General features: G+C 40.4%; 10 protein-coding genes across 16 annotated transcripts; 4 read left to right on the top strand and 6 right to left on the bottom strand.

Moving 5' to 3' along the window:
- The first annotated feature begins 4,155 nt into the window (after positions 1-4,155).
- On the top strand, positions 4,156-13,718 carry GFI1B (growth factor independent 1B transcriptional repressor). The gene is made up of 7 exons (XM_005146259.2): positions 4,156-4,209; positions 9,484-9,612; positions 10,874-11,020; positions 11,576-11,838; positions 12,099-12,236; positions 12,705-12,870; positions 13,264-13,718. The coding sequence occupies exons 2-7, from the start codon at positions 9,498-9,500 to the stop codon at positions 13,440-13,442; spliced, it is 1,008 nt and encodes a 335-aa protein (XP_005146316.2). The 5' UTR covers positions 4,156-4,209; positions 9,484-9,497; the 3' UTR covers positions 13,443-13,718.
- A 16,774-nt stretch (positions 13,719-30,492) lies between these two features.
- On the top strand, positions 30,493-57,914 carry GARNL3 (GTPase activating Rap/RanGAP domain like 3). Its single transcript, XM_034067306.1, has 29 exons — positions 30,493-30,632; positions 33,993-34,062; positions 34,938-35,012; positions 35,098-35,197; positions 35,617-35,735; positions 36,467-36,531; positions 37,213-37,276; positions 37,530-37,556; positions 37,950-38,025; positions 38,158-38,256; positions 38,757-38,860; positions 40,055-40,163; positions 40,954-40,999; positions 42,416-42,522; positions 43,305-43,426; positions 44,190-44,294; positions 45,595-45,669; positions 46,596-46,707; positions 47,421-47,519; positions 48,176-48,292; positions 48,885-49,057; positions 49,347-49,505; positions 49,792-49,858; positions 50,976-51,083; positions 51,505-51,623; positions 52,036-52,171; positions 52,710-52,919; positions 53,181-53,292; positions 53,990-57,914. The coding sequence occupies exons 1-29, from the start codon at positions 30,577-30,579 to the stop codon at positions 54,144-54,146; spliced, it is 2,988 nt and encodes a 995-aa protein (XP_033923197.1). The 5' UTR covers positions 30,493-30,576; the 3' UTR covers positions 54,147-57,914.
- SLC2A8 (solute carrier family 2 member 8) lies at positions 47,772-65,947 on the bottom strand. Of its 2 annotated transcripts, none has more exons than XM_034067301.1 (12): positions 65,812-65,947; positions 65,539-65,698; positions 64,277-64,483; positions 62,824-62,923; positions 62,473-62,684; positions 61,658-61,801; positions 61,091-61,199; positions 60,018-60,191; positions 59,245-59,390; positions 58,975-59,114; positions 49,084-49,310; positions 47,772-48,528 (listed from the first exon to the last, which is right to left on the bottom strand). In XM_034067301.1, the coding sequence occupies exons 1-10, from the start codon at positions 65,868-65,870 to the stop codon at positions 58,977-58,979; spliced, it is 1,449 nt and encodes a 482-aa protein (XP_033923192.1). In that variant the 5' UTR covers positions 65,871-65,947; the 3' UTR covers positions 47,772-48,528; positions 49,084-49,310; positions 58,975-58,976. The 2 variants fall into 2 exon arrangements, with proteins under 2 accessions (XP_033923192.1, XP_033923193.1); XM_034067302.1 differs by having other exon boundaries at positions 47,772-48,211.
- A 41-nt stretch (positions 65,948-65,988) lies between these two features.
- On the top strand, positions 65,989-73,679 carry FBXW2 (F-box and WD repeat domain containing 2). 2 transcript variants are annotated; one of them, XM_005146260.3, is made up of 7 exons: positions 65,989-66,213; positions 67,660-68,169; positions 69,577-69,771; positions 70,311-70,444; positions 71,063-71,149; positions 71,760-71,929; positions 72,152-73,679. In XM_005146260.3, the coding sequence occupies exons 2-7, from the start codon at positions 67,680-67,682 to the stop codon at positions 72,438-72,440; spliced, it is 1,365 nt and encodes a 454-aa protein (XP_005146317.1). In that variant the 5' UTR covers positions 65,989-66,213; positions 67,660-67,679; the 3' UTR covers positions 72,441-73,679. The 2 variants fall into 2 exon arrangements, with proteins under 2 accessions (XP_005146317.1, XP_030902388.1); XM_031046528.2 differs by lacking the exon at positions 65,989-66,213 and having other exon boundaries at positions 66,931-68,169.
- Positions 73,680-74,292: 613 nt separating this feature from the next.
- Positions 74,293-84,396, bottom strand: LOC101880311 (uncharacterized). 4 transcript variants are annotated; one of them, XM_031046529.2, is made up of 4 exons: positions 80,626-81,105; positions 79,823-80,023; positions 78,330-78,436; positions 74,293-78,171 (listed from the first exon to the last, which is right to left on the bottom strand). In XM_031046529.2, exon 4 carries the CDS (start codon positions 78,169-78,171, stop codon positions 76,816-76,818), a length of 1,356 nt encoding a protein of 451 aa, XP_030902389.2. In that variant the 5' UTR covers positions 78,330-78,436; positions 79,823-80,023; positions 80,626-81,105; the 3' UTR covers positions 74,293-76,815. The 4 variants fall into 4 exon arrangements, with proteins under 4 accessions (XP_030902389.2, XP_033923195.1, XP_033923194.1 ...); XM_034067304.1 differs by lacking the exons at positions 78,330-78,436; positions 80,626-81,105 and adding an exon at positions 84,076-84,396; XM_034067303.1 differs by lacking the exon at positions 78,330-78,436 and having other exon boundaries at positions 80,626-81,104.
- An 848-nt stretch (positions 84,397-85,244) lies between these two features.
- Positions 85,245-89,434, bottom strand: LOC101881576 (uncharacterized). The gene is made up of 2 exons (XM_005146261.3): positions 89,249-89,434; positions 85,245-86,827 (listed from the first exon to the last, which is right to left on the bottom strand). Exon 2 carries the CDS (start codon positions 86,764-86,766, stop codon positions 85,447-85,449), a length of 1,320 nt encoding a protein of 439 aa, XP_005146318.2. The 5' UTR covers positions 86,767-86,827; positions 89,249-89,434; the 3' UTR covers positions 85,245-85,446.
- Positions 89,435-96,643: 7,209 nt separating this feature from the next.
- RALGPS1 (Ral GEF with PH domain and SH3 binding motif 1) lies at positions 96,644-173,618 on the bottom strand. 2 transcript variants are annotated; one of them, XM_034067329.1, is made up of 22 exons: positions 173,489-173,618; positions 169,190-169,306; positions 165,186-165,279; positions 162,884-163,010; positions 161,001-161,108; positions 158,824-158,874; positions 156,234-156,317; positions 156,017-156,106; positions 155,592-155,684; positions 155,013-155,139; positions 125,781-125,918; positions 124,230-124,323; positions 120,341-120,408; positions 109,039-109,165; positions 108,019-108,170; positions 106,815-106,866; positions 106,445-106,525; positions 103,493-103,598; positions 102,590-102,682; positions 102,314-102,419; positions 101,177-101,268; positions 96,644-100,406 (listed from the first exon to the last, which is right to left on the bottom strand). In XM_034067329.1, exons 4-22 carry the CDS (start codon positions 162,938-162,940, stop codon positions 100,377-100,379), a joined length of 1,749 nt encoding a protein of 582 aa, XP_033923220.1. In that variant the 5' UTR covers positions 162,941-163,010; positions 165,186-165,279; positions 169,190-169,306; positions 173,489-173,618; the 3' UTR covers positions 96,644-100,376. The 2 variants fall into 2 exon arrangements, with proteins under 2 accessions (XP_033923220.1, XP_033923221.1); XM_034067330.1 differs by lacking the exons at positions 96,644-100,406; positions 101,177-101,268 and having other exon boundaries at positions 102,313-102,419; positions 102,590-102,645.
- Positions 136,746-153,523, top strand: ANGPTL2 (angiopoietin like 2). Its single transcript, XM_005146262.4, has 5 exons — positions 136,746-137,151; positions 145,609-146,463; positions 151,133-151,326; positions 151,567-151,837; positions 151,928-153,523. The coding sequence occupies exons 2-5, from the start codon at positions 145,656-145,658 to the stop codon at positions 152,125-152,127; spliced, it is 1,473 nt and encodes a 490-aa protein (XP_005146319.1). The 5' UTR covers positions 136,746-137,151; positions 145,609-145,655; the 3' UTR covers positions 152,128-153,523.
- A 10,156-nt stretch (positions 173,619-183,774) lies between the features above and the next one.
- ZBTB34 (zinc finger and BTB domain containing 34) lies at positions 183,775-194,690 on the bottom strand. The gene is made up of 2 exons (XM_034067794.1): positions 194,607-194,690; positions 183,775-185,711 (listed from the first exon to the last, which is right to left on the bottom strand). Exon 2 carries the CDS (start codon positions 185,687-185,689, stop codon positions 184,190-184,192), a length of 1,500 nt encoding a protein of 499 aa, XP_033923685.1. The 5' UTR covers positions 185,690-185,711; positions 194,607-194,690; the 3' UTR covers positions 183,775-184,189.
- A 792-nt stretch (positions 194,691-195,482) lies between these two features.
- Positions 195,483-206,211, bottom strand: ZBTB43 (zinc finger and BTB domain containing 43). The gene is made up of 2 exons (XM_031046507.2): positions 206,127-206,211; positions 195,483-202,604 (listed from the first exon to the last, which is right to left on the bottom strand). Exon 2 carries the CDS (start codon positions 202,579-202,581, stop codon positions 201,187-201,189), a length of 1,395 nt encoding a protein of 464 aa, XP_030902367.1. The 5' UTR covers positions 202,582-202,604; positions 206,127-206,211; the 3' UTR covers positions 195,483-201,186.
- Between the last annotated feature and the right edge of the window lie 35,909 nt (positions 206,212-242,120).

The following is a 242,120-nucleotide window of genomic DNA, read 5'->3' as shown; positions in this document are numbered from 1 at the left end:
GGAGCGGGACCTCCCTTGTCCGGGCGCTTGGGCAGCAGGGGCCGCGGGCCACGCCGTGAACCCGGTGTCGAGCTGCGGCCTGGAAGCGGTTTTTACTATGGGTGAATATGCTGAAAGGGAATAATAAATTCACTGGAGTGCTCTGTGTGTGAGTGATATTAACTGGGCAGCCGTGTGTGCTGGACTGCAGGAGTCCTAGAAAGACATTCCAGGGGCAGGCACCCAAAATGTGATGCCTTTCTGCTTGATGAATGTTCAAAGCTCATGTCATTCATCCTCTTTTGGAACCCTGAGTGCTTCTTCCAAACTGTGGATGAAGAGAATTTTTTTGCTGAAATGCAGCAAGCACACAAAACAGTCCATCCTTCCTTGTAAATAAAGGTTATTTTTCCCTGTGGAAAATGCTGCATAGGAAAGAACAGACATTACCTTAGGGAATGTTGTCCAGCTTTTAGTCGGGTGTGCCATAGCCAGCAAGTTTTTGGCTCAGTGTGTCGATCCTCAGGTCTTGGTGTTTCCCATTCTCTGAGGGCTGTTCTACGGGGATCCACCAAGGGTGCAGCTGCTGATCTGACTCCTCAATCCATTTGAACTGTCCTCAGATGCCAGCAGGAATCACAGACATTAAATTTGCAAGGTAGAAACTAGGTGCAAGGAAAATAAAAGCAGATCAGAACCACATCTGAGAGCATCAGTTCATGTTTAACTTTGGTCACGTTAGTTGTGTTTCACAGCTCTCATCCCTTCCCACTGCACCTGCAATAGGTCATCCTGCTTCTGGATGAGATAGAGCTGCTTGGAGCCAGCATGTTTTTAATCTAGTCCTGCCTTGTACGTGCCAATTAATATTTATTACAGTCTAGAATGAGTGATGGTATTTCTTTTCCTGCTGTGCAGAAGACATGTTTATTTAATCTGCCACAGAAGAGAGTGGAAATTAGGAAGAGCGTCAGAAAAGAGCTGGAAGCAATTAGTCCTGTTATTTTACTGTAACTTAATTGCTGTAACATTCAAATTGACAAAGAAAACATGGATGCTAGAGGAGGGGTTTGTAGCTACATTTGAAAGGGAAAATGACTGCATTAGAACAGACATGATGTTTTATAATTAACCTGTTTATTATTTCTGAGTTATGCATTTAATAAACTATTTACTCAGGATGCACTGGAGCACATGGCATGCAAGAAGAACTCACAGCAATACACAAAAGCAAACTGTCCTCAGATAGAAGCAGAACTTGCTGTAGATGCAATGTGGCCCATGTGGGTCAGGGCCAGGACAAGCCTATGTGAGCCCAGATAAGCCCTCTGCGGCTCTACACTCTCTGATGACCCTGAAATAAGAAGAGAACAGGGAAATTTATCTCAACAGGAAGAACATAAAATAAGAATGACCACACGGGGTCAACTCAAAGGTCCTTCAAGACCAAAATGCATCTCTGGCACTCTGCTTTTTAATTCCACTTGTATAAAATGCCTTTTGATGGTGGTTTCAATGGAGAGAAGAGCTGATTAAGTTTAACAGAAGCCATAAACAGAAACCTAGGGAAGAGTAAGAACACAACAAGCCAAGGCAAGAGCTGACTGCTCTCCCATCCTGCAACTGTTTTCTCTGTAATAAATACCCTGAAATAAAATAAATATCCTGAAATAAAATAAAGGGAGAAGGTGTGGATGAGAGCTGAACTGGACACAGCAGTGTCCCCATCCCTCTTCAAGCATTCTAGCACAGTGATAATAGTCATAAAAGAGGGTATCTCTGCTCATTATCTCCAGCATCAGTTTGTATGCAAATATAACTGGTCTTTGTGATACAATGGCTACTTTGGGAAGCAAAACATCTGATACAGATGTTTTATCTACAGCTGCTCTACACAAGTTTGCTGACACTGGGAGGTATATTCATCATCCTCCTTCTCCAAAGGACTGTGCCAGTGTTCTCTGGTTTTACTGAACATTCTATTTGATTTTTTTGCACAACTGGGGGTTTTTTTCACTTGCTTTTACTATCTCTGGTTTTAAGAGCCACATTCTGCAGCCGTTTGCACTTTATGTCAACGGGAAGCCTGTGCTCAGGGGTGCTGGTAGAAGCCAGCTCCAATGTTTCGTAAAATAACATCTCGATCCTTTCAGCAGCTTGTAATTTTCCTGTTTTGTTTAATTCCTGTAACTGTCTTCATATGAAACCCTGAAACTGCAGTGTACATTTTGGGTTTCTGTTACAATGCTTGTTTTTGTAGCGGGAAATGTAATCTCTCACATGCCTGTGTTTAAGGCAATGCAAATCAGTGTGCTAGTGCAATGCCTTGGGAATGTTTCTTTCATGCAAAACACAGCTAGATAAATAAGGAGGGAAGGAGGGAGAGGGAAAAGGGATTGTTTGCTTCTATAAACAACAAGAATTAATTATGTTCAGTAAATGACAGATGGGTTAAGATCAAAATCAGAATCTTTCTCAATGTGGATGAAATCTACACTCTTATCTCTGTGTTGCATCAAACCCCACTGCACACCCTGTCCAGTGCCATGGGGCAATGACAGCCGCGATGACAAAGGCTGTGACTTGTGGCTGTCCCAGCAGAGAGCGCTAGGGTCATCAGACCTGACCACTGCGTGCCACGGTGGGATGCAAAATACCTCTGTGATGAATCTGAAGCGTCTCTGGACCACATCTGCTCCATCAGGGAAATGCCAGCTTGCTGCCCACCCTGTTGCAGGACAGTAAAAAGGTTCTTATTGATTCCTGATGCTTTCACCACCCTGAGCTGTTGTAGGAAAAGGGACCTGACTGAGTCACAGTATAATACAACTGACTGTCGAAAACAGTGCTTGAAAGCTCATGTAGAGCAGAAAAACTCCATGCTCTAAAGGTATTTCTCTGCTGGTGATGTCCCTTGGCACTCAACAGCTGCTTGTGTGCTTATATATGTCTTAGATTATAAACTTCTCAGAAGGCATCTTCGCTGTCCCAGTTCCAGCAATGCACAGAATGTGCTGCAAGCACAGGGGATACTGAACACCCATAGAACTCATGACACTGGACACTTGCACAGTCAGGGAAACTGTGGCAGAGAAGAGGTGAAATCAAGGAATTACATAAACACCCCTCAGCATCTGGGGAGACCAGCTCTCAAGTGTGTCCCTAAATAAAAGTCATGACCAAGGATTCTGAAAAGATCACTGCTCTGCAGCTCCTATTCCTACCTCTGCTAGAGAACAACCAGGTGATCTAAGAAAGGCTTTGCCTCTACTTCATTCTCCCTCCTTCCACCCTGCCCTTACAAAGGGGGTGGCAGTCAATTATTTTACTTTTGCAAACCCATTTTCAAACCTTTTTTGAAAGCAAGTGTTAGAAGTGCAAATTCTTATTACTGCTCTTGAAGAGCTTTTTGCAAAGATGCCTGTTAATGAGCTTGCTTAATGAGCTTTCTTAAATCTATATTTATATCTTATATACAGCTGTATATAGATAGAGCAATGCCTCAAATACGTACGTATTGCACACACATATGCCTAGAAAAATGAAGGCTGATTAACACACATCTTTTTCAGTTATTACTGTGCAAGTATTTATTCCTTTTTTTCCTTGGAAATTGGAGAGATAACAGATCCATTCTCGGATAAAATAATTCTGTGCATATGTGCTAGATGGCTTTGTTTATGAGCCTGAAGTATGTGAGTGTGTGTATGCGAGACAGATGGTGTGCCTGTTTGTGAAAGACACGATGCGTGGATGAATGTGTGTAAAAATACAGGTTTCTTAAGAGCTTTTTTTTTTAAGACAAAATAACAAATGTCTGCTTGGTACCTTATTTCACCGTGTCATGCTCTGTGTCAATAAGGAGTATTCCTGCAGAAGGCGAAGCTGCCCCAGAGAGTGAAGGGTGCTGCTGCCAGGGCTTCGAGCTGGGCATCGTGAATTCTCTTCAAGTTTTCAAAGTCCTGGAAAGTTTTGATAAGCAAATACTGTCTGGGCTCTGCTTCTCTATTGGTTGTTTCTTCACCGCCAGATTTTGACACAAATAATCTGATTGAAAAATCAGGGAGGGGAACAGGGGCAAAAAAACAGAGAGAGAAAAAAGGAGAAGTATCTATTTCAGCAGCCTGCGACTAAGTGAAAAAGTGGAAGAAGAGTCCAGAGAGAAGACGACATCTCGCTTGTCTGGGGAGATTTCAAGGCGAACCCAGTAAAGCAAAGTCCCCCAAAGAGGTGATTGATTTATTCTTTTAAACACTTTTAATTTAATTGTTTTTCTCATTTCTCTGATATGTTTTTTTTTTTCTGAGCTTTTTCTTCTTCTTTGCTTGTGTTTGCAAATTTGTAACATATTCCACTGCTTAAATCACTTGTCCTGAGGATTCCTTTATGATAATGGTTCACTTCATTCAAATGAGTTAAGCCTTTTAAAGTTATACCAGAGACTTACTTCATATACTTACTTCACACTCACATATGAAAATGGCAATAATAGAACAAAATAGAAAAGATGTGACAATGGTCTCATCCACCTGTGTCCCAGCAAGCTCCATGCAGCAAGAATAGCCTCAATATGTAGACTTTGATACTTAAACTTTGAGAAGAGGGTGTGCTATATTTTTCCTTTTAATTGCTCTTTTACAGGGCCAGACTTTTAAACTCAGAAACCAGCACACCTCTGCTGACATCAGTTCATCTGTGCAAATTCAGTCTCTCCTGTTTAGGATTTTTGCTTCAAATCTCTTATTTTCTTATTTTTTCCATCCTTCCCAAGGATGATATGCTGATTAGGGTAACAATTTCTAGCATATGGAATTAGCTATTTATAGACGCTTCTCATATACCACCAGATTGATTCAATACATTCAAGCAGGAAAGCAAAAGATTTGCAAGTTCACACAGTAAGTGCATCTCTACGTTAAGGGGATGTGGAATTTGTTAGCTCACACTATATATTTATCCATGGAAGCCTAAGGCAAAGTTTGGTAAAACCAGTGGCATTCCCAACACCACTAGGAACTAAATGAGGTTTCTAAAGAACAAATGCTGTAGTTATATTGTAAACATTTTTCTATATACTACAGATGTACAAGGATTTCCATTCATCTTGGACAAATTTTCTATCATAATTTACTTCCCTGCCAGAATGTCCATTTGCTCAGTTTTACCACAGGAATTTCAGATGTTCTGCTCATTTTTCCACAAAAAACTCCCACATTCAGATTTCTTGCCCCAAATACATTTGATTTTGCAAGGGTGGATGAGTGATATATGATTAATATTTTCTGTAAAGAACTGAAATTCTTCTAAATATGACTTTATATTTAAAGAATCGGGAATCCATAAAACCTCTTCTTTTATCTGGGCTCTTAAAATTTTCAGAAACAGGTTGTGTTCAGTTTTTGTGATTTTTTTTTTCTTCAGAAATGTCTTCTGGAAGATAAACTATTCTTTATCTTTGGAAACTTCACCTTTGCCAGAAAGAACAGAAAAGAGCAATAAGATTTAAATATAAACTAAGCAATGGGAAAGCCTAAAACAGTGTATACTCATCAACTCACATGAAGACATATATAAATTGCAAGTTAAAATAAAGTATTTCCACTGAGTATAGCAGAAAGAATGGTTTAATCTCTACCGTTAACCTTGAAAATTTGAACAGGATCACCTGAATTTAGAGGGAAATGGAAGTCAGCTTTAGAATGGAACTTATGCTGCAAACGGGGTTCCTGATTCAATGTGGCACAATCCTGCAAACACCTGCTCCCAATAGAGTGTATTGTATTATAAATCGTTCCATTGAAGGAACCAGAGAGAACAGCTTCCCAATCTAATTCACTGAGAATATGAATGTCTTCTAATTATATCAAAGGCCACAATCCTGTATTTTTGGATACTCCAAGCTGCCATGCAGTGAAACGGGAGTTAGGACTTCACCAGGGATCAAGAGAAATTCATATCCTGAAGTCAGAAACCACCCCCTAAAAAAATCACCTTTTTAATTTGGGGTTTGGGTTTGGGTTTTTTTTCATAATCTCACTGTTCCAGTATTACATTACAGTTTTACATGTGATACTCTGTAAAGTCACCAGAGAGCATCACTGAGGATTAAGGAACTTTGAGTTTGAACACAGGAGGGGAACACACAAATGCTGGGTCTTCTTTCAGGTTTGATATTTATAACCAGTAAAAGAAACCCTTCTAGGGTGCTTCTTTCCACTAAAATAGTGAAAGAGTTTTTTTCCATTGCATCCTTTTAGCTGTCTTCCCCTCAGGGATAACTAGTACAACACTATTGTACAGCTACATGAATGGCAACAAATAAGAGTGTCAGTTCTAGCAAGCTACTGCTTTTATGTCCTGCACTGAATCCAAAAAGTGCTGTGACACTTCAATTTTCAGTAGGCACTCCTGCCCAAGCAATGAGCCCCCTTGTGTGTTTGCCAGTCAAGGTAGAAACTGCTGCCACAGGGGCTGGCAAGAACAGACTCCATAAAAATAGAGTTTAATTTTTAGCAAAAGGTTGAAGCTAAATTCTACCAGAAGCTTCAATGACTTTAAGACGTAGCAGGATCTGTTGTCCATAGCACTACTTTCCCTGTGAAATATAGTTAGCCATTAGTAGCAGCTGATCACTTGCTACAGATAATCTTCAGTTTCAAGGGACAGACAGTATTTTTTCTCTTACAGTCTGTGCTTCTAGCTTTCCTCTAACCTGGTTGTATGAATCAGAAAGACAGCCCAATGCAGTTGTTAATTAACTATGCTTTGGGCTCCCAGTTCCTGTTTTCTCTGTAAAATGGGATGGGGGAAGGTAACTTCCTTTTGTAACGCTCAGTAGTCCATTAAAGATCGTTGTGCTCAGTAGAGGCCCTTATCAGCGGTCAAGATACTGGACCAAATTTGACTTTCACATATGCTGGGCCAAACACATCCACAAAAATCCCATTGATTCATATGCATCTACTTTCAATCACCATCAGAAAAGAGAAGTTGCAGTTAGTGCTTTTGTGTAGTTAGCATATGGTTACTATCATATAGCACTGCAAGACTGCTTATGCACTCATCTCCAATTCTGGGTAATTTACCTGGCTAAGCTGTCCAGCTAATGCCATAGGGTCCTTCAGCCAGTGGGCAGGAAGAGGAACTCTTCCAACAGACTGCTAGGCACAGGCACCCTACATTCAGTTACCTGCTGTCAGAGTGTCTTCCTCCACTGTGTAGGAAGCCCTGGGAAATTAACTGGTTCATTCAGGGAGAAAGATACAATGTCTAAAGCTTACTGGTATGAATACCCTCCATTGTGGACACAACCTGCCCCACCACATGGGAAAATCCCTTTGCTATGAGTGGAAATTCCATGTAGAAAAGGTTTGTGGTAGGACTTTAGCTTGGGGCACATCTGTGATGCAGAGTGCAGCTCCATGCACACATCAGGGACTAACCAAGAGCAGCAAGACCCTCTAAGCTAAACCCTTCTGGTAGAACATGAGTTGCACAGGCTTAGCAGAGCACACTGCTGCAGGGTTATACCCACTACAGAACACTTGTATTTGTTCCAAGCTGGAGGTATTTCTGCGCCTGCAGCTTTTCACCAGGCAGAGACACACGTTACAAATCTTTGAAGTAAGCTCATTAGAGAGTTTGGGGAGAGTAAATACAGCAAATACAGCAATGTACTTCAGTGTCCCTTTCCTCAAGGGCATACTTGTGGTTCATTCTCAGCACTGTTCTGTCCTCTTTCTAAAATTAAATTAACAAATCTACTCTTGGCCTCTGCTTTCTCTTACTCATCTCAAGTTACATGCAAATTTCTTGGAAAAAGATGAAGAAAAACAGGTGAGTCATTTCACAAGAAAAAAAAAATGGTTAAGAAACACCAAGAGTTATCCCTGAAGTCACAGAAGAAGCAGTGGGAATCTTGGACCAGATTTTAAAAGGCAGCTATAACTGCTTCCAAAGGCAGCTGGGCTGGTGAGCACCTGACTCTCACCAACCACAGCAGGTTTGGCAATCCATTTGTCCACAGCGGACCTCGCTGTGTGAATTCCACAGCACTTGCAGCCATAGGCACCAGTGTAAATGTGGCTCTTGAACCTTTAAACAAAACACCACTGGGCTGTATGACTATATTCAGCATGTAGAGGTAATGCGGGCACTTCAGAACCCTGCGGGATGGACCTTTTCCGTCCCTGGCTGTCTGGGATTCCAGGAGCCTACACTGCTTTGTCCTGGCTTACACAGATGTTTCAGGTCATTCCTACTTAACAGGAGCAAAATGTTCTTTGGTTTTTAGTAAATAAGGAGGCTGTACTTCAGCTGCTCCAGGAAAAGAAACTTAATGCACTTTCCGGTCAACAGAGAGCCAGACTTGCTGCTGACTTTTCATATGAAATACAGCAAGATTTGCTTTTAGTGCTACTATCGTGAACAATTACAAGGGAAAATGCAAATAGATATGCAAATAAGGTGCCAGCTGATATTGCCACACACAGCATTGAGCTTGTTGTCATACTGCCTCCATGAGAACAGTTACTAGCCATGGGGAGTGGGCACAGGGCGGGCTGGGTTCTGGGTAGTAGAGATAACAGATGTATTGCAAGAGAATTTTGTATGATTAAATTTCAGCATTTTATGTTTGCTCCTAACCCAACATTTCAACGGTTCATGATACTTGAGTCAGATCCAAAAAAGTTACCTCTGTTAACCAGCACTTCTGCTCTGCCTCTGCTTGACTGCTGTTTGTCAGCCAGAACACAAAATGCTCCAGCTTTGACCAACAAGAATGAAACCTGCCACACAGTGTGGCTATGGGGATTTTCTGCTTTGTGTCTCCTATTATTGAAGTTGTTTCTATAATTATTTTAGTAGCAATCTTACAGAGAAACCCATGTTATGGCTCAGGACTGTGCTCTTCAAGGTGCAGTACAAACACTAAGACAGACCCTTTCTCAAAGGGGTGATCTTCAACCTTCAAACCAGTGTTTCTCATAAAGGGTTCAGATGCACTGCATCCTGTAGCCAGAGCAGAGAGGTACCAGAGAGGCATTCTGACTTCAAATGTGTCTTTGCCACAGAACTCAATTTAAACATGCCTCTGTTTTGCCATCTATAATATAAAGACAGCAGTAATCCTTTGCCTCAAACTAGGGATAGATTGTGGAGTGTAGTTTTTTACAGAGAATACTGTAATCTTCAATCTCATTTAATCTGCCATCCCATTTCTACATGCAATGGCAGAGAAGTTTTTTCACTTAGTCCCCTCCACAGAGAGGGGCCCTGGGGAAAACACAGTGTTTTCCCCAGAGCTGAGATCCACCAAGCACCTAAACACATGGAACATTCCCTGCTCTTCAGCTGGGTGGAGGGACCTTTGAGGTGAACTCTCTGTCTCCCCATTAGAAGAGTTTTAATACTTGTCACTGCTGCATGTGCTGGGGGAATACATGAGAAATTAACCCCCAAACCACAGAGATTTACTTGCCGGTTTTCTGTCTTTCTGCCCAGGCAGTGAATGGAAAATGCCACGTTCCTTTTTGGTGAAGAGCAAAAAGGCTCATACCTACCATCAGCACCGCTTTGTGGAAGATGACCTGCCTATACTAACCTGGGATCCAGTAACCTCTCCCTTCACTGGTGAGTCAATCCATCCACTGGGCTTGTAAGAATACACCAAGGCAGATCAATAATTGAGTAGCAAACTAAGGGAGTAGGATGTGTGAGCTAGAGAGCAGCTATGGGCTTCATACAGGGATGTTAGTCTAAGGACAGACTCATCCCCTGCTGTGTACCCTTTTTCTTTAGACCAAATTCTCATTGTCCCACTGAACTAAATTTAGATTGTTGCTATGTTCATTGCACACATTCTCTCAGGACCTACACCTTCTCTACCTCAGTGTTACCACCTCCTCCCGATGATTTGCAAGGGAAGTTACAGCTAGAGACAGAAAATACTAGTGATACCTAACACTGATTGTGAAAGGAGTCCTGCACACTCACAGGTGAAGGGCCAGCTGCTATATACTGTACTAACACCAACCAACACTGCTTCTGCCTAGGCCTGCTGTCCTTCCTCTGCTCCTGATCATGCTCTCCCACAGTGGTGGCAGGGCTGGGGGAATTACCCTCTTCCTTCAGGCACCATTCAGATTTTCTTTATTCAAATCCAGGATCAATATACCCTTTGTTCTAGCTCTGGCTATCATATCAAAGTCCAGTCCTATGATAAGTTTGATAAAAAAGAAAGGTGACATTTCATTTCAGTTGCTGCCATCATCCCTTGATCATTTGTTGTGTGACCCTCACAAGAGGGTTTGGATGCCAGATGTCAACCAAACCAGATCTCTGTCCATTTTAGATACTTATTATAAAATCTACTTCTAACAAGTGTTGGTTGGCCCCTTAAGGGGCTGGGAGAAATGGGAGTGGGGACAGGAGACGACAAAGCTGCGTAAGCTGTTACCTCCCCTCTCTGCTTCCCTACTTGGCTGACCATAAATTCAGGTTAACAACAATGAACTCTCTTAGCAGAGGGGTGGGGAGGTTAATAAATCAGTGATTGTTAGTTATCCACACAAATGAATATAGTTTTAAATAGGGAAATAATTGTTACAGATTGTGGCCTTGTAGGGTTTCTCTAACTATAAAGCATATGAAGTGTTCTATCATTTCTTCCTGCTCCCCTCTACCTTACCTATCTCATCCTGCTTGGAATTTCCCCTTCTCAGCAATGGATAGACCTTGATTGCTGTGCTGATTGTGCCACTCTGCACTTATTCAGGGAACTGAGCATGGACTCATGTATCCAAGCATGAGCTCATACATAGATACAAAAGTCACCTTAATAAACTCTTAACATCCAGAATAAACTAACTGTGACACTACTGTGTGATTACAGACATAGGACACAAGACATCGGAGGACATAAAGAAACAGGACCTAGAATGTGTGATTCCAAAACAAGAAAATGACCCATCTGAACTGAAAGAAGAAAGTGTCCCTGTCCAGTACCTGAGCAGGATGCCACCAGGCCCTTCAGCTCAAGGTCTGCTACCCAAGACCATAATTGCAAATGAGGTCAGGGGTGGGCTGACTTATGGAGACCCTGCAGCTGGGTCCAGATTTTCAGTAAATAGCAGCTCTTATTTTGACATCAGTGGTCAAACTTGGCCTAGGCAGAGCTCATCAAGAGAATTCTATATTTCCCTTTATGATTCTGGTCTAGATCAGCATTTCCCTGAAGGATGATGCTGATTCCCAAAGAGCAAGCCTCCAAATCTCAAGGACTAATGTAGCTATATGGGTCAAGGCAGGTGTTCTCATGATATTTGTTCAAACACCATATGAAGCAGGGATAGCAGAGAGGTTAATATTCCCTTAGCATTCTCTCTCCCATAAAATTTCCTCAGACTGAAATCAAAGTCAGAATAGGAGCTTTGTATGAGAATAAGGGTTTGAGTGAAAGAAGGAGGAGTTACCAATTGCAACTCCCAAAGTCAGCAAGACATCAAATGGGGGAGGAGTGGTACCTGTGGAACATTTTGACTGGTGCCCAGCTGTAGGCATGACACTCACTTCTTCCTCTCCTTTGCAAACTCAGAGATGGCCATCCCAAGTCTGCAGATCAAAGACTGCACTAACACGACAAGCACCCCTTCATTCTACAAACCCAGCTTTTCTTGGGATGCTTTCAATTTGCCGTACAGCTACCGACAGATGTCTCCCACCATGCAGTCAGCCATTCTGGAGCACCCAGTCAGCCTATATGGAAGCCACCTCCTGCCAAGCACTGACCCCCCTCTGGATTACAGCATGCATTATTCCTCAGACATGGAAACCTACCATTGTGTGAAGTGCAACAAGGTGCGTGTCAGACAAGAACCTCAGGAATGGGGAATGCCTGGAGTAATTTTCATTGCATACATTAGTATTTCACTAGGTTACAACAAAGTGCAATGCATGCAGCTCAAAATGAGTACCTACTTGTTCTCCTTACTAGGGCACTAGGAATTATGCAGTTCACATGGTCCATGCAGGGGAAGACTCAAATAAAAAGAAGGAATTTAAAACAGAGATGGAGGCAGCTACCTCATTAAAAAAATCACTGACATTTTATTTTGCAGGTATTCTCCACTCCCCATGGACTAGAGGTCCATGTCCGAAGGTCTCATAGTGGGACACGTCCCTTTGCTTGTGAAGTATGTGGCAAAACCTTTGGACATGCTGTAAGCCTGGAACAGCATACCAATATTCACTCCCAGGTGGGTAGTATGTTTCCAGAGAACCAGCTCTCCAGAGCTCAGGAGTGCTTGGACCTAAGCTATTGCTTTCTCCATCATAAAGAAAGTGACATTTCCAAGGTTACAAACGAGATGGCTTTCCTGTAGCACTCAATGACAATGTCAGGAGCTCTGAAGACCATAGATTATGGTCTCATGAATCACAGACTGCCCTTGAGAATTCCCTGGATGAGAGTGGAGGATTGTTGCTACCTGTTTCCTTCTGTGCCTCCTCTCCTCCTAAAGGGCACAGGAGTTTGGATCATAAGACATAATCCATTTCCATAAGTATCCCTCCCACATTCTCTTTGTACTGCACCTCGCATATCAGTCCACGAGCCAAGGAGATTTGCTTAGCAAATCTACTACTCTCAACACTTGTAACACTCTTCAAGCTCTATCACATGTCTTGCAGTCACAGACATTCCCGTGATTTTCTTTCTGTAACAGGAAAGAAGTTTTGAGTGCAAGATGTGTGGGAAGACATTCAAACGTTCCTCCACCCTCTCCACTCATCTGCTGATCCATTCAGACACACGGCCCTATCCCTGCCAATACTGTGGCAAGCGCTTCCACCAGAAGTCGGATATGAAGAAACACACTTACATCCATACTGGTGAGAAACAAAATAGTCCCAGTAAGCAAACGCAAATTAGAGTCCATCATGTTGATACACATACATAGACCCGAGACACAGAGATACTGGACTGCAAATAGGTACCCAGAGGCCCTGGACTGTCATTCTTCCCTGAGCGGTAAGAAAGCAGAAGGTCCAAGCATCACTGAGAGGCATGTCCTCCTGTGCCTAGCCCTGGATGCAGACAGGGCATGGGGCATACTGCCTCTGGTTCTTTTCACCCTCTGGTGCTAGATCAGAGTGCAGGACAGCTGGGCTGGCAGCACCCTGGCACCCAAGCATAGCCAGTCAGGTCTGCATTTGCCAAAGATCATTTCTACCTCCCTTCTCTCATCTGTGGAAGTGTTTCTTAACATTTTCTCTGCCCTGCAGGAGAGAAGCCTCACAAATGCCAGGTATGTGGTAAAGCCTTCAGCCAGAGCTCCAACCTCATCACTCACAGCCGCAAGCACACTGGCTTCAAGCCTTTCAGCTGTGAGCTCTGTGCTAAGGGCTTCCAGCGCAAGGTGGATCTACGGAGGCACCGAGAGACCCAACATAGTCTCAAGTGAGGGATGGCTCCCAGTCGTTGCTGGAGCTTCCACTCCATGGAAGAAGACTCTCCCCAGCATCTCCATCCATTGTGGGGCTGCCTACCCTGTGAAGCCCATATAGTGCCCTGTGTTCCCCTGGGGACTGTCAAAGTCATGTCATTGGCTTTGGAGTTCTGGCATCCCAGGGCCTTGCGCATCCCAGTAGGCAACAAAGAAAGCTTTGGGAGATCTCACTTTTCGATTGCAACAGGTACCAGCCCATATCTGACATCACCTGCTCAAGTGCAAAGCCAGAGGAGTTCCTTCAAGGTCACTATTACTCTGGTTTTATACCATGTTCAGGATTGGTTCATCAGACTGAACCAACAGTGAGATGGGAACTCCTGGGCTAGTGGCAGCAACAGTCTGTGCCAAGTTGGTGCTGTAACTATGTTCTGCTTTGAGGGTTAGGAAGATAAGGTCAGGGCATGCAAATAGACTGTATTCAGTGAGCTGTGTTGAACCTGGACAAGGCTTCTGCAGAAACTTGCTCAGGTCATAAATTCTGGCAACAGGCACCTAAAGTAATTTTCTTTCAGCAGAACATTTACTGTGTTCAAATGACAAGTTAACTGTTGTATTTTTAGCTTGGAGTGGGAGGAAAACACTGAGAAAACAGCTCCTTATCCCTAGCTGATAACAGGGGTCTCTAAATGCATTCCCCATATGCACCGTGCTGCAAAGATCCCTGTTAGTGGTAACCAAGCAAGCTCCAGAGAGCCATACCACAGCATGAGGCATAAGCTAATAAGCCCCATGGCTCAGTACCACACGAGAGACTGGCTGCTCTTGGAATGCAGGCCAGTATGTCCAAAAGTATTTCTCTGCATGCTAGACGTACCAACTTAGAGGTGTCCTGGGCAATCCTATGTCACTGCCTTGTCAAGAATGGCCCTTGGATATCAATGTCAAGGGCCAGAGCTCTGCTTTCCAGCCACTCTCTTTAAAGGAGGAAGTCACCCAGCCTGTACACTTTGGCAGAGTATGCAAGTACCTTACAAATATTGTACAAACAGCTGTGGTATTTCCTCCTTCTTCCAGGTCTAGGGGTTAAAGCAAAGCACTGGAACAAGTAAAGAGCCAGTTCCCCTCCAAGCTGTGCTATGTTCTCGCTATATAGCCTTTGGCAAGTCACTGCACTGGGCTTTTATTTCTCCACCCCTCCTGGTGATGTGGAGTCATTCACTCAGGTTTATAGAGTCCCTCCAGTTCTTAATGGGAAGGACAAAGTATTATTATAGCATTAAAAAGACAAGTGCTTTCAGTTAAGCAGGGCATAGTAGCAGCACACAGCCCTCTCTATAACTACATCGCTAAACACATGGCCTTGGACAATGACACCAGTGGGAAGTAGCCTGGAGAATGGGCCAACATGGGCAAAGAAGAAACGGTCCAAGAGGAAAACTCATTTATTGCCAGGAGAGAAGAATTCTGTCCTGCCTTCAATTACACTGCTGTAAATCCAGTTATTCTCCTAAGACCTAAAATGTACTTGCCCCTTTTTTATGTGCCTAAGCTGTTAGTCATTAATATTCATTCTGGAAGCTCAAGAGTCTGTACTCCTGGCTTTACTTGTACACTGTAAATATGTATTTATACTTATTCTAATGCATAGTTTTATTGCACTATACCAGACAGTGACAACATGTACAGGCCTGCTGGGATTTATCTGATAAATCTGTTCCCTCTTGGTAACTGGGCTAACACAGTGTATTCCATGTTAAAAATACCCATTTCAACAAAAGTTCACACTTGGTTCTGGAGGTGCAGACAGTGAGGATGGAGGGGAAAATGATAAGGGAGAGAGTACAGCATTTTCCCATATGGTTCAAGTGGAAATAAAGATGGAAGTTCACATGCAGAACAAGGCTCCAAAACTTACACTTGAAAGAAATCAAATTCAGGGAGCAAGGGCCTATTGGCTAAAGAGCAGTCACAAACAGTGCTCAAAGCCTGGGATAAGAGACATTCATTCTCAGAGACAAATCTCTGTAGAGTCCCACACAGCAAGTCAGCTCTGTGTAGCTATAATCACAGATTACATGGAATTGTGTGCCCTTCAGTGTTACTAAAACCCCCATTTTTTTGTTACCAGAACTGCTGTCCTTTCCTGGGTCATGCCAGAACCTGGTTGGGTTCTCTGGTCAGAGACTCCAGGGGAGGTGTATGACTTCTGACAGAACTGGGCTAAAGGAACTGGTCCCCAGGTCCTGACTGTAACACCTGAACACTCTCACACATGCACAAGCCTTACTCGAAGTGAAGTCATTTCAGCTTATTGAATCTGCTGCCAAAAATGCAAACTCTGTTTATCCTCCACAAATCTGCAAACAGAAATACTTAAAGAGCATGTCAGCATCTGAACTGCGCAGCAGTAAATACCCTCCAGCCGTAAAACACACAGGCACAACAGCACAGACTTCCCTGCTTGTGTCCTGGCACAGTAGGTGTGTCTGACTCCTCTGAAGCTGCACACTTAGGGCCATTCTGGATGGAAGTGCTGGCACACACAGACTGGCACTGTGGCAAGACTGCCTGTAAAACCACTCATAAAAGCAAATCAGGCAGCTGGTTCTCCTGAGCCTGCTGAACAAGGGCTACTCTAGCCATTAGATTTCAATTCGTATCTTTGATTTCCATGACAGAGGTATAACCTTCAGTGGGCAGCTGTGGCCTTCACTCCTAAGGTTGTTCTACAGCCTGCTTCTCCCTCATAACCAAGCAAGATTACCCCAGTCCTGTCTTTTATTTGCCCAAGACTCTAGGGCAGGCAGATGCTTTCCCAATTATTGTGCTTACTGAAGAGGAGTTAGCTACACTGGAGGAGGCAGTGTCAGCCATACCCGTACATCTGTGAGGAAACTGGTGGGAACATCCCCAGGAGATGCAAGGACTGCTTTAGATGGATGGGCAGTGTGTAGAGAAGCACATTGGGATGGCCTTAGGCAGCATGCTGCTGCAGAGCTGTGCTCAGGAAAACATGTCTGTGGCCAAAGCAACCCAGGGGGGCCAGGGTGACCCACTCCCACCAGCACTGGGAGTATATCTCTAGGAACACAGAATGTGGATGGAGGCCAGCTGGCAAAGGCAGAGTGAGACAGTACAGCCAGGGAGGAGCCATAGAGCTAGTACTGCAAAGGGAGAAGGAGAACAAATTAACTTGCAGAGTTTTCCACTAAGACCCTACAGTTTCTTCCTCTTGAGTAACAAAGTGGCACTTTCAGACCACTGTGTAATGCCCTGCTTCCTTCAGGACTATGATGCCAGCAGTCCAAAGGAAACCCCTGGGCTTTCATCTGCACCCCCTGCAGCTCGGGAAATGCAGGTGAAGGAGTAAGGGAGAAAACAGATCTGGCATTACCCAAACCTCACCAAACCAGGTTGGGGGACAGCATTCCACTTCCAGCACAGCACCAGACACGGGCAGGCCTGCTGTGTGGAGTGGGCAAAGGGCTTCCATGGTCCTTGTTGCTGCTGAATCCACATGACAGGTACCCAAGGGTATTCAGAACCTGTCAGGATCAGGCCGTGGTTGTCACCAACTCCAAACACACCTGGCCCTTGTTCTCCAAACACGCAAATCTTCCCCAGTTCTGACCACTCTGAAAACAACCCCTTTCCCATCATCTCCCCTTGCATCAAAAACATTCTGGTTAGTCAATCAAGGAAACAGATAACAAAAAGCAAAGTCTCAACTAATCTTCATAGCTGAAGAAAGAGCTGATTGTTTCACCTCCCTCCAAGCCGCCCTTCCCCAGTCCTCCTCACACCTTTTTCCCTTTATTGCCAGGGAAAGAAAATCCTGGTCTTTGGGCTGTTTTGTTTAGCAAATGAGGAACATGCAAAGCAATAACTCCGGGCATTTGTCAGAAGGAGAGAGGTGCCTCTGTGTCTTCCAGACACCCTTTAGGCACTGAGAACAGCAGCCCAGAAATACTATGATCAAAGGTGGATTTAAGTGTGGGCACATGATGCATCTTTCTAATGAAGACAGAGCCACAGGACACCTGCAGGAAGCAGAGCTATCATGGCATTACACTGGAACTTATGTTCAGGTTGTATTAACCTCCACAGAGTGGAATCCTAAGGAAGGAAAACGCTGAAGTTTTCACATTGTATTGGCAATGGTTAGGGAAGGCCTAAAAGTAACTCACAGAAAGGACAGGGAAGAATTAGGCTTCATTTAGGTACAGACTGTATTTGGGAGGGGGAAGGAAGGAAGTAAACTAAAACTTGCTGAGTCCAGTTGCTTCCCGCCCAGACTTCAGAGAAAGCTTGCAGTGTAAAAAGTGATAAGAGCAGAGTCCCTTGTCCTCACAGCAGGTCATTCCCACAGGGCCACACAGTGTAGGTGATGGGGACACATGAGCAGGTTAGTTCCAGCCCATCAGCATGGCTCAGAAGGGGAAACCTGAAAGCATGAGACAATCTCCCAGAAAGAGCTGCACACACACATTTCCTTGCGTAGGGAAAAGATTCCTGCTCACAAAGTAGAGAACTTTTCCCACTTCTTCCCTGGAATAGCACATCCACACAGGAGAGACAACCCAGAACAGCCACACCAAAGTTATTGAAGGATAATAAATCTATCAGTTGCATCTTAGCTGAATGAGAGCCAAGAAAACACATCCTTGCAGAGCTCTGACAAACCATCTCACAACTAACAGTCACCATAGACACACTGATGTTAAGGCTGCAACCCTGAACTGAGACTTGAGATCTACCACATGCTTCCTGCATGACCTAGGGCAAGACATGAGCTCTGGATTTCTGATGTTGTTCAGCTCACTATGAGGCTCACAGAAAGCTTCACCCATCTGTGAGAAGAGGATAATAATTCTCCCTCTCCCCTTCATTTCACTTGTTTATTTCAATGTTAAGATAGTCAGGAATGGGCCTGCCCCTCCTTATCTTCCACATACAGCACCTTCACAATGAAGCCTTGATCGCGGCTTGGAACGCCCAAGTGCCATATTAATAACAAGTGATAGAAACTTAATTCAGCAACCTAGTTCTATAACTGGCTTAGAAAGAAATCCTCCGAGCACAGCAAGACCCCTACATTAAAACCACTAAACTGCCAATTGAGAGGAGAAACAGGGCAAGCAGAAACACTGAGGATAAATCAGACATGAGCACCATTTTCACCAGTGAATAATATTCCAGAGAGACAGAACTGGATATAGATGCTACAAACATCTCACTTGATATCCTAATTTTAAAGGTCTTACTTCAAGACAAGCATTTTTCAATCTGGTCCTTGGGCTGATTTTGACCTGTTGGCCCCAGGGTGATCTGTGTTCACCATACCAGATGGACAGACAGGCAGAGAGCAAAGAGTCCCCAAGAATGGGGAAATCTGAGGCTGGGGAGGAGCTGAGTGTGCATTGGGCTCAGCTTTGCTCTGATAAGTTTATCAAGCACTGCCGGCTGCTAACTGTCAGCCGGCAAAGTGGGCCTGTTAGGGAGGAGGAACAGCTCCCAGGGCAAGATAGGACAGCCCATGCTTTATCAGAGTGCCTGAGCCAAAGAGGGAACTGGAGAGTGAGCACTTTCCAACCACTTCATCTGAACAACAGACAGATTGGCAGGAAAGGCCTGTCAGCCCTTTGCTTCTGCCACCCAGGCATCAACAGGGAGCCCCCATCCACACAAATAACCTTGGTAAGTGCAGTATGAGAACTGCAAACATGAACATAGGGGCCTAAGGGAATGCAGGGGTAGGCTTTCTTAGGAACATTGCACAGCAGGGAGAGCCAGATTTACAGCAAACAATTCAGATGTTTACTGAGCAGCACTTCTCCCCCACACTGCATTCCCTAGGTCTGGGAGAGGAATCTAGCACTTTAAAATAACACTAGTCACTAAGTTTTGGTGTATAGTTAATTGCTTTGTTTTCCCTTTACTGTTTCTGGAAAAAAGCCTCAAACAACCCAAACAGTAAAAACACCGAAGTGAACAAAAGAGGAAAAGCCTGACCATTCCCATCTGAGCTGCATGAGTATGGGCCAACAAATGACCATTCACACTACTCCTAGGGCAGCAATAACCAAATCAGTTCAGCTCAAGATCATAGCTGACAGACTCTCCTTCATTTGGATGAGCTCCCCTGGACCCGTGCAAACTCCCTGTCCAGATACCTCAGCTGTGACAGAGAGGGTAACTAGAGATTCCCACATGGCATATCCTTGGTTTCTGTGCTGAGAATAGGCTGTGCAGCATCGAACCATTGTCAGATCAGCAGCTTCAGCACTCTGCATTACTTCAGTCTGTCACACCACGCTGTTACCAGGTCACTGTGCAGTTAGACCATATGGACTGCTGTCATCCTGCCTCCCACCACCACTGTGTCTCTGGCTGGTTTCAAGCTGGTGACTTTGGTCCTGCCTTTATCAGGGGATTTTACTGAGAGCTGGTCCCAGTGTAAGCCCTGACCTGTGCTGGGAGGATGCGTTCAGACTTGGCTGCCTGGGTGCAAGTGCTGCCCCAAGCCCTCCATGGAATACAAGGCAGAAAACCCTCTGCAGCAGTAAAGTAGGCCAGTATATCTCCAGTGTGAGCTAGTCACTCAAAGGCTCTCTTTCTGGCAAGTAACATATCTAGGAATCAATTTAGCTCCTCCTAAAGCACCTATCTAGAGTAGGACAGAAGTCATGCCTTCAATGCACCTACTTTTCTCCCCAAAGAGAAAAAGAGCCTCATTTCTCTTGTAACTTTAGATGTCTCCAGATGAGTCACATCCCTGTGGTTTCTGCACCACTCTCAAGCCAAGTTTCTCACAGTTGTTTCTGTTCCAATCAATAATCTACTATTCTCCAGGCCATGAACAACCTCTAAGCCATTTAATTATTCTGTGCATTGAGGGCTCCTAAGTCAAGTTCTGCATACAACAGCCATGTTCAGCACTGGCTGACACAACTCTGAGGTTCAAGGCTTTCTCATGAAGAATAAGGAGTTAAAAATAGCTTTACCCCATTGATTCTGCCTTCCTCTTGAATAATTTTAAAGCAATGAGACTTTATCTTACATCCCAGACCCTTCTATATTAGGAGCTTTGGTGGGATTTTTGGCAGTGGTCAAGTCTACTGGTTTCTTTTCTTTATAAAATAAGAATTATCTCTTGTCTCAGTTGAGGAAGGGGAAGTCAGAAATGATGGAGCATTCCTGTTCTTGAAAGGGCTCCATCCTGAGAGTGTGAACATGGTGAACCAGTGTGTCAGTCACACATCCCTACCCAGCTCCTTATTTAGATCCAGCCTGGAGTAGCTTAACTGTAAATCCATTAGGCTCGGTGGACACCCAGCTGTGATAGCACCTGGGGAAGAGTCCAGAAACTGATACTGTAGCATCATGGAGAACACCACACAGGAGACTCAAAACTCAAAGAAGAAGGATTGCATTCCTGGTTTTGACATTGTCAGCTGATCTGAACCAGCCACTATCCTTCCCCATGTCTCAGGTTTCCCATTTGCAAAGTGGGGATAATGACACAGACATGCTTTGAGATCTATGGATAAGACCAAGGTAGAATTGCTGCACCAGCACAGTAACCTTATATTGGAGTGGCATTGTGAAAGCATCCCACAGAACATGCACAGAGCATCAAAGGGAAGTCTGCATTGTCATCTGCCATCCTGTGTTTGTCACTTTGAATAGGACAACTAGAAATGGAACTCAGATCACCTGGACTTCCAGTCTTATTTGTTAACCAACTTTCTATTTTACATCCTTGAAGTACAATTAATTAGAACATCCCAAGTTAAAACTCTGTTCTTAGGAAAAGTATCATGTACTATTGGTAATATTATAGTTCTGAAAGACACTTATTAGTTCTGAAAGACACTTATAAAATTATGCACAAAACTTATTTTCTAGTGCCTTCCATTAAAGGCAGAGCTGACAGAGAAGAAAGCCTTTGGCTTCAGAGTGAATGTGCATGGAACAGCTGAGGTTTCCCATCTTAACTGCAGCTTAGGGAAACAAGTAGCTAGAAAGTCAGAGAGCTATGTCTACATGCCAGCCACATAATGCCACAGCAGTGGTGCTGCAGACTCAGAAATACTAATGACACTTTGCATTTGAATGGCACATACTGTCTAAAGATTTCAGAATGCTCCACAAAGATGGAACACCTTATCCCTGTTTTAGTGCAAGGAAACTAAGGGCCAGGGAGGGATAAAGTACCTAGAGGATGTAGAGAGGGTGAGTAAAAGACCTAAAAAATGAACCAAAGCATTTTAGCTCCCAGTTCTTATTTCAGTCATTAGGTAGTGGACAAAGTTCAGTCATGTTGCAATATAAACAGCTTAATAAGTTATGCCAGTGGAATCTGGTGTGTTCTCTCCAAATATGCAGGCAGATGACTGGCTTGGAGCTCTGGCACACCTTTGCTCACACGATACCTTGCTACTGCAAGTCTGGAAGCAGGCACTACATACTGTGATCTATTTCAAACCAAATTCCTACTTTCTTAACCATGTGTTCCTAGTGAAGTGAGTACAACATACATACAACAGTCAGCAGGATTTAGCTCCTAGCCAGCAAGTTTTCTCACAGCATCACTATAAATTTTGCAGTATATACAACACAAACCTTGTGGTTTTCAGATCAATAATTTATATTTTTGGGGCACCATCTCCTCAGCCTCACTTCCTCAATCCCAAAGTCCCCAGCAATCTTAGCTCGGAAGGGAATGTGACTCAGGCCTTCAACTGAATGGCTGTCATCTGCAAACCCTGAAGACTGGATGTGGCCACGGTTTTATCACTGGCCACCAGCTGCCTGTAGAGCTCCTGCCTCCTCCCCAATGATTCAGCAAATCTTCTCCAAGGAGAAAAACAAGCACATAAATGAACAAATCACAATGTCAGATTACAAAAATGAGCGGGGAAAAGCTGTGGCTCCAAGGAGGGAGAAAAAAACTGGTGAAGCTGCATGATCCAAGGCCTGACAAAGAGAGGGGAGCAATAATAATGTAGAAAGAGGGTTGTAATTTGGATTCTTTACACTGTGAAACATTGCTAACAAAAAAATAACACAACGTGGAAGGAAATTAAGCACATTCTGCCTTCTGCTATCTGGGCATTGCACAGGGCTGATATGGATTTTTACTGGTATAGATGAGAACTGAATAGTCAATTCTGGTTTACTCTGGAACAAAGTTCCACTAATCAAACTATTTTCAGGTTTCTGCTGCCTGTAACCAAGACTTTCAATAGTTTGGAAGCCCACTGTCAGGCACTTCAAATGTCACTGTTCCTGAAATAAAAGTTCTGTAAGTAATTTTTACCCAAAGAATGGAAGAAAGCAGTTAGAATGGATATTTGAACTTCTGACAGTTTTGGCCACTGTATCACATTTTTGTATTATAGGTCTCTCCCATAATCAGCGTTGTTTCCTGGTGTAACCAGTTCTGAGTGAAATACAGTATGAACTTTAGGTCTATAGAATACAAAGTAAAGACGAGACTTTAGCCAGACCATAGTTAGGAGATGGAATATTTCCCCTAATGGCATTCAGCCCTGACACTCCAGAGGCCAGCGTTCCAATAATGCCATGAAATCCTCATGAAAATGAGAGAGAATTACAGTTTTTAGGATCAGTAGGTGGAGACCATGTCACCATGTTGGAGTATTTAAAGGATGGCTACAAAGAACACAAAGTCTCCCATTTTAAAAGAGGTCACGTGGCAAAAAAAGTTGAGAGGCAATGGCACAAGTTTTCCCAATGAGAACAATTATCCACTGGAATAATCTCCCTGGGGAAGTGGTGGATTCCCCAGTGTTGGACACTTTTAAGACTTGGCTGGACAGTGTGTTGAGCTTGTCTTGTCTAGACCATGCTTTTGCCAAGAAAGGTTGGATGAGATGAACTGTAAGGTCCCTTCCAAGCTGGGATTCTATGATTCTATGAAAACGTGGTACTACTGCACTCTACAGGCTGAAAACAGTGAACAGATAGTTCAGGTTTTTTAATCACAATTTCTAAGCCACGCTCATCTCTTTGGGACTGGCTCATGGCTCCTGGGTATTCAGGGCTGGTGGTCCTGCTTCTGCCCCATCCCAGAGCTCTCACAGAATTAACACACTCATTGCCCACCCTGCTGAGATGAGCAGGAGGAACAACAGTGGCTGTAACACTAACACGCAAACAGACATGTCACCAACCCTGACTCAAGGACTCAGGTTATTCAGGGCAAAATAATCCCACAGTTTTTTGGTGCTAGGTGGGAATGTCTGCAGCCACACTAAGGATCTTGTCTGCACAATGCCAGTTGAGCACTTCCTTACTTCTGTTACAGGCTCATTGCACAGATCTGTCTGGTGTTTCTTGTGTCCAAGCAGTTTACAGATGGCCTTCTCTTGCAGTGGCAATCCAGAATGTGTCAGCACCACTGCTGAGCTGTTTTCTGGAGCTGCTTCTTCTCTGCATCCTTTTGGCCTTAGGTCTTAGAGCTTGGCTTCTCATGCATCCATCATCACAGCTGCAGCTGTATCCTTTTGTAACCGGCCATGGCAGCTGTAGATTCTTCCTCATGGCCCCCCATATCTTCTCACTAAAGGTGCCCTCCCTCTGGGAGTAATTCTTCTTGCTGGAAGCGTTATTTTGTCTCTGGGTGGAATAATTTTTCTTGTTTGTGTGTGGTGTCAGTTTGCAGGTGTCAGAGTTGGAGCTGCTCAACAGGGACATGAGACAGGAGCAATAGGAAACAGGACCTTTAAAGTGGTCAGACGCAAAGGATGGAAAAGCTTGAGGCACTGGGATGCTTTCTGGGGCAGAGGCAGAATATTTCTGCCTGGCTCGAGTGGGAAATGGGCAAAGAAAGGCGCGCCCTATACGCCCAGTGAGGAGTTACTGTCCTGGGATGGTACAAACTGGGCTGGGAGCGAGGCCGTTGCTTGGAACACGATCGTTGCGGTGGTGCTGCCGCCCGGTGACGAGCAGTCGGTGCCGCAGCCCATCCTCTCACCTTCCATAGGCGGAAGGGGTGTCAGGGGGGACCATCTGTCACTGTGCTACTCAGCGCACTGTCACCAGAAGTGTGCCTCTCAACCATACAGAGCCAGTAGACTACCCACCAAGGCCAGCTCCCCAGCCTTGTCACCCCATTTATGCTTTTGAACCAAGTGGAACCCTAGTCTTTCCTCTATAGCGAGCGCTGGCACATAAATTGTCACAGCACCCGGTATTTGCAGCCTAACCTTCGGCTGTGTCCAGCCAAGACACGATTAAAGCACTGCCTCTAAAACCTGCAGACACTGGAGAGACTGAGCTAAGGCGAAGCTGACCCTGGCTGCATCAAGGACAGCTAACACACAGTGCCGCGCCCTTCCCCGCCGCCTCCGCCGCGGACCCGCGGGCTCTAGGACCCGGGTCTCAGCGGCCTGCCCTCTGGCCCGCTGCCGAGGGCCCCGCGGCAGCCGAGGCGACGCCGCAGCGGAGGGGGCGAAGGGGCGGGAGCTCAGCCGCGCACCCCCAGCCCGGTGCGTCAGCGGGGGAGCGCCGAAACCGACGGCAGCGGTGGGGGTGCCGCGGCGGGAGCGCGTCCCGATGCCCTTCTCGGGGGCGCCGGGCAGCTTCCCCGCCAGCTGCTGCTGGTGCCCGGCGCCTCTGGGAGTCCTCTGGTAACTACCGGGCTCGGCAGCGACCGAGAGGAGCGGGCGCTCGGCCGGCGGGAGCCACCGGGAGCGCGGGCGGGCCGCGGGCGTGGTGGGGCCGGGAGACCCCTCGCTGGGCTTCGGCGGGGCGGCGGGGTCGGAGCCGGCGGCCTGGCAGGGGCAGGTGAGGCGGACGTGCTGCTCCTGTGGCAGCGGCCTGCCCGACCTGATGGTGACCCTGCAGCATTACAAAACTGAGGAGAAGCCTTCAGGGAATTGCCTTGAATAAACCAGCAAACACGGTCTCTGAGGAGGAACTCCTCCGAATGAGGTCTGGGTGAAGCTCCAACCCTCGATAAAGTTGCGTTTCCTTTCATTGACACGTGTGTTCTATATGTATTAACTGCACTTATGTCTTTGCGTATACGTATGGATTGGCACGTGCGTATCCTCAGTGACATAAGGAAGTCTTGCCCATGGGAAAAGAAATTCTGGTCCTTTGACTTAAAAATCGCTCAAATCTGTACCAAGAACTGCACAGTTGAATTGTTCTGTTGGGAAAGCTGTAATTTTTAGAAAGTAAGAGTTCTGTTGCTTTCTTAAAAATTGGTATTTCTTTCTTCATCAGCTGTTTTGATAAGCTGTTTTAATTACCGAGAATAATTGTTTTAATGGAAATGGCTCAACCAGTTACCTGCAGAAGAAGCTAGAGTTCAGTCAATCTTGTGAAGTTCCCAGTGTGTCTTAGGAGATAATTTCTCTACTTCTAGCTATGTAACATACCTTACCTTTTCCCTCCAGAAGAAATACAGTTTAATGGTCATGTGGGGCTTGTCCTAAGTTACACATTTTGTGCATTAGCTTCCTTAAAAATACTCATTGAACTTTTATCCCCATGTTGGAGTTGCCGTTGGTTGTTTTTTTCCTAACAGACAGTATTCTGGTTTGGGATTTATTTGTTTTACTGGATTTGATTTGGATTTTCACGCCTCGCTGCATCAGCTGTGTCACTGCAAGAACTTTCCCTCCCTGTCACTGCAAAAACTTTCCCCCTGTTTCTAGTAAACCAGAACTGACATTCCTATACCAAATTCTCCACTGAGGTTCTGCCTGTCTGCTTGGTGTCAAATATGATGCTGACTATACTTAAGAGAATGCTATTGTAGTGCTTCTAGTTTCACTACAATTCCATTGCTTTCCATCTGGCAGTCGAATCACCACATGCACCCATAATTTTAGTTGCATAGTGTAAATTGAAGTTATTCTTCTGTGACATCTTGAGAGCAGCATTCCACAGTCAATCTGACTAACCTACCTGCTTGGCTGGTTTGGAACTGCCTAGTTTCTGCTACTTGCAGGCAGACAGAACAGGTTTACTTTCCCCAGAAAACTCCCTGCAGATGGCTGAAATTATGTTCTACTTTTACAATCCATTAAATGATCAGTGTGCTGCAGGCTAGTAAAGCAGCTGAAGGGCTGCTCTTTCTGGGGCTCTTGCCTTGCTAGTACTGCAGGTTTTTCTGGAAATCTTTAAGCATAAACTATTTTCCTACCTTCTCTGTGCCAATCGTAATTTTGAAGGTCTTGGTCCATTTTTTTACCAAGTAAATATATATATTTAGCTAGTTTGAGAGCTTACGTGAAGTGCATTGCCTCTCATTCTGTATGGTTGTTTTGCAAGCAGGCTGCACTTTGGCCTTGTGAAAGCATTCAGAGATGGCAGGTATGCTACACTGGGTGTAGAATCTCAAACTTGCCCAGGCAGTGGCCAACCTATGCCACATTGGTATCAAGAAATATATTGGGTTTTTTTCTTTTGGGGGAAATAAAGAACTTGACATAGAATTAGCAATCATTAGAAATAAAGTTCAGGAGTTCTACTCTTTGTGTCTCTGCAAGCCTCTAACTGCAGAGACATGCTGTATCCTGCAACAGGGTACTAGAAACATCTCATTGCTAAAAGCTGCCAACATCACAAATTTTAGCTAGCCAGCATCCAAGCCAATGCATTTGCAGAATACCTCTTTAGATAATCAATTTTCTTACTAATTTGCCATGACCTTTCTAATTTTCATCTTTGTGTGCTCCTTGTTTGAGAAAATGGGAAAATAATTGCAGGCAGCATGTTATAAAGGGAGGCAGCCCTTTTTGTAAAGAATTTTATGGGTTTTATTGTGTTCAAGATTTACTGCAGCATTGAAATTATATTAAATGCTAAGAAATGCTTTTTTTTCCCCCCTAAACATTTTAAAATCACCAAAGTTCAAATTTCATTTTTTTTGTGTCTATTTTCATGCAGAGGGTCTGTGCTTGCATTCCACCCTGTGTGGAATTTTAGCAGCTGTTAGACTTATACAGCCTAAGACCAGCCCAGAACTTTTTTGGGATTTCTATTTCAGGAGGTGTACTTAGAAAGAAATTGGCTGAGAAAAAGCTGTTGTTGCAATTGGGAGGATCTATGCAAAATCAAGCTGTTTCTTTGCTGTTTGAAAGAGTGGTTGTGTTTTAAAAGTTGGTATTCTCTGGGGTGGCAGAAGGGAACCACAGAACCAATGCTTTGGTTTGAGTGCATGTATTCATATTAACTGTTTTATGGAAGGGAGGAGGAACAGGGTAAATGAAAACTGCATTAAAATGGAAATTAAGTACTTTCAGGGGAAGAACTAGGTTCTTCTGAAGGAATCAGAGAAATGAGATGGCATTCTTGGCAGTCTTGTAAAGCAATCCAGATATTTAGAAAGAAATATAGAAAGAAAGTTATGGTTCATGGCAAACTACTGAGTAGGCGTTATTATTGGTATTTATTTAAATAAAGAGTTTTGTTTCTTTAGTATGGAAGTTCCTTTGAAGTTATTTTACTGGGTTTGCATGCTTAGTCTGTTATGGTATTTCTTGATGCATAAGCAGTCAGCTTTGAGTTATGGTGTTACTAGCTGAAATGTAGTTTCAAGTGGCATAGGGTTAAATTTGTGTTTGGACAATGAAGTTATGATTATTTCTAGGTAGATAAGCTATGGAATGCTACAGTAACCTGTATGAGGGAAAAGGCAGTATGCAAGAGAAATCATTAAGAGAGGTTACTCCAAGAATGCCCCTTGCATGGAATTCTCACTGTATTAGCATTTGGTTGAGAGGCTGCATATGCTGAGTACAAGTTTTTGATTTGGACCTAAGGTGCCATCTGCCAAACTGAGCAGCTGTGGGCCATGTAACTTGTAAGTGGTCCTGTATGTTGATGTGAGGTTTGGAGTAACAGTATGCTGGGATAAAGTAATGCATTTTATCACTATTTATGCTTGCACTTTGCTCAGGTCAGCTTATCATTCAACTCACAGTCCAACTGTGAGTCCAGCTGTGAGTCCAACAATTCCCTGGCTAACCAAAAAGTCTCTCCCTACCGTTTTTTAAGACTTGTATTATGACTTTTTAATTTTAACCCCAAGTTACTTAATTGAGCAGCTGCTAAGTGTTACACCTCAAACACCATGGCGGAATTGACACCAAAGGGTGATGCTGTGCCATACAATCACAGAGAAGGAGGAGTTGAGTAGCTAGTGGAAGATGCAGACTCACAGACAGAATTGCTGTCAGAGGTTCCATTGTGAAGCTATCCCAGGTGTCAGTATGTTGGAAACTGCTTATTGAAGATCCAAATGGGTCTTAATTCGAATAAGCTTTAGGTTCTACATTGTCTGAATTCTTTAAGGTAAGGTTATTGCTTAACAGAAGTCCTCAGCAGTACATCACCAGCTGAATCCAGCTAGGATCAGCATTAATCCAAAGTTACTCTTTGGTAGCTTCTACTGCATAATGGAAGTCCTTTGCCCCCTTGTGTCACTCTTATTTGAATTGAATTGTCTTTTAACACTAGGGAAGCTTTTCATGAAATTCAAACCTCAAAGTAGAGTCTTAGTATATTACCTGAAGTTACTATTTTGTAATAATTGCTGTAAAGAAAAGTAAGATTATATACCAAATCACATCATGTAGTAACCTCTTACAGTTTACTACACAGTTGGCTGCAGTGCTTAGTAATACACAGTATCACAACACAGTTCAGTACAAAACACAAAAGCAATTGAAATTACTGAAAAAAAATTGTCTAAACAGCAGTCATCAAGCATATGGTTGTGAAGTTGTTACTCTAGCAAAACACAGAATCATAGAATCACAGAGTGGTTTGTGTTGGAAGGGACCTTAATGCTCATCCAGTTCCAACCCCTGCCACAGGCAGGGACATCTTCCACTAGAGCAGGTTGCTCCAAGCCCCTGTGTCCAACCTGGCCTTGAACACTGCCAGGGATGGGGCAGCCACAGCTTCTCTGGGCACCTTGTTTTAATGCCTTAGTACCCTCACAGGGAAGCTATTCACTGGTTCATCCTTAGCCATAGTACTTGACTGTAATACTGGTTTCAGCTCCTACTGAAAAGTTTTAAAGGCAGTTCTTACATAGTAAGAATACTTCTGGTCACTGTGCCATGGTCTGATTCCCAATGTGGGGGTTCAAACCCTACTCCAGGGTTTGTGTCTCAGGGCAAGCATGGACTATGTTTACTTTCTGAAGAGGCAGAGAACAATACTGTGTACCTGTGTAAAAGGAGAAGGCAGAGGACAGAGGTTCACATGCTCGAAGGTGCTGCTGCTTTGTTCTGTGTTGAAGTCGTACAGGTGGCGATGGTGTAGGGCCCAGTTGTGATGAAGCAGGCTGGTGCTGGCTCACAGGCCAAGGACTCTGCTCCGTGCTGCCTGACATGGCTACTCCATTAGAGCAGGAATGCTGAGCTGAGCTCTCATCTCTTACCAGGTGAGGCTTCACCCTCCTGGCCAGCTGCTGTTAAACATGGCAGACCCCATCAGTCTGTGTGGTGATTGCGATTGAGCATAGCAGACCCCTCAGTCTGTGAGGTGACTACAACTGAACATGGCAGAGCCCCTCAGTCTGTGAGGTGATTGCGATTGAACATAGCAGACCCCATCAGTCTGTGAGGTGATTGCGATTGAACATAGCAGACCCCTCAGTCTGTGAGGTGACTACAACTGAACATAGCAGACCCCTCAGTCTGTGAGGTGACTACAACTGAACATGGCAGAGCCCCTCAGTCTGTGAGGTGATTGCGATTGAGCATAACAGAGCCCCTCACAGTCTGTGAGGTGACTACAGCTGAACATGGCAGAGCCCCTCAGTCTGTGAGGTGACTGTGCTCCTAAAGCTCCTGGGCTGTGTGGGCGCAGGTTAAGAGTACATTCCATGAGCCTTTACCGCCGCAGCCTCCGGACCCCATCGCACAGTCCGCCTGCGGAGCGGTCTCGCTCCCGTTGCACGGCTCCCGTTACACGGCTCCCGGGACTACAGCTCCCGGCGGGCGCTGCCGCGGCGGCGCATGAGTGGCTGAGAGGCCGGGGCGGGTGCGCCGTGTGGCGGGATGTGCGCGCGGAGCTCCGGCCGCTGCTCCCGCGCGGGCCGAAGCCGCGTACCCGTCCGCTGGAGGCGTGAGGCCTGCGGCCCGGCGTCCGCATGGAGCTGAGCGGCGCGGAGGCGGCTTCCACACGGTTCCTCGGCCTCACTCAGCGGTAACCGGAGCGGTGGGGGGAGGTCGGGGCCCGAGCTCGGGTGCGGCGCGGTGCGGTGCGGGCCCCCGCTGTCGATGGCGGAAAGGCGGCGCTGGGCCGGTGGCGCTGAGGTAGCGGAGCAGCGGGAGCCCCGGCTCCCCTCAGGGGCTGCTGCAGGTGGCGGGGGCGGGGCCAGACGGGCGCCCTCAGGGCTTGTTCAGCATTAGCGTTGCTGAGGGAAGGGGAACGGCGGTTGCCTCATGGCTCGTACCCGCGTCGGTCTCCTCAGTGACAGTCACAGAATGGTTGGGGTCGGAAGGGGCCTTAAAGCTCATCCAGGTCCTGCCACGGGCAGGGACCCCTTTCACTAGAGCAGGTTGCTCCAAGCCCCTGTGTCCAACCTGGCCTTGAACACTGCCAGGGATGGGGCAGCCACAGCTTCTCAGCGCCTCAGCACCCTCACAGGGAACAGCTTCCAATAGCTAACCTAAATCTGCCTTCTGTCAGCTTGAATCCGTTTTCCCTTGTCCTGTTGCTACATGAATAAAGGTTTATCTGTATTAAAACACTTTGCAATATAAGTAAATGATAAATTACTACACCAAACTGAGGTAAACCTAAGTGTTTCAGTGCTGGTAGTGCCTCTTAATACGATGAAAACTGGTTTAAAACTGGCATAACTGGAGCAACAGTGTTTTCTGATGTAAATCAGGTTGGGACTGAGGAAGGATATAATCCAGTGAAGAAAATAAGAAAAGTCAATATTAATCACAGCATATTTCTTTAAATTAAATGATGTGATATGTCAGAGAATTGATTGAGTGCAAATGTTGGTGGTAACAGGACAGAAAGCCAAAGAGTTGTGCAGGCTAGAATTCATTGGGGAATATGTGCACTAATGCACATAGCCTGATAATGTAAATCATACCTATGCATACAGAGATGCTAGGATGCTTAACTTTAACAAGGTTGTCTGTAGCATTTATGTCAGCGTGTGGTTTTGCTGTAAGTGTTTGATGTGAAGCAGATGACACATATGATATGAAGCAGAAGTGTGACATGAAGTAGTTAGGCTGAGAGGAAGGAGAGGTGAGCTATTTGGTATAATTCTGATTTTTAAAAGGACTGCTGTTGTATTTGAAAGTTTGGTATATTTTAGGTACTTTGAATTGGGACACAAATGGATAAGAATATTAGTATTAGACTGCTATTGTTTTAATGAACATTTTCCTGTTTTTTAAACAGTGAGAGCAGTGTTGGAAAAATACTAATGGCTGTCGTGTCATATTCTTTAACTCACTAATCCATATTATGTTACATTACTGTATTCATATATTGTACACCTATATCTGTGTCTTAGTTATACAATGTTTGGGTTTGAGTATTCTCCAGATTTTTTTTTAAGCTTTTTGTTAGCTACTGATTTTGTTATCCCTGCAGCATTAGTATGCTCAGATCTCAGTATGCTTTTCCTGATGGAGTCTGACTTTCAGCCGAAATGTCACCAAATTAAGGTACAGGACTTAGCTTGTGTTTATGCAGTAGTTTAAAATGCCTTTGGAACTCCCTGGGTTTATCATGCAAGTGTTTCATAAGATGGCATTTTCCTCTGGTTTCATGCATTTTGAGGTTTTTCCTCAAACCAAAAGAAGTTCAGTTTTGTAAACCTCAGCTTGCTTTTTCTGCTGCTTTGTGGGTCACATGACTGATTAAAGTCTTAAACAGTTATCCAGGCAGAGATGGTTCTGTTCAAAGCACAGTAGGCCAGATACTCTTTGTGGTGACTTTCTAACTTCTTTTATGTTTGTGTGGGGGCTGTCCAGATACAGACACACAGAACAGTGACCTGGCTTTCCCAAGGCTTGAGGAGATTTGTTGTGCTAGTGATTGATGTTGGATTATTAAATTTTGATTTTTTTTTTCTTTCACACTCCTTAAATTGTCATCTTACATACATTTCTTCATTTGATCAAAGGCTGAATTTCAGACATCATCATCAGCAATATCTCTCTTGACTGCTGTTACCATAGCATTCTGCCACCAGTACTGAGAGTGACAAGTGTTCATTGATTGGAATTGCTTTTACAGTGGTTTCTAAGGTAACTAGCACACCTACCCATAAAAATGAATTTTGTAGAACAAAAGTAGCACATGGAAAAAAAGCTGGCACTACCATGATTACTTGATTTTCCTGTAAGAGTTAAAAAAGAATAGAAAACCTACAATGTCACAACTGTGCAACACCGTGGCATGACTACATGGTAATGTTCACTCAAAGGCCCAGCAGCAGTAGTGGCTGGTGTATAAAAGTATCGGACATGAAGTCTTTGTGGTGTGTGATCACATAAGATTTGAACCTGCTTCTGGATGTTCAGACTTCCTGACTTTAGAACAGTTTCTTCCATTGGTCTCTGTCGTTTTTTCCAATTGATAAGGCTCTGAAAATCCTCAGTCACAAATGTGAAAAGACAGATAGAGATGTGCTGCCACAAACTTTGAACATTCCATCTTTGGGGCATGTTTTTCAGGAAGCAAGCTGAAGTAGCCTTACTCATGAGAACTGCCTGGTCATTTTTAATTTATGTATCTTTAAGGTTTTTATCCTGTTTCTCTTCTCATTTTGTTTCTGTTAAATTTGCATCTGACTCTTTATTTAGCTTGTAGTTGTAACACATACATGCCCATTGCAAAGGCAGGAGGCTTAGTGTTTATAGTTAGAGGAGGTGTTTGTGATCTGTTTTGACCTCATGAAGTGATGTGCTTAATGTCATGTGAAGGTATGAGATTATATGTGATAATGCATGTAGATTTTGAACTTCACATGGTAGGATTAATTTTACTCACTGACAATTTTATCTTTGTTAAGGTTGGTGGGGGAAACCTATGAAATGCTTCTCTTATGCTTTTGAATTAAAGTAGTTGTGTAGTTTATCTTTGTGTGTAGTCCAAAAAAAGACTCTGAAAAAAACCAGTAGCAAGGTACTAAGCATGGGGTTATTGAGCATAGTGCAGTTGTCCTGTTTGAGGCATTAAGTTTATTATAGGTTCTGCTTCCCTTAGATTAAATGCAGATTTCAAATGTGGTTATAAGCCACCATCTGCTTTGGAACTCTGATCAAATTATGACTAAATATTGAATTTAATCTTGGCTTTTTCCTCCAGTCAGGACAGACATTTCTTTTCTTTTGGGGATAATATGAAAGCCAGACTGCAATGGCTGCTGGAGGTTGTGCACATTGTAAGGAGTACTCCCTGCAGTAATGAGTTTATGCACTGCAAACCTTGTTCTGCAGGAATGATATTTGTTAATGGCAGGGTATAACGTTGCAGGAGATGGAAGGCAAGTTACTTGTGTACACTGATGAACTGTTTCTGTTCCAGCTCTGTCTCTGAAGATCTGGGTTGCAGACGTGGAGAGTTTAGCAGAAAGCATTACGGATCTGTGGAGCTTGTAAGTTTACACAGCTTGTCCTTTGATTTTAGCAGCTTATAGTGCAGAGCTCAAATCCTTTTCATTTCCAGGTAAAAAACTGGATCTAGTTCAGAAAAATGTGCTTTCTAAGCTGGACTTGAAAGTTAGAGGGTAATAAAAGGAAGCTTCAGTATAGATATATTGACCTGCACTAGGAAATCTTCTTACTACCTTGTTCATGAATATTTTATCATTATGGGACAGGAAGCATTATATAAATATTGTGCTTACCTCCATATTGAGCTTTTTTCTTCTTACAAGCTGAAGATGGCAAAATATTAGGCTAGTATTTTATGAAGTAATTGCAATTAAATGGGTTAAAAACTGTGTGCAAGCTTGTGCATGTACTTGCGTATGTATGTGATTTTATGTGTATGTGCCTTAGAACAGTGGGAGAAGGTTTAAAATTAAAAGGAAATAGTCAGAATAAGGATATGGAGAGCTGTTCCCTAGAATCTATCACTTATTCTCCATTTTCTTCAAATTTAAAGATTAAGTTGGCCCTTATTTTTTTTAGTATCTAAATTTCTCCTCTACTGTGATAGTAGCAGTCTATCAGCAGTTAAAATAATGTCACTCTAGTGAAGTTAGACAAGGCTCTAATGAAAATACATAAACTTACTGTAGGAAAACAGAATTGGGGAGAGGTAGAGAAGCTAAACTCCAGCTGTCTTACCTGATTACAGTTATAATTGAGTCATGCCAAATCTGTAGCCAAATTGGTAATAGTGGTGCCGATCCCTTCTGTGGGTAGTCATCTGGTGCTTGGGGGAAGAAGAAACTGTGGTAAGCTTTGACTGCTGATCATATGGCTATTTTTGGAACTAGAAGCTCTATCTTAAACTCTCTTATAGCTTATATCTAGCGATGCTGATGGAGCCATTCAAAGAGCTGGACGGTTCCGTGTGGAAAATGGCTCCTCTGGTGAGGTAAGTGGTTAAAGATACTTAGAGAAAGCTGAAAAAATGGTTCAGCTTCAGCATTTGATCTGACATTCTCCCAATTCTATTTCAGAATACAGACTACACTCCTGGCACATGGCACAGAACGGATGTGCATTTGGAAAACCCAGAATATCATACAAGATGGTATTTCAAATATTTTTTAGGGAAAGGTAATTATTTTTTCGTGAATGGATTGAAGTTTTGATCAATGAAAATGCAATGTAGCTTTGAATTGCTATTACTTAAATATGGGGAAAAAAAGCGTATTATTAAATTGGTATCCATTTTCCATGCTGTACAGAAAACAATTTCTTGTTTCATGTATTTTTAACATGAAGACAGAGGGTTTCTGGAAGTGGCAGAATCCCTGTTACCAAAAAGGGATGTTTTGAAACCCTTGGCCTTTAAAGCTGTACATATCTCTTGGGGGTTTTATACATCTCTATATAAATACAGATATTTAGATAGATGAGTATATATTTTTACATCTGAATACATATATTTACACATCTATACACATGTCTGTGTGTGCGAGCGGGTGTGTGTGTCTTCTTTATGGTTGATAATACTTCTTGGTTTTCCCTAACAGTTCATCAAAATTACGTAGGTACAGATGCAGAGAAGAACCCTTTCTTTCTGTCTGTTGTACTGTCTGACCAAAATAATCAGCGTGTTCCTCAATACCATGCAATACTTTGGAGAAAAACTGTGAGAAACCAATATTTAAATGTTGCTCTGGCTTTATATTGGTTTGCTTGTTTGTTTTGGATACATTTATCATGCACTTTCTGCTTTCTTCAGAATTTCAGTATTACATATTTTTCATTTATATAAAAAATTCTACCATAGTAGATAAAACTAAACTAGTTTTGTAGATAGCATTATACTAAAATTTCTGATAGAAATCTGTAATGTCAGATATTTTTAATTGTTCTTACCTTCAACTCTGTTATTTTTAGAAATGTTGCCTAACTTGTTCTTGATTATGTCCTGTGATCAATTTAGGCAATAACTTCATACTGCTTTTAGGATTTTCTTATGCAATGTTAAGAAAGTAGGCAGGTGTGATACTGGATTCACTAGCATTGTTTAATTAAATGTTTCCACTTAACATTCCGTAAGAGCCTTTTATCCAAGCAACTGATTTTAAAATTATGCTGTATGCATGCATGGTTCATAGTTTGTAAAGTTTTATAGTTTCAGCAGTCCTTATACTTAGTTTTGACTACCTTGGCATGTGGTAAAAAGTAATTTTGCACTGTCCATGGCTTTTTACATTCAGTTTGTGGCTTTTTGTTTGCTTGGTTTTCCAAACTAGTAAGTAAAATGAGCAGTTTTGGTGTTCTTTTTTTTTTGCTTGTTTTGTTAATATTCCTATTTAAATATACAGAACAAGTCAGTATGTCTCGTAGTAGCTCCTAGTTTTTTTTTCTTTATAGGGTACTCAGAAAATATGTCTCCCTTATAGTCCCACAAAAACATTATCAGTGAAATCTATATTAAGGTATGTATTTACAAATAAGTTACTAGTTAAGATATTTGTCTGTATGCCTTTTCCTGTAATTCAGACCTTGTGTTGTATGGTTTTCATGATAGATTTATAAAATCAGTAAAAAAATAGGCTTACAAACCTTAGTCATTAAGGCAGCAAAAAGTGGTTTTAAAGCCTGTTTTGGAATAGACAAAGAGACAAAACAGAAAAATTCTTAGCACTATTTTCAATGGACTATTTTCAAGTTAATTGGAAATCAGCTACTAAGTGGAACTGCAGTGATTGTGAGGATATACCTTTCTAAATTAAATAGGCAATTAACAGACCTAAGGAACTACAGATTTTGACTAGAGAGGTGGTGGTTATGTGACCCTAGCAGAGGAAGCAAACAGGGGAAAAAAAGAATAAATATTTCTTCAGTTGATTTTTCTCCATGTAAGTCTTGCTATGGGTGTGTTATACACAGTGAAACCAAGAAAATTCCTTCTCATGGTCAGTTTGTATGAGCATGCTTGTAGTCTGTCCTGCCTCTTGTGGCAGAAGAGAATATAAAGTGAGCAAGCCTGACACCAGTACGTAAGAGGCTCTTTGAACAGTTCCTTTTGTAACCAGTTCTAACTGCAACCAGTGAGTGGTTTAATGTTGAAATGCATACTTGCCCTTCTCTAAAGCAGTATTTCATTTGCATTTCAGTGCTATGAGTCTTGACAAATTTGAGAGGAGCCCAAGGGAAATCTTTCATCCTGAAATACAAAAGGTAGGAGGTAACTACTTTTTTTTTGTTGATTCTTTTTCTTTATTTTCTGGAAAAATAAGTCATTAACTATAAATGCTACTGGTTTGTTTCAGTAGCAGTATAAGAATGATGAGTAAAGTTACATGATATTATGAAGTAAACTGTCTTTATCAGCTGAACTAGACAGTTCAAAACTTAAGTATACAAGAATGTTACTTTTTTAATTTGTGTTACCTTTAATACCAATGTGCTAAAGATACTGTTTTGTTTACAGGACTTACTGGTTCTTGAAGAGCAAGAGGTAAATGCACACTTACTACTTGTGGCTCATTCAACAAAATTCAACAAAAACAGCTTTCTATTTAAACTATATGCACTGACATGCTTGTGACAACTTAGAAATCAATTGCTATTGCAGTAAAGAAATATAATATTTCTTTGTAATATAAGATCCAAAATAATTTGAAGCTCCAACTTAATAGATCATAACTAAAATACCAACTTGGTATATCATAAAATTCATAATCTATGATCAAAGGTAAATTACTCGATTTCTGCTACTTCAGCATGGAGTTGGAATGAATTGTATATGCACATGTATACAAAGGTATGTATATAAAAGTCTTTAGAGAAAACATGATTTTATATCTTTTGGTTTCCTATTTATCATACAATATTTGGTGTTATTTCTCAGGGATCTGTAAATTTTAAATTTGGAATCCTTTATGCTAAGGATGGGCAGCTTACAGATGATGAAATGTTCAGCAACGGTGAGCTTTCTTCTTTTACCTTTTTAGTAATTGTTCTATTAATCTGAATATTCCTGTATCTTGATTATTTTTATAGCTGTTCTATTCCAGTGTGTGCTTTTCTGTTGTAACGTTTCTCCCTTCCACATCTAGAAATGGGAAGTGAAAGCTTTCAAAGATTTTTGCATCTCTTGGGTGACACAGTTACTTTGAAAGGCTGGACAGGCTACAGAGGAGGACTGGACACTAAAAGTAAGGACTCATCTGAAGCAAAAAAGTCAGGGGGAGATGCGGTATAAATGCTTTTGTTTATTGCATGTACGTATTGTATATATTACAGAAATATGTGGATGCTAAATGCTTTGCTTCACCAGGAAAAAGTCAGGTCAGCTTAAATCACTGGTATGGAATGCAGTTGAAGATAAGTGTTTATAGGACCTGTATTTTCAAGGTGAATGGTTTCATTTTATATTGGAATGGAGTGAAGAATACCTGACATGTTACTTGTTTCATGATAGTAAGGCATCATAGGTTAGGTGAAGGATATAGATTTTAAGTGTGTGTGTGAATGTGCAGATCAAGTTGCAAACTTGGGTTTGGACCCCTGTAGAGCATGCAGTGTGAACATATTCTAGAATGGATCAGAAAAAAAGATGACTAAAGAAGGTTTGGTAGAAGGACCTGAAATATCTTTTGATCTTTAGAAAACTTAAAGTTCATATCCCTGCTGAGAATGTTGTTTTCCCTTGCAGATGATACAACAGGAATCTTTTCCATCTATACAGTTTTTCAAGGGCATGAAATCATGTTCCATGTTTCAACCATGCTACCATATTCTAGAGAGAATAAACAGCAGGTACGTCGTTCTCTCTTTTTTTTTTTTAATTTTTAAATCACAAACTCCAAAACTTCAAAAGAAAATAAGGGAATTCTTGCCTATTAATACTTTAGAAATTTAAGCCTTAAGGCTTCTGCTATATATTTTTTTCAATATTATAAAAATAATTATAATGCTGAAAATGTAACGATGTTTGTTAGAAGATAATGAAGCATATCAACTCTGTTAAGGTACAAAAGACACTTGTGAAGAAGGTCAAAATTGACTGTGTGAGAAGTGATTGAGTAACCTGTTATTCAGATGACCTGTAGAGCTTCACTGCTGCAATTATCATTACCTCAAAGAATTCAGGAAGGCTGGAAATTAGAGTTGTGTGTGAGTTTTCAGATTACATATGTAACACACAACTCATACTTGGGTAGCAATTCCTGTAGCTTGAAAGAAATTCCATGTGTGGGCATGTTAATGGTAAGCTTTGTGCGTTTACTCTAAAGCACTGCTGCTGCCCTTTCATAGATTGATTAGGTGAGTTCTTGGGTCCTTTTTCAAATGTACCATTGTCCATTGCTTGAACCTTTCTATGTATTATATGATGGCAAAAAATACTTCATAAGCACATGCATTTACCTCTGCATCACACATCCATAATGATTTACCTAAAATTACTCATAATAAATTGCTTTACTATTTTCTTACTTAAGCCATAGCTATTTATTATGTATTATAATAATATAATTAGATTATATAACTATATTTTTGGGTTTTTATTTCCATACCAGTTTTCTCATGCTTTTGCCTTGGATTGATGCAGACAGGATCACAGCAAAAAACAGAAGCCAATCAGTAACTCAGCATCAGGGTGTTTTCCTTTTATTTCAAGTGGTGGATTTACTTATTTGAAATATGGGGTGTTCCGTGCCCAATTTGTGAATGTTAAATATGGAAATTACGGAAAATATGAGTGCTTTGCTAACTTAATATGCAATAGCTGCTGGTTTAGCAGCTGGCACTGCTATAATTTATAATGGCTTCAGACATAATTTTCATATTACAATTATTCTGTTTGAAGTTTAGGAACATTGTTTTACCATTCTCTCATAGAACTGTTAAGGTATTTAGATGTGTTTTTTAATTAATTATGTCTCTTTCTCCTCCCTACCCCCTTTATTTTTTATTTTTCCTTTTTTTTCCTTTTTTTTTTTTTTTCTCCAGGTAGAAAGGAAGCGACACATTGGGAATGACATTGTCACTATCGTGTTTCAGGAAGGCGAAGAGTCTTCTCCAGCATTCAAGCCATCCATGATTCGCTCTCATTTTACACGTATCTTTTTCCTTACATTTTCTAGTGACTTTATTTATTTATTTATTTGTGAGATTTGTATTACTTTTAATTCTACCCAAAGTCCCTCCTGCATGCTGGTTATGGGAGTGAAAGCTATTTTAGAAAGACAGTTGCATTCTTGCATTCTGTATCTTCAGCTTCTTGACTAGGGGTCTCTGAGTCTGCCTCAGGACTATATGTTATTGTTAGGTAATTGTAAGTAATCCACAACTGGTCAGTGGAGTCCTGAGTTACCCAGGTAAAGGCATCCAGCACCAATTTAGATATCCCAGCATATCTGACATGCCTGTACAGGTCTGGCAGAGATGACACAGGGTCTATAAGAGATCTGTGTCCCTTTTGGAATAGCAACTGGAGACTAGGCGCCATACTCTTAAGCATCCTAAATTGCACTGGATGCTTACATGGAAAAAACTGGTTCCCATTATAAGTCTGTTTTATTGTGCAGTCCCTCACAGTGCTGATCACAGCTGCTGGCAAAGGTCTCTTCATTCTACCTGGAACAAACCCATACAGCCAGTGAAGTTATTCAGACTTATGTTTTCTTTGACATGGTTTATGAGGACTGAAAACTTACAGGCTGTTATAATTTTATACGGGAGCTCCTTTATAAACAGTAGAATGTGTATAGTCTAAAATATTTTATATATTTACATCGATTAATATAATTTACCTTTATTAAATCTGTAATCTCCTGTAGGAAAAAAAAGCTGTAATAAAGTACATGTGAGTCATTAGTACTGGATTAACTTCCTTAACTTCATTACAGATATTTTTGCCTTAGTGAGATACAATAAGCAGAATGATAGTTACAGGTAGGTGCTGATTGTAAACCACAACAGTAACAAATAACTTCACACTGAATTTCTAATGGTTTAAAGATAAAGGAAAAGCATTTTGTATTGTCTTTATGCCAAAGGAAGCTAAATGAACTTCAGAAATTAAAGGGCAATATGGACGTGGATGAGGGTGGCTGTAAACTGGCTCTGAATAGCTGCTTGTTTCCACCAGAAAAATTAAATTCTGAAACAGGCATAAGCTAAGAGTTAAAACAAAACTGCTTTTTAGATGAAATGTAACAAAATGATGGAAGATATGCCTGGAATATTCTGACCTGGTGAGGTCAATGACATGGTGAACTACATGTGATGTGATAATTAGATAATTAGATGTGATGTGATAGCCATGGACTGCAGATCCTTTTACAGGTCTGTGTTTGGTTGTAGCTAAGCAAACCAGTTAATATTTAGGATCTTCATAAGAGTACTAGTACAATTGGACACCACATACTTAAAACCTACTGGAATTTTGCTGGTAGACAATGTGGTGTTCATCTGTTTTTCAATTAGCCTTGGGACGCTCACTCTTGGGAGACACATGCTGTCCAGGTCTGAGTCTGTTAAGTCTTATGAGAATCTGAAAAGCAAGTATTCCTGCAGCCTTATGCCTAGGCTTTAATGAGCAAAGTGGCTTTAACCAGATAAGCTCATAATCAGTAGATGGGCTGTCCATGGTAAACTCTTAGATTTACATTTTACACTGCTGTTTATTTGGGAAGAAAAGGAGTAGCAGCAAATAAGATAAATTTACCTTTCTTGTTGTGAATAACTGACTGCTTTTACTAGAGGAGTCCATCTTACTCCTTAGTTGCTTCATTCTGCCAGTCTTGACACATTTTCCCATAGTGCATACCACACAAGATCCATGTTGGATTTCTTATGGATCAAAAGAACGTGGCAGGTCCAGCTGGCATGGAAGTCATTCTGACTCTGTTCCTCAGTGAAAATGAATCTGCTATTCCCAAGATACATATTCAGCTGTAGTAAGGCATTATTATTCATAAAGAAACAAATACATCATGTACTTGCTGAGTGCACAGGTAAAGTAGAAATCTATTAGGACAACATGTTTTTTAGGTGAAGAACTGTTTTACAGCTTTTTTTGGAAAAGGACTAGATTTTGCTAGTGGCATTAAAAGCACTGTTCTATGGGTAGAACTGCAAAGTTCTGCTTTTCTTGTTAGTAACAAACTCTTGTGAGTTTGTGTAAAGGATGCAGAATTTTGTTCTACTGAATAATTCCAAGTGAATGGTTCTTGTTAGACCCATGGGAGTTGTCATCTAAGACATACCCAGATAAGTTTGCAGTTCTTCTATTTTGAACAGTGTCTATAAAAAAGGTGCATTTTGATTGTGATTTTCAATCTAGATAAAGATTAATTCTTTCAATAGGCTGAAAATATTTTCAGAAGAAAGCGTTCCTCTTTTTGGGCCTCCCCTTCCATCCCCACCTGTGTTTACAAATCACCAGGAATTCAGGGATTTTTTGTTAGTGAAATGTAAGTCAATTTTTCTCTTGCTAAAAAAAATGCTCTAAATGAATGATGCTTAAAATATAAATACATTTTCCTAGTATGCTCTTGTTCTGTATAGTTGTTTCCTAGTCTGTAGCATAGGTGGGATGTCAGGTCCACAAAACAGTTCCAATCAGATTAAGAAAAAAAATTGATTTCTATGCAATTATGCTTCTAAGGCTGCTAGACAGAATCTGACTTTCTCATCTGCAGAATGTGCAGCCATATTTAGCTTTGCATTTTCTTAAAGGACTTGTAGATCTGAAGGCATCTGTAATGCTATTTGATATTTAGGAATAGAACCTGTTAGGTTGGCAGCTGTGGAAACCTGAAAGTGTAAACTTCCCTGAATGCATGCTGCATAGGTGCCTTTCAGCACCTTTAAAAACTTTTCAGTTCTGTTATGATTCAGTTCCCGTTTTCATTGACCCTGACTTGCCTTGCTAAATCAGGGAGAATGAAATCTTTCGGGATCGTAATGTTTACAGTTAATGAGAAGAACTTGATTAATAACTGATTTCACAGATTTAAACTGGTTTAGTACTTAAACTGATCAGCAGTTTGGCTTTTTTTTTTCTCTTTGTTTTTTCTATTATTAGTTAGGTGGTTATTGTAGCATTCTCCTATTGCTATTTCCCCCTTTCACTAAAAGGCAACTCTAAATTACTAAGGGTAGAACAGGTATTTTTATGCAGAGGCAAGATAGAGTCAGTGGAAGTTGTCACTCTTCATATAGGTAATGCATATTCTTTTCCATAATATTTTAGTAATAAACGGGGAAAAAGCCACCTTGGAAACCCCAACATTTTCTCAGAAACGTCAGCGCACCCTGGACATGCTGATCCGCTCTTTATACCAAGACCTGATGCCTGATCTACACAAAGTAAATGTAAGTTGTTTCATCCCTCATATGTGCTTTCCTGTTCTCACTACTAATACAATGTTCTGTTGCTTTAAAAGACTGTAATCCTAATGAGCACTGAATTGAATACACTGGACTAGATGCCAGTTGTCATATAACTTGTTTTACAGTTAAATGGAAGTTGTCAGTCATTTCAAGATAGGACTTTTCATGCATTTGTTTATCCAGATGTGAGGAGAAGCATAACAATGTGATACTTTGTGTAAGATTGCCTGCAGCAGGCAGGAAATTTAGGCTCTGCAAATACAGGCATCAGTCTCATCACTGTAAAAACTGCACTTACTCATTCTGTTGTGTGTAAATTTGAATAATTTTTACCCTTGGGTAACAATGAGATAACTTCATTTTAGATGATGAAGACATTATTAAGGTGATTCTTAAATACTTAAAAGAAGTTTAGTACTTCTAAAATTACCAAGGTGCTTTTTTTCCCCCACTGTTTTATTTCTCCTAGCTAAATAGATCTGCTTGAACTTTTCTGTCCATATATTCATATCTGAGGTCTTTCTTCTGATTATATAGAATGTGACAGTGACAAACTATGACAAGTTGGAAAGTAAAGCAGTCAGGGATTGAAAGAATTGCACTATCTGTTCTCTGAAAAGCTCTATAATTAGATTCATCATCACAGGAAAATATCCAGAAAAAGAAAATTTAAATGATACCACACTAACTCAAACTAAAAGATTATGAAAACCTGTGGTTCAGTTAAAAATGTTTTATGGTTTAGAACATGCTCAACAGAAGATCCTTCAGTGATGTGTTACCAGAGTCACCAAAATCAACACGGAAGAAAGAAGAAGCCCGGCAAGCAGAGTTTGTCCGACTTGGTCAGGTAGGATCAGTTTAGGAGGTATGCACCTATGTTTACAAAGGCTGAATCACTGCTTTTGTTAGAATTTGGTTAGCTTGCAGGGTTATGTCAGAATTTAATGTAGTTCTCTGTGGTTAGAAATAGTTTTGTAGTATTGTGTTGTTTAAGCTACATTCAGGTAAATATGAATATAAGTATTTATCTGTAACACCTGAGGTACACAACATGATTACAAATACTTAAAAAATACATAAGCTAAAGAAAGTTTGAAAGATCATACCTTAGGATCAAACTTAAAAGGTCTTTCTGTATTCTGTGCAGCAGATGCTTTCTGCCTCCAAGCAGCTCTGTCTCTTTCTGTGCTTTGGAGAAGCATGTTTCATGGATTTCCTCTATGTGTTTTATTAAGGTTAAATTCCTTAGAAATTATTTGCCCTACTTCAGCCAGGAAGAAGTTTCAGCAGTCTTTTTGCTAAGTCAGAGGTTACCACACAGCTTTGAACGTACCTGATGCTGGCTCTAGTCTTCCATGGGTTTACTGACCTTTTGACCCAGTGAGGAGTAAAACTTCATGATGATTTAGTCTGGTTTAAGCTGATGGTTCTTTGCAGCAGAAAGACAGTGTCTACTCTCACAAGTTCCCTTGCCCTTTGCCACTTCTCTCTTCTTCATCCTGGACTGATATGATTCTGCTGCTTATCCTAAGGATACTCAGCAGGAGTTAACAGAGCAGGAAACCAAAACAGAATAAATGAAACAAAACAAACAAAAATCCCCACACCATCTCTAAACCCCAAGCCTCCTCCTTTCCCTCCCATTTTTGTAATCTGAGTTAGTAAGATACAGAGTGGAAGAATCTGACAAGTTCCAGATCTGGGTAATGGTGCCACATAGCGGAGAGCTGGTACAAAAGAAATCTCAGTCTACTCCATGCTTTGCTCTCCCTTTCCCCAGCTGGTCACTCTTGGCAGGTGTAGGAAAAAAAAATTGAGTAATTGTAATGTTCAGATAAAAGTAACCATTCCCCAAGTTTACTAATTACTTCACAGAAGTTAAAGACAAAAAAAAACCCAAACCAAAACCAAACCAAACCCCAACCAACGTGTGTTTTGGCTGAGAAGGTATCTAGCAGCCCTCTAGTATTTCATGTAGACTTTATTCAGGATATACAGAATACTGTTTCTTCCCCAATTACTTGAAATGTGACAAGAATTTCAAACTGAAGCTACTTTGTGGTCCCAAACTGTCCTTTCTTTATAGTATTTAGCTTGGGTATTGCTGACAGAAAACTCAATTTAAATAAAACATCTGTTTGCATTAGGCATTGAAATTGAAAACCGCTGTGAAAGGGGATGCCACAGCTAACTTGGCAACCACAAGCTTTTGTAAAAAGGAGGTGAGTGAACCTGTCTGAAGAGAATGATGAAAAGATTAAACACTGTCAAGTATAACATTGCATACCTGCATCTGTATATTTACTTTTGTGATTAGTGCTGTAGCACCAAAGATGATATGTGTAGTGTCAAAGTGATTCTGCAGCCAATACCAACTTAATAAAGAATGAGCCTAGAAGCAGAAGCACTTCCCAAGTTAAAGCAAATGTAGATATTGTTGTATCTGAGAATATTTGATGAAAGTACCATTTTCCATATGCAGTCATCTTTTAGTTCAACTTCTGCATCAAGTTTAAAACAAAATTTAGTTGTGTTTTTATTTCTTGTAGTCCCAGATTTTGTTCAAGGGCATTAGGGAGTCAGAGGTGCAAACCACGCTCTTCTGCATGCATCTTATATACAGAAGCTTCAGAAGCACTTCTAGAATCTCAGACTTCAGCTAATATTTAAATTGGGGGAGGAGGGGCTCTGTACTAGGAGTTAAGTGCAGAGAACATGATGAAAGAACAGTTTGGCAGAAAGTTTTAACTGTACCATGTGCTAGTGACTAAACATCACAAACTGAGCTAGAAAATGTAAGCAAATTCCATATGCATGGTGGTACCTACTTTTTAAGTATACAGTTTTTTGTTTAAGTAAAATACATACTGGATGCAAGGTTGCACTGAGTATCAGCTGCATGTGTTGTAATTCCAGTGTTTCAGGAATGTGTCTTACACTTACTAGCCTCCAAATGCCATAAATACAGAAATTATTTCCTTTGCAAGAAAATTAAGTTTGATATTTCAAATTCAGAAAAACAGACTGCTGTAAATGCTTTTGGCAGGATACGTTTCTGTTACTACTTGCCATTGTCCATCACATTCTGTGTCTGTATGATCTGTATTTCCTAGTGTACTTAATATGTATCCCTTGTGTTACTTCTTAGCCTTGGGAATCTCAATCTTTCTGCAGTAATTTTCCTCATGAGGTTGTCTGTGCAGATTCTTGGGGCCAGTCCTTGCTGGTTTCTACAGATGCTGGCATCTTGTTAATAGATGGTTAGTAAATGATCCAGTGGTTTTGTGTCAATTTTTATGTATCTATCTGTCCACTATCTTGAAAATGTATGTTCATAAGCAGTGTTCAGGTATTGGTAGGTCTTCACCTATGGGGATAGTTCTCAATCCAAGTAAATTTATTGCATTTGAATAACTTGCAAAAATTCTCACTGCACCAGAATCAAGCCATATTGAGCAGTCAATGTTAATGCAGATTGCTGAATGCTTTGTTATTTCAGATGTTGGTTTTTTTGACCATCTGAAAAGACTCATGAAGTCACATCCAAGCTCAATGAGTATTTAAATGGCTTGTCTGGATTTCTTAGCCCTTGATAATAGTGAGCATGAAACCAAAGGCTTATGTGACAAAGAAAGCCTGCTTTTTCCATAGCGATGATATTGCTAGTTTGACCCCTTGTCTTCTGTGTGTCCCATAAGGCCAGCAGTACCACAAGAATGATGTTAGTTTGTGGTGGTAATTCTCAAGCCTTCCAAAGGAAGGCCTCTTTTGGGCTTCAGTTGCATAATCTGATCCGCATGATGATAAAACTCTCCCATGAGCAAGTGCTGGTTATGATGCTATGGTATATGTAGCAACTTTTTCATTAAAAAAAACCCAAAACCCTGAGGCTTGTATTACAAGAGATAAATAAGAACCAGTGACTAGCAAATTTTATCAGGTTTTTGAGTACATGTATATGTTTCATTTTTAGATGGTCAGCCATCAGTGCAAGTGTTTGATAAAACTCTCCAAGTAAAGCAGATGCATGTGCTGGAAACTCTGGATCTTTTGGTTGCTCGAACAGACAAAGGTAGGAGAGGTGCCTGTTCTTTGATTCTGTTCTCATTTGAATGTGGCTAGTGCTGGCTATGTATGTCTCATGAGGCAGTTGTGTTAGATGCCTCATTTCGAATAGGGGAGCATATACAGCAACTGCTGTTATTTTCTAACAGGCTGGGAGGGGGAATCCCTGAATGCTCATTCATACTTCCTTCAAGGCAAACCTGGTCATGTGGTCTTTTGGTCTTCCTTCAGCCATTGCTGGAACTCGACACTCTGGAAATATCTTTGACTGAATTATGTTTATTCAGTTGCGCAGACATGTAGGGGAAATGACTTAATGCTGTTGAAGAAGGTACCAGTGCAGCAGGTATCAAAGATGCCAAACTTATTAGGGACTTTAGACTGACAAAAACTACCAATTGCTAGGCAGCAACCACAGCCATCCGTTATAATGTGCACTTTCCAAGAGTTGGCAAAAAGCTGCAAGACTTTCTGAGCAGGTATCTCATAGTCCTAAGTAATTGTTACAAAGGTTGACAGGACTAGGACTCAGTTAACAGAAAACTCTCATGATATTCTCTATAAACTCTGTTTGGGAGGTGCTGCTTCTCTTTGGAAGTATTAGATTTCAAACTACCATCATATTTTTTAACTTCCTGTGTCCCATCTGTCTTCATCCTTCAGGCAAAGACTCTCGTCTCCTTGTCTTCAGACTCAGTGCTGTCCAAAAGGATATAGAAACAAAGCAAATCATAAGAAGCAAATATGACTGCAGAGAAAATAAACTGGAGAGAACAAAAGGTGATTATTTTCTCCTGTGTAAATAACATCCACTGTGGTATGATGCTTGTAGTTGCCAGGGACTTATTAGCTCCTTTGAGGCAGTTGTAGGTGTTCACCTTTATATTTTTCTCTGGACAGTCAGTTCAAACTTCGTTCAGCTTAGATGTGAAAGTAAGTCTGGTGTAGCTCAACATGACATTTTAGAACTGCATGAAAATGCCATGGTACTTGGCAATCACTGCTGATGAAAAACTCTATAGAGAAAAATAGATACGTTGCTTTCAGGATTGAGGGATAGGAGAAGGATTATGTGAGACTGAATATTTTAAGGTGGAAGAACACTGACAAATCTCCATTAACTAGTGGTTAGATTACTTGGATGTTACCTATTATATTAGTAGACATAGCCATTTTCTAGTCTTCAGAAGCAAGTTGCTTTGGAAATCTGGAGCCTGCAGAATTTGCCTTTTGTCTTTTTCTAGAAGTTAATGTTACCCTCTTGGGAGGTTTTTAATTGTGTTGCTAAGTCATATATCAGAGCCCTGTTGTACTAATCATTATAAACAGACCCTACTCCAAAGACTTCTGATCTAGCGCATTATTTCCTCAGGCTGCCATTTGTATGCCATTAATACTCACCATGGCAGTGAACTGAGGATTGTCGTGGCTATTCGGAACAAACTACTTCTCGTCACAAAGAAATACAATCCATGCAACAGTTTAACTAGCAGCTCTCTGCTGTTCTCATCTGAATCTCCAGTAGAGGAGTTCCAGTACATCCGGGTATGTGTGATCTAATCACTAATTACCTTAACAGACTGGACAGCCCTTGGGGGGAGGGAAGCCAAAGAACATGGAGTTTATCTTCTGAACCTCCAGACAAATAAAAGTGAGAAGCCGACTGATGGAGTTCCATCATGTGTATGCCAAAGAAATCTTTCACATTTTCTTTTAATGAAGTTTCTGCTTCATATTTCTGTTCTTAGAGGACATCACTTTAAATTCACAGAGTACCTGCAGCATTGATAGTAGGAGCCTGAAAAAGAGAATAATTCTATTATTTATATTATAGGAAATATGCCTTTCTGACCCTCCAGTGGTTATGACGCTGGTGGACGGACCTACTGAAGACAGTGACAATATGATCTGTGTAGCATATCGGCATCAGTTTGATTTAGTTAATGAGAGCACTGGGGAGTCCTATAGACTGCATCATGTTGAAACAAACAAGGTAAGCTTTCAACATTGAGACTGTTTTCTTGCAGACTCAGTGTATCCTGTGCTGACCTCCTGGAAGGGTAATTTATGGACATCCTCACGTCTTTTCACTTTGTCACCTCTGCTTTAGGGCACTCCTGAGATATTTGTTCCTTTTGGAATACATGATCATAATCACTCCCAAGTGAGGCAGTTAGAGTCTCTCTTTTCATTTTGTGGTTCTTGTAAATATGTTATTTTCAGTTACGTTATCTCAGTATCCTCTGTCTGTTCATTAACCTTTCCCATTATCTTTGCAGGTTAATTTTGTTGCAGCTATTGATGTATATGAAGATGGGGAAGCTGGTTTACTGTTGTGTTACAACTGTAAGTATTTAGGGAAGGTTGAAAATGGTAATTCCTTAATCTGTCTATGTAAATCTCTTTTCATTGGAGTCTAGATCTGTCTTTTTAAGTAAGTTTCAGTGTTTCATGGGAAGTTTTTCAATATACATGCTTTTGAATTTAGATGTGTATTAGAGAGACTAGAAATTGAAGTATTATTTTATTTCAGGGTATGCTGAATGTAGATATACTAGCTGTCAGGTTTTAATTTCAGGTATATGGATGGGTATGTATATATTTATGTTACCGCCTTAATAGCAAAAGTCCTATTTCTTCAAATTAGCTCATTCTTTAAGTAGTTACACACTTCCTAGGTTTTTGCCAGACATGTACAATTTAGCATGCCAACACTTTTTCCTCTGTGTGCTACCCCATTCTGTCTTTGTGCTTTTCCTTCAGCCTGCCTCTTGGCACTTGCTGGTATTATTTCATTGTAACTCTCTGAATCTCCTTTTATAAAACGGGACACAGAATTTGGCAGTGGCTTAAGTTTGTATTTAGAAAAAGACCTATAATACATTTCTGGACATAACCTTTGATTTAGTCTAAGAACAGCAATTACAGGAAAATATCCAGTTATGCCTAAAAATAGAAAAGAGCTGGAAACAGCATGTATTTGAGAGGGTCATAGGTGTTTACCTGGAGCCTCCAGTACACTTGTAGAATCACAGACTGATTTGGGTTGGAAAGAACTTTAAGATCATCTAGTTCCAACCCCCTGTCATAGGCAGGGACATCTCACACTAGACTATGTTGCCCGAGGCTCTGTTCAACCTTGCCTTGAACACTGCCAGGGATGGAGCATTTACCACTTCTTTGGGTAGCCTGTTCCAGTGCCTCACCACCCTCACAGAATATGTGAGTAAAGAAGTAAAGAGTGTGACAACTTACTAAAATGTAGGCCTTTCATTTTGATCTTTCAAATGTTTTGTTCACAGAGGAAGCACACTTCCCTTACTGGTTTAGATAAAGGGACTTCTACATAAATGCTTGATGACACATATAATGCCCACATGTATGGAAAATATGCCTATAAGAGTGGTGTTTGTCATGTGCAGTGTAAGGTGATGGATGCTCCTTTTCTCTTTTTATGTTACAGATGTTTGCCAGTACAGAAAGGTACATCCTTTCAATGGAGGTTCTCCACTGATCCAGCCATCAGCTTACGATTTCCATTTCAGCTGGAATCAAGTTCCTTATGCTGTTGGTAAGAAAAGATCCCTTTTTACTAGATGGTTGTTTAGATTTGCACTTGGCTTTTAGTGGAATTACAGTATGTGTGCTAAGAATAAGCATGTTGCATTCATGATGCCACTTTAGCTAAGTTTCTGCATATGGTAATTTTGAAAAGTGGAGTCTTGGTGCCAAGTTCTTTCTTTGCTGAACTTTTTTTTCCTTTCTCTTTTTTCTGTTTTTCATTTCCCACTCAGTCTGCGTTCTGCCAGGCATGGAGAGTGACGTTTTCTTCAGGCTTGATGTAGCTCAGTGTCCATCAGTATGTTAGACAACCCTTTTCATAGGAAAGGGAGATGCCCGAAGAGGTCAGATACGAACAGTTTTGATGGAGCATCCAACAAACATTTCCATTAACCATTTTTCCTTGCCAAATAATTTTTGTTTTATTGCAGTCTGTGCTTTCCCTTATATCCTTGCCTTCACTACTGATTCCATTGAGATCCGGTTAGTGGTGAATGGGAACTTAGTCCACACAGCAGTTGTGCCTGAGCTTCAACTTGTAGCATCAAAGGTAAGACACAGGAAAATCATGTTTGTCTATTTCTGTGATATGTTGGAATCTAATTCATATGTAAAGTTGCTGCAGCCAAAAAAACAACCAACCAAAAGCTGTAACATGAGCTACTTGATCTGTGATAATCATTCATCTTTATGCTCTTAGTTTATATCAAGTACAAAGAGAATCAAAATTGATCTCACTGTCTTTTAATGCTCCCAGTAATGCAGATCTGAGGTATCTGACCATTTATGGGGCAGATGCTATCCTCAACATCACAGATGCTCCTCACACTTAACAGTGGGGTAACATTCCATGACCAACCCTGGCTGACTTGGCAGCAATAGAACACAGTGGACAAACATATGAGCTCTTACTCAGAAGGTAAAGTCTCGCTGTACTAATGATGAGTTATTTGTCATTTCAGTCAGATATTTATTTTAAAGCTACTGCTGCAGTAAGTGGATCATGTGACAGCAGCGCTAAGGAAATGAGTTCAAGGAGCTCTCCTCAAACACCAACAGCTTATGAAATGCCAGAAAGTCCTCTTTCTTCTCTAGAAGGTAACATGATTTCTAAGCAGCTTGAATAACCATCTCCATTCCATTGAATAACCATCTGATCATTCCAACAGCTATCACATCTGAGCTTTAGTAAGATGAAATCAATTAGGTGGAAGATTTTGACTTTCTGGTTGAGACTCTGGAAGAGAGAGATCATTCAGTTTTTCCATAGACATAAAGCACCTGGCTGAGCTTTTACTCCATAGCATCTCAGTTCCAACTGTGTGGTAGCAACTGTTGCTAAACCACTACTGGATGGTTAAAGCTCCTTTGAGAACCTAAAGAAAGAAGTTAAGAAGTTCTAGCCTTGGAAGAGTTTACACTGTCACTGTAGTGTAACATGATCTGTGAACAGTCAGTCTATAGGGGAACAATAACAGATAAACAAGGGACCCTCAAGTAGGTAATATAAGAAAGATCTTTGTTATTTGGGTTAAAAAGCACCCAGCACAATGAGTGTAGTAACTTTTTGTTTAGAAGTACCAAGAATTGATTCTGTTGTGAAAATGTAAAATTGTTTTTTCCTTCCCTGTTGCAGGTGAAGTTCCATGCAAAAACCTGTATAAAATTCCTCTCAGTAACCTGGTTGGGCGAAGCATTGAACGACCTCTGAAGTCACCTTTGGCTCCCAAGGTCATCACTACTACAGCCTCCAGTGGCACTCCCTCTATGCCAGTTACTCACTCACTATCCTTATCTCGTATGGAAATTAAAGAAATTGCAAGCAGAACACGTAAAGAATTGCTGGGTAAATGCTCCTCATTCTTCAGTGCACATTTCTAATCTTTGGGCCATCACAGATTTGTAACATGCAACCAGTATTCATAACTAAGTAGTATAAACAAACAAATGAAACTCTGAGAATTTGCAAGTAGTCTAGCCAGCATCTGATCACAGATTATATTCTAAGCCAGGTAGAAACTCTTTAGTTAATAGAAACCAGCAACAGATACTTTTAACGTTTTCCTGGATGCTTTCTGTTAACAGTATCTTTTATTCCCTTATTAAGGCCTCTTGGATGAGCCTATACCCAAGACAGAAACTGCACAGAAGCAAAAAAAGGCTCCTCGAAGACAGTCAGACCCCAAGCAGGGCGCAGTAAGATCAACCAGCAGTGACAGGTAAATACTGTCTTTAGAAAAGAACCTAAGTTGGACTGTAAATGCTTTCAGAATTGGTCAGGCTTGCCTTGGTGTGGTGCCGAGACCTTTGTACGCTGATGTGAGTTTCATGCTAATGTGTTTGAGAGTATTTGAGTACTCTTAAGTATTGAAACAACACCACTGATTACTAAAGACATGTTAATGACCAAAGCAGCACTAAATGGGATTTTCTGGGGACCTGGTGCAATTGAGCTTGTAATGTGATTGCGACTGCTAGATCTGCACTGTGCAGGTCACTTGCTGTTTTCTTTGTATGCTCGTGTTGCTATTTCCAGAATGTGTTTTCCAAAGAAATACCACATCATTGGTGGGTCTGGCTCTGCTTACTTGACCCCACTGCCATTCTTTTATTTCCACTGGCTCGTAACCTACTTTTGTGTAGAGCACTGACAGAATTTAGCCAAGATACAGTAGACTGAGATTAGTAAAATCTGCTGCAATGTAAAATCATGTTTGATTATGCTATTTGGAAATATTTGGGCAGGGACTTCATTAATGATTGGCTTTTGGTGATACTGAGCAGAGTAAGCCAGAGAAACTCAGTTTTAACGGTCTGTCTCTGTCTTTAAGATAACTTGATTAAATCTAGAAATAGCCAGTGATCCTACTTGTCCTGATCTGTGTATTTTAGTGACTTTTGTCTTCCTTTCTGCAGGATAATCTCAAGCTCTTTTGAAAGCTGTTCTGAAGGACGTCATCCTTCCACTAGTTCAGATCCAGATACCGTGGCCAACAGGGAGGAGAGCTCACCATCTAGCTGTCCCTTTCAGCCCATTTCTTTATATGATGAAGACATCATTGACTTGAAGTGAAGACAGTCTTAAAACCTTTCCTCCTTACTTCACATTTTCTTACAACTCTGTGAGCTCTGTGGGAATGTCACAAACACTGCTTCTAGTGGTAAAATGTGGCTGGAAGTATTGGTGATTAATCTTTATAGAACCCGTGTTGTTCTGGATAGTTCAGCCTGATTTGGTGATGCTTATATCCTTGACATAGGTATGTTTTGTTTTCTCAGTTAATGAACCATTACTTTTTGTGGAATTCTAACAAGTAGGTAATCAATGAGAGATTTAGGCTGAAAATGAATAAAAAGTATTACTTGTTCTGAGCTTCTTGTAATTTGAAGTACCTGAGTGACAAGAGCTAAGTTAATACTGTTATTACTATCTTGAGTTGTTTTACAACAGTGTGTGTTGTAAGGGAAGAGGAATTTTATGACATAAATCACTCCTTTTGGTTTTCAAGCCTTTAAAAAACCAAACCAAAGGCTTGCAGGCAAGGTCTTTCCAACCACTCAGTCTGTCCTCCAAGTGGTGGAGCTGTGGTATGTTCAGTGAAGAATCAAGGATATTCTATAAAGATCAGGTAAGATAAGAAGATGCTGCTTCCTTTGCTCTGGCCTGTCCATGCATATTTTTTAGAGAAACTTTAAAACTGTTTTGATGTCAAGAATCCTTGAACTGAGACTTTTTATAGAAAACAAACTCTCACAATATTCTTTTAAGAATTGGAAGTTAAAAAAACCCAAACCAACAACAAAAAATACCCAACACCAAGCAAAAAAGCCCAAACCAAGTGCATTTCTCCATTTCCTGGAACACTGCATTAGCTGTTGTCTGCTCTTGCACCAAAAGTGTAAGTCATTATTCCAAATAACTGCATTTTTCTAACTGGATCCAGATGGAAATTGCACTGCTAAGAAGCTAGTTTTCTATGATGAACAGTCATCTTTTGTTACATTAGAGGACAGGGTTTAATTTTTAAAGCTTATTATTTTTCAACCCTTTAAACCATATTTTGAAAGGGTTTGGGTTTGTTTGGGGGGTTTTGTTTTGCTTGTTTTGTTTTTCCATGAAAAGAGTGATGCTTCCAGGCTTTTAATATATATAGGAAGATTTTACCTTTACTAGCAGGTATTTCTTGTTCTATATGTAGAAATACTTCTGTATCCTTGACTTTAATTTATAATACCATTCCTGTGTCATGATTTCACTTTCTTTCCATGCACGACCATCTGAAGATGTGTGCCTTTTGCTTCAGTCTGTCTGAATGTAAAACTGTTTTTGCAAAGTATTTTTTTGCCCAGATAATTGTGTGTAATGGGTTAATTGCTCCACCTAAGAAAATACACAATGCCTTATCTGAAAGGATCATTTCTTACTCTCAGCTGGAGTGGCTGATAAGGAAAGAAGCAATATTTTAAGCAGTAACTAATCTAGGAGCAGAAACAGTATTAACCAGTGGCTACTATGATTTTAGTATTTTTGCACCCATAGATGTATGGGGTGAACCTTAATAAGCACCTAAAGGAAGTGCCAGCTCCAAGTCTTTACAAGAGCTTGTAACTTTTTGTGAGAATGTTATTTCCAGAGACTGTGCCTCATCAGATGCCCATGAGTTCTGTGCCTCTTGATGGGATGAATTGGCATCCTCTGAACTAGCGTCTAACCATTGTTTTGCTCAAAACATTGACTTAAATACTTACCATTGACTGCTAATTCCAATTAAAAAAGCCAACTGGTGGTATTGATACATAAGCTCTTGTGCACCATTTATAAAGGGCAAGGTTTTTATGCATCTATGCAACCTCTCCTGCTTCAGACTGGTGTTAGATGACAAGGCTTTCTGGAAGGCTGCTGGTGTGCACAGCTATATTGTTGTTCACTCCAGCCTTAGAGCCATGTCATTTCCCTTCTGCTTTTCCAGCATGTGCATGCATCTGCTCATTAGAACTTAGGAGATAGCTGTGGGCACAAATTGTAGCCATGTCCACCCTAAGCACAACCCTTTCTATTTTGATGTCTGTTAAAGCTGCCTTTAGCCTGCATTCTTGACGCTGGCTGACCAGCTCATGGATGGGAGGACAGATAACCTTTAATTTACAGCTGTGTAAGATGGGTGTTGTTCTAATAGAAAGGAATACTGAAAAATCTTGCCACAGATGGATGAAAAAAATCCTTTCCATAAAGGAAGAATTGTTACCAAGTTGGACACTTGCTGTCAGGCTCATCTGAAGGCCCATTCTGGACTCTTATAAACAGATAAGTTTCTGCAAGAAATGTTTACTATCCCAACATGCTGGATTTGTTGGAGGAGGCAGGGCTCTTAACCTCTTCTGGCTAATGGGATTGTCACCACTTCAGCACTGTGCCTTAGTCTGACTAAACTATAGGAATGTCATTTACTTTGGTGCAAGCATTAGACTGTACAGGCAGTTTATAGTGTGTACTCATGCCTCCTTACCAGCATGGGTAGTGACTTGTGAAATCACAGAACAGTTGAGGTTAGAAGGGATCCCTGCAGATCATTTAGTCCAGAACCCACACCTGTGCCCTTAGGCTGAATGGATGAATGGGTACCTTCAGTTTCCCAGTTTGCAAGAACACGTAGAGCCTGTCTGGATTACAGATCTGCCCTGCTTTGGGGCTGGGTTTCTGTTTTGAGTTTGGTTTCTTGGGCTGTTGGGGGATGGCTTTGTTTGATGTTTGGGTTTTACTAGGCCAGTCAACTGAATCAACACTTAAACAGTTCTTAATAGGGCAGGACAGTAGCACCCATGGGAAGTGTAACACTGCTACATAACCAGTTGCATAGGGTCTAGGGTGCTGCTCCTGCCATTTACTTTGTTGGTCTGCGTCTCTCTGACCAAGCCACGGATACAAACTCCTGCATGTTTTCCTAAAGGTGTGGGTCTCTAATATGAGCAGCAGCTTTCCCAGAGCTGTTGGCTTAGACTGCATTTGAGATACACTAAAAAACAAATCCAAAGGATTATACATATATATACTTGTGTGTACATTTGTTTTTACCACAAGTTTTAAGGGGTTAAAAGTCCTAAGCATATGTAGGAATCTAAAGCAATGTGATCTTATCACATCTGCGAGTTATAAGGTATTTGAGAATAATTTTTGTTGCCTTCTGTGTATGAAAATGAGTACCACGCTATTGTCATTATTACCAGTTTGATGGCATGGTTCATACACACAGTGCTTGCTAATTCGGTTGAAGCAGTGTTATCTCAGATAGGCTTAGCCTGATTTTGTGGAGGGATAAACTGTACTAACAGTACAGGAAAGCCCATGTGACAGAATGCAGCAAACATCTACTTGCATGTGGGTTAGAAAGTATCTATACTAGTTGAGCACAGCAGCTTCACCAGCCTGTACACTGCCTACCTGCTTCACTTGCTGCTGACCTGCCGCTGACTCCTGTTTGCTACTGGAAATCATGACATCAGCACACGAGTTTAAGAGCAAATTTAAGAGATTATTTTCTGCGTATTGATTTCTAGCTCTATTAGCTATTCATCTGGTCGAATGGAGAATGTTGTGTCTCTAAAGGTTTATGCAAACAGTGTTATCAACCTGGAATGTCAGTTTTAACTAAGTCTTTGAATGTCAGCAGACTGCTTTGTAATTTAGTAATTGCCTATTGTTACGACTGTTGCTACGTTTGTGACACAATCTCTTTACCTACCACTTGTCTTAACTGCTGCTGTATTACCATGGGTTTTAATGTCATGTGACAGCGTGTTCAGTTTGTGTTTCCAAATAGAAACAGTCCTATCACAGCTGGAATGGTTTTAAGTGCAATTTATCACCTTTATGAAGGAGTAGCAGATTTATTCCTTCATATATAATGAAGCATAAATTTGACCTCCCTTTTTCCCCCACACATGCAGAACTAATGACTATTCTGAATTTGGTTTATCAGACAAGACATTAAAGAGGCAGGAGGTAGAACTATTGCAGACAGCTCTGCATTACTGTTTCCATTTGAGTTCTCTAGAAATTGTGTTTCAGAGATGTCATTCATTTAAGTGCTTTATCATACCTGTGGGATTGGTATTTGTGTCTTAAGCATTACCCATCCTTGACAAGAACTATAATCAAGCACTGGTTTGTGTTTCCAGGCATCTTTTAGACTTTCAGAGACCTCCTCCAGTTGGAGATCTTTACCCCTTAAATTACAAATTCTAAGTTTTTCTCCTTTTCTCACTGGCTCCAATATATTGTAACTCCTTCTGAAAAAGAAATGCCCTTTCTTTAATTCTATAATATGTTATTCCTAAGAGCTACATCCACCCCTTCTTGTGATTTTGATGCATTCCTGGCCAGCTTGACAGCAATATGAAAAAATAAGGTCAACTTAACACTAACACTCATGAAAAACAAGTATTCATCTCCTATTGGGATCAAGACTTATGCCATGGTCAGGCATCCCAGAAACAGTAGCAGCACCACAAAGGTAAAGTACTGCAGTCTGAACTTAACATGAGCCAGGCTATATAATTCATTTCTTCACTGGAAGCTGAGCCATAAGGGAAAGGTAAAGTGGAGCAAGGAAACTAAATCCATTTACTTACAAAATTAGGTTTTAATTTACATCTTAGGATCAAATCAAAAGAGCATGTGCAACACCCACAGAGAGAGACTCGGGCAGGGGCTATGCAGAAGTGTATGCACATCCCCAGAGGTACTGTTTAAAAAAACCCAGAATTCATATTTATCAGAATTCATTAAAATGATTTGCTAGCAAGTTCAGTAACTGAGACTTCTGCCACGTGATGCAGCTGCCTTCAACTGCAGCACCCTAACTCATGATATAAAGGTTTCCTATCAATATAAAAAGCCTTACACTCAAGATCTTCTGAAGTAGGCCTCGATTTGCTCCAGAGTCTGTCCTTTTGTTTCAGGAACGTAAAAGGCTGTAAAAGCTATGTTGAGGCAGCAGAAGGCAGAGAAGAGCCAGAACGTGCCATAGGATGTTAAGAAACCCTGAAGGAGAGAAAACAAGCCCCACATTATTAAGAGCTCACTACTGTACAACTGCAGTTCTGTATTGCCAGAAAAGACTGGCTCAAGGCTCTCTCAAGAGCAGCTTTAAAGAATAATTTTCAATGCTTACTATTAAATCACTGAATTCTTTGGTTACCAGGAAGGCCATAGCCCAGTTTGTTAATACACAAGCACCACTCGATACGCCTCTAGCTTTAAGTGGGAAGATTTCGGATGTCACCAGCCATGGAACAGGACCCCAGCCAAGGGCAAAACCTGCAATTACAAACAGAAGAGAATAAATGCATGTTAAATATATATTAAAGGAATGACTGAATAATGCCCAAGTTAGTCAAGCAAAGGGGATGTAATTTTCACTCCAGATTCTTGGATGATTCCAATAATACAGTACTTCTGCCCAAAGGAAAGAGACCAGATTATTTTAGGGCAGCATGATAAATCCCAGTGCATTTTGCAGAAAATTAATGACAAGTATTCTTAACAAGAGAGGCTTCTTGCCATGAAGTCACTGATAAGCTTAAAATCCAGCCTTGTTTCTTACTGCTGCTGCTTTGTGCCATCACAGAATTGAGTGTGGCTCTGACACTAACAAAGTCTGGTTTTCCATTAACAGTAAAGCAATTTAACCTGAGCAATCACTACTCACTGTTAGCACAAAGGGGGTATAAATTCTTTTTTCAGGGAATTGGCTTAACTAAGCTCCTAGCTCTTCCCACCATGGTTCTGAATGCTCAGCCCAACTTTGCATTATACCCTGAAAAGTTCTGTCAAAGACACAACTCATTCCCATTAATCAGGAATGTGACAAAAATGAACAAAACTGTCACATCCATCAGAAAGTTTGAGTTTGGTGTAATGGCTTTAGATGCCTGTTCCACTTACCAGCAACAAAGCAGCCCAGGCTCATCACTGCAAGCCAGGATATGCTGCTTTCTGTTCCTGGCGATGCTGAGTTTAGAGTGGCCCATACATCAGGATTTGATGAGTTGTTTGGATTTGGAAGGACCATTTTAAAGTAAAGTCCGAACAATGCAGTACTGAGAGCCATGATTACCCCTGAAAAGTAAGCAACAACCAAGTTGTCACTAGTTACTACTTGGGTATTTGAGTCACAGAACACAGCTGGTCAGCCCCTCATAAAGTGTTTCTTAAAAGACACCGTTAGCAGAAATAAACACTGCCTTGACAGGAGTGAAAGGTGCCAGACAAGCATTCTAAACACCAGCCACACAATACAGTTGTCATGGTTTACCCCCAGCCAGCAGCTAAGTACCACACAGCCATCCCCCCTCAAATGGGATGGGGAAGAGAATCACAAAAAGGTAAAACCCATGGGTTGAGGTAAGAACAGGCTAACAATTGAAGTAAAATACACTACTACTACTGCTACTACTAATAACAATAGTAATGAAAAGGGAAACAACAAAGTAGAAGGAATAAATCCCAACAAACACAAGTGATGCACAACACAGTTGCTCACCACCCGCTGACCAATGCTCAGCCAGTCCCCAAGCAGTGATTAGTCCCTTCTTCCCCCAGGTTTCTATACTGGGCACGTGCTGTGGTATGGGATATCCCTTTGGTTAGTTCAGGCAACATGTCCTGTCTCTGTTCCCTCCCAGCTTCTTGTACCCCTCCTCACTGGCAGAGCATGAGAGACTGAAAGTCCGTGACTTAGGGTAAGCTCTGCTTAGTACCAATTGAAAGAAGACAAAACATGGTAAGAAGACAAAAACACATATGTAATTTCCAGGGGTTCCACCTACAATGTATATAAAATATGACAGTTTCCTCTTATAAGTTCAAATCTATTGTTATACCAAGTTATAAATAGAATAGCAAACCACTTAACAATGCATAAATTGCAAGACTTAATTCCCCCAATGGTTAAGACATTTTTTGATACTCTATGGAGTAATTTTTCTTGCTGAACAAAATTCAGTAAGATGTTTTACCAGATATGTAGAGCAGCACTTTTCGTCCAGTTTTATCTATGATAAGTGCAGCCACAGCAGTGAAACACACTTGTATGGAACCCACAACAACAGAAGCCAGTCTGCTGTCCTGAAAGAAAGTAAGAGGGAAAGAGAATTTACTCTTTCAGGCTGGCAAGAGGATCACTTATCAAGCATCACAAATGCATTTATTACTTGAATCTGAAAGAAGACAAACTATTCCAAAGAAGTTAATGGTGGGAGGAGAAAGGATAGGGAAAAAAAAACAAACAAAACCCCATCCCCAGTTAATACAACATACAATCCTCTTAATAAAGTTTAAAATAAGCCACAACTACTTTCTATAGTTCCACTTTCTCTGAAACATTGCATTGGCAACTCCAATTTAAAACCATATATATAGGAAGATGACTATAATATGGATTCTATCAGTACCAAAGTTTCAGACCAGCAAAACACAACAGACTTCCCCAACCTTCCACCCCAGGCAGCAGGATCATTATCAAGTCATTTGTTAAGCTGAAACTATTCCAGACATTTGTCAGTTTAGAAGCAGATCCCAGTTACCTTGAAGTTTGCATCTTCAAAGATAGTTTCTGCATAAAACATGACTGCATTAATGCCTGTGAGTTGCTGGAAGAACATTAGAGCTACACCAATAAGAAGTGGTCTGTAGATTGAGGGGTTCTTAAATTCAGACACATTCAGCCCCTGTTAAAAAGATAAAGCAATGATTTGGTGAAAAACTTCATAATTCAAAGAACAAAACCAACAAAAAACCTCCTCATAACATTTCTATCTGTTCAAATTCAGTGTTTTACACCCCCCTTTAGCAAAACTAAGTGCCTTAGCAGCAAAAACATTTACATCTGGAGTATGAGAACTCCAGAAAAGCATTTTTCCCTTTTTTTCATGTTCTAGGGACAGAAATAAATAGTACTTTGCAGAGAAAGTTAACATGAATCCACAGCTTGCAGAAACTGAACTTCAATGCCTATTTAAGCATTCATCTTGCAACAGGGTCAGTGATGCAATCAGAGATACAAGAGAAAATGCCTTCATACAACACAAACAACAGGACATTAGTGTCAGAGGTGTGCAGCAAGCCTACAAATTGCTAAATAAAGCAAAAAAGTAAACAGCTGTCATACCAAGATCATGAGCCTGACTGCTACTCATGTGCACTGATGGCAGCCAACAGTGACAGCTGAAAGGTGGAGGAAAAAGATTCAAAGAATCTCACTTGCTTCTTGAGTATCATTTGTCTGAGAGAACAGGTTTGGCCACTGCTTACAGTAAAGTCTATTACCTAAGCTTTGATAACCCCACATGTTACACCCATACAGAAAGGCGTTTTCAAGAGTAAATGAGATTCTCATCACCTCTTCCTGAACACCAGCTTCAATCTGCTCACACTCCCACTCGTGGTCCGCAAGTGGCCCCCGCAGAAAGCGCAGAGCAGCTACAGCCTCCGAGCGCCTGCTCCTGCTCAGCAGGAACCTCGGTGTTTCAGGCATGAAGGACATGAACAAGAGCATTATGCAGGATGGGAAGGAGCACAGCACTGCCAGCCAGCGCCATGGTAGTGCTATTCCTTGGCAATGAAAAGGGAAGAGAGAGGACTGTGAGCATCAGCGAGCTGCACGAGCAAGTTCACATTGACTTTCTTCAGTGCAGTGCTTTCACTGCATGCACTGATTCCTGTTTGTAACCTAGAGCCCTAAGCCCGGTACCTGCAATGTAGGCTCCCAGTATGCCAGTCACCACCATCAGCTGCACACAGGAGCCAAGCATACCACGGACTTTAGGATGAGATATTTCAGATATATACACCTAAAACAGAGAGATAAACATCAAATAAGAACTTGTAGCCAAGACGGGCTCCAGGGCTTGGGAAGTCATTTCTGAAACACCCCTCCCCCACCCCAAGGAACAAAAAAATCCACCGAAAAACCACATCCTGGGGAAAAAAAAATAAAAAATCCAAACTAAAACCAGGGGAAAAATAGGGGGAGAGGGGCACAAACCCACCCCCCACCCACACCCCACAACACAACACAAGCCTGGGGGGGGGGGGGGAAGAGGGGGCACAAAAACAAAACAGAAAAAAAAAAAAACGGGGGGGGAGGGGAGCAGGAAAAAAAAAACGGGGGAAACAAAAAATAAAACAGGAGGGGGAGGGAGCGGAAAAAACAGAAGGGAAAAACCCCAAACTCACCCAACAACCCCAACAAGCCACAGAGCTCTCAAACCCACCCCAACACCTCACAGCTGCGCTTCCCTCCCTCTTTGAAGAGGGCCTCAGTAAAAGGGCGCAGGCAGAGCTGCCACCCCAGTAATGGGTTACAGAAAGTGCTGTAAAACAAGGGAGGAACTAAGCCAGGAGCCCCTGATGCAGCACCCCTTCCAGAAGGGGAATGAAGTGGGGTTAGTAAGAGCTGCTTCCCATCCCCAAGCAGAGCTTGGAGCAATCCCTGCATGAACTGCAGCCCAACTGCTTGCAGGGGAAGTTTTACATTTCTAATTCAGCACTAAGAGGACAAATGGTTTCATTCTCTGTGAAATTCTAAGCTCAGCACAGACCATGAGCAGCATCCAACATTTGGAATCAACTTGAACTTCTCAGCTTTTAATATATTGACCCCAAGTCAACAGCTACAGTTTAGCTGTATACATAAAAACAAAGAAATGCTTCAAATTTTTTACACATGTTTATTTCATACAATTCTTTCTGAAGTCACAGTTCTTACTTCTTCTGGGCAGACAATAAGTAATCCTTCTTTCAATAACAGAGCTACAAATACATGGTGTTACAGATGACAACTGCCCCCTCATCACTGCAGTCACACTGAAGGAAGCTGCAGAGATACTACTATAGTAGAACATAAACACAAGTAATCCAGTAAAGCACTACTAACATCACATCACTGTGCCAGGAATGCACAGTACAGAAGTGCCACTACAAGAAACTAGATTTGTTTTATTTTGGATTTCTTCATGATTAAAATCAAGCAAAACCTGATTCTATAGAAATCAGTCTGTTCTAAACCCAAAACATGCCTCGGGCACAGTTACTCAGTTCCTTCACCCAAGCCACCTATAATGCTGCTATGGAAAGAGAAAACAAAAAGCCCCACAAACACACACAAAAGCAGCCACAGATGCACACAGCCCAGTAAAACTTACCGGCACAACCAGTGAGGTAACTCCACTGGCTAAGCCTGTCAGTATTCGTCCAAGATAAAGCATCCAGACATTCTGAGCAGATATAATAACCGTAAATCCAAACACGTATGGCACCGAGCACAGCATTAGACTCGGCTTTCTCCCCACTCTATCCACCAGATAGCCTCCCAGTATTCCTCCAGCAGCAGCTCCTAATGTTACTATCGACTTCAAAAATAAGTAAAAAGGAAATATTGTTATACATATGTAGAAACAAATATAAAAATAACACCAATTGCTTTTAACATGCTGAAATTACCAACAGCTTCTACAAACTGTGCAAGAATATGCAGCTGTTTTCAAAATCAAAACAGACATTAACTTCTTAATCAAAACCCAGCACCTCCCACATCACCTCTCACCACAGTGAGTGCCTTTCACATCACATACAAAGCTCTTTCAATTAAGAAAAAAACCCAGAAGCAGCAGAAATTGATTCTTAATCCGTTCCCAAACGGGCCTTTCACACTGATGTACAGTCCTGAAGAATTCATTGACTAACCTGAAGTCTGCAAATATCCCCATGCTAATGGATGGCACTAATTTATTAACAAGTTTATTTCCGGTGGTATTTTAACAGGTTCAACTGAGAAACATGACAGCAGTCAGAGGGCATTTAAGTCCTATTTGGACGAGCATATTTATTAACAGAATCACAGAATCAACGAGACTGGACAAGACCTTTAAGATCATCAAGTCCATGCATATCCCAGCACTGCCAAGACTATCACTAGGTCACTGAGTCCATGATGTGTGAGCACTTGCAGGGCCGGTGCCTGCAGCCCTGCCCTGGGCAGCCTGTTTCAATGCCTGAGCACCCTCTGGGGCAGGAATTGTTCCTCAGCTCCATCTAAACCTGCCCTGGTGCAGCTTGAGGCCGTTTCCTCTTGTCCCATGCCCCATTCCTGGGGAGCAGAGCCCAGCCCCTCCTGGCTCCATTCCCTATTCTCTTTCCAGATAATTGTAGAGAGCGATAAGGTCTCTGAGCCTCCTCCAGACTGAACCCCACTGGTTCCCTTCGGCTCCTGCCATCAGGCCTGTGCTCTAACACACGTGCTAACAGAGCACAACTGTTCCGCTGGGAAAGTTCGACCCAGCCGCCGAGACCAGAATAAACACGCTATATTTCACCAAGATCCACATTTACCCTCATTCACAACAGGAGCAAGACCCCACCGTGTAAGCAGCATCTTCAAGTGAACGCACATCATACACAGACTTACCCCAAACCACGAGGCCTGATCGCTGTCCAACCTTAACTTCGGATCCTCCATTTTCCTCAGCTCCGGGATAACCGGTGAGCTGTAGCCTAGCACGAAGCCAAAGCTAAGCGGTCCCAGGACAGCGGCGAAGGCGGCGAGGAACAGCTTCTTGTTGCTCACCCTGAGGCAGGAGAGGCCCACAGGGATCACGCCGCTCCCACCTCCCGCTTCGGCCCCAACCGCAGCCCCTCAGCAGGGCCCGGCCTCGCTCGCCCCATGGCCGCCCGCGCTCACCTCGGGTCCGGAGCCAGGTCCGGGTGCCGCAGCAGGGAGCGGGTCTCCTCCGCGGCCATGGCCGCTGCTGCAGGGGCAGCCGGTACGAGCCCGGGGCCGGCTCTGCGGCCTCCGGCCCGGCCGGAACCGGATGGAGAGCGGCGGCAGGAGCGATGACGAGCCCGAGGTGCGCCGGAAGCTGCCGCGCACGGAGCGCCGCGGGTCCCGGGCAGCGCCGTCCCTCAGGTACCGGCGGTTCCCCCGGAGCGGGCCCGGCCCGACCCTGACCCCGCAGCGAGCGGTGCGGGCCCGTCCGGCTGAGGGAGCGATGGCCGCGGGGGAGCCCCAGCCCGGACCGGGCTCGGGGGGGCCGCGGCGGCTGCCGCCTGCTGAAGGACGCCCCGCTCCTGGCCGGTACCTGAGGTGAGCGCCGCGGCCGCGGGGCAGCTCCGGCACCCGCCTCGGCCCTGCCTGTGGCGTGCGGGGCTGCCTGGGAGCGGGCGGGGGAGGCGGAGCGGGGCAGCGAGGACCGAGCCGTGGGCACGGAGCTCAGCGCCGGGGCCTCACCGCATGCTGAGCTCGGTATCGGCTTCCCTTGGAGCTCAGTGCGGTTCGTTCGTAGGGAGCCCGAGGGCAGTTTGTGTGTGTTTTAAATAGCACAGCCGGTCTGTTCTCTGCCCCTGTGCTGAGCACAGCCGGTAAGTGCTGTCAGCTGTAGGAGCTACGGTACGAACTTTGCGACCTGATAGAAACGGCTGTTTCAGTGCGTTTGACCCCCAGCACCTTGTGCGTGTGCCGTGCATAGCAAAGGCTGCACTTTCTGTTCTACTGTGCCACGTTAAGAGGTGCACTCTAAGATCTCACTCTGTGAAGGTAAAAAGTCTGTATAGGAATAGACACAACACAGACTCCGATGCAGAGTCCTCAGTTCTTTGGGTTTGGGAGCCTCTATGAATTAAAGTCAGCCAGTCTAATAAACAGAATTACATCTCCCAGGGAAAAGGAATAACTATGGCTTTGTAACTCGCCTCACGTTTGTCCTGTCCCAGCTTATTGTAGGAACTCCAAATGCAAACAGACTGTGTAGTTCAGGAGGTGGCATTTCAGACCTTCAGTTTCAAAGTTAATTCTTTTCATTAAAAATAACCTGGTAAAATAGGTAAAGCCCCCCAACCAAATAGGAATTAAAATAAATAGAAGTGTTTTAAGTCAAAACAGTGCAAACATGTCAAAAGTGATCTTAGACCAGCATAACCTATATTACACAAGGCAACTAGAAAGATGGCCAACCTATCGTTCAACACAGTCTTTCAGACACCTCTCTGTATCTATTCTGCAACTTCATTTTAAGCACAAAGTTACCTGCTTTGTCTTTAAAATAGTTCTGGACACAGGTATGAATAAGTTCTGTCAGCAGCTAGCTCATCACTCTGCTTATAATGCTTTAATTTCTTCCATTTACCAGTATTATCCATCAGTAAACCATAAGACAGTGTTTATTACGGGCAATGTCCCTGCCCATGGCAGGGGGGTTGGATCTGGATGATCTTAAGGTCCTTTCCAACCCTAACTATTCTATGATTCTGGATTTGAAAGCGTTAACCTAGGACAAGAAAGCTGTTACCATTCATAACGAACACCAGCATTCACTACTCCGTACAGTTCACTTCTAGGTCTGATGTGGGACAACTGATAGTTGAGAGCACATGCAAATTGTTAGTCCTGGTCTCATGTATATCTTAAAATGTGTTTGGTAACTTCTGCCTGTATGTTAACATGCCATTTGGAATACTGATGTACCAGTAATAAAGATGTGATGCTTACCTTGTTTTCTGAACAGAACTAATACAGTATTTTGATGTATCACAGGTAAATTTTTCCATAACCTTATGGAGAAAAAGGACTTTGAAGCATGGCTTGATAACATTTCTATTACATTTCTTTCTCTGACGGACTTGCAGAAAAATGAAACTCTGGATCACCTGATTAGCTTGAGTGGAGCAGTCCAGCTCAGGCACCTCTCCAATAATCTAGAGATTCTCCTCAAGAGGGACTTCCTCAAGCTTCTTCCATTGGAGCTTAGTTTTTATCTGTTAAAATGGCTTGATCCTCAGACTTTACTCACATGTTGCCTCGTCTCTAAGCAGTGGAACAAGGTTATAAGTGCCTGTACAGAGGTGTGGCAGACTGCATGTAAGAATTTGGGTTGGCAAATAGATGACTCTGTTCAGGATCCTCTACATTGGAAGAAGGTTTACCTAAAGGCTATTTTAAGGATGAAGCAGCTGAAGGACCACGAAGCCTTTGAGACATCCTCTTTAATTGGACACAGTGCCAGAGTATATGCACTTTACTATAAGGATGGACTTCTGTGTACAGGTAAGGACAGAAAACTTGGAGTCTTACATTTGTCACCTCCTCATATGATTAATGACAATTTACTTTTCCTTTGCCAGATTATTTCCATAGTGCCCACACAGGTTAAGATGATGCAACATTACTTCTTTTTTTTTCCTGGTTTCTGTAGCCCCTGGCTCACCAATAGAACCAGTAGGTAACTTTAATAGAAAAAAAAAGGAAATCAATTTCTTTGTTGGCTCAAAACCCATTAACAGCAGGTTTCATGCTTCAGATTTGAGAAATAAAGATAAGTTAGTTCTCTTAGAGGGTAACTTCCAGTTAAGGGAGCCTTGTTTGGGCTACGTGATCGCTGCAGTCTCTGAAGGTGTGGCAGGAAAAGGCTGTTTTCTTCCTTGAAACAAGACAGTTTCTCTGACACAGTCTGTAAGCACTTGCAGCTTTTAACACAAGAGCTTGTATGAAGACCTGTAACAATTAAACTTGCTACTAGGCCAACTTGTAATCATAATTTCATCTTTCTCCCTGAGGACTGCAGACTTCAAGATTTCAGTTTGAACTTAAAAATACAGCCAGAACAAATTCAAAACCTTGAGTATGGAAGAATAGGAACTAAGATGCTGCCAGAGCATATTCAGAAAAGAAAATGAACTCTGGGGACAGGATACCCCATGGCACCAGTATATGCTGGGGACCACCCAGCTGCAAAGCAGCTTGGCAAAAAGGACCAAGGGGGGCCCTGATGGATATGAAGTTGAGCCACCAATGTGCCCTTGCTGCAAAGGCCAACAGTATCCCGGGTTGCTTTAGGAGTGTTGGCAGCAGGTGAAAGGCGTGCTCCTTCTCCTGCAGTCAGACTACTGAGGCTACACCTGGAGTACTGTGTCCAGTTCTGGGCTAGAAAAGAGACACAGCCACTCTGGAGAGTCCAACAAAAAGCCATGAAGACAAAGAAGGGACTGGAGCATCTTTCATATGAAGAAAGGCTCAGAGGGCTGTGATGTTTTATCCTAAAGAAGAGAAGGCTCAGAGAGGATGTTATCAATGTACATAAATACATTAAGTGAGGGTGTAGAGAAGGAGGCAGGCTCTTTTCAGTGGTACCCAGTGAGGGGACAAGAAGCAGTGGACACAAGCTGAAACACAGGAGGTTCCCTCTAAAATGCCTTTTTTACTGCGATAGTGATTGAGCACAGGTTACCCAGGGAGATGGGAGAGCATTCATCCTTAGACATATTCAGAAGCCTGGTTATGGTCCTGGGCAACCAGTTTGGGTAGGGGGGGTTTGAAGAGCTGACCTCCAGGGGTCCCTTCCAGTCATAACCATTCTGTGATCCCATAAAAATTTGAGACAAATGTAGAAGATGAGTAAAGAATTGGAAATACTATTTACTCCACTTCCAGTTACCCTATTCTTTTATATTGTAGGATCAGATGACTTGTCTGCAAAACTGTGGGATGTAAGCACAGGACAGTGCATATACGGTATCCAGACACACACTTGTGCTGCAGTGAAGTTTGATGAACAAAAGCTTGTAACAGGATCTTTTGATAACACAGTAGCCTGTTGGGAATGGAGCTCTGGGGCAAAGACACAGCATTTTAGAGGACATACTGGTGCAGGTATGTTGAGCTTTTCAAGTTGTAATTTCACCAGTCAAGTAACAAACATCGTCATCAAACAAATTACAATGTAAGTTAGCTCTTTACACAATACCTTTTCTTTTAGGCTCTGTCCCAAGTCTGTTACTTGCATTTCCCTCATAATTAATTTCTCTGTCCTCTACTGCAAATTATCTTCAACTCAGCTGTAGGTCTGTTCCCCTGTGAGTAATGAGATATATCAAATGTACTAATCCCGCTGGAATTGATTTACTAGAACTCTTAAAATAGGAGCTATCTTAAATTATGCTTTGCCATAATTCAACCATAAAGGAACCACTGATGTACATACTCTTAATTTGGACAAAAACAGTCATTTTGTGATGTAAACTTAGGAATCCGGAGCAACCATTCATGTCTACAATTCAAGAACAACAGAGCTGCAGTAGCATATGAATTTAGAGGCTACTAAATTCATATAGAGGCTACTAGTTAATGTCTCACAGAAAACCATGGGCACAGAGACTGGTCTTCCTCATCAATACCCTTTTTGCTTGTAGTTTTCAGTGTGGATTACAATGATGAACTTGATATTCTGGTCAGTGGCTCTGCAGACTTCACTGTGAAAGTATGGGCCTTATCAACAGGAACGTGCCTGAATACCCTCACTGGACACACAGAATGGGTCACTAAGGTGGGAATAATGATTTTCAATTAATCTTGCAAAACACTTGCAGTAAGTTTGTAACAAGTTCCAAGTTTCTGTTTCCTAATCTTAACCCTGCATGTAGGTGTAGAATCCGCAGAACTTCAGGAAATACTGCAAAATACAGCAGAAAAAACACTGAAAGAAGCTGTAATTAAACCTTTCAGACCATTGAAGATATTAGAATTTCAAAGCAGGTGCAATAACATTAGGAATCAGTTCTTGGTTCAAAGACCGAGTAAGAAAAATGGTTCTGAAAGAAATCTACTTTAAAAATAATGTAGAAGAACTAAATTATCGTGATAACTAAAATCTGAGCATGAGAAGTGTTGTGAAGTCAAGAAACAGTATTTCAGTTCAGAGTATTTCAGAACTGGAAGATGGGGGGGTCCTTCTAGAGGTGAAGTACATATGTTTGCTTATTTTAAGTTGTCAGTAGTAGGAACAAGAAAAGTGTAAACTGTGGGTTCCCTTCAGCAGCTAAAAGTATTATAATTGCCTTTAGACAAGAGTACAGAATGCATGTTGTCAATTAAATGAAAAATGCAAATGAAAGTTTGGTTATTTAACAGCATCAACATAAATAATTACATCCTTCAATTACAGGTAGTTTTGCAGAAGTGCAAAGTCAAATCTCTTATGCATAGTCCTGGGGATTATATTCTTCTAAGTGCAGATAAGTATGAAATCAAGGTGTGTACCATATCTCATACATACATAATTTCAGTACTGAGAGAAATGCTTGAGTGCTTTGCTGGAGTTTACAAATAATATAAAGCTTTATTTTCTCCTGCATTCCCTGCTTGTAAAGTTGTTTACAAGACAAGCAGCTCTTTGGAAGCTAACCTTTCAATGCTTTCCTTCACATTTAGATTTAAATCATAGCTCTACATGAATGGTAATGCAAAAAACAAGTGCTTTCAGTGCAGGCTTAATGTGCTAACTTGACAGCAAAGCACTTAACTGCAAGTACTGTTATGGCTGGGGACTTTTGTGTGGGAGAGTGCTGTAGTTTGTGGCTATGGATGTGCTTCACAACTGAGACACGTTTTTGTCCAATGGGATGGTTGATTTGTTCTTTAAAGTGCCCATTTTCACTGGGGTTTTTTTAGGCTAGAAACATCACATATTGCAACACTGTAAGATGAGTCACAGAACTGATGTTCCTCCCTAAAGGAAATAAGTACTTCTGAGGAAATATGCTCACATTTACCTGATGCTTAAAGAGAGACTGTGAGGCTTGCTCTGTGTAACTGTTTGTAACAGAAATGTTTTATGGCCTTAAACTCTGTTTTAATTGTAGATTTGGCCTATTGGAAGGGAAATAAACTGCAAATGCTTAAAAACACTGTCTGTTTCTGAGGATCGCAGCATCTCCCTACAGCCCAGGCTGCACTTTGATGGCAAATACATAGTGTGCAGTTCAGCCCTAGGATTATACCAGTGGGACTTTGCCAGCTATGATATTCTCAGGTAAATCTTTGTTTAAGACTTAGTTGTCTTTAAATAAGAAGTAGAAAATATATTTATTGAATATCTCTATTTAAATAAATGAGAAGTGGAACATACTAATTTTAATAATTTTAGATATAGGCTGAATATTGATGCAAATTCTGTAAACCTCTTCCTCTACACGTATTGCCAGGTTTAATTCTAATTTACCACCTGTTAATACAATGTTCTCTTGTCTTCTAGGGTTATCAAGCCTCCTGACTTCTCAAATGTTTCCTTGCTGGGCTTTGGAGAGATATTTGCTCTACTGTTTGATAACAGATACCTGTATATAATGGACTTGAGGACAGAAAAACTGATAAGCCGCTGGCCTCTACCAGAGTACAGAAAATCTAAGAGAGGCTCAAGCTTTTTGGCTGGTGAAATGTCTTGGTTAAATGGACTTAATGGACAAAATGACATGGGCTTGGTTTTTGCCACCAGTATGCCAGACCATAGTATCCATTTGGTGTTATGGAAAGAACATGGCTGAGCCACTCACATGTGCAGCATCTTCAGGAATCTGTGGACTATCAGCAGCGTGTCCATAAAATGAGACTTTGCATGAACCAAAGTTGCACACCTAATGGTATCATCATGCAATGCACAATCACTTACTTTTATTTGGGCATTTGGGAATGGGTTGTTTTGGACATAATGCAATACAGCATGCCAACAGTATTCACCACAAAATTCTGTCTGTACTCATGTTTAAACATACCTATCTGGGCTCTGGAGCATAGCTTGTAACATTTAAACCATTCAAATCCACCACTGAGATTGAAATGAAGTAGTGCTTGACCTGACTTCTGATCTATTTTTTGATGTTGAAACAGGAGGTGAAGCTACTATTTTAGAACCATAGGCTTGTGTACATGTAACAGCAAATACTGGTTACAGTGCATGGCTGCTCACTGCAAATGGGAAGACGGCAAACCCTTTCTCTCTCCAGCATCCTTCTCTTCAAAATGTTTTTTCCTAATGATAGCTTTAAATACTTAGCCTTTGAAATAAAGGAATCAAGTGAGTTCTTTAACTAGGATCAGATGCTAACTATAATAATTTAAGTTTGGGAACATGTCAATGTGAACTCTCCTCAGTGAAAATGAACCACCTTTCCATCTGTCTGATAGAGCTTGCCATCACAACCTTAGAGAACCTCTGGGTATTCATCATATTTGCTGATGGTAACTCAGAATGGCTTGACCAGTATTTTTATAGGCCACATTTCCTATAGTTTGTGTGAGAACATAATTTAGTTCACAGGGAGGTTGAACATCATCTTCCCATTCATCTGAGTTCTATCTCTACAGCATCACTCTCTTATACTAAATGATACCTAGCAGCCATTCATTCTTTCCAGACATTACATTTAAGATAATCCTGCACTTCAAGTAGTTGCTACATCTAGGTTTGGAAAGTGGGGGCAAATAACAGTGAGAATGCCACATCTCTGGGGGAAAATAAGAAGTAAAAGTCTGAAGTATAGGAGCAGGAAAAGGTCTTTTGCTTTGATCATCATAGGAGACCTGATGTACACACCAGTCAACTATCGAGTAGCAAATGCCTGTCCACATACTTTTGTGGTATTTGACATGTACTTAAAAGCTGTATGTATGACAACACCTGGTTTAGAAATGCTTTAGGTTGGTTTCCCCTTCTCCCTTACAATAAAATGTCCCCTTAATGTCTTTCTTTGTTTTCACAAATTGAAAACATGAATTTTCATGAAGATTGGCTCAAATCCTTGAAAACCTGGAACTGCCTGAACTGCCTGGCATCACTATTGTGTGATTTTTTTTTCTTCCCACTATCCAAGAAAACCTAATTCCATACTTAGCACTGAACAAAGGCCAATGTTCCCGAATGTATACAATATAAATTACCCCAATGAAAGGGAAATTCTTACATGCAAGAGTAAGCATTTGGGTGATGCGGTTGGAATTGTACGAAGTTACAGTGAAGCAGTGTCTCTTGAATACAATGCTAGTCTCAACTGTTTTCCACCCTTATTGACATGAACTTACTTTTCAAATGTGTTTGTAGTCAAGGATTTTCCCAACTGGAAGCCACATACACAGCCTTCACTGGGGCACAAATGAGCTTTTGTTTTCTCAGTCGGAAGTGAAAGCTTACATGAAACAGGTTCTATAACTTTCCTTGAAACTCAGTTCTCATTCTTAATGTGGGTGTAACTATACTGTGTATGATGGGTGCTGTACCTCAGTTAACTCTAAAGGAGCCATGTGGTGATGAACCACCTGTAAAACATTGCAAACCACTTACTGGAAGTGTTCTTTGGGGGCTAGAACTGATTAATAGTGACCTTCATGATGCAGTCTCAGCAGGTTACCAACAATACTGATTTATTTGGAGGGAAAAGGGAAACCATGGGAAGAGCAAGCAATCAATATGCAAGAGAACGGGGATCCTAATTCTGAGCGTCTCAACAAACTGGACAAGTAAGCTGACAGACATCTCATGAAGTTAGGCCAAAGCAACTCCTTCACCCAAGACACAGTCATCCCACACAACAGGCAGGTCGGAGCCAACTACATGGAAACCAGCTTTACAGGAAAGGACCTGGGAATGCTATTGCACAACAAATTTAGCAATATGCCCTTGTGACACAGGTGCCCAACTACACTCAGCTGTACTAACATGTACACAGCTAGATGCCAAAGCAAAGGGATTCTGCACCTCTGTTCTGTGCTCAAAGCCACATCCAAGTCCAACGTTGAGTTCCCCAGTACAAAACACTGACACACACAAGCAAGCCCCATGAGAGGCAAAGCATAAAGCATCTGAGAGCTGAATTCAACTTTCCAGAGAGAATGGTGGGAAAGTGGTGGTAGGCATAGGGTGGGGAAGCATTAACCAGAGAATACAAGCAGAAAACCACAATGAGAAGCATCCAATACATACAACATTGCTCTTCTACCCCTTTAGCTTTACAAATGAAGTTGTAGCCTGTTACATAGCAGCTGATGATTGTTATAAACACAATTAGCAAACAGTTATATACAGACTGTCTCCTGAAGACTTCCAAGTGAAAGTTCCACTCGACATTTGCAAGCTAATGATACTAACCCACTAATGACAGCTCAAAACAAATGAAAACATGACGTTAGTGTAGAAATTAAAACAAGTATAGCTGCTTTCACACACACTTCTCTGTCACATACCAGTATCAGACTACAGCTGCCCCAGATGTCCCCTATAGGAATGTTCTAATACATTACACCATCAGTACAATGCACATAGCATTTAAAAACCAGAAACTGAAATTGTGAAACTACACTGAACAAATGGGTTTTGTTTGCTTTTCTTTCCTTCTGACCCTTTGGCAGAAGTTACTAACTACGTGGTACTGTTTTTAGATAAGGGTTGGAAAAAATGCAGCTTCTGTACCCTTACACCTATATAAGGAAACAGTATCATTTAACTTACCCATCACATGAAGGTCTAAAATCCACCTGGTGTCTGATTTTCATGAAGAAGCAGTTTGTTAGGAGGCTTCAAGGTCACAGAAAAAGAAAACAACTGTTACACATCATAAGTAGTTGTTCATCCATCCATCTCTACACCGGAAACCAGCCACCTTTTCAGTTCACAGTTTCTTCAACATCAATCTGTAGCCCTTGCCTCTCTTTTAAAGCTTTCCAACACAACTCAGTACTTATCATGTACATAATTCACAACAGCTGTGGGCAACAGGAGGGATCAACATTCTTCTTAAAATCACATGTGTCAAAGCCCCAGCTGAGCAGCCATTTGGATCAGCAAAACCGCAACAGCTATGCTTAGTGTTACAATACATCACCACTTGAACAAACACTAGTTACAAGAATATAAAAGGTTATTTTTTTACAATTGAAATTGGTAGATTCTGCTCAATTATTTTCACAATTTATTAGTTTGCCTTTTACTCACTTGGCACATAACATTCTGTACCCAAACAGTGACATACAAACTGCAAGAATTAAACAACATTAATATTAAAGACCATAGTTGTTATTTTTTGTACACTGGTTGAAAACTCTGCACAGCCTTTTGCATTATTTGAATCAGTTGAAAAATACTCATTTTTATTTCTTCTTAGTTGAAAATAACCTCATTTTACATTTTCCAGAAGGAATACCATCTGCATTGATGCTTGCTATCATTAAATGACTCATGGTGCTGCTATGAATTCTCATTTCCCTTAAGAAGAAATAACTTTAACAACTGACACCTCCAGTGTTAATAGGTGGTGGGTTTGCTTACCCTGTCTTTGTGATTATAATGGGTTAGAGTGTTAATGCTCTTCATCTGGGAGATGCTGTCCCAAGCCATCTTTTAAAAGGCACCATTACACACAGCTGTATGTTGTTAACCACCAAGTCCTTCAGAGACAACCAAAACTCAATTAATTCCTTCTTCAGGAAGTCTGCAAATTCATTGTCCAAGTTAAAATGTATGAGGATGGGAACAGGAAAAGGGAGAAAACTGCAAATTGGTAAACTGAATTTCAGATTTCTGCATGGACACTTCCTATGGCTTGAATAATGCCCTTTCACGGTTACAGGCATGTAAAAGAGCTATGCTCTCACTATGCCTCATCTCTCACATCTTAAAAGGTTGCAGTAGACACTACCTGAGGAACTCAGTCATTAGACAGTATTTGATCACAGTGAACTCTTACAAGGTACAATGCCTCAGTTCACAAATCAAATGCATTTACCTTCCTACAACACATTAAAAGGCCATTAGTTTAAATCTCTGTAAGAGTTAAAGTTCACATGGAAGTGATATCTGTTTTATGCCTCCCCTACAAAACATGCAGCTCTTCATGTTCCCTCCTTATGACTGAGGTTTCATTTTTGAGCTTACAGTACAGTTTGATAGAGAACCCTGTTAACATTCATAATTAATGATGAGTTGTATCTCCACAGTGTCGTATCCCTGATGAGGGATTCTCTGGGAAGTTTTGCTTGAAGGGGCTTCCGACAGTGATAAATGAGGGCAACATCCATGGGAACGTTCACACTGTTCCCATAAGCATGCAGAACAGAGTGGACTGAAGTCTGAATCACTTTTCGTGGATCAACTATCATTTTCTTGGGATTTATTACATCTTTCCTGTCAGGCTCCCTGTGAACATGGTTTAATATGTTAACACCAGGCACAGTATTCCAAGCTGAGATGTTGAACATGGGAGTGGAGACAGTTTCTGGGAAGATATGGTTCTCAAAGAGGAAAACAGCAGTCCCTGGGTTCTGTTCCTGCAGGCTGCTCATCATGGTTTTCCAGTCTGGGTGCTTAAGGGGAAGAATTATTTCGTCAGCATCAGTAAGAACCACAAACTTGCTCCTCTGCATATTACGGTATATACAGTCATTTAGAGCTGTGATTTGTCCATAGTAGCCAATGTGTGTTCCATCATGCATGAAGTGCCATTCAGGAGAAATCTTGAGGTGCGAGTTTATTGGCCAGGGAATTATCTCTACAGTTCCTTCTTCCATATATAACCTCAAGACTTTCTCCATCAGGTGGCTGCAGTTGTTCTTATAGATCACCACCTTCTGTACCCCAAGAATCTTGTACATCTCCATGCTCTGTATAAACTGCAAGACATTGTTGTATTGGCCAAACATGGCAGAGATGCACACAGTGAAGTCAACAGGGAAGGGCTCAGCCTTGCGGTTTTTGATCTCAAAGCTTGGCAACTGGTCAATATTTCCAAGTGGAGACTGGTGAATGGATACATGCGTTGGGTCGCAGTTCTCAGGTTCCAAACAAACTATGTCTGCTGCACCGTAAGGGAACCCAAATCTATCTGAGTGAACATCGATTGTTGCTTTTGATACATAGATCTTTCCATCGGGCTGACAGCAGAACCAGCAGAACAGTTCTTTTACATCTTCATGGTGAACAATCCCGATCACACGAGTGACTTTGTTTTCTCTGTTGTCAAAGTATGGGGACACAATAAAAGTTCTGTTATCTGTTAATGGTGTTATTGTGCTATTGGTAATTTCCCCTCTACATTTGCTAACTTCATAAATTATTTTTGGCGGGTGAGAAGGTTTCTGTAACTTAAGATAAGAAAGTGTGATCATTGAAGTTAGTGTAACAACGCACACAGTAGCAGCAAAGTAAGATTTTCTCCCACCACACAACATTCTGAATGTAATTAAATGTGGATGCACATTTCTTTGGACTTGCACTTTATGCTGCCGCATCTGTAGAAAAGAAAATAGGTAGTATGAGATCATATGGACTCGTGATCATTGCCCAAGAACTTCACAAACAAGACGTGGGGCAAATCTGTAGCACTGTGCACTGACTTCATCAGAGACCCAGCTACTGGGCTTTCATGAAAATCAATCACAGAACACACCTTCAGTGGGTTGCACAATAGTGTATGTAACACTGAATGCCTCTGTATGTCAATGTGTGGAATGGTTTCTGTACGTGGAGGATTCTGTGAAAGAGTATGATTCAGGTCTGTATACAGGAGAACAAGGAGGCATTCATTATTATCTGTAATCCACATTTCAGAATATCCAGTTAAACAATTAGGCAGTAATGTTTAAACAGAAGTTTTCTCCCTCCCCCTCCCTCCCCATGGTGGAAATGTAAATTATACAGGGAAAAAAACCCTGAACCAGACTTCTCACAGAAAAGTGAGCGGCAGACACAAAAATTAAATGTATACAGAATTAGTTGAGTTCCTTGAAAACAAAGCAGCTGGGGATTGCACGATGGTCCAGATACAATTGCTAATGCATAAATTCCCTAACCTGCAGTTCAGCACAGATAAGACAATACATACAGTGGAAGGTTAATTCATACAATTCAGCAGGAGACAGGTGAAACCTATGCAGATGTAAGACTTCTTAGTAGCTCTACCCTATTCTGCACTGTACAAGGCAGGGAAATGTCACCTCATATTGTGCTTGCTAGAAATCTGGGCCTCCTCACACTGCATTAGTGAGGGCTCAGATCCTGGCATGGCTTGAGGGTCAGGTTTTACACTCTTGCTGCTGCAGGAACAACCATCCCCAAGTACTGGATGCCCCCCAGAAACTGGCCAAAGCCTTTAGGAGCACTCATGCTACTGATCATTGATGCCTGACAGGAAGCTCTTGGCAATTTCAAGCAGTCACTTGTGTAAATGCAGCCCAAATTGAAGTTTCCCCTACAAATTAAACTTTAGGCATCCAAATATGATCCATAACATGACAGCAAATCTTATCAAAGGCCTGCTTGTACCACAGAGATTCTTGCAAGAATGCCCCAGATTAATCAGACACATGTTAGATCAGAAAACTGGACTGGTAGAAAAGAGCAGCACAGACAGCTGCAATAAACTGATTGAACTGCACAAGATGAAGGAAATGTTTCTAATAGACATATCATTACTGCGTAATGCCGGCTCCTGAGAAAAAAATAAACCATACCATTAAAAGGCCCAGATTTCTAAGTTTATATTTTATAGCTAGAACAGGTAGTAATGTCATAGGTGAGGCAGATATTGGAAGTTCCACGTATTTCTTGTATTTTCACTTCTCAAGACTTAATAAAATCACTTGCTTAAATACTTATTAATTTAAGTATCTTCAGGGAGCATGCACAGGATAAATATCTAACAATGTTTTTTCCAAAGCATATTACTCAGTTTATTCTAAAATAGTAATCAAATCTGATCATTTCCCCCCCCCCCCATTTCACACATTGTGTAAGGCTCTTTTAAGAGCCTCTGTCTCAATACAGTTTTGTGATGGAACAGGAAACCAGCATTTTCAAAGACAGGTACAAAACTAGAAATAACCTCAATCCATAGTTAAGATCCAGATATCATACTTGTCAGCTTTATAACTTTGGAGGTACCTGAATTCCTTGGCAACTTCACTACTTGGGTTGAAAAGTCCCCCTGGAGTCTCGTGTTCTGCTTAAACACAATGTTTTCCGACCGGTAAAACCTTGCTTTTGAAGACAGTAATCTAGCTTCTGAATCTCAACCGAATTTAGGCAAAAAATAACAGTTCATGCCTTCAGAAAAATGTGCAGTATTTTCACAACTGCTCTTTCCTGAAAAAGAAAGGAGAACTATCGTCATAGCATACTCGGTAAAATGCCCCATTTGCCAAAGCTGATGCGATTTATAGAGGCTTTCCCAGCCACTAAGCAACGGCTTTACACCAGAAATCTCACTACATCACACTAGACACAAAGCAGAACTGCCAGCACTGACTCCTAAACATCCCCCCCAATAAGTCCTTACAATTTAGAGCAGAACTGCAGATAGAGGGTAAGAGACTGACACTGTTACACAACTTTCTGCTTGAGATTTGTGACTGAGAACAACTTCAATTTTCTAAGTCTTTCAATTAAACATGAATGGTTTCATTAAACAAAATGTTTCCCCTGAACATTCTCATTCCCACCGTTCTCACAACACAGAGTAGGTCATATTCAACACTTTTATCTCGGTCTTATCTATTTATGATTTAAAATATTGTTCAGTCTTGTAAATAGTTTTTATTAGAGAATTATCATTCATTATCAACATTAAATAACACAATTGCATTTATTACCTGTTGTTTCTTCTTCTTTTGCTAGTTATAAATAAGAAACAAATTATATCTTTTCAACAGTGTTTTGAGCAGTGAACAACAGAATGGAAAAAGTACCTTTTAAAGCAGATAGACGAGTGAAGCTCTGTTCAGTCCTCCATTTATTTTTTGCTAAGGTATAATCTATAGATTGTTTATTGCAACCAGGCAAAAACCCTAATGTTTTTAAGAGAAACTGCAAGAGAACAACCCTGAAGCAAAAACTGCTGGTACGATACCTTGCCAATACATTTCATTTCCATGCTTGCTGTTCTTAATATCAGTAACAGCTGCCACACCTACCGGAAAAACAAGTTTCCCTTCTCTTGGGTACAGCACAGTTGCCTCCCATTAACTTACAAATTACAAACTTGAGTGTGGGGTTGTTGAAGCAAATCAAACCCAAGCACTCAGGGGACTTTTTTTAGGCTTCTTAATTTCCTGCTGGAATCGAATGCTGCATGTTGACACAGCCACAGTTCATGCACAGACTTCAAGAGAACTTGAAAAATGTACTATATATCAGTGCTTCTTGAGCAATCGTTTCTTTAGTAACATACTGTAGGCCTCATTAAAATAGGTAGGTACAGATGAGTAAGTATGAGAGGTATCTGAAACAACAGAAGATTCTAGAAGCAGAAAGAGTAAAATATAGAACTCAAGACACACCAGAACACAGAATCTTAGAGAAGTATGTAATTACTTGAATGAAATTAATGGTTTTCCCAACATATGACCCATGAATTTTGTCCCTTGGAATTAACAGCACAGATGTGTAGTCAGATATAAAGTCAGATTAATTAGAAGCATTACATTTGTGTTCCCTCACTACAGAGAGTACTTGGCAAGTTTTAACTTCAAAAATATGTTTCCAGCATATATAGAAGGGTTTATTTTATAATGAGAATAACAACAATAATTCATTCTGGTTTTGTTTTTTTTAAAATTCCAATTACTATTCAGACAGAACATGATCTAAATTACAGAGCATTACTTTAATACTGAATTTAGCTAATGGCATCAATGGTTACCTGGCACCAGTTTGGTCTTTTTCTGTATTCCCTTTAATAGTAAAGAGCCTTTCTTCCTCCCTAGTGCATTTATGGACTGCAGTCAGATCACCTCCTACTTTTCCATTAAATGAGACAGGCAGTTCCAATACCATTTCCTAAGAAACACTCTTTGCACAGCTGCTTCTGCGCTGTTGGCCCAGTTTCAATTAACCTCTATCACAGGAGACCAGAAGTTTCTGCTCCTTGTCTGTTTGTATGTGACAGCGACAAGCCCTTATCATTGCTGGAAACCTTATTTCTCAACACATGCCAGGATTATATTTTCTGCAGATGCATCACACTGCACAGATAGATGTAATCTTGTCATCAGCCAAGGATTAACACATCTAGCCAGTCTTTCAGCCAGGTGCAATTACACAATGTGTTTTCTTCATTGGCAAAGTCATACTAATAAAGATCTCTTGCCCCAGTTAGAATCACAGCGTCACAGAAGGGTTTGGGTTGGACAGGGCCTTTAAAGATCATCTAGTTCCAGCCCCTGCTGTGAGTCGGACACTTTTCAGTACATCAGGTTGCTCAAATTTACCACACTTCTTATTTCTTTTGCCATAGTCCTTCTAAAACCCACTCCACAACCTTGTGTGACCATGACTGTACTTACAAACTTACATATATTTAAATCATGGGGTTTTCCCCTCCTTAAACCAAGGAACCGCTCATCTTTTCTTTTCCCACACTGCACCACTATGCTCATGAACATTTATTAAACACCCATTATAGGTTCTTTAATAGCTTGTGTGTCTTAGAATTTTGGAATGGAAATTATTCAGTATCACTTTCCACTTAGAATATTGTTTTTACCTCTGCTGTACAACTTCTATTTTCCAACTTTTGTTTGCATCATCTTTCCTTTGCCGTCCACAATTAGAACTGTCCTTAAGAGAAGGTGGAACAAAGCACTAATTTAGCTCAAGAGCCACTCCAAGGTCTAATCTCCCTCACATGTTCTCTGCATTGTGGCCTTCCTTTGTCATTTGCTTTCTTTGCACTGAGACAGCTGAAGACCTTCTATGCTTCTCATTTCAGTATCTTTGCAATGCCTACACTGAGTTTGATTTTTCATAACTCTCAGCTTACTACATTATCTCCCTACCTAGGGTGAGTATGGGGGACAACTGAGAGGATGTGACTGCAAAGTTTCAGTCCCTAATAACTAGTATTAGATTCAAGAGCATTCAAAGAATAAATAGCCTAATCCTTGGTTTATCCAGGGCCTAACTAAAAAGTCACCATTAACAAATAGCCTTATTAATTTCTTATTTTTTAGAAAAAAGTTATTCTCTATCCTCTGGTTTATGTCTTTTCACCAACAGTAACAAACTGGTACCTAAATAAGAAATTCCAAAGACTAACAATAATTTACCATCTATATCTAGACTGTCTGTTGCTAATCTTTTGAAAGCTAATCTTTTTTTCAGGAACACTCTTTGAAACACCAGTGTCCTTCCTATCTCATACAATCCAAAGTCAGACTCTGTTCAGATGAGTGCATTATTATCCCACTATTCCTAAAATATTGCTCTAAAAATGTTTAAGCTGATCCTTTCTATTCTAAACACAAGAAGAGAAGCCAGACACTGTTGCCATCTACTTAATTTGTGCCATTGGAACTGACAAACCACACCTTTTCCTGTACAGTCATAAACTTCTCCGCTATAATCCACTGTACACCCGTATGGTAAGTTTCTGCTATTGTAAACAATCATACATTGTGCCCTTTGAGGAAGAACTGCTCAGGCATGAAGTTTAAGACTCTTCTTTCAGCTGCATGTCTTTCACATTGCACGTGTTTTAGCTGGGACACAGTTAATTTTCTTATCAGATAGTAAGGGGCTGTGTTTTAGATTTGCAACCAAATTTTGAACACACTGGTGTTTGATCTAAGGTTGAACAGTGCTTACAGTGTCAAGGTCACCTCTGTTTCTCATGCTGCTCTCTCCTCCCTTTCCCAGGCATAAGGCAGCACAAGTCTGCAGGGGACACAGCTGGGACTGCTGAACCAGCCTAACTAAAGGCCTGTTCCAGACGTTGTGGCAACAGTTAAAGCTGTGGGAAGAAGGAGGGAGAGATATGCAGCATTATGGCATTAGTCTTCCCAAATCAGTGTTCTGTGATGGAGTCCTGCTTCCCTGGAAATGGCTAAAACCCTCAGGATGGGAAACAGTAAATTCCTTATCTTGTTTTGCCTGTGCATGCAGCTTTGCTTTACCTCTTAAATTATGTCAGCCCACAGCTTGTCTCACTTTTGCTCTTCAGACGTTCTTCTCCGTTCTGCTGGGGAAGGAGGACGGAGGTAGTGAGTGAGCAGCTGTGTGGTGCTTCGCTGCCTACAACACAGGCTGAAACCGCTCTTGCAAGGAAGTACACACTCTTTAAATCTAAAATTAAACTCCAGGTTTGGAGGGTGTGACTTCAACAACTTGTGTTGTGCAATTAACGTACACCTTTAACTTACCGTTAAGCACCAGTGCCCAAAAACAATGCTACAGCTGAGCACGTCTCCTTTGTTACTTCTTGAGTGGAAATAAGGTCCTGAGCCCTCTGAGCCTCTTTCGCAAGCGATGCCGGGTCACGGGATCCTGGGCAGCAGCCGCAGCCCGACACCCTCCGCGGTGTGACCACACGGATGTGCCTCATGTGCCGCTGCTCCCCACGTCCTCCATCCTGCGGGATCGGGGCTGGGGGGGGAGGACACTGGGGCACCACTGCACACCAGCACCGGCCCCCCCACCCCATGCTGTGCCAGCCCCACTGACCCGTGCCGCGGCTGCGCACGGGGGGCAGACCCTGCGCACCCCGCCTCTGCCGGGGCGGGCCTGCAGCTTGCGCACCGAGGCACGGCTCGTACCGTGCGGGTCAGCGCAGCCCCGGAGCCGGGCGCTACCGTAGCCGTCGAGGGGTCCCCGATGCGTTTATGGGGGAGACCCTGCGCAAAACCGGAGCAAAGCGGCGGCCGGTGCCGGGAGCGCCCCGCATGGGATGAATAGCACAGGGAGCGCGAGTGCGGAGGGAGAGGCTGTGTCTCGGGGAGGAGGATGGCTCCTGTCACTTGGCCTCATTAGCTTATGTGAAATGGAAAAGCTGAAGCGAGCTCCAGAGAGGAATCACTTTTAAAAAAGCAAAGGAAAAACTGGTAGTTGACGATGATAAACGCAGTCGTTGACACCGGTACTTTTACTTTTTAGAGACAGCAATTGGGAGCTGAATCATTCCTACAACAAAATACATTCATGAGACCCTGTATGAGGATGGGATCTTCTCTGGTGGCAGCCATATGTTACAGACCCTTCTTCATAAGAGTAATTGATCATCTTAAATACACAATGCATTTATCGCTGGGGAGAACATGGCATTAAATGCCTATTGCAACACCTTTAAATTTCATTGCTGCACTTAAAGTTGCAGCAACCCAACACAGTTAAGTTTCAGAGCCAAAGATGTGTATCTCCAGAAGGATGTATCCCTGCTAAGACATACGTCACACTGATGGAACAACAATGTTATCAGGCCCTTCCTAGCCATGTGCAAACATCCCCACAAAACTGGACTGAAAAGTAATGGGCTGAGGCATCAACCATCCTTGGAGCAAATGATTTTTTTTGGTTTTGAAAATCTCTTCTCTGGATACTTTGATTCAGTTCACAAATCAAATGCATTTACCTTTGTATAGTATGTAGCAGGGATGTTCTCCTGAACCTCTGTAAGACCTAAACTTCACATGGAAGTGAATTTCATTTTAGGATTTTCAAATGATTTCCTCTGCCTCCCCTACAACACATGCAGCTCTTCATGTTCCCTCCTTATGACCGAGGTTTCACTTTTGAGCTTACAGTACAGTTTGATAGAGAACCCTGTTAACATTCATAATTAATGATGAGTTGTATCTCCACAGTGTCGTATCCCTGATGAGGGATTCTCTGGGAAGTTTTGCTTGAAGGGGCTTCCGACAGTGATAAATGAGGGCAACATCTATGGGAACGTGCACACTGTTCCCATAAGCATGCAGAACAGAGTGGACTGAAGTCTGAATCACTTTTCGTGGATCAACTATCATTTTCCTGGGATTGAAAACTTCTTTCCTGTCAGGCTCCCTGTGAACATGGTTTAATATGTTAACACCAGGCACAGTATTCCAAGCTGAGATGTTGAACATGGGAGTGGAGACAGTTTCTGGGAAGATATGGTTCTCAAAGAGGAAAACAGCAGTCCCTGGGTTCTGTTCCTGCAGGCTGCTCATCATGGTTTTCCAGTCTGGGTGCTTAAGGGGAAGAATTATTTCGTCAGCATCAGTAAGAACCACAAACCTGCTCCTCTGCATATTACGGTATATACAGTCATTTAGAGCTGTGATTTGTCCATAGTAGCCAATGTCTTTTCCATCCATAGAATAGTGCCATTTAGAAGAAACACTGAGGTGCGAGTTTATTGGCCAGGGAATTATCTCTACAGTTCCTTCTTCCATATATAACCTCAAGACTTTCTCCATCAGGTGGCTGCAGTTGTTCTTATAGATCACCACCTTCTGTACCCCAAGAATCTTGTACATCTCCATGCTCTGTATAAACTGCAAAACATTGTTGTATTGGCCAAACATGGCAGAGATGCACACAGTGAAGTCAACAGGGAAGGGCTCAGCCTTGCGGTTTTTGATCTCAAAGCTTGGCAACTGGTCAATATTTCCCAGTGGAGACTGGTGAATGGATACATGCGTTGGGTCACAGTTCTCAGGTTCCAAACAAACTATGTCTGCTGCACCGTAAGGGAACCCAAATCTATCTGAGTGAACATCGATTGTTGCTTTTGATACATAGATCTTTCCATCAGGCTGACAGCAGAACCAGCAGAACAGTTCTTTTACATCTTCATGGTGAACAATCCCGATCACACGAGTGACTTTGTTTTCTCTGTTGTCAAAGTATGGGGATATAATAAAAGTTCTGTTATCTGTTAATGGCGTTATAACATCTTGAGCAGGTTTGCCCCTACAAAGCTGGCCCACTGGACTGGCTGTTGTTGCCTGGGGAAAGATTTTTCTGGCGATGTTATTCTGTAGCTGAGGATCTTTCCAGTAGGAGATTAAAGCAGTTGCAAAAATAAGAATAAATGTGGCAACAGCACAAATACGTTTCTTTCCACAGGGTATCATTGCTGAATTTCACCTTTTGGAACTTCACAGGTCTTTACACTCAGTTTTCTGTTCACTTTCTCTGAAAGAAAACACACAAACCCCCCACATTTCCAGTATTTTGCCAAAAAGAATAAATGTTTTGTATTCAACTGTTTTGTCTTAAACACAATAGTTACTGTTTTGATACTTTAGGCTTTAGTATGAAAGCCTGGCTTTTCATACAGGTTTGGAATACACTCCAAACTATTATATTTTACTCTATATTTGAGCCCAGTGCAACATTTTCAGCTGGTTTAGTATATAGTAATGATAATACAGTGTAATTTGAATCACTTTAAGGCCTGGAAGAAATTTTGTATTAGTGAAAACCCACAATTTCTATCTTTTGGTATTCCAATAAGCTTGTGAAACTGTAGTTATCCTTTCCCCTTATTGTCTTAATAAAGGTGCTGTGAATAGAAATTCAAATTGCCTTTTCTTGTACTGTCACAGCCTCTCAGTTTCCTGATTGTCAAGTCACAAAGAAGATGTTTTCAGAGCCTAGTAGGATCTTATGGTAGTCAGTGTTACCTAGGAAAAGAGGTTTGAAATGAACCTTTTCACTCGTTCAGGGGGCTGAGATTACCTTAAACGTAAACTGCTTTTGCCACTAAAGATGCTCAGATCATAGTTCTAAGTCCACCAGTGTTTTCAGTGGGACTCAAAGTGACTGAGGAAGGTAGAGGTAATCACAGAATCCTGACAAAAACTTTTCTGGGGAGGATAATTTACTGCATAAGAGATGGGACAAATTTATGAAAGGGTGAGATGAAACAAGGCACTAATAAAGTCCCTCATAATTAATGTCTGACACTTTTATTTACAGAAATACAGTGTTCAGTTGTTTGGGGTTTTTTGATACAGATGCTAACTGCAAAAAACACTGCATTGTTTTGGTGAAAAATGTTTTCCACTGACAGTGTTACACCAGGCAGAAATATACCTCAAAAACTTTCTGTTAAATGAGGCTTGGGAAATATACATAAAATAGCATTTTTAAGATTTAGGGAATGTTAGAAAACCAGTATTCTCTTCCTGCAATAAAGACCTAATGTTAAAATCCACCCATGGCAAGTACTGCTTTCTACCCGTTAAAAAAGGGAGCAATCCTGTAAATCCATCTGCACAGAAGTCTCCATCTTAGTTTTACACGTAAGTTACATAAGGCAGGAAGTCACTCACACGTTTCCTTGCATCTCATGTCTTGTATGTTAAACAATTTGTTTCAACTATGTGCAAGCAACCTTTTGATATTGTTTCTCTTAATGAATTTTGTATGCATGTGTTTCCCAATTTGGACAATGAAAATTCATCCTAATAGCTTATTTTTAGACTAACCAACGAGTAGTTTTAGCATGCCAAAAGCATTATGAAGCATTTGATCTGGAAAAAAAGTAAACTATTGGAAACTAGAGGCCTCCTAGGGCATGAATGACTGAGTAAAACTTTACAGAGAGTTACTATAAAGAAACAAGTCCCTTTTACATAAAGTAGCCTATAAAAATGACAGAAGCACAGAGAGATCTATGTACTCTCTTTAAATAATCTAGTGTTTTCTCCCCAGAGAGGCATGTCTGGAAACCTCCAGTGGTTGCTAACTTCCATCCATTTGGTTTTCACCTTGACCTGCTCAAAGGAAGTATGCTGATTTTCCAAGAAAGTGCATCATTTCCCAAATACAAAATATGATTTTGGGTTCAGGCTTGTGCCACTTGTTTTGGAATCCACAGGCTGCAGCCACTACCTGATGTCCACTGAACTAGGGGACTAAAAACACTGTTTCTGTTGTTCAAGTTAAAAAAAGAATGCTGCATCTCAACTATTTTCAAAGCAATAATTTCTAAGCAGAATTATCCACTGTCATTCTGATAAATGATTATACTTGTAAAGTTTTTAAGAGGTACTCATTGTACTGCTTTGTACTGTTCTCTGTTCAAATGAGCATACGTTGGCAAAGCCTCACTTCATATAAGATAATATTCCAAAGCTGAGCAAACAACTGCTGTTTCACTGTGTCTGATATCACTGTGGCTCTGTTACTAAATGAAATATTTGTGTGCTCTTGAACAGAAAAAGGTATCTCCTCTTTAAAAGAAGAGTTTGAAAATACTTCAGCGACTCTGGACCTTCTCTGCCTGTTCAGATTAATACCACTTGGAGGACAGAGAAGAAACTGGAAGACAACTTTACTGCAAGGTATGTTGTATCAACACAGTTCAAGAAACTTATTCACACAAAAAAATAAAAGCCTTGTTTTTAATATCTTGTTCTTACTGAAACTTTATAAATCTGACACCTATTTTGCCTGGAATAGTTAAATAACACCTCAACATTTTTCAGTTGCTGTGTAAAGAGAAAACAATGGAGTTCATGTTTGCTATGTGCAATCTTGGTATTTCAAACGCATAAAATCATGCCCTCCTTAACATAAGAGGAATCAAACAATAGTGCATTTACTCACAGTTTCAAGCCTCTTCATCTAGCACTTCATGCTTTCCACTGATCCAATTCTGCTTTATGCTTCCACTGAAATGAGAGACCTTGGAATTTTGCTCCTTCCCCAGCATCTGCTTCCTCTACAATTCTATTAGTACTTTTTGTCAGCCTGTGGGGAAATCCCACAACTTTGTTAGCTTCCTGTATACAGCAAATCAATTTGCTTTCTGTTCTGTTATTTTCTCACATAAGCAACTTTAATGAATACACATTTCAGCTGATGGTTATACCGTCTCAGCCTCTCAACAGTTATGCTTATTAACTCGGAGAATGAGAGATGACAATTTATGGGCGTTTTCGGGTAAGCTTCCTCTGTTAAAATTCTTTCACTTTCTAGTGACACAAAATCAACAGAGCAATTGTGTACACAGTTGTGAAACCAAAAAAACCCAACCTAGTATTTCATCACATCACCCTTGAATCTGTCACAGAAGGTGTCTGAAACAGTAGGTGGATGTAGAATTATAGAATGGTTTGGGTTGGGAAGGACCTTAAAGCTCACTCAGTTCCAACCCCTGCCACGGGCAGCGACACCTTCCACTAGAGCAGGGTGCTCCAAGCCTGTGTCCAACCTGGTCTTGAACACTGACAGGGGTGGGGCAGCCACAGCTTTGCTGGGCACCCTGTGCCAGCACCTCAGCACCCTCACAAGGAAGAACTTCTTTATTATAGTCACACTAAATCTTTCCTGCGTCACTTTAGAGTCATCCTGTTTTGTCCTGTCACTCCACGCCCTTGTACAAAGTTCCTCTCCAGATGTCTGGTAAGCCTACCTTCATGTACTGGAAGGCTTTCGCATAATTTGAGTCAACACTTGATGGGCTGGTGAGGCTGTATTAATAACTACCACAAACAGTAACTGAAATGGAAGTTAGACATAAGAAGAATGGAACAATTTATTTGGGGGAAAAACCTGGAGTTGCCTACTTTACTAGCTGTTCGAAGAGAAAAAAACCCCAAACCTTCCTTCTTTTAATAGGAGTGCTTGCAATTTTTATTTTAAATAACTTTTATTTCTATGCAAAGACACACGTTTTCAGCCGTCTTAGATGGGAAAAGGGAAATTGCAGCGGTAGCTTGATTACAGCTGAAGTATTTTAAAGGGGAAGTTCATCAGCAGTGGTAGTTCATGACTGAGGAACAATCTGGCATGGATGGCAAGAAGGCCTAACTGTCAATTGGGTAATCTGTGTGGGAGCAGGGACCAGAAACAAAATGACTCCATCTAATGGAAAAACTCCCTTATTAATAAGCAATGCTGCAGTAACTGTCCCATCATGTGTGTGCCAGCACTCACAAGATCAGTGCTCACACAAATGCACATCCAAACATGGCTCACGTTGTACCTTTGCAGACTCCTCATAGAACTGCTTATGGTGCTGGGATGTCCAATGCACTTTTCATTAAATCTCTCTGTAATTAAGCACAAATATGCTTAATTCACCTCAAGGGGAACAATATACATTCCCCAGCAATTTTTACTGTTATTTACTTGTTTATCTACAATCCTGTGTCAGCTCAGTTATGGCAAAATAGATAAATATAAATCAACAGAATAAAGATGCAGTTTTCAATGATCTCAGAAGTCCTTCAACACTGCTCGGGAATAAGACAACCAGAAAGAAATGTCCACCCCAGCTCCTGTCTGAAGCATAGTTGCTTGTGTAACATGGTTGTGCCCTTTAAGTAACATTGCCATGCAATTGCAATGGCAATGTTAACAAGTCTTTATACACATGGTCTTTTTTTCAAGTAAAACAAGGTAACATCAACTAAGCTAGCCTCAGGAATCCATCAGTAACTTTGATACTAAGCAAAACTGTTTATTACTTGACTAATAGCTGTTTCCCTTTGCCACAGTTCAGTATTTCAAACTTTGATCCCTTTTGAGCCTATTTTGCTAGCAGAACCACTAGGACAACATTTTCAAACATGTATGTTTTGTTAAATTTCCTTGAATTCTAAAACATGTTATTATTATTTATCAAGTCCCTACAGGAACTATTTGCAAAAGGAGTCTGAATTTCTGCTTGCCTTCCACTTCAGAAGTCAGCTGGGGCACAAGGAAGGGGAAGAAGTAACCAGCACATCACTTTGCTGACTTGCGTATCTCTTCTCGTAAAAATCGTTGTACTAATGTGAGCTGTCACACGGAAGAACAACTGCTGATTTGCTCTTCCCAGAAAGCAGACAGAGAGCTCTGACCTGGATCATACCTTTCATTATAAAAGTTTCTCAAAGGCTGAAGAAGGTTGCCAGTAACTTGTGCTATTATTATAACCACAGGGAGTGTTATAAAAGTGGCATTTCATGATTTGCCTAATTAGTGCTTCTGAGAAAGAAGCCTGCATACACTACTCAGTGCACATTACTCAAAGTGCAGTACACACTACTCAATACTGAGTGGGGCTGAGGCTCTCATTCTGGTCCCAGAAATTATTCAGATGCTAGATACACAGATTGGAATAAGGCAGTTTTAAGTGGCCTATGTATGTGAGTTCATGGAACCAATTTGCTAATTCCTAGGAAAAGTGGTGGACCTACAGTGTGTAGTTAGCAGTGCAGTCAAATCGTCCCTGTATTCAGCCTGATAATGCTCAGCAGCATAAGCAACAAATGTCAGTATGAAACAATCATGATCTGTGAAATTCTGATTTACAGAAAGCAAAGGTTTTAAAACCACACTAATAAATACCTCCCCCCATCACTAAATGCAAAGGTTTTAAGAGCTTTAAGTAAGGTTTTGAGTATCTGTATGTTTTTGTTAAAAAGTTTAGAGTGAACAGTTCTACAGCTACCTGATATTAATTATACTCTTCGGTCAACTAATATCAAAAGGAACCCTGACCTAAAAGCAGTACAGTCTTGTTTTCTTTTTCTCGAGTAGGTTCAGGTCATGAAGCACTTGAGCAGTAACGGCTGCAGTGCACACCCTGTCACTTCTGAAGAACTTTCAGGTAAACACTTGTAGCCACCTGACTGGAAATACTAAAATCTCATTTCTTTAGTGTGGTTTTAGTGTGAGGACTAGAGACGTCTGTACTAAGACAATTTTAACTAGGTGTCTGCAGCTTTTCTATGTGCAAGAGAGAGTCATACTAAACAGAATTTTGTCAGTTTTGGCTGTCAACTGTGTTCTCTGAATACTCAAATTTTATTTAAATACTCATTTCCCTATGCTAACAATTCACATTTTTATCATTGAAAAGGAAATCAAATACTTGGCACTATCTTATCCTCTCTGTTGTGTTTTATACCATCTTGCACTTAATGTTTCATTTAATTGTAGTATAGTTTTTTAGGTAATAATGACAATGCAACTTCTAACACTAGTGGCACACTCTTCTTTGGTGACTGCAACCAATAAGTGTAAACTGAAGAGGGAAACAAGTGAAATTAGCTTACACTTGTACTGTACAAAATTACCAAGAGGAATAAAGTAGCACAGCCAGGCAGCAGCTTCGTTTTCATCTTTTTTTACGGTATTCTTTTTGCCTTTTATTCAAACAATTTTTCTTGTTAAATAACCCATTTCAGATAGTTAAGCAACCGTTCTATCATAGTTTTATCTTCCTGAACATAACAACAGCCTACTCTTTCCTCATCCTATCTTTACACATCTGTTCTTGCAAAATCCACCTATGCCTCTGTGCAATTTCAGGTATGTTTCATATTTTTGCTACAAACACACATTTCTGCTTCTCTCCTCCCCATTTTTTTTCCCTCTACAGAAGAGACAAACTAGGCCTAGAATCCAGCTCAGCTGTGGATGTCTCCATGTCTCAGCATTTAATTCAGCCCATCACACAGAATGGGTTAGAGCAGCAAGGGCTGGTGGCTCTGAAAGCAACAAGCATTTGTGACCGCCAGTTACTTAAAAAAACCAACCAAAACCTAATACAACACCCCCAACACCCATGGTAAAACAGGTCATTATTAGGAAAAAGAAAAAAGTCCTTCACCTTTAAGACTTCACATCTACTTTCCTAGAGCTGTAGCATAACACCAGAGCTGCAGCAATCTGTGCTGGGCACTCGGCGTTTTCCAAAGGGCTTGTGCTCATGCCTAGAGTCCTTTTCTAAAGGAACTGCATCATCTTGTAGATGGAGGTGACGCCAAAGTCTAAACTGACCTTTGACTTCCAGTTTCTTCAGTGAAATCTCCATTCTAGGTCTCCTCTCATTGTCCCTATCATGATGTCAGGAGATTATTCAGCTGAAAGAGTGGGGATCAGCAAGAAGCGTATCTCAGTTTGATTCGTTGGGACCGTATGCAAATCACCAACAGAAGGAAGCAGGCCATTATCAGTTGGACTTCGTACTGATGTGTCCCTCTTTCCTGGCAGAACGTTTTTGGTGGCTACATTAATTGTTAATTAACTAGAGAGAGAGAAGAATGTTTAAACATGTTTAAAACCATCCTGAAATACACTGACAAGTTTCAGTGTTTCTGTGGAAACAAAGTTCACTGAGCATTTCTATTTATTCTGCCTGGTGAAAGAGAGAAACGGTGAACTTCAGAGACAGGTAAGAAGGGAGACTAAAGGGTTCACTCAGACAGAAAGGACTCACCTGGCCCATTTACCTTAAAGCAAAAGTGAAATAGCTCATGAGAAAGAAATAATAAAAAACCAACCACCTTCCCCTTCAGGCCCTTTCTTCTCTTCCCCTTTACTCAGTTCTGCAAACTTAGAAAAGCTTTAGGCTCACCACTTGGTGATCTCTTTAGGTCTGATGGAGCCCTGTGCTCCTCATAGTGCTTTCCAAGGTTAGCAGTGTGGGGTAAGCCCAAGTGTGAATTTTGCTCCTTGCCTGTATGTGCCCCACATCCCTTCTCCCTTTCTGAAAATACACACAGGGGAATAAACCTTTTTAGCTCTTTATAAATTAGTTACATCTGAATTATCATGCATACTTCCTTATTCGTGCTGCTGTAAGACCTAGGAAGCCCTCTCTGATTGTGTGGGGGGGGGGGGGGTTCAGCATATGTGATGCTTCTGTAGAAAACAGTTTATGCAAAACAATAGGTTATATTAACTCTCATATACAATACACAAGGTGCTTCACACAGTGATCCAAAAACACGGCTACAAAAATGGTGTTTTTAATGACTTTCGTAACTCAGTAGCTGTGCAAACACACGCTTTTACTCTGCCACCTGCATTCACCCTTATGACAGGGAAGATCCAAGACTCCTCAGCAACCCTCTTTGAGGCTGATAAGCAAACCAGAAACTATTCCCTCCCCACTCCCAACTGTCGAAAGAATTAAAACAATTGTGCTACTAAACAATGCAGGCAGGACTAGTTGGACTTCCAAGTATGCTGTACCTGAAAGCAGCAAAGAACATCTTGTAACTGAAAAGAAAGTAAGGGTTTCTTTGTTGGTTTTTTTTCCTTTAATCTTCACCTATTCATTCCTGCACCAGCTGGCTGCCCCTTATCTTGTTTTCCATTTCCTTGCTTTGCCCCATGATGTTACCCTCTAAAAGACAATGCATACATTCACTGCGTTTATGTCAAACAGGTTCACATAACCAGTTTTGTATTATTGTAAGCAACGGTAACCATTTTGCTACAACTACTTTCCAGTGTTCCCAGGTTCTGCAGTGTTCCTGTGTGTTCAAAAAGTAATTTTATTTAGTGCTATCAATTAACAAATCAGATGTAAAATAATTTATCTAGCTGCTTACTTACTTCATTCTGCAGAACTGGACAGACTTTTCTCTATACGTACACTACAACAAATGGGTTTGGTTTCTGACCTTGCTTACTTTTTACTTGGTTACAACATGCTTGCAAACCCAGAGCAGGGACCATCGGAAGCAAGAAATCACTTGGAACACAATCTCCTCTTCCTTAAATCTGAAAAGCCGATTTCTGGCAGTTAGAGCATGGCTACAGACAAAGACCAGAAATAAAAAGGATACTTCCTCCAATTCATTACTATCCGCATTTTCTTATGCACAACTGTGTTTTAGATGACGCAAAATGGGTGTTTTCATCCTTCCTAACATACTTATCTGAACTACTTTCACATCTGACATCTGCTGAGACATGTGAACTTTGACTTCTTTTTTCTTTACGCTCCCCCCTAAACAAAGAGAATTTCAGAATTTGGTAAATAAATGTTCACAGCAGTATATCACAGCTATGGAAATACAACAACCATCACTGATTCCAGAACAAAAATCAATGCAATTTACCAGTGCCCTCACTCACATACCCAGGACAGCCTGGCATCTAAAGCAGGAATAAACTTATTAAAGATTTCGTTTGGTTTTTCTTTCCCAGGTTACAAATGAAAGGCTTGGACATCAGGAGCATTTAATGAGCTCTTCAGTACTCATCTTTGGGTGTTTTAGCACAAAACCATGTTCCCTTATAGTGAAATACTGAAATGCAGAAAGCAGTCCTTTTTTTTCCTCTGTAATTTGCCATTATTATTGTTACAGAGGCAATCTGGCATATAGCGATTGTTGCCTTTCCTTCCTAATGCCTCACTTTGTTTATTTTCTATTCTGTTGTCTATGGAGAGGAAAGGAATTCCAAAGAATTTTAGCACTTAAACTGATGCTATCAGTGCAAAGAACCATTTGGTAGATCTAAGAGACACTTACTGATGCTTCCCTTATAAAATATTTACAGTAAAACACTGGACATGACTCTGGAGAAAAGCTGTACAGATCCAAGTGATTTCCAGGACTACAAAGCAATTAAAAAACCCCTCAAACCAGTCTTCCTGTTTCTGGAGGATAACAGGAAAAGGAGTCCATTTCAGGAAGGGGATATGTGCTTTCTTTTTCAGCTCTAAAAGTAGCTATTCTGTATGAGCTGGTTTTGGTCCTGCATTCACCGTACGTAACAATTTATCTCTCAAGCAACTGCTCATGAAATTATGTTTCTGCAGAAAAATTAAAGCACCTTCTTTGCCAGTCATAACATGGACCTTATTTGCCTTGAATGGGGAATTACAACACAGTTTGGGTTGAAGAGACCTTAAAGCCCATCCAGTTCCAACACCTGCCAATGGGCAGGGACACCTTCCACTAGGGCAGGTTGCTCCAAGCCCCATCCAGCCAGGCCCTGAACACTGCCAAGGATGGAGCAATCCACTCCTATGTTTCATCAACCAAAACCACATTTCCTAGGAAAAGAGCAGGATAGGTTTGTCTCCACTTCGTTGGACCTTCCAAATCCCGCTTTAAAAAAAGGCAAATTTGGAAGGTTTTTCAATTTTCTGTTACAAATTTGGATTCTGTTGTATTTATCCTATTAAATGGCTACACACTCTGCACTATAAAGTCTCTTCAACTCTATTACCATTGATTCACAAATAAAACATGCTTGCTGCCTTTAAGCTCACATGTTCCTTCTGTACCTTTACTAGTCTTTTTCAGAATAGTTTATTGTTAACAGCATATACAGTCTGCACATTTTTCAGCTTACAACCAAATGCAATTTGCTGCTGAAGTAAACAAACTTTTTCTTCTTTTTTTTTTTACATTATTTAATTAGTGAAACAATCATTATCAATGTAACAAACTGAAAAATACAGCAACTCGATACAAGACTGAGGTAACAAAATACTTTGCCAAAAACCTAGATTCCAACGCCAGGGTTATTATGGGTGAGACAGTTCACAAGGGTTAAAGAAAGAGTCCTTACACAAATGGCATGCAGTGGACTGCTGGAAAATACAGCCAAAAATAGTGCAACAGTTTTCACACAAAACAAACCCAAATGTTGAAATCGGTTTACACTGTAATGTGACAAATAAGTCGTCATTTGAAAACTACTTTATTTGCCTCTTTTTAGTGCTATTTAGAAAAACATACATTTTGGCACTGAATGACATCAAAATTGCACATTAATAAATTAATACTATTGCCTACATACATTTTCTATCTTCACAATTCTGACAATGTTTATTTGTATCCAACTATTGCAGTTATTCTCTTTGATGGATGAGAAGTTGTGTGGTCTGTGATACTTTTGTGAAAATGCTGTATTAATCAGGACTAATACGTAATAATTTGTATTTCAATAGCAGCTTTTAATTCACATTAAAAGTACCAGATGACAGCAAATAGTACCAAATGACAGCATAAAAACTCCAATCAGCAGCTACAAACTGCTTAATACTTAAAAACCCACTTAAAATTGATTTAAGATATTTAAGTAATATCCTTATACTGCCATAATGCTGATTTTTTGTCATATTGTGCAGCATTTTCACAATTGTGCTATACTGAAAAGATGTTTACCTGACTATTGTGTAAAACTATTAACTGCTATCTTCATCTTTCTTCTATACAACATTTTTACATTCAAATAATAGTGTGATGGAGTTAAAGGGGGTTTTTTGGACATATCTCCAAATTCCAAGGTTTTGAGTAGGATTTCAATTTGACACTTGAGCAGGATTGAAGGTTTTAATTTCTCCACAGGTCCAGCTTCTGTCAGTGACAGATGACTGGTTATAAGAATCATTCACAATTACTGCCTTTCATTCATGCCACACACTTTTGGGGCCCATGGTGGTTTCTGGCAAAGATGCCTCCTTTCTAGTTGGGAATTTGTTTTACAACAAAGTGCAAATGGACCTTTTTGTAACTTCTCCAACAGGCTCTATGTATGGACTTGTGATTTTGAGTAAAAGTGTATTTTTGAATGCTAGCACCCCCTACCTCTTTTACACAGAATAACATGTAACACTTTAGAGACCCTTAAATTCTAGAAGCAATTAAATTCTGAGTGCGTACAGGCTCATTTATTGCTACTGAATCAGTCAGCAGCTATTCTTCTTTCCAAAAAAGACTTGTTAAACATAACTTAAAGTTGTTACAACATCCATTAGTTTATCTCACTTGCAATATGCCAGAAAACATGTCACAAGTTCTCACTGGTGTTCACATCCACTACATCCCATCAGAAATGAGTATTTACATGCTTCCTTTAAATTCAGCTTATATCTAAAAGAGATTGGGTGATTACCTTTCAAGAGGAAAGGGCTACTAAAGTAACTTTAAAAAAAAACCCTCTTACCTTAACCAGCTGGGTTTTAGGTAGTGTGTCATCATTTTGGTCACTGTTCTGCACATGGTTCAAGCCCTAATGCTAGTAACACACAATACACATGGTCATAGGAGGCACATTCACTAAACTGACAGTTCACTTAATATTTGCATCCTCATGAATAACCTCACTGATAACTAATCACAAAAGTCCACAGGTGCAGAATATTATATCATAGTCTAAATGTATGAAGTAATTTACTGGTGACAGGATTTTACCACATTCAAAAGCTTCTACACTGTCTCTAATGGCATCAGACCCTCTGTGCTTGCAGATACCGGTGTTTTTCCTAGTTCAAAGTTGTCTTAATCTATCAAAAAAGGAGAAAAAAAATTGAATATATTTTGCATTATCACTCTTCACACAACTCCTGAGCTGCCAAAGAAACTCTGTCAGCTTTACATACACTTCGACATGTCCCAGGATCTAAATGCAGTTGCCAGGAACCCATTTTCTTGAAAAGCTGGTAAGTATTAGGCTTTATTCTCAGGATTGCATCATGGACACTTAAAATAACACAAAAGTTAAAGCTGACCTACATTTAAGCATACAGTTTGTTTGGTTGTTGTTAGAGAAGTTTCAAAACCAAAATTTAGAAAATCATTCAAGTCCACAGAATAAATACCCCAGTGCCAAGGAGCTTGTTCGAATAGAGGCTCTGCTCAATTAAACTGACTTCCATTTTTTTATGGTTTGTAAGCTAGAGGTTGGCTTGCAAATTTCTCCTCTGTGCAACCTCAGGAAACTCAGAAGAGGTTTCCTGGTGAGCGATGAAGTCTGGATACTGATGCCTTATGGCCCAAGAGTTTCAAACTGAAAAAGTGCTTAACTTCGCATGGCAACAGAGAAAAACTCTGACCATAGGAGTGCTAGGCCACAGCAGAGATACAGCTACAGATGCATAAAGTTCTTTCAGAAGAGGCGGCTCAGATACATTCTTTTTTGGTGGGTTTGGGTTTTTTTTGGTGTATTTTGTTTTGTTTTGTTCTCTGGACACTGGTTTGGAGGCTTCTGTTAGTCTTCCCTACCTTTCATTGTCATCCTGATTTTATAATAGCAGTACCATGTGCCAGTACTATATGTCATAAAGGTGCACCATGTACTGGAATTGAGTGGAGCCAAGTCATCCACAGAAAGAACAGAAACAATGATTTGGAATCATTCTGAGAAGCCATGGCCATGTGATACATAACATCTCATTACCTGCTTCCCTGTACCAAGGGACTTAAGATGAACAACATTCAGACTGAAGGAAAAACCCCAAACTTGTAGGCAGCTATGCCACTAGGAAGAGAATGAAAGACAACCTGTAGCGTAACAAATTTAAACTGCCTTAAATCCACTGGCAGGGCATTCCTGAGTAACATAACTGAATGGAAAGAAAACCAACTGTCCTGTGCCAAAATACATGTTTTCCCAAATAGCTCAAATGTGAACAGCAGAATTGTCCAGAGATTTGATACAAAATCTGAGGCAGCCACATTGCCAAGCAGCTCAGTGCACTTAGATTATAAAAATGTTGTTCCACCATTTTCTATTCTAATTGACACTTTACAGCAAGTTAACACTGTCAATCATCCTGTGCATTAGAAAGAATTGAAACCCAACATGGGCCAAATATTTTTCAGTCACACAAAGCAGCTTAACAATAAAAAGAACTGTTTAAAAAAGAATAGGCAGAAGATGCATGTTCAGTTTGTGGTCAGACATCAGTTCATGGCAGTCTCTGACCACAAGAAATTGAGGGCTCTAGAATCCTGCAGGAGTTAGGATTAATCTTCTGTCCATCTAACTTGTCAGCTTTCACTCAGTGCATGAGACTGTATCAGGTCCTAAGGACAACATTCACTTTCTGCTTTTAAAAGCTGTGTCAGAATCACTTTCAAGTTACATAGGAAAGTGCTGTAATATTTGTGGCTGGCTCATGTCAGGAAAAACGTTCTCCTCTTCCTTCTCAGAGAACAACAGCCTGTTTCTTCAGTTTGGCACTTGAAGTCGCACCAGGTAGGAGAGCAAATCATTCAAATGACATTAGATTAGCAGGTACCTGGAAAAGAACGCGAATTATTCAGCAGTATAATACTCCTGAGGCTTGGGAAACCTCAAGGTTACAAAATAAAGTTGGCCAATCATTTCTTATCCAACGTGAAAAGTGTAATCAGTTCACAGCAGGGCCAAAAGAGGGCTAATCCCATAACTGAAAGATAAAGACTCAAATGATTTGTCTATTCACGGACCACATCCAACAGAAGTATTCTAAGAAATCATCAGTATGTGTGTGGGGGATGTGTGTGTGTTTTAAGAAGTTCCTTGAGCTGTATCCTGGTTTAGGTCCTATATGGATCAGCATCCTATTAATATAAATGTTTGGAAACCTTTTAAGAATTAACATTTTCCTCAGAAGAATGAGGCTGCTATATAAAGAACAAACATGGTGTTTTATAGGGCACGCTCTTCGATGCTACTTATAGACCCAGGCGCTGCAGTGAATGCTAGCATGCCTTCTTTGTCCATGAGAAAGTCCCCTCTGAAGGGGAGCTTCAACCTCACTTGAAGCAGTTAATTGTAGACATTACATGCTGTTTAGGTAATCGATCCTATAGCTAGAAGTGCACAATTCCCGATTTGGTGAGAATGATGTAGTTTTAGATATTTTTAATTCCTCCTACTGAAAAATTGGACCAATATGCAAAACAAGGAATTCTGTCTGTCCCCAAAGGGCAGTGTGTGCACACAGACTGAAAAGAGGCATCTTTTCTACTAAGGATTTTCTGGAAAATATGGCAAAGTTGGCAGAAATAAGTTTTAAAACATTACCTGAGGCTTGTGGCTTTTACATGCATCATCCAAATGCTTATGCCATAATATTGCATGAAACCTTGAACCAGTCTGGAACTTGTAAACATTGCCTACAGAAAAATAGAAAATCAAAAGCTCTACATTTGCAGAGACATGGAGTTTTGAAGAGATTCTAACTTTTGTCCAGGAGCCAAAGTCCTGAAGTAAACTGATAAACTAATTTGCTCATATATTACATCCAACGTGAGGCATGTTATCCAACAGTCCCTGAGTGAAGGAAGTATGAGAACATGTGTGGCCTGCAAAGCTAAGAGGAGTGCATAGGTAGAGAGGCCAAATACAGACACAGAAAAGATTACTTAGGTCACATCTAATTTACTCCTGTCTTTCTTCTCATTGACTGTTGTGGTTAGTGCCAAACTTGGTTTGAATGTTCCTGATATCTGTGAACATAGTTCTTGTCAAAATCCTATTGTGAGCTTCCTCTATGCCTGCTTATTTTGTAAATACTTTATAATCAAACACTGTGCATTTTAGTCAACCCCCAAAAGATGCACTTTGTACAGTAGCTACAAATCCATGGCCAGCATGAAAGCTGAAAATGTGAAAAGAGAAGAAACCCTCAAAATAACTCCAAGGGCCTTCAGGTCTTTTGAATTGTTGAAGTTTAATCAAGGTGGTAGAATTATGGCACTTCAAAATTATTTATTAAAAAGTAATTAATAATTACTTCAAAGGCTTTTTAAAAAATAAATGGTTTAATTTTTGGAGAATTTTCATGGTATTTTAATTAGCCTTGGTGTAAGTCAAATTTTGGTATTGAGCGATCTTAAGAAAGCTATGCAGAAACAGACAACAGTGTAAGTGGGCACATGGACATGCAGCAATCTCATACTGGTTGGGCAATTTCTCTAAAACTGTAACTGTTCAGATGCAGCAACACCTCTGCAGGCACCATAGGAGCACAACAGCATAGTGTAGAAATATGTTCAACTTCATTTGCACCCTCCCTTGAAAATTCTGTATTGAAAATCTCCCTCCTCTGTCTTTTTAACTTGCCACTGCAAGTTCTGTAACCTGCAAACTCATTAACAGATCAGTCTACTTTCTGTCACAGAAATATAATGCAGACAACATCCATCCTGCAACACCTACCTTTGTCAGGATTATTTAGCTGGAAAATATCAGGATGCTCAGGGTCGTCGGGAAGTGCCACCATCCAGCCCAGTATCGAGACTTTCTTACCAGGTGTAGACTTATACTGGAAGAGAAGACAAGTCAATCACAGCTGAGGCAGTGGTGATTAACTTTTGACTGTAAAAGTTGTGCAGACATACAGCTTAGCCTGGAACAGCAAGTACACTTCAACCACCCATCCAGGCCAGCTTCTGAATATGCAATTTTTGGGTTTAGAATAAATTTAAAACTTACGTGTTTTCTTTCAGTGCCTCTTAAAGATTTTGCTCCGAAGTACAGAAGAGTTGATCCTGAAAGCATAACCCAGTATCTCGTCCATGAGGAGAGCTCAATCAGAAAGGAGAAAAATGAGGAAAAACTCTGCATAACTCTAACATTTCAAAAGTCTAATCACAAACAAGTCCAGGCACCACCAAAATTAATTTCAGAAGCAAGAAATGGAGAGTTAGATAAAAAAAATGTCTCCTGGTGTGTATCAGCCTAGTTACCTACATTTGGGTGGCTGGCTGTGAATACAATCCATTTTACTCGTGTATCTCCTAAAAATATCAGGATTGCTTCACAGCAAAAGAGTGTGCTGCCTTCTACTGGCCAGATCTTAAGACTTCTGCATCGGTAAAAATTACTGAGATGACGTCTCTGCAATTCTCCAAACCTTTTGGCACTAAGCACTAGGGCTGCAGTAGAAAATATCAATGAACTCTACAGAAAACAAAGAAATTTCCAAATGAACAGTACTAGAACCATGTGAAACCTGTGAATTTAGGTTTAAGTGTGAATTACCGTGACTTTGGTGCTATGGGCAGATGCCCTGCAGCACTTCCATTTCACCACCATACTAAATTTCAACCCTCACAGGAATGCATACTGATTTATAAAGTGGCTTTACTCTTGCTCTGCTGCCACAATTCAAGACATTACTTGCAAATGCAGGGAAAAGGAAAGCTGCTGTAGAACAAATGACATACAAAGGTTCCAACATTGTTTTAACCTAGCTAAAACTCTGAACAGAAAACAATTTTATAATTGGTAATAACAAAGAGCATCATTTTGTGTCGTGTCAAACTGCAGGTTTAATACGGAAATTAGAACAACCACTACTGAATTAGAATCACAGAAAAAGTAAGAATTACTTACAGTAGGTTTCTTGCCTTCTTTGAGCAATGTTTTTCTTCTTAATGGCCCTTCCATGGTAATGACTCCTAGGGAACTACCTAATGTGCAGCTGCAGGCCCCTGTTGGGCTGGAGAGACAAAACACTGCCATATGTATTTGATCAGATAAGAAAGGACAAGAAGCAGGCAACATAATTTAGCTCTAAATACAATTTTCCTGCATTGCCTTACCTATATTGTATCATCTGATGCTTGACTCTATATATTTTCCAGACCCAGATATCAAGTAGGAACAAGGGTCTTTGAAAAACAGCAAGTCATCAAAGTGAAAACAGGAAATTTTCTATTTTATTCTGGCAAATTACAGAAATTATCTGGATTTCTGGAAATTTATTGCTTACAATTTTTCAGTAAGAGTGCTCACAAATGTGATTTTATCTTAAAATAAATTTTAACTACCAAAAAAGAATGTAGAAAACTACCTTGGCTAACTGGAAGAAGGCTGGGAAAACTATGGAAAACTGCCAAATAATTTATTGTGATTAAAATATTTTTTGCTTTTCCAGGATTAACACATAGCTTCCCCACATACCACAGTGAGAAAGTGCTACAGCTGAAAGAATCCAAGCACAGGCTACTTTGCAGATGTAAACAGCCACTGAGAACATTACAAGCAAAGACTGACTGGCAGGTGTTGATCTGCTAGAATTAGCTTCTGCTAATTCTCTTTTCATTGCATGTGATCACAGCCCTGATATTCTTATGAGGGCCAGTGAAATCTACCAGAGGCACCTAATTCTAATCATTCTAATGTCTAATAACCAATACAAAGAAAAGGACATGTATAATCTACCATTAAGTTGTGAAAGGAACATTATTCTGTGAACAAGTAAGACTGTCTCACATAAACACATGCTGGTGAAAGTGATACACACAGCAACACCACTGGCAAGTGCATCTCCTTGGATTAAATGGAATTGCCTTGTCTGTGCTGATGTGTATCTTGCCAATTCCAGTCTTTTGACAAAAGCAGTAGGAGATTCCAGAAAAGGAAGAATGAATGCAAACATGTGAATTACCTGATGGTGGATAAACATCAGAAATGTATTTTGGGGAATAATTCTTTGTGTATTTACTAGGCTTTTCACATTTTTGTCCTCCTACATTTTGTATTTTTAGCTTGTATACCTTTATGAAACAAATATACCATGGACATGGTAAGAGAGTATTTTCTAGAAGCAGGTATAATAGGAGAAATACTGTTCCAAAACGTATTCCTTTACTTACTTATAATGTATGCACTTTTATTACTAACTTCTAATTTATGCTGCTATCAGATGTTATTAGCCCAAGTAAAATGACTGTATTTACATTTACACATTATATCAACAATTCTACAATGGCTGAAGCAAACTAATTTATACAAAATAAAAACTGGCTGGATTTAAACTCCCAACTAAATCTCACTATTTTCACAATACTGTTTAAGGGGCCTATTTTCTTTACTGTTCATATATACTTCCTCACTTCCATTACCATAGGATTTATTTAGTTTAACCATGACAAATGCAAGGTCCTGCACTTGGGTCGGAGCAATCCCAGGCACAGCTACAGGTTGGGCAGAGAAAAGATTCGGACCATCCCTGCAGAGAAGGACCTGGCGATGTTGGTGGAATAGAAAATGAACATGAGCCAGCTGCAGTGTGCGCTTACAGCCCAGAAAGCAACCGTATCCTGGGCTGCATCAAAAGGAGCGTGACCAGCAGGTTGAAGGAGGTGATCCTGCCCCTCCACTCTGCTCTCATTAGACCTCACTTGGAGCATTGTGTGAAGTTCTGGTGTCCTCAACATAAAAAGGACATGGAACTGTTGGAACAAGTCCAGAGGAGGGCCACAAGGATGATCAGGGGCTGGAGCACCTTCTGTATGAAGACAGGCTGAGAAAATTGGGGCTGTTCAGTCTGAAGCTGTGTGGAGACCTCACAGCAGCCTTTCAGTATCTGAAGGGGGCCCACAAGGATGCTGGAGAGGGACTCTTCATTAGGGACTGTAGTGATAGGACAAGGGGTAATAGGTTAAAACTTAAGGTAAGTTTAGATTGGATAGAAGGAAGACGTTCTTTACAGTGAGGGTGGTAAGGCACTGGAATGGGTTGCCCAGGGAAGCTGTGAATGCTCCATCGCTGGCGGTGTTCAAGGCCAGGCTGGACAGAGCCTTTGGTGGCATGGTTTAGTGTGAGGTGTTCCTGCCCATGGCAGGGGGGTTGGAACTAGATGATCTTAAGGCCCTTTCCAACCTGAACTATTCTATGATTCTATTCTATGACTCTATGATTTATGAAGTCCAGGTCAGGTATGGATACAATGAATGATTCTTATCCCTCTAACTATATAGAGTTTTCCATGTCACCTCTCTTTGGACTGTAAATGTATTATCTGTTTCTGAAAAGTCCATGTTTCAGTGACAAGCAACACTGGGAGAGCCTGCTACGTAAGATACTGCATATGCACTCTCTTACTTGGGGTCCAAGGTAACACCTGTTTACTGTACAAAATCGATACATCATACTATAGCTCTCTGATACAAACATGTTACGGGTAGCTGTCCTGCAAAGCAGGAAATAAATTGTGAGAAAGGATCAAGAAGGCATGCTTCTAACATCATTATTTGTCACAGGAGGTAAAGATGGCCTTTATGACAAACCTACTCCTGTAATGTCACAAACCCCGAAGTAAACATGAGATTTCTGCAATGCAGAAACCAAATATAACTGGTTAAATCAACAGCTAAACTCAATTTCATCTAAATGGGCCATTCTCTTGCTTCAGCATTAACAGGAGATGAGGACTCCCATAAGGTTGATATGGTCATACAAGGATACTTTTGGACACAAAATACATTACGCTAGAAAAGCGTAGAGACCCAAGTGGAAGTTTAGCACCATAGACTAAGCAAGGTAGACCCTGAACTGTACCTGTAGACACAGCTTCGACTCCTAGGAGAATTCCGCATCGGTACCCTCCAGTTAGGCCCCAGCGTGGCATATAAACGACCCCTGTTTGTGAATGCAAATATCTCATGAGGAAAATTCTAGTCTGAGACTTCAACAGTTCAGGGGTTTGGTAAATGTGACAGAGTTCCCAATCTTTTCAGGTCCATGGGAAGAAAAACATAGTAACTTTACAGTGCTTTAAATTGAAAAATTTGGTGGGTGTTTTTGCCCCTAACTAATCAATGATTTGGTAATAGTAACTATTGATTTAGTGCTTACCTATGTCAGGGATCATTTATGAATTTCTTAGCTAAGTTTGTAGAGTGCTGAGTGTACATGAAGACTGACTCACCTTTCAAGCCCTGACGGCAGCTCCTCACTAAATTCTGAGCTTTCACTGCTATCTAGAAAAAGAGTAGTAAAGAGAAGGCGTAAGAAAATCACTCAAGGGAAAATACAAAGCCAATATATGTGCATCACCAGAATAATCTTTGTATCTAGTACTGTGGAAACTGCTTACTCAAATCACATTTCAAAGTTGATGTCTTTGGAGTTTGTGGTAAAATCTAAATTGGAAGAGACTTACATGAGCCTTCCCATCTATAATGAGAATACAGTATCTCACTGATGAACAAAGTAACCATTACTGCTGTGTTTAAACATCAGACATCTACATGTTACTTCAATTTTCATTACGCTGCTTTTCCTTCAACAGCTGAGCACTTCAGGAACACAAAATCCACTTACTTTATAAGACAGTATTTCTACCACATCTGTTAAGGCAATTAAAGTTATTAGACATGATATCATTGTTCAACAAGCGAGCACACCTGTAACAGATGAGTTGCCAGCTGTATGCTGCTAGAAGCCATAACAAATCAGTATGATTGTACTCACAACAGTTCCTATTTCTCCTACACGCACACAACCAATTCGTCCCTTCTTCCCTGGCACAGCTATTCAGCTCATAATTTTAATTTGCCCAGGACTGCTCAGGGTGACCGTGAGCTGTGCATGTGTTTTCAGAAGTTCAAAGATCATCTGTGCCAAACTCTTCTTCATCAAGTTACCTGCTATCCTTCAGAGTCTATTTCCTATTCTAGAAAGAGCCCAAGCCACTTAAAAGGTGCCTTTCACTTTAGAACTTAGATTCTTGATCACTTTTTTATTATGATTATCTTATTAATCATAATACCATAACTGTCATCATCCTCTTTCACAAGTTCCTTTTGTTTCTTTTGAAGTCTCAGCACAGCTAAACTGTTCTCCAATATTCTAAAACCTGTTAAATTTTTCTTTGTAAAAAGGAAGCACTCAAAATCTAAATCCACCTTTCAGTAACCCTTTTTTTTTCCCCTGCTGAAAGCTGACAAACACTGTTTCAGATAGAGAGCACACACAAAGAAAATCTTCCTTCGTGCCTCTTTGAATAGGCACCCTGATCAGTCTTTGCACAGGAGCTAAGGGTATTTCCTACTTCTGGGTATCTCTTTGAGGTTCCAAGGCTCTGTGACAGAAAAGCAGGAATGTCAGTCCGTCTGCCCCCCAGACTCTACCTATGGACAGGCCGTTGGTGAAATGTGAGTTGGGTGCGTGGCCACGGGCTGGGCTGTGGGACTCCAGGACGCTGTCATCCAGGAGGTGCCGCGGCTTCTCCGTCGGGAAGGTGGCGCTTTTGCTCTCCACTACACTGAACTGACACATCATGCTGGAAAATTGGAAAGAGAAAAATTCAAAACCCCTCTTATGTCATCTAATAGCAGCTCTTGGATCCTGATATTTCCACTCAGACTGTGCATTATCAACAGGCTATGAAGTAGCAGGCAATTAAATGTACTGCTCACACTTCCCTGCTGTACATCTGCTCCTTGACCACCAAAACAAGTTTCAAATTTTAGTGGTCTTTGTAAGTAACAATTATGAAATCTCTGCAGATGGGGAAGTTTTAAGTCTTTTGACTCCTCTCCATATAAAACCTGAACACCCTGGGTGAGGGAAAAGGTAGAAAACCAGGAAGAAGCAGACCCCACATAAGCCACTGTTTAGTGGTCTTTCACGCTAAGCTGAGCTGGCCTTGGACAAGTCACAGGAACTTCTTTCCTAACCATTAATTATGAAATTTGGTAGATGCAGAAACCTTAACTGGGGAGGCAGTGCTCTTGCTGAGCTGGGTACATGATAGAGAAAAATGTTTCTAATCCAGATTACCCAGGTACAAAAGGTCACAACTTTCCTGCAGAAGTGTGCAAAGGAGCTAGTAAGGATTCCCTAGATGTATTAGCCAGATGTTTGAACAAAAGAAAAAACCCAAGCAGTTATGCACACCAGGGATCCACAGACAAAGTGGATACACAGCTTTCAAGTAGTGCCGATGCCTGGCACTACTAGCAGAGAACTGTCAGTAAAAATAACAAGTATCAAGAGAAAACCTAGAGAATACACAGTAAAGCCTGAAGCACTCTAGAAATACATGAAATAGAAGAGACAAATACCAGAGACTTCTCAAACACTGCTGCTAGCTTAAACCCTTGTGATGCATGCAATGGCATGAGCATGAGCCAGCCCAGAGTACCCACTTGTTTCCCAGGCTGTGGCTCTTCCTGTGCCTTGGTACAGGAGGTGTAGGTAGACTTGCTGACACTGAAGCATCAGGACACGTGGGTCTCCTGCCAAATTTCATAATTGCCGACACATCAGATGGACCTAGAAGACAACATTTAACACTGAGCAGATGCAAACCCCAGAAATCTCATGGGTTGGTGTGTTCAGCTACTGATTAAAATGAATTTACAGATAACCAGAAGGCACCATTTCTAAACTGGTTGTTGCGTATTAGGGTTATACCATCCATTTCTCGTATGAATTCATCTCTATAATCTTGAGCTCTCTGGAAGTAATTTTTAAAACAGCTTTGCACATACTTCTAACAATGAACTCCTACAAAAAGTCTTGGCACCCTTACAACAGCTGGATGTGCCAAAATGTAATACGCAGAGCCATAAAGTCAGTTTGTACTTCGGGTGTGAGCAGGAATGCTCACACATGTTTTGAATTTTGTTCACAACTCCATGTTGTGAATAAACTGTAAACAATCTGCTCATACTGACTCACAGCTTGAGCATGTAAGAGAAAGCAGGGGCTTTTCATGTATCGAAGGGCCAGACAGATGCATTACTTCTCAATCATCTCTGAGCTCTAGAGATGTCTCACTGCAATTATTCTTTCTCTCATTTTACAGACTTTATGAGGCCTCACGGAAAACACGGACAAGCTGTTCCCTGTTCCAGTTCCTTGACGCTGTTTGCAAAAGGCTGGCAGTGAACGCTGCAGTACAGTGAAGAACAACATGGCCTATCATCCTCAGTGAATGCAAGGCTATTCTTAGCTTCACAATAAACAGCTGAGACTTCACTTTTAAACGTTTAGTTGTGGCATTGGTGCTTGTGACAGAAGTGGGAGTAACGGTCATGAACTGGCCATTTGCCCCATATCTGTCTCCAGACTTGGTACAGCTCAGGTAGCAGCAAAACAGAATTCCCCCTGTGTTACAGGAACCACGTCTTGGAGGCTCCAGTGACCTCAGCTTAGTCAGCTTCTGGCCTCTAACCTAAAACCACCCATTAAGAGGTCAACACAGACAGAAACTTTGTGATCTGAAAAACCACATACAACTATCATCAAAATCCTTATAAAATGTCTGGCCTCAAATCAGGCCACCTGGTTCTGAGACGGTGGTTGGTCACTGGAACAGGCTGCCCAGGGAAGTGGTCACGGCACAAAATGTGTCAGAGTATAAGGAGCATCTGGACAACACTCTTAGTAATAGAATTTAGTTTTAGGTAGTGCTTCAAGAAGCAGAGAGTTGGATTCAATGATCCTTATGGGTTCCTTCCAATTGGAGTTACTCTCTAATTCTATCTGTTATATAGGCCATGCCATCTCTCCCCATGAACAGAAGTTATTAAATCTATTTCTTCTGCCTTGAACTGAGGATTCATGAGACACAAAAATAAATGGAAGAACCAGTGATGAGTTTGCCCTAATAAGAGGCAAAAAATAATACAAACTTAGATCAAGTTACATGAAACACTGGACTTAATTCCACATTACTTATATTTTTATTTCCACACAGCCTAGACTCAGGAATTCTACTATGAACTGGGTCATTACTATGAAGAACTGCAAAGGTTTTTCCCTAGCAGGAAGGAGAAAGATCTCACAGTGTTCTGCAGATTTGCGCAAATCATTCATTGTGCTGTTTAATTAACAATGAAAGGAGCCTCAAGACAAGCAGAAAGAGTAAAATGCTTCCAGCAACAGAGAGGGAAAATGGGTTCATTAGAGGAACCTTCAGTAATATCATCCATAAGATAATCAATTTAGTGCGAGAACAATAGTTTGTAATCCTGTTTTCTATCTTATTCCTATATCCCATTTTATACAGTACAGCATTTTTGCCTGCTTGTCTTTGCTTCCATCACAGTTGAGAATTTGTGAAACATGACAGCAGTAGCATGAGTCACTGGCATATGTGGCTGTGGAGAAGGTCTTATGCTTAAAGGCCAAATGCAGTTTAAAATCATTACTTGGTCCAGAGACTCAACCAGAACCATACGCCTGGCAGTTTGGAAGAGGGTTGAGTACAGTTCTCTGCTTCATTTTCAAACCCTAAAATTTTGTTGGATTCAGGCTGTAAGACAATACTGGAAGCTTTTTTTCAAGAGAAAACAGGGTTCACCTTCCTCTTCTGCTGTGGAGGAGGCAAAGCACAAATTAGAATATAAAAAGTAGTGCCTTTCCATCAGATATTTTTCAACTTGTGAACAGTAAAATACTTAGGACTACTGAGGTGTTTACTACCTGCTAAGAAGCTTAAAATGTATTGGAACTGAGACCCAGGATGAAGATAGTGGCAGCTGAAAACAGAGTTTTCCTGAAAATTATGAGCATGTATCAGCAAGAGTTTAGTCTGAAACTCAGAATAAACTTCAGTGTTAATGTGGCCACTTTAAAGTTAACCATCACACCTTGCAACACATTAAATCACTGCCTATCCCTTAATTTGGCTGCAAGATTTGTTCAGTTTTCTATTGCTTCCTGTTGTGTCATTCAGCTCTGTCTCTCTGGTGCCAGTATTAAATCCTGATTTATATTAAGTTCTTCTAAGTGGATGACATAGTTCACAGAGAGCTACTGAAACATTATGTTTAACAAACTGTTGAAAGTACAGCCTGTGAAAGAGTAGCAATCTCAAGGCACAGCCCTAAATGAGTAGCAGTATGTATAAGAGTGCTTTTTCACACAGACATGCCACATGTAAAAATAACTGTTAAATTTTCTAATACATAATAGTTAAAGGTTTGTCACCATGAAAAGTCACAGAGCTGAAAGCAGTAGGACTGATTAATTCGATGTCTACTAAAAAAAGCATACCTCTGTATCTCAAAAAGTAAGATTACAGATTCAGACTTCAGGTCAAGATTCTGCCTGGCTAAGGTGACACATATGTCAAGGCTGACAGAATTTGTGGAAATAGGTATTGGTGTCTTATAACTTAAGCGTGGCTTAAGTTCCAGCCTGGCTTCCTTGTGATACATAGTGATTACAATTGCTTACATCAGTCCTGTGAAAGAAGGTAATGGACTTATTCTAATTCCTAGTTACATATCTTTAAAGTAGATAACAGCAGGAAACGGAATGCTTTGTGGGATAAGATAAAGACAGAAATACCAGCGATGCTGGTATTACTCTGTCTGGAGTGGCCATTTTGTATGTAGTATCTTCCACATCTCCAAGGCAAGAGAATGGAATATGCACAGTTTGGCTCTGTTAACCCTGTGCTAGTTTGGCTCTGTTAAGCCTGTACTAAGGGAAAAGGAATCTAAGCTTAGAACCTTTACAAACTCTTTGTATCTGCACTGCTGTCAGATGTCCATGAAGAACTGTGAAGTTCAGAGTTCTCGTTAGACAGGACCTGTGCTGCAGGGCACACTCAGTTCAGCAAGAAGCCTGGGGTGCAGAGGGTGTCAGCATGAGTTATGGGGCTCAGGGGAGATGACCTAATTTCTGTAAAGGGGTAACAGATAAGAGAGCCTGTGCCAAGAAGGATGCCAAAGAGGGTAAGTGGTGAGATACTTATGGACATACCAGACTGCTGAGCAATTAGCTGGGGAAGCTATGCTTGATACCGCTGATAACAAAATTCCAATATTTAAATTCATTTGAGATTGAGTTATTTTGCCCCTTTTTTTCCAATAAGTGAAGTCATCTGCTACTGCTAACTCTCCTCTTTACTCTCCTGGCTCCACTCCTAGTGCATACTGTTACCATGATTGCTATTCTGTTATTTTGCCTTTCATGGAGACAAAGCACTCTTAGCAGGATTTTCCAGTCAGCTGGCATGAACAAGGGTTAGTTTGGTTTTCATTATTTCTCAGCATCATTTTCAAGACTATGCTGACATGCACAAAAATAATGTATAAAAATATTAAAACATTATTAAAGATTTGTTTGCGTTAGGGAACGTGAGACAACTTCATCAGAGCGAGCTGAGCGCTGTTCAGAGATCTGTGGCAGGAACATTTGGAAAAGTTTACACATATCCCAAAGGATCTCACTGTTTTTTCCTTTGCATAATTTTTCCATGAATAATCCTTCAAATGTTATAAATGAATGTTACTTTTGCAATCCTCCAGTAGAACATGTGAACATTTACAGTCTCCAGAGCTTTTATAAAAAGCAACAGGGTGAAGGAGTTACAGTTCACAATTTTTTCTCCACTAAAACCTATCAATAAACCAATACAAGGCACCCAAAGAAAAAACTGAACATGAGATGCATATTATATGCTGAAAAACAGAGGGATTTTTCAGGAAGGTAAAACAGTCTCAAGTTTTTACTATTTTTTGGTGAGCAGCTAAGAAGTAAGACTGATACTTACCAGCTCTGTTTCTAAAACTTAATAAAGGCATTCCAAGCCACAGACTCTCTAGTTAAATCTTCGCTGTAAAGTTTTACTGCTCTGTTGCCATTGTAACCAAAGTCAGTGGGTGATAATTAAAACTTTCAAACAGAAAGACCTACTTACAAAACACACAATAAAGAACTTACCAAGAATTTTGTGCACAGAATCAAGAATGATGCAAAACAAATAAATCTGGAATGATGGCTATTGTAAAAGCATAGTTTAATGTTTAGAGTACTGCTTTACAATTCAACTAAAGCCTATGAATGCATACAAAATGCAAGCACATATTTGTTCTGGATGCTTCTCAGACAAGGGCAAACTAAGAACAAGAATCAGAGTCTTTGGCTGCACCTCCCCATGCTCCCCCAAGTCCTCCAGAAGTCAACCCCCTACTTCCCTCAAGAAAAGAAAAGAAAGGTGTTTTGCTCAGCAAAATTGGAGCCTGCCTGTTCTCTTTGGAAGCCGTATACAAAAGCCTTTTGCTGCAGAGGTCAGGACCATGATTTTGGTCATTCAGTAGAAGTACTCTTTTTCTAATTATTTTATTATTTTTTGTTTGTTTCAAAAGGACCATGAACTATTTCTCATACCCTGCCCCAGGGAGGAAGGGGAACATAAAGAGGGGTTTGTGTTTCTGCCACATGACCCCCATTGCTGTAATTAAGTGTCCTATTCTAATCTCCACCTCCACGCCACGTAACAGCAAAAGGTACAGACACATTTATAAAAGCAATTTGGAAACCTTATTTTGCAGTACATTGTTTTTTACCCTAAGGACAATCCCTGGTATAGAATACTACTCTACTTTGGCAATCAAGAATTTCTAATTCTAGGAATACCATAAGAAGAAAAAGATTAATTCACTGTTTCATTTCAGGCTTTGTATTTTTAACTTTCCACGAATCCTCATTCTCTTTTCAATTCTGCATCTAAGAAGAGTACATTAAATCCAGGAAAACATTCAGTAGATTTCAGAATCTGTCTGGCTTTGCTGCACTGTCCTTTCCTGCTCTGTTTTTCTTTCACTGACAGTGCAGATGATCCACAATTTTTCCAAGTGCCTTCTACTTGTGTGTAAAGAACATCCTGCTGCTTACATTTTTCTTCTATCATTCTCCATTTAATTTCTACCTTCAACTCAACCAGCTGTAGCTTGCTCTGTGTCCTCAGTTCCCTTCTACTTTCTCAATGGTCTTTCCTTTATTAAAGCCTTTAGTAATTATCAGGTGAAATGTGTGGGTTTGCTTTTTTAAACATGCAGCTTAAAGAAGCCTAATAACAAACTTCTTTATTTAATAATCCAAAAAAGTCATGGCATGGACATTTCTTTCCTTCCTCAAACCTAATTGATACTTCTGTGCGAGGGATCTCCCATCCCAAAGTTCTTAAAACAAGTGAACAAATGAGAGATTGAGTGAGACCTGCAGCACATTGCATTCTCCTGCTTCGCTTTACTGCCAGGTTCTAATTTTTAGAACCTATTTTATGTTTACAAGACTCAAGAATACACTTATTAAGCAATTTTTTAGAAGATATTCCTTTATAGACCTTACTGTCTCTGTATATATCCTCAAATCTGTAACAAGAACAGTTTGGCCAAGGCCATAATGTGATCCTCCTTTGATGCAGTCTTTGTTTTATGTTCAAATTTGGATTAACAAAATAGACTAATTTAAAGGTTAACTCCAAAAGCCTGGTTTGCAGTGAGGGAATAAACAGTGACGTGTGACAGTCATTGTTGTTATTGACAGACATTACACATTACGAGAAAGAGAACTATCAATTACATGAGCATATGAACTTACATGTTTTCTTCCCTTTTATGGATTTATGGAATCTCTAATTGCTAGCATTTGTGTTACTGATACTGCAACAGTGGAATGTGCAAAACCCTGATTTACACTTCAGCTAAAACTGCATTTCTTGCAGCTGGATCTGCAGGGTAGTGCATGAGCTTGGATGACATCCACATTGGCAGTGAAGACATACCCATTGGGAGAGCATAGCTACAAAGAAAATGCTCAAGTTTGGCTTCAACAAAACACATCAAAAATACAGATTTTTGAAAAAAATTATTTCAGGTGACTGCTCTGAAGAAAGAGAGAAATTCCCTCATCCCCCAAAAATAAACCCCAACAAACCACAGAGCAGGAAAGCCTCTTGTCCTCAGGCAGTTTTATGCATTTTTAATGTTCTGAGGGAGTTAATAACCTCATAGTTAAAATAAGCATCAGTAAACTAGGTCATTAGAGACTTCTTTGGTAAGGAAGTCACAGAAAATAACAGAGCGATAAAGTGAAAAACTGAGCATGATCATTCTCTTCCTGAAAACTCTGTATTTGCTTTGACAAAACGTTCTACAGTTTTTGTGAGGCTTTGGTCTGTTAATGACAAAAACCCCACAGCACACTAATTCTGGCTGGATTTAGTGGTTGATAATAACATGTGAATCCCACACGTTTGTGTGGTATTAATTTCTTTCAAAAATACTCAATGGAGTTGTAAAATTTTGTAGGGAAAGTATCACAGAGGAAGAGATTGGGAAAGAGTGCAAGTTTGAAACTAAAGAGCAAAGTTTTCTGGATGGGCTGTAGACTTCTGTGAAGAAAACTCATGTTCTTCCATTTCTACCTTAAGTGCAGTGTAAGAAAAGCAGACACTGTGCACACAAAGCAATAAGCAAGCACTTGCAGAAGGATTAGACAATTCTCATTTCCACAGACTGATTGGCTGCTAAAGCACTTAGCACAAACTATTTATTAGTTGCCAAAGCAACCACTAAAACAAATGGCAAAACTAAATGTCAGACTTAGTGTTTACATGGAAAATGACGGTGTAAGGCTTTTTTTTTTATCCTGAGATGCTGGGACTGCTGTACAGATGTCACTGGTGTACGATACCTGCTTTCAAGGGTTACAGATGTGCAAACACCTTCCTTCTGCTTCCACCTTTTCTCCATTTTTAACTCCTACATATCACATACTTTACATCTGATATATCGACTGCTTCTAAGTAATGAAAATACACATTGAAAGTTCTTTAGCAGCTCTCAAAGCTGAAGGGACTCAGCACAATGGGATGGATTTTACCCCAGCAACAAAACAGAGAATACACCTGTTTCAGATTATTACTCCAGACTCCTGGTAAGGGGGTAACATAAAACCTCTGGGCTCATTATTCTCAAGAATTACACCAGGATCTACTTGGGGGGGGAAAAAGAAAAAATCAGAAGGGGGTGAAGGTCCGTCCCTGACTATTGCAGAACAACCCCCACAAAATAAGGGCTGCCCACAGCAAAGGCCTGGCTGCTAAAGACTACTAAATGCTAACTGTAATGAAGGAGTTCATTAAAAATCACAGAATCATAAAGACCAGTCTTTGAGTCACTTAATACTAGATATAATTTTCTGGATATGGCAATGATTTTAACATTATTGAATCTTTTTATATTGCTTTCCAAGGCAGGATAAACATGGTATATTTCAAAGAACAAGTAACTGTTTTCTATACTCTGATCAGTACCAAGCCTTGAACTTTGCTAACAACATTAAGATGGTAAAGAACACGCATAAATTTTTCTGTACTGAGCTAGACTTTGCTAGTTGCTTAGAAGGCTAAATTATTTACCATATAGAACAGCAAATCTTTTCCTTTGTTCTGGGAAAATGTATTGAGTTATACCTTCCAAAACAATCTGCTTAATAGCTGTACCATAAATGCTGGGCACCTTCTAGCCAACACCACAGGAACACAGATGTCTTTTACAGCTAATTCAACTGGAAACTGTGAACAGTTAGCATACTATAAGCTCTCCAGCTACATTCTCCCTCTCTCTCTCAAACCATAGCAAGGCAGAATGAACAGACTTAAGCTGCTGCCAAGGAAGTTGTGTGAATCACACGGTTCCTGAAAGCATTCAATGAAACTGCTTAAAGCTCCATTTTAAAGGCTGCTTGCAAGAGACAAGAATCGCTGCAGCGTTATGGAAGGCATGAAATCTCCCTTTGAAAGCACTATTCACAATTATATATGCAATCGGTAATTAAAGGAGACCATCTTAGCCACTAATATACAAAACATAGCTTGTTGTGAGACACTCATTTTAATCAGATGTCTGCCTCCTGTTTGAATTTACTGGAAACCAGTTTACAGTTGGCAACCAAAGTGGAAAATGGACACATGGTTTTCTCCAGTACTTTGCAAATAGAAATATTGAAGGATTTAACTGTTCTTATTGAGCCTCACATTCATAAAGATACTTTAAGGGGAAAAAAAAGAAACCTATGATGTCCCTGGATAAAGTAAACTGTTAATCATCTTTTGAAAGAGAGAAAACTGAAGCTGGATAGAAAATAAAGTCATAAAGCAGGGAAGAAAAAGTCATTTCCATCATCAACATAAGTAGTTATACTTTAGGACATGAAAAAGACACTATTCCCTGCACTTAAGTCCATTATGGCTTTTGGAATTATTACCAGTGATATCAAGCTTTTTCTCTGTATTTGGAAACACATGACTACCTATAGAAGGTAATATATCACATGCTGAACTCAACTGGACACTACACTGCCATTAGTAACCTAATAACTTTTCAACTGTCGGGAGAACTGAACTGGTGACTGCTCTTCTGAGCCAAGGACCTTTATTTTACCTTAAGATCATTATATTGAGACTCATATGCCTTAAACTATTGAGTGGAACATTAAACTACTGCTTAAATTATTTTGAGATCACCTCTTACCATTACAGTTTGCTGACTGCAGAGGATTTACTGCTGGTACACAATGGCTAAAATGTAAAAAATCTCTAACCTGAATCCAAATAAAGTTGACTCACCCACTTTTAAACGTGCTGGGTTTAATTCTGCACAGTCAAGTATCTCATTACTGATAGCTGGGTATTTTAGCTCAGAATTATTCAGGACTAACATATGTCTATATTTCTTTTTATTAATGTTGTGAAATATACAATAAATTATTGCCTTCATGCTCAGTTAAACTTCAATCTGAATTCATAGTAATTTACTTTAACTGAACTTCTCCAGGAACTGTTTTTTTCAATGAAGTACACTGGATTCCCTTTAGTTGCATTTTTGCAACCACAGAGGTGCAGGTCACAGAAACATTTCCATGGGTATTACAAAATGCTGGTGGCATTCACTGCCCAACTGGCAGTACGTGAGGACTCCCTAGCTGAGCAAGAAGTACATCAGTCCAGAAGCGTGTCAAGCTTTCAAAGGAAATACTAATAGATGGATGGAGCAAGAAGGATGACTCAAGACTTGGTTTCTAGTCATCATATTAATTCTCACTCTGAATAAAGCAGCCTTATGGAGCATACAGGGGCACTGAGGATTCAGAGCGGAAAGTTCATCCTCTCCTAGTACTGCCAGATATCATATGACCACATAGTCAATTGAGTAGGTACCACAGAACGTTGGGCTAATCAATATTTGTGTACACCAGCTGAGCCCACTGCAGTATAAAGCCAGGAGAGTTTCACAGTTCTTGTTTCCAACTTTGGAACTGTATTTCTAGTTGCCTTCACATTACAGCTCTAATAATGTCTGAGCCCTTGACTAAGAATTACAGAGTACTAGTGATTATCACATACTATGCTGCTACAACCAGTATTAGAATTTCCACCATCATCCTAATGAAATGTTAACACCAAACCCCTAGTGTAAAGCATTTAAACATGAGCAATATGAAGCAAAAGCCAGAAAAGTCCACTTGTATGCTTTACGTATGGAAAATAAAATAATATGAGAGGCAATTACTTAGTTTTAAGTTTCAAGTATGAAAAAGCAAATCCTCACAAGAGCAAAATCAAACATTACATGATGTGGTGGGTTGATCTTACTGGCTTCCACATGCCCACCAAGCTGTTCCATCACTCCCCTTCCTCTGCATGATGGGCAGAGAAAACAAGATTAAAAAAACCCTCGTGGATTGACATAAAGGCAGTTTAATAAAGAAAAGTAAAAGCTGCACATGGAAGCAAAGGAAAACAAAAAGAATTTATCCTCCTCTTCCCATCAGCAGATAATGTCCAACCATTGGTTGGAACGAAGGACCTCAGCACTTGCAGTGCTTCATATGGAAGACAAATGCCTTAATATTGAATTGCAACCCTCAATTCTCTTAGCTTTTATTGCTGTGCACATCATATAGTATGGAACATCTCTTTGACCAGCCTGGGTCAGCTGTCCTGACTGTCCCCTCTTAACCTCTTGCCCACTCCCAGCCTTCTGGCCTTTTGCAGGGGGCTGGTTTTGGAGCGACAGCCTTGATGCTGCAAGCACTGCTCAGCAGCAGCCAAAACACTGGTGCCTTATCAACACCTTTCTAGACACAAATACAACTTAACTCCATCCCAGCCGGACTCAATACATCTCTGTACAAAGAAAGTGTTAATTAAGAACTCCTTTTGAACTTACCTAGTTAAAAAACATTTCCTCCTGTGAACGACTTCCTTGTATTTTACACAGCAATTAATAACATTGAGTACTGAGGGGGAAGGGAAGAGTGCCTTCCTGAAGAAATGTTTTCTTCCAAATTCTTATTTCTATAGATTTTATTCCTGTTTCCTTAGAACTTGATTCCTTTCTCCTTACTTGTTTTCCCTAGGTTTCTAATCTCAGCTAAATCCAATAGATTTTTATACTACCTATTAAAAATGTGAAAGCTAACAATAAATCATCTTAAAACCACTCCTCTTTGCCATCCAGGTAAACCTGTTCTCCAGAAAGGCAAATAATAATATATCCCTCCTCTACAAACTCTGCAAATTAAACTACTTGTAACTTATTCATTCCTCCAAAATCCCTGTGACATAAAATGGGATTACCCATATATTTCAGTGAAGGATTTCTGTAATGAAAAATCAAAGTTTCAAATGAAGTTCCATACCTGCAAGATCTTCTTTGGAAGAAACGAGTCGAGGAGAGCTGTTACCTGGCTCAATTCTTAATGACAATCTGGAAACGAAGATAATTAGAAGACAGTTATGATATTACAAGCTACCCTGCTTCACTGTGGTTTTTATGATGCACTCGTTGTTGCCTTCTCAGCACTTCAACACATCTTGATCTTCTAGTGCATATGACTTCTGCCACCTCTCAAGTTTACACACTCTTAATTTGACATTTATAGCTTCTTTGTTCTGTACCAGTTTGACAAAAAAAACCTGTGGAGAGCCACAATGTTAAGTAAACTTTAATGGAATAGGCTTAAACCCAAAGGAAATAACTGCTGTCATTGCACAGCATTACGCACGCAGAGTTGTGAAGGTTTTAAGCTACAGACTGCAGTACTCTGCTGGATAAAAACATCAGTGAAAGGCTTTTGTACTAAAGACATGCACATGAGTGGGATGGGATGGATGACAACAGATGACAACCTGAGACAGCATTTCAAAACCAAAGTCCTTATGCAAAACAGAGCACGCATTTCAACTTGTTTCATATAACAGTTGCTGTCTAACCAGAAGCAAACAACCCTTCTCCCGTGAACCTGTCACTGTTCCACAAATCCTTATTTCTTTCTTCTGTTTCTGTCTGTACAAGGGAGCTGTTACTTATCCTTCCCCACATGTGATAACTGCATGTTTCAGTTTCTGCCAGCTTTGAGGAACTCATCTCTGATGTTCTTTCCTTATGTTGTTATCAAAGACATTACTCAGTTCTACTAGTCCCCTGTGGCAACAGCCACAATTTATTTGGTCACTGTGGAAACATTTGTCTAATAAGCCCATTGTAAAAAGATACAGCTGCAGTTCAGTCAATGTAAGCAAATAGCTTCTCCCTTTTACAGTGATGTGGTTTGTAATGCACTCCTCTGAAAATGCAATTTAGCTATTCAACGTAAGAAAACACAGGATGTGTTAAAAGAATAAGAAATAAACATAAGTCTAAATTTGAATGCTGTTAAATATAAAATACTCATGGTGACACATATAACAAAATATTGACAATAAACTGTGAGAAAAGGGAATATGTTCTGACAAGGAGATGTCACTCCTTGACCACCTTCTCCCCTGTTCACTCTCGCACCCAGAAGGCTGGAAACAATAGAAAACATTTTTATTCCAAAGAGATACTGATAGTCAGTACAGTCTCAACCAGCCTTGGCTTGTTTGCCACCACCCAAATTCATTTTTGCAATTCCTCTGACACCGCATTTTCCACTGAGCAGCACAGGTTTCATGCATGTACACGCATGCTCTGCTCTCACCTCACCCCATATGCAGAAAATGAAATACGCACCCAGTCTTGAATACAGTTCTATTTCATGGAAGGATTCTCTCCAGCACAGGATGAAACTATTAGGACAGTAAAGCTACTTTTACATAATTCTCCTAATATTAGGCAAGTAAAAGAAGACAGGGAACAGCCTTACATGAAGAAGAAATTTAGCTGCTCCATGAGGGAGCTGAATAAAACTTATTCATCTTTCTTGAGTCGAGATTTAAGTTAGAGTAAAGCAGTTCAAGCCTCAAAGCTGTCACTCAGAGCATTTCTGACCAGCATTTGTGCATGAAGCAGAATGGGTGTGATGTATCTGGAACATTTTGAGCTGCCTATGTAGCTTTTAAACAGTAGGTCCAACAGCTTCTGAAAGCTTCACTGTCCCCAAGAATGCCCTATGGAAGAGCAGCCAAGTCACAACTATAGCTATTGATCAATACCTCTAGTGTGAGGCATCCCTGCCCATGGCAAGGGGGCTGGAACTTGATCTTAAAGTCCTTTCCAACCCAAACCATTCTATGAATCTATGATCCATACGGCCACTGGAACACCAGAAATCTCAGGCTAACACAGTGCTGTCTAGCTAAGGAGAAAACTGCACTCCTGGGGACAAGCACTATCTTACACCCCTGAAGGAGGAAGAAGATCCTGCAGCAGCTGCATCTGGTACCTCTGAAGGCTACCCCTGCCATCTGGTACCAGTAATGCCCTGAGATAACAAAGATTAGCAATACATTTTGGGTATAGCTGGAAGGAATCTTGATGCTTTAGGTCCTGTTTCTGCCCCCTTAGTCTTGTAACCAGCAAAAGTTGTAATTTCTCAGATTCTGCAGACAACAGCGTATAGGCTGAGCAAAAAGACCTATTATATTTAGGTTATGACATCATTGTCAGGGGTTTTCTAGAGTGTTCCTACTTGCTGACAAGCACAAACCTAAAGTGAGCAATTGGACTGGCACAAAAATAGTGGAGAAGAGCTTTGTTTATATAAAGTGGCTGCCAAATTTCCCTTTTCAGTGCAATTGAGGTTCTCATTTGGCAAAATGTGTGTTGGGATCCTGCCAATACATTTTAGGGCAACTATCTAAGCTTCTCTCCCTGACAGCCTGGTACTGAGATAGTTCTGTTCTCTCTGCCAAAGGTCAAGCATCCATCTCTTCAGAGTACACTAATGCTGTCCCTGGCTCAAAAAGAGTGGTCACTGGAAAGAGAAAGAAAGGGGAGATTCTTTTCCACTACAAGAACTTAGAAGTCTTTGCCTTTTTAAGGCTTACAGTTTCTTCTGGCATGGGACCAGAAAATGCTATGAAACTAAAGATCTATTAGGGAAAACTGAGAGGAAAATGTGGAATCAAGTATTCAAAACAAAATTCAAAAACTTCTTCACAAATACAAAGATGGAAGAGGAATCAGAGTTCTCCTTTAGGGCAGCTGTGTGCAGTTTTGATGAACAGATTTTAATTTAAAGCTTTATTCTGATGAAACAAAGACAGCAGAAAAAGATCAAACTTCTCCAATGTACATTAACTGCAGCAACTTCACTATGCTAAGAACCAAATATTTCCCTCTTTTTAATATCTCTTGTGAGATCAGTCCAGATTTTCCTTGCCATTGTAAAGGAAAGGCTAGAAAGTAAACTCCTAAGTTTGACTGTAATAGTCTCAGAAATAGCTAAAGCAAAAGAAGTTGTACTAAATCTTTACTATACACCAAATACCTTCCAGCATTATCAGTAAGGCTGCAGCTAAAGTTAAAATGATTTTCAGATTTAAGTTGGTATTACTCATGACTTGTAGTTTTTCAAAGTATTCTGTTACATTATCATATACTCACACAAACCACTTGTTTAATCTATTTTTCTTAAGATATTACAGTTCATGAAAGCTGTTGTATATATAGTGTTAACATGGATGCATCATCAGGAAACTCCATCTAGAAACCACATTAAGCAACATGACCAGTTTCTTGAACCCAATCCAAGGGCTGTAAAGCCTGTACTAACCACAGTTCTTCACCATCACTACTATAGCTTTTCTGGATGTTCATGATTTTAATGAAGCATAGAATTTTGTGGGAAATTAGTAAATAATGACCGTTTGTTAAATGAGATTTAAGTCTCAGACTACTCTTAACGAAGTCAGGGATTGCCTGAGCTTTTCAGAAAGCTGTGCATGATGCTAATGTTCAATATGCATCTGTTGCACAATGCACCTCTATTTGTGAACACATTCAATGCCTGGAGGCTGAGGAAAGGAAGAACATACGTATTCTATCATTGGTACTCTGACAGGAATTCCAATTCCATGAAGCAGATAAATTTTGCTATGAAAAAAATCAAACATTCTTTTTTCCAAATAATTTTCCTACATAAACATCACTATGCTCTGTATCTGTGATCAACCAACCACAAAAGCACAAACCATAGCCAAGCATGATCTTTCACAGTGAACTACCTTCAGCCAATGACTTTCTGTTCCACTTTAAAGCAAACTAATAGCCAAGTGATCTTTCCATTAAATTCCACAAAATCTGAAGAAAAGAACAGTACTTACTTATAATTATCATCTTCTACGAACTTCTGAAGTTCTTCAATGTAACGAACAGACTTCAAATACTTTTGCACATGGGGCAGTGTTGTAAGATGATCTGTGGAGTGTTCAAACAGAAGATGAACATTAATGTCACCCAAAATTCCTCATTCTTTCACACTGTTTTTTTTTTGTTTTGGGGTTTGTTTGGGATTTTTTTCCTAGTTCTTATAGTTATCTTAATGGAAACTGAGACTTTAAACATTCCTGAATAATAAATCAGGCAGAAACATGAAGAGACTTAAGAATTATAATGCTGAATACCAAGAAACAAAGACACTAAGTTCAGAATGACAGGAAAATCCCTTGACATCTAGTCAGGAATTAGAACAGGAACACACCTTGTAGTATCTTAACTTATCCTCTCTGAAAGACAACTCTTTTAAAAGGCATCTGTTATTCCAGAATATTATTTCTTCAAGGCCATGCTTTAATTTTCATTCTCACTTCAACAAAAACACTAAAAATTAATGTACAGCAATACAGAAAGCCACCAAAACTGTAAACAGGAAGGATCAGTGATATAATGAGGCTTCTTTGTCCAAGTATTCAAAGACAAAATGAAACTCATAGTAAGAACATGATAGCTGAATAATCAAGCTATTCAGAATCATACATTATTATGGCTAGTCACTTTGAATACACTATAACACTCAAGTTGACAACCAATTACACGAACTGAATACTTAAGCATACACAAGTGATTTCTCACCTCCTTTTTTTACAATCTAAATTCTTTTTTTCCTATTCAAAACTCTCCAAAACTGTAGCATTTAAATGTTCTGAACTTACTCAGTTCTGCAGCTGCTCTCAATGTTTTCCAACTTATTTCATGTTTAAGCTAAGAAAAGTTATGCTAAGTCACCAACAGCACTCTGAGTATTCATCAACAGCCCCAGATCAGCACATTTCTTGACATAAGGCTTCACTAACAGGCTAGAATTACGGAAATGAATTTGAGAGTAAAATGTTGTTAACAAAAAGGAACAGCCCCTCAAGTTCCTCACTTCATCAACAAGTGAGGTATGTGGAAAAGCTTAACACACAATTTTACAACTGTTGTGTACACAGCAGTATTTGTATTTCATTTTGTAAACATATAGAATCATATCAGTATGCTAACAATAAAACAATGAAATTAAGGCATTCTATGCTCCAAAGACATCATATCTACTGCAAAGGAAAGATATTAAGATGTTTCTGATGGCTTCTGATGGGAACAGAATATAAGCCAAAGGGAATAGCTGTACTTGAAAATATGTCATTTGTAGTCCACATGTTGCAGTAAACTCTGCACAACTTCTCTTATAGCTCTTACAATTAAGAGTAAATGCATATTTGCTTAATTTACTGGTAAGACTGAAACTGCACAGAAGTAGAAGCTACATTACTTACCAATGTTCAACTCTACCAACATTAGCCTCTTGTGTTGCCTTTACACAGGGCTGAAACCACACAATATTGTACTACAGAATTTTTAGTTAAGCCTTAACAGATACAACAAAATTCACCAACCATAGTTACAGGAGACTTGCAGATCAGCTATTATTCGGAGAATATTGTTCATCTGATTGGATCTTTGTTCATTCTCCATAATGCTGCCTGAAGCGGGATATGCAGAATCAATGTAGATTAAATCCAGGAGATAAATTCCTGAAACAAACAAACCAATCAACCAATTGGTCTAATGTTTCACCCAGAAATAATTGCATAATTTTTCATGAATAGAACAGCCAGCAACTATTCACCCCCACTGTGGTCTGGACCCATCACACAAAGGAGAGTTTGGGATTTGCATGGTGAAAAAACTTCAGAATCAGTGCTTGAGTTCTATGACACCTCTTGAAAAGATTTTGCAATTTTATAGGCTAATGTCTGCTATGAGTACTTTGCAGGACCAGATCAAGGACACTAAGAAAAGAGAAGTGACAGCTACTATGAACTGCTAATGACAGTACAGGCATGAAGCTAACAGTGAGCACAACAGCCTCTGGCCATGCTGACTAGAGTTTAGCACTTCACTGCCACTATTTACCACATGAAGATATTACTGCATGTTTTGGCTGAAGCTGTAGGCTGCATTTGCTGGAGCAGCCGCTCAAGCAGATGATATTTAGCTTATGATTATGTGATGATTTAAAAAAGCAGAAAGAAAAGGAGTTTATTTATTAGTTTCTTAATTGAAAGAATGGTAGTTACTTGCCTAGGCCCAGATTTCTCAGTAATACGGAAAGATGCAAAGATGCTGATTGTTCTTACTTGTGCTGCACTTTTCCAAAGCACTAGTTGACAAGACAAAATGTCATATCTGGTTGGTAAAGGAAGCCTATTATAGACACAGAAGTCATGTGTAGCAAGATGTCAGGTATCTTCATCACCATAAATATACTTACATCCAGTGGTTTTTATGTTGTATGGTACTTCTGCCTTTACACATTATGAGAAAAAGGCAGACTTAAGGCTGAAATGAATCCATGATAAATGAATCCATGATAAAGTATAAGATCTTTTACATATTACCCATCTGCTTTTTATCAACACATGCCATTCAGTTTCACATAAACTATTTTGATTTTCAGTGGGCTTCTTTTACAGCCCTTGAACAGTCAGACAGCAATCACAAATGAAGGGGAAAACACTAACTGGGAAGTACATATAATATACAATAATCAAGTTTGAGAAAACTGGATCTCCACTGTGATTACATGAAAAGTTTTAGATTTCAGCTCTGGAAAACTGAAAAATAATTCTACAACACAGCCTTGCAAAACTCATGAAAGAAACTATGAAAGCATAATGCAAGGCTCATCTATTTACTTCAGCAACTAATGGAATGTGTTTAAATGAAGAGTACCACTGTTGCCTTTTGTGAGGATACTTTCATCAGTTTCAGTATTTCAATTGTATGAGCGCAGCTAAGGAGTAAAGAGGCTCTGAGTGTGAGTGTAAAATCAATTTGGTTTAGGACTTCCAGCTACACTCCCAGTTGATTAGGCCTTGGATGCAACTATAGGAAGGAACAAAGTTGTAATGCAGAGTACTTTGTGGCTCAAGGAAGTGAAATAATATGCTGAGGTACAGGTATAACAATACACTTCATCATCTTCAGTGTGTCCTTGGCCACATGGACACTTTGTGCCAAAGACCCTGGCAGTTAAGTGAGGGCAATCACTGTATAGAATAGAATCATAGAATAGTTAGGATTGGAAAGGACCTCAAGATCATCTAGTTCCAACCCCCCTGCCATGGGCAGGGATAAAGAAGACTTGCTGCTCTTTTGCCTCTTCATGGAGCCATGCGACAGCCAGACATACCCAAACTAGACAATACAAGAAAGAAATTGTGGCTTCAGCCATTCTTGACATAGATTTGCTTTTCCAAATTTAAAAAAATCCCATAACTGCACAATCTGCAGGAAATATGAAGTACTTAGATTTATAATCACGTAACTTTGAACACGAATTTGCAAACAGTTCATGAAAACTTACACAAACACAAAGCCATTGCCAATAGTGATAAAGAATAATGAAGTGGATGCAACCCGAATACTGTAATACCATTTACAGTAGAAATTTTTTATATACAGTCTTTGATATTTTGACTTCTACTGATACAATGAGGTGCAGATCAGATTCTGCTGGATGTGCAATTCTAAGAGGAAATCACAGTTTACACAGTGAACTTACAGCAAAATATAACTAAGTTCTAGCACGACTAACAGTCTTTTTGCATCTCTAAATGTAATGATTCTGTATAAATTAAACAACCAAAAATAACCTGTGCATGATGATTTGTGTCACTCTGCACTCCATACAGCATGAAAGCTCAACCAATGGAGGCAGCTCAAAGCAGAAGAAAGAAACCAAACCGATGGATGCCAGTAAAAAATTAGACTTAACATAATATGCTGGAATGTAGCAAAACATATTCTCTGGAAATTCACATCAAGCTCACACATTTTCAGGAGTGTTCCTCTCTTGCCTCCTTTCAAGGCAAGGATGATTAGCTTTTACTGATCTTTTTCTTAGTGTTACCAGCCTTCACCTGGGCAGTGGCATTCTGAACTCTTCCATATATATGATGCAATAACAGGAATAGATGAGAATACATTTATTTTGCTCAGAGAAATACAAATTCTTCCCTTCAGCAAGACTTTAAGATCTGCTTCTCAAAGGAAAGGCTTGGGGTTGCCATATGCCAAAGTAAACATACAGTACTAGGTTTTCAAACCTTGGCTTACATTTGTGCTACTGTGCACTGAAAAAGCTCTCTAAGATGTGAAGCCATCAGGATATTTTCCAGAGGGTGAGCTCATGGGCAGCTGCTTCCACAGACAAAACATTTTCCAGTGATACTGACTTTTCTCCATTGTTACTAGAACTAATTTTGCAGCTGGATATTGTGTGCAGACAACACAGTATTTGTTACCTTATGGCATCATGGAAATAACAACACAGACAAAGGAAAAGCATGGCCAAATAATCCAAAACTAAATTTATCAATGAATCCTCACTGTGTGAAGGCAACTGATTATTTTTAAATTGGCAAAAATAACTCTGATACCCAGCTCTTAATTTTGTGTTTCAGAGCTCAAAGTAAGCAGTAATAGTACTGACAGTTTCAAGACAGGGAAACCCAAGTACAACAAACAAAGTGACCTTGAAATGTCAGTCAACACCACCCAGATGATACAGTTTGAGGGCTCCCTCCACCAGACAACAACTTCCAAGGCTAAATTTTTACTGAAAAAGTATTCATGGAAAAGTGCAGTGCTCAGCAGGATGCAAATCTAAGTCTCTATATTTGTGCCTTCATTCATAGCTAAGCTGCCTTTATTACTTCTTTATTCAATACTCATGGCTTCTGAAAAAGAAAACAGTACTGAGGCAGATAATAAATAAGCACACTTTGGAGTTGATGGGTACTAACAACATCCTTTCAAGAAAAATAATCTCAAGCCTTCCGAAATCAGTATTCAGCTTCACTCAATTCTGATGAACCTCAATGCAAGCATATGAAATTTTCATGAACAGCTATGGTGTGCAATTTCTTCCTCATTGAGACAGACTGACATAACATGCTATGAAAGACAGAATACTTTCCGTCAAGTAAATCACATGTACAGAGTTAGACCAGAGGGAAAAGCTGGATGGTATTACTCTAAACCACAGTGACATTTGTCTTAAATTTGGGTTCAGATTTTCTGTTCTGTCACACATTTCTTTGACCTGGGCAAGTCATTGTTATCCTCTACTTCCCACAAGTTCAGGGAGATAGATAGCATTGCTCTGTCAGAAAGACCACAGGAAAATAAACATTATGACCAGGAAAACTTAACAAAAGTGGATTAAATTATAGAAAAGACATAATTATGTGCAGCTATGAAGGAGCAGCACCAGGTATTCTTAACAATTCAGAAGTTCCAATATCTTTGGGGGGGTGTGTGTGCGCGTGTGTGTGACAATTTGCAAGCAGAAGGTGTAATCCAAAACTTACAGTACCTAAAACTGTCTCACAAGCACATACTGCTGCAAAACTGACCATGAAAAATCCTGCAGATACAGAGTGAAAACTCATATCATTCTCAGTTGTGTCCTTTTTTGTCTTTCATTTTTTATAATGGATCTAAAACTATCCTGTGAAATAGTAGGGCTAACAACCCCAAAATTAAGGGGTTAAAGCACACCCCTACTGTATACTTGACATATACTTTGGTGCATAGCACTCTGCAGTGCAATTCTGCAAATACAAGTTAGGAAACACTGCTCTATGGTATTTTTGTTAGTCAGACATTCACTACTTTGCAACACTTTGATGTGGAAGTATTTCAGATTAGCCTCAGGACTTCCAGTCTGTTATTCTTACTTAACATTTATAACAGTCTTCCACACTTGTTTGGTAAATCGTACTGTTACTGTGGCAACCACAAACACATTCTGTAAGAGGAGAAAAAAAAAGTTAAATGTTTTAATGAACAAATTTAGTTCCCTGCTGATCATTACGTACACTTTCTGAAGATATTCACAACCCAGAAGCCCCTGAATGCACAGATGCTGCCGTCTAACGTGGATGTCTGGGTATTATAGAGCATTATTTCAGTACAGGAAGCACTGTCTACAAGACATGCAGTAACTGCCATGGATAACAGAAGGAAACCTATGGAAAGTAATTATTTTCCCTTCTTTCTCCCCAGAAGTTAAATAGTGACACTGGTTTGATAGGAAAACCAGAACAGACAAAAATATGTTTCAAATTTGTAGTCAGCAGTATTTATGAAAGCCTTTTCCCACATACAGTACAGTGTTTGTATCATACTAAATAAAGCAGAGGGCAGCAAGAAAGCAACTTATCAATTAACTAAGTGGTAAAAAGTCCAAATCACTGCAGTCAGCAGTCTGTAAAACCAAAGACACCATTCTTAGGAGATTAGCTCATAGTCAGCAACGCCAGCAGTTTTGTGGTATCACTGGTTTCAAGAAGACTGGATATTTTCCATGGACTAAGGGCTGGAAAATTTTTCTACAACCCCAAATGTATATACTGGTTAACCTTGGTAGGACTTGGCGTACTCTGGAAACAACTGAAGACAAATCTTTGCCAAGGCAACAACATGTGATTTGTAAAATATATTGCTGACGCAGTGGCCAAGTGAATGGGATCACTCACAGGAAAGTAATGGTGGGATTACGACCAGGTTTATCACTTCTACGGGATGTCAGGTAGCCAGAGCATGACTTCAGTATCACACCCATGCACAAATGGAGAGCTATACTGAGGCTAAGTCAAAAAGACAAAAAACTTTCTCAGTTAAAAAGGTCCGTATCATTTTTACTTATACAATTCCAAATCCCCCAACAGGCATTCTTGCCATCCTCTGGCATCTTCCCCCTGCATATCATCAGCTCACGAGAGTGCAAATACTTACAACACCATAAAAGTCTTCTTCTTAAAACACAGGTAAAAGCAATGCCTGTAACGATGTTGCTGGTAAGTTATTAAGAGGGGAAATAGCTACTATGACTGCTTTCTCAACATTATTTCTTCAATACGAGGATGAAATCAAAGATAAGTTTTCTGTATTTCTGTATTCTGGTTTCAGAACTAGAAAACAGTACTTGAGGGCCACGTTACCACTCTGGGCTTGTCTATACCTGGAAAGCATAGACAAACTATTTTGGAATATTTACTCTGGAACACAGTGTCTATTACAGGCCCAGCATTCCTCAAGTATGATCACACACAAATTGAGACATTCACTGGAAGAACTACTTCAGTAAGTTTTCAGTGTAAACACCATTCACTCGAATAAAACTTAGAGATCATTCACGCAAATTCAGGGTTCAAAAGCTGCGTCAATGCATAGTTACCTACGCATGGTGTAACTAATACACAATAACTCCACCTCCACTAATCAAACACAAACCCCCAAATTATTCACAAATTGAAGTGAACATTCTGGAAACTATTTTACTTCAGAGACACCAACTAAATGTCATTGCAAACAACAAATGATATCCTGTACAATTAGTTAAAATAGTTCCAATCTGTTACCTCTGTCAGAACACAAGCAAAGATCAGTATTTTTAGAGAGACAATACTTCAAGTATTGAAAGACTGACAATTACAGTAATGGCAAATACCTCTTTTTTTAACGGGTAACGTTATTAATGGAAACTACACTGCCTTTACTATAGTATGTGCATGAGTGCAACAGTAGTTCCACTCACAAGCAACAGCTTCAACAAGATATAATGAGCAACTACATTATTCCTAAACAAGTACACTGAAAGGCATGAGAATCTTTAAACTCAAGCATTCATTCAACAAAAATCAAGACAAAACTCCAGCCCTGATGCAACTTTTAATTCCACCTTCTGCCTGGAGCATCTCCTATACTGCCCTATAGTGCCCTTTTTTTGGCTCCTTCTTTCCTAAAAGAGAAATAATAATCAGCAGAAAAAGGGAAAGGGTTCTGATCCCACTTGTCTTCTCAGAAGCTGCAGCACTTACTTAAGCCTTAGCTGCTAGCTTGAATGCATGAACTCCTTAAATATCCCTGCTCTGACCTACAAGGAGTAAAGTAATTCCCCAACCATCTGTGATTTTTAAGAAAGCAACAATACAAATTTATTGTTAAGGTAGATTATAACATGCAGTTTGCAGGAAATGTTGCCTGCAATAGAATGCAATGTTACTACATGCACAGAGGAGGCATCCAAACAGAATATTGTTCGTTTTCAAAAAGGGATTAAAGACAAGTGTTTTAGATCTCCTTGGCAGCAGTAAGACAACATCTGGAATAGTGCAGCACAGTCCTGGTACACCTCTGTACACGACAGACGTCAGACTGGAGAGAGGCTGGCACAGGACTACTGAACTTGCCTGAGAGCAAGATCACTTAACAGTTGAGGACAGACTTAAGCCCTGGACTTGTGCAGCCTTGTTCACTCCATTCTAACACCCTGCATACATCTGTACATCCTGAAATGCAGATTATTTAATTATTTTGAGGCATTCAAAAGTATATTATACAAGATGCTACACTGCAGTGTTGATACGTTAAAAAATAAATAAACGGAAGAAAATAAGTATAATTTTACAAGGCAGGTTACTCCAGATTCGCTGGATGTATAAACCAGAAAAAAAAATCATTTCTTTTCACTGGGAAAGTCGACAAATGGAAAGCTGTGGGCATTTGGGTGAGTTTAGAAAGAATCAGTCTTCTCCCTGGTCCCAGTGTATGACAACTGCCTGTTCCCTATTATAGCTCTACCCACAAACATTATTGTATAATGCTTATGTTTTTCTTTCTCAGTCATACCTATTTTGTGTCCTGAGTCCTAAGAACAAAGATTAAGAAGAAAGCCAAAACAGCTTCATTTGCTAATCAGAAGAAGAACTGTAATTTCCTGCTTTAATCAAAAGCTCAGCACTGAAACATTTACCTCAGGCAGAGCACTCAAAAACATTAAATCACATTTAATTTTTCATATTTAACATTGTTCTGTACAGTTGGCTTTTTTTTTTTCCTAGAAATAAAGGAAAATAATTAGTTTTTCTGTGAAAGAAAATACATCACAAACAAAAGTGCCAATGCTTTTAACTGCAGTGCTATGGCTTCTATGAGTGTTACAGATGAAGACCAGCCTTTCCAAACTTCACTAACCTTCCCGTGGTTTCTCAGGTCTACTATGGCACATTTATTAGTAGAGACTTTATACTGAACTAATGGGTAACATCAGTTCTGTTAGGAATACAAAGAATATAACAATGAGTCATTATGACAAGGATTTTCTGCTAACGCTTGGCAGAGACAGATGGAAATATCAGTGCTTCTACAGAGACGTTTCAGCATGCTTAAATATTGTCAAGTTTTCAAGGAAATGAAAGTAACACAATTTCAGTGAACTGATTTTTCAGTTTGACAGCTGATTTCAAGTACTTCAGAGAAAACAAAACATTCCTAACAGACACTCTATCTTCCCTTTTGATGTATCAAATCCTCAACAGAGCAGTTTACAATCCTGTTGTGTCTCATGTAAACAAAGACTGTTGCTTATCTATATAAAGTTTTGCTCTTCTTTGCTCAAGCACAGTGGTAACCTCAAAAGAAAATCTTTCAGAAGCAAGGATTCTAATCTAAAAGGTCACTCCAGAGAGTCTGTGAACATCTAAGACTTCTCAGAAAGCCACTAGAACACCAAAGAAACCTGTTTAACTCAACTAACTCACTTCCAGCCATTCCTCTAGTCTGTATTTAATGAAGGAAATAAAATATTATCATTGTTTCATCCTTAGGCATGCCAAAATCTAAAGAAGGAAACAATCCCATGGTGTTTCCTGAATGCCCTCACTCTTATGGATCACTGGAATTAATAATTCCACCTTTGTCACTGTAGCAAGAAAGCCTAACAGAAAAATCAGACAAATAGGTGAAGCGTAAACCAAGCAACTTTCAAAGTAAGATACCAGTGTGTGAAAGAAAAAGTTACCGCTAATTCAGCTGGAATTACTTTCAGGAATTTATGTCCCAAATCGCCTCCAAGTGGTGCAAATCAATCTATTATCCACTGAAATGGTCTAAAAAGTTCTGAAGCTACCTGGAGCTTCCTAGAAAAGCTTTTCCTCTGAACACATCACATTTTCTCAAAAGTGCCACTTTCTTTTCTCCTAATGCTTTCCTCATCATCAAGAAAAAAATCCAGAAGATTAAATATCGTAATAATGATTCATGCAAATGTTCCCAAACATAACCAGTGTCAGAAAGAAGACAGTGCTTAGAAAATGAATATAGGAAAAATGCAAAGGTACAATAGTTGTTTTCCAGATGTAGCTTCCTGTCAGCAGTGAGCTGCGGTTTAGGGACTTCCTGAGATAGATCTTGGATAAACACTTTTGTGTTTAAGTCTGGGTGGTATTTTTTTTATGTTTCTTCTTCGAATCTGCCTGTTCGCTCTTTCTTTTTCCTGCTATTCCTACACACTCGGGTTTTGGTTTTAACTTTTGGGTTCAAGTGATCTTCTGGCAAATGAATTCAGCAACTGAACTGCACTGCCTGAAAGAGTTTGCTTGCTCAAAGTTTGCCTTTTTAAGATTGGCACACTCTTATCTATTTTGTTTACCCTGAGCTTCCAATCTCTGACTCAAAGTTAACTTCTATGACCATCTGTTTTACAGTATTTTCACTAGTTCTCAAAGCCAAGTCTAACATTGGACCACTCCTTGGTGACTGAATTACTCTGGTGAAGACAACTGTCAAGCTTTCACAGCCAGAAATAACTGGCTATTAGTACACTACTATTAGCAGGATTCTCCAATCATGGATTTAAATACAAATTGATGTCTGAGATTCTCAGTATGAAAAGCAAATGGAATAACTATGAAATGTTTTGAAATTCACATAATTCAGACTAAAGCCTTTAACAAAAGCAATGAACTCCACAGCATTACAGATCTAAGGAAAAGGCATTCCCATTTGGTCCCAGAACACCTATTCCATTTTTCTCTTCAATCTTTTCCAAAGGGCAAACACCTCGTGTTACCCAAACAATTCTGATATCCAACACTGGCACATCCACTGAAGCTCCCTGTCACCTATCAAGCTGGCACAACTTTATTTTTCCAATAGACAAAACTGCAAGAGGCTGAAGAAATCAGGCAGCTTTGTCATACACAATTTGGCATGACCTATATGTAAAAGTTTCCAGGAACAGGCCATTTAGACAGCTTTAAAAAAGACAGAAAGGTACTCAGCACCTCATCAGGAGGTTGATCTGTGTAATAATGCGTTGTTTCCTATTCAGAAAAGAGGACTGTAATAAAGACATAGGGTTTGTCTACTTTTGATCTTCCAAATACTTTTACTTATAATGCAATTATCTGTAGAAGAACAGACTAAAAAACTCACCACAAGGGAAGTCTCTATTTAGTCTCTTTCAATGGGTGAAGATTTTAGGCATTTAACTGCACTTAATTAAGTGTTCTAGAATCAATGGTGCTTAAGTATGTATTAAAGAGCTCAGAAGTGGTTATGGGCAATTTATAAATATGGTCCTAAATAACCAACTTTATCCTTGGAAAACCCTGTATTTCCAAGAACCTTGGTGCTCTGGGGCATTACAGAGAGTTAAAAAACCTGTATTTTTCCACGAAAGCAAGGAACCTGAAAATGTTCATTCTTCAATACCAATTAAATACTCAAGTAACAATCTAAGCATGGAATTGTCTTCCTAGTCTGGAAATAGTCATGAATTTGGGAAAACCAGCCACACTCATGACAACCCACTCCCTTGGAAGAAAATGTAATGGGCCTATTGCTAAGTCTGTCAAAAATTAGTGGTTTGTCACTTTCTGGTTCAATTAAACCAACCTTTTCAGTATAGAACTAGTGCATTGGAAAAGCTTTGGGTTATGTTAAGAGTTTACCTGAATTTGAACAACTTTATCTCTGGGAACATGACGTTTCTTGATAACAGCTACCTATGAAGGGGAAAACCATGGGGAATATTGGCACTTCTCTGCATAAAGCTGCCTCGCCTTCCTTCTCTGAGCATCATAGAGGATCAGTCAGTAAAACCGAGCAGTGACCTCTGTGGCTATCCCTCACCTCTCCACACCACCGAGCACTCCGTGTGGAGGTGACCGCGCAGGACGCGGCCCTCCCTGCCCCCGACATGTTGGGGCCGAACCCTCCGCAATCACACACTCTACCACCTTGCTGGAGCTAAGAACCCCAAGGCCCTTTCCTCAGCCGCGGCCTGCGGACCGTTCCACCCCCGGGACAGACGGACGCATTCGCTTTGGAGCCCCGGGGGCCGCCGAGCACACGGCCGCACACCCGGCCCGGCCCCTCAGCCCCCTCAGCCCAGCGCCCGCCCCGCGCTGAGGTCATGCCTGCGGCGGGGCCCGGGGCCGTCTGTCGCGGGTGGGTCCCGGCGCTGGTGGGAGGAGGGAGGACGAGCGCCCAACCGGAGCCGGGCGGCTCGCCGCAGGATCGCCTTTCCCCCTCTTTTTCCCGGCCCGGACGCAATCCTGCCACAAAGGAGCTCAAGTTCACCTCGGGCTGCCTCAGCCCCTCGCCTGACGCCACGGACCGCGGACCGCAGAGCCCGGCCGTGCCCCATAGCAGCGCGGATGGGCGGCTGAGCCTGGGCTGCCAGGGAGTGAAACACCCTCAGGGAGAAAAGAAACGGAGAACAAGAGAAGAAAGGATGGTGAGAGCCGCCCGTTGCTGCCTGGTCTAACCGCAGGGCAGCGCACGGAGCCCTGCAGCTGCCTCAGCTCCCTGACACAGCCGAGTGCGATGTCACAGCCCCCGCGGACGAGCTGCGCTGAGAGCCTCGGGTGAGGCACGGCACGGGCTGAGCACAGCAGCCGGAGGAGACGGGTAAGCGTGGGCATGAGGAGGGGGGATGCGAGGTGTGCGGCCGGGGCCCAGGGACTGCGCTGCAGCGGGAGCATGGCACCAGTGAGGGTTACCTGGCCAGAGGCAGCACTGCTGCAGGGTAAAGAACAAGCCTCTTTTTGCCTTAAAACAAAAAGAAGCCCCCAAACACACCTAAATGATAGCTAAGACATTTTATGATGCCAAGCAGGGAAAAGCCTTCTTGCCACTCTTAACACTACAGAATCTTTTAATAACCTTACTTAATGCTGCATGTAACTTTGAGCTTTCTCAGACTTGCTCTAAATGGATGCACCTTTCAAACCTTCCAGGATATACTAATTCCTATGATAACTTTTCTAAAGGATTACCTGGATGAAAAACTGAAATCTCCATTCAATTGTACACTCCTGTCTGATAAAAGAGATACAGAAGTTCCTGTAATAGAGTCTATACAAAGTACGTGAGATTTTGCAGAAGTTCCAATTAAAATAAAAAGAACCTAACATTTATGAATACCTTTGTGTAAGTATTAAATATTTACTGTATGATCTAAATACTATTTTCATGGGCAAAAGGAGTCACATTTAGTAAATTGTGAATGTATTTAAGGGCTACTACAGACATTGTGTGTGCACACACACAGGAGCACACACAGTATGAGCACTTTTTGGTAGTGATTGGATTAAGTGAAAATAAGGTGAGGCCGCTGTTAAGGGAAGCAACAACAAAAGCAGTGCTCTTTCAATAATTACATTCCACATCTATGACAGAACTTCACTAAAGCACAAAGAACAATCCACAATCAACATGACTAAAATTCCTGGTAATCCAGAAAGAAAACTTGTACTTGGTGTAACTCAAAAGCAGCTCATTTTTCTCCAAAACTAGGAAAAATTCCACACAGCAGCAAAAGATACATCAGCTTTTGAAGTTCCTCGCAGCACTTGATAGTATTTCAAAACAAAAGTTCTCCAGGAGCCAATTAAGACACACTCATTCTGCAGTGTTGCTTTAGTCATCCATGCTGCTCAGTGAAAAAAGTATTTCCTTTTAAGAACTAGTGCTTGGACCAAAATTTCACCCCAATTTTAAGTGGACATAAAAGCTCAGCATCGAATGCATTACAATAAAAGCAATGAATTGGTTTCTGTGTGGCACTGCTTTACAGTGGAATCCAGCACCTAGTGGCAAAGAAAACTCCCAAACCCCAAAATCATTCCCCCTGTAAGTTTGGAGTTATTTTTTTTCAACTTGGTTTTACATCATACTTGTATAACTCAAACTGTATGCTCTTATGTGTCAGCTCTTCCCTTTCCCCTATTTACTTTAAAACTTCAAGCAAAACTTTAAAGCTTTTCCTAATACATGTGGCACACACACTACTGTGCTGTGTTTCCACTGTGAATTGCTGTTTCATTTTACAAAACTACATGATGTTAATTCTATAAAGACCCAAACTGTACCAATGGAAGTCACTCTCCTTATATAAGAGCAAAAATTAATAAATCACATTAAAAATTAAGGCTACCTGGAAGATTGACAGGATGGATTAACATCATTCCTTGCAAGAGGATGTTTGGGAGAAGAAGGAACAGAGCATGAGCTCTGAGAAAAGGGCTAGGGAGTAAGAAAGAAAGCAGCTTCAGAAAATCCATGCTTATCTATCTTATCACAATGGTGTTGTGAAATCCAGATCATATTACTGGCCTGGTGCCTGGAACATGCCAGCTAACTGTAAGTCCACAAACACTGACTATCAAAGGGCTCTGCAGAAGCAAAAACTAATGTTTGTTAACAAAACCCAAACCCTCTGATCTTTTTATAGTAGGATTTTACATTTTCAACACCCTTGATCCATTTGCTTTTATCAATTAAAATATAAAACTGCACTAACCTACAAACTCCTTTTGATATCAAAGACATCAGTATTAAAGAAACAATGAATATCTCTTGCTAGTTTATGCTTCTTCTTCAGAATGAACAATTATCAAAGTGTGAATTCACAATCAAATAAAATAGTTTATCTTTCCAAGAAGAAATGCTGTAACAGCTAACACTATTCCTTTTGTGAACATACCTCCATTTATGTCTAAATGCTCGAGGAATCAGCACAAAAGGTACCACAGCATGGGAGATATGTAGGAAAAGCTCCTCAGATGAGTGCTATCCTTGTTATATTAAATATGACCAGCACACAAGAACTGAATTTTGGAACAGAGCTATTTAGCATAGCAAAATGAATTCATCTGTATGGAGAATCTCACTTTCTTTTTTGTTTTGTGTCAAAACAACCATAGAGGGAGATGTCAGAAAAAGTCTGTGTTGTACAAAAGTGCGTATCTCATCCTTCATTATATATGCAGGTTTGTTTGGGGTTTCTTTCCACCTATCCGGATATTCCTAAAAGCCTCTGTATTACCAGTTTAATGATGGTGCATTCAATTCTGGCATGTTAGAACTGCACATACTCTGAACAGTCTACCCTCTATACTTCAAGTGCTTGAGTCAGAGCAATTTACAAGGATAGGAACAAACTGTGAGCCTATCCACTGTTTAATGAAAAGAAAAGTCACCTATTGGCAATAAAATTAAAATGACACATTAATAGAACTATATACAGAAAACAGAGTTAAATAATAAAAATACCCCCCAAATTCTGGAAGTAATTAGGGATGTAACATTGTGGGAGCCTCCTGCTTAAGCATATGAAGTCCCACAGAAAACCCACCTTGTTTAAAATAGTTATTACAACTGAAGCCCAATAAACTAAAAAATGTCTCCTTAGTTCCTGAACTTGACATGCAAGCCCACTAAAACTCCACTCTTAACTTTTGAACTGAGAATTGCTGCTGTCTTCATTACACACCAGATTCTGATGCATTAGCTCCTCAAAACATATTGGTAAAGGGTTTCTTAATTATCTTTGCAGTAAGTTCAGTGCTAGTGCAATTCAACTAGCTACTGAAGTAAGCTGTCACTCATGTAACATCTTAGTTTTACCACAGAAAATTGCCTTATCTGTAAGGCAGTCTCCAAGGGTAAACACAGTGTCACATATCACTTGTACAAAAGCTGCATTTATATAGCCCAGTGCATCATTTTCTTAGCTACAGTCCTCTGGCTTATTAACAGTTTACTATATATAGAAAAACAACAGCAGCAGCAAGAAGCAGTTCTGCTGCTTTTAACTACCAGGCTCTTTAATATTCTGTATCTGTAAGAGTGACCCATACCAATGCAATTTAAGATACAAAATTTATATGCAGGTATGAAATCCAAACAATTATTTTCCATATATGTCTTAGTTAAGGTTTTCCACACAAGATTTACACAAGTCATTATTTTGCCTTTGCATTTCTCCAAACTGCTGTAGTACAGGTGATATCTTCCTTACATGTCAAAACATTTCTTCCTTGAAATGACTTGTAATCTACAGTAAAGCATAATAAAATTCAGTGCTCAGCCACCATCCAGTGGCTTTCCTACTGTTTCAGCTCTTTTTGGTTTTTTGCAGAACACTGAAAAGTGTATGCATAAAAGAACACAGTATAACTCCCTGAGACAAGATACCAATCTCTCAGTGGTTAAGACTCAGCATTGCAAACCACTTTAGATCTAGATGCAACTGTGTTGACAATATATATCCAAGCTTTTATAAACACCTTTCTTTCCAGAGTAGTACTGCAAATGTCTAGTTCATGAACAAAATTTTATCCAGCAAAAATCAGCCATAACACTGAAAGGCTACTAACAGCATTTTCAAATAAGCTTAATGATTCTTTGTTATGTTATTACAAGTCATATTGTTATCTGTCAGAGGCATACCTTGGTTCTCCTGGGCACAAAAATCCCAGGGGAGAACTCTCAGGATTTATAAAATACTTCAGTCTATTTTGTAAAAATTAGATCCTCTGAAACATGTCATCATAAAGTACAAATTATGAAAAAGATACACATGTTGGAATATCCACAATGAAATGTGTATTTTGTTACAAGCAGGTTAGAAAAAAGGCCACAGTGCTGACACTGCTACCTTTGATGCTACTCCTTGAGGCAAGCTGGTTAAAACAAAGTGAACACTTGCCAAACAGTAGTACTTTGCATGTCAAAATATTTTTACCTTTATTATTTCAGGATCATGACATTGACTAAGCTACAGGATGTGAAGCACCTGTGTAATTTGATATGGTTAAATAATCTTGTTGAAATATCACATATAAGATATTGGTAACAATCAAAAGGTAATATATTTTAAGGAACTGTAAGTCCCATATAAGCATGACAGCACAGGACACACAAATGTTTCAAAGCAAGACAGAGAAAGACTGTATTTACTTTTTCCTTTTAAGCGACAGGAAAAAACAACTAAATGCTGAAACATCTGATAGCCCTTTCAGAAAGTTTATTTCCTCTTTTTTCACCAGATCATGGGAACATCCTCAGTTGGACAAACAATGAAGGAGCAAACAAACCAACTTATAATTACCTACTTCCAGTTATATAGAGAGATAGGCCAACATTTGTTCTACAGAGCGAAATGTTAACCAAAATACTTAAGCTGGTTAGGAACATCAAAAATATTATGATTCTAACCCACGCAACAATACTGCCAGAAGCTCTCCTACAGATGCACTTACACTGGCAAAAGACAATATTCTGCCTGAATAAAGCACTAAATACTGCCGAGTAGAGAGTAAACACACACAAAACTGGGTTTAGGTGCATCTGTACTAGGGCAAGTTCCCAGCTTAACTCCTATGAAAAGTGCTTTTACAAGCACACAAGTCTTGAACAGCAGAATCTAGAAATGAAATTGCTTCAAACTTCTATATTGTTTCTAGTTAGAAGTTCTATTTTTCTTATTAAAATTATACATATTTTTCCTTTTAAGTGTGCTTCTTTCACCTCTCTTTTGTTTGTATGTTTGCTTGGAGTTTTGTCAGTGTGCATGAGGACAGATGACAGACCTGATGTATTTTCAGTAATTAAGAAAAACTGCACCAAACATGCTGTTAAGGAATGCAGTGTTGTGCAATGGCAAGGTTGAAAAGTCTACAGCTACCTGAGTGGAATTCTGCACTGGGGACAAATGCGGTCCTAGTAATACAGTTCCCTCCTAGTTGACTGCAGAAGAGCTACTGGGAGAGAAGAAGAGCAGGGCTGAGTCAGAGAAACAGTAAAAACCAAGTGATCAACAAGCAACAGCACTAGAGAAGTACAGAGTATGAGCAATTACTTGGCATAAGTGCAACAGAAGAAAACTGAAAGCTAGTGTGCTGGATATCAAGTAAATTACATCTTCCTCTCCCATGGGAAGGAATTCTGATGTCCTAAAATCTGATGTTCTCCTACTCAAAAAGAAGAGGAAGATATTAAAAAGCACTGAATACTTTAAAATTGATTCCCCGGCTTCCCTCCCCACTTCCTCTGGAAGCTTTTTCCTCTGTGAAAGATTAATCACTGAGAGTTGTTTGAACAAGCATGTTGCTTGTGAAGTTCATTGGAATCCAACTGCAGAAAGGAAGAAATACCATTTATGTTATGTAGTTCCCCACAATATGCAACAAATAGGCCTCATGCTGAATGTTTTTTTTAACTGAACAAGTAGATAATAAAAGACTGAAGAGATCACTTCATAAACAGGAAGACAAACATCTGAAGATAATATGGCTCTTGTTGCTATTTGTACAGGAGCATTCTCTTACCAATGTACTTTTCCTTCCAGTGTTTTTTTCTTGTAGGAAGGATACCTTAGATAAAGTGACATACAGGCAAGATCATGAGAATTAAGTATTTCAGCATCATTTAATTATGCTGATGTTATTCACTGATGGCAAACAGTGGTCTAATGCTGAACATGCTTCCTTGAGAGGTGGTCAATGACCCAAGCCTGTCACTGTTTAAGAGGCATTTGGACAATGCCCTTAATAAATAACATGCTTTAACTTGGTCAGCTCTGAACTGGTCAGGCACGTGGACTAGATGATCATTGTAGGTCCTTCTAACTGAAACAGTCTATTCTAGTTTGAAAGATGTTTGAACTGATGTGAAGATGAAGCTGACAACCTCTGTTCAGTGTTTTTCTTAAAGAATTCATAAAAAATCCTGAAGAATAAAAATCAAATTTTTATGTTGCTCTTTCTTCAGCCTGGAAAAGCATGTGTGCCCTAAATTCTGTCCTCAATTCAAGACATGAGTTGCTGTAACAAAGACACAAGTGAAGTCTGAGAAAATCTCAGTTTCTTTTCAGTGGTTACAATAATTACAGGTTTTGAGTGGGCAGAGAAAGATACTTCAACTCAAACTGTGAAATAAAATCCATTTTATACCTATACATGAGACACATTGCAAAACACTCCATCTGTGCAGAAATATGAGGCCTGGAAAACTGCCAGGGTTTCCAAGTGTGACCTGCTGTGCAAATGCTGATTATGTAAGTTAAAGCTGTCTGGGGTAAATTTATGTTCCCTGTTTTCCACGGCTCCAAATAACATTCCACTACTTAGAGAATCCATGTCAAACTCCAAACTTTTATCTGACAAGTTTTGAAGATTCTTGGCAGGTGCTGTAAAGCACAATCCCTTTCCACTTGCAAAATTATTTTATTTCAAATAAAAAACAGGCAAAAATGTATATCCAGAACCTTTAAGAAAGATCAAATCCTGGTCATTTTTTCTGAATCATTTACAGAAACATTTATGGTTTATTTCAAAACAACAGAAAAATGAATGACTGACAGCAACTCTCTTCTCCGTGTAATTATTTAAGCATGCATGTCCATCATTATATTGAAACCCTAATAAAAAAATCTCTTAAGTGAGCAGCTGCCTAGTTTCCCAGATTCAATCCGAGAACAATTTATATCAGATGGGATCTCGCCTTCATCTTACAAAACAAGGCTAATTTCAATACTAGCTCACGTTGCTCAAAGCCTTGCCTGAATCAGGACATTACCTATTTCCAGGAATAGGGTTTCCACCACCTCTTTCAGGGCTGTCCTTGGACAGACTCACTGGGAAATTCTTTTACCCAAAATGAATTTTTCCTGGGACAATTCGTATGCATTAACCATTATACTTTCACTGTGCACTTCCAAAAAAATCCATCTTCTCTACAAACACCCCTTAAGAAGTTGAAAACAGCAGTAAGATGTCTCCTTCACCTTCTCTTCTGGAGGCTAAACAAGCCCAGCTCTTTCTGCTGCTCCTCATACATAATGTCTGCCAGCCTCTAGCTATCCACGTTGGTCGCACTTAGCTGGATTCATTCCACTTTCTCACAGCTGCTACTATCATCATTTCATGTAATTTAAAAAAGATTGCTCTACTAAAGATGACGAAGCAATAAGGTGACAGTTATTTAAACACTGAATGGTTATTCCATGTGAAATGTTTTACAAGCAAAGAGAAATGTGATGGGAAACACCACCCTGCTTTTAAAAACTATCAAGCAGGCTGAAAAAGCTCCATAAAACATTTCTGCCCCATTTGTTTATTTTAAGAAAACTAGGTTATATATATATATATATATATATCTATATATATATCTATTAAAGCTGCTAGAAATACATACCAAAGTGCTGTTGAAGCAGCTGATAAAAGAATGATCTGTTACAAGGCATTCCTGGCAACAGTGACAGTGCCAAGCTCGTGTTTTCAAGACTGCTGCCTGCAAAGTGCTGGTATTGACTTATTTTTAAAGAAAAAGCAATGGCCTCAAATTTCCATCTTGAATATGAATCTGCGCCAAGAACTAAGTATAATATCACCAAAATTTCACATTTTTTGTTCCATATGTTTTTCTGTTGCATATGTCAGTAAACACTACTAGCTAATTTTAACTGCTGGGGGGTCATCTTTGTCCACCACACACATATGCATGTGGCTCTCCCTTCCAAGAAAGGACTATGAAGTGAAATGAGCAGGCTGAGTGTAGAGATGTCTCTGTAACAATAAATATTTTAGTTGCAAATTCTACCAGACAGATTTTACTGCCTGTAATTTTTGTGCAGCAGAGATTTTAATTATAATGAGAACTTTTAACAACAGGTATTAAGTTGTGCATACCTTTATCATTTGTATTTTTAACTAAGAAATGAAAACGTAATTTGTATTTAAATGAAAACACCAATCTTGGAAACTTCTGTGGTACTTGCCTGGGAAAAGGACTCTTCAAATCCTGGTATTTATTACTTAGTTTCTTGTGGTTGGTGGCAGGCTTTAGATGAGCTTATAACTAGTAACTACAGTTCCGGCCACAGAATGATACAACCCATTTCCCACGATGTCCTCCTTGGCCAACGTAAGTTTATGCTGGACAAGGAAAGCCTTTCATTTGTACGCAGCCATACTAGTTACTATGTAATATTTTGCAAGTTTTAGCACAGATTATCACTTGTTTTGTAAATCTGTACCTATTTCCTTTTTGTTACTTACTGCTAAATCTATTTTAAAACAGATTAAGAAGTTCATTGCAGAAGAATATTTGACCAGAACAAGAGGATCATGATGACAACAAGATTCACCTGCTTAATGCTAATAGCTGTTGTGGGAGCTTCTGCAAGTGAGACACAGGAACTGGAAGGCAATGATGAGGAAACAGAACAGGAATTCATTTATATGAACAGATATAAACGTTCCAGCGACACACAGGACAAATGCACTTACACCTTTATTGTACCTCAGCAGAGAGTGACGGGTGCTATTTGTGTCAACTCTAAGGAGCCTGAAGTTCTACTTGAAAACAGGGTAAATAAACAAGAATTACAGTTACTTAACAATGAACTTATTAAACAAAAGAGACAAATAGAAACTCTCCAGCAACTGGTGGAGGTGGATGGTGGGATTGTTAATGAGGTCAAACTCTTAAGAAAAGAGAGCAGAAACATGAATTCTCGTGTCACACAGCTCTACATGCAGTTACTACATGAAATTATACGAAAACGCGACAATGCCTTAGAACTTTCTCAACTTGAGAATAAGATTTTGAACCAAACTGCAGATATGCTACAACTTGCAAACAAATACAAAGACTTAGAGCACAAGTACCAACATTTGATGTCGATTGCCAACAATCAGTCAGTAATAATTGCTCAACTGGAAGAACACTGTCAGAAAATGCCATCCGTAAAGCCACTGCCACAAACTCCGCAGCCACCAAATAAAGTGTACCAGCCTCCTACTTACAATCGCATTATCAACCAGATATCTACTAATGAGATTCAGAGTGATCAGAACTTAAAGGTCCTGCCACCTACCTTACCAACCATGCCTGCAGTTACTAGTATTCCAACTTCAACTGATAAACCATCTGGTAAGTAACACTATCAATGTCTACATTAGTTTATGCTAATATGCAGTGAGTAACATTTTAATTGTAATATCAAAGATGCAGGCAATTTCTTTAGCAAAATAAATGCAAAAGAATTATTTTGAACTGAACTAATTTCTTAGATCTAATCTTGTCTGAGTATCTACCTTGTGTATTTTTAACATACATGTTGTAGAAGCACAGAAAGAAAGCAGAAAAGAAATCTGACTAACAGATACAGACACAGATCTTTCTCTTGTTAATTTGCCAGGACAAATCCCACCCTCTATACTGCATGTATGAGACAAAAAAGAGCTGCAGAAAAATCTCAGTCACCAACAGTCAATCATCTAAATTTTCTTTACCTGTGCCTATAATTCATGACATCTGAAGGGGCTTGACAATTTCGGTGTAAACATTTATGAAGTTAGTTATTACAAGCCTGCTGATGTAGCATGTGGTAAATTTTGTGCTTATGTAACTCAAGAAGTAATACTTTAACTGTTCCACACCTCACACAGGGCACTTGCGCTCTAAGGCAGGAGCAAAGGGAAGCAAGTGGTAGAATACTAAGAGATATTATACAGCCCTCATTAAGAGTCTTAAGTCATTAAGTTCTGCCATAAGCAAGATTAGAGGCCTCTGAAATCACATTAGAGATGAGTTGATCTACATGATAAAGTAGTAACAGGTAAAGAATCCAGTTTCACCTATGGTTCCACATATTTAAAAAAAACAGATCAAGTATTGAGTGTCGCACACAAGAGAATTCCATTCTGCAGTGTGGCAGTGACTGTACTTGCTTCAGAAAAGAGAACCCATAGCCAACTGAAAGCCTTGAAACACAGTAATGTACATGAACTGCACTCAATATATTTCAAGGCAATTTGCAACATATTCCAAATGACATCAGCAAACTCATTAGAATTATCAAACAATGCAACTGCCACATTAAATCGAAACAGAATGACCAACCAAAAAAACCCCAAACAACTTCTTCAGGGAAATATCCACAATGAGAGAACCTTGAGCAAGGCATTTCAGTCTAAAGCCTACAGGACTGCCTCTTAAACAATTACACTGTGACTCTTATCTCAAGCTAGGTTCAGGCTTAGTACAGTGTTTTCCTACCTTTCTGTAAGTAAAGTATCTTTCAAGCATTCCTTTAAGACCTTTTTGTTTCCTGTTACACTCTTTTGAAAGCTTATTAATCAGCGCACATCCTCCTTATGCTTTTAAAGTACCCAAATTGGAGCCTAGGCTGCACCATCACACAGCAGAATAGAAAAGTTACTTCACATGCATAGTAGTTTTGTTGATCTGTCCTTATACAGCATTTTCCTTTCTTGCAAAGTAAAACTTTGATTCCTGACTAACTTGCAACCCTGTAGAATCCCTAGGTTCTCACCTGAGGAAGTGCTGTTTATCCAGCTATTTTTCATGTCCATCTCCAGAGGTCCCTTCCAAAGCCCATGATACTAAGATAAGATTTGACATCTCCTACTTCAGAGCAAATCATTATTATGACTATGATCTTAATAAAACAAGACAGTTATTTAAAGCATTTCTCTGTCACATTTGAAACGTCTTTCCCTATCTGCTATTACAGTTTACTGTGTAGTGTGATTTAAATGTATATTTACTTAATATTTTCTCCATATTCACAAAAGTAAGCCAGAATAACTAGCCAAGTAACCCAAAATAATGTGCCTGATTTAAGAGGCAAGGTTTAGAACAGTGTCTTGGTAAAAATGCATTAGAAACGTCTGAAGAGCTGCATATTTCAGGGGCATTATAGACTAAGATGACTGCACAATAACATATTGGCAGTAAATCATAAAAGCATGATGTAAAATAATTAAAGAACCCCAGTCTCATAGCAAAATGCTCTAAAGAAATGAAACTGAAAGAATGCACTATAAAATGTGGGCATCATCATTGGATATGAAGTAATTTTAGAGATACATACTTTAGAGTAGTAAAATTAATTTCCCTGCAAGGACTGGTGTCATACTTTCAGCCACACATTTCTCAAAGTCTCATTTTATGAGGCATAAAACCACCCCAGTGTTCCTATTGCTGGTTCTTTGCAAAAAAATAAAGGAAACAGTAAAAAAAAAAACAAAAAAACACTCGTTTTTTTTTATTCTGTGTAGAAGAATCTGCAATTTTATCCATAAATCATGTATTTCAAGTTCTTATTTGCGAATTCTTGTTTCCCACTCATGCCTGAAAGAACAAGTTACGTAAGTTTAATTCTGTCTGCAAAATACTGAACACGTACGCAACACTGAAACACTACAGAAAAATAAACCATCAATAGCCAGTAAGTTACCTAATGCCAACACCAGAGATTCTCCAAAATAACTACAGTTGTATTTCATTCTCTTCTGCTAAGCAAAATATGAATTCCAAGTGAAATTTCTGTAGTTCTTTTCAGGAACGCCGCCCCTTAGACTTGCTTGAAAGAACTAAAAACCTAATAAAAGACTTCAGGATGAAATGGTTTAGATGCTAAACTACTCCTCCTTTCTGGGAGTTACTACTCAGGGGTTTGGGGTGGTATGACATACCAAACCCCAACAACTCTGCATATGTTAATGCCCAACCATTACAAGTTTTATTATGCCAATGCAAATAGCAGACGTGGTTTATCTACAGTGGGTTTTAGTTTATAACATCACAAAGGCCCCCAGAGTCAATAATTCAGGTAAATGTGAAACAGCAATTTACCAGAGTGTAGAATTCTACACACAATAGGACAAATACTATTATGTTAAGCACTGCTATATTTTCTGTATAAAATAGACTTACATGAATAGCTTACCAAAATACTGCTTTGTATAAATTTGCCAGTGCAACCTCGGAAGATGACGAGATGCAAAAGAAATGAAAGCTGAATTGGAAAACTATATTAATTTGATTCATCATCCTCACCCAACAAATCAACAAACCTTTTTCTGGGAACAAAACATTTAGTCATTAGTTGTATCACGAAATGCATGTTCCCTTGTGCAATTGCTACACCAGACATTATTCCTAGAAGAACATGCACACGAATCAGTTGATTATACTCTGCCAGATAAAATTGGCAGGTAAACATTTTAAGCCCATGATGCATTATAAAATAATAAAGTTAAATAGTTAAATAACAAACAGCAAATGTAACACTCAGGTTAATGCAGTATTAACATATGGTTTATGTTAATGTTATAGGGTCGCACACTATTTCAAAAGAGGCATTAGCATACAAAAATAAACATACGTAATTAGAGATTCATTATAAATTCATACTGATAATTATGGCTTAATGAAGCAGATGTTTTAAACAGATATATCCTTCCGGATAAAAAGATACACTCAGAGAAATTAAGGCAAGAGCAGAAAACCTAAACTGATTTGAGTATTCACTGAGGGGACATGTTTGTGTTCCTGTGCTAAGCTAGTGGCAAGGAGGATATTCTGTAGGATTTACCTCAAAACTGAAATGTTGATAGGACAAGTTATAGAACCAATGAAAGAAAGGAATACCAACAAACTGCAAGAAGTAAAGCACATCCACAAGAGTTCTAAAGGAAACTGAATACCAAACAATTAACTCAGTGCCTATGCTGATGGAGTCCTGGCTGGCATACATTTTATATGAATTTCCAGGCAGCACTGAACAGGTTTCCTACTCAATGTGTTTAAATTAAACTGCTACAAAGTACAAAGAAAGAACTTCACATAAACGATAAAAATCCCTTAAGTTTTGGTTTTATTTTAATTCCATGAGGCAGAGTTAATTGTGGTGTCTGACAAAGACCTGTGCTGGGGCCCACTGTCATCAGTGAGTTCTCCTCTCACTTCCGATTTCAGATGATAAATATCAGACTACACACCTCAGTCAAAGTTATGGAAAGTCAGTATCTGACAAGAACACACCTGTCATGGAAAAGTAGCAGCAAACTCTGCTTTGAAGTATTTATAATAGTTTATCTTAACCTTAAAGCATGTTCAGAGAAAAGATTCATATGCAGTAAAGCACTGTTGCCATGTGGCCTAGAAAGAAACTGCAAGATTAGAAAGCTGTAAATGCCACATCGTACACTGCTATATATTTATTTTAATGAACATGATCAAAAGATCTGTGGTTGACTATTTTAGGAGCTCCTTTAACAATGACTTTGAACTGACATGCTCTTTTATTTGTTTTCATCATTTATTAAGATGATAACAGCAACCTTACATTCTCAATGTTGCCAGTTCCATTGTTAATGTCTGTGTCAATGACAGTTTGGGGGATCCAAAAGCTAAATTTCTCCAGAACTAGAAGGAAGTCAAACTTGCTATTTTGTTTTCTAAATAAAATTACTAATACTTATATATGGGGTCCTTCACATTGAGTTTCTTCGAAGATATAATCAAACATTGTAAGTGCAGCTGCTTTAAAAAAAAACAAAAACCAACATCTATATCAGTAATTCATTGTGAAAGGCTTTAGAAATAAAGTTACAACAAATCAACCTATTTGAAAACATTTAGTGGACACTGTACCTTCAATAAGAGGAAAAGCAAATGCACTATTCAGAAGAAGAAAATGTACTGTAGAAACCTCCCAATTCAAACACCGCCCTGGATTAAAAACATGCTCAACAGCATTTTGATGCAGAGTCCTTCTGTTTTGACACAGGGCCCTGGAGAGACTGTCTACAAGCATTAGAAGATGGCCACGATACAAGCTCCATCTATCTTGTAAAACCAGAAAACACAAACCAGCTTATGCAGGTCTGGTGTGATCAACGGCATGACCCTGGCGGCTGGACAGTCATTCAGAGACGGCTGGATGGGTCTGTCAACTTTTTCAGGAACTGGGAGACATACAAGGTTAGGACAAGTGAGCAGTTCAATATTTTCTACCCTCTAAAAAATGTTGGTAAAGTTAATTTAAAGAAGGATTTGACAGTCTGGCCAACAGCTTACTTGAAAAGGAATTTGTGTGTTTACCTTTCCAGAAGAGGAAGTCTCTATAAAATAAGTTACTGTGGTTTTCTACTTAAGAATACACTCAGATTTACCGTTAAACCAGATGCATATTATTAACATGCTTCTCCTGCTTCTTTACAGCAAGGATTTGGTAATATAGATGGAGAATACTGGCTCGGACTAGAAAATATTTATTGGTTAACAAATCAGGGCAACTACAAACTGCTCATAACAATGGAAGACTGGTCAGGTCGAAAAGTATTTGCTGAGTATGCCAGCTTCAGACTGGAGCCAGAAAGTGAATACTACAAGTTGAGATTGGGACGCTACAACGGCAATGCGGGAGATTCCTTTACTTGGCACAATGGGAAACAGTTCACCACGCTGGACCGGGATCACGATGTATACACAGGTATGAGGTCCCTTTCCACTGCCCTGGGATTTTTTTTCCTGTAAGGTTTTTCATTTACTCACAAGACTGAACTGGAGCTTTCTTTTACAGGTAATTGTGCTCACTACCAGAAGGGAGGATGGTGGTACAATGCATGTGCTCATTCAAATCTCAACGGAGTCTGGTACCGTGGAGGACACTACCGCAGTCGGTATCAGGATGGTGTTTACTGGGCTGAATTCCGGGGGGGATCATATTCACTAAAGAAAGTTGTTATGATGATAAGACCTAACCCTAACACATTCCACTGAAATAATTCTTCTCTTGGTTTCTTTCTTGTTCTAAAAATCACATAAAGCTATGATGTTATTACCTGAAATTATCTTTTCAGAAGTGAGGAATGTAAGATATTGTACATTTATTGCTAAGAGATGAGGGTTTGTATATTGTATTTTCAAGAATCACTCCAGGAAAAAAACAGCTGAAGAAAGAAAAGGAACTGAAATGACGTAACATTCTGAACACCTCTCGGTACTAAACACAGTTACGTTCAGCCTTTTAGAACTGGCAGTTTAGATGGACTGTAGATAAACTATCTGGTGTTTATTCACTGTAAATTAATTTTGGATGGTAAAAATACTGCCACAACATTTAAATATTTTTGTATGTTATATTATGTATAAATATTCTCAAATACAGAACTGTACAGCAAGAGTTTTATTATTATTATGAGAAATCATTTGACACAGGAAATCATATCCTTTGAACTGTGTAGCTGGTATATGTAAATTAGTGTGATTATTCTGATTTAATCTTTGTTAACTGCCATGAATAAAGTTAGTACTATATAATTTGACTTGGAGAGCAGATTGTAACAAATCCGGTCTTGCCCTTCAATTTGAGCATTTTAATAATCTGCTCCTATAAATCAGAATTCACATTTGAGTCAGATATTTTAGATTAAAAACACTAATGATGTCTTACCAAAATGAAGTTGCTACTTGCATACGGAAATAAATACAGATTTACAACAGATAGAAGGGTGCTATATAGCCAATATGTTAGACTACACAACTGTCACAGGATTTTGTACCTGACTTCAGTCATTACCTGCTGCGTAGCCTCTGTAATCAGAAATGGCTGGATATAAATTAAAGGGACTATCCAACTTTGCAGGCAAATGATGGATACCAATATATAAGCTATTTAATATCCTTAGCCAGTAGCTGAAAATTATATAAAGAAATTACCTGTAGCCAAGAGAAGTTATATTTATCATATTTCACAATTATATTACTGTCAAATTATTAGAGATTTACTCATCTATGTAGTGGTCAGTCACAACTATGAAATACAGACAGGGATGATTCTAATACTGTTCTGAGGTAGGTTTTTAGAGCAGATTGCTGTAACACACTACTACAAAAACCAGAAGTTAAAGACTGCATATGAGAGGGAGAGCAAAAGCCCTTGCAAGTTCAATGTATTTTCCAGTAAGCCTGTCAGATACTGTGCATTCGTGTGCATGTACTTGCACACTTTTTCCCCTTATTACCTCACCACTTCTTTCCAACAGTATGATGTACATTAAACTGATGTGTGATGTAGCATGTGTTGTATATAACTGAAAGTAGGGTTTTTAATATATGACCCCTGTAATACTGTAATCCTTTAAATAAAGCAACAAATGCTATTTTGACATGTTTAGATTTCATCCTGATTTAGTTCAATTATTCATAGGAAAAGAACAGATCATTACTTAATTAACACACCATTCTGCCTCACAGCTCATATCAGTTGTTTCAACTTTTATATGCAACTACTGTTATCATGTAAGAACCGTGCAAATATGGCAACATCAAAACCAAAGCATTTTTCAGCTGAGAAAAATACTAAATTTCCACAGATAGCAAAGAGGAAGAACATTTTGTAGGTCATATGAAAACACTGAATTTTCAAACAGTATTGAAGCTTTATCTGTCACTGGTTTATCTACTGGACTCTGGGAAACAAGTTTCAGGTAAGAAATATTTAATGCATGTGTGAAAAACTTTATAAGAGCAGTAACACTGCTTAGTCCTTCCAATCACCAGGGAGAGGCTCTCTGATGTATGAAACCTGAGGTGCAACATATGCAGAGTTCATGTAGCTAAAACACAAGGCAGAATGATTTTAGATGAGGAAAAAGGTTGCATTTAGAAGTGGAGTTTAGGGTTATACCAATACTTTAAAATGTTTAAGACAACTCTTTATGGTGTATTCTGTTGGTTATAACTTTGTCAAACATTAGTGACTTGTGCTGAATTATGATGGGAATTCCAGACTTAGTTTGGTTTTTTTTAAATACATTCTTTCTGGAAGTCATATTTACAGAATGTTCAAAACAATTACTTCAACAGGACCATGCTCTGCATACGTGGACTGATATAGAAAAAGCACCACATGTGTCTCCTCTTGGTCACTGAAAATAACTGTAATAAACTGTCTTAAAGTTTACGATATTGCTTCCATAATACATGGTTGAATACTTCTTAGATTAATCCTTCCTTTTAAAAACCTCATCACTAGAAAGACATTCTAGCGTCTGAACGGCCCTGTTTTAACGGGAACCTGGGTTTTGCAGTGTTACTCAGGAATGCTAGCACAGTTCAGCAATGGGCAGGAACTGCAAGTTAGGGCCACTAGGGAAATAATGACGCAGTGTGCCTACATGAATAATACAAGGGAGTACTGAAAAGATAAGTCAATCGATTGAACTGACTGTTCAGTCTGTATCTCTTTTCAAAGTGTTTACAAGAAGCTGACACAAACCAACAACAGGTTAGAGATGCCAAGTTATGAGGAATCTGAAAAAAATAGTACAGGAAAAATGACAGGTACAGGAACAAGGCCTTAAATTTTGCCGTAATCAAAGACACTTCTGAAATGCAGTGCTCTTGTAAATGCTGTCCTCTTGATGTCTTCCGGAAAGACACACTTATATTTTCAGATGTTAGTAATGCACAAAACTTCTGCAAGTCAGAGATCCTAGACAGTGTATAGCTTAAAATCCTTCATCAGATCCAATTTTTTTTAAATATGAAATTAAGTGAACCATACCTTCTCTCTACAGTGTTCTGCAGGTGCACAACATGCTACATTAGTGCTTGGCAGACAGAAGGAGCTCCAGATAAAGAAAGTAATTGTTCACACTCACCTAAATATGGAATAGTAGGAACCATTTTTAAGCTTCTGATGTACTCTCGTGTCCTTTTATAATTATCTTCCTTAGAGAGTAGATAGTCTAACTTCTCAAAGGTGGTCTTGTCTTTACGATTCAAAAGCTAGAGAAAAAAAATGAAAGAGCATAAAATTTTAAGATGAATCCACACAAAAGAAAACAAATAATAAAATTTGTTGAATCCCACACAGTAAATGAAAGCACTGTCAAGTTAGGATTAAACTCATCATTATTAATGCTTCTGTATTTGTAATAGGTCTTTATTCTTCCTTTCTGGCAATGTATTAATTTTTATTAATAGACACATGATTTGGATAATGGGATACTGATACACACTCTGTAAGAGGGTCTTCTAAGATTACTTATCAACAACAGTTCTCTCAAGTATATAAACAGTGGCTTCTAGACCAGATAGGCCATATTAATGTATTTTGGTACTGCAAAACCAGGACTTATAAAGAATCTTCCAGAAATGCAATCTGACAGTTCAGAAGAACTCAGAAAACTTCAGAACTCAAACAGGACCAAAAAGACAAAGGTGAAGGAATAACTTACAGCCCAGGTTTTGGTCAGTCTGAAGATGGGTGCACTTTGCAGTGCTGACACCACAGACATAAGAGAATGAAGGTTATTCAGTTCCAGAAGCTTCTGAAAAAAGGGAATAATAGCTTTTAGCACATAGAAAAGGGAAGCAGAATTGATTAATCTCAAAATTGCATTAATAAAATACAAAGTTTTACTTGATGACTGCAGACAACACTAAGCAAAGGTACAAGATTAATTACATTGAACTCGACAGTTTTATTTAATCAAATAAAACCAATAGATGTCATACCCATCTTATTCATGTGGCACAACACAGCAAATGTGCTAAAATAAAATGTTAGCCTCTGTAATCCAACAACAGTTCACAGGAGCATGCAGAAACAAACAAAAAGGAAGCAAGATTTTGAATGATAGTACCAAAAGCTTGCACTTACTTTAGCTATTTTCACAAAATGGCTCAGTATTTCTGCCCTTATTTTTAAGGTCTGTGCTGTTAATATTTCTCGTACAACCCAAAAACTGACCTATAAAGTAAACACATGTAACAAAAATATTCTTAAGTTTTAATTCATAGGAGTTGATCTACTTAACTTTATACTCAAAGACAACTGTCAAACAGTACCTGTTCATCACAGCAATCAAGTCATTTACCTGGTTAAACCTCCTAGTAAAGGCAACGATATTTGGAGCGAGGATATGTTTTTCTTTCTTATTCCATCCACAGCTTGCTAGTTCCTAGGAAACACATTCAAAAATTGCCTTACAAATCCATAATGTTTAAAAACATTTTCTAAAACAAGTGTAAAAACTGATACACAACAGAAACAGCTATCAGCGGATTAGTAAAATCGATTTCATGACTAGTCTAAGCAAACACTTCTGTGTTTTTCTGATGTATATAAATGATGTGATTTGTGTGTTCCCTGATACTAGAAAAAATAGGCATTAATATTCAAATACAGAAAGACTCAGCAATCAGCCACAGCTGATGTCTCTGAAGTTTCATTCTGTATTGATTATTTCAGTCCAGGGTTCCCTCATATAAGCAACTCAGCAGACACAGGATAAAGACGTTGTTAGTACATAACCTTACCTGGTTCAAAACTGAAGCTAAAGCTAAGCATATCAATAAGCAAAATTAGTAGGAGTTAAAGAGTACAAAATTCAGCAGTGCAACTAGAGGTAGTAACCTAGCTATTGTTCCTGAATGTCATCTTCATTATTACAATTAGTAAAACTTCCATGCATACACTACAGCCAGAAAGAAAATGTAAATTTTCCAACAGTTATTTCAGGCAGTTGCAAACATATTTAGACAGTCTGGCTCTTTTTAACTACAGATTCAAGTTATCACCTATCTATACAGTCTTTATATTCAGATGTGACAAAAGGGAGATACATATATACTGGAAATGAGTTCTCCATAACACCAGTTCTAAGTCACTCTTCTGTTTTTAGAACCACAAATTTCAGTTTTAATCAAAATGTTCAACATTTCCAAATGTATGCTATTAACTTTCAATGCCTTCACATGAAAAGGCAGAGACAGCCAAAGAGAATTCTGCCTCTGAAAAGCACTTTGTACATTCTGATAAACAGAGCACACTCTTGAGATGTGGAGGTCTGCATGTTCCCATGTGAGCATCAGGGAAAGCATTTCCCGTTCCAAGCGTATTTGGTATCCCAATGTTCCAGCATTTAAGCTTTCTGCAGATAAAAATGCCAATTCACATCTGTCAAGACGCAGATCCTCCACGTGATCTTGTCTTAAGAGTCTGGAAATCACATGCTGATGTGGAAAAATCTCAGTCACTCTAATAGGGACAGCAGAATTTACATTTATCAGAAAAATGGAAGAGGTCAGTAACCTAAGGATATTAAGGAGTTGCTAAAGGGCTAGTGAGCAACAATGGAAAATCCTGTGCATGGTAAAATCATTTGACCAGGTTTAACATTTGGACTGAACAGGAAGATTGATAAGAGTAAGTGATCCAACATGCCCCTGCTGAATTTTTTTCTAATACTGCTAAAATGTACTGCGTTCTAGAATTACACTTCATCTTTTTGTATGGAAGGATGCAGGCAATTTCCTCAATGCACACAGCCACAAGAAGCTTTCTAATCAAGCGTGCAAGAAAACTCTGAAGCTTGTGGAGTTTGCAGTTTACAGAACTTTGAAATAACAAACCAAAACAGAACAAACCCTAAAAGTTACCTCGAAATGTAAGCATAGTTATTTCTGCTGGAGAACAAAGAGTTGTTAATCTTATCAAATTCTTGGAAAGGAACATGCAGATGGGTTTTTTAGTAACAGCTCAATCAAGAAGCAGGAAAGCACCTCAGTAACTGCTTGTGTGTGAAGTAAGTCTTGGCAACCAGAACTCCAAAATCTTAAGTCTTTGCATCCATGCATAAGCTCATGTTAAAGACTAAAACCTGAAGAAAAACAATATAATATTCTTCCCCCAGACACAAAGTTCAGCAACAGGTTAACTCCCTAAAGCAGACAGCCCAACAGTTACTGACTAATGAGCTTCTTCCATGCAATACAGGAAGGAAGACTGAGAAGGCAGAGTTCTGGTGGAAAATGGCAGACAACCATCTGCAAATGAACAGTGCAAGAGACAGCAGGTATCTACATGAAACCCTGCAGGCCTCAGTGGGGTAGTTTATTAAAGGGTATCCACACTTATGGACACAGAAGAATGAGTACATCAACTTGATTTAAAAGGCTACAAGGCCTCAAACAAATGCAGTTACAGACTATAAATAAATATTTGATCTGAAGGGAAAATTTTAACCTTCTTAGTTTAATAGTTTACCTAATAACAAGAGGCAGGGAGATAACACAAACACAGACTGTATCTTGCTTTAAAACCTAGTCTCACAGTTGGCAGAACTTCACAATAGAAACAGATGTTTATTTTTGGCAAACAAACAAGTTATATTGGTAACTGCAGTAACACAAAAGGCAGAAAATACAACTAAAAACTAATAGATACTTAGTCACAGACCTGTGTTCTAGCAGAAGCTGAAAATACAACACTGGGTTTTTTCTGACTATTTCTCACTAAATTACATCTACCTGCCAACCAGAGTAGCACTTCAGGAAATTTCAGTCCCAGAAAGCAAAATGAAGCAATGACAAATGGAAAGAAGAACAGCAAATCAGTATTTTGTTTTGCTATGAAATTTTATGGCACAGATATTTCATAGCAGTTAAAGCAAGTGCAAAACCTACCTCAGGTTGTATAGCTTTAAATACTGGCATATCCATCAATGTAATCTGGCTCTGCAATAAAGATAAGTAATGTAATATGAAGAGCTAATAATCACATATTTACATCTGTCTTTTAGTAACTACAAACTACAGATTCTCTTTTTTCCCATAGATCAGAACTGGCCAGACTCCAGTCTGGCTTCCCCTGTCCAGGCTGACACATCACAGCAGAAACTCCACCATCCTGAGGGGCTACATGTCATTATGTTCTCTTACATCTACCAGCTGTAACTAAGTGAAAGACTGCTGCAGGTACTGCAAACCAGGAGGTAAAACTTAAGTTTGAAAGTCTTTTTGTTACATAATAAAGGGCTCAAACACTAATGGCAGGAAGGTTTATTTCCTTTCACACAGAAAGCATCATACGTTTTACATTCACTAGGCTGGAAGACAATAAAGCATTATGATGTGTTAATTAGTTATGACTGGAATATGCCTTAAAGGGGTCATACACACATTTTCAGCCACTGATGAGTTCGTCCTGATGAGGCAATGTAACACTTTTTCAATGCAAATGGTTTTGAAAAAACAGCATTTATAGAACATTTTTAGCATCTGAGTGATAAAATATTTGAAATGCTTCAGTGACTGAATGACACTGTGTATTTGGAAGTTAAGTTTATGTTTAACCAATAGGCTACACTGTGAGTGTATAAACATACATAGCTTTTACCTTTGTAATTTACATGATTTAATATGTAAAAGAAACTGGAAAAACCCACTTCTTTGGATCTTTCCTCAGCAAAGCTTCTCTGATACCCATTTTGTTAGGCTAAGCCCAAAACAGCAAAAACTTGCTAAACCCCTCTCAAACTGGACCTTTGATCCCACTAATGAAGAATTATAACTATCTATTTAAATGTAATTTTAATACGATTCAATCAAAATCACCAAAAAGGCAAAAGCAAAATTCAGTAGCAGTGACAAGCCAATGGTCTTTCTGTTGTATATGTGATCACCACCAGGGACTTTCTCCTCTGCTCCTTCTAAATTTCATAAAGGAACACAACACACTAAATTTGGAAATGACCTTAACTTGGCACCATTCCCTTCCCTAAATATTTATATTCAATACAGAGATCCCATCTTCAATAGCTCTCTGTCCTGATGTCCAGTGACCAAACTGTACTAACTACAGTAAATCTAGACCAGTGGCTATTTTCCTTCTCTCCAACTGAACTGCTTCAAGTTATCTGAAGCATTCAGACTACTAGAATCTTGAGTAATAAGAAATGATATGTGGAATTCACTGGCTGCTGTTATTTATTGAAAACAGAAATGATCTGTTGCTGTGTGTGGAACAGAAGCAGTAAACATCACTTGAGCTGTCAACAAAAAAAGAGAATCACAGCAAACCAAGTAAATGGTTTTAATGCAACACAGGGAAAACAGCTACTCTGGCTAAGAAAGCCTTGGTGTTAAAAGTTTGTGTGCCCATGCTAAAGTCAACATCACTTTTTTTATGAACAGGTATTATATAAACTTACACCAAATGAAAGAAACATCACTTTGATGCCCAGAATATTAATGAGAACACTGAACAAACTTCAGTAGCTTTCACCCTCACTCCTCCATGGTGCTAAGCAAGTTAACCTATAACTTAAAAACAAAGGGGCAAGCACAAGAAGTGTACTGGACTTCTGCCTTACGTGCAGTTCTGCTTTTGATTTAGTGCTGAAAACTTGTTATTAAGGAATAAGAATTGTTTCCTCTCCACAAGCTTCTTTCCTGCTTTTAAGAAACTAATTTTTCCTGAGAAACTGATGTTTATCATCAAAAGATGAGTATTTGTGGTTTCAATTTTATATATATTTGTAAATACATTTATATACGTGAAAAAGGGATCAGGCTGTGGATAACTAACATCTTTAAACCTACGCTAAGGTCTTCAAAAACACTAGAAAAAAGTTAAATGGCTTTATACAGAAAAATATATCTGGTCAGGCCCAGTACTGAATTATTAAACCCCAATACATGTTTATTTTGTTGAAGTTCATATAATCAGAAATTGGTTTTCAAGAACAGTGGAAGATCATTCAAAAGATTTTTATTTTAGGAAAAACATTTTATGTATTTTTTAATATCCTGCGAGCCCTGAATATTATACAAGCTTAAATGCAAAAACCATTTCTACTTACTGCGAACTCCTCAGGAGTTACTTTCAACACATCAAATACAACTGCATCGTAGCTTTTATTGGCATAGTCTGAACTCCGCCCTTCCAGAGAATCTGAGCTGCTACTACCCTACAAAGAGAAAGTATTTGGCTTATCTGCAGAATAATAAATTTCATGTCAAATTCAGAAAATAAATACATGTAAAAATATTAAGAAATGACAAGAAAATAAGAACTTCGAAAAGCTTCAGGCACTGAGTTATAAAATTTAGTTTACATGGTTCATCAATGTTTCCAACTTACTTTCCTCTGCAAAAAATACAGTGGCATTTGATTTTAGTAAGTTCTCAGTTTTAGAAAGCCATTTTTAAAATCATGGACTAGGTAAAAAGCGCCGTCACACAAAAGGAAGCATGTTGGAATCTTGAAGATTCATCTCAAATAGAAATTGCAAAATTAGATATGCAAGGTAAAGAGCAGCTAGATCCCAATCATGCTGCTCTATCCATAACATAATAAAAAATGAAAAACATGTCACATCCTGAAATTCAACCCAGTGTGAGCTGCAGACTACTTTAGTATAGTATGGTGTGTGTCTTGCCTTAAAAGTTAGTGCCTTGCATTCCTTTTGAAGCTTCCCTCATTGGGCTCCAATGCAGGCACTTGAGGTTCATTTTCATTTCTTCAAGGATGTGATTTAATAATAATAGCATTATTTTTCTCTTTTTTATCTTAAAACTACATTCTGAATAAAAACTTAGGCACGTAAAGTCTTCAGCCCTTACACCTCACTGAGGTTATTTGTTTGCTAGGAGAACACTGTTTTCAAAACAAGATGTTTTGGTATCCTAACTAATTGTGACTTGTAATTCTCACTTAAAACTGACTTGGTAGCAAGGAAAATAAGTTGATAAATGAGATCTGATTATTCTTCTTTCCCTAAAAAGCATCTGGAGAACTACTAATTAGGAAGCCTTACATTTGTACTTGGCAAAACCAAGAAGAGAATAAAGGGGAGCTAGATTCAAAATGTCATCTTGAGAGAATGAAAAGCTGTTTCTGTCAGCCTGAGGGCATTTATACTATGCTTGAGAAAATAATCCTCTGCAAAGCACAGCTGTATTATGTACTTTTTATTTTGCTATAAGACTTTTAAAGATCAGCTCGCTACTGAAGCAGCTGATTTGTTTCATGAAAATCAGGACAACTGCTTTGACAGGATTAAGTTCTGTGTGCAAAAGGCATAACTACGATGGAAAAACTTGCTTCACACAGCTCTTCAGCTGTCTGAAGAGATGAAAGGTTTCAAGCAGGGAAGAATTTCAACAAAATGTTGCCTTTTTTAAAAAGCAAAAAAGTACCTTTAATCAAACATACACTTTACTGGGCAAGTTTTACTGTAGCTGATTTATAATACTTCATCATAATATTACATGAAAGAAAGAAACCAGAAAAACTCGGTAGGGAAACTAATTCTGAACAGTCTTCAATTGGCTGTCAGCTGTGCACAGCAGCTCAACATCAAATTAGATAACTTTTGGAAGCAGCACAACAGAGCTGCCTGGTCTTCAAAAAACAAACCAACTGGAATATTTCTGACTGGCTCTGTTTAGATGGTATGTTACATTGCTCCTAGCGTATCAGTAATAAAAGGCTGCTGTTAAGTCACAGAGTAACAGGTCAAAAATGCTATTTCAGAGTAATCCAAATGAGTAGCCATCATCAACAACAATAAAACAAATTAGTTGTGAACACTGAGAACCATGGAGTGGTGTCAAAAACTACACCCATTGTAAGAAAAAGGACTAACATGACTAGTAGTGGAAGGTGCTTCTGTGAAAGCTGAAACAAGTCAACATGTTAATTTTGATACAGGACCTCACAAGACTAAGTAAAGAACTGTACCTCTGGAGTGGCGGAGGTGACCATCACATTGGCCATGAGCTCATTCCTTTTATACATGCTCTCCCCAGGATGCAGGAAGTTTCAGCTCAGCCCGCACTGGTGAGACAACATGATGAATACAGAATTCCTGCAAAGCAATAGAGCAATTTATGAGGATAAATAAATAAAATTTAAGAACACCTAACAATACAAGAAATTTCATTGTCCTTTCTTAGAGAAAAGGACTTCAGACATAAGACAATCTTAGGAGCTAGAATCCCTCTTATCTCTCAGGTACCAACTGTGAAAGAGTGGAAATATTAACTTACTGAAAATACAGTTGCTTCCTCACTTTTTCCTGCTCTTCACTTGAAATAGTCTCAAAACTGGGGATTTGAGTCCTAATATACCTTCCTAATGTGCAAATCCTATTTGCAGCTGCTTAGATCTCAACTAGTATCTATACAGATGCACCTGAAAAAGCATTTTAAGTCAGGCCCCAAGGAACAGTTTTACAAAGAAGAGAACTGGCCAACATCATCCTTAGCTGGAAGGATGAATCTCAAAGATCTCTGCTAATCCAGCAACAGCACTGTCTGAGGTGAAGCTTTTTCCAAACTGGATTAAGCAGACAGAGGCAGTTCCAAATTGGCTTCAAGTATGTGATGCACCTCAAGCTTCCTCCAGAACCCAAAAGACTGGACTGCAAAAAATTCAAGTATGTGGCACCATGAAAAAGCTGCCTCTATCCACTTGGATCAAATAACCTGTTCCAGAATCTCTGAGCATTTAACGAACACACAGAAATATAAAGTGTTTAATGAAAACTACTGTTGATTACAACAGTGATGCTCATATCTGAGAGAACCATTCAATCTTGAAATAAAGCACAAGTAATTCTGAGACAGTATATTCCTCACTATTGAACAAAGGGAAGCATTCAATATTTCTAAATTTTTATCTCCTTGCTATCAGGAAATCAGTTTTCACTTTCTTGGACACATGTCACTATACACTAAATGATATACACTGTATGGACATAGGTGGATACATATTTGCAAACCTATGTTGCATCTCATTCAGCTGAGAATAAAAATAACCTCTTATTTTACTCCCTCGATAAAGATGAGGTCTTCACCCTACCCGTCACTTCCATAAGGCCTCACATGACAAAACAACTCTCCCCGCAATCTTATGGGCATACATTAAACAGATCAGCAACTTTATTTCAAATACTGCCAGAATCTCCTCAGTTAAACTTGTCAAGAAGCAATTTCCTTTATCTTGTGTCTTGATAAGATTAACTCATATTTTGAGTACTAACAGACTGCAAATTATTTCTAAGGTCTGGAGTTGCTCCCGTTAATAGTCCTTAGAGATACTGAAGTGGAAAGTAATTTTCATGATGTAATTTCTTTAAAACGTGGCATTTACATCAAGGCCACAAAAATACACTCGTCTCCTCCTTCTCCGCCTTTCTAACTCGGCTTTCCAGAGTGCGGGGGCTCAAAAATGCTCTGAAAAGGGAAAGAAAAATCCCATATGTGATCTTGTATCCTGACCAAACTCAGTTTTACTCCAAGTTTTAACATTCAATAAACCAGAGAGACAGAAGTGCTTTAATCTCTGAAACAAAAAGCAATGACATACTTTTACCTTTCAACACCCAGTACATACAAAAAACTGCAAGATACTTTCATTCTAAAATGGACCAAAATAGATACTTTCTTTTTCCCAAAAAAAAAGTTTTAAATATAACACAAGCATTAAAAATGCACTGCTTTATCCTGTGTGCATGGCTGCTCCAAGATTCACATCTCCTATGGAAAAAAGTTCCTTGGTTTGCTACCTTGAGGAAAGGCATAGGGAGCAATTATGCTTCTAACTTAAGTCCAAGTAGTTTTTATTCTACTGAAATCACCCAGTCATCTGAAGTATTCCTGCACTTGCTATCACAGAAGGTATTATTCTGCAAATGAAGTACCAATGAAGCTACTACTAAGCATGTTGTAACAAAAGGCTGTCAGTCTTTATGCAGAAAGATATTAAAAATAATACCAAAAAGCTACTCCCCCATACTGACATGTTGGCAATTAAAGGTGAAAAGTCACAAAAATGACATGATTTCTTTTCACTGCTTTTGCAACTTGCTCTTTCAAGCTGATCAGGTTAATCATTAAAATCATGCCTTATACAAACAGTGCTAAAAAAAATATCAAACCAAAGAAAATCCCTTATCTGTTTGTAGAGAAGGTTCACAGGTATATTGCAGTAGATCTCATTCATAGATTGCCAGAAGCAAAGTGGATGCAAACATACATACCACCAGAGGTTGTCTGTTCTTCTTTGCCAGTTTAACAAACCCATTTAGATATGTAGTTCTCACTGAAGCAAGAGTGAAGACAGTGCAAGAACAACTGAAAAGAAAAAACAGAAACCACTACCATCAAAACTGAGCACAAAACTAATTCCTGTAGCCATTATTTTACCAGCATTTGTAAAATTTTGGCATTTATGGCACATAAGTGACATTCTTTATAAGCGGAAATGCAATTTTACATTTCTGTTAGTAACATGCATGTAATCCAGTTACAATAACCGTAAGTTCATTCTCATTTCTAGTTACCCAACTCACAAGAAAGTCACTAAAAGGCTCTTAAACACAGACATCACCTCTGACCAAGGAAGTCCCTGTGCCCTAACTTGCAGGAGTCAAGTGGGGAAGTTACTAACTGTTCACACTGCTCTCAACAAACATGAGAATAACCATTTAAGCACCCACTGATAACTAGTGTCCTTACTGATTTTCTTGCAGGAGGAAAAAATACTGAGCTAGATGGGCTTTCAATCAGACCTGGTACTGCTCCTCAGAGGATATGCTTTCCAGAATGTGGTATCTAACATTAGAATGATTGTCAGCAACTGAGATAAGAGAATAAAGAATACTGGAAGAATGTTGCTTTCTACCTCCAGCAAGACCAACAATACACTATCTCACTTCACTGACAATTGCCATAACCTAAGGACACATTTACAATACACCATACAGAGTTTCATATCAATTCTGAATTGTTCTTCGCCATTACACTTATTTTCCTCTTTCTTCATTCCAAAACTATTTCTCCAGATGTTTACCATTAAAACATTTCTTTCCTTAATGAACCATGGACAAAGTCCATATTCAGATGCTGTGGGCGTAGAGTACAGATGAGAATGTGAACACAGTTAGCATATTGGAAAAGGAAAATGGGGTTGTATTATGAAAACAGGATGAAAGAATAATGTGGCTACACATATGCCCCCCTCTGCTTGCATTCAGCCACTGATGTGAAACTTTTATCTACATCACATCCAGCTTCAGCACAGAGGCTCATAAGGGGGAACAAGTCCCACTTTCTTGTGTTAACTGCTAAGTAAAAAGGCAATTAGCATCAAGGTATCCAAAACTATGCATTGCTTGTTCTCCATATTCCACTAAGTTTATTTGGTTTAATAGCATCATTTTAATATTTAGAACAGAAGAAAATGTAAATTTTCAAAATCCTTCTGAGTCTGAGGCATTACAGCTGTTCTGTCATTGCAGTGAAAGAGCAACTCACTCTGGAAGGATTTCTAGAAGATAATTTCTTTAAATCTTTCAAAGCAGCAGCTGGCACATGCTATATGGATACTTGATACCTAGAGAAAAGTTGATGTACAAATGTCAAAAGCTCTGAGCAACACTAGTATAAGACCATTTTATTCCTGACAGCATCCCCTCACAAACGCTTAGTACATTCAAACATTACAACACACCTTCACTTTCCTCAGTGCCCCTGTCCAGTCAAGTATCACCTCTCAAACCCCATTTCTCATCCCTCATGTGCGATTCGTGCAAAGTGGAGGAAAAAGACCACATCTCCTATAGCAAAGGCAGAAATTATCCTTTTGAACCCCACTTCCTTCAGAAAATAGCAGTGCTCATCTGCCACTCTGAGTCCTTTCTTGACATACACTGCATGCACAAAGGCATATGTGAGACTGGACAGCCGTGTTGCCTAAATAGTCACAATGCTTTCTATGAAAAGGCTCTTTTCATTTCAAAAGTCCTTTTGAAGTAGTTCAACACTAGACCTTGGTAGCCATTTTGTACAACAGGAAAACTGAAATCTTCAAAAGCCTGGATTTAAATAGTAATTGTCAACAGTTTAGTAAGAAAAAAGCAATTAGGCTGTAGACTATTAAAAAGCCATTACATTTATACAACTAAAGATCCTTCTGAATAAAAACTGTCTTGCATATTTTCAGTATCCATTTCACCAGAAATTGCCTAATACATTTCATTATGCTTAGGCAACAGTACCACCTATAGATAAAATAGGCCATGAACAGTTTAATAGTTTCACACACATTCCTTTCTGAGAAACTTCTTTCTTTATTGGGTGAATAATAATGAAAACGTAATGGAATAATTTATCATTTTCTATATAAAGCCCTATAAAGGGATGTGACAAGATCCAATGACAATACACCTTTTGAAGGGAAACAGAACTCCAAAGTTCAATGCAGCAGCTTGTACCATTCTCTGTTATACTACCAGCACAAAGACAGAAGTTGAGCAGAACTAACAAAGTTAGTGTGTCCCAGACTTATGATCACTAGACCTGTCAATCTTCAGTGGACTGAAATAGGATTTTGACCAAAGCCATAACAAATATCATTAAGGGGCTGTGGATTAACTACATGTTAACCCCACTGATTTAACCACCCAAAAAATGAAATCACCAAAATAAATATTCCTCCATAATATGCATCCCTCCTGAGCAAACGGGCTGAAAAACTGATTCTTGCAGCAATAAGCTGCCAATCAATCAAGTCTTACTCACAAAAAAGAAGATTCAAGGTCTTACAGGCCTGTGTGCACAATCCAGAATGAAAAGGCTCTTCATAGTCCTCCTAAACTGTCAAAATCTATTTCAAAATTATTAAATATCTCACAGGATCCTTAGTTGCCAAAACCATGGAAGAGCAGAAGGCTGACAATGCAAGTTTGAATGTGATCTACTTTTATCCCAATTATGTCCCATACCTTTACTATATCCACTAACAACTGAGTTCACCCTAATGACCATTTATTATATTTACAAGCTAACTAATAAGTGTTCTATTCTCATCTCCCTATTCAGCTACTTCTACCATAATGTACTGTATCAACAAGTTATGACACAATTAACACTACTTGCATAAGGAAAAGAAGCATATTAAAGTGCTATTTACATAGTTTTAGAACACGGTTCCAGCGTTCCACTAGGTGGCAGCGACTCTTAACTTACTACAGGCCTGTTCTCAAAATGTCTTAAATCCTTTGTTTTAATATGCATTCATACCTCAGAAAAGAACCGGTATTCACCTTTGATAGATTAAGAAATTAAACTGAAAAACAAGTGCTTTCTAGGTCTTAGGGGTTTATGCAATTACTCTGAGAGCCTATTTTACAGCACCTCTTAGAAAAACAATGTTGCTTCTTTTCCTCCAGTAAGTAAGAACAATATAAAAAGCCAAGACAAAAATAAAGAATGCCTTAATTGAAGACAAATGGATGAAAAAAAAATTCCCTTTTCCTTCCCTTCCTGTTTTTTCATTGAACTAATGCTGAGCACTGTGGTGGTAGAAGTTGATTTACAATAGTCCAGAAATCGGGAAACCAAAGCAAAAGCTTTGATAATTATTCATTTCATCCAACAAAATAATGGTTGCTATCAAGAACCAACCAGTTCTTCAGGTCAGTAGCTAGAAAATTGATGAGTGAGGGACTTTTGAGCACTTGATGAAGCCTATTTTGGATATTCTTGATAAAGGAGGCAAATTCTAAGAAACTGAAAGATTAATATATAAAATGAGGGGAAAAGGGAGAAAGCACTGCTGCATAACACCAGAGGGAACAAAGCGAAAAATATTTCTAAGTTCACAAGAGTAACAAAGCAATAATTGTCCTTAAGAAAGAACAAATAATACAATAACCTGAAAGAAACAAAACAAACCCACAAGTTAAGAACCTCCTCTCCAGCATAAATCCTACCTCACAAGCCATTACCCTTCTAATCTATGCTGATTACATAGGTTAGAAGGACAAGACATATGCTTAGCAGAGTTATACTTTAGGGGAATCTCAATAAAACAGTCACAGGAAAAGAAATGTCTGTCTACTGTATTACAGTATAATACAATACTATCATGACTCTAATGGGTCTGAACAGAAGAGAACTGACAAACACTTCTGTAATCTGAGGTATCAAACAAGTGAAAATAGGAGAATAACTGCGACTTTAATTACAGTTGCATACTTACAATGGAATAAGGTGGCTCTGCACTCAACCCATTTTGCTGCACACCTCCATTAGTTGGTTGTTGGGTGTAGTTCTGGCTATTCAGTAGGTTTCTATCCTGTTTAAAAGCATGACATTCCTGTAAATTAATAGGAAACAGGATTGTGGTGACCTTTATTATAAAACTTGGTTCTTCTCAAACTGTGCATTCTTTACCTGAAATATGCACCCTGCTACTTTTGTTCACAGCTCTCACTCCCAGGTTTGATGGGTAGTTCCCCATTCTAGTTTCACTGGTATGTGATAAATTCCCAAACTCAAAACTAAATACATTACAGCAGAAAAAGCAACATAGTAAGAATTTCATAATTAAATATTCTCCAAATATGTACCAGTAACTCTTCCTCACTCTGCCACTCAACACAAGATCCAAGCCAATATGGGTTTGCTTACTAGTTTTAGTAACTTCTTTCAAGGTGCTTTATGAATGGTAAATACTACTCATTCTCACCTCATTACCCTCAAAACTTAACTAAACAAAGCAGAATGGACACAAAACCAAATACAATCATTCCTCTTTTCCTATATCAGCAAATTAAGCCACAGCTCTTCACCAAACATGGTCAGCCACAAACCTGAGAAAACACTGTTTGGATAACTTGAGTGGTGATATTTAGACAGAGCCCTTCCCTCTTCTCCTCTTTTGCTTATACCAACTTTTACAGCAGCTAATGTTTCAGAAAAGTATACATCAAATGAGAAGAATCTCAAAGACAGACACTTTCATGTGGAAACTGACATGAAAATCCCATTAAAACCCATGTTGCTTTGATAAAGTTAAAAATCACTGGGGATCACATGGTGTTACTACTGTGCCTCTACCACAGTCTCTGTTCTACTGTTAAGGAGCCTTCACTTACAAAAATGTGTATCTTCTAGTCTTTAAATACATGTAATTCATACTGGCATCAGAGAAAGCTATTTTTTGCTAGAAAAGTAGCATCCACACACTCAAAACTTATCCAAACTGAGTATGCATACAGCTGGCACTCCCTGCATAAGAAAGGATCCTAGTTCATAAAAGAATACAAATAACAAGTTATACACGTGTTAGCGTCCACTTCAGTATTTCAAGCAAAATTACACATACCACATACGTTCACATCCCATCTCAGCTTTGTCAGTCAGACTTGTTCCCTGGCAATTCAGTTTTTGCTTTGTGTGTGTCTACTTTCACTCTCAACGGCTTTAAAAACTAACTTTTCAAGTAAAAACTTGATACAGCTGGAAAAAAATTGCCTTTGCAAACTCTGTGCTGGCAATGTCCAGTATACCCAAACTTTTCAATAAGCCAGCATTAATTCTTCCTGTTTCTCCACTTCCCCCCATGCTGTTGATAAGTCAAAGGTCATTTGGTATTGAAGACAGACATCAGTAAGGCAGTCAGAAAGCATTTACCAGAAACAGATACATACCCCCAACCTCCTGATGTCAGCAAATACAAGCTCATGAAAATATTAACAAACAGGGAAGAAAACAGCCTCTTGTTGGGAGAAGATGCATCAGTATTTGGGATCCTGCATTAAACACAACTGCTGCACCTTGCCACAAATTAACTGAGGAACTTTTAAACAGACAACATTCACTGAAGTTGAAGCATGTGTTTCACAAAAACCCAGAAAAAAAATATTTTTTATAATAATACAGTTATCTGCTATAGCTGATTAAAAGCTTTGAGCTATGGAGAATACTAAGGACAACATATAGGCAACACAGTGTGAGGTGTCCCTGCCCATGGCAGGGGGTTGAACTAGATAAGCTTAAGGTCCTTTCCAACCCAACCCATTCTATGATTCTGATTCTATATATAAAGGAATGACATGAATCCAGAAAAAAACCCACTATAAAAATGAGGTAATTGCAAACCATATCTTAGATAACTGTAAAATAGTATAAAATACTTATGTTTTATATTGCTAAAGGAACTTTTAAAGCTTCCATTAACCTTCCATTTTCTTCAACTTCTTTGGTGCGACATGTTCTATAAACATTTATTTTGGAGAAATTTATGCAAAATAGGTAACTGTCTTCAGATCCAAACAAAAAAACACGTATTTTTTAAACTAGTCTTTCTTAAAAATTCTCGTACTTGATATGTGATACTCCCAAATATCTATTTCTGACTGCTTATGAAATCAACAGATGTAGTCAAAACAGAAAGTCATTTAAAGCAGCATAATTTAACTATGTCAAACAGTTGTTTTTTCTTTGGCAAAGGACAAAACTGGAATCTACATTCACATACCAGTTGCAGAATTAAACATTTAAAATGTGAACACACTAATTGGCATAAACCCCACACCTAAACCTTATTCACCTTCTGTCACTTGAAGATGACATGAGATAAACTCGGAAGTTTTACCTTCCTTTTTAAAATGAGGATATGAAAAAACTTCCCCATTCTGTTCACTATTTCCTTGTTTGTTTATTTATTTATAGAATTAATCCTTTTTTTCCTGTAAGACTGCACTGAGAGTTCATAAAAAAAACAAAGTTCACATGGAACAAAAAGCAAAGCTCATAACTATGGCCCCTCTTGATTCCTAGATTCCTTGATTTCTAGTTCCTTTTACTAAAATAAGGTAAATGAACAGAAAAATGAATACAAGAACTTGGTTATAATAGCTTTCTGTTTGTTGTGGGGTTTTTTGTTGCTATTGTTGTTTTGTTTTTCTCTTCAAACTGGAGCCACACCATGCAGGACAGGCAACAAAGAAAACTTGTAAACAAGTGCACATAGTTCTATCCTTATTACACACACTTCCTGTCCTCACACATGAAGAATGACTACTAGGCACAGCATGAATGTTCTGCATGAAAACAAATCTGACTTTAAAAGCACCTGTTGGCCATAAAGGGCAGATTGCTACATTCAACTACGATGTCTTTAAGGCAAGGAATACCTTTCCACATCGTAAAAGGGACCAACCCAGATTTAATTTTAAATTAAATTTTAAAAAGGAGGCCTACCAGAAATCTGGAGAGGAACTTTCTTTAACAAGGGCATGCAGGGACAGGACAAGGGGGAACAGCTTTAAACTGACAGAGTTGACACTGAGATGAGACCTTAGGCAGAAGTTCTTCCCTGTGAGCGTGGTGAGGTGTTGGCACAGGGTGTCCAGGGAAGCCGTGGCCGCCCCATCCCTGGCAGTGCTCAAGGCCAGGTTGGATGGGGCTTGAAGGAGACTGGTCTAGTGGCAGGTGTCCCTGCCAGTAGCAGGATGAGCTTTAAGTTCTCTTCTGACACAAAGCATTTTGTGATTCTATAAACTTTTTTTCAATAATAAGCAAAGTAAGAGATTATGTTCAGTATTTTCAGGTACAGAACAACAGACAAAAGGCATGCTGCGGTTCTACAGCTGAAAAGTTCAGCAACAGTTCCTTCTCCAGTGTATGCCAAAAACTTCTGACATGCTGAAGCCAGCCCAAAAATTATCTGAAGCGCTTTGAAAACAGATCTCAACCAAAGTTCCTCAACAGGACTTGCACAGTATCACTCACATGATATGCAAATGGTTTTCAGATTTATCCTGAAATCCCAGTGGAGGATGTGGCCAAACCCAGCAGGTTTCCACCTGTTTTCCCCACTACCCTGCTCAACAAATACATCCCCTAGAAGGGCTCCTCCCACTGCCCCCCAAGCCTGGGGCAGCCCAACACCGTGTGTCCCAGAACGAAACACCGCAGCCCCTCGGGGAAATACCTGTGCGGGGCCGCAACAGCTCGCGGCAGAGGCGCGCAGGACTCGCGCAGGCTGGGGCACGCAGCGCGGGCAGGGACCGCACCTTGGGCCCAACGGCCGCTCCCGAGGGGGCACCGCTCCGCAAGGCCCCGCGGGCACCCGCCGACGCCCCTCAGTGAGAACCCGGCGGGGCCCGGCCCAGAGCGGCCCTCACAAGGCGGGGCCTCGCGCCGGAGGCCGCGGTGAGCGGCGTTGGTCCTGCTCCAGCGCACCTGCCCGCGGGCCGCGCCGCCGCCGCCAGCCAGCAGAGACGAACTGCGCCCCGTTCACCGCCCCTCCACAGGGCCGGGAGCCCCAGGAGCTGCGCGTCCTTGGAGGGCGGGCTCCTGCCGGGCCCGTCACCGCAGAGCTCCGGCCACACCACACACCCGACGCAGAGACGGCGACGGACGAGCGGGCGGGGGGCTGCGGCGGACGAGCCGAGAGCGGGGCGGGGCTGGGCGAGCGCAGCCGCCCCGCGCTGAGGTGAAGAGAGGGGGTTCGGTCCCACCTGTCCCGCTGCGCTTGTCCGCGTCTCACCTGCTCAGGACCGGCTGCGCCCAGCGTCGCCTACGAACGTTCTCGGGGCGAACCTCCCGGCGGCAGCGGGCCGGGGCTGGGCCGCCTCAGGCCGCCCGCCAGACCGAGCCCCCCACCCGCTGCTGCCGCGGCGGACGAGGCCCCAGCCGGCTGAGGGGGGGGCGAGGGGCGGGACCGGGGAGCGCTGGAGTGACGAGCCGGGCAGCCAATCACAGCTGCGCACGGGAGCGCTAGCCAATCGGCGGCGGGGCTGGCACTGCGCAGGAGCCGCCGCCGCCGCCTGCAGGTGCGCTGCGCGTGCAGGGCTCTGCTCCCGCCCTCTCGCCGGCGGGCCCGGTGTGGGCGCTCACAGGACGAGCCCTCAGCGACACAGGACGAGCCCACAGCGGCACAGAGCAGGCCGCGGGGCCGCAAGCGGGGCTCTGGGGCGCCGGTGTTGTCCCCGCAGGACAACGGGCCCGTGGTCGGTCCCGCCCGCAGCCCGGCACCGGGCGGAGGGTTCAGACGCTCCCTGAGGGAACGCGGCCCGTCTTACCCCAGAGGCGGCAGATGGGTTTAATGCAGCCGCTCACGTTGGCCGCGGTGCTGACAGGAAATCCTCTTCTGCGGTACATGGAAGAACATCTCGATCCCCAGACCGAGCCCGGGTTCGGGTTCACAGCCCAGCGACGGTGCTGGAGACGCTCGGCAGTGAGGCAACGCGTTCTGCCACAGCAACAGGCAGGGCTTTGGGCTCTCCTGAGCAGACTTGGAAGAGAGGATATTCCCACCGTGCATGATTTACCACATTCTAAACGCGTCACCTCTCGACAGAGGTGCAGGACAGTGCTCCAAGCTGCATGGCAAAAGCAAGGTGCATCTTTCTTTGAATTACAGCTTCTCCACAAGCAGTGATCAGCGGGTAGGTGGTCTGCAAGCAGCACTGAAGGGAAAACATTTGCCCTGTGTGGTATTAGCTACATGCAGGATTGCTTTCTAGTCCATCAAATTAAGCTGCGGTGTTGCACATGACAGAGCAAAACCCTAGTGAGGGTACTTAGGGGCCATTTGAGAGATAGTATCATGTCCAGAACACATAAATTGTGTCTCTTGTGGTTTAAGCCCAGCCAGTAACTCAGCACCATGCAGCTGCTCACTCACACTCCCTTTTCCCCCTCTCTGGGTGGGATGGAGAGGAGAATTGAAAGAATGTAAACAACATGGGTTGAGATAAGCACAGTCCAATACCTGAAGTATAATGCAGAACTACTACTACTAATAATAATGGTAAGGAAAGTAACAAGGGGAGAGAATATAAAACTAAAGGGGGGGAAAGAAAAACAATAAATGCAACTGATGCACACTGCAATTGCTCACCACCCACCGATCAATACCCAGCCCAACCCGAACAGCAATGGGTCCCTTCCAGGTGACTTCCCTCAGTTTCTATACTGGGCATGATGTGCTGTGGTATGGAAAACCCCTTTGGCTAGTCTGGGTCAGGTGTCCTGCTTCCTCCCAGCTTCCCCCCAGCTTCCCCTGCACCTCCTCACTGGCAGAGCATGAGACTGAAAAGTCCTTGATCAGAGTAAGCATTACTGAGCAACAGCTAAACCATGCTGTGTTATCAGCACTGTTCTCAGACTAGAGCCAAAACAGCACTGCACCAGCAAATAGGAAGGAGAAAAAAGTAACTTAACAACTGAAACCAGGTCTCTCTCCAATCTCCCAGTTACTAAAGGAGACTAGGGGTAACTAGTAACTAGTTAACTCCAACGACTATCAAGTCCAGAGAAGTTTAAACACCTTCAGACATCCCAATTAATGTATTGAGCTTTCTTTCCAAAGCAGAAAGATTCTATCTGAAAATATACTATAAACATAGATTTGGGATCTGCTTGTGAATACTGATGCTCACAACTCCATATCCACATCAAAGCCAAATGCACTATATGGAAAGGTATTTTCCCTGCACACTATACCCCCAGAATGGCTGAAGAATTTAAATTAATTTCATATGAATCTCCAGTCAGAGATAGGCAGAGTTTATCCTGTTGGTACTACTAAGCTACATGCGCTTTCCTCTAAAACTTCTAGCATCAGCTCCCACTAGAGAAAGAGTACAAGATTGTCCGGGAAAATGTTTTCCACTCTGTCCTATATCAGAATGCCAGGGCATTATAATAGGAGTTCATGGGCTACAGTCCTCTTAAAATAACAATAGTATATATAATTACATACATTATAATAATTACATATATATATAGCTACTGGTATTTCTAAAGGATTCAGGAAAAAAGTATCTGAAAGGTAGTTACTTCCTATCCTAATAATTATGAGATTCTGAGATTCCAAACTGATGCTTAAAGTACTGCAAAGTGAAGATGTCTACTGCCACTGCCTAAATAGGTCTTGTGCATTACAGCAGGACATCCTCTGAAATCCTGGATATAAACACTGCCCTGCTAAGAATGGGATTACTTGGCAGCCGCTCCTGTTGAGGTTACTATAACAAAGGTTGGAAACCTTTTTTTAGTTCCTGTTTCAGGTTTCTCCTACGTGCAGCACCTTAAATGATCCCTAACTTATACTTTCAAAAACTGGCCAGCACCCTCTGGTGGAAAAAAATGCATAGGCAAGATTTAGGGTTGTACTGACCTGAGTTATTTGAAAGGGTTGGCAAAGTACCCAGCCACATAATGTCACTTTGGACAATGCCATTAGCCAGGTAATTTCCCAAAATTTTAATACAATGTTTCTGTCTATAGTTCAACTGACATTGATTGAATTTTCTTTTATTTTTCTGCTGAATCCATGCACAATACATTAGAAAGTAGGAAAAATGAACCAAATGAAAGTAGATCAAGAACTCATTTGTTATTTAAGATTATAAACTATCAGTTTCAATAACCAAACTTTTTTTCTGTGTGCATTTGTCTGCCAGCATTGCTTGAAGCTGATTTAGAGAAAAACTTTTTCAAGCTTTACCAAATTCGTGCTTTGGAAATAAGTTACTTTTGTTAAGCCAATACAATTCTCTCATTGGCTATCTGTGCTGAAGTAGCCTAAAGTATTGTCCAACTTATTAGGGACACTCTAAACAAGCAGATAAGTTGAAGTTTAACCACACATATTGTACTCTGGTACTGTAATTATTGCCATGGATTGCAATTTTAAACAAATATGAACTACCCAAGGTCAGTGGTGTGTCTCTAGATAGAACTAGATGAAGTTTGATTTCTATGCAGCAAAAATACATTGAGAAATGTTCACTAGACAAAAAGGGAGTTAAAGAAAAACCTGAAACATTTCTAAGTGCTAAGTGCAAAGAATATCAGAATTATTCTGGTAGTCTAGAGACATCTTTTGAATCTTAAAATAATGTACACCACCAGAGTTTCTCTTATTTCCACATCTTTGTGTGGACAACATGGACAAAGAAGGGGTCATTTGAAGCTATGAGCCAGTTTACACAGGCAGTTGACTTGTGTCATCTTGTATCTGAGCCCAGTGGAACTCCATGTCCTGTATCAGAGGAGTTCTCTCTACAGAAGGAGAGAAATCAATCTTAAGAGACTATTCAAATACTTCGAAGTCTTTTGATGTATTATGAATGACTCTTGAAGAGACAGACACTGTGCTTTACACTGTGTGAAATTTGATTGTAACATCATCACTTGAGCTTTGACTAGCTTGACAAGTTTTGACACATTAAACCTCCAAATACAGTTATCTAATCTCGTTGCGTTGGTCATATCCCTTAATTGTTTTCACAAGTTTTCTCTTCCAAAAGCAATTGTGTATCTTCACTTTTAAGGGCTTTTCCATTAATTCTCAATATATCTATTTTCTTACAATCCCATTTCACTTTTATCTAGCCAGAGTCACTGTCCTTTCCCTGCTTACTATGTTTTCAAACAAGCACCTCAGTATTGCCCTTTACACTGCTCTTTACTAATGAATTATCCATCGGCCTTGCAAAACTACCTAAATCATTCTTCATAGAAGGATGGGCATTTGTTTGGTCAAGGGCATTCCTTTAATGCTAGGTTGCTCCAAGCCCTGTCCAACCTGACTTTGTGCATTGCCAGGGATGGGGCAGCCACAGTTTCTCTGGGCAACATGTGCCAGAGCCTCATCACCCTCACAGGGAATAGCTTCTGCCTAAAATCTAATCTCAATCTCCCCTCTGTCAATTTAAAGCTGTTCCTTCTTGTCCTGTCACTACAGGCTCTCATCAGAAGCCCCTCTCCAGATTCTATGTGAAATTCTTAGAAACTTGCCCTTCCCCCATCACTCCCAAAAAGTTTAGTGTCCATATGAACAGTATCTGGTCTAAAGGGTAAATTTATCTGGAACTCCGTAGCTTAAAGTGCACTTGCACAGCACAAACAAAATCCAGCATGTTTGTTTTGTTTGACTAAAGCCAGTCAGCCATATCAAGGAGGAAACTTTCCACTTGCCTTCAAACAGCAATAACCACGAGATACTGGGGCACGTGAGTGATGCTGTGGTGCAGCCCCTTCTGTACACTTGCAAGCTAAAGCAATTTCCACAAGGTGCCCAGTGTTTTGTGACATCTGTGCCACATTCCCTTTGGGGACTATCTGCTGTAAACAAGTCTGTGACATTTATAATGCAGTTTTGGAGGATCATGTCAGCTCACATGGTTCCCAACTCACAAGTCTGCACAGGAAAGAGCTAAAGCTGCCTGTACGACTGCTCTGTGGACAGAAACCTATCATGAAGGAAACACAGCAAGTATTTCCTGAAAGAACTGGTGAGCAGCTTGGCTCTAAAAGCTGCATCAAGTTCCATGGACACAACCTTGCTGCATCTTATTTCTAACTTGGATGGCTGCCTGACAAGATGGAACAATTCTGCCAGCTCAAGCAAAACAAACCAAACCAGATAAGGAGGGGGATGCAAGAAGCACATTATGTTGTTTCCCTGCTCTCCCGGACAAAGCAACATTACATTTATTCCTCTCCTAGCGGTCATGTCTTCTTTAGCCCATTCTACATCACATGTTTTCAGTCCATATAAGCAAGGGAATTTGAGCAGATGTTTTGCTGAAATCTTCCTCAATCCGCCCATACCAACCAACCTCCCACCGCCCAAAACCCCAAGGCCAGTAAAGATAGCTACATCCTTCAGCCGCATTAGCATTAGACAAACACACCCTTTGCCACCACGAGTTTAAAACCTAGTTAAATTTAATTCAGCTTTATTAGAGAACAAAAGTCTTTGCTGGCATACATCTCTCACAATAAAATACTGGCAACGATGATGGTAAATTTGAACCAGATTTAATAGTATCAGCTGTGTTTCCATGAATATAAACCAAGATGCTTTCTGCAAAATTCCAGTTGTCCCAGGAAGGGTAAGTCTGTCTCAGCAAATCACTGGTAGTATACAACTTGGTTGAGGATATAGTAAATCCTCCAAGAAGCTGCTTGTTACAAAGGCACTTACAGAGCTGTCAACAGCCAGCTGCCATGAAGCAAGTTAAGGCTGGGCTATCAGCAGAAAGTAGCTTCAGTTCAAGATTGTGGGCTAGGAGGAGCTGTACCCTTATGCTTGCTGAGGACAGAATTAGCTCTACTCTTACATATGGCATAACATAAAATGCAAATGCTGCTGTCAAAAAGAAACATGACCCCCAGCCCAAGTGACTTGCCGCTGGCTCAGCACAAGGCAGATTGCCACCACCCAGCCGAGGTTTTGTTTTGCTCTGAGAGCTGGACAAGGTTTTGGAGCACAAAACTCCATCTGTTCAGGACTAAACCAGCAATGCTGGCAAAAAGGAGAAACTTCAGGTGTAGTTTGTCTCTCAGGAGTTGTGATTACTTGTTGGTACATGAGTATTAAACCACAGCTTCTTATGACACTTCAGGAAAAGCATCTAAAATGCAAGTTCCTTAGTAATTAAATACCTAAATGTAGACACTGACACCATATATTTGCTCTAGAAGCATTTTAATTTACAAACAGCAATTCCCATTGACTTTATACCATAAAAAAAGCAATTTACAAGCAAGAAACAAATTCATCAGAACAAAATAAAGCAGCACTGAAATATTCATGTCACAAATCTAAAACCAAAGTGAATACAAGAGTAAAATATCATTTGAATAAATATTTTAAAATTCATGCTATAAAATAATCCTTAATGGCAAGTTATTTATTGTTACAGCATCAGCTTAGCTAGCTTCATTTACTTCATATGGTGATGAAGTGTGGAGTTGTGAGGTTACCGGTTTATATTGCAAGATAATGACAAGTCAAGTCATTCAAACTGTTCAATTATTTCTCATGAAAAACAACCATACAAATAAAAGTTATTTAAAAATACCATTTTTCAGTCAGAAACAAACACTGTTAAATCGTGCAAGAGCTCTACCTCTAACCAGATACATAACCAGAGGCTTGCAATACAAGCCCACAGGCTGACTTCATAGTGTATATGAATGGGAGAAGACAGCAGTTTCTTGTAGCCACCAGAGCAGGAGTTTCATGAACTAGAAGTGAACCTGCTCTGTTCCTGACACTCAGCTTCACACCCCCTGAAGAAACACAGGACACGGCTCTCAGGCTTGTTTGTTTAGCATTTCTTTTAAAAAATGTAAACTCTCATAAGTTAATGCTGTCACAGGGATGTGCAAGTAGTTCTATATCTACAATATTAAATACAACTATCCTGGCACTTGTTAAAATATATGTAAAATGCACACAGATTATATAAACTTTGAACATTTTGAATGACTTTACTAAACTTCCGATTCAATCACTGAGTATTATGAAATTTACAATTCATGAAATAAACAGATTCATATAAAGAATTTACATAATTCCCGAAATACTTTCAAATATAAAATTTAATAAATAACCCTGACCAGTCAAAAAGCACCATTCAAGGGAAAAATTCCCTTGGAAAATAGATTAGGTGTTGCATATTTGAGTCCCTTTCAATGGTTTCACGTGAAACCTGTTTAGAAAAATGACAATAAAAGAATCACAGTAAACTAATACAAAAATTCAAATAAGATATATATATATATATTTAAAGGTAAAGCTCATTCGATCTTTTCCCAGCCCTTGATTTTATTCCTGCTGTTCTTCCCATAAACGTATTAAGAGGCGTCATTGTTTTGTCTGAAAGTAAACCAAAGGCTTCAGCATAAAACATGAATTTATGCTTGGGAAGACTGCATTAAGAACTATCAATTTAGGCCTACAGTATATTCTGCTGAACAGTGAACTGACAGTATCCTTTATGCTATTGAAAGATTTCACACTAAAATAGCTGAGCCAATCTTGAGGCCTTAGTGACCAAACTGAACTTTTAATTTACTGTATTTACAAAGCTGTTTTCTAAATGTATTTACAAGTTCAAAAGAAACAATGTGGAAGATAACTGATTTAAGAAAACTGAAATAGCTGTTTAAAACCACAAACATTAGCAAAGGTATAAAATCCTTTATTTTCACAGTTTGTCATAATAGGTTAAACATCTAGAGGAAAGGACACTGTCACTATTTTCACATTTTTCTATAATTAAAAAGGTAGATTAAGAAGAGACTCAATTATGAACCAGCCTATATAATTTCATGATTTATTTTGCTGTCAAATATTTCTTCACATATTTTTTTTTGACTTCTGCATTTATTGTAAATGAAATGTGTAACAGCTCTGTGCTAACTTAAAACTGTACAGATACATGACACTGTACAGTACTTCCATCATTTGCTTAAAGTAACACAGCATACTCTGTTTTGGTGGACTTGTGAAATGAACTTCAATCACATAATGCTTCATGTTCCATGACAGTGTTCATCCTGGCATACCACTATGTGACAAGGCACAATTCAATTGATGTTGCCAGGTTTGAAGTTCGTTTTCTACCAGAGTTACACACTTGGTAAGTGTCAATGTAAATGCTAGATGATGTTTTATGCTCACCTACGTATGCATCCTTTGAAGCACTGCTGGACTTTACAGTACTGTGTTATGGCTTGATAATTATTAACACTGCTAGCAGTGGAAAGGGTAAATGGCGCATCCACAAGAACAGGAGCAAGCAGAACTTGCACTGCTGAATCATGAGTTTGTAGAAAAAGTGATCATTTCCTGCCCCTTAACAGTCCTGTTACAATGTTTTGAACCTGAACCTGTACAATCAAAGTGATGTTGGTTTATTTTTGTTTGTTTTTTGTCAGAGACAGTTTTGGATAAGTCACTCTTTGGTAAACTCAAACCATTTTAATACATTTACAAATACAAAGAACTAGATTTAAATAATGTTCAGATTGTGACATGGAGAAATTCAAGAAATATAAAATTAGTACCCACATCCTGCTATTCTCAACTCATACTTCCATGGAAAAAGGTCACACCAAAGGCACCACAGCACAGGTCCAAGATAAAGGGTGAAGAATAACTGTACATTTCTTGGATTTTGCATGTCTCAAACTTCATTTGTCAAAACACATTTTTTTTTAATTATTTTTTTGCATTTAATTACTTAAAACAAACATTCAGGAAAAAAAAACAGTATCAGAAACACCAACATGTTTTTAAGTGGGTAAACACATAGACTACCTTCCCTAGACACAGACATAGATTTTCCCTTACTGGAAACAAAAGTTCTGTTGTTGCTTCAAAGAGAGAAACATCTCCCCACCCTCTGCCTCTGTAGTGAGGCAGATTTTAGGACAAAAGAAGCAAATCCTGTACTCAAATTAACTGCTCCAGTGGAGCAGGTGGGGCTTAGACTGTAAATCTGTATTGAGTGAAATTAATTCTTATTGCAGACTGTCACAATATTAAGAACTAATGTATTTAATAAAGCTACTGCACAAATATGCCCCAACTTCACGGGAGCCAGAAAAGCTTGACAAGGTAGGAAACCTACCTTTTTGCTCTCCTATGATTTAGGAATGAGCTTTTCTTTTCTGGATTTCAGGAGTTAAACAGTGTGTTCAAAGATGGATTTTCAATATTTGCTAAACAAACATTAAGGCCCAATTATACAAAACCTGTGTTTTAAAGAAGCACGTGATTAATTCTGTTCATCAGGTAGAATTTTACACAGTAGTGTTTGCCAGTTCATGCTTTTGAGGTCTCTTAGGCTATTACTGTTCTTTTTGTTGGGGCTTGTTTGGGGTGGGGAGTTTCTGGTTAGTTTGGTGGTGGGCTTGGGTTTTTTTTTTTCCTTTTTTTATTTTTTTCTTTTGTTTAACTGTTACCATTATGCTTCACATTTTATATATTATACTGACCTAAATGACAAAGTTAGCACCATATTAATAAAACACATTTGGTGAAACAAAAAGATTTAGAGTATATTAAAAGTTGTTGGTAGTTCCTTTATGCAGAAAACAACCACGGAAAATAGTAGGGAAGCCATAGCAACTCTGTAATACTCACACATGAAATAACAGACATATTGCTTGAAATTCCCGTAGCGTATTTGTTTTTCTATACAAAAAAAGTACAAATTCCAAGTGCTAACATATCACTTGGAGTTTTAAGTAGGAAGTCAATGTGCACCTGAAAACAGCTCTCTGTGAAGAGACCTATTAAAACACTGCTTGGAAATACTGTAGTTAACAACATCGCTCTCAGGTTTTAACCAACCACAAAGAGTGATGAAGTTAAATTTAGTTACCTGGTATGGTTCTACAGTACGAAATGAAGGTAGATTCTGAGGCCAGTAAAAACACATTTAAAACCACAATGCTACTTTTAGGTTTGCTAATATTTTTTTTTAAGATATATATATATATAGATATATCTATCTCTATATATATAAAAAGGTCAGCACCACAGGTTGTCCAGCTTGCATTCTGGACAACTAACATAACCCCTCAACAATTTAACCATAATTTAATAGATTTATGGCATTTGGTTTATATATGTTATAAAGCAAAGCTAGTAAACCAAGGTAATTCGCTTTGCTCACTTTTGCACACAAAGTAATAGTTGAATAAAATGAAAACCAAAAACATTCTTTTAAAACCAAAACCATCCTCCCAAAGTCCGAAGTTCTAAATCCTAAACAGAGAGGAGACCTAGCAGTTGTAAGAGTGGTACATGGTATAAACCTTGACATACTTTTACATTCACCTCAACCAGAATAGGAAAAGTGAAAGCATTTTATATATATAAAGCAAATTTATATATATAAACAGACTAACTACCAAAAACAATTAGTAAAAGCAAACAGATTTCATCCTGACACACAGAAGGAACCAAAGCTGTAATACTCTCTCTCCCCACTGCTGTGTAACTCATTACCAGCAATAGGGCTTCAGAAATAAAATAAGGGAAGATTACAGCTTCCTTGCGTATCCAGCAGAGCTGCCAATCTTTTTCTAATATCTTTCTCCACTGGAATTTGTGTCTTGCCAGATCAACCAGTAGGGACACTTTGGCAGACTCTTTCTATGCTTTCCCCAGCACACTGTCTTTAGATTTTGAGCATCTTCAAAAGTAAAACAAAACAAAACAACCCCCCTAACAAAACAACAACCAACCCAGCCTCCTTCAAAAACAAAGAATACTTATGTAGTCTTCTCCAGAAACCATTTCTGAATGATTTCCAGAAGGTCAGGAAAATTAAACGGCTGTTATACTTGTACTGAAGATTACTAAAAGAATAATATATTTTAAAAATACATTACAATGTGCTTGTTTGTGTTGCACTAAGAATGTAGTATTTCAATCAGATGCGTTAGACATTGCATGAATTTCCATACTAGAATCCATAGCTTCAGAAGCTGAAGCATCATTATCTACTTTCTGTTCCGCAAATGCTTCTGTTCTGTCTGGAGACTCTACCCTGGTTCTTACTTCTGTTACGCCAGGGTGATTTTTTCGCAAGTGCTGGTTGAGTGTACCCTGGAAAGGAAAACATTTCCCACAGATCTCACAGCGAAAGGGCTTGTCATCTGTGTGACCACGAATATGATACTCGAGCTGGTCCTTGCGGGTGTATTTCTTCCCACAGAACTTGCACACGAAAGGAGTTATTCCCATGTGCAATCGCATGTGTCGATCAAGGCTCCCTTTCTGGTTGAAAGACTTTCCACAGTAGATACAGATCAGCCTCTCATTGTATGGATACCAATGACCTCTTGCGTTTCTTTCCCGTGGACTGCTTTCATATGCTGGGTTACTCACCATGGATTCACTGTCAGCCCCTTGCACCAAGCCCTGAACATCACTGTGCAAGTGACCAGTGGATACCCGTTTCTGGCGTGCGCGACCCCCTCTGAAACAGCTTAGCATTGACCTGGAAGGACTTGTATTGCTCAGGCTTCCAAAGGTTTCTGACATACCTGTAGCCTGTGATGAGGCATGGGAAAACGAATAAACATGTTGTAAGACAGATCCATAAGAACCAACATTTACGGCTACCACTTGCTCTCCATCCACCATTTCAGTATGATATCCATCATCACCAAGCGAAGAGCTATCAGAGCAGCTCGGCCTGTCAGACTTCTCCATTTTAACTTTCACCTCTGCAATCTGACTTTCCCTTACTATCAGGTCTCCTTGCTCATGATCACCTTCAATCTGAATCTCATATTCAGAGATACTCCCACTGCTTCCTCGATCTGAATGCCCTTCTTCTTGCAGACGACTACGTAGAGTTTTGCCTGGAGTAGTTTCCATCCGAAGATCGCTGCCTGCTGTTGACTGTCGCACCTGAGAGCAATAGGGGGGAGATATCTCAATGGGATTGGCAAAGTAGCTGCTGTCCTTAACTCCATTGCGATTTTCAGGATTTTCTTCAGCACCAACAGTGACAGAGTCAACATCACCGACACTGATCTTCGAATGAATACTCTCCAGTATCTGTGTGCATTTATCAATGACACACTGCATCTGTAGAAAGCTAGCTGCAGTTAGAAAACTAACAACATCCTTCAGCTGTAAGGACATCCTTCCAGTGTAACAAAAAGAAAGCAACTGTTCAAAAACATTGGGGTTTTTAATAACTGATATTGATAAGCCACTCATGGTGCTCAGCGCTGAATGGTCACGGAAATACGGAGAACTAGCAGCTAAGACAGCTTTATGGGCTCGAAATGGCTGACCCTGAATATGCACAATTATGTCACATAGCTTCCCTTGCAGGCGGAGCTCGTTTAACTGGCTCAGAACAGTGTTGCTGTACTCGGGCACATCAAACTGAATGAAACTGCTGCTGTCCATTTCTACTGATGTAAAGAGTAACCTGAAAGAAAAATGAGAAGATTTGCAGCTGAGAATGAATTCAGAGTTTTCCATTTAAAAAATAAATGCTTGCACATTTTGAAGTTAAATCACCACATTGATCTCTTAAAGGTGCATTACAACAAAACAGTTGGTGTAAACACTTGTTATAATACAAAAAGTAAGTCTTAATCTACCCATTTCTTGTATTGCTACAATTTGAATTATCCCTCTGCAACACTCACAATTCAATGCTCATAATCCATCCCAGGGTGCCTGGGACAGTCTATGTCCTAAAAGGAACTCTTTGATTTCACTCTGATTTAATCCTAGGCAAGTGATTTAACTCTAGGCGAGTTAAAAACTTCAGAAGCTTTAGGAGGTGTTCAAGTCAGATACTACATTGATACTTGCATTGTTAAATTGCCCAAGAATGATCTTTGGAAGGTACTTTACGAGGCTTGAAAAACCTGCTAAAGGAAAGCGACAGGGACATGTGTGTGTGCACACACAAATGTGTTTTAAAAACATTTAAGTCTAGATATGTCAAGGTCATCTCAGAGAAGATGAATACACTGCACAGGGACATTTCTGTTTAAACATTTACCTCCTTAGAAATTAAACTGTGCAATTACTTTAAAAAGTAAAAATCAATCTTTCAATCTACACATCACAAACCAAGGAAATCCTGGTAAAAGGAAACGTTTAAGTGTGGACTCAGTTCCAAACTATTTACCCAGTGTGTCAGAGGTTCCCAGATAATACTGAAATTGGGTCAATCAGTAAGGCAGCGTTCGAAGGGAAAGCGCTGGAGCCACCCAGGGACTCACAAGCTTTTTAAATCTCCTTTTGTGATTTTTTTAGATCAAGCATGATGTGAATGTGGAAGCTCATCTGATACAGAAGCGATTTCCTAGCTACAATCATCTGACATTTGAACTCTAACCTAACTCAGAAGCCATGGGTACTCAAACTTGCCTGATACACTGGGAAAGGATGTTCCCAGAGGCTGTAGGGAGATGTATACATTTCAAAACAAGATCTAAAGGATGCTACCGATTTTTCATGGAGTATTATCATAAAAAGGACAGACATACTTGTCCCTCTGAGTGTGTCTCACTGTAGCAGACACCACCCTACATTTCCAATACTGGGCCCCTAATCCAGTGCCCCCAAATCTTCAGGCTTTTATTGATATTCTCATTCTTACTAATGCAGAACTCTAAACATAATATTGCCATCATACCTGTTTTTCCAACTGCATAAACAGATCTCAACATCATCCATTGACTTCTGAAGCAGGAAGCATGTCCAATGTATCACAACATACTAGTGGATATTTTTGTTCTATTTATGTCTTATGTTACATGCTGTAATGGGACATATGAACAATTTAAATCAAATGATGAAAATTCAGACACTCTAAAAACAAAATAAATGGATAGGAATATGGCAAAAAGCCTACAGGGAAGAGCTGGAGCTGTATCAGCTGACTGTCACTTAAAACTAACATTCATAATCTCCACAAATGGAACTTCTTTTCAGTAGAGAAACAAGACAGTCAGCTTCCTGACTTAACATTACATCTGACTTAGAAACAGCCTAAAACTCCCATAGAGCACTGAAAATCAGGTTGTCAGAGTTGCTGAACATGTTCTGTAAGATACCAGTGGGTCAGAGATTAAAATGGGTAAACCAGACGTCACTTGAGTTGTTAGTTGTTATGTGAAAGCAGGACAAAAGATGATTTATGTGCTCTTTCATCTGCTGAGGGAAATAAGGACTAGAAGGTGGTTAGCAGAAGCAGTATAATCACAGCTATCTATACAAAAATACCTTTGGCAGGGCAACAAAGCCACAAAATGATTCAGAGCTCGTGAGCTGATGCAAGACAGACACAGGTCAGGAATCAAACATTACAACAAACAAACCCCAGCCTAACAGGTGTAGTTAAGCAGAAACCTCAACTGTGTTATTGAGCATCCCTGCATGTGGTGCAGGGAGCCACTGCTCAAGCCCCTACCAGATGCACCCATGCAACTGGGAAGACAAGTTTCAGAAGTCAGGATACGCATTTGTCAACTTGTTGCTCACCTGACAGGGTAGCAGGCTTCCGTATAAACCCAACATAGGTCACTACCTTTAGGTGTGGGGCTTAGGAGTTCTGCACAGATGGGACACCAGAACATTCCTGATTACATTTCTCTTTAGTAAGCTTGTACATTCATATACTTTTCATATACAGAAAGTATTTGCCTCATACTTCCCTACAGGCTCTTACTCAGCAAAACGGAGAACACTGTAGTCCTACACAAAATATTAAAATACAAATTGTCACCACTTGCACCAGTCCAGACAGAAGGAATGAATGAAGGATAGGTACCTGAGTAGAAGAAAAATGAACATTTTATGCCTTACCATTGAGAAGAAAAGAAACGTTCTTTTGATCATGGCATTTTAGTATCTTTAAATGAATTCACATTCCCTAGCCAAACATTGAAAATGAACTGTGACCACAGCCCAGAGAATGCATGAGAAGCAGAAGAGAGGGACATAAAGAGGAAAGGGATTCGCAATGATCCTCACACATCACAACTCTTCTAGAACACCCAATTATGTCCATAGGCAGATATATGCACAAGTAATTTTACATCCTTGTTCTCAGATTTGTTTAATCTTTCTTTTGGGGAACAAAGCAGCTTATTTTCCTTAGAATGTTAGGAGTGAACAGCACAAATCCTGGTAGTGAGTGGGGAAAATGATGGAGCTAAAAGTCTGCAAGTGTGGCTGTCAATGTAAGCAGTAAAAAACCAAAAATAGGGATCAAGGGAATATACAGTATTGCTTTGAAAGCAAATGGATCAAGTACAGAAAACACAGGCCAAAAAGCAGCGGATAATGAGTTTCTCTATCCATCTGCTCTTAAAAGAAAGCAAGCAAACAAGCTACAGCATGCACTTGTGGCTACTTTTCCACCTTAGTCTCCTTGGAAGACACAGCCTTCCTGTGACCTTGAAAACATCTGTAGAAAGCTGGGGTTAAATGACAAGAATTTAGAAGAGCAGCAGCACTTGGCAGAAGAGAAACCCTTTCCTCACTTCCAGACAGACTCTGAAATCTCTAGTTGAAGCACTCCAGGAACTGGCAAGGATGCCAGTGAACCCCACATTCAGGGTTCATTCAGGCAGGACTGCAGCAGGAACAGCACTGAGACTACAGTGACTTTGCTGGAGTATTCCAACTTCATTGTATCAGTTTGGGAAGGCAAGACCTGAGAAAAAATCCGGCATTGCACATGCCAGAGCAGGCACCACTTGCAGTGTTTTATTGATGAATAATAGTTAGAAGAATGATCTTATTTATTCCTCCAATTTTTTAACAGCTTCCTCCAAGTTGAAATGTCTCCCTAAGCTCTTCTCTTGGGGTGAGGACAGTAGCAGAAAGATACCCTAAAGCACAAATTAGTTTTGAACATATCAAAAGTTCAGAATGAAGATAATTTTATTTGTATTATACAAATTCAAGCATTTGAAGGGTAGGGAGGACTAAGATAAGTCATAGCAATGTCAGGTACTCTCACAGTTAAAATGTAATGTATTTTGTCTTGCTTTAGCTTCCACCCCTGCCTGCGGCACAGTGCAAAGTTAGGTTAAAGTCCTGTGCAATTTAAGTCCACCCCTGGGCACTGGGCTATGAACAGGTACTCTCTCAACCTTTCTATATAAGCAGATCAAAGTATTTGAGGGTTTTGTAGATGTTATATATCCAAGAAATTGGCTAAAGGCTTCCTTGTTTTAAATCACAGGCCAGAGGAGGACACCAAGTTCACTAAGTCTCTGCAGGGCTCCTGTCTATTTCTGTAGGAGATGATCCAGTCACACCCAAAAGAATCATATCAATTCTCTTCACGCCTGCATTACACTTATTCATCAGGGTCTGACACAGCAAACATAGACCATAGTATGAATTTACTAGTAGTGGATTGCTGACCTGTGTCTTCAAACAAGTGTTCATTGCAGTAACCTGTGATCATGAGAGTGATAACATTTCACATTAGATTTCAAAAGAAACTTAATTTTAAAATTATGTTCTAGAAAAGCTCCTGTTTCACTTAAAAACCCAAGAATAGATGGTGACAAAACACATTCAGCATTTTAATTTTACTGACATCATACAGTAGCAGCGGGGAAGCATCATATAACTACAACATGAAGCTGTGTGTCTGCCAACGTCGTATTAGTTTCTGCTTCTAAGTCTGCACCTGTTTAATTTCATTCACCACTGATGCATGATTTGGTGTTATCATGGACAGGTGAGTGATACAAATTCTGCTCATCTGAACTCACACAAAGGTGTGAGAAAAGATCCAATGCATTTTCTTTAGTTAGCTCAGCAACATGGGTTCCTTGGGAAAAAACAGACATTACGAATCACAGCTGTGTCTGAAAACTGAAATACATAGAAAACTTAAGAGGATCATAACAAAAATTAAGACTAAAACAAGAAAAGTGCTCCACGGCACCAAGAATGGATACTCCATGCATTACTGCTCAGTATACAGAAAAAAAAGCAAGGAAAGAAACAACCATTTGTACAAATCACTACACTCCTCACTTGCATTTTGGAGCTTTGAGTGTTTACTACACCAGCTGTGAAAAGACGTCATTGCAAAAATGTATTCAAGAGAATCTTAACCTAGCAATGTAACTCTTTTGTCTGTGATCAGGGAAGATTTAGGGCAAAAATCTTCATCACCCTCACTCCTTTCTGTTTAAATTTACATTTCAAATTTGCCTTTGTTTTCAGATTACAGCAGCAACAATAATTAAGGCTGTACCAAAGGAAAACTACAATCAGGTACTTCACAGTCTAGGGGCATTTCTAAGAGTCCTCTTTAAATAATCTTTGAAATCAGGAAAGAAACCGATCATACAGTCTTTTGCTAGTTTCTACTCATAACATCGAAGTACTATATTCTCTTTGAAAAGCCAACATATAGCAGAGTGCCCTTGCATGGCCTTAATGTAGTGTGACACACAGCGCTGCTGCCTTGCTGAAAATCTGGCTCTGAAGCATGGTCAGCTTCCCTACAGTGAGGAGACAGATTTTAGTATCACAGGCATTAATAAACAAACAAATAAATAATGTAAAAGGGCAAGCTACTCTCCCAACAACGGAGACAATTTTGTGCAGAACTACAGCGTACTTATAATAATACAACAATACAGGCAGTACTATGTAAATACGTAGCATTGGGTTTTGCATCAATTCTTCCTAAATTCAAGCAGCCATTTTCTTAAGAACTCTCCAGCCTTTAAAGATCACGAAGGAAACTAAATTATATTTACCTCAGGTGAGATGATCAGATTCTGCTATTTTCTACAGATTTAAAAATCAATTGCACTAAAGGTTTTTCCAGAAACACACACAATGAATACTAAAAATAGAGCCTTGTGTATTCTCAGCTCATCCATGCAGTCTATTTCGTGCTCTGTACAACACACTGCCAGAGGCATCCTCCTGGTGACAGAAAATATACCTAATGACACACTTCTCAGTGTAATTTATGCACTAAAATCAGAGCCATGCCTAGACATCTATATAAAATTAGAACAACTCCTTCTAACCACAGAAAGAATGATTGCGGAAATGTTTCCACTTGGCACTTAAGGGAACACTTGGAGCTTAATGGAAGAGACCTATAAAATAAGTCTTTGTGTACTAACTAGATTTTTCTAAACTTTGACTGCACCACATATAACTAACATTTAAAAGCTCTTTAACATATTATTTATCATCTAAGTCATAGCATTCTGGCAAGCAAAAAGCTGTGGAAACCTTACTCTGTCTGAATACGGTCATCTAGATGTTACCTGATAGCAGTAATTCACAAGCACATGGTTATTAACTAAAACCAAAGAAAACACAAAGCAATAGGCTTTAAGATTGGTGATAAAATTGCAAGTATCTGCCCGACCACATAAAGTAACAGCTTCATCCATTTTCCTTCAAAGCTTCCCTCCAATGGAAATTAAATAAGTACGTACTTAGTGCTCAAATCTTTGTCATGTCAAACAACACAGTCTCCTAAATCACTCTTACTTATACTCTTCTTTTGTGAAGAAGAGTTTTCAGAGAATTACAAAGCTGAATTTTAAGTATTATCAGCAATAGAAGAATAAATCAAACAAGAATCTTTGCTTAGGTTGATTTGCATTCCTTGTTTTTAAACTCAAATACATTTAAACTTAGACACATTGAAGAGATTGCTACATATAGACATGAAAGTTTGATATCTCAGAATAAGTAAATGACAATCATGGACTCAGATGGAAGTTTAACAAAGGTGATATGGAGATCCTAAGAGATGCTACAGCACAACAGAACATTCTTTTAATATTTCTGTTGCAGCATGAAACTTCATTTTGTTTGCAGCATCCCCAGTAGATTAAAATGCACTTTATTTATGGCATCTTTTATACCTCCAGTGATCTGAAACCCCTTTACAGCTCAGTTCAACACATTATTCTGTTAGGTTCACCTCTAGCAGGTAAATAAAACTGCCAGGATGATTAAAACCAGCTTGCACAATCCTGTGTTTCTACATAAACTCCCTGCCCTCACTTTTGTTAAGCTCAGCACTATTTTAAACAGTCTGCAGTAAGTTCCTGATGCAAAAGCCATACCCCAAAAAAACCCTACATGAGAACTACACTACCTTTCTAGTAGTCCAATATCAGAGCAATACAAAAGTTGTGGAAATGACCACATCTCTCAAAAATAAACAGCTATGGAAGCAATTAGTTTCTTTTTTAACAAAATAGGATTCAAATCCTCATTCCTCCAATTGTCAACCACCTGCAAATCACTATAATTTTGATTCACAAAGTGTATTATGTTTGGGAAAGTCTGAACTAAGCAAAAAAAAAGTGGCCATTGGAATCAAAGGAAATACAGACAGTTCAGCCAGCACTTGAAATAGTGAATTACCTGTAGTAAGCTACAATTTCAAAGCAAGCTTTGAAATGAGTCTGCTTCACTTCTATTTTAGACTAAAATACAGAACCTGTAGTTGAGACTACATTAAAACTTAAAGCTTCAATAAATTCCCTCATAAAAATGCAGGAAACCCCCTGTTTCCTCAGAAACTGAAGCCAGTCAGTACAGGCTGAAATGTAAGCACTAGAAAACTTTGTTTTTGCACAATTTTGTCACTAGGTATCAGAACAATAACAGTGAAAGTCAAATGTCATCATCCTTCCTCTGCAGACACAGAGGCAACACTCAAAAGTACCAAACATCAACAGTGAAACCAAGGGTAAAAGTCCTGTCTGCCAGGCAAGGAGCATGGGAGGACACAGTCCCACCACTTGCAGGGGTGAGCAGCACATCAAACCCCTACACTCTGGGCAAGGGTATTTTTACTGATTCAGCCTTTTTCCTAACAACTGAAAAGTGTTTATTTTCACTTCACCAACATTCACAATGTGATGAACAGAAAAATCACTTGAAGGAGGGGGTGATCTTAACAACCAAATTAAAAACAATTGATTTATGTGTGTATATATATATACACATACACATGCCAATATCAATAATGCTACCAACCTAAGCTCAATGCTTAGCATGGTGCAATGGGAAATTATTAGAAGTGCAAATTTAGCATTTCATAGAAGAAAAAAACCAAACAACCCAAAGCAAAACAAATAAACCAGAAGCCTCTTATTTGAGCAAATATGCAAAGAAAGCAGTTGTGAAACTGAAGTCCAACCTTCGTCCCTTATTCTCAAATTGTCCTCCTCACAACTGCCTGTATGGAAGTGATTAAAAGAGTAAAAAATGAAACAACTATCGATGCATAAACAAAGCTTCACACAACAATTGCAACCTCAGTGCAAATACTCTCTACATTCTGGCTCTACAAATTACTACAGAAGTGATGTGACAAGACCCTACAAGTGACCATCACAAACTTATTTCGTGCATCAATTTCATTAGATATGCACTATATAAACGTAAACAAATACTGTGCACACTTTGTGAGCACTGACAGCTCTGAGCTGCGGGCTTCCAGAAGCCACTGTCAGTAGAAAGGAACCTCTTTAGCTGATAGTATGAGACTTGAAGTACATACACACCCCCAGAACTTTAAGTGTGGTGGGAGAGAGAGATTTTGTACCTTCCGCTATTGCAGTAAGTTATGTGCTACCGATGTAATACTTGGTTACTATTATGCATTTTAATCTATCTACTCGTTCTTTTATATTACCCTCAGTCCCTCTTCCCCAGATCACAGCTGTCAGGCACCAATGTTTCTTTTAACCCGGGAAGTACCGGTATTCTCTAGATACCAGCACCGTTTCTTGCAGGAGATATAAAGGAGCTCTGACAAACACGTTTCATGGCGCTGCCCCAGCCCGTTACTTCTGACAGGCTCAACAACTGCGCAGCTCTCATCGACCAGGCAACGAGGCAAAGCACATCCCAACGCCACACGCCGGGAGCTCTGTCACAAGCTGCGGTGCAGCTAATCCTGGCAGCCCGGCTCTCCCGTATCAGTGTCTCTCGGACCGCTCGGGCTCGTTCCAAGCTCACGCTCGGCTTCGGTTTCCTCTCAAACCAACCCAACTCTGCGCGCACCTGCCGGGGTTTTGAAGGGCGCTGACAGGGACCGGGGCTTCCCCCACCGCCCAGCAGCGGCCGGAGCGGACCCCGGCCCCGGCCGGACACCCGGACTCGGGCTACGCGGCGCCGGCTCCGGGCGAAGCGAGGCTGGGAGCAGCGCAGCCCCAACGGGAACCGCTGACACCGCTCCCGGACGGGCCCCGCAGCCGCCGCCCCGACGGGGTCTGTCAGTGCGCCGGGACCCCCCCCCCACCGCAGAACGGCTCCGTCCCGCACCGCGGCCGCCGCTCACCCGGAGCTGTCAGCGCCTCTCACATGGCGGATCCCCGGCCCGGCTCCGGCCCGCTCCCACCGCCGCTTCCCGCCCGCTCCCACAGCTCCTCGCACCCGGAACTGATTCCGCTGGCAGCGCTTCCGCTTCCTGGTGACGTGCGGCGGGCGGAGCTGCCGGTGCACCGGGGCTGAGCCGGGGCCGGCCGCGGCCTCCCGTGTGCGGACGGGGCAGCGAGGCCGTGCTGGGCAGAGCCGTTCCCGGAGCTCTCCGAGGTCGGGGCCCCGCTGTTAGAAACGCAGCACACGGGGGGAATGGCAGGGGATGAAAGCGGTGGAGATCACCGGGAGCGGCTGAGCGCTCCATGGAGTGAGCACGGCTGGAACTGCCTCCCGTGGGTTGAGAGTGCGGTGGGGTCTGTGCTCGGGATACCCAGCTCTGTGTGTGCAGAGAGGAGCCCTCACCCGCGGTAAGCTGCTGCTTGCACCGAGCAGTTAAGAGCTCACCTGTGTCACTCCACCCTCACCCCTTACTCATTGACTGGCATCCTGCACACGCCGGTGGAGTCACTGCTGCACATGGTGTGAGTCAGGAGCCTGGTGCCAGAGCACCCACACGGTCTGGCCTTGGACATCACCTCCGAGGGGTGTCTTTCTCTTGCTATAGAACAGGTGGAAGAGGTGTTGATGGGTTACCAGATAAAGGAGCAGACTGGGAGAACATCCTGACCCCAGGACACAACAGGCACACGAATGGCAACTACCTCAGCACCAAAGAAATGTGCCCAATTCCACAAATCCATCCACCTGCTGTGTTAGGAGAATCGGGTTTTAGTGTTTTCTTCAGCCAGGCTGGCATGTTCTCTGTTACAAGAAGACACGTTACTAGACACACTTTTTCTTTATATATTTAATAAAGTTATATATCAACAACTTTTGGATTTGTACTTTTGTTTGAGCACTTATCGTTTTGGCAAAAGTGAAATATTAAATACTAGTACTAGACATGCATTCCTTTCATTCAAGCTTAAGAAAACATTTACAAAGTTGACAGGTAACATTTATTAAAACATGTTATACAAAAAAGGGGCATGGGACTCTTCTATAAGAAGAAAATATTGAACAGTAACATTAAATTAAAACCATGCTGTACAATTAGGACAGCAATATTTATAGACAAAACTATCCAACCTCTGCAATACAGGCATAACATCTCACAAAATATCAAGATATGCAAATTTACTATTATAAATGACTTGTTTAGAATAAAAACTTATAGCTCATTAAGGAAGATACACTTGACTTGCATAAACAGTTACATTTCTGGAAGAAATATGGAATCCCATGAATAATAAAACAAAGGAGCAGCAATTGACAGACACAGGCTTCAAGCAAAAATCGGAACTTACAATTTAATCACATTAAAATATATCATAATTTTGTTTTCCAGCATCTTCCCCATGGGCACTGGCAGTTTACAGCTAAAGAAGCCTAGCGAGCCAATGAAGCATTTAAATGACAAAAAAACCCCAACTTTCCTAGTTGTTCTGAGAAAGGTTCTGATTCCATTAAAGCAAAACACTCAGTGCTGTAGATCTCATAACACAGAGATAGGTCTCCTTCCTGGTACCAACACCATGAGATTACAAGACATGAGGTGCCTCCATTCCTTCAGGCTCAATAGTACAGGGACAGCAAATACTCTTTGTGTATCAAGAAACCCAATCCATCAGCCTTTGATCACCTCGCTTCTGATACAGGACAAAGTTTCTCAACCCCAGGAACACTTTCGATGAACAAAAGCTAAGACCAAAGCTTGTCTTGACAGTACCGTCCAGAGTCTACCTGCTCACCCATTAGGCAAGGCCATGTTTAAAACCCAGAACAGCAAAACCCCCCAACAGTGAAGTGTGAAATAGGAAGCTCCTTCCTTAAAAGTCAGATATGCACCTAAGCAGAGATCTTAATGCTGTTAACAGTTGAATTTTTCATATTCTTACATAGTTTTTTATGATCAGCTACACAGATTCCATGGTAATTAACATCTTAGTTACAAATTGGAATGCAAAGGAATTTAGCTGTAGTATCATTTTCTTACCACTGACAGGACAATTAATGGCTTCATGGTAGCAGGGAATTCTGAAAGCCTCCTGCGTGTATAATGACTGTTTTCCAGAAGACATTCACCTCACTGCAGCCAACAGCAAGCAATATAAAAATGCACAGATGTTACTAAGCTGTCTCATTAAAGATGAAGCTTAAGGGAAGACTAATGAAATGCACCATATACATATGCACTCCTATTATCTATTTATAGGGATTGCTTCCTTCCTCCCAACAAACAAGAAGTAATTTCTTGTGTGTTGAACAAGACCACTCCATTAGCAAAGATCAAGAGCTTGACAGAAGCTGCATCTGCAGATCTTGGTTTACTCTGTACAACTTTATCAGCCATAAACTGCAGGGTTTCAGTAGCAGGGGGCTGCAAGACTGGCAGAGTATCCCCGGTTGGAAGGGACCCATAAAGATCAGAGTCCAACTCCCTGCTCCTGGCAGGACTAGCTAAAATTATATGACTAAGAGCATTGTCTGGACACTCCCCAACATACAGCAAGAGGTTACAAACTGCCCTGTGCTGGTCACAACAGATCCTAGCCTGCACTGAAGTGCATGCAAACAATCCACTGCATGCCAGAACTTCAGCCAGAGATGCGCACAGTGCCTCTGCTCAAACATGTTTAAGGAAGAGTGACAGCTGCTAGCAAGAGGTGCAAGGAGAAGACACTCCCAGGGAAACACATGTGGAAATGTGGATAAAATGAAGAGCTGCCCATGGCAAAACACGTGGAGAAGACACTGAGCACATGTATAGACACACACAGCAGGACACACTCCATGCCCAAGATATTCACTTCTGAAGGGACTTTGGCCTGTAGCTAAGCCATGCCAGAGCAGGTACACCTCCGAAGTGTGTGACGCCTCCAGGAGAGCCAAGCTGGAACAGACACATCCCTGATGGAACTACGTGGTGCCACAATGATCAGTGACAACAACCAGCCCAGAGCAGCAGAGGACACCCACTGAGATGAAGGGTGGCAAACAAGCCAGTGTGCCAATGAGCCCAACCTCCTGAGTGATCTGTCTCCTCACTACAAGAGCTGGCACAGGCTGAATGCAGCTCTCAATGAAAGCAAGGGAAATAGAAGACTACAAAGGCAAGGAGGAAAGGTGCAAGTCTTAAGCTGAGACTGAGGAAGGGGAAGGACAGAGGTTTCCTTAAGTGTTTAAGTAATTTCTTGTTATCTTTCCCCCCCCCGTATCTGAATCAGTGATCAGAGGTTTGTCAAAGGGCAATATAGCAAATTCATGAAAACCAACACAAGACAATTGTTTTGCCTGTGATGAGTAAAAGTAAGGATTTTAGACATGTTATCTCAAGCTTTCCCTACACCACCAATCCTCTCAACCTCATGACAATCATATCAATATTTTCCTGAAAGCAACTGATTTCATGTAAATTAACATCAAAAAAGCCAAGTGGTACAGAATCAGTGGAACAACATTTGTTGGACTTTTAGGACAATGTCATAAAATAGGGTAAAATAGTAATAAGAAATATTATAAAGTTACTATTCGTGCTAAGTCATTAAAAGAGGACATGGTTCTATAATATGATCTACTGGACCTGTTATAAAACCTTTAAAGTGTCTCTCGCAGTACATTTTATTTTAAAGCTTTATTTCAAAGTAGTCTAACTGCAAACAGGAGTAACGCTTAGCTTTGAAATGTCCCGTATAAAAGTCATTCCAAGCTGGTAAAAGAAACAATTTTGCTGGCAGCTCTGTAGGGTAGTCTGGGTTTAACAGAAAGAGGTGCTTTGCTTGACCATGTTCTTCAGCCTGGTGTCTCTGACCAGCCTTTTTGATGGTTAAATGGGAAGAGACACCCTTAACCTTTGTATGCAACACTGAAGTGACAATTTGAAAGGGGTTGAGAACTAATGTAATACACAAGATTATTCCCAAAATGAGTATGAGAATACCTTCCCTTGAGTGTGATAATGGTACCTGCAGAAATGACACCCTGCATGTAGTAAGGCCTTGCAGAATGGAAAAACAGGGCCACTGAGTGCAAGAACCCTCTTTCTTCTACACTCACGTAAACAGGCAAGCATTATAATTATTTTTTTCAATATTAAAAAAGACAGTATTAGCAGTGTGGAAACAAACCATAAAGGGAATATATTTCTAAGTTTAAAAAACATAAAGTTTTATGTTTTTTCCTTTTTTTTTGCTTTTCTTTTTAAATACAAAGTGCTTCTATACATTAAGCAGGTTACAGTGTTAGTGAGCAAATCCCTGTTTAGTTACCTTGATTACAAGGGTTATATATGGCCACCATGGTATATTGTAGAGTTCAATTAAGTGCTAAGAATAGGAACTCTGTGGTGCTGACCATTTATGCCCATTGCCAGCAATGGGTTCATCGTATTTGGGAATATCTGTTTTAACAAAATTCCATATGAAAAATATCTGAAGCATTAGAAGATTAAGAGCCTCTTAAGAAAATTAAAGTTTGTAAGTAGAATGGCAGAAAAGAAACTACAGTCATTACAGCCCACTGAGTAGTAAAACCCCAGCTTGTACCAGACATTCACATTCAAGATAGCTTGGTTGCAACTTAAGACAATTTGTAACTGGGAGTTTAAAAAAGCATCTAAATAGTAACTATCTTTGTGTGGTTTTGCTTCACCATACAGGGTCATCTGTTATGTATGTATTTGTTAAGTATGTTATACTGCATACCACAGTATCTAATATATAAATTTGGGCCAGACAGGCTTAGGCCTTTGGTGCTGGGTAACTTTCTCCCCCCTAATGTTACCAGCACTGTACCTGGACATCAACTCTTTGTGTCATAGTCTGTGTATGCTCTGAAGGCTCTTTCCTTTTTATGTTCCAGTAAACTACGAAAAGGGTTAATTGCTTTTGCACAGGACTGCATTAAGCTTTCAACCCCAAAATCCTGTTGCCACCTTTAAAATTGATGCATTCACTCTACCTGCAGAGCTGGCAGCATCTCTTGGAACTACAAATGCTCCTCCGTCTATCGCTAGGAATGAGAGCCCAGCATAAAGATCCTCATTCTAAAGAAAGCAGGAGCACCACTTCCCCAGCAAACCCTCAGATTTCAGATATGAGCATGGTACCATGTTCTCAGTACCAATAATAGATCTAAATACCATAATTCCTACTTTTTTTTCCACAAGCAACTTCATCTGCAGAGGTAATCAACTCCGGCTGCTTGTGATCACATGTACAGTCACAGTAGTTCAGTACCAATAATCTGTATTATAGTTCTTCCTATTCAAAGAGTAAAAGAATTAAAAGTATAAATACCTATCAATGACTAAATAATTTTCCTAAAGCAGGTTTCTAAAACTAGACAGAAGTTCTCAAAGAAGTTCTTGTACCAATAAAAAGTCAGTTTCGGAATCCACAGAGTTTGGTACTTGCTACTGTAGTAAACCACAAAACTCTGACCAGAAAACTATAGTTCGAATGTTTAATTATTTTGGGTAAGTTCCAAATATTACTTTTTTTCCTGACAGAACATTTATTACACACCCTGCTAGAAGCTCTCACGGTGTAGCAATCAAAATCAAGGCAAGCCAAGGGTCATATGGCATTAGGCTCTACAGTAGAGACAAATTATGCTTAATGCAGACTGATGTTTATATAGTGCTCAACTGTATTTAAATGCATTACAGACACTAAATAGAAATCAGCACAAAATTAGACATTTGTTTTACTGAAGATGGATAATAAAATGGAAGACAGATAAAGGAAAGCCAAACTGTATTTAACACAGCCTTTCATTAAGCATTATAGCAAAGGCTATTTAACAATGTAAACTATCTAATGATACACATTAAGTATGTTGGCAGTCTCCAGTCTGAGGTGGAATTCTAACTTTTTGTCATTAAAATGTGAATCATATCATCATGAGGGTGCTGAGGCGCTGGCACAGGGTGCCCAGAGAAGCTGTGGCTGCTCCATCCCTGGCAGTGCTCAAGGCCAGGTTGGATGGGACTTGGAGCAGCCTGCTCTAGCAGAAGGTATCCCTGCCCGTGGCAGGGGGTTGGAACTGGATGAGCTTTAAGGTCCCTTCCAACCCAAACTATTCTGTGGTTCTGTGATACACACCCTTGTTTTGTCATCCTAGTTCTCTTCCTCATTAAGTAGGGCTACTTTAATTCTTGCTGCATCTAAGCATTTGCAGGATTTAGGTCAATTCTGAGCTTTGAATTTAGAAGACTTAAGAAAATCAACAGGGCTTCTAAGTACTGCTTCGATTACAATAAACATCACAGAGACCTTACAGACCTCACTTTACAAGCACCTTTCAGATTAACCATTTGCACTTTGAACACCTGGAGTAATACTGTGGAAAGTAAAATAAAAGTTTGGTCTGTTTATACCAGCATAATCATTACAACTTGGAGGCTGGGGAGAAGACTGAGAATTTACAATAGCAAGTACCAGACATGATTTGCATAATTAATTTGCTTACTTTAATAAGCAAATGTAAGCACTGATGCCTTAGTTCATCTCAGTAGTACTCTGCTCAGCTTTAGAAGCTTGGTATGACTTGGTACAGGAGGTCACATGCCGATGGAAACTGTCCCGCCACATAAACCTTTTCCCACAGATGTTACACTCATACGGTTTTATGCCTGTATGAATTTTCATATGGCCTACGAGATGGTGTTTCATTTTGAACTTCTTACCACAGACACCACAGCCGTAAGGTCGGAGGCCAAGGTGCATGCTCATGTGACGATCTCTTTGACTTTTGTGGGTAAAGCTTTTTCCACACTGACAGGGATACAGCTTATCAGCATGCGAGAATCCAGTGAGGGATGTTTCTTCTTTAATCCCTGTAGCCATTTCAATGCCTTCACTATAACCTGCTGCCATCATAAGATCCTGCCTGTGAGCATTTATATTTCCATCTGCCCTTTCACCAGAAAATTCTTCCATAGAAGAGCCATAGAAGTCAACTTGCTCATCGTAATTACTTTCATCTGCCTGCTCATCAAATTCTGTTTCCATCTTTTTGTCACCTATATGAAAGTCTTCAACACCTGAAGACTGGATTGAATGATCTGCCTGAATGGCATTCATGGATTCAGACACCTGGTGTTCATCGTAAGGATTATCAACACCTTCACAGTCTTGTTCGAATCTTTCTGGTTTCACATGGATCCATCGCTTATGAGACATGATGCTGGGTTTGCTATACATAGGCCTGGTATACTGATAATCTGCACTATCACTAGTTCCTTCTTCACCATCCTGACTTGTCATTCCAGTGCTAAGTCTATCATGTTCTGTTGAAGAATTACTGGGAAGGTACTCGTGTTCCGTCAGTTGACATGACAGTTCATCCTTAGAGCTCTCTTCTTCGTTTTCGCCATCTCTTAGCTCCTGCCCTTTATGGAATTCCGGCTGTCCTCCAGAACCAAGTTCAAAGGTTTCAACCAGGCCATTGTAACTACTACTGCTTGGGGACTGATGATCACTGCCATGATTCATCTTCTGACACAGAACTGTTGGGTTCCCCTCTAGCACTTCAGTGCATTTATCCACCACGTGCCACATCTGAAGGAAACTTGCTGCTGTCAAATAACTAACAATTTCAGGTGCAGGCATTACCAGACGACCTGTATAGGTAGACAGAAGAATGTTTTCAAATACCCTGGGATTCATCACATCAGGCAGGACTATTCTTCTGCTGTTTTTTAGGAGAACCTGATCACAGAAGTAAGGTGAACTGGCTGCAAGAACAGCTTTATGGGCTCTGAAGAGATGGCCCTGAACTACAATGGACACATCACATAGCTGTCCCTGCTGGCGCTGCTGGTTTAACTTCTGCAAAATGGTGCTAGAAAAATCTGGAAATTCCACTCGAAAAGAGCTTGACCCAGACTCCATTTCATTACAGATTTAGTGCTGTGCTGCAAGGAAAAAGAAAAATAAAATCAGAAATTCTGATAGCAAAGTACTGACCTTTCAACTTTCTTCTACACTTTTTATGTTTAACAAATAACACCCAAGCAGACTCATATGGAATCAACACAGCATTTTCTGGAACCTGTGTCACTGCTGCACTTCTAGTCTTCTACCCCCCCAGATTTCTGTCATTTCTGGAACTTGTACCTAGGCCACAAATTGCTCTGCCAGCGTATTTTGTTGTGTTTCTTCTATCCAAGAGGACTCATCAAGAGGAACTACAAGAAGCATGGTACCCAGTTGAGATAAATTAAGTATTTCAAGCATGAGTTTAAGATAACAAAAACAGTTATTTAATGAAATTCTAACAGTAAAATTCTAACTCCAGGTTGTCCCAGAGTTTAAAACAGCAAATGAGAGATTTTGCTAACAAAATCATCTCACCCATCCCAAATAAGGACTGATGGTACTTTTACGACATATTCCACTTTAAGTTTTCAATAGTCAAGATATTTATTCATACAATGGCAAAGGCAGCACAGACAGAACCCAAGTGAGAAGGAGGCTTATGACTCTTCTAGTGACAATTTCTTGTCATTTTACTAACTGAAAGGTTTGATAGCAACATCTTGCACAGATGCAGGACTACAGTCCAATCGTGTAATTACAAGCTTTTTCAGATGTTATTGTAACATTCCTTTAAGAAAAACCTTACGAATCTAAAATGTTAATCAGGAAAAGGATATCTCTACTTTACAGAATTTTATCTGCAGGTACCTTGTATTTGTAACAGTGGAACAATTATATGCTAGAAGCTCAGCTAGTAACTTAGATTTTAATGTCTTTATTCCCACATGATCCAGGTGTCTTACTACAAAGATAAAAGTCTCTTAAGCAGTAATTACTTAAAATGTCTACTTTAAATTTTAAATTTGGGATAAACTTACATGATGTTATCATTAGAAATTAAGACAGAAATTTAAATGCAGCAATGAACAACTGACATTAACTGCCTGAATATGTTCAACTCATGCAATTTTTTAACCTGATAATGTATAAATGCAATACAATGGAATTTTAGAAGAGCCATGGAGCAGCAAGCAGATTTCTCTGACATTCATCCGTTTGTCATCAGTGAGAACGTGCCAAAGTTTTAACAGACACACCTGAGAGATAATACCTAGTAAATTAGCAGACAGTGTATACATACAGAACATAAAGCATTTTGTTAATATGGTGCAAAACCACAATTTGCACTACAAACAGTTGGAGAACTCTAAAATGAAAGTGCTTCTACAGAAATACAGAATCACGAAGATTATGAATCCCTGTTCTAGAGAGCCTGCACAACAACCGCAGGGCTTTGCAACACAGTTATGTAACCAGCTATAGAAAACTGTTCTTTTGGTGCACTTTCATGTTAAAACGCTGGCATGTCGGCATAAACATGTGAGTGCTGAGTGCAGAAGGAGCAGCAGAGCTTGCTGCCAAGACGCAGACAGCACAGGAGGGATTATGTAGCTCACTCAGTGTTTAATCAACAGCTCATGGTTGCATAATCCCTTCCTTACCATACTCATCTGTTCTCCAAATCATAGTCTTGACAGCTCTCTCCCACTCCCGAAAAACCTCAGTGCCCATCTCCAAAAGCTCAGAGCTAGAGAAGGGTGCCAAGCATATGGAGCACAGACTATTCACTGTTACCTTAAAGAAAGGTGAACAGGCTTTCCATAGCAAAGAGCATGGGAGTCAGAAAGCCATCGAGACTTCAATAAATACAGGCCCAAGCTCCTCATAAAACCAGTATCTTCTGCAGAATCATGAACATTCTGCTTTTAAGATTCCTTTTCATTTTTCACTAAAAGCATAGCATCAAACTGACTTTTATTAATGTCTCTGAACAAAACAGACTGGGAAGAATAATCTGTCATTTATGAAAGCCATTTGTAACCATAAATAATCATAGCAACAGTCCAACGAAAGAAGTACCTTTTTGGATCATTTCCCTTCTTCCTACACTCACTTCCAATGCTGGGTAGTGAGAGGAAATAGAAGGACTAAACATTTTGTAGTTGAACTCCATAATTTGCAGTAAAGTCACATTCACTTTACATTTTCACAAATCATTATTGTTCTACTGGCTGAAACAATTGTTTAACTTAGGAGGTGTTTACCAGCTACCTCAGATTTGATAGGAGGATCAGTCATCATTTTAGTGGGTTTTTTTTAAACAGGGGGTGGCACAAGGCAGTTTTCCTACAAACACCAACTCACATAAATCACAGGTAAACAGTTACATTCTCCTGAGACACGAACCAACATGCACCAACTGAGGAAACAGCTTAAAACTTGCAGGTTTAGTGCATCACTATTCTCAAGTGTTGTGACTAACAGTGTTACGAAACAGGAAAGCCCTTTACACCACAAACTACTACTCCCCCTTCAGACAGTTCTCCCCTTCAGCCCTTACAACTTGCTTTAAATATTTAATACTAGAAATAGCTTTTAAAATTACTTTGGAAAAGGAAGTTCTGAAAAGCTTGCAGGTCATCTGACGAAGTCATTACCTACATAACAATAGAACACCACCTTTAAACTTACTGTCTTCAGCACTCTTTTATTCTTGGAAGCATCAGCCCTGCTGTGCACCCACAGAACCAACCCACTTCAGGAGACCACATCAGCTACTGGTTTTAGTCCAGAGAGCAACAGAACACCACACCAACCAATTCAGTTGTTATTACCACTTTGCTTACAACGACTTGACAATGTCACTTAAGCACTTTTAACAGCTACCTTATACGTTGTAAGCATTACAAAATACCTATTTTATTCTTATCAAACATATTTTCTTATGCAGATGCAGCTCTTTACCTCCTTTCAGAACGTTCCCAGACTTAAGGCTATTTTTCAACACTTGCCTACAAAAGATAAACCTTCAGGACACATTCAACGGAAATTTAAAGAGACATGCCTATAGACCTTATCTAGTTACTGCTAATCTAAACTGGCAGCTTTCAGCCACCACTCACGAGGCCATCCCACAAAAAATTTCACATGGAAGCAAACTTCCCTACATTTTAAATTTTCATGTAAACGAAACCAATCAAAATGTAAATACAGTATTTCTTATTAATAAAGCCACATATCAAAAACACTTTTACTTCCTCCTACTCTGTCTGCATGTTATCCCAACTCTTTATTTTAAGCCCATAAAACCCCATAGCCTCCATGCTGCAACACTGAGTGACACACACAAGGCAGATACTACTAACTCAAGAATAAAACCCTCTCATACACGGCTATAGGCAGTTACTTCACCTCCCGTATGTAGATCTATCGTAGAACCACCTTATTTCCGTGCCCCAGCAGCTCCCGCACGCCACAGCCGCGGCCGCGCAGCTGGGGCCCTGTCCCGGAGGCTGCAGGCCCCGCACCCACACAGCTGACGAACAGGCCCCAGCACCCGCTGGGGTGGGGAAGGCCTCACTGTCCCCGTTCCGCCCCGCGCTACCCCCGCCCCTCACCTGCGGGCCCCGGGGTCTGTCTCATAGCGGGGATCGCCCCGGCCCAGCGCGCCGAGCGGCCGCCCTGCCTCCGCGCACAGCCCGGCCGACGCCGGAAGTACCCCCTCCGCTTCCTGTGCAGCGCTTCCGCCTACAGCACACGTGACGGCTTGGGTCAGACCTTTTGCTTCCGGCCTGGCACCAAGTCTCCCCCCTCTCCCCTCCGTGGCGGCGCCCCCTGCTGGCCAGGCGCATGCGCGGCCCTCGGAGGCCGGGGGGCGGCGGTGCCTTGAGGGCCCCTCGCTGCAGCGGCCGCTGGTCCCCGGCTTTCTGTGGGGGTCCCTGAGGGGGGAAGGCCAGAATGCGTTAAGCTAGGGTTTGAAGGACATCACACAGTGCACTGTGTGTAATCCCTCATGCCACCCAGTGTGTACCTGATGTAATCCACTTGAAAACAGGCCTTAATGGCAGTGATCGGTTTCTGCGGGTCACTTGGAGCTGCATTTAGTTCAGAAAGCAAATTTAATGCAAAATCGAGCACAGGAAAACAGCAGGAGCAGGAAAGTCACCAACAGCGCACGTAGTACACTGAAGAGATGCATTTGCCCCTCAGGGATTGTGATAATGTGTAATTGCTGGGAAGATGATTTACTTTCCATGGGTTGGTTTGGGAGTTGATGTGGTTTCTAATATAAGCAGTCAATAAGAATAACATTGTCACCACATAATTTCCCTGAGGAGTCCTGTTCTTCCGCTCCACTGATGTTCTCCATGGCAGTGCCTCCAATGCTATCAGAGGGGCCCACCACTGAGCCCACCTCTGCCTTGCGTCCTGCATGTGTTAAGGACAGACACTGATCCGCTATGGGACAAGGGCTGTTCTATGGTCAGACCATGAGCTGTGCAACGAGCACACACATGAACTTTTCAAAGTTGAGATTCCACAAGGACGATTTATGGGATGAAAGGAGATCAACAACTTTGAGCTCTCCACACAACCCCATGGCCTTCATAACAGTGTTATTGTGCTTGGATATTAAGGGAATTCATAACTCTGCAGGTAGTTCTATTTCTATCAGGGATCAAGCCTCTAAACAAAAAGTTAACAGTTTTGGACAGGAAGAGGGGTGACTGAATAACAGGCATCTTTTATAAAGTAAACGACTGAATTTGTGACTGTTGCTCTAAGGAAAAGCTGGAGCTGTTTGGTCTCTTGGTATGGCATCCTCTTGCAGTTGCCGAGACTGCAGCAGAAGACCCGCGTTGCCCCTCAGTGAGCAGCTGGTGAGCTGAGCAAGGATGCTGCCCCTCAAGTCTGGCTGCACAAGTTTCTCATTCAGTTCAATCAGAAAGAAAACACGATCAAATCTTCTTCACAGGCTCATTTTGCTGTCTTGCACACACAGTGACTCCCTCCACTTCCCATACGTGTCCTGTGCACATTCCCTGGGTCCATCTGGGAATCATGGCTCCAGTTTTAGCTGCACACGAGCACTTGGCATTCCTCGGTCTTCGAGGAAAACCAGTTGTGACTAAGCCTGCAGCGCGCTGGGACTGGGACAGCATCAATGCCGTTTGTGTCTCCGGTGCCGGGAGGGGGCCGGCAGGCTCGGCCATGCCCTCTGCCTCCCCAGCACCCACCGACGGCTCCGCACCCACCGACGGCTCCGCTTCCTGCCTGCTCCAGCAGGTGGCGCCCCAGGCCGGGCTCGCGCCGTTACCTCAGGATTAAACTGCCCCGAATTAGTGCTAATTCCGCTTCATCGCTTGAAAAGAAAGCGGACGATGACCTCTGGATTTTAACATTCATCCCAAAGGCTTCATCTGGATTCGGCTCCTCGCAGAACCGCAGCCCTCTGCAGGAATGTGGCACCGGAACGTTTGTAACTGGCCGTGAAGGAAGCGGCGCTCCCAAAGCTGTAACCCAGAAACCTGCCCAGCCGTGAGGCAAAGAGGCACCGGCAGAGCGAGGCCGAGTGCAGCGGTCAGCACACGGTGGGTATGGGTCATTCATAGGCTGCAGGTGTCTCATCCTGCCTCTCCTTAACGTGTCACCCAAGCTGGAGCAACAAAGAGTTACCTTGAACAAGAATCACACAATGGTTTGGGTTGAAGGGACCTTAAAGCTCACCCATTTCCCACCCCTGCCACCATGAGGGACCCCTTCCGCTAGAGCAGGTTGCTCCAAGCCCCTGTGTCCAACCTGGCCTTGAACACAACCAGGGATGGGGCATCTTGGAACACAGAAAGGAAGAGAGAGCTGTTCCAAAGGGGCTGAATTCCTCGAGATGGAATCCATACCTCTTTTATCAGGTATTATATCTTAATATTTGGTCTGTGCATGTACTTTCAGGTTTAATGGTGCATGTTCACAGGTTTTAAGTCCATATTCTTCCTACATTAATATAAACCCTAATAAGGACTTTAATGCAAACATGAAGAAAGGGAAAGCTTATATTTAATACAACACAATTATGTCCTTGTCTTTTGTAGGCATTACCAGACTACTTCAGCAAATTAAGCAATATATGAGAATGATAAGCTGTAGGGTGAGGAAGTTTTGAATGGGGAAAGACCTATTTTCAGCTGAAATTCAGAAAGGAAACAATTACATTATTGCAGCTGCTGCAGAAGAACCCGTAACAGTGATAGGGGCTGTGTCTTTCTCTTCTAAAAGCTGATTCTCCTTTGCCGAGAACCAGCTCCTGTGAACAGAAACTTATGGTGAGTTCAGCTCGTTGAGAACCTGCCTAAACATATGCCCTGCAATCTCGGGGCAGACTCTAATCAATACTTGAATTGTGTCTCTTGGTGGTAGAAGTCTATGTACAACCTACATGTTAGCAGCGGCCAATACAAGATGCTCACTACGTTAGACTTCTATAGTTACCCTTATCTAATGCTAATAGATAAGGCTCAAAAAGCCACAGAAATGTCACAAAAAAAGAGTTCTTGTTTCACAGTTAGACTGAAGAGTTACCAGCGAGATGGTCATTTTCCCTCTCTTGGCATTTTAACCACTGGAGACACAAGGCTAAGACACTGTGACCCTACCACTATACTTCAAGTTTTATTGTCATTGGATTTGTCTAACACAAGGTTGGTCCACGGGGAATCTTACAGTCCCCTTCCAATTTATGCAGGATTTACAGTATTTCTAAAAATCAAAAAGTAAATATAAAGAAGCCTTAAAAGCCTTCAAGTTTATACAGTGTGTTCAGCTGATGCCCCAAATAGATCATAAGTATGTATCATGCCTGTCCCCATTTGGTTTGGGGTTATTTTTTGTTCAGGTTTCGGTTTTAGGTGGTTTTGAGGTGGGCAGTCTCATGGACCTAACCTTCATGCTAGCAGCAGATGAGAGGTTTGGGGCCAGGGGCAGAGTGCTACTGCATGTTCTTTTGACAGACCAGATTAGCAGGTTTTGCTTAACATTTTGTATGCCAGCAAGAAAACTCCCATCAGGAAAGCAGGCCCTTGTGTGATTAGAAAAGGGTTCTTCCATCTTTGACAGGCTATCAAGTTATTGATATATTTTAAATGGCTTTTAATCAAGGTTTTCTATCTTTGCTTGTAATCTCTTCTGAAAGTTGTCTTGGTTATTTGCTGTACTGTTTGCTTGACCAAAAAATCTTCCTGATCATACTACCAGGGATGATTATCTCAAGACATCACATCTTATGGTTTTGCAGAACAGGTAGTGAATCAGCTGTTCTGGACCAAATTCCAGATGTTGGTTACAGATGCCAACACTTTCAGCTCTGAGCCAAAGAGGGAAAAAAAAGGATTAGTTTATTGGAAAGAGCTTTTATATGTGCTTCTGAAACAAGCAGTGCCAGGTACTCCTCTGCGGCTCATGCCACCCATCAAGAATTCTTTTGATGCTCTTTGCTTTCAGCCAACATATCAGAAGCGAAAACTTCTTTCCTTATTTACAATCACAAAGCACTTAATTTGTTAAAGAGCAAGTTTATGCAACCTTCCATAACTGTTTTTTTTAGATGAGAAATAAACTGTAGTTGAGAGATGAAGTGGCAGACAGCTAAGTGAAGCCTATGTTTTGGCCTGTTTGGAGGACACTGTGATCCCACAGTTACAAGCACAGTGTTGCAAAAATTGAATAATGATGATGCATAGAGCAGACGTGAAGGAAACTCACAACAGAAAAGAACTCAGCCCAACCTTTAGTAGCACAGAGAGCAGCAGAGGCTTTCTTGCCTGTCCTGGCAGTCCTTGTTGTGTGTTCACCACGCAGTCGAGAGAGGATTCAGTTTGCTCTTGGTAGGGGAGTCAAGCACTCCCTACTGGTGGGAAAGGATATTCAGATACAGCTTCAGGGTGTTAGCGCAAGGGTAATCTATTTTCCGCTCTAACTGATTGCACAAACCACTTTTGCACAGGTGTATTGTGGAATTTCTCTCTAGACTACCACAGTATTAAATCTGCAACTTGCTTGGCTTGGCAGGTAGCTTTGCAAAGCTTTTGGGTAGGAAAACAACCATGTAATCCACTTTTTAAATGACAGATTTCTGTAAAGAGTCAACAACTCAAGTGCAATCGCTACCATACTCAACCAGCTCCATCTGGTTACAACAGCAGGAAGCCCACACCACCAAATCTTAAGGTTCAGAAGATAGCCTCTGTGGTTCCAGGTTTATACTGCAAACTGGGGCCTCAGTGAGTCTCTTAAAAGCTCCTGCTGCTCTCTCTGCTGAATTAGTCAGATGCTGATGATTATTCACCTGCCAGGCTCCCATCTTTGCCTTGAAACAGATTCTGACTCTGCATTGTATAATCGAAGCCAGATGGAGTGGGATACATACCTGGTACAGCTCTGAACTGTGGAGTAGAATTCATGGTGAAGAATATCAGATCAAACCCTCTTTTTCTCCCTCATAATTCTGGAAGTTACTAAACTATTTTCTTTAGATGGGTAATTTTAATCTCCATTTTTACGTTTATGTGTCCCACCTGATTCTGTGCCAGTCAGAAAGTCTTGCATTTTCTTCCAGTTTAAAGAATTTATTCTATATGGCTCTTTTGCATACCACTGTCAGCAAAAGATCTGGAATATTACATTGGCTCAGCATTTATACTGAATTAGCACTGTCAGTTCCTGTTAGATTTAGGATCCTGTAAGTGCAGAGTAATGAATAAATGAAGGATGTTCCTACCCAAATATGTGTTGAAAAAGAGATGCAAAACTTGGCAGCAGGTTGCAGCACACTCAGTGGATAGAATAAGTGGGAGAAGGGCATGGTTGTGTGAGAATTATATGATGATGATTTGAAATACAGAGAAAATAATTCAATATAGTTAACAGACAGGCAGCACTCACTTCTTGTGTTAGTATCAGAACTGCTGTGCTGTGAACTCCCGCAGCAATTTACTTTGTAGGATTTAGGGAATTAACATCTACTTTTGCTAGCTTCTGCTTTCTTGCTCCTGCATTTCCTTCAGAAAAAAAACCCTGTTTTCAAACATAAAATCTTCCTGCAATGCCTGTAATGATCAACTATGAGCATGGCCCACAAAGCATTTTGGCTTTCCTTCATGTGACCAGTTCTGCAGTTACTGTGTAATCACACTGACTCCAGGAGTAGAGCTGCAGGGTCAAGGCTATCTTATTAAATCAGAAATATGTTTTACAAAGGAAGTAAACGGAAACAACATTAACTATTTCTTGTATGTTTTACTTTCTCCTGAGGTTATAAAAGTTTGGATCAAACTCCTGAATGGAAGCAAGTATATTACATTTTTGGCACTTTCTGGTGTTCCAGACACCTGTAAATAGTGAATCTTCAGTTTGGGTTCTGTGGTCATAAAAAAATACGAAAGCCTCATGGATACCAAACCAAATGTTAGAATTTTATTGTCTATTAGTGGCATGTTCAAAGTTTACTTTGCATTTCAATTGCAGCACAAACAAGGGCCCTAGGACTGGTGGTTGTTCTAACCAGTGGTTCTTACGACCAGCATTAGAATAGGAATAATAGAATTGTAAAGTATTACACAAAAAAGCAGTTTCAATTAGTGAGATCCTTGCGTTAAGAGGTCCAGCTGAAAGAGGTTTGCTCATAGCTTGAGGCACTGGAGCTTGCGTATTTGACAGCACACATTTGGCCTCCCTCCTCCTGATTCAGGTGGATGCAGTGCTAGTACTGTTCATGTCCTTCAGAAGTTGATGCTTGATAAATGGGTCAGATTCCCATCATGGTTGCTTTTGTTGTGATTGGTTTTGGTAGCTGTTTTATTTTCTCTGGTGCTTACTAAATGAAGGCACTGAGAAGACAAGGAGCAGAATATTAACTAAAAAGCTGCTTGGCAGCTCAGCTGGCCTCTTTCTGTTACCCATGCATGATCTTCAGAGACAAAATAACTGGCCCAGCTTACAAACTGATTATTCCTGGAGATCAGTTATGTGGAGGCTGCAGGTGGTTCATAAGCTTATCTCTCTTCATGTTTTTTTTAAGAAGAATGCTCTTAATTTAAAGGAATATTTGCCTGTTGGCTGTTCTGCTGGTTGCAGCCTTTGGGGATGTTGCCTGGTTGCTGCTCATGTGCTGAGTCCTGATGGTCACATATGTCTCCAGAGCCCACTGAGGTCAGCAGGAAACCAGAGATAGTGTCATTCCCAGAGCTTTGGCTGCACCATCCCAGAAGCTTGTGCTGTTGAGGGGACCCTTGTTTTATTCCCACATGGTACCATATGGCCACTCTTGACATTGAATTGAACAGTTGGAAATTTTTGCTTTTGCCTACTTTTAAACCATCTAAAAATAATATAAAGCATTTCCTTTTCCTGCGGGAGAACAGAAACACCATATCTATACAAAAGATATTTTGAAGTGTGATGCTTGTGATCTGCAAAGCCAAATACTTGAAATAGTCCTTTTGTGTAATAGCACTGCCAGCTGCTTAGCTCTTTAGAGGAAATACTTATTAAATGCCCTCATTGCAGAACAAATCCTTTGTAAGTGTTTCTTAAAACTAATAATAATTTTAAAAAAGACATCCCCACCCCAATTAGTTTTCCCAGAAGGGAAGACTGATTAAAACTTGTAGTTGCTTGGCATAAATGGCTGCACTAAGTTGGACTCACTGAATTATAAGTTAAGGCTTCGTGTCCTGTCATGCAGTTACACTGATGTTATTTTACACTGCTGAGAGAGAATAGTGGTGATAAAAATCACTGTTACCTCCATCGTTTGGTAATGGAATTTAGACCCATGGCTGAACTCCAGGTGAGGAAAAATCATGTGTTACTATGAAGCTGTGTCCTCTGGTGAGAGGTGCCAGTAATTATGGACAGTTCTTCATCTCATAGGATCCATTTCTTGTCAGGCTGAGGAAATTCATGTACAATTACAGAATGAAAAGGAGGACAGCTACGTTGTGCTTTGTTAGGGGCACAGAAGGTTTAATTTCCATGGCCTGAAAATCCCCTGCTGAAAACACTATAGCTAATGAAATATTTTTCTATACCTCTTGTATACCATACAAAAGCTTTGACACAGGCACCAGGGCTGGGCAAAGAGATTTGGGATGCTGGGTACTCCCCAGGTGCCACAGGAGGCTCCTTCATTCCCCTGTGGAGTCACAGAGAAGTCCTGTGAGCTTTGACTCATTTCTGTACCAGACTTCTAGTACAAGTCAAGTTTTGTTCTTCAGAGGCAATTTTACTTGAAGAGTGAACAGAAATGGCTGCACCCTGCATTTGGTACTCATCACATCTCTAGTGGGAAAACCTTTGAGAAATCTGAGTTTGAACTAGCACAGTGGAGAAGACAAAAGCTTTTATGCCTGCAGGACTTTTGTAACTTTTGTTGGTCAGTCTGCAATGGTACTCAAGAGTATATGGTGTACAACTGTAGCCAGGCCTACTCCATAGCGTTCCAGGCCCTGTGCTGGCAGTCAGTCTGTCCTTGGAGGAGAGTGGAAGAATCATCCTTGGGAGGAAACCAAACTCTGTAGCCTCTGCCCTGGGGAGATGGTGTGTAATGATTCCAGTGCCCAGCTTGGAATGTTTAACACAGCAACTCCAACTCACTCTCCATTCTTTACCAGGTCCCTCTTTTTCCCACAGTGCATCACCTGTGGGACAAAATGCATTTATCAGTTATTATGCTTTTAAATTTTTATTAAGTTGGAAAAATTCTTTGTATTGTCAAGGTTTAGGCTTGATTGCTCTGTTTTATTTGCTTCCTCAGGCAAGCCTGTGAGACGTTCTGACAGGACACACACTCACAGATCCGAGCCTGAATCACTGCTGTCCTGCAAGGTATGTAGGTGTCAGTACATGTACAGATCCAGTGTGACTCAGTGTTTTTCCAGTGTTATATGTGCTTTCAATAAACAAAATTATTTGGAAAGGAGAAAAGCAATTAGGTCTAATGCTTCTGATATGAACCCCCTAATATTTAACCACTAAAGTCACAAACATGAAGAAATACACAGATTGTACATCCTGAAATAGCAAAATGACAATGCCAAAGGAAAATTCTTCCATTAGATTTTGGCAGGAAGCAGAAGGCTGCAAGTATTTTAGAAAGGGTTTAGCCCTCACATACCAAGATCTGAGTGTTTGATGTGGATGGTATCTAGGAGTAGGTTTCAAATCACCAGTAATTTGGGAACAGAAGTCTGAGGTAAGTTCATAGCTGTCATTCTTTTCCTCTTTTTTTCCCCACTCACATCTTGATCATTCTAAGCTCAGAAACCACATTTTTTCTCCCTTGAATGCTCTTTTATAGTACTGTGGGTTTTTATCTCCTCTGTGTTCTCTACTATGATTCATTTAAATGATTTATTTGTAGGGTGGGAGGTTTCACGCTTTTTCTCTTAGAAGGGGAAATACAATGTTGTAAAAAGTCAACCAAAAGCTTGAAAACTGAATTCTTTCTTGATATTTGATGGGCTGACATGTCTTCCCAAAGCATACTTATTTTGATTTTGAGACAGAGATATTCTGCATCAACTTCTGTTGGTTAACAAAACACTTCTATTTATCATTCTTAACACAATAGCTTTAGTTGCACAGTGATGATGAAAAGAGGTATTTATGTCTGTCCCATAGTGTTTAGGTACTCTGAAAAGTTTGTATTCTCGTTTAATCTAATAAGATGACAATAGTTTGTACCTTAATGTATGAGTCATACTTTAACTAGCAGACTTAAAAGGGCAACTTTTGGAACCTGTGAATTCTATGTAGGTGCATGGAAAAGTTTCCTTTGCCAGGAAACTTGGGGGTTGATGCCACACTCCCTGCTCAGATAAATAACTTGTTCAGTGCTGGAGAACATGTCCTAGAGACTGGAGACAGGGAGTTGGGTTATTTTTTTTTTCTTTAATCTGAGTTCAGCTTCTTCATAGTCCTTAAATTTCCTTCTTCAAGAGAGAAGAAAAAATGTACACATCTGTAATTTTACAGGGCACTTCATTTGCATGTTGTTAAATTTGTGGTTTACATTTGTATCAAACCTTGTATTTCATCAGACAGGCACTGTCACTACATCCATTGCCGCACTATTATTCAGAAATACACTAAGCCATTAATCTCCACGTTATCTCATATCATTGCAGAATTCAAAAAATATTCTGATCATTGATACAAGTCTAGGAAATATTATGTATGTATCAAATATTTATTGTTTGCTCATAACAAAGGGAATGCCACAATGATAAGATAGATAACACTTTACAGTATAACAAACAATTGTATGTAAAATTTTATAGTGCTAATCAAGAACTGGAAAGTATTGAGTTCCACGACACCTTTAAATTTTAAACAGACACACATTGCAAAAACCCTTGAGCAAAACTTAAATAATACATTATAAAGATATAAATTTCATTCTGCTTCTACCCAAAAAGGGAAGCCTGTGTGTTGAGAAGACCAGCCTGTGTTGAAAACAGACTCCAACAAGGATGCTTACAGAAAACAAACCAACCAAACAAAACCCCATTTATGATTCAGCTATAGACTCGTCTTTATTGTACTTATAAAATATATATAGCCTTTTATTGAATTGCCTGCTGTCGAAATCTGCAAGAATTTTATTGCTTTTTACTGTCCTGGAGAGGAATAAAGCAGCAGCCTCTGTGTAATTTCATAAGAAGCAAGGACAGTAAATCTAATTTTGCTGGATATGGGATCGATGATAAAGAATCATGCAATGACCAAAATTCAGAAGTTTTGGAATACACAGTATCTGTATGTTTTTCCTCATTTGTATTTTCAAAACATCTTTTTATGTTTCTATCTGAACACATTTCACATTGCAGTGCACTGCATGAGCTATTTTAAGCTTTGTATTAAATATTCCCACGATAAGTACATTAGCCTGTTCCAACATTAAATCAGGGTTGGAGTCTGTGCACTTTACAGCAGTATCTCCTTTCTTTCACTTTGAAATGGGATGTAGTTGACTCTGCAATATGATGGGAATGAGGGGGACTTGGCCATTTAACAAAATTCTTTCCTTGCCTTTTGTTTCCTTTCCTCTGAACTGAATGAGGGATCAAAGCATGACACCCCCAAACTGTCTCCAGAGAAGCCAATATCCTGGAGTTTGAAAATCGTAGTATAATTTTAAACTAAGTGTGTAGCTTAGGAACTTTTCAACAAGATGTACAGTATGCTGCTGTTGGCTGTGTTTCTAACCCTGGGAACCCTCTGAGTCTTTCCCGAATTTCCTGGCTATCCAAGGGAATAGTGGGGCCAATTCATGACTATTTGCTTGTCACATTCTTTCAGGAATGAAATAAAGCTCTGAAAAAATTATTTGACTTCCTATATGCTAAATTCTGATGTTCAGCAACAAAGTCAGTTTAACAGTACAAGGAAAGAGTGGGAAGAAAAAGTTCTTTTCTGTTGTAAGTTCTGTAGTTTTGTGTGAGGAAAGGACATTCAGGAGCTGATGTTACCAGATATGGTCTATCTGCTCTGATTCTGGAGGATCCCAAAGCACTTCACAGCTTAAAAGTCCAGTGTAGATCAGACTGATTCTCACAACTTTCATCACTGGGAACTGAGGCTGTACAGAATCATACTGTGAAATTAATAACACTTCAGGACAGAGAGTCAAGAAGAAACAATAATCCCACTGAAAGTCTTGAATGCCAGGGGATATGAAAGGAGAAAATGTGAAGAAGGAATAGTGTAACGTAGGGATGGCTGAGGAAAGAAAATACAAATATCCTTAGCACAAGATGTACAAGTAGGAGACGATCTGTTGCTATCAGAAAACTACAGCACCGCTACCTCAGTCACAATAAAGTATGGAATGGTCTGGGAGCAAGATTTTCTTGCACCATAAGCTGAAAAGCCCTTCAGTCATAATAAGAGCTGACTGTGAGTCATAAACTTGTTGCTATCTGGAGTGCTGAAAACCCTGACTCATCTTTTTATCCAAATTACGTTTGGAAAGGCCATCAAATGTTAAATTTTGTAGAAGAAAAATACCATGCAGATCATACATGGCAGAAAGTTGATGATCTGTGATAAGCAGAAGCCCTGTAAATCCAAAGGTTTGCAGTCTGAAACATGAAAAAAAGATCAGATTGATTTAACCAAGGAAACAGAATTTTAAGGTGCCAGCCAGTCAGCACTTGTTTGGCATTTTGAAATGGGATCCAGCAGAGCTCCTGTTTTTCTCTGAGGCCCAGTTAGAGCCATGGGGAGTGCACAGGGCAGCTCTCATCAGCAGTGGTCCAACGTACTCTCCTGGTAACCAGCAGGTTCACTTTCAGCATGGAGTGGAGGAATGAGACAGTGCTAATGTGCAGCAATGGGGAGCAGCTCTCTTTCAGTTCATGGCAGAGCTGTCATCATCGGTGTATAGATTTCATGTTAAAAGGTTATGTGAAAAACAGCTGAAGAGTTTTTGGTGAAGCACTTGGAGTCTGGCACTCCCTCCCTTGAACCGAATTCTTGAAATCAATGATGAAAGTTTGGCTCCAGAAATGGTACTGAAAAGCTGAAAATGTGTTTTGTTTTCATGATGGACTCAACCTGCCATAGTCTTTACCACAGGGAAGCTGAGGCAACTCAGACGTTCACACAGAATAACCCTCTTGTAAAGTGTGGCTATTTTAAATGAGTTTCATTGAAACCTATCCAGAAACAGGCCAGTCTGTTGAGTGTTGCCTTTGAGGAACTGACATTACTGCTGAACTTCCCTCAAACAGCTGAAGCTGAAAATCCCTACATTGTTGTTTCTAGATTTCCAAATTTTCTTATTCTACTGACATCAGCTTTAGTCTTTTTGGAGGCAATTTTGTGTGGTTGCATGATCACTCTGGGGTTGTGTGTTGGTTTGTCTATGCAGCTGATGTAGTTCAGTGTGTTTTCAAATGGGTAAGAAATTTCAGCTGTGTGGCAGGGATTTTAGTCTTGCCCAAAGGGTCATTCACACTCATTTCTTTGTTTACAAGGAGACAGAAATGGTATTATTATGATGCTGGGGCTTCACATGAAGTAGATGAAATCTTCATGGAAGAATTTGGTCTAATTAGTTGTCTTGCTTTAGTTTCTGTATCTCTGGCTTTTGAAGAGGAGCATTCTGAGAGGAGCATTCTGAGGTTACATTCATTTATTCCTGTATAAGAAAGTTGAAGTGCTTTTGGTCACTAAAAAATTTTACTAGTGTATGTTCTCACATTTGCTACAATTTGCTTCCTGTTTTTCTTGGGAAAAAAAAGGAGAATTACTATCATGTAAAATAGTTATTTTGTAAAACACAAACCCAGCAACTTTGGCAACTGTTTAGTAGGGGTTTATGTAAAATCAGAGAATTTCATTCCTGGGAGAAACCTGCACACAGTTCCCAAGGAAATAGTTGGTTTTCATTTGAGTAAATGGAATAAATTCTCCCTTGGGTGAATTTGAGGATCCTCACAAAATTCTGTAAGAAGAAGTTAGTGTCTGTATGGGAAAATCTATTAAAAGAATCTATAAAGTAGAAAAACATTTTAGCTCAGCTTTAATGCAGCAGTTGGAGGGCCATGCATATTTGTTGTTGAGATGGTGTCTTTGGCAAATACATTGCTGCCCTGCCTGTCCCTGGTGATGGACAGGACTAGCGTCTCAAGCAGGCAGCAGATGCAGCTGCCCCATGAGCCTGTGGGTTTCCAAGGGATGGCTGAGGGGCTGGGGGGGAGGCGCTTTCCCACCCTGCACCAGTAGCAAGTGAAAAGGCATGTGCATGGAAACTGTAAATGTGGCTGGAAGCACTTTGAAATTCACTTCTGAATCCTGGTTCTTGTTACAGAGATTTTTTGAGGGAGGAGGGAAGAAATTTCTGTGTCTCAAGAAATGTTCCTTATTCTCAGACATTTCTTCTTTACACAAGGGGTTTGCTTCCTATCAAAATTTCTTTTGTTGCTCTTTCTGAGCTTCACAGGCACTGGGGAGCAGAGGCTTATCTGGGGCACCATGGACAAAAAGAATGTTAAAAAATTATTTGGCATCATATACCATATCCTGGTATTTTCAAGAAGCAGCTTGATGCCAAATGCCTGCAAGTAAATATGTGTTTAGGAATAAACTGATATCAGGCTCCTGCAAGAATTGTTTCTTATCAGATGCTGGCTCTTTAAAGCTCTCAGATACTGGATACCTGCAAAAATTCAATTCATTCTTTCTTGTGAGGCAAATCTTATTTTAAGTGTTTTGCTGTCTAAATTCTGTCATGAGGGCAGGAATGAGACATAGCGCATTGTATTAATACTGATGCTGTCTCTCTTCTTTTAGCAGTCTTGATGAAAAAGGAATTGTGAGGAACACAAATAGAACTTACAAGTCTAGTCACTGAAGAAAAAAAAGCCATGTTAACCTTTCCTTAGATACATAGCCCTGAAAGTTACCAATGTTCAAAGGGTTGAAAGTTTCAGCATGGCACTGGCAATGACAGTCAGAATGGGTCGGTTCTGCAAAAATCAAGTAATCACCCGTATGAATGTATCCTTTGAAACTTCGATTCTTAAAAGCACATCTCTGCAGACTTGTACAGGCTGCAGAATACACGGGGAGCTGCTTATGCAGGTGTGCTGTCTTCCTGGACCTTAGTGGCTGTGCAGTGGAATCAGCTGAACACCCAGGTCTGAGGGTGAGCACGCTTGAGTCCTACAGCACCACCAGATGTGGTGCTGGGGAAATGCAGAAGCAGGTTGCTCCCAAGGCTAAACAGCTACACAAGCCAACGAGTCAGCCATTCAGCACCAGAACTGCATTTTAAAAATACATATATATATATACACACATATATATTAGTTTTTCTAGAATGTGAAATACTGCCTTTAAACCCAGTCTGTTTGCATAGTGGTGATGGGATAATTTTTGCTTTTGTGAGACTTATACGTGCCTTACAACTATCCTCCAATTGGGGAGGTTTTCTAGCCATGGCTTGGTGCTGAGCAGAGCAGCATACAGCCCCTGCTAACCGCAGTAACTTCACTGATTAACTCAATAGATCACCCTCACTGTGCTGGAATCAATGACAGTGGTTAAAGGTCTGTCCAATTGCTGTTTTTCCAGTAATGAGTTTATAACAAAGGTTCCACCAAATAGTTTAGTGTCATGTGTTTTCTCCTTTATTGATTTCAATAAAAAGGCTAATTTGGAGATAGGCTGGATTGTCATTTCTGGGTGGAGGGTAGTTAATATGACTAATGGCATTGCTGGAGCACAATGGAAATATCAACCCCGCCTCATTCACAGACAGCAGAGTTTAGCAGACAAAGGAGGATGTTCCAGATGCTCATCCTAGGCTGGACAGGATGTGGCAGCTGCTGGGATGCATGTCGATTGAGCTGCACATGAAAAGCACAGCCAAATCCAGCAGCATCGTGGTGTCCTTGGTTCTGGAAAGCCAGTGCCTTTCTCTAGACCTTGTTTCCATATCTCTGTGCTGTGTACATGGCAAGCCTGCAGGCCACTGTCATCCTCAAGCACAACATCAAGGGTCTGGATCGCTCAGGCTGCCTTGGTGAGACAGTCGTAGACAAATGGATCAAGCCTTTGTGGTGCGTCAGGGTTTTGGCTGGTGTAGAGCTGAACAGTGGCTGTGCCTGGCACTCTGCTGTGGCACTGGTGCACAGTGAGTGTGGCATGCATGCCCGGCAAGTGCTGTGTCAGGGTGCTCTGTGCAGGGGACCCTACTGGAACCTGCATCTTTCAGATCAAAACTGCTCCTCTCCATGCTCCTGGATGAAGCAGGCTCCCTGCAGAGAAAACTGCTTAATCCTCTGAGGCAGGAAATCACAGAGAGCCCCTGAGTGCAGCTGGGGTGGTTCCTTCACCTTTGCTTGCTGCTGGCATTCAAAGGGATTATTTCTTCCTGGGCTCACATTTCCTTGGGTTTAGATCCCAATCTGTTCACTGTATCCTCTCATGAATGTTAGGATTACAGATTCTTACACTTCTCAGACTGCCATCACCAGTGTTTAGGAAAAGGCTGCCATAGCAGGAGTTGATGCAAGAATTGCCACAATAGTTTAAGAACACAGAACTTGCCTAGAGTAAAAAAGTTTTAACATCAGACTTCGTGGTATGTGGCTGTGAGCCATTTGAAATTGTGCCCTTAGCTTTTTACAGAATTCTGGCTTTAGAAATATTAGCCTAAGCAGTTCTGAGTAATATTTCGGGAAAGTATTATATTGGATTTAGCTACTATAAGTCCAGCATTAGTAACAAAACTCCAGTTAAATACCTGATGAAAATAAAGCCGTTCTCAAAAGACTGGATCCGTTTAGAACCAGCATCCACTTTGGCTATATTGAAAGTTCCCTTATTTCAAAAGAAAAGGATTAAACAGATTTCTTTTTTTTTTTAACCAAACCAAACTAAACATAGTTTGACAATGAAGGAAACCTGCTTAGCTGTGATCTCGTATAATACTAAGCTTCATGCATTGCAACATAATGGGAGCTTGCAGCCATCTGCTAGGGGCTCTGTGGTTTGCACCCCATGTCTTTCTGTGGCATGTTGAAAGGTGAATTAGTCCCAGTACCAGCTACCTGAGCAATGGTTACTCCCCAGGCTGACAGCCCTTCATAACCTTCTTTACTTGTGGGTAGAACAGAGGGCAGGTCCCTGACTTACTGTCACCTCCAGGAGGAAAGCCAGCAGTGGACAAATAGCATAATAAAGGTGCTTGCTCCAGGCAGCACTGAAAATGTCCTCTGAAATGTACCTTCCCTGCACTGACACCAGGGCAGGGTTTCCATTTCCAGCATTAGTACAATGTACCCTGGGCACTAGTAAGAGGTGGTTTTAAGGGCTGCTTACTGGTAGTCCAGAGCTGTGATCTGTGTTTTCCAAAGATGAAATGAGAGCATGGAGCTAAGACAAAGATTTGAATGGGGATGTGGCTTTCTTGTCTTGTATCACCAGAACAGGAAGACTTTCACTGTGACTGAACATACACAGGGGGGTGAAGCTTAGGGACACATGAAGGTTCTTCATATTCAGGTTTTCACAAGAACTGTATCTAAATTGCTGATAAAAATGCTCGTGGAAGTTGTACCTTTAAATAGTGGGGAGCGTGTGATTTAATATGGATCAAGAAAGATATGATGTCTTTCCTGTCTCTTATCACAGAGCTCCTGCACTGCCTCCTAAACAGGTAGTCCTGGTCACTTGGATATATAGAGACTGGATACAGGCTCATGATGTCTGAGATTGCATGGTACTAAAAGAGCCTCTCCTACAGTGTGCCCAGCCATGTTTTCAAGCAAGAGTATATCCAGTTGCACTAGTCTGTAGCTTTTGCTTGTGTTTTAGTCTGTCATGACCATAAGATGCTATTACAATGTGTTTGCTGAACGTTTTGCTTTTGTATGTTCACTCAAGGACACACTAACTGCTTGGAAACCAGTAGATGTGTGATACATCTTTGTGCAAATCTGCATACGTGTGGTGCTGTACTTATGTGTATATAAAGATGAGCAGCACATGGAGACCTGCTTTCTCATTTCACCTCATTTTACTGTCACACAAGTGGCCACAAGCACACAGGTGCATATCTCCAGCATACGTGGTCTGATAGGAGAGTTTTTATGTTTTCATCTCTGCTTATAAATGAAATTGGTCAAATCACTGTGGTTTAAGATAGAAAAATATAACAAAAGCTGCTCAGCTGAATGATTTTTGGCACAATATGAAGAAAAAAATAGATGCTGGCTTCTCTTTCAAATAAGTGCTGTGCTCTGCAGAGCAAAGATCAAGCCAAAGTTCACGTTATCAGCTCCCGTACCTCACCTGGGGCTCTGTTATTGATAGGTCTGTCATCCTCCCTAATATTGGAGGGGTAATAGCAGCCGATGATTAGGCCACTCTCAAGCTATTAACTACATTTCTTATCCCTTTTATAAGAGCTTCTTAGTCAGCTGGGAAACAAAGGCTGCCTTCAGCGAACAAGAGCCCAAATTGTGGGCCTGCATCCTGCAACCTGAAAGACACAACTGTTGCACTTAGAGGAGCCTCCGAAGGCAGAGAGGGGGTGGATGTCAAAGGTTACCCCGTGGTGTTATCTGAAATGAGCGGGCTCTGGCTGCCTCTCGTGCTGACAGAAGCTTGCAGAGAAATTACAGAAAATTGCCTGTTTTGTCAACATTTTCTCGGGAGGTTTAGGGAAAAAAAAGGATTCTGGTTTCAGAGAGTTAAAGGGGCTCAGTCAGCCTAGAAGTGACTGACAAACACTCTATTATTCATTTATGTAAAAAAGTGATATTTTATATCATTTCTTTGAGCGATTGTTAAGTGACTGGATAGTGACATTGACATGCAAGATAATCCCAGTAATATTTCCAATTCTTGTTTGAAGGCAGACTTGCACATTTGTCAGCATTGACAATAGATATTCAAAAACCACTGGTGATGAAGAGCCAGCTCCCAATATAAACCCGAAACACTGGGAGGGATCTGCACCCTCAGATCTTAGCACAGAGTGGATTGGAAGTGAACTGTACTGTGGTGGAATAAGACAGATATGCAACCTCCTTCACTAATCATTTCACCCTGGGTGAAACTACAGACAAACAGGACTTCTGCCACTGCAACAGAGGCTTGGGACTGCCATGCTTCCCTTCAGCCTTTTGCGTTAAGCAGAGCAGATGTTAGAGGTGACTTTCTAAGGCCTGTAAAGGCTATTTACAGCTTAGCTACAACTCATAAGACCATCAATAGGTTGTTGGATTTGCAATGTCACTGCTGGTCAGTGGATGTTGTCAAATTGCCAGATAAAATGTTACAGAGCAACTGAACTAAAAAAGCAATTTGGAATAAAGGCACATGAAGTTCCTTAGGGATGCTACCTGGGATCAAGTATGAATTTTATAATAAATGTGGCTTTCAAGTATTCTACTGATATACTTTTTGAGAAAATAGAACTTTACATTGGTGATAAGGTGCCTTTGGCATTGTTGCTGCTGGTGGCAGAAGGTTTGCAGTGAAGGAAAGAGATGCAAAAGCACAACAGAGAGATGTTGTTGAGCCCAGGATTGGCCTCTTGCATTGCTCCCCAAATGCTGGTGGCGTTCAAGTAAGTCTGCAGAGACAGTGCAAAGTAAAGTCCCTGGAAGTGTGATAGTGTGGACGAAGGGTGTCTGGGTGCCCTCAGACTTACACTGGAGTGAGAACATATTTTGGCTGCTAGCAAGAAGGAGAACAGGTGGTTTGGGAGAGCGAATTCTGAAGAGAAAGTGCAGCCCTGAGTCAAAGAAGAGTGGTAAATAAAAACCAGGCAAACAAACTAAAACCTTTTATAATTGTATTACTCAGATCCAAGCTCTGTCCACTTCTCATTCCTCAAATGATACAGTACAAAGATCAGTGAGTCCAGAGGCAGGCAACAAAAAGGGTTCAATTTTCCTATACATAACTTGGTTTTGTTGAAAGAAGAGATGAAAAAGAGAGAATGTAATAATGATAAGTCAAAAAAGTCCACAGAAAATCATGCTCCACATTTATCCTTTCTCATAATGTAAGAACAAATGCAGCTGAGGGCTTTTCTTCCTGGTTATCCTGTGGAATTCACAGGATGCTTAGCAGGTACTTAGCAGACTTTAAACAGTGAAAGAAATAACATCCACTGTTTCTTTCACATCTTAGAGATATTAAAAACTGTTGCTTCTGGTAGAACAAGCACTAAGCAGTGTGTTTAGGAAGAAACTGGCACTGCAGAGAAATTCAGATGAGACCCATGGAGTGTCTGACTGCCAGAATCATATGGAACAGAAGGTTTCACCTCCCCTTGACTCTCCTCTCCAACTTGAACTTCTCTCTTCTGTTAGTTTCATAGATATTGCTTCTCTCTTCCTGCCAGTTTTGCCAGCCAAAATGTGTAGATGTATAGAAGAATTAAACAAAAAGGTGGGAGAAATTGTGTGAATATCTTTGTCTCAGTCAGTTAGTCATTGTCTGCACCTTGCAGAGACTCATGATTCACTCATATTGAGCATATTGCTTTAAAAATGTTTGGCTTTCAAATCTCTTCAAAACCAGGGAATTTGTTGGAAGAATACTGTATGTTTAAGCACTGCATTCAAAGGGAACTGCTATTACGACCCATTTATAACAGTGGTGATGTGTATATGACAAGATGTCAAGAATATGCTCAGAAATGTGATACTCTGTACATGAAATCTCCTGGTTCATTTTATGCAGGGACTGTGCAACTCACCTTGTGACCTCTGCAGTAACATTCTTGGCTCTTTCGGAGCACCAGATGTCAGTTCAGTAGTTAACCATTTTGCTTCTCCTTGTAGCAAGGCAGTTCTCAGCCACACAGAATGTTCTTTCGAGAGGGCAAGCAAAAGAAAGTTTCAATAATGCCTAATCATTGAATCTTTTACTTTTGTCAGTACCAGCATTTTGCTCTTAGTCCACAGAAGCTGTCAGAGATCCAGATCTTGGATGCCAGTGCTGCAGCACTATATAACCATTGCCAACAATGTTTGGTTATAAAAATATAAACCTAGATATTTGGCCACCGCTTATACAATAGGCACTTAGTAATCACTGTCATAAAGGTCAAATCAGATAAAGTTTCTTGCATAACAGGATTAGCATGGGAAACCTTAAATTTTCTCCCTTGGGTAACCTGTATGTTAATATTTTCTTTCACATTTGTTTGTTGCCTGACACATTTTGGGTTCTGGGATAATGAATAATAATAATAACAGCTCTAATGGCAACATAATCTGTTAGTCTTTGTTCATCTTTGCAGAGGATGTTTTAGTTATTAAAATATATATCCCACCAAAGTCTGCCGATTGAAAGGCTGCAGAGTAAGATTTCCCACACATCTGGGCTTTTACAACTTGTCTTCAGAGTTGTTTCCATCACATCGAGGAGTTCGTGTGTGCTTTTACGAAAGTTCTCTCTGTTATTGTTTTACATCAGAAAGTCTGGATGACACAAGATTAAAATAACTGGCTTCTGATGGTGACCTCTTTTGGGTGAGATCCGTTCATGTAAATAACTTCAGACCCCTGACCACAGACTGCAGCAAAAGGACCCAGCTTAAATATGATTTTTCCTAGGTTCACTTCTGGCTTCAAAAACAGAGACAAGATGGGCACTTGGCATTCTGCAGAAGAGAAGACACATGGTCTGATGTGCTCCTCTTGCCATCTGCCTCACCAGGCACTGAAGATCAGTTTCTAAACCAGCTACACTATCCTTTCTGCAGTGGGAGTTTCATCTTTTTCAGAGGTCTGAGGATCCTTTCCCCTGGATGGATGGACAAACAGCACTTGCACGCCCTCATGTGAGACAGGAGTGTTTTTATGGTGCTGCACTTTAATCTCTCTACCAAGAGCATGGGTTTCCCTGCACGCTTTCACACTGTTAGCTTCAGTGGCTAATGGAGGATGTGGTAACAAATCCTCGTAATCTTCAAACACAAGAATATGTGTAATGCATCCACAGCTGCCTCATGTTTCCCACAACAGTTGAGAGATGGGAAAGTAGTTAGACTATTACTCATTTTGTAATGGCCACTGATTTATTCCTGAAGTGGATTTTGCTTCCAGCACTTCTCTAAGTGCATCTCATTCCCTCCCTGGTTCCTCTGGGCATACTGAGAGACCTACTGACTGATACTTCCCAGCTTTGCTCCTGTCTCATATCCTGCTCACATTTTCTATCCTGAGAAAGGCAGAAACAGTATCTGCAGAGGAATAGCCATGAAGTCCAACACTGGAAGACCCATCAAGGATTATTCTATTTTCTCCTGCATGTACTGTGCAGATCAGGATTTGTGATCATTGCAGGCTTTTACTACAAATGTTAGAATTTTTATTAGCATCCAAAATAATTCAGCTTTCATCAGCCCCTGCCAAACCCCAGGAAGATCCAGTCATCTTAGGTTAGAATCAGCAGCAAAGAGGAAGATAAATTAGGCATTGATGGTCTGTGGGAAAGTCATTGTTAATACCCTAGGGCTACCACAACCTCCAAGAGAAATGCCAGCCAAACAGGTTAGTAGTGAGACAGAAACGGTGCACCTCTGTCTCCTTCTGAAGTGCAGCAGTTGTTAGATTGCTAATCCTTAGCTAAACCTGGAGCTAGGAGCAGTTTGCGTCAGGATAAAATGAGTGGAAGTAACACTGCAGCTTTTGGGTAGCCTCTAAGATGTACCAAGTTGCAATTACCCAATTCAATCACAATGTGAATTTAGCTCTATTTACTGATAATGATTTTGATTTATAGATGCTTTTGGAGGAGCTGATGTTTTCAGTGCTGTGCAGAAGGACCACAGCAGGCAAGCAAATGTTTGCCCAAGAAAGTACACAGCAGAGTAAAGGAAACACAGGCAGCTGAGTTGCTGGCCAGTGAATCATGTTTCCTGATCACCAGTTTATAGGGGTTGTAAGGGACCAACAGCTCCAACCTCCCACAGAAAATAAGACATGGGAATTCAGAAAGTCATGACATTGGAACTGAAGAGTTCATTTTAGTAAGAACATATAATCTCAATAGAAAAAAAAGTGCTAGTAGGGAAAGTCACTAAAAGTCTCAGTAAGTTACTTGGCTTTCCTCACAGCAAAAGGGGAAAAAAGTCCAAAACCCAACAATGACATAGTTTTAGTCTGAATTTACACAGTTTCAGCTCATTTCTAGAGCCATGCCTACTAGGCAGTGGTCCTATTAACACATTATCTACGAACCACATTCAATCCACCTTACATGTTGCATATTCTTTTGCTTCAAGGTTTTTTGGGTTTCTACATTAAAATCTTGTCTTATAACAAATCAGTTACTGTAGAGAAGCCTCTTTCAGCAGCACTTGTATCAATCTTAGTAATCCATGTGGAAAATGAGGGATTTAGTCTCAGAATTATGCTCCATAAATTTCACTTTGCTGGCACTGATTCCAAGTCTACCTTTCCACCACTGTCAAAGTAATGGTGAAACTGACAACTGGTTTTACTGGCTTAGAAACCCTTGCACTACTTCATATACACTTTCTCAACAAAAGTTATTTATCTTCCAGACTGCCAAATGTTCAAAGGCCTCTTGAGAGGATTGGAATTGAAAGTTCAGGTCAATCTTTACTTATTTCTTCTTGAATGCTTGGATGCAAATGATTTGGATTTGCTGATTTAAAAGTGTCTGACTTTGATTATTGCTCTTTAGTAACCTTCAGACTGACTCTGATGAAATTTGTTTCATCACCTTCCATTAATATAACCATTTTTGGTGAATATTTCTCACATTTGGGCTAGAAATACATGTTGAACACAGTTTACCCTTTCCATTGGAAACAGTAAAATCTTCAGAACTCTCTGTAGCCTTGCTACATGCAGCTCCCCCATCAGTGTCCCAATTAGACAGGTATGTGACAAATTCTGAGCAACAGGGAAGAGCAAACCACTACCCTGTGAAACTACAGAAGTTCAGAATTCGACATTCTACCAGTTGGCAATAGGCAGTGACATGTTTTGTCACTTCTCTCGCTTAGCTTATGGAATATTTGCAACCTTATATGAAGCTGATTTGTACCTTCTGCTCTGGTACCTTTAGAAATTTTCATGTACGGAAAGAATTTACATTTAGAAATTATATACATGGGACTGATGTTCACTGGCACCTGTATTACTGTGTGTGATTTTATCAACAGAACAAGATTCTTTAATGCAACATCAGAGAGGCCAGCAGCGTTCTCAGTAACCACAAAATCATGTGCATAGTCAAGTCCTGACACTCTCTTGAGGGCTGGGCTTCCCTTCTTGAACTTCTCAGCAAGGGTAGTTGAGATCTACCTGCTGCAGAGCACTGGGGGGTGGGGGAAGTCCTCTGCAAAAATATCTCATTTTTTAAAAAATAGAAGCTTTAATGTGCTCTAAAACCTCTTTCTAACTCGAGTTTTCTCTCAGTATTATTAATTTTTTTATTACAGATCTTGTTATTTTCAGGGTTCCCAAAGGACCTATTAACAGCAGACTTTTATGGAAAAGAAGCATGGTTAAACTGGTGAAAATAACTGTGCACAAGTCATAAGTAAGTAATATAAGCTGCAGCAAGGATACTGTGTGTTGTTTTAATTTCCAAAATAGCAACAGTTCAGACATTTAATTGCATTTTTTATGACTTTTTTTCATAGCTGCCTAGTGTAAAATATGTTGCCAGTATTATATAACTGCTAACAACTTTTAAGTTTCTTAAGCTGGCATTAGATTTCTTATCCTATTGGAAAGGAAGGTCACTTAATGTACTCTTCATCCTTATGAGGAAAAAAATGTGGACGCTGAATGTATATCTCTGGTTTTATGTTCTTACAAAGTCAGTTTTACCTGAAGTCTTTTCTACAGTAAGAAAGATACAGGACAATGAATTATTTATGTCTTCTTACAGTTTTAGTTGTGTAAAGGGAGCCTTTCCACCAAAGGGCTTTTATGAGGAGCCAGCTTAGCTTCATTTTGTAATAGCTGACTTCTAGTGCCATGGACATGCAGAATCTTTGGTCCCTGTGCCCCTGTTCCTGTGCAGTGATGGTGCGCTGTGGTGTTCGTGTGTCCCCTGCGAGGCTGGTGAAACACTGCATAGAGGGATGAATGTTCTGTGCCCTTGTGGTGGGGCACAAAGGTGGATGGAGGATTTTGGAGTAGTGTTAGAAACCTATTCTGAACAGAGGCAGGGAAATTTGCTTCTTCTCATACATAATTGCTGCTTGGAGTATCTTTTGTGTGAATTATTCAGCCATCTTGGCTTGCTTCATGGATGGAATTAACTGGCTAACTAGAAAGGAACCTAAGTATGAAGTACAGATTATGTAGACACCAGTGTCTAAAATAAATAGGGAGCAAGCAGACTGGTAGGTGAGCCACAGGGAGGACTAAGTCCCATACCTGGAAACAGTCTGAGTATTTAATTTCCTTCCTTCTCTGCTTCACATCTTCAGTCTTAATGCCATTAAAGACATACACAAATTTTCTGAACTGATAGCAAGGCATTTGCATGAGCTACCCATACATCTTGCCACTCTCTCTTCCTCTTTGTCTTCCATCCACTGACTCCTTTCTAAATCACTGACAGTGTGCTAGGGAGTCCTTGTATTTATTAGGATCCAGTAACACATTAAACATTCCTCCATGCGATGCACTTCTAATTATTCCTTTGGGGATTATTCATGCAATCCTGACACTGGGAATATACATTACGACTGTTCAGGTTAATGGCCCAGTGATTCATTAGACAGGACATTCTTGGAAAGTAACTGATTGCATTAATTGTTCCACAGAGCAGTGTGAACCACAGCTGCTCCATGGCCTTCCAGCACTGGCTCAGAGCTTCTGCCTGGCAGCATCAGTGGGGCAAACTGCTGCTGGCTGTCATGCTGGAGGTGCAGTGGGTCTTGTTTTCCTTTGCCCAAGGCTGTTCTCTGCTGCCTTTGTCACTCTGACTCTCTTTCTGATTCCTTCAGGAGATCTGTGATGTTGTCTCACAGTAGAATAGGTGTTGGGGCATGGGGTAGGCACTGACCAGTGTTTGGTTACTGAATAGTTTTACTCAGTGAGGCTGGAAAAAAAGACATTTTGAAAAACTTCATTGCACTCAAAACAGCAAATGACTTGGTAAAAGTCATATTGCTCAGAGTGAAAGCAGCTATGGTTTAGATGGCTCTCACAGTTGCAGTGGAGGTGAAGACTTAAATGGCCTGCAATAGCGAGAGAGAAAGGAGAATGGCAGGGACTGGTATGACCATCCCTTACGTCAGCTACCCCATTTCTCACATGCCTGACCTAAGGAATACAAAGAATATGAGTACAGTTCCTACTATACCTGGGATTTAAAGCAGCATCTTGGGCTATGCAAGCTGTTAGTTTTCCTACCCTTCCCTACATCCGCTACGCTGTGTAGCTTGAGGTGAGACACCTGCCTTTGGGAGTTTGGCTTTAGGGTTAATACTAGTAAACGCAACACAGCAGAAACTTGAAGCCTGTGAATGCCTGGATTAGTTTCTGCAGGATCTTCCAGTCTGTGGTTCTAGCTGTCTCTGATGAGAGATTTATAGCTGCCCCCTTCTTAGTCTCGCAGCACAAAAGCTGATATTTGCATGACTCTAATTCCCCTCTGGGGGTGACTCATCCAGAGAACTTCTGCAGGCACTTGCTGGGCCCTGTGCATCTCTGAGGGCCAAATCTAACAGTATGTGTGTGACACTGTGTGGAAAGATGGGCTTTAGTGACATGGGGAATTGCTGCATCCAGGTGACAAAGAGAAGGTTTCTTTTTGGAATCAGCACACCATAGAACACCTTGTCCCAGTTCGAAAAGCAGGAACCCCCCATACTTAAGGAGCAAAAATTGGTGCTTTGTTCTATGCAGATTGCATGGCCTCTGCCAGGAATAGCTGTGCTTACAAGCAGCCTTTCTGAGATGGCATAACACAGCATGGCACAGCTCTGTGTAATGTCCCTGGTGTGTAAAGGGCACATATCACACAAAAAGAGAGGATGTTACAGAGGCTCAGAAGTACTCCTAAGGATCAATGCAGCCAGCACCATTCTCTATTTGCAAGAGGAAAATGTGTGCCAACAAAATAAATACTTACTGAAGTAAATGCAATGCAAGCCATGGCTGCAAACCTTTATGTTATTTCTGCCTCCCTGCTTATTATGGTGATAGTATTTCTGATCCTTACAGCACCTGGCCTTACAAAACATAGAAGGTATAATCAGGCAACCTAATTTCTGATAATTTTAGGGGTCATACCAGAGAAATTTGGCAATTCGTAAGACAAATGTAGCCCAGGAGGCTATAAATTAGGGTTACAAATTGTCAGGGACTTGGTGATAAGGAATAAGCAGTTGAAAATGTCATAGATAGTAACCTTTTGTAATTATAGTTTGCTTAAATACTCCCTTAGAGACTCCATCATTATAATTTACTCTTGCTCAGAACATTATCTTTGAGAGGAGTCGTGGTGATTGATTACTTGGTGACTATCTGAGCAGCCAAATACGGAATAGTTGGGTAACTTCTAATGGAGAGGGAAGTAGAATCCCTAAATCCTGCAAATTCCTTGTCAGGACAAGGACAGTCCTCTAGATATTGTGTACCTGATCCAACCACTTTACCTGGTATATAAATAACATTGCTAAATCTATTAAGGAAACCTGCACATCTTCCAGGTAACATTGCCCACACATTTGAACTTTGCTCTGCTACACACATAAGGAAAGCACTATTGAAAAAACAGAACAAACCCAAACTGGACAACATTTTTGAATTTAAAGCTGCAGCTTCTGAAATGCCTCATTATGGACCTTTTTCTTCCTGAAAATCAATATGAAACTGTTTCTTGCTAATGGAAGAAACAGTTTCATGTGTCTTGTAAGACTACTGGTTAGGGAACTGCCTGGAAGCCAGGCATTAATGACCACTGGTGTTTCCAGCTATACTGGTTTGGACCAAAAGTCTGTGGGCTTGATGCTGACAGTGGCTGTCATGGATGGTGAGGAGAGACCATAAGACCAGAATGTACAAACAGCAGTTCTTCCCAAGGTATACCTTAGACTCCAGAGACAGTGGTCCAGGAACATCACAAAGCTGGGAGCAATCAGCACAGCTCCTCTTGTCCAGGGTCCCCATTGGCCACTGGGAGCTGTTCAGGCTGTGGAGGAACTGAACTGTTCTTTGCTGCTGAGTGAACATATGTTTGTATGTATGTATAAAAACTCCATGTATTTGTCTGTGGGACATCTAGAGTGAAGTAGTCTTTCAGAGACATGCCATAAGACTCACTTCAGGGAGAAGTCAAATAATAACCTCAGTTAGTCTGAATTTGGAAAACAGAATATGTGTTTGTTGTATGAAAATGGAACATCACTGTCAAGAAGCAAATACCACAAAGATCATATCATTATTTTTTGGTCACTGAAGAAAGTTATTTGGTACTTTGGAATAAATAAATTTGTCTTAAATGATGCAGCCCAAGGCAATCCTAACTAATAATTGTTTAAAAAGGTATATAAAATTCAACAAAAAGCTTTAAAGAGAGATATCTTAGACACAATATCAATGACAGGGGAGAGAAAAATAGTCTTTGAACTTCTTGCCAACTGCTAGTCACTTACTGAAGTTTTATAGCATTAGCTTAGTAGTGGCAGCTTTCTGTATCTGTCACATCTTGTTTTATTTGCATCAGAGGCTATAATTATATTCATACAAACTTTACCTCATTTTAAAACTGAAAGCAGCCCCTGATTTATGCTCCCTACAAGGCAATTCTTTCTCTTCTGGATGTAATATGTCACAAAAAAGTGAAGCTGCAGCACTGCTGCTATCCCTCTGCCTCCTCCATGCATGCCTTCAGGATACTGCAGATACATTAAACAGTGACAGCAAGCCCTGGCTTCTTTCCCCTCTTGTACAGTGCTGACACTCAGGGATTGCTTGAGCCTTTGCAGTAGAATTTGTAAGTGGTGACTTCTCAGAAATGCTAAAACATGTTCCTGAGAACCCATATATGCTTAGTCCTCTGCACTCACAGGAAACCCCCTAGGGGTACAGCAAGGCCTAGGAGAGTAATCAGTTGCTCCGTCTCATTAGCAGAAAGGTGAAGAGAATGAACAAATGCAAGCAGAAGCACAGACTAAAGGCCAAGTGAAAGGGTGTGCTTGACTGATCTGACAATGTCTTTGGGGACAGTTACCTCTCTGTATGTATGGATGTAAACTAATGGTATGGTGAGGACTGATGGGAGGGCTGTGAAAGAGCTCTGGTGGAGGCTGGGGACAGTGCTGTGATTGCAATGAGGCTGCAAGTGTAAATTTTAAGGTATGAGGAATGGGGAGGGCACGGGACCATTGCAAACTCTTCTGTCCATACTCTGTCTGCTTTTGGCTAAAGCAATGACATCCTTGTTTGATCTGTAACTTCACTCATAAAACCTCTAAAATAAATTGTGGGCAATAAAGCTTTTCTCAGAGAGCAGATGCACAACACCATTGCTTCCCTTTCAGAGGTGCTGGTGTGAAGAATTTTGCCTCTAAACTACTGAATCTTCCTTCAGTATCCCTTACTTCTCTTTTACAGAAATTCACCCTGTCAAAATGTCATTAACTGACTAAAAAGGTATGGTTTTTAGCTAAAAGATTAAATTGAAGATTTATGGCCCATGATGCTTCTCCTTAGGGTCATTGCCCAAACTTCCATGCAGAAGTGGGGTGACACTCTCTCCTTTCCATATGTATGTTTTGTTGCTTAAAACTCCTTTAAAAACAACTTTCTGAAACCATTTAGTGGTATCAGTAAACATGAAGACAGCTTCCAGTTGCTGAGCAAGGACTTGTCTGAGGTTGGCTGGTATGTGAGAAACAAATATTCAAATAGGAAAGAAAAAAGAGCCTCTACAAAAAAATCGGAGCTGAATAGTCACAGAATATATTTCCTATGCATAAATATTGCATAGCTTGAAGTTTCTAAATGAATCAGGTTGTTACATTTCTGTAGAAACAACTGGAAAAGGAAAACCCAACCTTAGAAACTATCTCAGTAAGTTACAACACACGGAAATGCTAGGCTTTGTGACTTCTTGCTTCTTTTTATTTTACATTGTTAACATGGATTAATGGCCTAATCACCTCTCAGAATACACAAGTAGCAATCATAATAAACGAAGAATTCAGGGACCCTGACCAAGAAAGGGTCCTTAGATGCTTGTGACATGGGAATAGAAGGCAGTCCCTTGTCCTGAGGCGCACAGCTGAATAGATAAGACAAGGAGTGAGAGTACAACTGGTGTTGCTTGACTGAACAGGAACCAAGGATCACAGAGTTTAAGGGCTTGAGACAAAGTTAGCTGCAAGCAGGGTCAAACCCAGACAATTTTTTTCAAATGTGAATGACACCTGAAGTGATTGACCCAGTACTATGGAGAGGGGTGTTATTGGCCCTGCACCAGAACTCTTAGTTGTCTCCCCTGTTCAGCACTTCTACCACAGAATGAGCCATGGTGTGTGCATGTGTGTGTGTATTTACTGGAAAATAGAGCTTTTCCAAGTGTGGAGGTAACTGGGAGGAAATTTCCAGCTTTATTTTGAAGACAGCCTCTCACATGCTGCCTTCCAAAATCTCAGTAACTGGCATCTCCCAACTGTACAGCTCATTGGCTTGATCTGTATTTAAGAAGCTTCTGCCTTCTTTCTTCCTTAGCTGATATCCCTGTTTGGCATTTAAAGGACAGCAATTTCCTTTCTTATATATCAGAATTAGAATTAGAAACATCCCAAGCACCTGTCCTGTGACACTCAATGGCATTTTGGAGTGCAGCATCACTTCTCTGCTGCTGATAATGTTCTTTCTCAAAGGAGTACATCCACATAAGCAATGTCTGCAGCAGTAGCATAGAGTTAAAATTCACTGAGTGACTCGGGAAACCTTAGAAGGATTAAACAGCAGAGAGTTTGCTGAATGTTTTGAAAAACTTGGGAACAGTTGTAAAATCTGCATGATTCATCCTGTGCATCAGCTTTCCCTGCCTAGATTTCCTATTAAATGTGACAAGCCTGATAAGGGCATGATTTTATCTGTGATTTTGGTGTATGTACAGAAGTGAACATATGGTTTCTTGTGGGTACACACAGGGGTTAGTTAAACATTTACAAAGGAAAGGTGCTCATTGAGGAGAGTGTGGTGTGAGCAAACCCCCCAGGCTGGGCAGTGAGCCTGTGAAGCTGGGCCTGCACACTCCTATGTTACATTTACCCGTGCTCTTCGCATAAGTCGCTTGAATGTGCGAGAAGCATGGCTGGAACAGCAATGTTTAGATCCATTTGGCAGGTTTCTTCTGAGGTCATGACAGATACCTTCAGAAAGGAAGCAGCACTGGCTGTGCATCAAACCCCTTGGATTTCTGAGCTACCACTTGACCCGAATTCTCCAGCATCTCACCAGGCAAAAAGGTTCACTTCTGAAATCCCCATTTCTGCTTCCAATGTGTCATTTCCCATCAGCTTCCCAGACCCTCCGTGGTCTTGGTGAAGTTTCTGAGGAAACATGGGTCATGCAGAGCTGCAAGAGGATCAGGTCTCCAGAGCCGGTGCCCAGCGAGTGGGGCTGAGGAATTTACAGCCCTTCTAATGCTCACACTTTATTTCTCTCCGCAGTTGTTGTTATTGTGCAGCCATGTGAGCCTTCTGTGTTGTGTCAGCCAGAGACCTCGGACACAGGAGGAGAGCACTTTCCAGTGCCTTGTTCATTGCTATTATTCTGAGTTCCCCATCTCTGAACTCGGGGAATATTTCAGCTCCCTCGCAGGGTGTATTGATGTCACGAGTTCAAGTGTTGTGGCTACAGTGAGCGGGGGGCTTGTTCCGGGGGGGGTGAAGGTGTGTGCGGCTGCCATCCATCCTGCAGGGAGGCATAAACCAGAGCCAACCACCTCTGCAGCCTGTGCTTTCCTGCTCACTGCTGACCTCGGGCCAGGGGGAGGGGGACTGACAGCCCTTTGCTGTTTGCCTCCACCGTCTTAAGACAATATGCATTTCTGCATTGCTCATAAACAAATGTATCTAAAACACCACACTTTATATCCACTTACAATTCTGAATACCTTTCCATTTATCTAAAGCTTGCTGAGGTGAGTTCCTATAAGGGAAGACTTATTTCATTTCCATGAAATGTTTATATTTTCTGGGAAGTTTCTCTCTCACCTCTTTAAATTTTACTGCAGTTGGCATGCAGCCTGCAGCAGGGTCCTCCCAAGGAAGCTGGTGAGGCAGGGAGGTTCAAGAGGGACTATAAATTTCAAACTCTCTGGGTTAGAATAATTTAAGTGCACCAAGTTCTTAACCTTAAAGGATCAATACTGAGTTAGTTTTTTTCTTGCAGTGCTGTAAAATTTGAGCTAAGGAAAAAAAAATCACAGAAAAAAATAATTCCCAAACTAAAACCAGCCCCCCCCAAAAAAAAACCCCAAACCCAAAGTAAATAAAGATTGGACATGAACGGGGGATTGATCCTGAGCTCTGATTCTGGAGTTTCAAATTATATTGTCAGAAGGATGTCTGTTTTGGCTGTTCCTGAGAATAACCATCTCGGGAAGGTTTTCTTTACAAAACAATATAAAGACCCGTGACCCAGTACTCATCCTTGCAAAATGGATGTAGTTCTCTTTCTGTGTCTAATTTCTTTGTTTAAAGCCCAGAAGGGACTTGGCCCTTTCAGCACTGATTTTTGGAGTGGATTAGGGCTGGCAGATATGATATGTCCCCATGGGTGATGGGGCCGTGGCTATGCAGACCACTTTTCCACATTTCACCCTGCTGCAATTACATTTTCTGACTAGTTTGCTGAGTGTCCAACTTAATATCAAGCACATATATGCAGGTTTTATGTCTTCTATCCTCTCATATGGCATTTGTATTAAAGAAGGCACTGACTAACCTGTTTTCTTCTCAGAATATTAATGACTTGCCTCTGAAATCTCCAGCAGTATATTCAAGCATCCATATTTATTTGGGGGAAAAATCCAATACCTTCAAATGTGGCTTTACACAAAGCATCCCCATGCAGTATAAAATCTCAGATGTTGTTTACCCGACAGATGTGTAAGGTAAAAGCATCTTAAAAGAAAAATTTAAATACCACATCCTGTTTACTCTTTCAGCCAGAACCTGGGGTTAGAATTTTCCATACATTTACTGGTGACATCAGAGGCACCTAAACCAGCTTTTAAAATCTTATTTCGGCAGAATATGTGAGATCATCAATCTAATATGGGAAATACAGGACCCTGAGGTCGATATCTGACAAGTCAGTATGGGAGAAGCTATTTTATAAAATACAAATTCATGTTTAACCTCTAACCCTACATACAATCTCCAAGAATAATTTTCAGTCTGAAGCAGTTTGGTCCCATGGCACTCCCCCAGCCTCCAAAAATCACACCCATCTTTTATACTCACCGAATGCAAAGATTCTTCATTGCAGATATTATTAGACACCACAACATCAGCTCTGCTGCAGACTGAGTGCAGTGCTTATGGTGGTACCTGCAGCTGCCCCTGATGAGGATGCTGCTGAGTCCTCCCTTCCCTGGGAAAAAGCGGCAGGGGGGCCAGTTGGCAAGTGCCAATACGGGCTACATTCATGGCAGTATTTAAACACTTCATGGTGCTGGAATTCATTCATACCTTGAAATGTTCCCTCCTATCTGCTCCTGTATAGCATGGCTACTCCAGCCCAAATGGGTCTTTGCTTGCTTTCCTACCTGGCACCACTGGAAAGCCCTTGATTAACCAGTCTCCCAGTGGAAAGTTGCCTGACATGAGAGACACTATTGTGAGTCTGACACAGTGGACTGAACTTGTGCTGTGGTGCTAAGTGGCTTACCCTCTTGTTCCTCACAGCCTGACCCACAATAAAAAGGGGGACCTAAATAGAAAAGAGCAAACCAGAGTCACAGGGGGTGTTTTGGGTCTCTCCAGGAGCAGCCCTATAGAGAAAATTCCTAAGCTAATCTTCTGGATGCCCTCACTTGATCTGGGATTAAAGAGATGAAGTTCATTTTGGCATTTTACCTAGAAACTCCATTTGTAGATGCCAAGAACTTCTCACAAGAAATAAAGGATACCTTGTGTGATAGTGACAAGGCTTTCTCTATAGAAAGTATCATCTTTACAAAGTAGATCAGTAGTGCAAAACCACCCAGTATGCACTCCACTGGGCTTTTCACATAGCCTGCAGATCCACCTGCCTGGCTGCTGCTTTGTCTGGCAGCACTCAGTGCTGTACCCGGGGAAGGTAGAAGGTATGCACCACCTCTCTGGCATGCTGGGCTGCAGGTGTGCAGTGATGATAGCTGCTGATCCTGCTTCCACTGCTGTCAGTCTCTGGAGGCTCAGGGCAGCCAGAAACACCATCTCAGAAAGGCACTTTATTTTCCATGACAATCCTGGCTTTGCCAGGCTTTAAGAAGCATAACTGAATGCAATCCAATCTCTGTAAAAGGCTGGGAACAAACTGTACTGACACCTCCATCTTCTAAGCGCTTGGAATACAGGATAGAAGTGGCAGTGGTTCTCCTGATAGAAACATTTACATCGTAAGAATTCAGTCAGTGCTGAAAAGGGACAAAAGAAACCAGTGTATTAGATTTAGCTATTATCTAGTAATCCTATTCTGTATATTTTCTGCCAATTTTTTTCTGGCATAGTTTGTAACTCCCAGAATCATCTCTGGGCAGTGAGATAAACTACAAATTCATACTGAGAATCCCCCCTTGACCTCTGAATGGACTTTCTGATGAGCCAAAAAATAGCAGAGGTAGAGCAGACTCGGTGTTTGTGGTGCTTCTGGTCATGTCAGTTTCAGGTGAGATTGCTCTTACCTGTCATTGGCCAGAAACCAATGCTGAAACCAACAGGGACCATTTACCAGCAGTAGGATCCACAGCTGGCTCCCCAATGCACGTGCAGTCACTGCCTGTGTGTTTTATCCATAAAAAATACCCCGGACATGGTCTAGCTGAGCATATTCTATGATCCTGCATTCAAGCCTGCCACAGCCTTTCCAATAGCTGACTGACAGCATGGCAGGGCAAAGGTTTGCAAAACTGCAGCCTGCTGTTCTGCAGGAGCATGGCAGGAGCCAAAGCAGAGATCCATGCTAATGTAATTTGTCCTCCCATAGCTTTCAAGATAAGAAGGGAAATGTGGTATTGATTTACCTAGTAAAAGTTACACCCCCCAACATGCGGAATCCATCCCTGCTTGTCACTCAGTACTGCTCTGCCTTTTTGGACAAGACCACTTGTATGTGTGAAGTTATTAAGCAGAAACACATTGGCCAGCCTGACTATCTGAGCCAGCTTCATCAAGGGCAGGTGTCACACCAGTTCAAAGAGCATGTGAAAGTCCAAATGGCACTTGGCAGTAAGCTGCAAATCAGGCTGCAGGAATGTATACAGACACCTGAATCTAAAGAGACATATTTCTATTCCTGGACATAAATCCCAAAAGATGATTAATTAGTGATTAATTCAGGCTGTTTCTAATCCATGTTTTGGTTTTTTTTTATCCATCAAAGCTAAGGAGTGGTATGCTTATGAGCTTATACTAGGGAGAAACCTTTATAGAAGAAACAGCTTAGGGTGTCTATTCACAGTTATGTCTGTGAATGTACCAGGAAGCAATGCAAGGAGGCTGCAGCTTGTTCAGGCTGAATAGCCACAGTAGGCTCTGTAGGGAAGTATCTGAAGGTAGAAGCTAGTAAGCTCTATGATAACACTGAATGTAATAAATATGTGGGATTAGTGAGATAATTTATAGGCCTGTGAGACTGACAACGGTCACAGGAATGATCTACATCAGCTGATATGAGATTCAATCAATAGGAAGGCAAAAGACAAAGCTGTTATTAATGCCGATTGCCTGAGTTATGAAAAATAATGTTTGTCAACTATCTGTGATTTCTTATTTTTATTATGAGAAAACATGGAAATCCATAATTGACAGTTGATATGAAATTGGGATTTATCCTGGGGAAGGCTGGTCTATATATTTCCCCTCAGTACTTGCTGGTGATTGTGGCTGGGCAGGGGATGACAGAACAGCAAGAGCTGTAGTCTGTAGTAGTGATACAGGCAGAACAAACTCTAGTACTTCATCTTCTTTGGTACCATCTGCCATTTTGTTCAGGAAAGCAGAATGTCATAAGCATGCACAACACAGCAGATATTATACATGGAATCTGAAGTGGAAACGGGGAGTTTTTACTTACCTTTTGTTTGGCATTGTAGCTGAGGCTGGATACCTTATTCCTGTCTTAGTTCAAAGAAAATATGTGAAAGAGCAACAGAGAAAATCACCCAGCTATGGAAGTGTTCTGAAAAGTGTGTCTTGAGCTTTTGCACACCAGTGCAATCCTCTTGCTGCCTTCCCTGCCTACAGGGTTTGACTCTGGCTTGACCAGCCCTTGGGAGCTCACCCTTTGGGCCAGGTCCTCTTGCAGAGCTCCACAGCAGCAGAGTCCCACTGCAGGGTAAGCTCCTTTGTCAATAGGATTTCCCTGATGTTCTACAATTAAACATAGTATTGGTGAAGAGACTTAAGATGGGACTTGATCAGGTATTCTTCACCTTTCTCTTGCAGCTGCCATCTCCTGACTTTGTAGTCATCTTAACCATGCAAAACTACAGTGAGAAAACTATTTGAAATCCTTTCTGTAAAAGAGATTTTCTAGGACAGTTAACAAAGGTGCTACTTGCGGAGGCCTTGCTTACATGAATGCCTCTAGTGAGAAGGAAAAGAGAAAGGGACACAAAGGAAATACTATTGGGAGCACAGTTATTCTTAAACTGAATGGTTTTCACAGTTACTGGGGATCCAAGGGTCAAAGATGAGCAACATCTTAAATTTTCTTGCACACAACTTACTCTAAGAGCAAAAATTTCCTTTGTAGTGGCAAATAATGTGAGCTCCAGAGCAAGATGCAGAGTGTTCTCTCAGGTTACCTCTGCTGTGTGATCTAGCATAGCAGAATGAGCAATGCAAACAATAAATA

This window comes from Melopsittacus undulatus, chromosome 11 (assembly GCF_012275295.1).
Source record: "Melopsittacus undulatus isolate bMelUnd1 chromosome 11, bMelUnd1.mat.Z, whole genome shotgun sequence".
NCBI lineage: Eukaryota > Metazoa > Chordata > Aves > Psittaciformes > Psittaculidae > Melopsittacus > Melopsittacus undulatus.
Note: the sequence above shows the minus strand (reverse complement) of the source record. Positions and strands in the feature narration are given on the sequence as shown.

Coding starts and splice junctions, on each gene's coding strand:
- GFI1B (XM_005146259.2), top strand. CDS start 9,498: ATGCCACGTTCCTTTTTGGTGAAGAGCAAAAAGGCTCATACCTACCAT. Junction 11,839..12,098: donor ATTGTGTGAAGTGCAACAAG/GTGCGTGTCAGA, acceptor TTTATTTTGCAG/GTATTCTCCACTCCCCATGG. Junction 12,237..12,704: donor ATACCAATATTCACTCCCAG/GTGGGTAGTATG, acceptor TTTCTGTAACAG/GAAAGAAGTTTTGAGTGCAA.
- GARNL3 (XM_034067306.1), top strand. CDS start 30,577: ATGGAGCTGAGCGGCGCGGAGGCGGCTTCCACACGGTTCCTCGGCCTC. Junction 40,164..40,953: donor GATTCGCTCTCATTTTACAC/GTATCTTTTTCC, acceptor ACTTCATTACAG/ATATTTTTGCCTTAGTGAGA. Junction 49,859..50,975: donor TTTACTGTTGTGTTACAACT/GTAAGTATTTAG, acceptor TTTATGTTACAG/ATGTTTGCCAGTACAGAAAG.
- SLC2A8 (XM_034067301.1), bottom strand. CDS start 65,870: ATGGCCGCGGAGGAGACCCGCTCCCTGCTGCGGCACCCGGACCTGGCT. Junction 62,685..62,823: donor ACTGGGAGCCTACATTGCAG/GTACCGGGCTTA, acceptor TTCATTGCCAAG/GAATAGCACTACCATGGCGC. Junction 59,115..59,244: donor AAGAATTCAGTGATTTAATA/GTAAGCATTGAA, acceptor TCTCTCCTTCAG/GGTTTCTTAACATCCTATGG.
- FBXW2 (XM_005146260.3), top strand. CDS start 67,680: ATGGAGAAAAAGGACTTTGAAGCATGGCTTGATAACATTTCTATTACA. Junction 68,170..69,576: donor GGATGGACTTCTGTGTACAG/GTAAGGACAGAA, acceptor TTTATATTGTAG/GATCAGATGACTTGTCTGCA. Junction 71,150..71,759: donor CAGATAAGTATGAAATCAAG/GTGTGTACCATA, acceptor TTTTAATTGTAG/ATTTGGCCTATTGGAAGGGA.
- LOC101880311 (XM_034067304.1), bottom strand. CDS start 78,171: ATGCGGCAGCATAAAGTGCAAGTCCAAAGAAATGTGCATCCACATTTA.
- LOC101881576 (XM_005146261.3), bottom strand. CDS start 86,766: ATGATACCCTGTGGAAAGAAACGTATTTGTGCTGTTGCCACATTTATT.
- ANGPTL2 (XM_005146262.4), top strand. CDS start 145,656: ATGATGACAACAAGATTCACCTGCTTAATGCTAATAGCTGTTGTGGGA. Junction 146,464..151,132: donor TTCAACTGATAAACCATCTG/GTAAGTAACACT, acceptor GTTTTGACACAG/GGCCCTGGAGAGACTGTCTA. Junction 151,327..151,566: donor GGAACTGGGAGACATACAAG/GTTAGGACAAGT, acceptor GCTTCTTTACAG/CAAGGATTTGGTAATATAGA.
- RALGPS1 (XM_034067329.1), bottom strand. CDS start 162,940: ATGTATAAAAGGAATGAGCTCATGGCCAATGTGATGGTCACCTCCGCC. Junction 124,324..125,780: donor GCAAGTCTCCTGTAACTATG/GTTGGTGAATTT, acceptor AACACTCCACAG/ATCATCTTACAACACTGCCC. Junction 100,407..101,176: donor GTAAAAGCCACAAGCCTCAG/GTAATGTTTTAA, acceptor GTTCTTTTCCAG/GTACCTGCTAATCTAATGTC.
- ZBTB34 (XM_034067794.1), bottom strand. CDS start 185,689: ATGGACAGCAGCAGTTTCATTCAGTTTGATGTGCCCGAGTACAGCAAC.
- ZBTB43 (XM_031046507.2), bottom strand. CDS start 202,581: ATGGAGTCTGGGTCAAGCTCTTTTCGAGTGGAATTTCCAGATTTTTCT.